Here is a 288,358-nt window from a genome sequence, read left to right on the forward strand (position 1 = left end):
TTCAGTTGAAGCAAATTGAGACAACAAGAATGCGTTTGGCGATGTATAATCTGCTCTGTTACCAATCTTAATCACGCATTTTAGGCCTTGGAGTCTGGGAGACTCAGCAATCCATATTGGACATCTGAGTGTGTTTTGCTTGTTAGAAGTATAGCCCATTTGTTCAGATATGTAAATGCTGCCATAAATAACGAACAATGGAAACACCGACGTGGCGGGCAGCTCCTACACATTGAAAACAGGTTTGATGTTTAAGCAAGAGTCAGATTCCTCCCCATATGAAGCCTAATGTGTGGTTAGAAAGTGATTGATTGGGTTCTTGGAAAACACGGCGCATACCAACTTTCTTCTCCTTGCGCCGCGGAGACCCACAGTGACAGATAATCGTTAATTAAATGATTGTGAGCCTGTGGGGACCGCTGACATTTAACCACAGCGACCAGGAGGACGCACGGCGTCTGGATCTGCTGTGCCGTGACAGGTCACATGCCCTGGTGCCTTCAGCATCTGAAACACAAATTTGGTCTGAATTTACCCTTACATTAAGTAATCACACGCCGCGCAAAGCTGAAGTAGAATTGTGAAAAGCGACGATTTTCATGTGTCCTTGAAAGATATAAAGGAAAATAAAAGTCATAGTTTAGAAAGTAAATCATTATTTATATATATTTTTGTGAGCACAACTTTTAATGATCCAAGTCAATTCTTCGTTTGCCCCGAGGGTTAAATGGTTGCGCTATTGTCTAAAATCCGCAGTGTTCACACACTAAGCGCTTATTTTACACGTAGCTGAGTTCGTTTCTTATAGGGATAGACATATTGCTTGATGGAACGGTAATTGGGTCTGGCGGCACAGCTCGGGGTGATATTCAAAGTAACAGTGTCCAGAGATGAGCCACCGAGGTGCTTCAGCCCATAAATGGGAAATAAACTGATTAATTCATTTCCTGCATGCAGCTGCACCATTGCAGGGTGGAGATTGATTTCTGGACGTGAACATAAGTTACAAATGGCTGAAATGACAGCGACACGTGCCAGTGTTTGTGTATAATGGAAGGGTCATGATGAGTGTTTGTGTACAAAGCCGAGCGTCATGTGTTTTTGCAGAAATAAAGATACGGAGAACAAATCCAGAGCAAAGAAAACTCACCCAAGAGTGGAACCTGTTTTATTTTCAATAAAACACGTTCTAAAATAAGATGTGGTCGTAAGTTGCTGTTTGTAATAGTTTAAAAGCAACGTTATTATTAATTAACTTAATAGATCAGCGGTGTAAAAGAGTAATAAGGGTATAACGACTCAGTTGGAATCAATGTTGATGCCAAATAACTTGCAGATTTCTTTAAGTTAAAACAAATAGAGCTGCTTGTTTTCTTGCTAAGAGTTACAAGGAGATTGGTTCCACTGTAGAACCTGACAATGGCGCAAAGATACAGCCACCTATCTTTACAGTATGGGGGGGCTGATGTGGCATCAAGTAATTACCAAGTACTCACACATACCTTACCAAACAGTCTGGTCTCATAAAACTACAAGTTTTTGAAGGGGATTAAACCAATTAATAAGATAACCAATCATCTGACTTTACAAGCTCAAGCAGCAGGTACAGAATTATGATGTCAAGGTTGAGCAAAGAACTCAGACAACCATGGTCTGAATTAAAACAGAATGACCTGAAGTAAAATATATATCATATATAATCAGTGACCCAAAAAGAAATAAAATCACTGCAAGAGCAAAGTGAAAAAAAAATATGTATTCATCTTAAAACCAGAACCTGGAGGCTTTTTAAAACAAAGTTTAGTACAAATTCAGAAATATTTTAATCACTTTTACTTTAAAGTAATGTGGGTATGTTGGAACAAAGCAGTCCTTCGCATTACACATGATGAAGGTGATGCAATGATGCAAAATGTGCAAAGTGATAAGCCTAATGCTCTTTTAAAGGTACAGTACATCAGAAGAGCATTAAAAAACCTTTCAGATGTAGGATTTTAACTTTATTAACACTACGTGAATCATGATTTTAATATATCCTTCTAGAGTTCAAAACTGGACGCTGGGGATGCACAGGTTAAAAAACAGAGCAACCAAACGCACCAGGATTGTTATTCTGTAGTAGTACCACTTCCTATTGAGAAAAACCAACAGACAGTGTGATTTATGAATCGAGCTACCCATCGTTTCTAGACATAACAACTCCACTGTAATGGTTGGTGATAAAACTGTAAAATATTTTACACATTTTGGACATTATTTCATATCTACCTTGACTGTCTCCCTTAGTTCTTTTGCTGTTGTTTCAAAGCACTGCACCATTGCAGTTTTGCTTTCTTGTATAAGATGATTAGATTATGCCTGCTACATCTTCATTTTCAATTCAGACAGTTAAGACATTACAGTCTCATCAACAGACAAAACATCTCTGATAAAAACAAAGTGTTCCAATGCCTTGAATGTATGAAGTCTTAATTAAGCCAATGGTATAATTTTTAAATGAACAAGCCAAGAATGTAACTGCACAATTTCTCTAACAAATGAGATGTGTGCTTTATTGCACTGTGGCAGTGTGATGGAGCCCAGAGCCGGCCCCACCCCACGGAGAAGGGTAAGCCTTTTAAGCAGCTGATTAGCTCATCTGAGCAATCTCTGAAAATGTCAGATGACAGCAAAATGCTCCTTTCACTCCATCTTTTTGTTAAAGGGCCGTCAGTGGCAACCGTGATTTCACATTCTATCAGCCAGACAGATTATTTCAGTCTAATTATGTAGCAGACCAAAAGGGTAAACCTTGACTCAGAGTCCCACACACAGTCCTGGAAAAATGTGTGAACCTCTCCCTGCTGTGTCTGTTGCCCTTGGAAGCTGACTCACTCGTATTGATTTGTATTAAGGGCGTTCCGGTCCAAGTGTTTTATTTTCAGGAGGTCAGTTGTGTGTGGTCTTTACAAGGAATCAGCAAAGTCAAAAACAATTAAAGCTATAAATAATCCCCTAAACTGAAAGTCAAATGAGTTTATTTCATTAAATGAATTACTGAGAACTATTTTGCCTTACATACCTAGGGCATGATTAATTTGTCTCTCCATTTACTGTGTAATGTATCATTATCTTTCTCTTTGTGAAACACATTACAAACTAATTGAAAGGCTTTTTGAGATAGTTGATTGATAACATGAAGTCCATGCTGTGCTCTTGTATTTCATAATAAATTGCTGATAACCAGTTTGTCTTTTACACTTTCTGTCTTCATTGCAGAGGCAGTAGCTCACAATTAGATAATAAAGTCTGATTTGCTTGCTCTTTCTCGGACTATTGTTCCAGTCTCATAATCTGACCCTAAAATGATAGGTGCTCTTAACAATATATGTGAGTTATATGCCCGCGCACAGATAACACACTGCTGCTTTAACTACATCTCTATGAGAGTCCAATAATCACAAAGAGATGGAGAAAAAGATTAGTAATTACTAAAAAGAGGTTAAATGCAGGATACAAACCAATAACATGATCCAAAACTAATTTGACAAATGTCAGATGGACGGTGAAGTGTAAATGTCATCCACCATGCCTCTTCGATAACCAACCACAGTGGTGTGCAAAAAAACATTGTCATTTATCTGATTTTAACAATGAAAGTAGGCGTTTGCCGGATTCACTTCCTTCTTCTTCTTCCTTCTTTGTCTGAAATTGCCTCCTTCCTTGGAGAACTTGACAAAGAGGATCATTTTACTTCCTAAAGCTGCTCACCACATCTGTTTAATCCTTTTATAATCAAGGTTATATGACTAAACATGCAAGATCTGACATTATTTTACATTGGCAGGAAAACAGATAAAATGAAACAACATGATTGCATGGCTATGAATTGTGTTCTTTCAATCTAAACACCCCTGGGCTTTTCAGCAGATAAAACTCATTTATTTGTATGTATTATTTTAACAGTATGGTTACATTGTTTTCATCACACATAGAGTTGACTTGAAATGATTTGCTACAGCGTTCTAAACAGAGCACCGCTTTGACTCATGCAAATGCAATAGATGTAGCAAATATTTGGTCATGAAAGTTTTAAGGGCACAAATAAAATTTAGTTTGTAATTCCACTAGGCTAAAACAAATATGCTCAGTGGGTCTGTTTTCAAGTCTTGTACAGAACCACTACATCTGTTTGTTTGTAGGAAAGTATGAGAGGGATTAGGGTGAAGGCTGTAGGCAGGATCAAGCTTGGAGTTAACTGTAACAAAACATGTAATAAAACCATAACAGGTGGTTTTTGTTGTATTAATTTCATTTAAAATGTTGCTTCGGTTCTTAAAAATAGATTTTGATAAATATGACCAGAAGGATGGGATAAGCTCCAGCATCCCCCTGACCATGTGGAGGATTGAGGCGGGTAAATTACAGTATAAACAAGCTTGGGATCATGGTAGCAGATGTGCTACAGGTGTAAAACCGTGAATGAAGTTGTTCCAATGAATGTTTTGGTTGGTGATAAATTTCAAATCAAAGCAGAAGAATCACTGCATCGCCACAGTATTGTCACATCATTTAAAAGGCAAGGCAAGTTTATTTGTGTAACACATTTCATGTCCAAGATGATTCCAATGACTTTACATAAAACCTTTTAAAAACATGCATTAAAAAAGTAAAATAGTTTTAAAGCTAAATTAAAGATGGACAGACATAAGTTCAAACAAATAAAACAAATGATATGCAAGAAATAAAGGTTACAAAGTTGGTTACAAAATTGTTGGATATTACTGATATGCAGCAATAAATAAAAAGGTTTTCAACCTTGACTAAAAGCAGCTGAGAATTTCAGCAGCCCTCAAAAAGAGTTTGTTGAAATAAAGTTGTTTGAGCCCATCAGAGAGATCAATGGGTAGAGTTTGGCTAACCTCAATCTGCTTTGAAGAAGGTTCATTGACAGAAAATGTGTCTAGGGTTAGAGTGTTTAGGGTAGGATCAAGCTACCAACTCCACATCTTCATAAAAAATAGTTTTTTTTTTCTCTTTGCCAGTACAAGCAACACTGTCTAGGAGAAGAATCTCAGAAAAATAAACCGGTAGAGTCAGTGAATGAATCTTTCATGTGAGTTCTCTCACCACAATTACCTTTCTCCGTCTCTCCCCACATGCAGCCATGCCCTTCATTATCTCCATGTTGCTGGCGAGCCTCAACAGCTGCTGTAACCCCTGGATCTACATGTGTTTTGCCGGGCATCTCTTTCACGACCTGAGGCAGAACTTTCTGTGCTGCTCCACAGGCTACCTCAAGTCGTCCCAGTGCCGCTGCGAACGTGACTTCGACTCCAGTCACAAGAGCAACTCCTCGACGTTTGCCATTAAGAGCACTAGCAGTCAGAGGAGCATCACACAGACTTCTGCCACATAAGTACCCCCCAACCAACACCTCCCCCCCAATCTCCCCACACATTTTCACATTTTGGGCCAATCCCAATACACCCCCTACTTTCTACCACTAGCCCTCCCTCACTACCACTACCCCTAAAAAAGAAGCCACAGATTTTAGGGCACTTGAAATCTTCCCAGGGCCCTGTCCCAATACTCCCCCTACCCCTACTTTCAGCACCACCCCTAAAATCAGGAAGCTGAGAGCCAAAAGCTGTTTTAATTTCAGCTGTAGCGCTGTTAATATGCCACTTTAAGTTTTAATATTTTTTCAGGCGTAAAAGTAACCGTTAAGATCCCCAACCTGGGCTCAGTTTATCCAAATAACGCCTGTTAAGAAATTTCATCTGATGTTTTCGGCGATGATAAGAGCAGCCGGTCCGGGGCGCAGCAGCAGCAGCAGCAGCAGCAGCAGCAGCAGCAGCAGCAGCAGCAGCAGCAGTTCACGTACAGACGTGATCGCCAGGTCAACCTGCGCCGTCGTCCCGGGAGAAACCTGCAGCTCTGTGGAGAATTACAGCTGGCTGAAATAAATCATTTAGGAAGATAAATGTTGGTTTAATAGATGAAATCTAACAGTTGTAGCTACGCCTGTTAAGAAATTTGCTCAGAAAATTTTGGGATTTCTGCCTGCCTGCCGGCTCGGGAGCTGATTTATGGTTCCGCGTTAAATCGACGCAGAGCCTACGGCGTAGGGTACGGCGTAGGGTACGGCGTACGGAGCGTGTCGCCGCGTAACCTACGCCGTAGGCTCTGCGTTGGTGTAACGCGGAACCATAAATCAGCCTTTATTCTGGCGAGGTTTGAAAAAGACTTCGCAACAACGGGCAAACGAGTGATTATGTACATTCACTGAGTGAATATTATGAAAGTAAAATATATATTTCTCACTAGAAATGTAATCAAAACGCATTTTTATGCAGAAACTAACTCGCAATATTGATTTTATTCACTAAAAATTAAGAAATGTCCGCCATGTTTTTCTTTTTTGATTCAGTCCGCAAATGACGACGAAAAGCATTCTGGGAAATTTATCTGGCCCTAGTTCAGCTAGTGCACATCCGAAATCCCTCCATCCGTAGGGACAAATTCATAGCCACTACACTCGTTTTCTCCACTACCCATAGGTGAAAAGAGGAATTGGGACACCACTACCCTCACGGGAACGCGCAAAATGTAGGGGTAGGGATGAACAGTAGGGGTAGGGGGAGTATTGGGACAGGGCCTTTCAGTCACATTTTCTAGCCGTCCAATTTCTTCAAATACCTTCAAAGCCCCGGACAAGGAAAACGAGAGGTCATGGTGCTTTGATTTCAGCCACAGTTTGCAGGTAAAATATAAGATATTCACGGACTAACTTCAGCAAATAAAATTATCCTGTCTTTGTGTGATTGTTTTTAGATTGTATTATGTTTAGTGTGCAACAAAAATCCATTAAAATAGAATATCTAAGAAGTTTAAAGAACTTTCAACTGCATTATTGATCCCTTTTTGTCCTCACCATAGCGTATGGATTCTATTTGTCTGTGTTACGACAGAACTGTTCTTCTGTTATAAATACTTTGTACCCTGTTGTTCATATCGTTACTTGATAACACAAATGTAAACTGTTTCCTCAGATTTTATTATATGTGCGAAATCATGACTGTCACTAGTAAAAAACTAAAGTCAATTATAAATGGTTCAGAACAAATAAAGAATGAAAACCCTTGCAGCTCCGTTTGCCTCATTAGCAGGAGAAATGAGACTTTCTTGTTGGACAAATATCTATATTCACTTTTTTACTTCATTCTGACTTCTGATTTCATCACAAACTACAAACACTAAGGTTTAACGGATGATAGCTACACAATTCATAGAGGCAAAACAGTCAGTTATTGTAGATGATACTATCATCTGTCTATTGATTTTGATCTTTAGTCAACTTGCCAGTTGTATCTTATTCTAGACAGCAGCATTAAAAGAAGCCTAAACCCCATACAGATTAATCAGTCTCTAAAGATTGGGAACAACATTTCCATTTAACCTGTTTGACAGATGTTGCAGCTTATAAAAGCTTCACGCATGGGCTTTCATTTCTTGATGGGAGCATTTAGTCATTCTCCCTGCTTAAAGCCTCCAGTCTCCCTTGTGGGCCACCTTGAAGGCAGTGGCCTGAAGAGGTTCATTGATTTTCACTGATGTTAAGGCTGATGGACTGTGAAGAAAGTGTAGAACAACAAAGTCGTTGAGAAGCAATTTTAAAATGAAATTCTACTTTTTTTCATCCCTTCAGAACACGCTTTTGCTCATTGCTGCCAAACTGTTGTAAAATTGATCTGTATAACTGACTTCAGACCTATTTTGTTGATCATTTGCAAAGTTCTGATGCTGACTTTTGTACAGAGGATGCATATTTTTTTTATTTTATTGATCATCTTTAAGTGTCACATTCTAATGATACAGTATGTACAGTAGAAATGTTGCCCCAGCACTTCAGAATCTTCATTAACCTTTTATTATAGTCAAAAAGGGGCTTCGATACTATAAGTTGTGCTCTCAAAATCAGAGGAAATATTAAGAGTTTATTTATTGTTCTCCTTCTTTGTGGGCAACAGTGATCTTAATTTTAGTGTGTTTAGAGAGTTAGGCTGGATGTTTGATGAAGATTTGAATATTTTATCCTTAAAACGCTAGTGATGTACTGACACCTTGGAAGAAGTCATCTGAAAGCAAACTATGTTGAAGTGTTTAAAGTTTTGTATTTTGTAAAATCAATTGCTTGGGGGAAAAAGAAATGAAATAAAACCCTGATATGTGTATTTTTGGACAGTCTGTTCTGTATTCAGTTATGGCAAACGCTTTCAAATTTCTTCACTGTCTTTTAGTTCTCGACTGAATTGTTATTCTTCCTCAAACAAATCCAACCGGGAAGATCCTTTATTATAAATACCAGTATGTGATACTTAACAAGGTTATGAACAAATGAAAAGATGGGTGTGTTGTCACTGAGTCAAGAAGAAAGAGTCAGACACAACAAAGAAACACATGCAAGAGACACAACAGCATCCTCTAGTGCAGTTCACCGGTCAGTGCTGTCGGGTGACTCGGTTTAAAAAAAATAAAAATAAAACAATACTGAATCAGACATTTGGTATAAATGTTTTCTGAAGATGCTGAGAAAGCTCAAAATGAATGCTCATGATAAACTATCAATTAAACTTACACCAGTGAAGTAATACACTCATCTCAACTTTCACAACAGGGTGTGTTTGTTTATTACAGTAAAGACCAAAAGTTTAGACACACTTCGCCATTTGTTTGAATGAGAAGGTGTGTCCAAACTTTTGGTCTGTACTGTACATGCATAACTACACTTTTCACACAGCAGCTAATCAGTATTATCAAAGGTACTGGACTTTTACTTGTCAATACAAAAAAAATCCTATTCTATTACTAGTTGGGGGAATTCTTTCTTAAACATACCCGACTGAAAAAAAGCAAATATACACGTTAGTTTATTAACACTCATCACACTTTAATTAATTAAGTATTTATGACTGTCTCTGCCCTTCCAGATGTTTGATAGTTTCCCCTGTGTCATTACAAATTAGGAGAAAAATATGTCAGAACATGATATGGAGCACATAAGAAGAAAATCTGACGGTGCGTAACAATGATGTTTTTTCACTTCTTTTCATTTTCTTAAGGTTTATTGTACAAGATAAAATAAATCAATATCAGACGATACAAAAACTTTGAAAATAGCCAAATACGCTGCTTACACACAGCACTGTTAGGGACTTATTTTCGTTTTTGGAAAATATGAAGCCTATGTTTGAGATATTTGTGACATAAATACATGTAGAAAGTCAGAATATCCTCGTGAACAGTGGCCCTTTACTTCCTCAGTAAGGAGCACCTAGAAGTGCCAGAGCTGTCAGAGAACCAAGCTCCCCGCTGCAGCTGTCACAGGGCTTCTGGTAGCAAAATGCACAGTGGGCATGTCAGGCCTCAGATCTCTGAGTCTGTGGGTGGGGAGCAGCATGTAACTGTGGGAGGAGGGGGAGGGGGGTTTCAGGACCAAGGCAAGATGCTAGAATTGATTTTTTCTGGTGTATAAAAGCGTACCATACTTCATCCGTTCATATTTCAACTCTGCTGGGTGAGTTCTTAGACTTCCTTGCGCAGTGCCACGCGCACGCTGCCGAAAATCTTGCCCAGGGCTTCGAAGAAGGGATCACAGAAGGTCTGAATGCAGAGAGAGTAAATGCGGCTGATACACTGCGACTCAATCAGACAGCTCTTGATGCAGGGGACCACAGCCCAGATGTGGCAGAAGGAGATGCAGGCAAATAAGAAGCCCCAAAGCAGGGCGACGGGGATACCGAAGACAGCCGACAGGATGCGGTAGCACCAATATTTGGACACAGTGAAGGTGGTGTAGCTGAGCTTCCACACTCCATCTAGGCTGTGTGTACCGTCAGGCTCTGCAATGACATCCTCAAACTCCACCTAATAAGACATGATAAAGAGACATTGATTACTTCAGATCCCTGTGGGCACAGAGCTTTTATCCTCTCCCACCATCAGCCCCCTGATGACTACAAATAATATGCACCTATAGATGTGTTAAGTGTCAAGTTTATACTTTTGAAAACTGTTGAGTGTTAGGGTCAAATTTATGCAGAGAAATAAATTATCTGCACACTTAGCGAACAATCAAACAGACAAAGCTGTGAAGTGGCATTAAGCACATAATCCAGATCAGTCAAAAAGCCCTACTCCAGCACCTTTTTCTCAAATCAAAGTAAGCCTGATGTAAATTTCATGAGAGTGCCTCTGCATTGGTCATACGCAATTTTTTTGATTTTCATAATGTGCAACCAAGAAGGTTTTTTTTTTCTCTGTTTTGGAAAAGTTGGCCATAGCACCCTCAGTTGACACTCAGCAATGAAATGGTAATCAACTTGTCAGTAATCATACATCAGCAGGCAGATGCAGTATGCTTTTAAAAGCTTCTCTCTGCTTCCAGACCATTAGACCAACTGCGTGCGAGCCGTAACAAGCATATATCCAGAGAGCAGACTGAGATCCTCCCCTGAATGAATGAATGGATGGATATGAAAGCTGATTTATATTCTTCTGAACTGTATGAACCCTTTGTCAGACTCGGGGGATTGTTTAAGTAACATTCTGCAGAACACAAAAAAATCAATGTAAGTTAGAAAACAGCCCGCAGTCGCCCGCAGCTTGTAAACTTTATCTTTCAAGATTAGACACTTTTATGAATAGATACTAATGATCCTATGTACTTTTTGTAGAAAAAGAAGTAGAATTGAAATCCTTCCAGAAAATACTTTTACATATATTTCAATATAAATGCTAATTAAAAAAAATGTCTAACTCCATGGCTGTATAGTTGTGATTAAAGTTAATAAAGTTTGATCACTCGTCAGCACCTGGACTTCAGTAACTGACAGGAGCAGGCCTGTAAATGAGTTATGGACTCATAAACGACAGGCTAAAGTCATAAATGAGCATCTTTGAGCACATTTACATGTACCCCCTTCTTGCAAACAAAAATGAATCTAAACGATTATTGGGTCATATCCTTAATACATGTTCTGCGATGGTCACAAGGCAACATATAAAGGATAAACAGTGGCTTAAAAAACAAAAACATGACATAGAGTGTATCAGTTTCTCCTCCTCTAACTCATTCCCAAAATAGACTTTGTGCTCTGCACAGACAACAGAAATAGCTCTGGGTCTATTTGGGGATTTTTCAGACGGCAAAATAACCTGGTCTTCTGCCTTTGTTACCAACAACTATTTTATGCAATTGTCCACTTTTCTAACCATGCAAAGTCAGGACATATCATTAAACCTTTCAATGCTGTACAAACCTTCACCACGTCCTCATTGATCTGTTTGGGATCTCTGTTGATGAGATCGATCTCTTTGGTGTGGCTGTCTTTCTTGATCTTTTCCTCGTTGGCGTTGTACTGGTACTGGTCAGCCATGGTGGGGCTTCAGGTCCTGGCGGGTTCGGAGGCAGAGGGGATCAAGCTTTCTGGAAACCGCTCGCAGCAGCCTCAGTTCAGTTCTGGCCCTTGTAGAAAGACTGACTCACCCAGTGGCATGCCAGGAGACAGCTGCTGCAGGGCTCCTGGTAAAAATGGAGGGCTGACCCCCACCCTATGCACACGCTGGTGCCCTCACAGAGATGGCGCAGGCTCATGCGCATGCACACAATGTAATGAACACAGACAGAAAAGGAATGCCTTAAAGGAGAACCCAAAGTTGTGTCGTATTTCACATGGAGTTGTTGGGCCGAACTGGGCTGGGTTTGCACGGTGGCACTAACTTCCACTTCAGAGTGAGGCAGTAGGCACCAACACACCCAAATACTCTGGCTGCAACTGCAACTTCAGTCTTATGACTGAACCTCATTCGAGGAGACTTTTGGTTGTATTCACGAGTAAATGATGATAGATCATAGCGATCTGGACTTTGATATTGTTCAGAGAAGGCTGAATATCTTATATCCTTTTAACAAATTAATTGATTGAAGAACAGTTTATCACCTTCACTGATGATTCATTTGGAGGGACTGATTTTCATGTTCGTATGTGACAAAACCCCATAACAGATTAGTGTGGACATTCCTAAACAAAATATTTAACATACCTCCTAGGAGATTTTGTGGACTTTACCAGTGGTGAAACAAGAAAATTCAAACATCTTTCAAAATAAAAGCCAGTCTCCAGTCTTCCTTAAGCTGTGCAGTTGTTGCTATCAATCATAACTTTCTATATCAGCCTTCTGTATAAACAAACTACAGTGGAGCTGCCAAATAAAGAGCGAGGTGGTGCACAGGCAGACCCTATTAAATGTGGCACCAAAGCTCAGCACACCCCAGCTCTCTGCTGGTATTTGTCTTGACCAGTTAGGTGTTAAATAAGCACAGGAAGCGTTACTCCCGAGCGTGGATTCCTTGTCCCAGTTCCCGGGTAGCAGAGACAGAGATGAGGAGGGAGAGGTGGAATGAGATCAGAGTGCATTCAGTAGTGGTCCAGGCCAATTAGACGACTATTCTTGGCGTGGTTGTGAAGGGGGAACATGCAAACATGCAAGCAGGAGGGTAGAAATAGCTCTGCAGTCGTGGAGTCGTGGTGGACATGCCTCAGTAACCATGGATATCAATACAGTAAGCAGAGGCTGCACTGGCTCATATAGTCTCGTAAATGTAAGCAGACACACGGGCCCCTCAGAGCTGTATTTAGAGTCAAATGGGGCGCAATAGGCTGAGACATATCACCCTCTCAGATTATTTAGAAAATAATTTTAATGTTTCCCTGTCAAGAGAATTGCTGGCTATGTTTCATGTGCACAATAGTGCTTAATAAAGTCAGTATTTTAAAGGACTAGGTTTTAAAAAAAAGAAGAAATTATTCCTCATTTTGATGAAGTTGGATGTTGTTCTTCCTATAATATAATATATGTTCTTTTGTTTAACTCATCTTGGCACCTTGGCACGAGTGTCTTCGTCTAATAAGTTTCACTCCCTTCGATACAGGCAGCTCATTATGGATCTCCACTTTCCAAGCTTAAAAGTTAGATTTGTCGGTTAAAAATTGTTAATGTTTTCAGCAAATTTGAAAAAGTCCTTCTGTGTTGTAAAAAAAAAAAAAAAAAGAAGAAGAAGCAAAAGTGCTTTTAGTGATCAAAATGACAAGAAAAGTACTGTGTAAATGCAATCAATTTAATTTAGCAGTCTTGAGCATAGGAACTTTTTGAGAAATGCCTAAAAAAACAAGAAATTAGAGTGTTTGAGAAAGACCACTCATGTTTCATTAAAAAGGGGAGGGGCTGAAATGAGTAATTCAACACTACAAGAGAAAAAGGTGGGATGATATACAAAAAAAGCTGAAAATAGGAAGAATTGAAAGTTTTATCTTAATGTTTACCATGATACAGTGTGCAACAGTGCAGTGTCCCCTTTTTCTTTCCTTTTTTTATGTTTTTCATTTAAAAAATCACCACACATTGTCTCTGCTGGCAGGCGCAGGCGGTATAAATACAACTGGATGAACCCCCTCTGTGATGTCACTCACACAACTTCTGAAGAGTGGTTTTCATACCGGTGGGGGACGTCATCTTTGCAGCAGCAGACTCCGACCAGCCTGCCATGCTCATCTGATGCAGCTGGCTGAAGACGCTCCAACCGCTGGCTCCCACCCATGGGCAAAGGCTGTCAGTCACAAGTCTTCAATAGTGTTTGCTGGGGGTCTTCAGCCTGGGGTGAAGGTGGATGCTGCCAGCTAAGGTCAGGGGCTGTTCAGCTTTGCTCCTGCCCCCCCCCGGTAGCCGTCCATTGTTAACAACACAACACACCATATTATCTTCAAACTAAGTCACTGTGCTCTCTCTCTTAGCCCCTAATTCACAGCTCAGATAAGTTGTGAATTGTACATTGCAATCCAGCTACCACACAAATAAACACATGCCTAATTATGCATAAATGTACGGCTTTATGTAACTTTATTTGATGAGGTACGTAGAAATGCACCTCTGGGAGTAATAAGTCATCTCACAGCAGCAGACGTTTTTACTGTGGTGGTCCATTTTACATGCCTGCCAGCCTCAAGATTCCAGCGATATCTCTGGCCGAGTTTCAAAAGCATTTCTTTATTTTTTTTTTGCATTGGGAATCTTTAAGTTGTATTGTACCACTTGATAAAAGGTTTCACAAAGTAATTCATTTTTCATGTGATTGTATCAGGTTCTGATAAATGGTAGTGTTTAACGCAATCCCATCGGATGTCCAGCTGAGGTTGGTGCCGTTGTCCTTTACACACCAAAATTCCTCCAGATTCCTTGAATTGAGTAATTTTAGCTACAAGAGCAAAAATATTCAAATCCTTGTTTTGAAAAATTAAACAAAAAAGATTTTATGACTATTCATAAGAAGAGATTGCAAAAGTGATATCAATTATAATTCAACTTCAATTAAAACATACTTCGTTAAAGCGACACTACGTAACTTTTCCACCTTAATATAATATTTCCAGAGTCATTGTGATGATACATCAACTTCCAACAGGTTTAATGACACCTCTGTCATGGTCTGAGGGGTCTGTATCGCCTTCACTGGCACTATGTAACTTTGAGGTGCATGGTAGGAACCCTTCCACACTACTGGTAAAGCACTACCGCTTTTGTCCAAAGGAGACGCCAAACTCAACAAAAGCTGAAAGTTACGTTGTGCTGCTTTAAGGGAAATTCATTAAATGAATTAAATTAACAATTACGGTAATCAGCTCTGAAAACCTAACACACACAACACAGATTTTTGAAATATGTTTAAATGCAATACTGGGTGTGTTGGATGAAGGGCCACGACCAAATCCTGTCAAAGTCAAGAAGAAGAAGAAGAAGAGAAGAGACACACAGGTAACACTTTTATTCACCGTATCTGCAGTGTTGGTTGTTCAGTAAAACTCCTGTTACAGAAATACGTCCATCTTTCCCCAAATGCTAAGCAGCTCAGCCAGCGTCCTTAAGGACGGTTAGTCTATTTAAATTTAAGTTTCGAGGTGGAGAATTTCTTACTGTTTTACATTTTCTTTCCACCATGACATGTTTATATATTTTTGCGTTAAAACATGAAGATAAGCTTATTTTCCAGCTTTGTCACGTCCTGGTTTGACAGAAAAATGTTTAGAAGTTATTTGCATCATTACAAAATGAAAAACTTAGTTTAGATGTCACTATACCATACATGTGACAGGTGCACAGCAATGCCAGACAGTTAAGAAATGATCAAAGCTGTTAATCTATTATCTTTTTTTTCTTCTTATACCTTCTGTATAAATCTTTTACACACAGTTTAAACATTTATTTGTGTGTGTGCTCATCATTTTTCAGATGGATAGTGATTTCCCCGCAGCACTTTCCAACACTGGTAAAGAAGGGGCTGATGAAAATGTTCAGTATGCTGGCCCACACAGTCCGGACCCAGTGCATGTTGATGAGAAGGAGCTGCAGACAGGGCATGATGACCCTGGAAGGACACCAGAGGAGAACCAAAACATTAGCTCATTTAACACATCTCTATGAGCGTTGTCCACAAGAAAATGCAGCTTCTTTTACAAAATAATCCTTATTCACCAGCAAATATTTAGTAGATTCTTGTTGCCTGTAATATATGTTAAGCTCAGGTCAGTATTGTTTATAGTCTCACCAGATGTGAAGGCAGCTGAGTGCAGCAAAGAGAAGCCCTGCTGCCAGCGACACCGGCACTGCGAGCAGGAGGGACACGAGGCGATAGCACCACAGTCTGGACACCTCAAACAGGGCGTTGCTCCACAACCACACTTTATCAAAGCTCCGCACAGAAGGGGGCTCTGCGATCACGTCCTCAAACATAACCTCAGGATGCACACAAACAAAAACACATAGTGGGAAGGATTTCAATGAAGGAGCTGATGGATAACCTGCACATAAAGAATGAAATACCTCTCTTTAACTACTGAGAAGATGTGATCATCAAGACACTCATCGAGTCTATAAAGTTTGCATGGTCATGACTGATACTTTTATAAAACAGTTTGCATCAACGTAGTTCAATAAAGAAGAAAAAGAGGGATAGAAGGTTTGTTTTACTGATGTATTTAGAAACTCCAGATCAAAACGGTAAATGATGCCATAGCACATTTTGCTCTGGTTCAGTTTATGTGCTCAAACCAGTCATGCCCTATGTTTACCTTTAGATTGCTGTTGACTCTTTTGGGATCCCTGTCGTGAATCCGAGGCCTCGAGTTACTGTAGTTGATATCCTGATCTTCAGACTCCACATCCACCGTTACCTCCATCATTTCCTCTGATGGCCTCCTGCCTTTTAATCTCTGGTCCTCCATTTCCACTTTGCTGAGCCGTGTCCTGGCCTGCTATCACTGGGAGCATGCTAGATGAGCAGCTGCAGCTGGAGCATGGCCGGCCTGTCGCTGACACCCAGGTGGAACATAGTGCACTGATGACTGCCTTGACCCTTCCTGGGGAGTGCCTTTATTGGCTGTGTAGTGTCATTTATACCTACATCAGAAATATCCAAATTTGTATCATTCATGGAATAAAATAAGGATCCCTTTTAACAATGTAAGTGATGATGATCAGCAGAAGTAATTCTCATACAATCCTTTCATCAGACCAATATAGATTTAGCTCGCTTTTGGCTATATATTTAACAGTGTTCAATAAGTCAGTAGTTTCTCCCTAGAGCTGTCCTAATTAGCTCAGCTGGTACATGTAACGCAGACCGAGCCCTTCAAACTGTCTATGGGAGCCAAATATTGTATGAAGTATCAGATTAGATACTTTACGCATTTGTTTCAAGCACACAAATAGTAGGTATCTTTCAGGAAAAAACGGAATATGAATCAGCTTTATCAAATGTATCTTTTTTCTCATGTTGCTGCCTTTATCGTTTCCCAATTTCATCATATTGCTTTGCATGTTTTGTGGCACTGGGAGGTTTTCCTTGACACTCTTTCCTTCTCTAAGCTGCTATCAGCAAAAACAAGGTCCAGAGAAACAACAACCAACCTTTTCACCCAATTTAATTTACTTTAATCTTGTGCTAAACCAGCAATATCCTTTATCCCTTCCAGTAAAGATTAAATCAATAAATTGCGCCTACATACAGTTAGAGGAAATATCCATGTCTGCTCTTTATTTGTTTTCTAATATACTTTTTGTCACAGGCTGTTCGATATTCCACTGACACACAGCAGTCTGAGATGGTATCAACCTTATCAATATTCATGGTCCTGAGATATCATCCACTCATCATCTATACCTGCTTATTCCTATTCAGGGTGACGGGGCTCTGCTGGAGCCTACCCCAGCTCTCATAAGGGTGCACACGCAGGGGTGCACACGCAGGGGTGCACACGCAGGGGAGGTTGTCAATCCTTCCCAGAGTTACTTATGAACAAGCAACCACACACACAGACACGCCCGCCGATGGGGGGGGGGGGTCAAACGGGTCTGTTGTCCCGGGCCCAGGGTAGGAAGGGGGGGCCCAGAACTGAAAAAAAAATATATATATATATTCTCATTAAATTATGGAATCATTTTTCAAAATGTTTCAAAATATGTAGTATTTGAGTTACATAAAAGCTTGTTATTTGTTTTCTTCGTAATTGTCTTTGTGGTCAAGAACCCCCCCCACCCCAACACAAAAATGGTTTGGCCGCTGATCAAAATTTGATGTTATCATTTAATTCAACCATTAGAATGGTCAAAATGTTCGGTCAGCACAAGTCCGGTGCTCAGAAAAGAAGAGAAAGGAGAAGAAGAAAATAGAGGCCTCAGAGATTCTCTACACAAATATTTTAAAAAGGGTGGTGACGGTGAAGCTGGAATTAATAAAGTCAGCGTAGAGCAAGGTAAGAAACAGCACAGCCAACGTTTACCAACCTTGTAACTTAACCTAACTGGCTAGCTCTAATGTTACCGTCCATTAGCTTGTATAAAAACCTGAAGAGCAGAAGGATAAGAAGAGGGAGAAGGAGAGATCCGGGCGCAGGGCCCCGGCGCTTTTGCATTAGTACCACCTTAGCCCGACTCGGCTCGTCGCGGCTCTTCCCGTTTGTCCCCGTGTGTTTTCGCACTGCCAGGGGAGAAGTGGGCAGGTTGGGGTGAAGCTGCTGTGACGTACTCGATTGCGCAACCGCTTTGTTCATGTCGGCGCTGATCAGAAATCAGTTGGAGCCGCGAGCGGCTGAGAAAAAAACAGCCCGTCTACATCGCTTTTTTAATTTTTTCTCGACAGCCACCAGGTTTATGAACATCTGCACCTCAGAGTTGGATCACCAAACAGACGTTTTGCGCTTTATAATAAAATTGCTGCGAGCCGCGAGTCGCCTCGCGCTGACTCCCTGATTCAAACGTTTGACGTCCCCGCCCCCCGACCAATCAGTGGCGAGGAGGGTGGTGACCTCAGAAATAGTCCCTGCTCAGCCCGCTATAGAACCTCACTGAAATGGTTACAGAAAAAGGTATCGGCTTGGAGCGGCTCTACCCGTCTCAGCCCTAATGCAAAAGCGCAAAACGGGTAGAACCGAGCTGAAGTGATACTAGTGCAAAAGGGGCGCCCCTTTTGCACTAGTATTTAGTAGTTAGATTATTTTGTCCGGGGCTCAGGCAAGACTGTCAGCTGGCCTGCACACAGACACACACGTGCTCTCACCGAGGAGCCAAACAGACGTTTTTGGACTGCGAGGGAGGCAGTCCAGACTCCAGACCCAAAGATAAGCGCCAACCAGGATTTGTTCTGCTGGGAGACAAAGGCACGAACCACTAAGCCACTGAGAGGCCTCCTGAGTTATCAATTAAAATAATACAATTAATTTAATTTAATATATTTTATTTCAGACCCATATGAACGTTAACGGAGAGTCTTGTCAAAGGTGTTCAGACAAATAGAGGCGAGGAAAAATAATTTTACAAGCATTTGGCGCACTCTGTTGGCAAAGATATGTACTTGTAGTTTCCTTTTTGTTTTTACAGTCACTCAAAAAGTTGGAATTATTTTCTTTTCAAAAAAGTTCCTCTTTTTTTATTCTTATTTCATTTACAATCGTTTCATGAGCAAAAGTATTTTATTCCAATTTAATGCGTGTAAGAGCATAAAGTTCATTTTCATAAAGTTAAAGTGTATTATATGTATGAATATCTGTATGTTTATATATATATATATATATATATATATATATATATATGTGTGTGTGTGTGTGTGTGTGTGTGTGTGTGTGTGTGTGTGTGTGTGTGTGTGTAAATGTATGTGTTTCTGATTCTGGTTGAATAAGCATAAAATACTAAAAAGATCTTCTGATTATTCACCTTCTGTGGTTTGTACTATCTGTGTCGCAACCATTATTTGATTACAGAGCGTCCATGCTGTTGTATTACTGAGAAAGTCTTACATGTACCTGCTTTTGTTTATGAGCGTCAATAAGTAGAGGGGCAGATTTCCCCCTGGGGTTAAATACACAACCACTATCACGTAAGAGAAGTCTATGCTTCAGTAAGTGACAGCCATGTGGCAAAATGGTGTCTGTTATCATTTACTGTAACCACACTATTCTGCCTTTCCCGCCCTTCATGAAAGACTAATACAAACATTAGAGGCCATAAAATTGCACTTTGTTACCCTTCTTGGCACATTATCAATGGTGAGTAGTGATTTCCTTTGTACTTTCACTATCTCCACCTCACCTTGTCACTATCATACTGCTCCATATTCCCTGGGACTTATGCCATCCACCTTTTGCTTCTGCTCATATGTAAATGACACACTGTCTGAACTTAGAGGCTACATTCTGCATTTCAACTAGCAGACTACCTCAGGAAACAAATGCAGAAACATACATCAAAGCACAAGGCTGTTGTTGCCGTGTGAGACACCGGTTCACTCAATCTCCAAGACAACAGGGACAGATGACATGAACCATCCATCAGCATATCTTTTGCTCGCAGGAGCTCTGAGGTGTCGTCCCTGCTATTCAGCGAGGTACAGTGAGCACAAACAGCAGGTAATTTCACGATATGAGCACTACTGTTAATTCAATTATTCTTTTAATATGAAGAACAACTGCTGGGCAACATTTGTATTCAGAACCATGAACATTTGAACACTGCTCATGCAAGCATATTGTGTATTATATTCAAGTTTATTGTTATTCACATGAAAAATAATAGCGGAGTCAACTCATAGTCACATGAAGTACAAGTTCAAGTAATCTGAATGCAATAATATCCATACAAACAAGGCTTTGTTATTGCAGTTACAGCCTAGACTTACACTTTTATGAAAGATTTTCTATAAACATCATCAAAATTAGGTCAATTGTTGGAAAATAAATATACACCATGTAAAATGCATCATTTATTACATATGCTTCTTTACTGCCCACACACATTAAAAATGATTCAGTCTGCATATTAACAGAGCAGTCCGTCATTGGTATTCATAGCCTAAGCATTCTGCTCAGGTATTTGTCCAGGGATCTCATTTGCCCGGTCCATTGTATTTCTGGGGCTGGAGTTAGTAGAGCTTGAATGAGTTTCAGCAGCGCTGCTGGTTCTATGAATAAACTGAAGGAAGTTTTCCTGAAATGAACCCTCATGGCTGGATGCCCCAATCTCCACAGGCTGGGTCAGGCAGCAACGTCGAAATTTCACCAACTCGTCTCTGATTTGTCTGTTCAAGAGGCCGTAGAAGAACGGGTTAACTGCAAAAGAGGTGTAGGCGAGCCAGTTCACTGTCTCCTCCAAGTCCCCTGGGCTCTGCATGGAGCCTGTCAGAGACATTTGCAGGTGGAAGATGAAGTAGGGCAACCAACAAACTAAGAACTGGCCCACGATGAATACCAATGTAAGGGCAGCTTTGCCTCCGCTGAAGGCCCTCTCTGGAGAGAGTCTCTGGGGCAGAGTGCGGGCAGTGGTGATCATGGTAGTCTGGCTGTTGATAGAGTCTGAGCGATCCTTGCCAGGGCTTGCATTCGTCCATGTAGGTATTGCAGGGACTCGCTGCAAAGCTGCAGAACGAGCTACTCTATACACACCACAATAAACAGTGAAGATAACCAATGCAGGAGCCAGGAAACAAACCACAGTGAAGAGCACAGCAAACACTGGCCTCAGGCGACTGTGGCTCGCATGAAGAGAACAGTGGGATGCTGCGATGGAGCTCTGAGGACCATAAGCTGGCCACCCAAACAGTGTAACCAAAGCTAAGAGAAGGGACTTCACCCAGATAAGAAGCATGACGCCAATAGCAATATTGATGGTCATCTTGACTTCATAACGCATTGGGTGTACAATGTAGAAGTAACGCTCCACGCTAATGGCAGTGATGGTGAGAATGGACAGACAAATAAGGAAAACATTCAGGAAAATGTAAACCTGACACTCCAGAACAGTGAACGCCACAGTGCCAAAGAATGGTGAGCTGGATATGATTCCAAGAGGCATGAGGAGAACGGCACACAACACGTCCACTGCACAGAGGTGACACACAAACGCAAACCTTTTCAGGTGAGGAGCACGAGCTATAGCCACAATGACTCCAGCATTTGCCAACAAAGCGATGAGGTTCAGGGTCACCATGCAGAACAGCCCGAATATGTCTTTGATTTGCGACTGAGAGCTTGTGACGACGCCCACATCGGCAGGAACCGTTGGATCAGGCCTCCACAGGTCAGTGGTGATATTTGGACCTAAATCATCTGGTGCAGATGCTATCATGGAGCCAGTCTGGTCAGCCATTATTCCTTCACAGCTTCCTCCATTTAGAGATGGCCTCAGGTGTTCTCATATGTGGACTCCCTGTGTTGGGGAAACAGAAAGCATTTAATGTGTCTTCTTATTATCATCCAATACAAAAAGGTGTTCAGACAAATAGAGGCGAGGAAAATAATTTTACAAGCATTGTCTTCCATCAATTTTTCCATTTAATATGTAAAAAGGGTTTGATAACTCCAGGTATGAAGTTTTCAAACTATCTAATATAATTTTAATGGATTAAATGTATTGCAATTGCATCTCTACTGATGCAAATGTTTCCGGTCCAAACATATACATTCATAGGCGTTTTGAAACTGTCTAAATACAGAAAGATATAGTTTCATTCGCTCTACCTTTGACAATGAGCTTTGTTTTGCACAGATACTTCAGTTAGATTTTCTTTATTTTCTTTAATTTTTTATGTTTTGCATGTCTGACTCATCTGAACATTTAAGGATCAGAGATAAAGGAGCTTTGTTGTGCAAAATGAGAAGGGATTAATACAAAGACAATGTTGGTTTTCAATTTATGATAGAGCATCATGAACAGAAAAAATAGGCAATTAAATAAATAAACAGTTTCTGACTCAAATTTTGCTTCTTGGTGTGTCACATTTAATTGTGTAGCAAAACTTTCTGAATTAATTTAAATTCAAGTAACTGTCAGAACCAAATACAAAAGAAAATACACTGTTAAAGTGTTTATTTGTATAAAAGGTACTTACCCATGATCCACTCTCTCTGTTTGTGGGGTTTAGAATAGTTAAGCTGTTAAAAGCTGTCAGTTGAACTTTACCTGCTCCATATATGTAAAAAAAAAAAAATAAACACATAAAAAATTAAATTCTTCTTTTTTTTTCTTTTTCTGAAAGTATAACAATCACTCCTCCAGGAGAACATTACAGGTATTAAAAAGTGCTAAAAGTGGATTTGCTGCAGGCACCGGTGCTCCAAAGTTATCGTATATATTCCAAGTTAAATTGTAGTAAATTACTGATTCCATAATGGTTTTAGATGCTAGATTATGTTTTCTTGTCTATCTTCACCCCTCCTCTTATAACACCCTCACTCTTGTCCTGTGCTGTGTATGGCAGTGACTGTCACACATTGTACTGTGTGTTGTGTGTGCTAAAGTGATTTTTTTCCCCCCCTTGCAAATAGACACACACTGCACTGTGCCCCGTCAGAGTCCATTTCTCCCTGGGTCCTATTTTCCACCAATTCTCGAAGTCACATATTTAAACTGGTGCATCTATATGTGTGTCTATGTATTGAGGACCAAAACTGACATAATTAAAAATAAAAGCAGAAATATATATATTTTGTTTTTCCTTTTCCCTATACGTGCATTTCCACGAAGAAATGTATATGTTTTGTTTTGTAATGGGAATGATCCTGCTTCTTCCCATTTATTGACCAATACAGGAGCTGGACCAAGTAGGGCAGCCCTCCTCATTTGCATAATGAGGAAGAAATGCATAAGGTAAAGTAAAAGAGGAGACGAGGGAATGTAAAAGCAAGGAATGCAGGTATAAGGAAAAGGAAAAACTATATATATATATATATATATATATATATATATATATATATATATATATATATACATATATATTCCTGCTTTTATTTTTAATTATTTCCATTTTGGTCCTCCATATCTATGGAGTCAAAAGAGAAGGAAAAAAAACGTAGGAAAGTGTGAAGTAAAGTTAATACTTCATATATTTGTCATCTGCTTTGTAAAACTGAAATCTAAAACAGCTCTGGCTTTAATATCCAGATGCACAGGTTTAGTCTAATTGTTTATTTCTATAGTATATTTAATGAGACCGTTATTCAGAAGTCATTTTTAAACAGAGCAATGTGCAAGTATTGGAGATCAATTGTCTTGATCTATGAAAGTTCCAATGCATTCTGTGTACGTTTGCAGGCCAGAGCTTCAGGAGCTGCATGCTGACCTGCAGTCCCATCCTCTGTTCATCCCACTGCTGCTTCCACCTGTCTGTGTGGATGTGTGGTAGATGCCTACTGACATCCTCACCTCACCCTCACCTTGAATTGAATTGAATTGAATTGAATTGAATTGAATTGAATTGAATTGAATTGAATGGCCATCATTATCAAGCTCCCAGCGCAAAATACAGTGATTAGATGTGGACAGGTTCATCGGTTGGTTCACACATTTTTAAATAATCAGCATTGATCTTTAGATAGTATGCAAACAAAATAAAAACACAGACAAAACAAAATAACAAACAAAAGTCAGTATTGGGTGTGACCTCCCTCTGAACCACTCCCAGATGTATTTCTTTTTAATTTTTCAATTTGTTGTTTTTAATTAGAATTCCATTCTATTCAGGTTTAAGAAAGTAATATATTTTTCATTTACGCTCTAATAAAGACACATGAAGAGTGTCTAAGACCTTTCCACAGTTGCAAGTTGTTATTGTAGTGTAACAACAGAACAGATGGCAATTGATAGTTTCACGTTGATAGTGTCTAATTGTGAGGAGGATCATCATATATACATATACATATATATATATATAATATATATATATATATATATATATATATATATATATATATATATATATATATATATATATATATATATACACTAGAAAAGCCAGAACAACCGTTTCATACACACAACCTACATGAGGAATCCCCTCAGCAACAGAACACAGTGACGTGTTTGATAGTATCACGGACAAACTGCTGTTACATAACGCAGTCCAGAAATGAATCAAACATAACCTGTAGTTGTATTTTGCATGCAGGAAGGTATTCATCAATTCTGCACAGAAGCACTGTGAGGTTTTCTGGACAGAAAGACAGCAGACATGTTCTGTGCTGGTTACTTCTCTGAATAATACTGCATTGTGTTGTTAGTGAATTTGCACCAACCAGTGTTTCTTAATTGCGGTGAAATGTTCAGCCTGTATTCACGACCCCACTTATTTAAAGATTTTCTTATACCACTTTGCCGGTCTCTTTCAAATATTTTTCATTTATTTATTTTCTATTTCTATTTATTCTATTCTTTTTTCTGTATTATTTTATTTTCTTCTTTTTAAATGTTGGTTTGTTAATGTATTTGTTTTGTGTAACCACCAGCAATAAAAAAAAATTAAAAGACATAGTTGAACCTGTCAAAAGTAAATGTTATTCAGTAGAATTACTGTAAATGTTTCTCACATCACTTTTGATAAAACTGAAAGATGAGTTATAAAGAATTCAATAATGTCTTTAAAAGGAGAAAGACACGTTTAGAGGGGCACTTCAGTTTATTTATGCATCCCAAGTCATATCACTGTGCAAAAATACAGAAGCTGTTTTACTTCAAATGGAGATCATCCTGCGACAGCATGTCAGCATCAGAATCAGTGCCAGAAGATTCACTTTACATGAGCTTTTCATCATTTGATGATACAATTCAGGACCTACTTTCAGTAGGTACATCTCATGAAATCATTTGACTGGTAACTGTTCTTCAACAAGCCACAATATGCATCTTATACTTCTGTAAACACAAATCAATATCAGCTTACTATTTTCTCCCACGGTACTTGTTATTGTTACAAGTGTTACAATTGCAACCACATTCTGCAGGCCATTTTTAAATATCCAAGACATTTTCTTTTTAAGAGATTCTTAACAAGTTGGCTGAACTCAGAGGTTAATTAAGAGAAACTGTCCTTCAGTTAATTTCCTTAATCTCACAATTCAAAAGACATTTCTTCAGAAAAGAGACTTCAGGAGTTTTTCTTTCAACTGTCCATCAGCTTTCATGAGATACAAGTCGCATGAGTCAACTCTGCTCCACTTTAACAGAGGAATGATATCTGATTTAAAAATTAAGCGACTGAAATGGTAAAGAGAACATTGGTGATTCAAAACACATGAATGTGCCAGAATCAAGCCTTTTACAGTTATAAAGTAAGTGCGCAGAAAGATGTCACAATCTTCTTAAAAGGTAAGAGAAATTATAATTTTAGTTAGGTAATGTCTGCAACAGGAGGACATTCAAGCAGACACGTATACAAGTATAAGGCACAGTAAGGAATGAGGCATTTACGCATTGTGGTAGAAATATCTACACAATTATTATATAAAGAAAACCGCATCCATATTAACTAGGACAAAACCATATCCAAGTCTTTTGGGAAGCCCATTACATTCAAGTGACAAGGAGCTCATCTCTTTTAAAGGATTTATCTCTTTGGTTAAAATTATCAGTGCATTTTCAGCTCCAGCAGGTAGCGGAGACGACACTGGCTCTCTTTGTAGATGAGATATTCACTGTTGCTGAAGTGGCTGTTGGAGAACTGTGGCTGTTTGACGGGTTTCCCCTGTGGCACAGATACCTGCTTGCCTTCCAGAGTGATGGTGATATCCTTGGAGGGATCTGAAAACACACAAGTGAAAAACTTCAAAAAGAAGAAGACGATGCACAGTACCATGTTTGTCTTCCAGGGCTTTTGCTGTCTACTGCCTATATGTGGTTGTGGACCTGAGAGAGCATTCAATTGTGTCCCTCAAGGATTCCTGTGAGAGGTAGCAGGGAGTATGGGGTACCACAATCCCTTATACAGGTTCTTCGGTCCCTGTACATCTGGTGTCAGAGCTTGGTAGGCATTGCCCGCAGGAAGTAAGTTTCGTTTCCAGTGAAGGTTTGACTCCGCCAGGGCTGCCCTTTGTCAGCGGTTCTGTTTAGTGTTGTCCCGATCGATCGGGTGGCCGATCGATCGGGGCCGATCACGTCATTTTCAAAAGATCAGGATCGGCCAAAAAAGTATCGGGACATACTGTTATGGCTCGGCCGGCTGGTCTCCGACTCCGCGGCCCGGTAGCGGGGGGAGCGCGGGGAGCGCGGAGTCGCTGCAGCGGCCAGAAGAGCCGGGCGGCTCCGCTCTGACCCACAGCTGCAGCTCACCAGCGGAGCTGCTGGCAGCTCCAGGCAAGTTCGTCTTATTTGTTTGCTTGTTGCTCTGTGTCTATGTTTTAACATATACCAATTATTAAATCGTCTTATAATTGTATTTAAAAATACAGACAGTTGATGTGTGTTTATTATAAGATTTTGGGCGGCGCCGGCGGCTGAAGAGATGTTTGTGCTGGAGGGGAAGGAAGCGTGGCTAACAGAGAGCTAAAAACAGCTAGGCTACGCTCAGATAAACGGTCTGAAAGTTTTAAAAACAAAGAAAAGTGTTAAAAGTTAAAATGTATTTTAATTTTCTTATTGATTGTGAGTTTGACTGGATGTCATTCAACTTTTGAATCTAGTAGGTAAACTACCTCCTTTTGAAGTGAAATTGATTTTTGTTATTGCACTATTCTGCACTTTTTGTTTTAGTTTACAATTTCATGTTTCTACATTTTGTGGCACCAGAGCTGATAAGCTTTGTTTTGATCCAATGATGCAGTCAGTGAAAAAAAAAAAATATGTCCATGTTGGAGAGAATGGACAATACATTTTTTTTACTTAATTTACTTTACTTTTTTTTACTTTACTTTTTTACTTAATTCCTTGACAAAATGTATCTGATCAGGAAAAAGTATCGGAAATGTATCGGGAGCCAAAAAAAAAGTGATCGGATCGGGAAAAATCGGGATCGGCAGATACTCAAACTCAAGTGATCGGGATCGGATCGGGAGCTAAAAAATCCTGATCGGGACAACCCTAGTTCTGTTTATTACTTTTATGGACAGAATTCCTAGGCACAGTTGACGTGCAACTCTCACTGGAGCGATTCACAGCAGACTGTGAAGCAGCTGAGATATGAATCAGCATCTCCAAATCCGAGACCATGGTTGAGAGGAGCCGGATGAGGTGGCTCGGGCATCTGGCCAGGATGCCCCCTGGGTGTCTCCCGGGTGAGGTTTTTAGGACATGTCCCACTGGAAAGAGACCCTGGGGAAGACCCTGGACACGGTGGAGGGGCTTTCTCTCGGCTGGCCTGGGAACACCTTGGGATACCCCCAGGGAGGGAAGTCTGGGCTTCCCTGCTTAGGCCACTGCCCCCTCGCCCTGACCCGACCCCTGATAAGCAGTAGGAGATGAACGGATGCTTTTGCTTTCCATCCGTGCTACATGAAAGATTAACTAAACAAATATGAATTTGAGCATGAAACACATATTTTTTTAAATATATCATAGCAAAATAAAAGTGCCACCTCAACTGCAAAAGAACACAACACATAGCTCTCTCGATGCAGTGAGGGGGAACCTGACAGAGAAATGAACTGAACAAAGACTGTACCTGGTTCCACTTGGCCTCGGGCCACCACACTATCAAAGCCTTCAGGAGCCTTCTTCAAGCCACTGTCATCTTTGGTAATAGTATGCTCTTTCCCAAGAGCTACCTCACTCAGAAACATCACTCCAGTTTGATTTGAGGTGCGCACTAAAATGCATGACAGAAAGGGATTTAGTTGCAACACTATGACTACATTTAGATGTCAGTTATCATTTTCATAAAAACCTGCCTTTCCAACCTCACCGTAGCCTGCAGACTTGCTGTTTTCAGAGGCAAAATAGACACCGCGGCCAACTCGGCCTCCTGAATGGGGCATTATCCTCAGGCCGCTCTTCAGGATGGCAGCCACCACTGCTATGTTTGTACCGTGCCACAGCAGACGGCGGTTCTCCAGGTGATCATGCTCACTAAAGAGCTGTCCCTGCAATATGCAAAATACCTGTTAGGTCACAGCCCTTTGATTTTCTTTATCTCAGCCTGAGATTACTAAGGCATCTATTTATCATTATGTATGTAGTACATACCTCTTTCTCTCGGTCAACTTCCCAGACATTGAGAATTTGGGGTTTGGAGTAGCCACCTTCAGTTCCTTTGAGGTATTTTTCTATGATCTTCAAATACAACAGAACAGCAAATGTCATAAAACAATAATACTGATGTATTCACTTATTAATTACACTTAAGGCAGAGTACCTTGAATGTCTCTGTCTTTTTATCCAGTACAGTGAGATTGCATTTGAGAGACATGTAATCTTGATCTACAGGATGAGGAACCGTCTCTATCATCTCCTCCTGAGCCTTCTCAGTTTCAGACTTCAGAGTCTGAGCGAGCTCAATGTCAGCCAGCACCTTAACAGAGCACACAGAAGGGATTCAACTTTAGGACCAAGATCACCTCATAAAAACACAGCACTTCCCAACATAATTATAAAATCCCACCATAAGCATTTCTTTCTTCTTCTCAACAATCTCGTTGTCATCGATGGTTGGCGGTCTGTTCCTGCCAAAATTGTGTGGGACTGTGGTGAAGAACTTTGAGGAAAGTTCCTGCAGACGCTCTCTTCCGCTTCTCTGGTTCATAGCTGCTTCAATCTCCTCCAAAACTTCAAAGCCCTTTGCAATCTGAACCTTACTGAGTTTACCCAAAGGCATCTTTTTGATGTCTGGAAAAGCCGAAAAACACAGAACAGTCAAAACAACTGAGGTGTGCCTTTTTCTGTTTGTTTAGCTTGTCTTAAGAAAAGACATATCAAACATTGCATTTTTGTCATTTTTCCAGTTTCTTTTAAAAGTTATGGGGAGAAAAACTAGTGTGTGAAGACTGTTAAGGTTCATAATACTTAGATAAGGAGATTCAGACTTCACCCTTTCTTTCAAATGATGGTTAATCATTTACATTAGAACCAATCACGCTCCCTTTTATCTCCTTCATTTCCTTTAACTCAAGCAATATTCAAAGTCAAGCTAAATATTTGCATGTTACATCACAGCTGTTTTAAAGACAATGAACATTTGCAAACAACACAAATCAATTTGTTTAGCGTCAGACACCCACCTAAGTTCATACATTCCATCGCCTCCTTGAACATGTCATTGCTGAAAATCAGAGTGATGAGTTTCTGTGTAACTTCATCAAGGGTGCAAGGCAAGACGTTTTTTGATACTTTGACTAATTTTCCATCAACACTGTCCACCTGCAATAAAAAGTATGCTCAGAGCTTTGGGTGAAGATAACAGTAAATATAACAAGGTTTGAAGTACTTCAACATTAATTGTTTGATAATAAAGATTTTTGGCTTGTCTTGACGAACTGAAAGCTCGCGCTGATCCAAAGATATGAAATATCACCTTGACCTCAGCATCCTGCTCTCCGTCCACTTCAATCAAGGTGTACTTTCCGGGGTGAGAGACAAAGTTCGTCCGATCACTCCAGTTGTTCTTTGTCTTATCTTTAAACTTTTTCTCAAAGTCCTTAACAGCAGTCTCAGGTTTATCAAAGGGGTTCAATTTGCTTTGTCCCACTTCCCCCTGAATTCAATTGAGATAAGGCATTGAGGGCATTTTGTTTTAAAAAGAAAGGCATCAGGATAACCAGAGGTGTTCACACAGACTTCATTGCAATAATATATCAATCGTTACAATTAAACCAATGTGCAATTGCACAATGAAACTGATTTTCTAAATGCTGTAAATGTTAATTTACAAACCCTTCTGGCATAAATACACACAAAAGATAAAACATCAGACATGACTATGCTGGAACAAACTTACCACTCTACCCCACCTGTTCCAGGAGTAATATTTGTTGTCAGCTTTAATAATTTGGATAACGTAAAACTTATTATTGTTGTGTCCAATGTTTGTTTGGTTCAGCATGCAGTCGTACTCCTCATAAACCTGGAGGGAAAAATACAGAGCAACATCAAATGTGTGTTTTTTTTTTTCCATAAGTGAATTAAAACTATATGAAACTGTAGTGTTACATGTGGCCTTACATCTCCAGAGCATGACAGTGAGCAGTGCTCATCTATCTTCCTTGTGCCTTTTTTCTGCGCCCCTGCAGCCAGAAGGGCCTCTTTGGTGGAGGTAAAAGCATCCTTGGGCTTCGGTGTCTCAGGTTCCTCCTTCACCTTTTTTCCTCCAGCCTTGGCAGCAGAAGCAGCTCGTCTCTTCGCTGGCATGATCCCGGCTGGGGGAAAAAAAAACATACACCGTAATCATTACTAGCTGATTTTAATTACAGTACACATAAATACAATATTTATACATGGTCCTGGGTACTGCATCATCCAGACAAGTAGAGACATGTCCCAACCTGCCCAGTGGCCCAGACCAGCTGCACATGTACACAAAAACGATTAAACTTCCATGCACTTATATGCTGGGGAATAGCAAATCAGCTGCAATGAGTTACAAGAGCCATGATACAGGGAGTTTAAAGATAAACTCCTTATTCCAACTATTATCCCGGAAATGAACTGCATCTCCCAGCTGGGAACTTACCTTTTAAATGATTTAGTTGCTCTATTCGGGTCAGAAGTAAAATTCTTCTTGCAACACCGCTGGCTGACTGTGGTACCTTGTAAGTTAACAATCAGCGTACAAACAACAGTTTATGGTAGGAACTACAACCGGACTACAACCATGCACCACCTACAACCGCATATGATGTGAAGCCTGAGTTATGGTACCGCGTTAAATCGACGCAGAGCTACGGCGTAAGGTACGCGGCGACGCGCACCGTACGGTGTGCGTCGCCGCGTACCCTACGCCGTAAGCTCTGCGTTGGTGTAACGCGGAACCATAAATCAGCCTTAACAAGGAAGGTAGGGCTCAAACTGGTTCTTCTTCCCCTGGAAGCATCGATGGATTGCAGCTGCCGTGTGGATTGTTGCTGCCATCTAGCGACTGTTATTGGCACCGCTAATCTTTTACGTTACGGAATCTGTGGGTTTTATCCATGACACTGACACCTGTTTTGCATCGTAACGTTTAAATATACCTGTCAAGTCTCCCGTTTTGGCCGGGAACCTACCGTATTTTACCCTGTCCTCCCGTATTAGTATTTTCCCGTAAATTTTCTGTTTTATAATATAATAATTTTTAAAAAGCATTATTGTGCCTCTCCAAAATGACTTGTCACTAGTCTCGCGAGAACTGCCACTTGCTGTAGCCTGGGTTGCAGCTCTCGCGAGGTTTGAGGCGACAACGGGAGCAAACTCAGAACAACAAATCAGATGGATGGATGGATGGATGGATGGCTGTAACGAGAGAGAAGATATTTCTGCCCCCAAAAAGCGAAAACTTCGTGTTAATATCTCTAAAAATGGGAAATCGAATTTATTTTCCTAAAGATGAGCAGGATGGGCGATGTTGGTGTCTCTCACGGGGGAAGGAACGTGCGTCTGTGTCATCAATCAGTGAATGCCAGAGAGCCACATGAGTGAAAATGTAAATGTTTCACTTGAAGACAATCAATGTGTATATAAACTGAAAATATTTAATATAAATAAATGTGCTTTAATTCACCTTTGTGTTTTCATTTAGGCTCTATTATAGGAATTACATACATGGGAATTTCATTGTCAACAAAGGTTGGCCTATAATATTCTGAGCACATAATTTTAGTTTGTAAGTGGTTGACAGATAGATATTTTAGATTTGTTGTAAACCTGTCTTAAAATGTAATACTGGACCCCAGTTGGGCTGGTGGGACAGCGGGTGGCGTAACATTCCCCTTATTTTTAAATCCAAAACTTGACAGGTATGCGTTTAAACCAATAACACAAAGACCTCAATGTATTTTAAGTTGAATTCATTTGATTAAAAACTGGGTGTTGAGTTGGTCTCAAAGTATCATTTTGAAGAATTTTAAAGGAAATAAAATTTGTCATTAATGCCAGAATTCCAGCTGGTTGTATTGGCATCCAAGAAAAAAAAACATTGTTTATAAATGAAATAACTTTATGATTAAATGTAATTGAAGAAAATTGTAGAGTTTGTACTGAAATATATATCACCAGTGTACCAATTGTTTAGAGAAACTTTGTGCCGTGCTTTTTGGTTGTTACATCATGGACAAATTCTAAGAGGAAGTTTTATTAAAAATGATTGTAAAGTGAGAGTGCATACATTTTCAGTTATATCACAATCTGGGAACATTGGTATTATTAGTTTTGTGTTTAATATTTCTATGGGCTATGAGACTAATATCAAAGGCAATATTTTGAATTAAATTATAATATCCTGATATTTCAAAAAAGTTCAAATGGGCCTACATGAGTGTTTTCCAAGTCTGGTCCTTGGAGGCTGCTGTCCTGCATGTTTTAAATGTTTTCCTACTGTATCACCTGATTGAAATTAATGAGTCATTAACAGACTTGTATAGCGCATGATGACTAGTTAATGGTTCATTTGAATTCTGTTGTGTCAAAGTAGGGAAACATCTCAAACGTGCAGTGCAGCGGCCTTCAGGGACCACATTAAGAAACAGTTGCTTATATCTTGTATAAATACGCTTTAGGTCAAATAGGGACTTAAAAGAGTCATTGCATGTTACAAAACAGAAGTGTTTGAGTGTTGTGTAACAGTAGTGAAGTATATTTGAGAGACCGATATTCATCATTCACAATTACTTAATTAGGTATTTTCTAATCATCCATGTGAAATCAAAGTCACAGCAGAATGAAAATTAAATTCAATTAATTATTAAATTACATTTTTTCTCAAATTAAACTTTGAGAATGAGATGAGTAACATTTGTTTTATCATTGCAAAGCTCTCAGTTTGTTCACTTCATCTATAATCAGGGGTCATTTTTTTCATGTCCGCTTATTTCTGCAAAAATAAGCTTTGCCATTTCTAAGATTTCTGATAAGCCTTTTAGAAGTAAAACAATTAAACCAGGCTAAAATAATTAGGTTTTAACCAAGCTTCTGAATGGCACAAATTGACAATGTACCAATCGTGTGATTCAAACATTTATAAAAGGTTCCACTAACCTTCTTCACTAGCTAACTTGCTAAGACAATTACATCTTAACATTTATCTCAAAAACAAAAACCCTAAACTTTCAGATTTTCTTTTGGGAGTTCACTAGTGGGAGATTTAAGTGTCTTTACATGCAGCAGTAAAAGTAAAGCAGACTGTTGCACTTACAAGTTGATATATCAATTTATCTATAAAATGATAAATCATTGAAGATGTTCCATACTTGTGTTTCTAAATAATTGATGTGACAGCGTGGGACTCTGCTTTCAAACCCGTAGTGTGGACTTGTACATTGTGGTTCATTTACACACTGAAAACAGGTTTTCAGTCCATTTTCATTAAACCATCCATGCATCCATCCTATACCCACCCTTTCCTGTCCCAGCTCTCTTTGGGTGAAAGGCAGAGGTACATTCGATGTTCTTTCACCCGAAGAGAGCTGGATGTATTACATCCTGGAGGGATTCTGTTCATTACCCTCTGACACTCATGGAGCCTTAAATCCACTTACTCAATGCTGGGTGCTTTTCAAGTCCAGATCAAAAACATGGACACAAGATGGCAGCGTTCAGTCACTGATGCCACTGAGTCTGTTTCTCAAAGCTTCACTCTCAGCTGGTTGGTGCCATTGGTCTCATTTTTCTGGAAGACTTTAGTGGATTTGATCTCATAACAACATTTGATATTTGTGCCGGTAATTTTTCATTTAGAGCCGCTGGCTCCTGGCAGGTGGTGTAGATATATAAGCTCTTAAATGTTTGGCAGTGCAGATTTCAAACCCCAGCTGGGTCCACATTTAATTTGCACAAATACCCTTGAAACAGTCAAGAACTACAGTAGATATTAATTACAGGTTTGGTCCTTAGCTCCTTCTGTCCAGAAGACTTCCTTCAGCAAGACACTAAACCCAGAACTGCCCTGGGGGGGATCAGGACACTGCTTTAGCTCCATCACTTTCTGGCTGGTGCGTCTTGTGTCCTACTTGGTTGTGAAGAAAATTACTGTATAAGTGCAATCGCTTTAGCACAATTTTCAGTTTTCTGCAGGATGGGAAAGTGAAATTTACATGAAGCCCCAAGGACGGATTTGGCCATGTGTTTACTATGTAAAATAGACTACACTGAACTCTCATATCCCATGATGATGTGCAAAGAAACACACACAAAAAGAAAAAATGTTATTTCTGTATTCATAAAAAACACATTTTATTTACATAAATTACAAGAAAGCACAAACTGGTCCACCAGAATCTACATTAAAAACATATTTAATATATTATATTTAACAGATCGACTACATTATACTCCATTGTTGCAAGATATCTTCAGAAAAACAGGGCTATATTCAGCTTTGTTGGCATCTCATTTAAAATCGCTACGAGTCAAAGAACAAAATCAAGTAATCGGGACATTGCACTCACAGCACTTTGAGGACAACAAAGTCATGACGATCGTCTGTGTGACCTCATCAATATCTGAGACACCTGATTCAGGACTAGTGATTATATAACTCTGTTTACAACGCTCAGAAAAAGAACTCATCTGCAATTCACAAGGAGGATGTTGTGGAGTCCACCACCTCTCGTCCATTGCACACTGTCGGAACAACATTGGAGGCTGATGCTGCAAAACATAAGAAGAGTCATATTTTGTGTAACAAGGAACTTTATACTGTGTGCAAACTGTGACAAGTGCTGGTTTTGTTTCTTTTCCTTGAGATACTGTACTAATAACAAGCAAGAGCACCACATGCTCCAGGATGCATTGGCAGCGAAATGTGACAGAAAGTTTGGCTCATTATAACTAATGAGTTGATTTGTTTTGGGGTTTTTTCTGACAAAGTAAACTTTATCTCAGGTGATACCTTGAGAAAAACTGGAGGCCGGTCCAGTATTGACACTGAAGCGGGTGGTGGCCGCCCTGAGGTTGCAGACATTCTTCTGTGGCTGGAACAGTATTATGTGGATCTTTGGAGCAAAGAGGCATCCCAGAACCACCGACCCGCTGAGACTGACAGAGATGCACATGGTGGTAGTCTGCACCTGAAGGAGGACATAGAGACGAGAAATTCATTCTCCCAAAGCCTACGCTGATCTGTGTGGACTTGAGTATCCAACCTACACTCTACACATGATATTCAAGGATATTCAGAGATAAACAGGTAAAGATAAATACAATTTCTCTGTTACTCGTCAATCACGTTGACCCTCACTTCTTCTTTTTCGCTCCACCCTGCCCTCACTGATGTTTGCCTTCAGTCCGGTGGATCATTTCCAGTCCTTTCAAAGCGTTTTTGTTTTTTTATTTATCTCCTGATCACCAATGGCGCAGCTCAGCATTGTGTGATGCGCAGCAAATTTCTGTTCTTCACAGGACAGCAGGTGTTTTTCCCTAACCTGAATACATGTGTTCTGAAATAATATAGGCACCAAGTGTTGTCCTGTGCAAATAGCTGTTCTACAACAAGGATCGCATCGAGTGTCAAAAAACATTTACCAGTCTCTCACAATATACATTTATCTACAAGGTTTTGAATAAAATCATGGTCATTGTATTCTTTTATTTGCAATAAATGCCCCCGGTTTGCTGGGACACAGTGTAAATTAACTCTACATACCCATGTGAAACTGTGTAATGCAATTTCTTTGTATGAAATACACTCATTTTGAATCTAAGCCATCTGCAAGGTTAAAAAAAGGAAATAAAATACTAGAATAATTGCATAAGCCAATAAATGTGTAAGTGACAGCAGATCTTGACTGGGAACATACGGGGAGGATGAAGCTTTTAAAAAAATAGTTCAACAACAGAATTATGTTTTCCATGGAAAACTTCAAGAAATTTGGGATTTCACTGTCAACAGAAAATAATATTATACGATTCATAATCTGGTATTACTTTACGTTTCAGTAACCCCCTCTTGAAACCATTTTAGTTTGTCTCAGTAATTTACTGTGTATATAAATAAATAATAGAAATAAGGGGGACACAAATGTGAATTTATTCAAGACCCTTAAACAAAAAATGACTATACTATAAGACTGTAAAAACTTTTTCAGAAACAGAATAAGTTCACCTTTTCTTCTTTGCTTTTTTTCATTAGCGTCAATACAGAAATTGTACATGATTGTAGATTTACTTTTACCTTCTGCCTGCTAGAGAAACTGTGTGATGCACTCGTACGTTGATTGGTGCAGTCATGTTATGGCTATGATGACTGAATGAATAAATGAATACAGCACAGCTGTACTCAATTAAACAAAAAATTAAAAAAAACGTGTAAATATTGGTAAAATGTTGCTAATGTGAACACGTGCTTCTATGTTATCCTTAAAAACATTTAGAGCATTATGAGCATTTACAACCAAGATGGTATTTTTTTTCTCCTCTTTTCCAAAATGCTTCCATTGTTGAAATGTGTTGATGACATTATAATCGATAGAATTAAAAAAATAATTCACAAAGAACAAGTAAACTAATATTTGACGTGTTTACACACATATTTAGTGGCCAAAGATTAATGATAATGTGAAACGCTTCAAAGCTTCATCTTAAAATGCCTTGTAGGTTTCAGTGAATTCATAACTTAAACACATAACTGCACAGTTGGGTTGTTAGGTTTGGGTTGTTGGGTTATTTAACATCACATTTTTCTTCCCTATATGTCTGTGCTTTGAGTTTGAAAACATCAATACAACACATGTTGTAAATAATCATCCAAAAAATGTCAAAATGTGGAAAGATTAAACGCTCTCTGGCTGCTTCTGAAATAACTTTGAAAGAAGCCATGGGCCGTATTGCGTTGGAACGACCTGTTAAGTGGTTTTAATAATTCATGAGGCGTTGCTTTGTAAGATCAGTCAACAAGGAATCAGCCCGCTCTCATATTTTGCCAGATGTGGGGAGTGAGTGTGGCGTGCGGGATGTAGTGTGGCACGTGACTGCTTCACTACAACAACAACAACCTTTGAAGGTATTATTTTATTTCTCCCAAAGACAGAACTACTGGCTCATTTTTGAACTGTGTTCAGGTAGTTCAATATGTTCAGAGGATCTCATTTTAGAGATGAGATTCTTCTTTTTTATGAGCTGTATTGGCTGAACCAGCACGTTTCTTGCAGTGTTGGCTGTAGTTTTCACTTTGACCATCGTGGCTGTTACAGTACGTGTTCTGTGTTTTCTGCTGAGATTACACGACCAGCATAAGAGAAGACACCACCTCCCCACAGCGCAGAGAACCTCTTCAATATTTCATGTGATAATCAAATGTGTTATTCATGGGTCAGCTGGCACAGTGGATTGTATTTAGCTTAGCTTCTCATAGGTTCACAATCAAATCTTTATTCAACTTTCAGTTTGCATCACCAATCTGAGGAGTGGTGTAAAACTAGAAGAGCACTGGTAATATGTTGCCTCCCCCCCGTGAACAACTCGAGACACTGCGCCAGCTGAGTTGCTTTGGTAATAATTCATCGGTCAAAGGGGAGTTTTGCATCTATCTAATGAGCCCATTCAGGCTGCGAATTGTGTCGTCTAGGGCCTGAAGGGAGGGTTCCTCTGAGCATCCCCAGAGTCCCAGGGTAGAGGGAGCACAGCTGGGACTTAGCATCCCACGCTTTTACACTCCATTCCACACAGAAGAACACTGGGACACACAGGGACGTTCAGTTCCCTTTCAGCCCGTATGGTCTTGCCTGCATCTCACATCCTACTGAAAAAGCAGATGTGCCAGGAGGGTGCTTTGCCTGTGTTCCCCTGTCTCTGTCTCTCACTCATTCCTCTCTGGACAGTTCCAGGACGGAGGATCCACCACAACTAAAGCCAGCATTTCCTATTCAGGTTTATCATTTCCATATATGACCCTGTCAATCCATCTGCCTGTCTGTCTGCTTGTCTCAGTCTGTGGCAGACAGAATATTATCAATATAATTTAAGACTACTGCCACTACAATATTGTCTTAAAAGGTAGCAAACAGCATATTCATATCTACCAGTTATAATAGTATTTGCATTTGTGTTTTGTTCCCACAGGTGACCTGGATCATATATGCATCATTGCCCTTGCCCCGTTAGTCTGTAGATGAATACACTCTCTGAGCCTGAATGTATTTGAAACGACGAAGTCTTGGACACTTACATATTTTGTTGTAGACAAAGTTGGAGTTTTTTTTGTTTTGTTTTATTTTCTTGTGCCGTGTGTTCGGTAGTAATGTTGTGTTCTTGTGACATAAAAGCATTGAGTATGAAATTCACTGTGCAGCGAAATTTGTTTTAAACTGTACATACGCCAATAAATAATTCGATTTTTACTCAGTAATTAAGGATCTTGGTCTACAGTCGCCCTCTGGCTCCACTCCGTCTTCATTTTGAAATGCAACTACACACCGTAAGGTTTTGTGATAATCATAACTGTCCGTCAACTGAAAATATAAAATCAGTTACAATAATCCCAAATTACAGTCTAACATCCAATAATAATGTGCTCATCCCCATTACTACAACAGGGAACAATTTCCCTCTTCATTTTACCTCAGTGCATGTCACATATATTGATATAAGTGCACTGCTGCAAGAATCACGAAGGACGGCTGTGCGGCTGAACTCGCTGCTTCAGTAAAGCTGCTGGACACTTGTGCCACTGACAACTGAAGACAAGCTATCATGAAACCATCCTGAGCTTTTACTGGCTTCAGACTGAGTTATACCATAAACCCTTCTCACTCAGTCCCATTCAAGGTGGGGCAGAGGCTCCTTTGTAGCACATCTGCGTCTTGTGTGTGATTAGGCTCGAGTGGGACTGAAAAGGCTCTAATACATGTAGGTGTGCCTGTGCACTGTCCGTCAAGAGCAAAGTTTTCTGGTGCACATATTATAGATAAACTGTTTTTTTTGTTTTACTCACTACTGGGACACTTTTTTGTTTTTGTACAAATGATAACCCCAGCACATGCTGTGTAGCATGCATACAATATATGTGAATGTTGTCTTCCATGTAAGGAGTATTTCCCCTTTTCTAAGTGCGGTTTTGTGAAGTATTTATGAATAGATAGTATGAGTACTGAGTATATATTGTGATCACAGCTCTCTCAGTTTGGATATTACGTGAGGAATTATCATGGGTTCTCAGGTTAGACCTACTCAGAATGAACAGTTCATTTCAGATAGAAGAAATAATAATTTCTCTATGATAATCATTCTGAGAAGCCATTAATTTAACTCCTTGTAAGAATTCCTCCCTTATTATCCAAATTGAGAGCTCTGTGACTGCTGTCTACAGCAGGATACTTATGACTCATTACACAACCACACTTAAAAAGAAGAGAAATTACTTTCAAAGGAAAGCATGCGCATGCAGTCTTAAGTTAACGTACCCTGTAGTCGCTGGCAGTAACATAAAAAATGGGTTGGAACGCCAGCCAGATGATGCAGGTGGTGTACATGGTAAACCCGATGAACTTGGCCTCGTTGAAGTTCTCAGGGCATTTGCGGGTCTTGAAGGCGTAGACTGTGCAGAGGATAATGAGTATGCAGTTGTAGGTGAGAGACACGAGCATGCTGGAGTCTTTGCTGTTGCACTTAAGGGTGACCACATCTCTCCTCTCCGGGCTCACTTCTTTTCTCACTCCTGGGGTCTCCACCAGCATCCAGACTACCACCACAACCAGCTGGCAGGAGATTAGAGCACCACATATGGCAACCTGGGAAGCTGGGCTGATAAATCGGGGCCTCTGGGCTCCATCCTTCACTCCACTGAAAATTCGAGCTATGCGATTGGTTTTGGTTAGGAGTGCTGAATAGCACACAGCAAAGGAGGTACCTAATCCTAGCCGGCGCAACGTACACACAGCTGTGGAAGGTTTGGCAATGTAGATGAAGGTCATGCTATAACACATCAGCACTCCCAGCAGAAGGATGTAGGACAGCTCCCGTCCACTGGCCTTCACCACTGGTGTCTCATTGTGTTTGAGAAAGAGGCCGATGACGAAGAGTGTACACATGATCCCGAGACAGGAAATGGTGACGGGACCAATGGCCCAGGCGTCTTCCCATCGGATGTACTCCTCAGGCAAGTCGTAACAACCCGTCAGATTGGCCAGAGGCCACTGTCCAAAGCTGCAGTCAGCGCAGGTGAACTCGTCCTGCAGGTACTGGTAGGGCTGACAGGGTATGCAGATCCAGCAGCACACGTCTCCTGGCTGCATGCTCTTCACCTCATTCTTCCTGCAGGGATCACTGCACTGGGAGGTGGGCACCACCTGATCAGCCCAGGGGATGAGGCTGGTGTTCAAGATCAGGCTCTGCGCCCAGTAACCCACATTACGGTAGACGTAGCGCCCGCCCTCTTTGTGGTAGTGAAAAATGTTGTAGCGGCCGAGGCTGTCTCCAAAGGCATCAAAACGGATCACATTCTCGGTGTCAGGGGGGCGAAAGGGTGCTGAATGGGAGAAGGGAAAACATACAGAGAGGATTTGTTAAAGTAAAGAAATAGGTGTCACTAGGTCACCATATGTTAATCAAAACTGAGGTAAGAAAATAGCCCTTAATGAGTCATTAAGCATGAACATGTTTTTTTTTGTTTGTTTTATTTTATTTTATTTTTTTGTTGAGTCTTCGTGACTCCTACCCTGAACTCAGAGCATTCAATACATATATGTTGTTTCTGTTGCGGTTTACAGTATATATATATATATATATAGACTGTATGTTCATATATAGAACAGTGATTTTGACAGAACGAAGGTAAAAGTGCCACTTTATGTGATGCTATCCACATTTGAAGTCTTAACTTTGACAGAAGCTGCCTGGATTGAACAACGAGATTTTCTGATAGATACAGTGCCTTGCGAAAGTATTTGGCCCCCTTGAACTTTGTGACCTTTTGCCACATTTCAGGCTTCAAACATAAAGATATAAAACTGTAATTATTTGTGAAGAATCAACAAGTGGGACACAATCATGAAGTGGAACGAAATTTATTGGATATTTCAAACTTTAACAAATAAAAAACTGAAAAATTGGGAGTGCAAATTTATTCAGCCCCCTTATGTTAATACTTTGTAGCGCCACCTTTTGCAGCGATTACAGCTGTAAGTCGCTTGGGGTTTGTCTCTATCAGTTTTGCACATCGAGAGACTGAAATCTTTGCCCATTCCTCCTTGCAAAACAGCTCGAGCTCTGTGAGGTTGGATGGAGAGAGTTTGTGAACAGCAGTTTTCAGTTTTTTCCAAAAATTCTCGATTGGATTCAGGTCTGGACTTTGACTTGGCCATTCTAACGCCTGGATATGTTTTTTGTGAACCATTCCATTGTAGATTTTGCTTTATGTTTTGGATCATTGTCTTGTTGGAAGACAAATCTCCGTCCCAGTGTCAGGTCTTTTCCAGACTCCATCAGGTTTTCTTCCAGAATGGTCCTGTATTTGGTTCCATCCATCTTCCCATCAATTTTAACCATCTTCCCTGTCCCTGCTGAAGAAAAGCAGGCCCAAACCATGATGCTGCCACCACCATGTTTGACAGTGGGGATGGTGTGTTGAGGGTGATGAGCTGTGTTGCTTTTACGCCAAACATAACGTCTTGCATTGTTGCCAAAAAGTTTGATTTTGGTCTCATCTGACCAGAGCACCTTCTTCCACATGTTTGGTGTGTCTCCCAGGTGGCTTGTGGCAAACTTTAAACAACACTTTATATGGATATCTTTAAGAAATGGCTTTCTTCTTGCCACTCTTCCATAAAGGCCAGAATTGTGCAGCATACGACTGATTTTTGTCGTATGGACAGAGTCTCCCACCTCAGCTGTAGGTGACCTCTGACCTCTGCAGTTCATCCAGAGTGATCATGGGCCTCTTGGCTGCATCTCTGATCAGTCTTCTCCTTGTATGAGCTGAAAGTGTAGAGGGACAGCCTGGTCTTGGTAGATTTGCTATGAGTCTGATACTCCTTCCATTTCAATATTATCGCGTGCACAGTGCTCCTTGGGATGTTTAAAGCTTGGGAAATCTTTTTGTATCCAAATCCAGCTTTAAACTTCTCCACAATCTCAGACCTGCCTGGTGTGTTCCTTGTTCTTCATGATGCTCTCTGCGCTTTAAACGGACCTCTGAGACGATCACAGTGCAGGTGCATTTATACGGAGACGTGATTACACACAGGTGGATTCTATTTATCATCATTAGTCATTTAGGTCAACACTGGATCATTCAGAGATCCTCACTGAACTTCTGGACAGAGTTTGCTGCACTGAAAGTAAAGGGGCTGAATAATTTTGCACGCCCAATTTTTCAGTTTTTTATTTGTTAAAAAAGTTTGAAATATCCAATACATTTCGTTCCACTTCATGATTGTGTCCCACTTGTTGTTGATTCTTCACAAAAAATTGCAGTTTTATATCTTTATTTTTGAAGCCTGAAATGTGGCAAAAGGTCACAAAGTTCAAGGGGGCCAAATACCTTCGCAAGGCACTGTACATTACACAAAAAAAATGTTAAGTAAGCCTTTAAAAATAATTAGGGAAATTATTATGTGCAGCCTGTAACTGAGAATTATTTTCACTCATCCGATTAATTAGATTTGCCATGTTTTATGGTTTTTCTTTCAAAAAACGTTGAAAATACCAATGAAAACTACCACTTTGCTGCTCAACATTTCCTACATTTACTCACAATTTTGAACAGTGAACCAGCCTCTTTTGCAGGGAAACATTCCCACAGAAAGGTGCTACCATGACTATGTTTGACTCTAGGGATGTTTTGTTGATGAGGTGATGCCTGGAGCCCAGCTTTTGTGGGGGGGGGGGCGTCAGGCGTCTTATCAGCAGAAGGCTGTCACTGATGTCACAGAGCGGGGTAACTTCTGTCTTCCACTATTAATGTAAGTCTGCACCAGAGCTCTACCACAAGTGCACTTTATCATTTATGTAGATGACAATGGAGTTCCCCATCTCTAAGGAGGAACTCAACTCAGCATCTCAGTCATAGTTATAACTGGCTTGTTGGTTATTTGTCTGACCAATTTAATTGTTTGGTTATTTATTGTGGAATGATGGAGGCTGTGATGATGACTGCTGTGATTTTCATTTCATCTAAATGATCTAAATGCTTCAGAAATTTTCTTCTGAGCATGAAATAATAATAATAATGTCCTGCATATTCCCTGTTTTGATTCTTCTATTTTTATGAATACTGTGATTTTGGACACCGTTGCGGAAAATGACAGTTGACTTATTAAAAATGGAAACAACCACTTCAGCATTAATGGTGTTTGTATAATATCACCTCACTGCAGGTAGATTGAATGGCAACAATGACATTCATTTTTGGAATCTCAAGGCCCGCAGGTTAAATCTGGTCCACCACCCATTTTATCTGGAATGTGAAAAGATAATTATATCCGGCGTATGAAACAGTTCTACTGTTTTTGACACGTACATGGACCAGAACGACATGTCCCAAAAATACATTTCAGTTTTGTCTGGCCTCTACCCACTAGATGTCAGTGTCTAAAAAATCAATTTTAACAGTTTAGTTAGTCAGTTTAGTCAGTTGCAGTTTAGTGGTTTAGTAATGGATTTGGAACAAAAGAAGTCCAAGAAAAGAAAGATTTAGTCAGCGTGAAGATGATTTAGAGACAAATGGGAATCAGAAGTATCTGTCTGTTTAACACAGACGAGCCAGAGTGTTTTCTTTGCTGTGCCCAAAGAACGCAGTTTACGTTGGTGCATAGATACCCAGCAGGGAGTTCGGTACACTAATCTGCGCCACAAAGAAAAACCACCAAATTTCCAAAACGTAAAAGCTGCCTACATTTTTAGCACAATATATTTACAAAAGCAAAAACTGATGCAGAAGTAAACGCAGTTCTATTGTGAACAAAGGAATAACAATCTTCCACATGTCTTTAAGACATAATAAAAAAAGAAAGTTTATGCTGAAAGTAAATGAGCAGGTCTACCGTAACCAAAAACAGGCTCCTAAAGAAAAAAACTCATAGATAAATGCAAAACGAGAAAGTTCATAGCCTCTACTTTAAAGACTTGCCTATTTTATCATAAATATTTGTACTGGTCCATATTTTACCTTAAATAGGCCATGAATTCTCCTCCTTTTACAACTATTGCTCAAAAATCAGCAGTCAACTTGTATGGACTTAATAAGGTGGGGCAACCAGAAGGAGATGTCCATGCAAACAAATATATTTATACATTCTCTGTTAAAATTACTTTGGTTTGTCTGTAGGGATCATATTCAAACAATAACTCTAATGGAATGATATTCTTGAGTCTTGCAGAGACTTAAAATGTGAATTATTTTTTATGTAGGTAGATTTCCCCAAATGCCAACATTCATTTCTATTTTGCTGCAAATGCAAACTCCATTCTCACTCAAAACTACTCGCTCTTTTGGTCCCTAAGGGAAAGTTACAATCCTTACCATGTAATTATAGACCAGGGGTTGTTTTGAACCCAGAAAGTACTTTTAATGATGTCAGCTTGTCAAGAAACGGCCCTGTAGAGTCCAGCGATGAGCAGGAACTCTGACAACACAGCTGGCTTAGAAAGCACCTAGTTATCTGACATTGTTATTTTGATTAATGATCAAATACATAAGCGTAATATGATTAAAAAGTAGTGATGGCCACTGTATAACTGGTTCTTTGTAAGAAACCATACTGCTGACGTGGTCCAGAATAAAATATAGTCTAACACCTCTGGCTTAGAGGTACACTTGTTTTTCTCCTTGGGGTGTTGTAATGCCTAATGGGACTGGTTAATTCAAGGCTTTAATCCTTTTTTTAATCTCTAGATGTTAAAATCCTCTGGGTATTTTCTTTTCCTTCTTTTTTTCTTTTTAGAGATTGTGAAGTGCAGAAAAGCACAGCTGGATAAGAGCACAGTTGTCCACCTTTAGCTCTCATTGATGAAAATGTCAGTATTTCCATAAATCGAAGAATAGCCCAAAGCCAGTACAAAAGCGAGAGCATTTGAATTGGTAAGCCTGTCATGTGGATGTGTGGATGAGCTGATGCAGTTACAGTTGCATGCTTTGTGTATTGACGGTTAGTGTAGACAGGGAGAAAACAAATACTGCAGAGTGTTTGCAGCCTTCAAACAGTGCGCTCTATTCACTCTCATGCATGAACAAAATACTCTCAAAGCAGGAGGGTGCGGAAGTTGTTTCATTGTTGTGTGTCAAAATCTATCTGCGGTAACAGTGCAACAGCATGTTTAATCACCCTTGAACACATTTAACATTTTATACTAAGTGGCACAAAGATTTTAACCTCATGTAAACCTAATTCGGACGCTTATCTGTGCAAAAAGCACTTGGATAAGTTGTACTGGCAGTCAATTATGTTAAATGTTTGTTAGGTTTGTGTGGACTTTTGTCAACAATATCGACTCACCATCAAATTTGACCTTGAGAATGTAGTCCCTGTAAAACTTTCTGCCGTTGCCAGGTTTGAGAGCATCACACACCTTGGTGGAGTTGGGGCATAAGGCTTGCCTCATGTTATGTAAGGCAGTAGCCATTGCATAGACGGCGTTGATTACAAACATGATCTTCGATTCTGGTTGAAATGGTACTTCCCGAAGTGATTGTTTCCCACAGCCCAGGTCATGGAGGCTGCACTGGAATTGGTTTTCCCAAAATTCTCTGAACCATGGATTCCTGGTATTGTTGTATGGATGCAGAGCAGTGAAGTAGTCATTAAAATGGGACATTTCATAGGAGGCTAGTTCAATAGTGAACGCTCCATCTGCCACAGCTTCACTTCCCCTCACCACACTCTCCTGCGCTCCCCAGCCATCACTGGCCACCCAGGTGAAGGTGACGTTCATACGGTTGGCCGCCACCAGTAGCTCACGGGCATCCTCGCTGCGCGTGAAGAGGATGACCACCTTGGCGTTGGACTTTTGCTGAAGGGAGCGAATTACGTTCTCATAACTCCAGCGGCTCATTGAGCGGCTCACCTTGGCCGAGGTGGCAATGCAAATCTGGCGAGCTCGAGCCTCCTGCTGGAAAGCATCAATGCCGGTCTCACCATAATCCCCCTCTGACGCCACTGTGGATACGTACGTCCAGTTGAAGTAACGCAAGATCTCTGCCATGGCCTTGGCCTGGTAGAAATCCGGAGGCACGGTGCGGGCAAAATAGTCATAGCGGGTCTTGTCACTTAGCTTCGCACTAGTAGAAGCATAGCTGATCTGAGGGATTTGGAAAAGTCGGAGAAGATTTGCCACCTGAAGAAAAGGGAAGAACAAAAGAAAGATACGTTACTGGTATTTAAAACAGGTTTTGCTGTTAAGATAATTATAGGCTAACTCAGTAGACACATTCTTGTGGCATCTCAGAAACATTATAGGTAGGTAGGTAGTTGGTAGGTAGTTGGTAGGTAGGTAGGTAGGTAGGTAGGTAGGTAGGTAGGTAGGTAGGTAGGTAGGTAGGTAGGTAGGTAGGTAGGTAGGTAGGTAGGTAGGTAGGTAGGTAGGTAGGTAGGTAGGTAGGTAGGTAGGTAGGTAGGTAGGTAGGTAGGTAGGTAGGTAGGTAGGTAGGTAGGTAGGTAGGTAGGTAGGTAGGTAGGTAGGTAGGTAGGTAGGTAGATAGAACACCTTGAAGAACATCTGGCAACATGTAATTGACACGATTGGATTTTTTTTTAAAACAGCATCTTAGAATGGCAAAGTCTCTCAGAAGAAAAGGTGTGCAGAACTTCTGTAATTTGTGAAAATACAATTTCTACAAATTGTAAAACAGTAACAGAGAAATGCTCCTCAGTAAAGACTTTGAATAAGTGTGGAATTTCATTGTTATGAAGTATATATAAATAAATAATAAATAATATGGAATCTTGATTCTACTTTTTGCTTGTGATCTTCATGCCTCAGGCAGCATTAAAAACAGATATTAATCTAACGGAAATCACTGTATGACTGCAGAAACACTACTTGAAATCTTTGTCTTATAACAGATTTTCCTTAAAGTGGCCCAAAAGAACTTTCTGATCCTCTCATTACTTCCTCGAAGTCTAGTCACCTCTGACATTATTTCCACCGTAGCTCTGTAAACTTTCTCCATGGCTTACAGACAAGTAGAGTGAAAGAGACAGAATCTGACTGTGGTTCAGAGTAGTGTGTGCATGTGTGTGTTTGTGTGTGTGTGGGGGTGAAGGTGTCAAAGTATCAAAGCATCTTGATACTTTGCTTTTTCCCTCTAATAGGTTGTGTAGGTGTTGTGACACTGCGTACAATGTGAAGGAGCTACTGACTAGTTTTTGATCAGGCACTTCTGTTGATGCCTAAGGGGACCCGTTCTCATCATTCTCAACCAGTCTCTCGTTCTCAGGAGAATGCCAAGCTAAATATGGTTACCTTCGACGCCGACTCTCAAACAGGCACATGGAACTTCATCTGGAACTCCATCTTGAATGCCAAAGAGTGACTCCGGAGAAGGTCAGAGAGGAAATTCACACCCAGTATAGTTTCATTTATCATTACTATTTCATCAATCTGGCTTTGGTGAAAGCTGCAAGTTTGATTATTCATAACTGTATAGATAGAGTTGTATGCACGGTAGGAAAAATTGGACTATTTTTATATCACTTTTCTTTTGTTAGCTGACATGTAAAACTATTTCACAGGGAGATTGCTGGATATATATTCATAAAGAATATCAATACATTCTTTCTGTGAAGAAAGTAAGGATTACAAAAATACTATTCCTTTTCTTACAAAGAAATAGCTTTATTAACATGTTTGCATAACTATCAGTGAGTTAACCAATCCCCGAGGGAGTCTGGTGTATTCAAACCACAACAATCACACAGAGTTCTTTTTCCTAAAAACAAAAAAAAAGATGTCTTTGGTCTGCAAAAACATCTGTGCTGAACCGATCTGCCCCTGGAAAATTGTTGGTTTGCTTTATTGATCACCACCTGGTGGTGAGTTGGATGCGCTGGCGGAGGAGGAGGTTGGACAGACCGGGCAGACCCAAACGGATTGTGAGGGTCTGGCCGAGCCCTCTGTTAGGGACATCTTCAACTCCCACCTCCGGGAGAGCTTCTCTCAGATCCCGGGGGAGGCGGGGGACATTGAGTCCGAGTGGACCATGTTCTCTGCCTCCATTGTCGACGCGGTTGTGGTCGCAAGGTCTCCGGTGCCTGTCGTGGCGGCAATCCTAGAACCCGGTGGTGGACACCGGAAGTACAGGATGCCGTCAGACTGAAAAAGGAGTCCTACCGGGCTATGTTGGCCTGTGGGACTCCTGATGCAGTAGATGGGTACCGGCAGGCCAAGCGAGCCGCGGCTCGGGCGGTCCTGGAGGCAAAAACCCGGGTCTGGGAGGAGTTCGGGGAGGCCATGGAGGAAGACTTTCGGTCGGCCTCGAGGAAATTCTGGAGGACCGTTCGGCACCTCAGAAGGGGGAAGCAGTACTCTGCCGGCACCGTTTACGGTGTGGGTGGGGAGCTGTTGACCTCGACTGGGGACATCGACGGACGGTGGAAGGAATACTTCGAGGATCTCCTCAACCCGACTGACATGCCTTCCACTGTGGAAGCAGAGAGTGAGGACTCTTGGGCGTGCTCATCCATCACCCAAGCCGAGGTCACTGAGGTGGTTCGTAAGCTCCTCAGTGGCAGGGCACCGGGGGTGGATGAGATTCGCCCTGAGTACCTCAAGTCTCTGGATGTCGTAGGGCTGTCTTGGTTGACACGCCTCTGCGACATTGCATGGAGGAAGGGGACAGTACCGCTGGGGTGGCAAACCGGGGTGGTGGTCCCTCTGTTTAAAAAGGGGGACCGGAGAGAGTGTGTTCCAACTACAGGGGGATCACACTTCTCAGCCTCCCCGGGAAAGTCTACGCCAGGGTACTGGAGAGGAGATTACGGCCGATAGTCGAACCTCGGATTCAGGAGGAACAATGCGGTTTTCGTCCCTGTCGCGGAACACTGGACCAGCTCTATACCCTCCGTAGGGTGATCGAGGGTTCATGGGAATTTGCCCAACCAGTCTACATGTGCTTTGTGGATCTGGAGAAGGCATTTGACCGTGTCCCTCGTGCCATTCTGTGGGGGTTGCTCGGTGAGTATGGAGTCCGGGGCCCTCTATTAAAGGCTGTCTGGTCTCTGTATGATTGGAGCAGGAGTCTGGTTCGCATTGCCGGCAGTAGATCAGACTTGTTCCCGGTGCATGTTGGACTCCGGCAGGGTTGCCCTTTGTCACCGGTCCTGTTCATAATTTTTATGGACAGGATTTCTAGGCGCAGCCAGGGGCCGGAGGGGATCTGGTTTGGGAACCTCAGGATTTCATCTCTGCTTTTTGCAGATGATGTTGTCCTGTTGGCTTCATCGGACCGGGACCTTCAGCATGTGCTGGGGCGGTTTGCGGCCGAGTGCGACGCGGCAGGGATGAGAATCAGCAACTCCAAGACCGAGGCCATGGTTCAAGGGTGGCGTGCCTTCTCCAGGTGGGTGGAGAAGTCCTGCCTCAGGTGGAGGAGTTCAAGTATCTCAGGATCTTGTTCACGAGTGAGGGAACGATGGAGGGGGAGATTGACAGACGGATCGGTGCAGCGTCCGCAGTTATGCGGTCGATGTACCGGACCGTCGTGGTGAAGAGGGAGCTGAGTCGAAAGGCGAAGCTCTCGATTTACCGGTCAATCTATGCACCTACCCTCACCTATGGTCATGAACTTTGGGTAGTGACCGAAAGGACAAGATCGCGGATACAAGTGGCCGAGATGAGTTTCCTCCGCAGGGTGGCTGGACGCTCCCTTAGAGATAGGGTGAGGAGTTCGGTCACCTGGGAGGATGGATGGATGGATGGATGGATGGATGGATGGATGGATGGATGGATGGATGGATGGATGGATGGATGGATGGATGGATGGATGGATGGATGGATGGATGGATGGATGGATGGATGGATGGATGGATGGATGGATGGATGGATGGATGCTTTATTGTTCTCTATTGAGACTAAAGATACTATAGCGCTTGGCCAAACAAAATGTGACAGTACAGAGAAATCGAAAGGTAAAATCAGCCAAAACAGACGGACACCTCTTAGATTAGACTAATAGACCTTAACTTTAAAGAAAAACATTAGTAAATATGTTTGTGATTTTTTTTCTATTTCAATCAGGAGATCTCTGTTATTCATCTGGATCGAAGGGAGAAGAATATCAAATGAGCCACTGGCAATTACTTCCAGACCTCTAGGTTTATTGGGACTGATGAAAGAACATTTCACATTCAAATTAATTACGACGGCTCAGTCAAGAGCGACACGTCTGGATTTGATATGATTTTACCTCAGTCAGCTGAATAATGACACAAAGCTGCGACGCTGGACTATTTTACCAAGTGGAGAGTTTTGACTCTTGTACACTGATGCGAATGAAAAACAAAATGAAAATCCAGATCGATGAAACACATGAATGAGTATTTCAAATGAGTTCAAGAGTTTATTTCTCCTGAGAGTTTCAGGTCAGCTGAGGAAGCCCTGATTATGCAGACAGCTAGTAATCACGTTTCTATGTATAATTGTGTCTTCTTAAACCACCTGACAAGCCTGTCTCAGCATGTGGAGTAACAGCTGGGAGCAGTGTGCTTGCTCTTTTAGAGTGAGATCAGAGCATAATCTAAAGTGGCATGTGATATTAACACTGATTACTCTTTTTCAGATTACTCAGTTCTTTACAAAATCTACTGAACCAGTTCCCATTATTATCATTTTTACTGACAGGCTTCTCCATAATCGCAATTGCAATATGAATACTTATTTTTAACTAGATGTGCTCTTTGTTGAAGGCATGCATCTACCATGGCAATTGTTTGTCAATGAAAGACAATTCAAGTCTGTGTCTTACATTTTTCAAAGATGTATTCCAAAGAAGAAAATCATGTCATCATATCATCATGTAACCTCATTTTAACTTTTTCATTATCTAAAAAGCTATTTCACTGTGTGTTAAGAAGCTAAACATTCTCTTTTTGAGGAGTGCTGTCAACTTTTTCTGGATTAATGATATTCTTAGATCAGGTGTACCACTGATGTAAAGCGAAAATCAGCAGAGAAAACAGGAGGAAGCATAACCTAAGAAGGTAATCTATAGGCAGTTATGAATGCAGTCAGGAAGCCTGAGTCTTGTAGAGATGTACAGTAGTAGGTTCTTGAGGGATTTCAATCCAGATCAGTAAAACTACATGGGGTTCTTAAGATGACCATTGAGCTGTTCTTGAAAAAAGAAAATATATAGGTACAAGTCTGGAGGTAGGGCTTAAATTTACACATTCAAACTACTATGAAACGTATAAATGACACGTATAAGCCAAGATGACATTCAGGACCTCGACATGGGATTGTGGTGATGGTGGCCGCATTAATTAGACATATAGTGATTTATTTGATTATTTAATTTTGAGTTGTAACACTTGGTTTAGAAAGATCTTAGTGGTTAGACAATGTAAATGGGAATCAGCTACATGAAACTCTTATTCAGGCTTTAGGAAGTCATCATTTTCCAAGTATTGGTATAATTTGTTAACGGATCGGACTAGTCCTTATTGATGTGTTTTTTTTGTCCATCATTAATATTTCCATTACCACTGTTAATTCAGCATTGTAAAAAGAAGTGTTGGACGTGATGTTTGTGTTGTTAGTGAGGAGAGATGGTGAAGCTGAGAGAAGTACTCGTTCCCTGAACTTCCAACTAAAACTCAACTGGTGTGCAAAGTCAGAGTGCATGGAAATGATTGTTGATTTACTACTACTGTAATTTAGCAGACGCTTTTATCCAAAGTGACTTACATCGGAGTGTTTTACGGCGAGCCGTTCCAAACACGTCACTGCCTCTACAGACCATCTAGTTTGTCAGTGTTGATGATGAGAGCTCTTTTACTGAACTAGTTGAATTTTTGAGTAGTGTGACATGGAGTCATGGAGACGGTGTTAATGCACACACTTGGTCAGTTAATGGCAGATAAAGAGTCTGTGGTAACCCTGACGGTTACCAGCAGTTTAACCGGCAGCTTGGAGGATTAGCTACCCATGTGTTAATGGGATCAAATTGAGTTAAGATTACATTTAGTTATTAGGTTTGTTGAAACATGGATTCAGAAGTATTTAATGGCTGTGTGATTGTAGGGTATTTCTATAACCTCTCTTTCCAAGTTGAAATAACTATAAAGCAACAGCCTAAACTTAAACTGCTCAATTAGGTATCCGATCATTTTTTGGGCTGACTGTTTTCGTTTAATTTTTATTTTGAACATTACATCATGCTCTTGATATATGTAGATTAATTTCATTAAAATGTGGCTTTTATTAAGTGTATGCAATGCTTTTACTCATCAAAGGTCTGATACGCAGTTCTTTGGAAAGGGCAAAGAAATTCAGTATCTGAAAAGTGCAGCTAAAACCAACACAAACTTGATATCTTCTCGAAATATATTCTCATACTCACTTGTTTTAGGAATGTAATGTGTAATGAGTCATAAGAAACTTGCTGCAATGTAGAGCAATCATAAAAACTTAGAACTGACTAAAGATTATTAAGTATGGGATAATTTTTTACTAAAAAGAGCCAAACTAGTCTCGTCTCACTCGTACAAATTGACAGAGAACTATTCAAAGTACTGCAAACATGTCAGGAAATTCCATTTTGTGCGCACACAGGATATTTAATCTCAGTACTATTACACTCATTCATTCAGCTCAAATTCACAGTAGTGAAATGATCATTTCTCTGCAGAGTATTAAACACGGCTGTAATCCACTTACAGCGGATGAGATTTGTGAAAGGTTGCAAAGCACAGTCACAGACGTGACACTGATGCGAGCGGCTTATTTGAAATCTTCACATACTGTAGATGTTTACATGGCTTAAATGAAAAGCCAAGGCTGTCCGACCTGTCACAGCCTGTCGCTGTTATATGCAATACTGAGACCACTGGTCAATAAAACACTCAGAACTGGAGTATAAAATATGGAATTCACTTTGATCTTTACCACCATTGTCATTTTGAATCATTTTGCTAAATACTGTAGCATGATTAAACGTATGTGGGCATGAAAGCACAGTACGTTTTTTATGTGTTGTTTTGTTGTTTTTTTTCCACTAAATCTCAGCTTTGACGAGTTTAAAGGAGTAAAAGATAAGACTGGACAAGACAGCAAGAGCTTTTTGGAATGAATCATACACATGAGAAAGAGGCAGAGATGTGCCATACAGTCAGTCAGTGTTTGCAGTTAACAGGTCTCTATTTTGCTGTCAATGCTGTTAAGTAATTTGTACTCAGTATTGTGTGCTCCTACCTTGAGCTGCAGGTTTTAAGTAGGTAAGTGTTTTATGAGTGGTAAGTGTTTTATAACTCTCTATTGCAGTATTAGGAATCACTTGAACATGGATGGTGAACATGGACCAAGTTAGAAAATGTAATTGAAACCTGTTAGGTTTAATGTCAGCGTGCAAAGTTGTATTTTATGTCAAATTTCACTATTATCTACTTTTGTTTTACTGCATATATTACAGTCTCACACATTCAGATAGCACCTGATCTTCTTCGAACAAACAAAGTTAAGAGACGGCCTGTATGGCTGTACAATGAATGTGGTTCCTTCCTCAGCAAAGAGAGCCTGGATTATTTACGCTACCTGTTGCACCATTGAGCTTGACAGCAACAGGCTATTTATTGAGAGATGAGTACAGATCCTGAGTTCACTCTTTAGATAACTTCAAAACTTAGGTGAGGTTTAAGCTCTCTCATACGTTATTCAGGGGTTAATGATTGTAATCTGTGTCCTAATGTGTGTTTGCACGATTGTGCAAAGCTGTAAATTGACCTCAAAGAAGCAGACCATGCAGAAAAGAGGTGGCTGGGTTTATTTGGGTTACCATGTATTTCTACTAATAATGCATAACCAGCGGTATCAATTACCTGTGGTATATAATTCCTTTATATTTACTTTGTTTTAATCATCAACCAAAAAAAAGAAGTTATTTGTGACAAGCCTCAATAAAAATCTATTCTTTTTGCTATATTTTAGAAGATGCAACTATGCAATGCATTTATGTCACCATCACGATTATTCTGCTAATCATAGGATGGATAGAGGTAAAAGAGGTAAAAGAGAGAGGTTTGAACAGAGCGTGATATATTCAGGAACATAGAAACAAGAGAGTGAGGGAATGCCCTTATCCAGGAATTCTCAGACCTACTTTGTAGAAATGTCCTGATTTTTTTTTTCTTCTTTATGACATGAAAAGTCCATCTGCTCCTCCCAGAAGACTGTTCCACCGTGCTTCTACAGCAATAACACTGTTTTCCCAGAGCAGCATCCCTTAGCTCAACTCAACAATACACGTATACGGCCCGGTGCAGCACTGTGGAGCAAAAGCGTGGACGTGCATGCCGATCCAGCGCAAGAATAATGTCATTTTGAGAAATACTGCATTGTTCTTGTGCTGCATGTGCACAATAATGTTCTTATTTTCTCATGATTTCATTGAATAACAGCAGTTTCAACAGGGTTATGTTAACTCTACCAGAAATTATGACTGGTTCTCCCTGTAAACCTTCTGCGTAGCAGGAATCTCCTTTATGCTGTTGTGGTATTGTAAAGCCCCCTGAGTCATACACCACTCAGATTATGTTATGCTGTAGTTGTTCTTCATTCTTTAACTACGTCAGCAGCTCGGTTATGAAGGATTTACTACATTTAATTTATCTCCTGTTTTCTGTAATGTTTACTGTCATATCAACATCATAAGCAGAATCAGTAAATGAAATAAATAAATAAATTAAACATTTTGAGGAGCAGCTGACTTCATGCAAACCTGTCATTCACATCTGCCAGCAGGAAACTGCATTTTGCAGTGTATTATATGTATGTCAACTGCGAATGCAGTGAATTCTTCCAAGCCACTGAATAATCCAATCACCGTTAATTATTTACCATTTTAGACCATGTTATTCACTTTTATTCATCAATAATGCATTTCACTACATGGGTTTAGTGATACCATTCATCAGTATTGTTCTCCCTGGCATGTGTTCTGTCGCGAGTGTTTCCTTGTTTAAATTCTCTGTGTGACTCATGTATTCTTCAGAGATCGGTGGTGTCTACCCGCAGATGAAGACTAGTCTATAAATAGGTGGGATTTCCAAACTCACAGAAAGCTCATTAATGTACCTTATTATTCTATTTCGGTTTTTAGACGTCAAGCAGATTGTTCATATGAGGATGTATTTCTTTAAATCCCAGCATGCATCCTTGCGATCATGTGTCTTCTTGACTTGTTAATTGGTTAAAATGGCCACATCATAGGCCGTGTGCTCAAATATTCCAATTAATGACACGCACAGAGATGCACAAAAAAGGCTTTCCTCCGAATACTCGCCAGCAAACCAGCGGTGTGTGTGTGTGTGTGTGTGTGTGTGTGTGTGTGTGTGTGTGTGTGTGTGTGTGTGTGTGTGTGTGTGTGTGTGTGTGTGTGTGTGTGTGTGTGTGTGTGTGTGTGTGTGTGTGTGTGTGTGTGTGTGTGTGTGTGTATATTAGTGTGAGTGGTCCTCCGAAAGATCTCAGTAGTTTTTTTTCTTCTTCTTGTTTCATTGTTTGCAGATTGGCTCCAGTTATTTCCTCTGCATGTTTTATTTCTGAGAATAGTTCTTTTATGAGTATTTGAGTGTTTGAGATTCCAGAGGCGTTGTTCTTCTTACGCACCCTGGTGATTATGATGTTTTGCCTGAGGACGCTCTCTTCCCACTGAGTCATACTTAGCAGCACTGTTTGCTGTTGGGGTAACAAAAATGGAGTCGTGTCCATGTATTAATCAAAAGCCGGCCCTGAGGCTAGCTGTTCCTGGACTGTAATTGGAGGTTATGATACAGCTCTGATTAAACCAAACATTTAGGACACTGCAAAGTTGTACAGATAATACTCTATAGTTTGGTTTGTATACTTTAAGAATATTTTTCTCAAACTTCAATATCTAGATGGATTCATTTTAGTCTGTTTTGGTATGTAGCCAACTCCAGATCATCCCACATGACCCACTGTTTGCATGAACCATGGAGAAAGGCTACACATTTGGGTCACATATTTCTCTAAAAGTACATTCATACTATCCAGATGGCATCACAGACTTCCCTCTAACTGTTTAAGATCAAGACATTGGTTGTCAAATACTTTCACACCATATGATGCCATTTGACTCAGTGTCTTTCCTTCCATAATCATGTGTCTCCATCACCGTCTCAGTGTTTCTGAAACCAAAGCCTCCATGTGATTGGCCCAACATCCTCTGTGTGCAGGCTCTCCTCAGCCAACCCACCAGACAGCCTGGCTGCAACCACAGATGGGGAAGACGGGACGCAGCCTGCCACAGATCGTCACAGAACTTCGCCTCCGCATTTAACTCAATCTGTGCCTATGTAATGCCAGCATGGCCAGGCCTGGAGCCAGACCCTCCCTCATATCTGTGATTGTCACACCACACTGCCAGCAGCACAGCAACATGCTATTTCTTTGTGACAAATTTAGACAGCACTCAGCGTTCTCACCACCTGTCATTTCGCCATGTCCCACCATGTCGCCTAGGCGATAAGTGGCCTTTAAACTAATATTGTTACGTGTCCTGTACTTGCCTTGCCTTTGGGGTGAAATACACAGATCTGTATTAACCACCTGTCGTTTGTCACACAGAGGCCGGCTTTGTAACCTTTCACACAGCCAGGGTGGTTCAAATAAAGGTCTGACGTGCTATAGATTATTCTCAGATCGCATGGTTACAGAGAACAGAGAACGCTGTCTGGAGATGGTATCCAGCGCTAGCACAGAAATGCCACACTTTCCCATGCCCCAAATGCATATCTTTGTGTAATAATAATGTCAACAAGGAAAAAGCATGTCTGAACAGATAAACCTTGTCTTATTTCCAAAGGGCACATCTTGGCGCAGCAAATCTTTAAAACATAAGGAAGATGGAAAATTACTATTTGGTCACAGTTCATTTAAGTTTTTTTTTTTTTTTTTAAAGCCAGCAAAAAGGAAAGAAATGATGGTATAACTAAATTTACTGCCATGATTAAATACTCAGCAACAAAGCAAGAGTAAAAGTGAACTTTTTGCAAAACAGTTATTCATTGTGAGACGGGGAACTGTGTCCTGTGGCGTGCTACTAGTGAGAAAGACTCACTGAGAAGCTAGGGCGCACCTAAAACCTCAAGCTTGCAAAAGTACATCCATAAATTACAACAAGACAAGGGCACTCTCTCAGGGGCTTTAAATGCAGGGGTTTTCTAAAATTACAGCACATTTATCAAATCCTTTATTTCCGAACGGTCCTTTTCACCAGGAATCCTTTTGTAGCTGCTCTGAATCCCACTCTTACTGTACGTCATTTCCCTGCGAGCTCTCCACATGTACAGTGTACTGTACTGCACATTTGGCATTTAGTTTTGTCAGGATTTTATCAGGATTATCTAAACAGAGGTTTTTGTGCAGCTCTGGCACAGCTAGGTAATATTTAAAAATAGTTGAATAGTTTTACTGTCATTCATTTCAATGAGAGGAGACAATATTTTCTTTTTAATGCACTTTTGAATTTTTCAGTTTATTGTTGGCTTCTTAGTGGTGAGGCTCATGGCATGTTGAAATAAAAGTTTCTGATTAAGACAGTTAAAAAAATAAAGAAAAAATCATACAGCTGTCATGATGTTGTAGTACTATTTTATGAGAAAGAACCGAAAAGTGTCCGATTAATTAGCAGTTATGCATCTGTGTGATATACTGTAGAAGTTGTCTGCTCACTACAACATAATAAACTGACAAAACACCATATCTGTTCAATATCTATCCTTAATTTAACCTGTTCTGCAAATACTACAAATAAGCACTGCAGATAACAAACAACATATGCAAATACAAGAACAATACAGGAGCAAAGAGCGCAGGCAACTTAAGAGTTTCTAGACAAAAAGTGAAGAATGTTTCAAATCAGAAAAGTGAGGTTTTAGCTCAGTTTCCTTCATAACTAAATAGATATTCACAATACAATTCACAAAGTTCTGCAGAACAAGTATGTCAGTTTGATACAATACTTTAAATTTGACTTTAAGCTCTATTTTGCGACCCTGCAGACACTGCCATTGCCCTAAAAGCTCTATGCAATGTGTTTTGCAGCACTGACATTTTTTTGCATGTGCCGCTTGTATTTGCAGCTCATGCATTTTCAGGCTGATGTAGATGTTTGCTTAATTAACTTGAATTTCGTGCAACTGCACATGTTTTCTTAAAATGCAGCGCTTGAGCTCTCTTACTCACTGCAATCTGTAAATGCCAATCCAAGCATGGCCAGGTTTGCGAAAAATAAAATAAAATCAAAGTGTCATAGCAAGTCACTTTTTTTCCATATTCGTTTTGTTGAAATATTACAAACAATCTAAATCGAATAACACGTATAAACACAACCGTGCAGTGAGGTGAACCATATGAAAAGCCCATATATGGTTTTGTTAGTCACCGTAATTACACAATCGTACACAAAGTAAATTATATAATTACCATGACAGGCTTCATGTTTACAGCTAACCACTGCCTGTTTATCATCACTAAAATGCTACGGCCAGTCTGTTGCCCTAATACTCACCGGGGAAAGCTGCTAACAGCAGACTGCCACTGGCAGTGTTTCTGCAGAATCTATGGTTCGTCAATGATCTGAATAAAATTATATTTCTTGAACAGCAGAAGCGTGTTCCTTTCTTTAAACAAGCGTATATCTAAAACACGAGCCGGTGTGTCTCAAGTGAGGTGAACCGTACTCTTCAGCTCAAAGAGGAAGACTCTGGCTGGCTGAGCCAGGATGATTAGTTTGAGCTAATGCTTTAGGGCACGTATATTTGTGGATATTTACAAATCTCGGTTCCACGGGACACAGAGCCTCTTCTTCACAAAGACTTGTAATTACATTGATGTGGCAGCTACATAACAGCTGAAGATTCAGAGACCCAATTAGCAGAGCTTTCATCATATCAGCTTGAGTGAGCCGAATGGAGCACTGCTGCTGAGAGTAATCACGCCGTCGCTAGTTATCCTGTCAGCCCATCCTGAACGCAACATCTGTAGCCTGTCTGGGTCTGACAGGACCGTTGCTAAAGTGTGAATTACAGTGAAAGAGAGAGAGAGCCTCTAAATTAGATCACGAAGCATAGTGGCATTCAGGTAAACAGATCCCCCCGTGGAAACGATACTCATTAGGTCCCTGTGTTAACATCTCACAAGAGGTAATTGCACATTGTATTTAAGTCTAAGTGGACAGTTATATGACTATCCATCATTCTCATTCTTTGGTCTGTATTCCCATTGCTATCTGAAGCTCACAGTAGCTGCGGTCAGTGAAACATACTGTGACCTTGCTGCATGACAAAATTCAACTAATTTCATTGCACACAGAAACGTGGTTTTGTTGTGTAGAGCTTAGGGCTGGGCGATTTTGGACAAAAATAAAATGCCGATTTTTTTTCTCTGAAAACGCGATTTTCGATTTTGATTTTTTTGGTAAAACTACAAAAGACAATGGAATAAATTGTTTCAAATATTTTATCTTTATTTTTAAAGAAAAATAGCAAACAAATTTCCCTATTGGGAATGAAGTGCAATTGAAAGATACTGTAAATCCTCCTTGAGTTTAGTAAAGTGACAACATTTACAATTTTCTTGACCAAACAAAGATGACTAGACGAGCTCTGTCTGTAATGCAGCCAGCTGCAAAAAAGGAAAACCGATTTTCCGATTTTCCTTTTTTAACATAGATTGTGATTAATAAATCCGATTTAGATTTAAAATCGATTAATCGCACAGCCCTAGTAGAGCTCATACTTCGGGTGCTTTCATCATTTCCTACCTGGATGGAGACATCACTGTAGGAGCCTCCTATGACTCCTGAAATAGCAAGAGGGACATCATCATGGATGGCATAGGAACCATCAGGGCACGTGTACTCGCTGTCATCTACTTTGGTGAGGGAGGCCCTGACAAACTCCAGTGACTGCTCCAGAGCGTAGGTGTCCTTTGAGCACGTGTCCAGTATATGGGCTCCCAGTCTGATCCCAGGAAGGATGCGCTCATCCCTGTTGATTTCATCTAATGCCAGCAGCATGGCCTCCAGTCTCTGGATCCCCCTCTGTGCATTGATCTTCCCACAGTCCTCTGCCCCCTCACCCTTCTGGTGCACGGGGAACAGGCCGCCGATCATCAAGTCTCCTTCCAGTGTGATCTCCTTCTTGGAGTCAGTGTTATAGCCCACCACGGGCAAAGCTCGTGGCGCCTGGACAAAGAGAGACACAAACAAGCACAGCAGGCTGAGGTGGACCAGCCAGAGGGGTCGGGGCACAGGGTGCACCCCCAACACAGGGGATTTCCCCAATGACATATCCTTGGGAAAAACAAATACACCGCCCTGCTGTGGATTCTGGTCAGCGTATGTTCAGCTCTCACTGCAGAAAAAAACACCAGGGCGCAGGAGCACCAGCAGACCTCAAAGCACCGGTGTTTTTATTCTGACAGAAGCCATTTACAGCATCATTTCCATCCTCTTCGTCCTTCTCTTCTTCAGTGTTTGTAGATTACAGCCTGCAGATCAAACAGAGAGGAATTCAGTCAGAGCTTTTGATTCTAAGAACAATGATCCCTTTGTCTGACAGACATTGCGTCTGCCAGGGACAGACTGGCTCAGTGGAAACATTTGACATCATCCACACAAGTAAATAAATATTTCAATATTCATGTGCCTTTTGATGCCAGCAGTTCAAGAAAAACAAAAACAATAATTGGTCCTTTATGTGTGATATATATGGTCATATAAGCCAAATGAGTCTGCTATGATACGACGTGTCTTCTGAGATCACGATGTGTCCTATCACTGAAGATGTGTCCGTCATGCAGATGGATTATTCATTACTTATGTCAGGTTTGTCCACCACTGTATGTAGGGAACAATTTTGACATGTTCAGCTAATAAGAGTTGGCAGAAGCTTGAGGACAGAGTTCAAAGTTGGTGGAGAGTTCACTGAAGACAACACAAACATCCTCAAAATGTTTTTTCTGCTGTCTTCGAGCAGAGCTCATCGGCCCCTCCTTCTCAGAGGCCTCATTTAGCGTGTGCATTATATTTTGAGGCTCCCTTTCTCCTATCCTTGTTTCATTGTCTGTGTGACCTCATTTTATTTTTCTTCTAAGGCTGATGATTGCACATCTCTTTCATAATCACATGTGCACATGCTCCTGTACACTCAAATTCTGCTGGGTAACAAATAGAGTCCCTGAGGAACCTTTTGTCAAATCACATTAGCCGCTCACTGTCTTACGAAAACACACTTTTGTGAAAAACGAAAAGAAAAATCCACATAAGATAAAACAGAATATTAAAAAGTGCTGAAATCTATTCCAAGACTACAAATTAATTTTGTTGCCAGTTGAGTGAACTGGTGTGATTTCATCTGAAGCTACATGAATATATTTGTTTGTTCAGCAGAGCATAATGCAGAATATATTCTTATTTTTAGTGGAATGCTAGGTGAAACAGAGTATTTGGTTTGGTTTGAGTGTTGCATGAAAATGCAGCTATGATTTACGTGTTGCAATCTCTCCTTCAATCATAAAGCCACTTTGCTCTCATTTAAAGGAGCAATAATACACAATAGTTCTGCAGGGTCTCCTCACAGAAGAAAAAGTAGAAATAGAATGAATAAGTGTGTTGTCTGTGCAGCCAAGTAATTGCAAAATATCAGAGAAAATTTGTTTTACCTTAAGAAACAATAAATCTCTACAGCAGTAGCAGGAATCTTTCCCACCAACGCAGTTACTCTTTGGCATAATTTCCAGACATTTTCCGTATAATGTTCTACTGCTCTGAATGTTCTTAGCTTTGAAAGTGAGTTTGTCATATCCGTCAGTACGTATAAAGTTCCTCGCAGGGTTTTTATTGCGGCATTAAGGGAACAACAATTGGGAATTTTGCCAACAGGGAAAAGTCAAAAAATGGATAAGAAGGTTGACAATGAAAATGAAATAATGATGCAAATGTTTTTTGTAAACTTCCGCTATATATTTTACATTATATTTTTCAAGAATAAAGAAACACATTTTACAAACACTCGCAGCAGATTCACTGTTAACACAACACATTTTAAGAAATTACTTTCTTTATTGCTGTTTGTATCATATAGTGTCACATAGTTTTTAATATCTCAATCATTCAACTCAGTGATGAATAAATATACTTCAATATCTTATGAAAAACACTAATAGTCTGGCAACTAGGCTCCAACATACCTACAGTAAAATATACTCTGCAGGACGATGGTCGGTAGTGGTGAGATCTTTGAGCTGCAGCAAGATTGGCAGTTAAGCATCAGTTGACAAGGCAGAGACAGTCATGGTTAGGCTCCTTAAAATAGGCCGGTGCAGTTAGAATAAAGTATGTATAGAGTTGTATGTAAACGCTAACCAGCTGGCTGAGTGGCCTGCCTGAACTTGCTTGCAGGCATCTTCACATTTCAGTCAGTTAACTCACTCTACGATGAATGCATACACCGATCAGCCAGAGCGTTATGACCGCCACTCTGCTGTTGCAATATCTCTCACCATCTCTGAACCAGAGATGCTGAGAGACATGTTTTTTTTTCGTTAGGAAGAGAATGAGTAATAAATACCGACTCAGTAAACTTACTTGACATCTAATAACTACGTTTATTTGAGGATGGGGGATACGTTCATTTAGCATTTCACTGGTAATAAACTTTATGTTTTATGTTTTCATTTTATGTTTTAATGCATCTCTTAAAGCAGATGGAAATAACTAAAAGCAGGAAACAGTGCATGCAACTAACAGTCAAAAGAGGCAGGGACACAGAGTAGGGGGCCTGCCCCCTCCTGAACATAAACATCAGCTCATATAAAATACTGTAGGTCTTTAATTGCTGAGACATTGTCCTTGGTCCGTTCACGGCCTCTAAGATGAATCGCCTTTCTCAGTGTGAGCTCTTTGTCCGTCAACCACTCCTTTGCACAACCTGTACACCGTCTGTCTGGCTGTGGATTGGTTGATTCCAGTCTTTCAAGGTGGTTTTTGTGAGCTTAAGCAACCAGCACAAAATTGACGACTTCTCACACAAGACTTTCTTGAATACGCTTGATTTGTAATTTTACTTTAAGATTAACTGCAATTCCTCATTTTTCTTTTCATCTCACTTAGCGATAAACTCAACTTTATTTGCTATACCAGGTGTACCTGATAAAACGGCCGGTGAGTGTATTTAAAATCCACTCGTGCTTAGGCATGGAATTTACATGGAAATAAAAACATTTCTTTAAATGGAGAGATGTTTTTTTCTACCACCCTTTAGCCTTTCTGTGGAGTTGGACGAGAAAAAAAAATCAATCTCAATCTAATGTCTGTCAGCTAAATATGAGAATAAATGATTTGGCTCAAAGACTGACAAAGAGAAAAGAGTTAAACTGGCTATTACTTAAAATCAACTTCCAAATATCTAATGTTGCATTGGATTTAATATGTAAAATAACCCGTTCCTCTGTTTCAGTCTCTGGACTGAGCTGCTTATATAGCTTCATATGTAATTTAACTGAGAGCTGTAAGATTGGCATTGATCTTGTCATCTCACAGTCAATAAAAGTTCGATTATCCCACGGTAAACCACCCTAAATCCAAAGTAGATGATTTACAGACAAAACCGTTCAGTTTATTCAAATTTGCTAGTTGTTAATCTGCACAGACTTTTGTGCTTGCAGTGCCTGGAGTCAGTCCCTACAAATCCCAAAGGCTTAATTAATTAGGAGTCTTGACTGATCTGCCTCATATCCATTGTCTCCACAAGTAATGTAGGCTGATAAGCAGTAATTAACTGTATTTGGGAGAGATTATGAAAACAGAGCAGGGAGATATTAAAACCCATATTTCATTCTCTCTGTTTCCAAATGCCAGCACACCTATTAAAACAACATGAAGCGCTCAGCAGACTGCTGAACACATTCTTTGGGATTTCTGTCTGTTTTTTTTCTTTGCTCTCTATCCGATCTCGTTCTTCAGTGGTTGTTTCCATGGAAACTTGCCAGGAGATGGAGAGGATGAAGAGAAATGGGAAGACAGAGCAGGACAAGTGGGCCAGTCTGCTCATGCATGGTGCTTGGTCTTGTGGGAGAACCAAGAAAGCTGCTCTGCTCTGTGATCAAACCCATCACACCCCAGCCCAAACACTTGCCTTTTAAACAGAAACACATCCCAAATGAAGAAATACTTAATGAATAAAAATATGTATTTATTTTGCAAGAAGAATAAGATGTGACATGTAGCATTTTTGTCCAGGAAACTACCAGTTAAACTTGAATGTAAAATAAATGTTTCGATTTCAAATCTTCCTTTTTCCCTCTAAGCAGACTTGCAACAAGTAAAAGTTACTGACACAGTCAGCACATGTGGGCAAATTTCCAGTGCACGGAATATCTGCCACAACAACAAACAAATATGACAACAGGAAACTGTACAACCGGAAAGTTTTAAAGTTGGGTGGGGAGAGGGGTATTCTGGTGTTAGAGTTGCTCTGCAAAACATGAAACATTGTCAGACGATAGCCTTAAAGGTAAGTTCACTCCGAAGTATTTACTCTGAATAGATTTTCGCTGTGAGAACAAAACATGCACACATTTGCAATATTTCAGGTAAAGCACTTAAGCTAATGGTCCCCACAGAGAACGGTGACAAAAGGATGTCTGGCTCACACATTGTCAGTCTCGTCTCCAGTTCTGCATTCCCACGGGAGGACGCAGTCTCACCAGTGGACGCCATTCCTTAGTCTTTGTTCCTCTGAACTATGATAGAAGATGGATAACACACCGTAACTTATCTGTGAATATCTAACTCTGTAATGGACAACAGTGGGTATTATGTCCATCCTTTTTTATATTTCCCTGCAAATCATAATCAGAGAAAAGGTTTAACATCTGAGGGATTACACTTATTCTTCCTTTTGCCATGATTTACAGTAGATAAAAAGATTTTCTCTCGTGTTTGAATAATGTTTTTGGTTTCTGGTTGGCTTCATAGCTTCTTGCTTTGATTATTATTATTTGTGATATCTAATATACAAATAGTATATGTATGAATAATTGACAGTTGCTTTGAGCAATATTTACACTTTGGGTGCAATATCCCACCCAGGATTCCTCCTACAATTTTGAATAAAAACTATGCCGCTCAGTTTTTCGCTCTCCTATCCAACCATCTCCGTTTCCCTCTTCACCAGATGGCCTTTTTAATTCAAGAGAGTAAACCTTGCCAGCCTCTTACACACTTCAGACCAGACTGTGTGAGGGAATAGGGGGAGTGGGAGGGGGGGGGGGGGGGGGGGGGGGGCTGAAGAATTAAAAGAAAAGATAGCAGATGTGAAAAGGCAGGAAAAAAGGGAGGGGGTGGATGGAAGTGTGAAAAAGGAATAAGGGTAAGGTTTGAGAAGGATGCTGACTTTTTTTCTTTTTTTTATGACACTCATTTTCCCCAGGAGTGGAGTGCTACATTAATATGGTAATATCCCCCCAGGTGACAGAAAATGTTGAAGAGTAGAGGTCATCTAGCGTGTATGCAGGGAGTCTGGATGAGCAGGTTGAAGATCCCCAGTGGAATGAGGTGGAGTCTTGCTGCGAGGAAGCAAAGGTAATGGAAGTCAGGCTCCCCTAAGTCACATTTCCAGCTTACAGAGAGAATGGTCTTCAGTGGGAAAAGACTGAAGATCCTCTTTTAATGGGAAGGAAGGCTCAACAGTGCAAGCTCACGCAAGTGTTCATAATATGAGAAAGTGATTAATAGCCTTCAAGCTGGACACAACTTCGACAAATTACGCTTTGTAATAATCAGCCATTTAATATGTTAATTAATCGTATAACTATGCAGTTTTTCAATCATCTCTCTCCAATCTCAATTACTGACATAGCTTATATCTCTGTGCCCAGAATTCCAATGTTCAGCCTATATAGCCTATATAATAAACATAGAAATTACACATAGATTTAATTGCACAAACACACAGATCTCTGTTGCAACAAATACCAACATCGTCAACTACAATATCGAAAGCACGAGTTCAATATTGTGTAGTTCCTCCCCCAAAACACCTCAGACCCATCCAGAGACCTCAGAGTGTGTTTTGTAGTGTCCAGGACCAGGACTATGTTAGTGGATATTTTATACGTCCTGCACATATGATGACTAGATGCAGCACCAAGGTCTTTTTTTTTCCCTCAGCGGCCTAATGATCAAGTGAAAACTGTGAAAAGTGGAAAGTGTCATGCATTAAATATAAATTTTGAGCAAAGAAATGTGCAGAAATACAATAATATCTAGCAGATGATTATCTCTTTACAATGCAACATTCTGCTGGAAAGCCTTGACTGTCCTTCCAATCTTTTATCCATGAAAACGTGTGATCTACGGAGACCATAGCCTTCAACAGACAAGCATTGCACGTGAATGGTGAAGTTAATTAAGTATTAAAATGTCAGTTTAAATTTCATTAGAAGGAATATTTGATTGTTTTTTTATCAAGTGTCATCAAGCTTTTTCAGTCTCCTGTCCATTTTACCAGCAAAAATCCCTTTTCCAGTTCCAGTCGTGTCCTCTGTGACAAATATGGATTGCTAAAGGGCATTGTGTTACACTTCAACAATAATGAACCACCTCACAGAGCTACAGCAGACATCTTGGAAAAGGTGAATAAGTGACTCAAGAAAGTAATGATGGAAGAAAAAACAAGAGCATGACCGAACAAGAGTGTCAGCTTAACCTGGGGGAAGGTCAAAGTGAAAAATCTTCCAGTTTAATGATCCAATGCAGGAATGAAAGTTGGATTCCTGTGATTGCAGCAGTCCAGACCTTTGCCGCGTTGAACGTGAAACCAACATTTTACTAGGTTCAGCGAGGGTCATTCAGAAATCAGACTGATACCTTCAGGCACCAACAGATTAATGAATATCAGTGCAGGTCTGAAAGATACATTCATACAGGCCTTTAACCTTGTGTCTCCATTCTCACTTGATATGTTTCACTTTTGTTCTGAAGATGTAAAACCTGACATGGTCTTTAAATGGTTGCTTTTTTGTTTTGGTTCTGTATAAGCCTTCATTTCTTACAGTACCTAAGGATGTCCCATCCAACATACTAAAGAAAGGACAGTTGTTTGCCAAATTCGACCCAAAAGCAGATGGGCTCTGCCACTAAACTTATTATAAATTCTTGTTGTTCCAGCGATTTTTTTATTCATTTGTTTTTTCAGAAGACACCGTGAGTAGGAGCAGGCATGTCAGTCCACTGGTAAGTTTATTTTTTAATGGGTTTTCTCTCTATCCTGTTGTTAAGAATTTATGGACTGGAGCAGTGTCTCACTAGGAGTTACTGCGTAGACTCAGGCAGCGGGAAGAGTCACCGCTGACCTGTGGAAACACAGTTTGCAGAACAAGATGCGAACAGAGACCCAGTTCACTGAATGATGAAAAAGGCATAGAATCAGACCCTACATATTATAAGTCCATGGGTTTCTATTTATTTTTTATTTATTTGACAAAAAAGGAGAGTTCCACAATGTTAATGATCAGAATTAATTAAAAAAGCAGCACAAAATTTGTAACATCAGCTGTGTGGAGTGATGGCTTCAACATCTGTACCGAGTGTGTGTGGATGAGGAATCAGAGCCAGGAGAGGAGGACTGTGATGTGACCAGCTTCACTGAAACAGGTTTTACTCAAAAAAATCCCACCAGTGCAGAATGGTGACATCAATCAAATGAAATCAAACATGGATGACATGCGACACGACTGTTCAGACTTAAAGGAGCATGAGGCTCCTTTAAGAAATTAGACTCATTAGCGCCACGACGACCGTCGGGGGTACTGCAGCCAACAGCGAAGCCGGCACGGGAGAACGCACATGCAGCGTCATTTGACGTCACATCCGCAGGACAGCGCGGGAAATTCCAGCCCGGAATTGCAGCACATTTTGCAGCACACAGCCTGTTCAAGGCAAAGGAGAGATACACTAGAGGGCTCATTCGTTTTGGTTTGGAACGCTTCATCTGACATTGTTACTAGAAAACTTAAAACGTATACAAATTTTTTTCATAAATCCTGCCTCAATCCTGCCTCATGCTCCTTTAAGTCATGTTGGAGAACATCAGATACATAGTGGCTTAAGCACCACAGATTTTTTCACATCATATCTGATGTAAAGAAAAATTAGCTTTTGTGCCTTATGAGTTGTTCAGACAGCAAAAAAACATTAGATATGAGAAAAAAAAAATCTGATTTGGACCTTTTTTTCCTGCAGTTTGAACATAGCTTCAGTTTAGGCACCAAAAGAAAATAGACTTGGCTAGATTTAGGAAAGAAATCCAGCCAACCACAGTATTTGAGAGGGTTTTTTTTTAAATATATAAATGATCTGTGAACACTGCTCACCAGACACCACATATTTAAATACAGTTCAAGTGATGTTGCAGGAACACTGACCGCTGCTGTTGGTTAGTTCAGTGATGGGATCAATAATAACCCCTGTAACTTCATTAAAATGATCAAATGTCTCCAAAAAATACAACGTCTGACCTTCTCTAATAAGGGCATTTCTGCAAATACCAATTAATGAAAGAGGAGGGGGCTGGAGTTTGAATATAAGCAAGGATATGTGTAGGCATTTTTGAGTACCGTATTTTCGCGACCATTCGGCGCACCGTGTGGAAAGGCGCACCCTCATTTTTGTGTGTCATTTTTAGATTTAAAACATACATATGGCGCACCGACCCAAAAGGCGCAGTCTACAGAGCAGAGCTGCACACACGCGTGCCGCAAAACACGCCGGCCGGAAAACACACACACCCGCTGCAGAACGCACACACATGCAGAACGCACGCAGAACGCACACACAAGCACACAAGCGCTTATTTAAAAAATAGAGCAGGAGCAAAACCTCTGTTTCTGCATTAAAGAGTTCCGCTAATTCAGCTGCGCCAGTCCGAATTTCCTCGGTGTCAGTCACTTTCTGCACAACAGTAAATAAACTTTTCATACCCCGTTGTGCGGATCCTCCACCGCGCAGAGCCCGTCTCTCCCCAGCGGGGTGGAGCAGCGCGCGTCACAGCGGCTTTAACCGGGAATGTGACCTGTTCGGACCGGCTGGGACCGAAGCCACCGACCTGTATGGGAGCAGGGGCTCCCGGGGAAAGACCAGCGGCATTTCGGCCGGATCTGCCCCGGGGATGGTGCGCCCTGGCCCGGCAAACCCGCGGCGGGAGCCTGGCGGCTCCTGAGCGCATCCTCTGCATCTTGGTTAGGCTGCCAGAGATCAAACCGACAGATTTGCCTGAAAATCTCGCAGGGTGAAGTTGTTCCGACCTGGGACAGACCCCTGAATAAATAAAGGTAAGAAAATAAACGTTTCATACCCCGTTGTGCTTTGTTGTGCTGCGGATCCCGACCGCGGCGGTCCCGGGTCCCGCGTCCCGGGTCCCGCGTCCCGGGTCCCGCGTCCCGCGTCCCGGGTCCCGCGTCCCGGGTCCCGCGTCCCGCGTCCCGCGTCCCGCGTCCCGGGTCCCGCGTCCCGGGTCCCGCGTCGCGCTGGTCCCGGGTCCGCTCCCCGTCTGCTCCCCCGCGCTGGACCCGCTCACACACGCGCTGTCGGGGAGCCGGTACCGGGGTTTGTATCCGACAGGAGCTCCAGTCCGAATTTCCAGACCTGTCTCAGCCACCTGATCATCATCATCCCTTCATCCAGCCCCCCCTTTCCATTCGTCCTTATAATGACTCCGGCTGGAAACGTCTTATGCAAAGTTTTTCTTTTAAAAATCACCATAGGTTTCTGTCCATCAGCTGCGCCAGTCAAGCGCTACATAAATGAGAATCTGTGTGTGTCGCCGCGAATACACACCCGCGCATGTCGGGGTCCGGTACCGGGTTTGTAACCGACAGATTTGGCTGCAAATTTCGGAGGGTGAAGCTGATCAGACCTGAGACAGACCCCAGAAATCTCTGCTCGCAAAGCGGCCGGGAACCAGGTCGATTGGACCGCTTGGGGAACCAGGAAGTCTGGTTGCAGCAGCGCCCATCACCGCGCTGCTCCAGCCGCTGCTTTAACCGGGGAAAGTCACCGGTTCCGACATGCAAAACACACGCGCGCTGCAGAACAAGTGTGCTTATTTAAATAGAGCGGGAGCAAAACTTAGTTTGATTGTATTTTATTTCACTTTACACATCAAGCAAATCCTTAAAAGTTTTCATCTTCTGTTTCGCATTAAACAGCTCAGCGGATGGTCTCATTCAGCTTCACCCGCCCCCTTCTCCCTTTACCGTTCTCATGGCCGGCCTTACATTACCGTAATTCAGTTAATAGACACGGCGCACCGTTTCTTAAGGCGCCCGGCACATTTAAAAAAAAAAAAAAAAAAAAAAAGTTGCGCCTTATGGTCGCGAAAATACGGTAGTACAGCCTCCAATTATGGAGGCATCAGTGCTCAGTTGTGTCGCCACATTCAGTGGTCTACAAATGAGGAGGAAACCTCATTCAGCGCCTTATGATTCACCTATAAAGTTTAGGCTTATTTATGTCTGCTCCATCTCTGACTGTGCCCAGCATCCCTCTCCTCACTACGCTTGTGAAGGGAATCCTTTGCTTGTGTTCAACAGTCCTTTTGCCTCCCAGGAGCCCCATTCTGCCTCACTCAAACATTCATTCACTCTCTTTGTCTCTCCGAGATCATTACTGCCAGCCTCGTGATTGGCCTGAGCACGGTGACGGACGTGACGCGCCATTGTTTCAAAGGGGTTTATTGGGGCTTACATTATTCACCACAGCGCAGACACACTGTTTGAAGAAAATGGCCTGAAACTCCAGGATGTTTTGGGATATCATTAAAAGATCGCCTACTTGACCAGAATATCAATGACTTTAACTTGCATTTGATGACATGTGAAAAAATGAGAGCTCTTATTTTGCTTCTCGGATTTAACATTTTGTCAGTTATATAAGTAAAACTCTGTATGCTGGAAAAATCAAGGCTGTTTGTTTGTTGTGTTTACATTTTCTCTTGATTTAGGGCTTGTTTTGGTAAAATGAGATCTTAATTCTATTCAGACTGCGATATCTCTACTGTGCAAGAATAAGCAGTCATGCAGTATCTTCTCTACATCTATGAGTCATCATATCCCCTTCTGTTGCATTCATTTCAACTTAACTCATCGTTCCAGTAACTAATAAGAGCCTGTACCTAGGCAACTCTCCTAACCCCGATAAGAGACAGTTGTGAACAAAGATTGCACTATTAGAAGCCTTTTGATCTTTTGGTCTTTTGAATTTTTATCTATAATGCATGAAATGCTGTAACATGCCAGCTGTAGGGTACACATCGGACAGGTAGCCAGTCCATCACTGGGGAAACATAAAGAGACAGCTAGCTTCAATACTATCATTCTGCACAAACTATAATCACTTCAAAGATTATATATTTTCTGAAGCATATGGTACTGCTTAAAGCCGCCTATTTTATGATGAAGCAACTGCAATGCAGCAGTATATTTGTCAAACAGTCTGTTGAAAGCTTTAACTGTGTAATTACTGGACAAACCCCACTCAAAAGTGTTCTGACGAGTGGTTCTCAAGTCTCTTTTTGTCGTACTGCCGTTTTGCACGCATGTGACAAAACAAACAGGAAATGGGAAATTGGCTGCAAAAACTACGGATTTTATGCCAGACCATAAGTTTTGTTATAAAATTTGAAAAAATTTGAAAAAAAAAGTTGAAGCTTTGATATTAAGCACTGTAAAATACAACAATATATTCAAACTAAAGAAGAAAGCACACCTATCAATTAGAGTTAGCCATTTTAGTTTGGCTGACATAGCTTATGGTTACCTATAACACTACATAATATTACTTTCAAGTCAGTCTTATCAAATCTGTACAAATATCATCAGTTCAAGAGTTGCTACTGAAATAACACCAAAACTAGCACTCCCAGAGCTGAAATGAGGACTATAACTAGACATTCTCTGTTGTTTTTCTCAACAGTTTTACCTGGCAAGGCAGGTTCTTGCAGAATATGTGAGATCTCAATCATGAGAGAATCGTATTTGCTTAACCATAAAATATGTGAGTTGTGAGTAATTCAGAAAATATGAGCCCATTTTGCAGAATCTTATGATGTAGCGAGGGAGGGCATTTTAGGATTAACAAAGTAAACCTTTAAAGAATATCTGCTACTGTGTTTGTTGAGTCAGTTATATCAGAACAAGAGTGTTTCCTAATTCAAAGAAGAGCAAAGAAATTATATTGAAGATTTTTTTTTCATTGGAAAAACAAAGGTTTTGGGGTCTTCTCCCAACTGACTGTCAAGAGTTGGATTTCACCAACTAGCTTTTTTTTCATTAAGCAGATAAGTCTTAATTCATTACACAGCTCCTTCTTGTAAAACTTATAAGATCGTAGAAAAAAAATCAGCTTGTGAATCTCCAGGCTATTGTTTGTAGCTGAAACACAGAAGCTCAGACCAATAGGTGACCTGTACAGGTAACTCCAGGCGGGTTTTAGATGGGACAACAAGGAACAATAGCAGTTCCTACTTACTAACTAGTTCTGCGTGGTTTCACTTGGTTTTTCCCATTGGGTGACTTTGAGGGATGCATAAGATCTATGAGACAGGTAAATTCCATCCATCTTCTTCCGCTTATCCGTTCCCGGGTCGCGGGGGCAGCAGCCTCAGCAGAGATGCCCAGACTTCCTTCACCCCAGACACTTCCTCCAGCTCTTCTGGGAGGAGTCCGAGGCGTTCCCAGGCCAGCCGAGAGACATAGTCTCTCCAGCGTATCCTGGGTCTTCCCTGGGGTCTCCTCCTGGTGGGACATGCCTGGAACACCTCCCCTAGGGAGGAGGGACATGCCTGGAACACCTCCCTAGGGAGGCGTCCAGGAGGATCCGGTACAGATGCCCAAGCCACCTCAGCTGACTCCTCTCAATGTGAAGGAGCAGCGGCTCGACTCCGAGCTCCTCCCGGGTGACCGAACTCCTCACCCTATCTCTAGAGTGGCTGGACAGGTAAATTATCACTCGATATTGGAGGACTATGACGTTATTTTTATCGGTCCGATAAATACATTTAACCCAAAAAATAGCTCTGATAAATGAATGAAATTGCTTGTTGGCTGGGAGCATCTTTAAAACACTTTGAAACACCTGAATGGTTGCAATCACACCAAAGCTTAATTAAAATAATACAAAGCAGCAGTTAGCAGCGCTGAAGCCAAAACAATGACAGATCTTCACTGTTCCAATAGGTAATAAGGTAGATATCTAATTAGGGCCCGAGCACTTACAGTGCGAAGGCCCTATTGTATCAGTAAGAATTATTTTTTTTTCCTTGTTTTTATTTCGTTTCTCGTTTTTATTTTTCCGACAAAATTAGGGCATTTTTGCCCCGCTAAACGCGCCCCAAAAGTCACCAAATTTTGCACGCAAGCCAGGCCAGGCAAAATTTTTTTGATATTTCATGGTTTGCATTAATGTGCGTGGCCTAATGGCTCAACAGGGCCCCCTAGAAAACTTTGTGCCTCAAGCCCCACGATACGGTTTGACGTACATGCACGAAAATCGGTACACACCTGTATCATCTCGCAATTTAAAGAAAAGTCTCTTGGCGCCATGGCCGAAACCGAACAGGAAGTCGGCCATTTTGAATTAATCATGTAATTTTGCGGCAATTTATGCAATTTTTTCGGCCGTTTCTTCGCCTGAACCTTAACGTGCACCCAGGTGTGTTATACATCGAAATGTGCGTCTCCATCCTGCGACGATGCAAATTACTTTTCTCAGTCAAAAGCGTCACCGTGGTGACGATAGACGCCAAAAAGCGCGCCCCCCTTTCATCTGATTGGTCCATATTTGATAGTTCCTACTTTCTGCCATAACGTTTGAATGGTTTGACACAAAGACTCGTGGGTGGTGTCATCTGACTCGGTTTTGAGTACTTGAACATAATTGGTGTAAATTAGCCCCGCCCCTTCTTCTGATTGGTCGATATCTGATAGTTCCTACTTTCTGCCATAACTTTTGAATGGTTTGATATAGAGAGTCGTGGGTGGTGTCATCTGCTAAATGTCCAGGCCTGAAGAATCTACATGCAAGTCATACAAGCGCTTCCACTGCAGCCTGAACGTGCACAAGGGTGCAAGGGCCCGTTCATCGCTGCTTGCAGTTTTAATTTTTTTTTCTTGGATGTTCAAGCTGCAGTATATACAGAACTGTCTCAGAAAATTTGAATATTGTGATAAAGTCCTTTATTTTCTGTAATGCAATTAAAAAAAACAAAAATGTCATACATTCTGGATTAATTACAAATCAACTGAAATATTGCAAGCCTTTTATTATCTTAATATTGCTGATCATGGCTTACAGCTTAAGAAAACTCAAGTATCCTATCTTAACAAATTAGAATATTCTGGGAATCTTAATCTTAAACTGTAAACCATAATCAGCAATACTAAAATAATAAAAGGCTTGCAATATTTCAGTTGATTTGTAATGAATCCAGAATGTATGACATTTTTGTTTTTTTAATTGCATTACAGAAAATAAAGGACTTTATCACAATATTCTAATTTTCTGAGACAGTCCTGTATATAATGATATTAAGTATAAGAATATGAACTTATCTGTTCTCAGTATTTGCCATATTACCATTGGAGGTTCGACCTTAAGAGAAACAGCCATGGTTCATCCAGTCGCATCCAAGACGTTTTGTCAAAGGTCCTGCCCTTTTTCAAGATTCTTTCAACTTAGACTTCCAAGATAATGCTGTGTGATAAACCATCGCTACCATAAAAGAAGAAAACAATAATAATTTTCAGATGCCATTGCATTGTTACATGAAGATTTGGTTTCCGATGATTAATTCTAAAGTTCAGACAGTTTCAGCTCTAGACCACATACAAATGCTGTCCTCTACCCCGACCCTTTAGGTACCGGTAAGCAGCCTGCCAGTGTAATAGAAATAACCAAAGCGTAGTTAATCCACAGATGTGGAAAAAAAGAAATCAATTCATAAATATTTCTTGGTGGTTTGAACTGTTGCTTTACAGCGGGAGACTTCATGGTTCAAATCCCAGCAGGGATCTCTCTGTGTGGAGTTTGCCTGTGCTCCCCACATTTGTGTAGGTGTTCTTACTCCCATCGTCCAAAAATATGCATATCAGGTTCATTTGTGATCCTATAGCAGGGCTATTCAATTGGCGGCCCGCGGGCCACATGTACACCACCAGGAGCTTTTATGTGGCCCCTGGTCATATTTCAAAAAAGGGGGTGTTTGTTGAAAAAAAAAAAAAACTTTTTTTTTTTTCTTTTTATAATAGTGATGCACCGAATGTTCGGCCGAAAATAGCAAAAAAAACCACTTTCGGTGTTCGGTGGAATAAGTGGGGAAAAAACCGAACAGTTAATAACAGCTAACAGATACAGGCAGACACACAGGCAGACAGACATGCCAGGAATGCGTTCACACAAGGTGGGATTTTTATTTGTAATGTGTGCAGAGAATGCATATCGCATTTAAGTTTAAGATGCTTGGTAGCCTTTTTTTAGTTGGTTAACGATGCATAGTGTTATAGTGTTTGTACATGTTAATCTCTGTTGGAGATGTTTTTTTACTTCGGATTTTTTGCCAGCGTTGCACAGTGTTAATGTTTGTCACATTATTATTAACCTCCGTTGTATAGAGGACTTGTTGACATCATTAGGCTTCTAGGATTGGCCTGAATTTCTTTTCATTTGAATAAGTGAGGACTTTGCATTTCAGATGGAACTTCTAAGCCTCCTATAATTCGTGATTGTTTTGTTTTGCTGATATAATGCACAGATGGGTCATTAATAAAGGAGCTTATGGTTAATATTTTGGTTGCTTATTTATAACATCAAACTGGCTACTATGGACTGAAATGCTTGTGCTCAATGCTTAATATAATATTCAAATAAGGAAATCTTGGTGGAAAGTGGTGCTTTGTCATTATGGCGTGTTTTATTAAAAGTAGCTCAATATCAATTTCATTAAGTTTGCACAATGCATGGTTTCAAAATGAACTTGCATTCAAAATAATATTTCTTTATCTGAATATTATATTTAACATTCACAATTACTAAATCTGGAGACAATTATTACATAATTCATATGTAAACTAGATATATTCAAATGTATAATACAAATGTATTATATTTACATAAGTCTTCGTCTTTGAGTGCAAAATACATTTTGAAAACCCCCACATTTTCAAATTGTGCGGCCCTCTCCATACAGTCCTTTTGCAGATGTGGCCCCCGGCCAAATCTATTTGAATACCCCTGTCCTATAGTGCCCATAGGTATGTGTGTGGTTCTCTGCTTATGTGGCCCTGTGATGGATTGGTGACCTGTCATGTACTCTTTTTTTCTCTTATATTTTGCCCAAAAGGAGTTGGGATTGGCTCCAGCAGATCCCCATATCCCTGAATAGGCATAAGGTCTTGATAAAGGATGGATTTCCATCACTTCAGGGTGATACTAATCCCCTTTAGACTGACTCAGACATGCATAGTCATTTGAAAGAATCACAGGCTGTTTGTTGTTGCTCACAATGTAAATTATTGGCGCCGCTGGCTTGGGACTCGCATAAAAACTGCACTAAAAGCCGGTGCAGCAGTTCATTTCAATGTGAGTCATGCATATGTTATTAACCAAGTCCATGCTTGAGTAGGAATAAACAATGCTGTTTCAGTTAAATGTTCTATGTTTTCTGCTGGATTTCATCATTGCTGATTTTGTATATTTGCATTAAGTTGCACTAAATGAGTGAGTTTTAGCTTTGGTTTGAATGCAGTGGAAATACAGCTTCAATACATAATTCCACCATAAATTACGATTAAAGGGGACCTATTATGAAAAACACGTTTTTTCTTGCTTTAACATATATAAAGTGGTCTCCCCTCACCCTGCCAACACAGTGAAGATGGAAAGCCACCAAATTCTGCAGGGTCTGTTCACCCCGCCCGGCGGAATCTTCCAGTGTCATGTGACTTCTACGAGCCGTTCAGAATCTGCTCCTGTCGTCGGGAGCAGATTTCCATAGGTCGGACTCCGCTGCTGAAACCACGCCCACAACTAACTCAGCCGGTCGGAGTGTCCGCCATTGTTCCAAAGCGGTGGCTGTTTCAACAACGAGGGACAGTAGAAATTAGTTTTTGCATCGACACTTACCCTCATAAAAGGGATCAGTTCCCACAGTACGGACCCGGCAACTGCACACGAGTCAGCGGTAAGTGACGTTATTTTTTTATGTTATTTATATTTGTCTATGAGTATGATCTTTGCATGGGCTTAGTATTTAGCTTAGCTCCGGTGTTACTCCGTGTTACGGAGCTCTATTAGTACCGTAATACATTTTTTTCTGTTTATGGTTTCAGATCTTCTAAGCAAAGCACCTGAAGCTGTTCAGACATCTTCAGAAGAAATGCACGGTCCTTCCTTGAGCCAGCAAAAGTGCATACATGTTATTTATATACAACTTATGTTTTTTTTTTTTTTAACAATAAAGTTGTCTTTTGTGAACATTCAGTGTTGTGATTTCTTTACAGTTAACATGATTCATTTGTCTTGTAACATAAGAAATGAAATGAGGAATCAGAGTAAATAACTGTGGTGTACCTGTTTAGAATTCAATTAAATCTTCCTGTGTGAATTAGTGTGAAGACGAGGTGACTAAAGGCTGATTTAATGTTCTGCGTTACACCAACGCAGAGCCTACGGCGTAGGGTACGCGTCGATTTAACGCAGAACCGTAAATCAGGCTCTAAGATCCGTTTACTCCGTGTAACTGCATGCGAGCGTCCGACTATCGCGTCGAGCTGCGTGACATCGGACGCTCTGTGTCCACACTGAAACCGTTAAACTCACGGCCAGTTAGGACAGTGCAATAGAAAATAAAGCAATGGAATTGATTTTGTCACTGAAGTTCGATCGCATGGCATGGGACACGCTTTGTGTACGCAGCCGCTGCTCTTCTGCCAGAGCGAGGCTTTGTGTCCTCCCTTGCTACACGTCATTCAGGCAGCCAATCAGTGCAGAGCCTCATTATCATAGCCTCCCACTCCCCTCAGAATCCCTCACAGAGAAGAAGGTTCGAAGCGGTAAAACTAGAGACATGGCCCACAGGCTGAATTTCTGATTTATGTAGGAAAAACAAGCTTTTGATTGTTTTTAAGACATTCAAAGCCTGTTTAAAATATACATTAAATGCCATAATAGGTCTCCTTTAAACTGTTTCCACTCACTGTGTATAATGGTAATCAGAGCAAACACTGTTTGTTTTACGTCATTTCTTATCTATCATGGACACCCAGCCTTCAACATGTACACAAAGGAGTACACAAATCCGTCTCTGTTAGACAGGCGCAGATGTACTGGATACATCAGCTTAGATATAAATTAAAACTAGTCTGAGGAGATTTGGAATGTTTCAGCAGACATATGTTAAGGCTGAATAAACAAGTCTACCTCACCTGCACTTGAGCATGTGAGTGTGTGTATTTGTGTTACCATAAGGAAAAGGAAGCTATTAAGTTGTCATTTTTGATGACAGCAGGTGCCTTTTGCAACGTCTGTGCAGTGTAAAAGGTGTGGAAATGATATCCAGTCGGATGTCTCTCAAGTTAAAACCTAAATTTAGAAAGTGGAAAGGAAATTGTGCTGATAATGGGTAGCTGACCACAGGCTGTCACCTTTAAACACTGCAAAGAGAAGCTCCTCAGTGGTTTGTAACAGCATCTCTCAAATTAGGCTTTTAAAGATTAATATATCTGGGAAAGTGATAGTTTGAGTTTGGGTTAATCTAGAGTCACCCAGCCCTGCTCACCCAGCACCAAGATTAATAGAGATAGTAACTGGATATCCCGGTCCCTTTTTTTACAGAGTTCTAACTGTGTCACACCAGTGCTAAAATGTGAAAAAAAACTGCACACTGGTCCGATCTGCTTAGGGACCTCAGGTTAGAGACCGTCTTCCTCCATCTGCCACTTTTTTTTTATCTCTGAATTCAGTAAATGGCAGCAGAGTATGTTCTCCTCTAGTCGGCCATGAGCTGAATAATTTACAATAATCAACATCTTCCACTGTGTATGCTGGACTCAACAACATGCCACTTTCTTAGTTTTAAAGGAGGACATTCTAGTATACATTTATTTTCTCATGAAAGAAATTCAGAAACATGTCCTTGATTAATCGATGGGCACTTTAACTACTATTTTCCATAAACATATATAAAAATAAATCTGATTGCAGTGCACAATCATTTTATTTTTTACATATATATATATATATATATATATATATATACATATATATATATATATATATATATATATATATATATATATATATATATATATATATATATATATATATATACAGCTGAACATGCAGTTCTTATGCCTCTGGGACGTGAAGGAGCTTCCACAGTGCATTTTGCTTCCCTTAATAGCTTTGTTCAGTACGATGCAGCCTCAAAACGTTTGCACCTTGAGGTATTAATTCCTATTCCCCACGTGTGTATCTCATTTTAAGCTCTTATTGTCAATCTTTCAGCTACACCCACAAAACATTGCCATTATCTTGCTAATTATCAAAGGCTGGATGATAACCTGCACTGATGTGGTTCTAATTAGCGTCATGAAATTGATCATTTAACTCTATTGAAAAACATCACACATTATCTTTTTTTAAGGGTGGGGGAGCCTTTCTATCAAGCACACAAAACGGGAGGAGAAGTCTTGTTTTTTAGGCTTATGTGGTCTATCAATATCTCGACCTTGCCAGCAGTTTTTCTTTTCTTTTTGTGATAAAGTGATAAGCCAAATGAACAAAATTTGGTAGATGACAGCTTTTCGGCAGCCTCCCACGTTTAGGAGGTTGTGCAGATGGATAGAAGTCATAGCTGGGGAAATAAATGCAGCAACAAAACAAAAAAAAGAAGGAGGCAATTTATTTGTACAGTAATTTGTCCATAAAAATGATCATTTCGCCAGAAAAAAAGTGCCAAAAGTATGCCCTATACGCATTATTCCGCCATCTGTTTAAATGATTGTAATTTTCTGCATCTGTGGAGGTTTTTATCAACATAACAAAAGATGAAATCACCCCACTTACACAAAGTCAAGTCTGAATAAAACGGGCTGACTTTTCGTTCTTGCCAAAAGCCTCGGATGAAGTTCAGAGCAATCCAAACACGTCCAGTGGACGCGGGAAACCCTCCAGCCAAAAACACGCGTTTTTCTTCTTACCTGCGCTGGTGTTCTGGTGTTTCCAGCGGTGCTGTGAGGTGAATACACTGTGCTGATCGATCGCATATCCTTTCGCAAGCAGTGTCGCGTTTCAGTCTTACAACAAGTGTCGCCGTGGAGTGAAGTGGAGCTGCTGTAAATGGATGCGGGGGGCGAGTGTTGCCGCCCCAAGTTTCACCCGCCACAGCTGAAGGCTGGTTTATGCTTCCGCGTTACACCAACGCAGAGCCTACGGCGTAGGTTGCGCGTCGCCGCGTACCGTACGCCGTAGGCTCTGCGTCGATTTAACGCAGAACTATAATTCAGGCTTGAGCCGGGAGGAGCTGTCCGTGGTGCTGAAAACAGCACCGCACACACACACACACACACACTCACACACACTCACACACACACACACACACACACACACACACACACACACACACACACACACACACACACACACACACACACACACACACACACACACACACGGATTCCTGGAGGTGTGATCCGTTTTGTGCTGCAAGAGTCATATATATTTCCTCAATCATTACTCTGCTCAATCATAATTATAAATCCAGATAACAGTCCGTGTTATATGGATTTATATTGATTTAAATGGATTTACATGGCAGGTTTATATCTCTGGTTATGTCACATTCATCAGATTTGGCACCAAAGAAAACCAGCAATCAGACAAAAGTTTAAATTCAACCTGTTACTCGAATACAAGCTCCTCGGGAGCAAGTGGGGTTTTTTTTTTGTGTGGCTTAACTCTGCTGAATGCGTTTGCTGCGGATCAACCTCAACTCTCACAAGGTTTTTACACTTGAGCAGCAATTACTTCACGCAAGAACACTCCTGGAGATACTCTACCTCGCTGCAACTGTGTTAATTTAACGTTATGTAATTTTGAGCGTAATTTGGAAACATACCTGTGGTTTCTTTCAGCAGCTTTCAGCTTTGAAAACTCGGATCGCCTCCATTTATGTGTGTGAGCTAATTGATGGTGGATTCTTTGTGTTAAAACAGACTGCTAAGCTTATAAGTAATAGTGGACTTTTATTCATTAGGGCCCGAGCACTGACAGTGCGAAGGCCCTATTGTATCTGTAGGAATTTTTCTCGTTTTTTTCCTTCTTCCGACGAAATGAGGGCCTTTTTGCCCCCCTAAACGTGCCCCAAAAGTCACCAAATTTTGCACCAAGCCAGGCCTGGCGAAAAATTTTATATTTAATGGTTTGCATTAATGGGCGTGGCCTAATGGCTCAACAGCGCCCCCTAGAAAACTTCATGCCTCAAGCCCCACAATACGGTTTGACCTACATTCACGTAAATCCGTACACACCTGTATCATGTCGCAATTTAAAGAAAAATCTCTCGGCGTCATGGCCGAAACCGAACAGGAAGTCGGCCATTTTGAATTAATCGTGTAATTTTGCCGCAATTTATGCCATTTCTTCAGCCATTTCTTCGCCCGAACATTAACCTGCACCCAAGTGTGTTATACAACAAAATGTGCGTCTCCATCCTGCGACAACGCGCATTACTTTTCTCAGTCAAAAGCGTTACCGTGGCGACGATAGACGCCAAAAAGCGCACCCCCCCTTCATCTGATTGGTCCATATTTGATAGTTCCTACTTTCTGCCATAACTTTTGAATGGTTTGACATAAAGACTCGTGGGTGGTGTCATCGGACTCGGTTTTCGAGTACTTGACTTTCATCTGCATGAATTAGCCCCGCCCCTTCTTCTGATTGGTCGATATTTGATAGTCCCTACTTTCTGCCATAACTCATGCGTCATCGGACTCGGTTTTGAGTCCTTGACTTTTATTGGTGAAAATTGCACGCGCGAGGGCCCGTTCATCGCTGCTTGCAGCTTTAATTTATCTTGTTATTTCACCCAAGCAAGCTGTGACGGGGCGAAGTGGTTCCCAGATGGCAGCTGTTGCGCGGAGGGACCATGTGTAGGAATGAGCTTGGACGCCTCCCTTTACTCTGCCCTGGGCAGCCTCACACAGCCACTGGTTGGCACCTAGATGTGTGATGAGACCCGTCTCCCTCTATTCACAGGCTTGCAGTGTCATGAAATTAATAATCGACATCATGGGAGGGCAATAATTGCCATGGCCTGGAAGCTGCACGACACCCATGTGCGTTTCAGAATTAATTAAAGCAGGTGTTGACCCAGTGTTTCAGGCTAGTCTCGCTCCAGACGGACTCATCACACCTCAACAGAGAGGAAACTAAGCAAAATGCAGCCAAAGGTTTGTCAAGGGAGAGTCTTTTTTAAAAACAAATAGGGGAACATGTTGGTAAATGTGTTGAACAGCAGGAGGTGATGTTTAAAGTTTGAGTGACGTAGTGGAGAAGTGAATTTGTAGTAAAAATCCCTCCATCCATCCATTTCCTATTCCCGCTTTATCCTTTGCAGGGTCACGGGGGTCTGCTGGAGTCTATCCCAGCTCATTTTCAGGCGACAGACAGGGGTAAACCCTGGACAGGTCGCCAGTCTATCGCAGGGCCACATACATATACAGAGAAACAACCAGACATACTCACACTCACACCTAAAGGCATTTTCGAAACATCAATTAACCTACTACGCTTGTTTTTGGACGGTGGGAGGAAGCCGGAGTACCTGGAGGGTAACCCACGCAAGTACGGGGAGAACATGCAAACTCCACAGAAAGACCCCTACTGGGCTCAGGGGTCGAACCGGGAACCTTCTTGCTGTGAGGCAACAGTGGTAACCAACAAGCCACCTTGCTGCCTTTGTGGTAAAATACTCCATGATATTCTATCATCATCCAATCATTAGTGCTACAGTCTTTTGTGCATTGGTGAGAGACTAATACTAATATTCACTTTTAGCAGCAGGAAATGATATCAATGTTTTAATTCAATTCAATTCAATCTTATTTATATAGCGCCTATTACAACAGAAGTTGTCTCTAGGCGCTTTCTAGAGACCCAGAACATGACCCAAGAGCAATTATTACATAAACAAGAGTTCGATATTCAAGAGTATCATTATAGATTAGGAAATATCTAGTTAAATACTAAAGAAGAATATGAGTCAACCACAGTATATAAACAAATGTGTTTTAATATACTCTGAACAGATGATAGTTTTGTCTCAAGTGTTCGATGGCATGGATGTCAACTCTGACAAATGATTTTAACACAATATTGGCCTCTATCTTTTCATTGTTGGAGTGTCAATCATGGCAAGCATCATGTCTATTACAGTGTTGGACTGTAGAGAAAATGTTTGGACTTTTAGGTCACGATGCTCATTAAAGACAGGAAACCAAAAAAATGCTCATTAAAAAGTAACCTTAGAGCCTGTTAAGATGTTAAAATGAATTGTAACACAAAATGCCAAACCACTCAGTCAGATGATGACCAGATCAATGTTGCTGGAGTAACTTGGATATATATTTTTATTAATAGACAGCACAGTGACTTGATGGTTAAAACTGTTGGATCAGAGGAAAAAGACTCCTGGCAGGGGTCTTTCTAGACAAGGTCTGCATGTTCTTCCTGTGTTTTTGTGGGTTTTCTCCAGGTTCTCCAGCTACTGTCCAAAAACAGGTATGTCAGGTTAATTAAGGCCCAAACTGGAATTTGTCCATAAATCAGCAAAGCATGGTTCAAGTTTTACTGAAAAACTGATGATCTTGGCTTTTTATGCAACATCCATCACTTTTCTTTACCTGTTTAATCCTTTGCCGGGTCACGGGGTCTGCTGGAGCCTATCCCAGCTCATTACAGGCGAGAGGCAGGGGTTCACCCTGGACACGTCGCCAGTCTTTTATGCAACATTTCCCTTTTATTCAGCATGTGTATTCATACCAATGCCCAAACAAAACAGCAAAACCAGCAATCTTTATATTGTGAAACTTTGAAAGCTGTTAGCCTTTAAGAGCAAGCTAAATAACTTATAAGGAGCTTCCTGCCTCATCAGTGGTTTCTGAACGACGACGTGCCGCATTGCCACCCACGCACTGTTGCATCTCCCCACCTCTGCTGGGAAACAAATAAAAATGGAGACCTGTCCTCAACAAGGAAAAAAAAACTCTGAACTGAGGTGTTTTTTGAAGCAACATTTGTACAGGAAAATGTTTGTTTGTGTGTGTGTGTGTGTGTGTGTGTGTGTAAAACAAATATATGGACAACAGATTCCTGTTAAATAAACTTTCAATTTGAAAATTTTATTCCAAGCAGAAAGACGCAGACATGGCAATGCAATGCACACTTCTACATTTCCAACGCCAACCATGTCAACCTACAAAGATTACACAACTCGGCTCTGATAGCAGCCAAAGTGAACTTTGGCCACAACAGGAAAAACGGAAGTAAAGAGAGGTTTAACATACCAAATATAGAAAGACAACATTGCATAAAAAAGCAGTTATCGAAGCACAGAGTGATAATAATGTATCCTGTACATTCGGCCAAGGAAAAGCTTGCATGTTTGACTTTTATTAAAAAAAAATTGTTCTGGTGGAGGTGGTGTTGTTACAAAGTTGTTAAATCTGCTTCAGATTAAAAAAATTCCCCTGCGTGAATAACACGATGAAGCAGGTCCATCTCATTTTTACAGCAGAAGTCCATTACTTCATATCAGTAAAACGAGGGGTAATACTCAGGTAATACTCCGCAAACCTCACAGGAATGTCTTTATTATGATCGTGACAGCTGTGGTACTAAATCAACGGCCACACAATATTGTACTGTTTGACGATCCAGGGTTATAAGTGTTACTGTAATATAACAGATTTTCCCACTAATTTATTGCACATCTTGTGCTGAGAATCTCAATGTTTCTCTACCCTCAACAGCGTTTAAATATGTAACCAAGAATTATTTCTAAAAACTGAGATTAAGGTTAAATAAAAGAGCAGTCTTCAAATAGAAATTTAGAAAGTGCAGATATGAGAAGTCTTGGTCATGGCATGAACAGTTTTAGATCCACCAGCAAAATTACTCAACAGATAACCAACAACAGCACAGCTGAAAAACTTTTTAAAATGCCTGTGTTACATGGCAACATCCCTTTTGCTTCAACATCCAGCCTAGTCCTGTTCATCTCCCAAGGGCTCCTTCCTCTCAGCCACCAGTTCATCTGCTTCCCTAGCTCCACCTTCGCCCTCAGAGTTGACCGCTTCCTCCCCGTCTTCCTGGTCCATGTCAAGCTCCTCAAAGGAGGAGCCGCTTTCCATAGATGCGTTTGAGCCTCTGTCACTGTGGTCTCTGTGCTTAACGTCTTCGTTTGCATCCATTACATCCCTCAGGGGTAGAGAGGAGGCCAGGGAGGCGGCCGTAGATGCTGCCAGTGATGTCTCTCTGCTGTCCCAGGGCACGCCTCCACTCACTGAACTCACATCGCTGTGGGAATCTGCACCTGCAGCAAGGCAAAAAAATTAAAAAATAAGATAAGGTAATAGAACAAAATGAATTTCTTACAGGCAAAGAAAGCCAAGTTACTTTAAGGATCTGTCACATCAGAAAAAGGTCTCCCCTTGGGGACTGTGACTGACGAATGAATACAGTCACTCATCACTTTATAAGGTACACCAAGTATACCTAATAAAGTGATGAGTGTACATTCACTCACTTAGTTTGGATTAAAATGAGGCCTCGCAAAGCTGATAATGAAAGGCTGTGAAGACATGAGTGTACGCATCCCTGATCCTTTGACAAGAGATAAGAGAGATAATTGTGGTGCTATGAAAACACTTAAATTTGACCAGACAAAACTCAGTCTGCTGGAAACAGATTATTGTTGTGAAAAAAGAAGATTGTTTTTGTGAAAAAGATCTTCAATGTAAAGCCATAGATGAGTCATTAACACATTATTACTCTTGAGTCCTGTATTTGATTCTAAGAATTTAAATGTGGCTTTCCAGAAAGTAGATGCTCTTGCTGGCGGTGTCTGCAGCACGCTGCATATCTGTAATGACGGAGAGACTCTATTTGCTTAATAGATGGAGATATCCTCACCCACATGATCAGTTTGCTAATGCTTTCCGTCTAAACCTGAATTTAATTGGCCTTTGATCTATGACTCACAGAGTCCCTATCATCACTCATTATCAGTGACTGCAGGTCTTCTGGTGAGAGCAGACAGAATAAAGAACTTACAGGCAGGAGGATATAAATCATGTCCAGCAATCCCAGATTCAAAGACATACTCTCAGACCGGCAAGTCAGATAAACAAAATATGTGATTTCCCTAAAACTACAAATGAAACTCCAGTAGGCGTAAGGATTGGTAAATTGATGACATCATAATTTCTACCTGCACAACAAATGTTAAAGTAATCTTTCCAAATTGTGTCTCTTCAAGAAGAGAGAGTGAAAGAAAAAAGAAAGAAAAAGTCTTATTAATGTATTACAACCACAAACATCAACATCAATTCAAACTTTGACACATCATGTTTATGATAATATTTCATCTTTCCTTGTGTGGTGTACAGTATGTTAATGCTTCATTATATTGTAATATGTGGTCGCTGCGGCTCTTGCTCCTGCAAAATAAAATTACTTCCTTGAAAATAAACACCCTTGACACATGAATTCTGACTCCACTTTAGTATCCCTCCGGACCCTAAAACACCGCTGTGAACATCATGATCTTTCTTTCACATGCCAAAGGAGCAGCATGCACACTTACATGCGGCTTTGCACTAAATGTGACATCCGGGAACCAATTACAATAAAATGGGGAGTTTTCAAGATGCACCCTGAGGTCAGCCATTCCCTTCTATTCATTTGAATCACGTAATTTAATCATCACGCCCAGCAAATCTCATTCTGATGGGAGTGAAGGGTATCATGCGTAACATCATATAGATCATATACAGTAGTTCTGTTTTTGTGCACACACACACATTATATATATATATATATATATATATATACACATACATACACACACACACACACACACACACACACACACACACACACACACACACACACACACACACACTCCTATTTGTAGACTTGTTGATTAGGAAGCAAGTCCAAACAGAACCAGCAGGAGAAATCCCCAATGGAACAGACGTGGGAATATGTTTTGCCTTGGTGTTATTAGTTTAAATTGCATTAAAGATGGATGTATATTGTGCTTTATATCCAATTTGCAAGTTGAAAGCAAAGGTTCCTGAGAGACTCTAATTTCACAAAAATAAAGAAAGAGAAAAAAAAAATCTTGTCAAATTTCACAACAAGGGCAGCGCAGTAGGAGTTTTGGTTACACCACAGGAACACAGTTCCTGTATTAAATGCCTGTGTGGACTTTCTTTGAGGAATCCATCTTCCTAATCCAGTCATAAAACAGGCATATTAGGCTGATTGGTGAAACTGTGTGTGTGAGGGAGTGAGCCTGGTTGCATGGTTGAGTGCCGTGATGGACTGATGATCTGGTCGGGATAAACCCCAACTCTCACCTGTTGGCATCTGGGGAAAGCTCTAGCCCCCCGCAACCTTGACCAGAATGAACCATAAAAATATAACGGATGGATGGAACTGCATCGTTTAAAACATTACACTGAAAACAGCGACACTGTTTAGAGTAATTAGGTGGATGGCACCTGGAAGGAAGAGCAAGTTTTACCCTTTCTACAGCAGCTAATAAGTCCTGGAATTGCTACTGTGGTTCAAGCTTGTCTAAGTCTTTCGGATAACATTTGCCTAAATTAGTTGCTAAATTGGGCCCATTGGGATTATTAGCAGCGAATTAAGGTCTTGTTCTTCAAACTGTCTGAAACAGAGAAGAGGATTTTTAAGGAGGATAATTAGACAGACGAGGATGAAACATGTTGAGAGCTTGGAGAATCGATGTCTGAGAGGATGGAAGGAAAAGTGTGATATAAATGGCATAAACAGGAGATAAGAAATGATAAAGTAGACAGATTATCTTGTTTTGTAATTAGGATCTGGAGGGGGAAACATTTAAGGATACATTTCATGGGATGTCTGAATAAAACACACGTTTGTTTGACTACAGCAGTGTGGAGTAAGTCATGTGTAAACCCTATAATTGTCAAAACAATATGATAAAATATTTCATGGTGTAAGTTTTTGTTGTAGTTTTTGGCCTTATTATGAGCAGTACTTCATTAATTTCTTTGCTCACTAGTTTTGACTTCCCCCCTTGAACCAAAAGGCAAAAAGGTTAGAATTTGCGTTTAGAGTTTTTAATTTAGCAGAAGGGCACCAAGACTCAGTATTAACCTGCAGCTACGGCAACATTTTTGAACGCCAGAGAAAGGTGTCATGTTCAACAAATGTGTCATTAACCTTTTTGAGAATAAATTAAAATGACCGAAAATTGTCAAAGCCATCTGTCATTTTAGCTAATTAGAGCACAGGTTTTATGTATCTTTATGTTATCATAGCAACACTGTCAATAACAACATTTATACCAGCTGTAACAGACTGTAGTACCTTATTAGTTAGATTTAATTTCAGGTCTGTCTTTGATAATGTAGTCATAACCCAGATGTTTAACTAGTTAGCGCATTGTTAGGCTTACGTTTATTACAGCCATCTCAAAATGTCACGGTGACTGAGTTCTTGTAACTTCTTTAGTTGGATCAGTAATTTCATCAGGATTGATGGAGGAAAGCGTGCTGATAAGGTGGAGGTGGAAGAACAAACAAAAGCACTGATGAAGTGTGTCTGCCAACAGCAATAAGAGGAAGCAAGAAGCAGCAAAGCGGCCAAGAGAAGTGAGCAGGTTCAGGGGGATCAGGGATTCCTGCAGCCAAGGAAATCTCAGTTGTGTAGTATCTGCTGACATGAGCAATGGATTTATCCGAGGATGCACTGGATGATCACGAAAAAAAGAGTATAATCATATGAAAGCCGCGAGGTTAGTCAACCAGCAAGGGAATACTAATTTAAGTTACTTAAAAAATAATAATAATAACAATAAGAATAAAAAGATCAGTTCTGCTTTCAACATGGAAGGTTTTAGTATTATCTATTTCCTATGTATATGAGCCAACAATTATGATTTAAAGGTTTAATGTAGAACATTAAAAACAGCTAGTAGACACACCAGAGCAGCAACATCTCAGACCAAAACAAACTGAAAAAAAGCAAAACACTAATTAAATCCCTTTATAGAGCTTAGTATATCCATATAATTCCTTTGTTTCGAGGGAGATATATTTCCTTGAAAATGGAAATTGACCCACTTCAGACTGGCAGGATTTATTATAAACTAAACTGACCGGCGGTGGGGGGGGGTGGCTGGGGAGGGCTCGGGCGGGGGGCTGTGGCTGGGGCGTCTCCGGGCCTCCCGGGGGGGGCGGGGCCGTGGACGTGGGGGTCCCACCCGGAGGGCCCGGCCCTGCCTGGGTGGGGGGTGGCTGTCTGCGCTGGGGGGGCATTGCTGCCTTGGTCCTCCGTCGCTGGGCGGGGGCCAAGTGCCCCTGCGGATGTGGGGACTCCGGGACCCTTGGGGTGTCCGCCGGGGTGGCCTCGGGGGGGGGTGGGGCCGGGTCCGGGGAGCGGGCTTCCCCTGACCGGGGGGTGCACGGGCGGGCGCGACGGCGGGGTGGCACCATTCCCAGGTATCTATGTCTTATGTTGTCAGTATGAATGGGAGGATGTTGGACCGTTTCCTCCTCCGTCTGGGGGCTCCGGCGGCGCCGGGGGCGCCCTTGGAGGTACGGTGGGGCCCTTGCCCGGCTCGGGGGGCCGGCCCCCGTCTACTGGACGGCCGGTGGGGGGACGCGGGTGTCTTATCAGGGCCGGCTTTGCTGGTCCTGCTTCCTGGCTTCGGCCTCCGCTCCCCCTCTTGCCCCCCCTACACGATTCATACGCACATAGGCGAAAGGCGGGGGGTCCGGGTCGTGGGGGGCACTGTCCCGCGGGGCCTGGCACTCCCCGCCTCACGGTTTTAACAGCAAAATAGACACTGCACATTCAACACTTAATAAATACATTTGACAAGGACACGTAGTTCGGGAGGGGGGGGGGTCTGTGTCAATCGATACTTGGCCCTCCCTCCTCCCTGTTTTTATGGCATTAATCACATGCACTCAACACAAGGGGCGGGAGGGGGTCCCACATCACCCGCGTTCCCTCACCGGCCTGGGCCTGGGACGGGTGGGTCGGGTTACCCGGGCCTGGCGGGGCCCGCCGTGCAGCCTGGGGTGCCTTCTGGCGGTGCTGGATCCCCCCGGGGAGGGGGAAACGGTGCGTGATTGTATGTCTGTGTCGGTGAGAATGCGGTATGGAAGGGTCCTGCCATGGAGGATTTGAGCCTCCATTGGCAGGACATCAAAAACTTAATAATTTATCAATATTATATTATACAAAGATGGTTATTATTATTATTATTATTAGTATTATTATTAGTATTATTATTAGTATTATTATTAGTATTATTATTATTATTATGTATAGTATATTATATTATTATTAGTATAGGTATCGGATAGGTGAATGGATGAATGAATGGGATGCCTGGGTCTGGGGCCCTCCGTTGTCGGGCCTGCGCGGGTGTCGCCTTGTTGGGGGGTTCCCTCTCTCCGGGCCCGTCTCCGGTCCCCCCCGCTGCCTCTACGGCGGGGCGCCCCTCTGGTCTTGGAGGGCCACTTTCGTGGGGGACGGGTGCGCCTGCCCGCGTCGGCGGCCGGGGCGGCTCTGTCTCTCCGGGCGGGCTGGCCCCCTGCCGGGTGGGGGTCGCTGGCCTGAAGGGTGAGGGCCTCCTGGCCGCGTGTCCGGCCCGGACCGGGTGGCCGGGGATTGCCTGGGTCGCGGTCCGCCGCCGCGGGATCCCTGGCTGCTTCTTTCCGCGCCGTGGGGGCCCCGCCCGCGGGCCCCCTCGGCCGCCGCCGGGTGGGGGGGGGGGCCTCGCAGGCGGTGGGTTGCCTCCCTCCTACTTCTCCCCTCTGTGGGGTTGCCGGTGGCCTGGGTTCCGGGCTCTTCCTTGTCGGCCTCTGGTCTCACGGGTGGCGGGGTTGCTCCCCCCCCTCCCCCACTATAGATACACTTCAGGTGGAGCTTTGTTTGGTTTATTACACACACACACACACACACACACACACACATACACACACATACACACACACACACACACACACACACACACACACACACACACACACACACACACACACACATATAGTAATTTAGTCACACGCATACACACACACACACACACACACACACACACACACACACACACACACACACACATGCATGATCATATACATACACACACACACACATAGACATACACACTGGCTTGTTCACCTGCATGCTGGCTCTCTAGTTTTTGGGTTTAGGTAGCGGTAGCGATAGCTTAGCTCAGACTGCGATCAGATCTCAAGATTTAGGTCGATTGCTGTTCGTGTTTTGGATGGCTCCGTGCCGGTTTCGTGCTTTGTTTGTGGTTTTTTTGTTGCAGATTTCCAGTGCTTGACGTGTGTCTCCGTGTGTTCCTGCTTCCTGGATTGGCAGTGGATGTCGTCACCACCCCCCCCCACCCCCTCCCCCCCCAAAAAAAAAAAAAAAAAAAAAAAAAAAAAAAAAAAAAAAACACTGGGTTTGTATGTGTATATTTATGTATGTGTACGCATATGTGTGCGTATATATATGTATATATTACATATAGTAATAATGCACATATATACACTTTTGGTTTCTACCGTCATGGTATCAATCAATAATATGTGTGCAGACAAGGTAAAAAAAAAAAAAAATAAAAAATAAACTAAACTGACCAGTTGGTAGTCCACCTCTTTCAACAGAGAACAGTGCAGCTCAGATTACAGCACACACTCTACACCATTACTCTACACCATTACATTACATTACAATATTTTTATGTAGAAAATCTTTGTTGGATTATCCATTTAGGTTAGGGATAACGTATTAGGCTGTAGCGACACTGATCTCACGATACGATAGATGATATTTAGCTCACAATACATTATATATATCACGATATTCAGCCAACAATAGGATTCGATGCGATTTGATATAATCCAATAGACTAACATACTTTTCTGAAAGATTTAAAAGGGACAGAGTGGTTTTGGTAAAGTAAACATAGTACCATGGTTTCTCCAAAACTAGTCGCTAAGAAGAACATTTAAACGTTTAACTTAAAATGTATCCGTCTTATAGGGCTGGGTATAACCAGGTACCTCATGATACGATACTGTCACGATATTTTGCCAACAATAATGATAATATACAGCAGGATACAGTGTTCCTGTGATAATCAATAGGTTGCAAGACATTTCATCCACAACATATTATGATATCTGTGTCAGAAATTCAGACTTTATTGACCAGAATCAAATTGTCTTATGAAAACTGACAAATTTCACAATATTATTTAAGTTGTACTGGATTTACAACCTGCCTGAAACATAATTTATTATTTAAAAAAAAAAAAAAAATCGATATTCAAATTTTGAATATCGATATCAAATTAGCCGGCAAAGTATCAAGATATATTTGCCATATCGATATTTTTGCCCATCCCTATAATGTATATTTCATCTTTATGACATCTGTCTATGGTTTTTGTTTTTCCCAATAGCAAAAAGCAATCTCTTTCACACATATTCTTACAGTACTGACAAAACAGACACAGAGTCCGTGTGTGGCCATCAGTGTGGCCTTTTTCAGAGAGTCAGTGATGCAGAACAGCTCAGTCACAAGTGTCAGTAGTTACAGCGACTTTTTCCAGCATGTTTTAGTTTCATCAACATTTTTCAGAGTATGGAATTACGTGCCAAAAGTGGCACATACTGTATGATCTTAGGACAGTTTCACAAAAAGCGATTAAACAGATTTTACGAGGTAGCACCAGCTCTTAGATCAGACATTAAATAATATCTCAACACATGGTCCATGTACAGTACTTACACCTAATTTGGCATTTGTGGACTCAATAGGACAGCTCTAACGATCAAGAGCGCATTTTTCCTGCTACTGCTTCCAGCTATGCTTTTGATGTGATCAGATCAAGTTGCCATGGCTACTGTTCAGTGCCAAACTTGGCCCTATGATCGCTGCTTGCAGCTATATTTATGCAATTAATACAATTTGCAAACAGACATTGAGTTTAAGTATATATTCGATTACAATTTTTAAAAACCCTTACATGTTTTGTAGCGCTCTTGTAAAGCTTAAATTGGCAAAAAATACAGTATGTCCCACTTTTTCATGCATGAAGTTTATATTTATGATTGATATAAATTACATTGAATTAATTCCATTGGCCTGTTTAACACTATAGCTGGTTATTATTCCTAAATGATTATCAAGGCTCTTGCAGCGCAAAAGTCATCCTCATGATCACCACACCATCAAAGCGTTTTTATTTTATCTGAATATTTACTGCTGTGTTTGATCAAAGCAGGATAAATATTCAGGCACAGACAGAGTTTAACGGCAGGAAAGTGTGTAATATGGATGAAGGAAGGAAATCTCCCAGTTGGAGAAGCAACATTATCACAGCTGGCTTGTCAGATGAAGCTTAGCTACACTGATTGATCTGTCTGCCATTAAGAAAGCTCAGCTGTGTCTGGAGCTGGGCACGCACGCACGCACGCACGCACGCACGCACGCACGCACGCACGCACGCACGCACGCACGCACGCACGCACGCACGCACGCACGCACGCACGCACGCACGCACGCACGCACGCACGCACGCACGCACGCACGCATCATAACAAGTCTTTGTTTAGTAAGTGTTCCAAAAAACCTAAACACATGAATACTGAACACAAACAGTTAGACATTAATCCATCTTTCCACCTGCTATGACAAATCTTACAAATGTTAAACACCTAAGAAAACTGTTGGGAAAAAAGAGTCCACAATCCAATTAAATAAAACCCTTGCAGCTATTGGACCAGCAAAGACTCAAAGAAATTACTCGTGAAACTTCATTTATGACTCTACTAACACACACCACAGCTCTTGTTACACTCTGTTTCTAAGACATCTTTTTCTTTAGATAATTCTCTGCAATCTGAATCTGTAGACCAATGTTTTTATAGCTTTACAAACAGAATAAACAATGAATATGTTTTTTTGAAAGCGATGCATGAAACTTGACTCGTACTACAGTATTCTTAATAGTCTGAAGTAAATAAATAAATAGTCTAACACTTTTGAATATTTTTTTTCCCTTGTTGTCACCATAAGACTGGACACAGTAACTGTATCTGAGTTTGAGTTTTTGTGCTTGTTTGTATAGCAGCTCACGATTTGACTGAGCTTTCAGCCTTTCAGAAAGCTGTTTCTTATTTCATTGCCTAGTTTATTTATTTTTATGTAAGAGATTCATAGAGCCTGCGGATTTCAACTGTTTTCTTACAGCTCAAGCTGAAACATTTGTTTCTTGCTTGGACGCATCTTTATGTCAGCTCTCGCACCCCTGAGTAGATTCACATCTAATCATGTCTGTACACTGACATCATATAAAACCTTGCCTCACTCTGTGCTGTAAATACTCATTCTGTTTTCAATTGTCTACTACACTATGAAGTCACATAGAAAGCAGATCCTACATGTTAATTATTGAACTTAAAGACATCATTCAACCAAATCAAATGCACATATTTCCTTGGGCCTGCGGTGCTACTTAGCCGTCTAGTTTGTTTTGGTGCGAGTTGCAGAGTTATGCGTATAGCAGACCTAGATGTGTCTGCCCTCTTTTGAATTTAATGCAACTGGATGGCAGTTGACTTGTGAACCTTTAAGTGCCAAGAAGTAAATCTAAAAGACTCAACTGCAATCTCTTTGTCAAGAAAGTGACCCAGTTATTCAATACAATTTCATTGCAACAACTTTTATAAGGAAACTATTTTCCCGCTTCTAAAGTTATACATATACTAGTGAATGAAAAAAATGACGAGGTTATTTTCTCCTCGCAATGGAGCAATATAAATTATATATAAATATATATCAAATTGAAGGTTTTAAAATATAAATAAATAAATATGTAATGCAATATTCAAACAAACAGATGTCCAGAGGGGAAAAAATATATATTAATTGATTGATTGATTGCATACATTTTAATACCTCTCCCAAGTAATACTTTGTGGAAACACCTTTAATTATTGTTATAGAATGAAGTCTTTGTGAAGAGGCCTGTATTAACGTCACAAATGTAGACCTCGGAATTTTATCCCACTTTTCTTAACAAGGCAAAACAAAATAACCTTTGAGATTGCAAGCATAAGTCATTCCACAGGTTTTTTAAAGCGACTGAGGTCTGGGCTCTGACTGGGCCAATGCGATTCTTTGATTTTCCTTTGCTGAAGCCATGTCTTGATTGATGCTGATGCGTGCTTGAATGTGACATTCATCATCATCTTCAGCTTTGTGTCAGAGGACAAAAGGATTTGCACCAAAGATACGTTTTAGAATTAAACCCAGAAAGTTTAACCTTTATCTTGTCAAACTATAACACATTCTCCCGCATGGTTTGGGAGAACCCTGGCACCCCTTAACTCCAGCAAAATAAGAGAAATAGTAACCCATGCAAGGAGTAGCCAGTATCTGCCGGAAATTCCTGTAGTGGCATCGATGTTGCTGTTGGCCTCCTAGTATAACTCCCTGAAAAGCTTTCTCCTTCTTCATGGTACATTCAGTGCCTTCTTTTTTCTACAGTATATACCTCTCCTTTCACTATCATTACATTTAACAACTCTTTTTTTAGTCCTTGGCTCTCAGCAGCAGGCAACCCCAAACAATTAGGCAAGTAAAGGCAGGACAGCTGACTTTGATGTGGTTTTAATCAGAATCACTGTAATTGAAGGCAGGTAGATGTCATTGAGCTACAGGCCTAATTTTGAATGTGAAAGCTTCCCAGAGTTATGCAATCAGGGTGTTTTTTTTTGTATTCATTTATTTTGTGTTGTACTTAAAATTTCCCAAATGATTTAACTTTTTTCCCCTTGATTTTGGTTTGCTGGAATATCACATTGAAGATGTGACAATTCCGATATTTATGTTGTTATTCCTTTATTTACTGTATGTGGATTCTTTTTTTTTATCTGTAAAACTTCACTGAAATGCTTTCTATCAATGAGAATCAAAAAAGTACGCAAACCTTGTAAAGCATGTATGCTATCCTACATTTAAGCTGCGTTTACACAGTTTACACATGATTTAAGATTGAGACAGGCAGGATCTGCCCACCCCCACCCACTCTGTCCTAACAGCCCAACATCATTTTCTTTCTCTTGCGACTTGTACACTCACTGACAAAGTCAATACTGCCTTGACATCACTGTATAAGACCAGTAAGTCTCAAAGAGTAATGGCACAAGCAGACACATTTTGCTTGAAAACACACATCATTACAAACACATACATCACACAGCCTCAGTTACGCATTGCAGGAGAGGAGTTAGACAAAATACGTTTCTAACTGACTCAAGCTGAAATTGATATCAAAAGTGTCTTTATACTCCGCTTGGATAACAATATTGATAAAAGAAATAAAATTGTGATGGGATTTTTTAAAGAATTGAAGAGTTGACAGTGATCAGGTGTGTTTGGGTGTGGTCAGAAGTCTAGCATCTCACGTACAGCCGTACATCACCGCAACCAGGTGAAAAGTTAAACCACTGGAGGTCAGCAAAAACAACATTTTTAGATGGCAAGTTTTTCTTCTTACCCCTTTCTAAACGTATTTAAAACACATGGACATTTTCTGTTATCAATCCTTGTTGTGTTACCTGTGATGTCAGTTCCTCTGTCCTCATCAGAGTCATCTTCTTTCACATCTGTTTTGGGCTCCTCTTTCATTTCTGGCACAAAGAAGTCTGTCTGATGAGACAGTGGGACCATATATTTGATGACATCTGAATTGCAGATTTCAATACTTGGGAAGGCACATAGCTTCCTTTCCTGTTCAAACACAAGAAGAAAAAGACACAAAATTGGTTAGTAAAATGTATGGCATGGTATCATTGTCAATATCATTACAAACACACCGAATTTACACCAATCAGCAATAACATTCTGACCACTGAGCGTTAACGTGTGCAAACACAGTTCGTCTTTTATAAATGCAAAGTTCTGCAGGGAAAACCTGTATCCTGGCATTGCCACATCCTTAAAGATTTTTGCAGAACAATCAGACGCACCGGTATCTGCCTCCGCTGGGCTCCTCTTTAAGAAGTGCTCAAAAAGCACACCAAAGAGTCTGATGTATTCATTTGGTCTCCAAACATCCCAATCTGATGGGACCCGATGGTATTTTTAGAGTGCAATCCCAACCCAGAGAGACCCCAAACCTCAGCCCACAGGGCCCAAAGGATCTACTGTTGACATCCTGGGACCAGACACTCCAGGAAACTGGTCTCACAAAGTTGATCAGTGTATTCTACAGATATCGTGAAGATGAGGTCATCCCTGAGTATCAGTTACACAACATAACAGATTTGCAAAGTTAATAAAATTGGCAGTTCTCCAGGGGCATGCCACCACCAACAGTCAAAGGCAGAAAAAAATCATTAACACTTAATTCTCCTCTGTTAATACTTCTCATATCAAATGCAATATCTGATCAATACAAAAGGGCAAAGGGTTCACTACAGAGAGGATCAATGTGTCTTAGAGAAGCTTGGAGCAAGATGTGAAATGTCTATATGACCGACATAACACTCATTTTTTTATACATTAATATCCAATAATTTCCCTCCCATGGGAGTCCATTAAAGATGCATTTCCACCCACATCTAAGAGTCAACATTTGCACATACTCTTCAGTGGTACTGTATGTGTAAAAAGTGGAGAGTTTATAAATAGTATACTATATCTAATATAAAGAGCACATTAGTCTTGCAGAATTTTACTTGGTGATTTCAAATAGTTCAAAAGCGATTGCAGAGACCTGGGGAGGAGAGTGGACAGAGAAAAAGAATTTGGTCAAAAGAAAAGAAAAACAGTCCAAGGAGGAAAAAAAAAATTCCAACACACCTTCATCTGTAAGCAAGTCAGAAGAAAAGGTGAAGAGTGTTTGTTTTTCAATTCCCTGGCGTATTTTTCAAGTTGTTTGTTTTTGCATTGCTTGTTCCAGACACGAGAAGGACATGAAGTCGACCACTGCGCTCGACGGATATCTTCTTAACTTATGTTTAGAGCTGCATTTCTCGGCCTCCCAAATGGCAGCATGGGCTTAAAAATCGTTTGCAATGCCCCCTCCTCTGGCTGTCAGTTGCGCAGCAACAGATGTGTTATAAAACTGGAAAGAGGTGTAAAGAAGAGGGTGCAAGCAGTTCCATCTCTACAGGTGTGCAGGTGCCTCGTCAGAAAGGTGAAATGATGGCACCTTCACAACCGCCACTACACATTAGAACTGCTGTTTTACTGAGCCATCATCTGCTCCTTCTTTGCCTGTTAAGACTGGACCTTTGACAGATGCATCCTTTTACTCCCAATCCTGAAAGACTGAGCAGGACCTGATTCATCTACTGATAGCAGAACCTTCTAGAACAGCATCACAAGTACGATCTAGAAATGCCTCAGTTTCTGCTTCTCCCAATACTTTATTTGCAGTGTATTGTTGGTACTGAACGCTGTATTTAATTATATTTTCAATTACGTAGGTTAGTGAAAGCACTGAAAATCCTTTGCTTGGTACTTGTGTTGTATTTGTTTTAGAAAATGTTAAATCTGGTTAGTGGTTTTAAGAGATTACACCAAGCCTTTAACCCTTACCAATCTCTATCTCAATTTGATACAATAAAATAGACAAAATTAAAAAATAAATCCAATGCCCCTTGTGGATAAGATGATTTAATATGCTCCTTCATTAAATCAAAGTACCATTAACCCCCACCCAAAAAAAGGAAGAAATTAAACTTATTGCATTTTAAGCTGTCGTCTCTCACAAGAAAAGATTCAAAGTTTATTTTTAATGAACACTTCTCAAGTCTGTCACTCAGATTAATGTAAACCTCTCTAAAATGAAGCAAACTGAACTGTTTTCTATTACAAGCTACACACGTCTTCTCTCTGTGCACGTAAACATTGTTGCTGCTTCGTGTGACTTAATAAAATACTGTTTATTGTTAACTAATGATATGCAGAATAAAACAGATCTCGTGTCTAGAAGGTATGTCTCACGGAGCAGTAATCCATATCTCCTCTCACTGAGGAAATGAATCGAGAAGTAGCTGACAGATTAATCACCTCATCACAATCACAACTCATTCCTGGTTGAAAGGTTTAATTATAAGACAAGCAAGTTGTTCTGTTTCCTGCCTTATTTCAGTCTCTTCCACAGTGTGCTCTGCGTGAAAATGTGCCATATTTTACCTGCAGCGGGTCATGGTGTCAATCTGTACTAAACTTGTGTGTGTGTGTGTGTGTGTGTGTGTGTGTGTGTGTGTGTGTGTGTGTGTGTGTGTGTGTGTGTGTGTGTGTGTGTGTGTGTGTGTGTGTGTGTGTGTGTGTGTTATTGAAATACACACTCCTGCAAAACAGAGAGACGGATGAAGCAGGATAGTTTAAAAACAGGTCAGTCAGTACTTGCCTGCTGTCTCGGAGGAAAATCAACAATTATGATCATACCAGTCAAACATATTCACTCAGAACTGAAACCTCTTTCCGGTTAAATATTGTAGTGAAAATTGTAGTGAAAAACCGGGGGGGGGGGGGGCATCGGCTTCACTAATAATTATTATTCCACAGTCAGTCATCTTTTCGTAACACTAAGTTTCTGTAAAACAAAAACTAACAATAATAGAAAATAATTCTTCTTATTAATTATCTCACAGTTATGAGGAGTTTGTTTCTAAATGCACTTTTCAATGAGAGAAGAAAACGTCTTATGATTAATCCCACTCTCAGCTATGCAAAAGCAGTTTATCTTAATCTTCACAGTCATAACAGTTATTACTCAGATTTCACTCATATCAGTTAAAGCATTAGGTCCAAATGAAGCAAATTCAGAGATCTGTTTGGAAACTCATTATGCATGTACCATGGTTTCCTCCCACAGTCTAAAAACATGTATGTCAGGTCACTGACGACTCTTCCAACAGGTTTGTCTGTATGTGAGCCTGTGATGGACTGGTGACCTGGATCCTCCTGCCTGAAGAGACCTGGGATACACTGGACATGACCCTGAACAGGAATACACAGGTATAGAGAATGGACGGATTAATAAACAGTTAATTATCTTGATTAATTTATTATTATTATTATTATCATCATATTGATTCATTAGATTGGGGAATGCAGACAGAAAATGGGGAAGGGTCTTGTGAGGTTTTTCCCATGTCTTTGACCTCTCTGGCAGCTATTCTGTCACTATTCTGTTACCTTCCTCTCATTCAAATATCACTTAGTGAAAAGTAAACGTAGATACTGAAACCGCTAAGGCTTAATTTATAACCACGAGCGCTGTAATGCCTTTCATGTATTAAAATATTATGTCCTCTGATGAATTTACTGCTACAAACAGTAGGACTTTAAGATACAACATCAAGGCTTGTTTTCCGTCAAAAGAAATCTGAAATCTCTGTCAGCTAGTCAGAATAAAAAGACAGGCTACACTGAGAAACCTCACAAAGTTGAAAAAAAAACACAAATATTAAGACGTCTGACTGGAGAGCCATCTGAACCGGAGAGACATGTTTACCTTACTCTTATATGTATATTTTCAGAAGCACTCCATCATTTGTTGCGATATAGAGATGAAATTTAAACTGTACGTGTCCAGAGAACATGTTCCCTGTAATTCCTGTGAGATCAAAATAGCCTGCATTCACAGCGATAACCTACAACTACAATGAACTGCACTGTAAGCTGGATGAAGACTTGACATTGAGTTGTAGGGCATTTTAGAAATTAACTCCTCTTCAATAATTTGAATCGGCTTCATGTCTCCATAAACGACCTTGTAACGTCACAGAGACTATACAACACAGCACGTCTGAAGAGTTAGACGTGAGGAAATCTGACATTGTATATATCATACAAGGATCCTTTTCCAGTGGTGTCACCTTTTAGTTTGTGAAACTCAAGTTTGGCATTTGGCCTTCAACATCATGTTGTTTCTGGAGCAAGAGGTCAGCATATTTGAACACGAGAGCACTGCTAGATACTTATTTTTACTATTGCATTTACTATGGCTTTTCATTAGCCTCAAAATCCTCATACAAGAAAAGTCAGAGTGTGCATAGAAGATAGTGGGCTTTTAAACATGGACTGAGTCCAAATGATAGTATGTGCCGGTAGAAAACTATCAAGACAATTAAGCTTTTCTGCCCCGTGAGCACACAGAGCAGTATTCACCCGTAGAGAAATACCCTTGTGAGCATTTACGAATGTGTTTTTAGCAAGGATAAGACCGATGAATAATGCACTTAACCCTCTGAGCTGCTCAACATATGGGCTGTTGTTAAACTTCATACTGTACCACTGGTAAGTACTGAATTAGAAAAAAATGCAGTATGTAGCATGTGAAAAACTGTGAAATCCACAGTATGTAAGAAAATACCTAAAAGTAGTGATGCACCGATTGTTCGGTAACCGAAATTGTTCGGCCGAAAATGGCAAAAAAAACACTTTCGGTGTTCGGTGGAATAAGTGGGGAAAAAAAACGAACATTTAATAACGGCGTTGTAATATAAGGAAATAGACTGGCCGCTCCGTCCCGTAACGTTGCGCACTACATAAAATCGTTGGCCAACCAAAAACTAACCCCATAAGAATTTTACCTAACATTCACCAGGAGGTGGAACCAAAACAACATAATGCTGGGAAATTAAAAAATTGTCATTTTTTTATGTTCAATAAATATTTTCTACCTTGTAATTTTGTAAAAGATTTTTTTCTTTTAAAAGCATGCCTAAATCAAATGTATTTGATTTATGCAATGGTGAAAAAATTGGCAAAATAAATGAAAAACTGCTGAAGAACCATGTTTGGTATTGTTCGGTATTCGGCCAAGTGTTTATTATTATTTTCAGTTTCGGTTTCGGCCACAAATTTTCATTTCGGTGCATCACTACCTAAAAGGTGTACGACTGACATAATATATTATAAATGGTTTTGAAAACAACCAGGCTCACATCCTGACTTTTGTACCACACACCACAGGAAAGTGTCTGTCAAAGACTTTATCACTCAAGCTATATTTTCTTTACAGTTCACATTTTTTTATGCTTAAATTTAGTGCAACACCACCTTTGGATACTTGGGGATCAATAGAGTATTACTGAATTGTATTGAATTGGAAAGTTGTATGACTGAGTTGGGAGAAAATATCTGCTGTTTCAGCACTAAAACAAATCTGCACTATTTTTAATTCTATTACTTATCCTGCCATTACTACATTTACTACTGAAATGTGTGTGGTGGTATTTCTGTTGTTTGTAGCACCTGCTACTTCCGAGTGATCACAAGGTAAAATAAAACGATAAATATTACCAAACAGCAGCACTACTGAAGCTGCATAATAGTTTATATCTGCAATATTACTACTGATAAAACTTTAAGTCGAGCTGCCCTTCACCACAATTTTATCACAGCTAATAAAAGCTACTGGCAGCTTCTGAGTGGGTTTCTCTCCGGATAATGATTTGTGAACCATGTTGTTGTGTACGTGTCTGAATGAATGTAAAAGTGATCTGAAAGACAGAGGGATATAATTTATAAGTTTTGTTGAAATGACGAGGAGATTAAGACACACAACAGGGGTCATACATTTCTTGTAGTTACCCACACAACCTCCCACACAGGCACACGGATCTATTTTTAAAAGCGGGAGATTTCTCACCTTGATTTCCGGCGCACAAAAAAGGAAAATTAACACAAAGCTTGGTGGCTTGTGGTGACAATTGGTGACAGTCTCTTGAGTTCTCCCTTATCTCTTGTCTATTTACTTCAACTCCACTATTACAGCCATAGAGCCCGGCAGACTCACACCCACCATAACCTCCTCCTTCTTTCCTCTCTGGAAAAGGACAAAAACTCTACTTCACACCTCAACAGAGGTGTCCAATTCAGCCTGTCCCTTATGGTCACACACCTCCCCGGAACAGAGCATTGTCTTCATGGCTGTAATATTGATATTTTCAGCATCCCTCTCAGCATGCCCAGGCCTCCTTCATCACCCTCTTGCTTCCATGCCCAAGTGGAAAAAGTCTCTAGATGGGTGGCTGAAGGTAGCCGAGGTCTGAGGGCTGAAAATGGCGTTGCTGTAGAGACTTGGGCCTAGAAAACAGAATGCAGAGTGATCTGTTGCAACCTCTCTGTGCACCTTTGCAATCAATATGAACAAACACTTGATGAGCTACAAGTGTAGTGTCTCTGTCAGCAGCTGCTGTGGTCTCCAGAGGTTCTCTACAATTGATCTGGTGTGCCTGCACAAGGTGAGAGGCAATATGAGCAACAAGCTCCCAGCAGTGAACAAAGAAAGTCTCCCATATATGCCCGTTTCCTTTCTCTAAGATTATGCATTTGGAAGTGCAATACAATATTAAAAAAAAGGGGGGGGAAAGAGAAAACGGGTCAGTTAACTACAAAAAAAAAATTTGTGTTGCTATCCATATATAGCATTTAATACTGCTGACCTTTGATAGTGGGGACAGGAACAAGGGAACCAATGTATTACTTAAAAATGGTCAGTTTTGTGTTTGCATAAATAAAACCACCTAACACCACATTACTTTAGGATTTAGATTATTAAATCTGCTTAGACAATATGAAAAAAAAACAAACCTAAACAATTCTCAATTCCCACTAGGCAATGTTCAGCGTTTACCTGCTCTCAATTAACAAGAGTGTCAGTAAATAAATTGTATTTTCATGACTAAATCTAAATACGTTGCTATTTGAATGTTCGCAACTCATATACAATTTCTTATAGCAGCTATACAAAATATCAACATTGCATAATGTTGCTGGATGTACAAATACTAAAAGTGACAACATTAAATGCTGATCATCACATTAACATCAGACCGAATACTTCTCTACTCCTACTTGCCTCCCGCTGGGGCTCCAGGTCGGGCAACTGGAGTCTGGTGGGGGCGTCCTGCTCGCTTCCCTGACGCCCCGGTCTGACCTCACCCCCCATTGCAAAACATAAATGACCAATTCTAACTCTAATAATTATTTCTGGCATTATCATGATATATTGTTTCATATTATTATATTAAGTTATGAAATCTCATGGGATGTTAAACTACAGTATTATATTGTTATATATAATGGTATGGTGATATAATTTGGTTATATGTTATAATATTTTATAAAAATTATGTTATATTAGGATCTTACTATATTTATTATGCTATATTTATATGATATCATGCTACACCACTCTATATGATAATTATTTATTTGTTTACTCTCGAATTAATATTCTCAATTTATGTATCTATTTTCATCATCTTATTTACACTCACACACGGCACGCACACACACACACACACACACACACACACACTGATGTTCTCTTTTGTCAGTGTTTGCACTGTATGTTAATAAAAAAAAAAACATCAGACCGAATATTATAACTTGTGATTTCCTGCACAGTTTTAAGTACAGAACTTAAGAAAGTTGCGTTGGATAATGACGTGACAGTTCAGTTTCACCATGTTTACCAAACGGTTAGTAAACTGATGCTAAAGGTTTGCATCTGCATTGACTATTTGCTAGTAGAATCATATCTTCATAACTTAAAGTCTTGTGCTAAATAGCTTGTGAAGTTAAGTAGTGCTAATTTCAGACCAATTACCAGATCTGCAGATCTGATGTTGGGTACCATCAGGTAAGTTTATTGTCACATCAAGCATTACAGTAATCCGAGTTAGTCGCTTACTGATAGCTCAGTCATGCTGATTATGAAAATTCATTGAAACGGACATTACAACATCAAGCAGTCGTAAAAACACATAAATCTGATGGGCAATCATGTTTTTCCCATTCAGAGGTGGAAGTTCATTTGTTATTGCAATGCACAACGGCAGCTGTAATTTCATGGTTACACGTACTACATCGAGACCTGTGGTGCTCATGCCAGAAATTGCTATTTACTAATCAGTTACTTGAAAAAATAATAATTGACTGATTAGTTGACTCCCTTAATTGCATAGTGCAAGTGCACACATGCTGAAATTATCAAATATACTACTCCCCAACCAGGGCCAGTGAGGGTGAAGTATCTCCTCAGAACTTTATCAGTCCCTGGTGCCGGACATAAAAATGCATAGGGCTGAAGGAAACCAGTCCCAGAGAAAGGTTTGTGTGGTCAAAACAAAGTTTGAAAACAACCATTTTGGAGCAGAGTCAATATGCCCCAGGGTCCTCAAGTAAGCAGATCCACAAAAAGAAAGCAGTGGCTTTACACTGCCTGCAATTTTCTCTGGGAAAAAAAGAAAGAAAAGAAAATCCAGAGAAAGTATGAGACCATTAAGAAAACCATTGGAGAAGTTTACAGTCAATTAGTCCCAGACATTAAAGCTTCAAATTTCAGTCAACTGTTGAAGGGGGGACAAGATATGGAAATGCATACATGAATAGTGATTAATTTTATACATGCTGTCTGATTCCCTTGTCTAAGTGAGATCTTAATCTGATAGTCTAATGTTAGCGATAGTCACATCTCTATTCCAATGAGATACAATTAGGAAGACGGGGATGTGAAATGAATGGAGAGCGGACTCTCTTCTCCCACTGGCCTCTCACGTACGGAGCAACTCAAGTGTATGCCACATAGGTCGCTCCACACGGCTGCAAGCCTGTTTACACAAGCAAATCTGGGTTTATACAGTCCAACAAGGATTTTTCTTTTGCAAATAGTTTTTTGAAATGTAAAGTAAAGAGGGGTTAGAGAGGGGTAACAGAATTAAGAAAAAAAAAAGTTTTAGCCATATAATGACGCTCACAAAAACACCAAACGTGATTGTGATGATTAGAATTGTGAATTTTCCCCTGTGTTAGCCTTTCGCAGATACGCACAGCCAATCAATTTATATACACACATTCTGCCTGGACGCAATTACAAGTTATGAAAGCTCTCGCAGGAAAAAAAAGTTTTAGGCGAAGATAGAAAAATGAGCGATTAATGTGCTGCTGACGTGATTCATGCGGCTATAATGAGTTTCTTCCAGTGTTTTGTGAGATTTGGCAAAAGTCTGAAATGACAAACAGGGCCCATTATGACAAAGGCCTCTACAGATATGAGAGAGTAATGGGGGATTCAAATTATTAGCTCCAGACAACAACATTTACTGTATGATCACAACAGAGAACCAGAATTCTGCTGACCAGGATTCATTTTTATCTACTATTCTTCATGAAATACAGTCCTGCATGGTCTGGTAGACTTAGAAATGAGCCATCAGGCATTATCATTCAATTCACTTGAGTTAATTCAAGAACCACCAACTGTCAACAAAAACCTATTCCAGGTACTTTACAGAGAAAGTAAACTCCTTCAATAAAAGTTCAGTTAAACTCATTCCAATTCAGTACGCTTACAATCAGGCAGCTGAATATATCTTTATTCGTAATAGCTAACCCATAAGGAGTAGCCTATCCAAAGAAACCAATAGAGCCCATGGATTCTGTAATGTGAATCAATGGCTTGTCCTGAGCATGCACAAGGTGACGGATAATAGTTGAGAGGACAACTCCATTTTAAGAGGAAGATACCTCGAGCAGAATCAGACTCGGGGCAGCTATCTGCTTCAAACTGCGGTTCTGCTAACTCTATGGATAAACCACAGGTACCCATCCTTAGCAGATCATTGTATTCATTAAAAACAAACTGATAATCCATCATCTTTTATCTGAACCAGCTCATTCCTAGTCAGGGTCACGGGGGTATGCTGGAGCCTAAACTGGTACAAATATTGTGCTTGATCTACTTAAAAAAAATGAAGGCAACTTTTTGCATGAGATTATTATGTAGATCAAGAAAGACTAGTCTTTGTATAAACTACTTAATTTTTTGTATGTACATAATACATTTTGCAAGTACAGTCAACTTAATTGTGTTAAGTTGACTTTATTTATCAAAATTAAGTTGACTTTACTTGCAAATGAATTTTGTACGTACTAAAAATTAAGTAGTTTATACAAAGACTAGTCTTTCTTGATCTACATAAAAATCTCATGCGAAAAAGTTGCCTTCATTTTTCAAAAGTAGATCAAGCAAGATATTTCTTACTTTGGTTGTTCTACTTAAATAAAGCATGTTTCATCTAAACGTTGGTCAATCTGCCCAATAGATTAAAATTGTTAAAGGAAAAGTAAATACAACAAGATCATTGCTTGTTGTTTGTGTGTAAGTGAGAAAGATTGCCTGGGATTACATAAATACTGCTTGTTAAGGAAAAAATGCACAATGTCTTGTTTTTTGAACAAATGCAGATTAAGTTCAAAACTAGATGTATTCACGTAAAGCAACAAACTTCATTTTTAATTGTTAATATCACAGATTTAAATATGTTATATTTACATGCGCTTAGATTTATTTTTTTCAGTGTATTCCAGCTCTCTTTGGGTGAAAATACACTCTGAACAGGTGGCCATTCCATCGCAGGGCCACATTCACATAAACACTCCTACACGCTCACATTCACAGGTAATGTAGGATCACCAATTAAGATGGTATTTATGTTTTTTAAGAGTACCCAGAGAAAACTCATGCATGCACAGGGAAAACACGTGAACACCACACAGAAACCTTCTTGCTGTGAGGCAACAGTGCCAACTGTGCTGCCCCTGTCTGGTAATATTTTACATTATAGGGCTCCAGGCTTCTGTAAGCCATGCTATACGGATGGGTCATGTAAAACTCTTTGTTGAAAGTATCACCTCTATATGGGATTTCTTTCTGCTGCACATACCCTTAACATTTCTGAATGAGCAAATGCACCAACACAGTAAACAGTCCTCAAAGCTACAGAGCCATCTCATTATGGCACGACTCAGTAGTTCATAAGAATTTAACTCTGTATAAGTATTTCAATTAACACCAACAAACTGCACCTGAGATAAAGGAGAACAGTGGTGAAGAGGACAAATAAACTTCACTTCCGTGGCCACAATCAGTGGCCAATCAAGTGGAATAGAAAGAACAAAACAGGAAACTGAAACTAATCCTAAGACAAATTGTATGCTTTAAATGGTAACAAGGATAACAATTTGTTTTAGCATCCTCCCCCAAATACCAGGGAAAAACACAGGGGAGGGATGATCCAACGTCAACTCCAAGACAGAACTGTTGCGTCTGGGTTCAAGTCCCCATTGCCCCTGCTGCTGTCCACAGGGCAAGAGCCATGTTTAAGCCACAAGCCACCCACTATTAGAGCTCTATCAGCATGGCACGACGGCAGCCTAATGGGTACAATTAACTATCACCTCTCCTGACAGAGATCCTATCTGAATGCCCCCTACTACTCGCAGCTTACTCCTGCTCTAATGATTGTGTTTTATGGAAACAGTGGAAAAAGAAACTTGAGTCAGAAGGAGCAGAAATGAGGGGGGAAAAAAAATGGAAGCTAGAAATAAGTTACATATAGCTCTGATAAAACAGCAGTGAGTTATGCAGTGCTGATATGTCAGATGTTAAATTGGAAAAAAATAACTATTGCATTACAGACCAAGAGAGAAATGAGAGATAAACATTGCAACTCAACCTGGTGTTGTCTCATTCTTTTAGGTTTGGTGCAATGATTAACACAAACACCAGTTTGAACCATAATCTCATGTTGAAGGAATTTCTAAGCCCTAAAATTTTAGGTCTGATATAATAATATAACTTTTACAGAAAAACACTGAACAGAAATTACTCCAAAAGATGACACTCTTCCACCAATCTGTATGATTTTTTGGCTGTAATTTGATTTAGTCTCCTGTCTTTATGAAGACAATGCATTTTCTAAATTAAAAGGTCACTGAACGAGTTATTTTGCAATCTTTTTAAAATGTTAAATCGCCACCGTTTCCATCTAAACAATGGGGAAACAAAGCAGTAATTGTGAAAAAGTCTCTATTTCCATTGCCCACTTTGTTTTCTGATACCAGCCTCCAAATCATGGCAATTTAATCACTGCTTGTTTTTCTTAGTTAGTGGTTCTTCTGATGCTTTAATTCTTTTATTTCCAGTCTGTTATCTCTTTACTCTTTATTATGTTATTTCTGTTCCTGGAATCCTACCAAGAAAAAAAAAAGATTTCTGCATAATAATAAAGACTGCTTGAAGATGATGTGAAGAAATCTGTTCGAGAGTTGAAAAAGTCATGTTACAAAAGTATAGTTATCTTTATCATGCTGATCAATCAACTATGAAATGGCTGAAAAGAAGAAGAAAGTGGGGGGTTATAGTCAAAAGTCAAGACTTACTCCCACTGAGCTAATGCGAGGGGATTTGAATTGGGTAGTCCAAGAAAAAAACCCAAACATCCTACACTTCTTGTAATTTTAAACTGAAGAAAATTCAAAAAGATTTCACACCGCTACTTCTGGCAACTCCAGGGCATCTACTCAGTGACACTGCTGACCCCTTTTCCATCTGCCTGAGTAAATTATATAGTTTCAAAGATCAGCTTTTGCATTGGAAACACCTGCTGCTTTGATAATCATGGCAATCAAAAAGTAAATGGATGAAGGTTATGTAATGTGATCAACTTCTGTGCACCTACTAAAAGGACATTGGACAAAGAGGATACTGATTGAAAATCGAGCCAGATTTCTGAATTGTAACACTTATCAAGAAGGGTCTGGCAGTGACCTCAGTTTCATTTCTAATAATCATACACGTAAAATATGTTTAATTTACCTCCCAGATCTATGAAAAAATATAATTCTTGTAATGATTATATATATTATATTACCAGGTAATTGGTTTTGTTTATCCACTACTGTATTCTGTGCCTATCATGGTGCCTGCTGGACCAGTTTTTCCTCCTGAACTTCATCAAATTTGGCCACATATCACTGATCTAAAAAAACGAAGAAAATACTCAACACAGAAAGCCTGTGTTAGATCACAGCCCTGCTTCAGTGTGATTATTCCTTCTCTCCATTACTGTCTTCCAGCCCAGATTGTCTTTCAGCAGTCAGTCTACTGTCAACATCCCACTTTTTCATTTTTTATAACATCCACTGTTTTTTTTTACTGTATGTATGTATGTATGAATTCAGGAATCTCCCAGCTTGAGATCAATAAAGTCTCTCCAGCTACAATATCCATCTATACAACTATCCATCCATCTGACACAATACAGATGCTGTTTTATTTTTTTGGATTTGTAAAAAAAAAGAAAGATTTATCTCCAATATTCCCTGCTGCGTTGGTTAAAACTTCAAAATTAATTGGTACTCCTTCTTGATAAAGGACTAGTTTGCTAAAGTACGGTAATAACCTTTATCTTAAGGCGAGGTAACAGAGCTAACCAATGACAATGACAAGCTGTGAAAAAAAGGATGTTTTTCCCTATTAATTCCACACACCATTTCATTTTATATTGATAGCATTTTCACTTTCCTAACTTGTCACCAAAGTAATTGGATTGTATGGTCCCTGTAGAAATGTGGTCAGTGTCAGGGAAACAAGTCTTCACAGCCAAGACATCAACAGCCCGGAGGCCTGCCCCATATAAGAATGTTCAGGTCAAAATTAGTGGACAAGTACCGTCAGCCTTCATCAGTTGGATAAACACAGTCCGTCACCCTGACTTTGGATGCTCCAAACAGGAAAAATCCATCTGTTTACTCTCCCTCCTTCTACGCTTGACTGCCTGCATGAAAACATTAAGTTTTGGACACAAGGGTTTTCTAATTAATCATATTGCAACAATATATTATAAGGCTAGAGAGAAACCTGCAGATGCAATCAAACAGAAGTCTGTTTGATTGTTGGTTGTAAGTTAAAGGTATTTGTGATACTGACAAGCAAGTCATTGTTAAAGTACTGCAGTAAACAGTTTTTAGTGAAAGCTCAGTCAAGGGAATGAGAGAAAAATGAAGAACAGAAACAAAAGGAAGCAAGGACCTGAAACTGCAGGAATGCACTTCAGAAATGTCAAGGAACAAACATGTACCACTGTCAGTTCATCATCTTAAGATCTGAACTATAGGATATTTCACGCTGAGCTCATCCCCGGTTGTCTTTCCGGGTCGAGACTGGTGGGTACTCCATTCTGTCAACTGTCTGCCATCTTCCATTTATGAAGTTCAGTCAGTCTGTACCACTACTTCTGAGGGCAGCGGACTTAACTGAGCCTGTTGCTAGGGCAACTACCTCCGTTAAAGAGCCCCTTTCTGTTTTCCATGGAGACCTGATACTTTGATAATCTTAGAGATTGCAGAATATATGGGGGAAGTGCAGAGTGTCTGCCAAATGTCCTATGAAGCATGGGAGTCATCTCAAAAGAGCAATACAAGTACAAATGCCACAAGGGTGTTGAAATGCCTACCTTATTTTCAGCCTCTCATTTTTAAATGATGGGCAACTTTATGTTTTCTTTCTATCTGAAAAAAGGGCAATTCATTATTACTTAATTATGTGTTTAATGATTTTCAGCAGCCCTCAAGACAGAAATGAGTGCATTTAAGATTGCACTAACATTTCACATCAAGCAAACATTTAGAAATGTTTTTTTGTAGCCCAAAGCCATGCAAATTTGACTTTTAAGGGGATTATAATTAGCCCCAAATGTATGTATTTTTTTAGGTAAATGGATGAATACTAAAAATCAGTTCTTCACCTGTCATACTAATATAATGGTCCTTAAACTCTTATATGACACAAAACATAAACTAGGAGAACCCAGTCAAAATAATACTTTTAAATTAAGTGAACCTCTTCAAATATTATTTGAATGGTAAATTAAATTCAGTTGTTTTCAAAAACTTTCCCAATCATCTGTGTGTTCAATGCATATTTAATGTTTACTGATAGTAGCATTTAAAATAAAAATTGTGAAGGGAGACATTGGAGAAATATAGGTAAATGCTAAGTCCCTATCTGGCATTGTTTAAACAGGAAAAACTTAAGAGAAAGATTTAAGCATAATAACCCATTTGAATCTCTACATTATTATGAGGGAACATCAGCAAAAGCACAAGTAAACACATATACTCCAGCTGCCGATGGGCAGAGAAAACTTTGAAAATGAGGACATATGCAAATCAGTTTTGGAAGAAAAGAAAATGTAAATTTGCTCCCTGTTATCCACATAAAGCAGTAAAACTATAAACAATTTGGAAATAGTGATTGTGGACTAATTGTAGTCAAAGGAGGATCCGGACTGCAAGTTCCAATATTAACAAACTAAACAAGCTGGACTTTCCTTGGGTCATTTCAGACCATGGCAATCTTTCCATGGTTGTTATAGTTACAGGGTAAAATCAGTATCTTTTTTTACACATATCCATTGTAACTGCAGCTAGCCAGAGTTCACATAACTCCTTTTGTGGGTTTTTTTTTTTTTTACAGCTCGTGCTTCAGAGTGGAAGAATTCCCAATGTGAAGTGAAGTGCAGAGAAGTTGACTCAACATATAAACCCAAAATCTGGAGCTGCAGTTATAAACAAATAAAATAAATAAATAATTAAAATGTCCTCCAAAAACAGTCCTTAACATTAATTAAGGACTGCTAATTACTGAAAACATCTAAACCAAGCCCACATGAATGGAGCCTGACTAGACAGTGTAATGATAACATGATAGTAACTGGTACCATTCACCAGCTGGCCATTATCTCTTCAGCCTTTAGTGGATGCAACAAGAGGAAGGTGACGAAGGTATGGTCTTTCAATGAACATCTGGTTACCCATAACTCTCAGGGAACTGCTACTTGGTCCAAATACCCCTTTATTTTTTATCTTCTGGCCTTCATTTTTGTTAAATAAATAATAACTATGTAATAATAATGTATTGTTGTTGTGCGGTCACAAGAGTGTTAATGTATTTTTACACATAAAAAATAGGAATAAAAGTGGAGGATATAACTTTTACACAACTGCATTGTCATATAATAAAATTACACATTGATTCAAAGACTTGTTTTTTTGAAAACTCCAATGTAAGAACAAAGATAGAAACAAAGTCTCGATGCCACATGTAGATGGAACGGCCCATGGATGAAACGTCGATATGTAGTCCAGGTGGAAACTGTCTCTGCTCATTCAGGACTCAGTGCAGTAGGTGAGGTTAAATGCCATAAACCCTACATATTTGAATCTATTAATACACATATTCAAGACCAGAGAGAAAAAATGCCAAGTGGTCTAGGGGTTTACATGGCTATAAACGATCTTCACTCCTCTGCTCATACGGTACTCTTCATTGCACTCGGCTGCATCCCATCACCCTCTGCCATCCAGCCCAGAAAACCACTCAGTGCCATGAAAATGTTTATGATATTTTACACCCGGTCTTCCTCGTTCCTCTGAGCGACAGCTTACTGAATGGCATTAATAAATTGAGTTGCCCTGTTGGCTGTCCTGAGTTCACTTCAGTTCACAGAGGAACAAGCACGAAGAGTCAGAGGGGTAGATTTGTCTCCAACCTTTCATCAGCTGTAAAATATCCATGTGCAAGCTTGTCCACAGCATTTTCATTTACCATCATACTGCTTTAGTAATAATTCACATTGTCATACATGTAAGATACTGGTCTGGAAGTGAGCTGCATTATAAAACTGCGTATGACCCCAAGATACACAGTGCTTCGGGATGTTCACTCATTCATACTTTATCAGATGTCTTTCATCCAATCTTCTTCTTCTTTAGAGGATACTGCTGGTAGGCATATTTAAACTGGTGATCCATCTTATGGCTATATGTGTGGGTTTGCGGTGGGAGTGGGGCAAGTTAATCTTGTGTTATCAGTGATGGATCAAATGTGAAAAGATCTGATTTAATCATTCCTTTCTCAGGGGTCTACACACTGTTTTGCTCAGCCCCACACTTTGACATAATTTCTGTCTACAATTAACCTTTCGCCTAACTCTTAATAATCCCAGCCCCTGTGGACAAACAAGAAAATGATAGTGGGCGTGGGAGGGAGAGACAGGCCAATACAGAACTCATCCGGCGGTTGTACTGGTACGGGGAAATCTATGAAGGAAGGGACAGGGTAGATGGGGGCGGCGAGTGATGTGCCTTTGACTGCTGATCCATAACCTGTGGCATGTTGAATGTTAAAATACCAAATCTCTCCTTCAGAGGAAAATCGCTCCTCTCTCCCACTCGCCTCCCACAGCTTAAATGATTTAACATCAGTGCCAGGCTTCTAAAAGGAACATTCAAGTGTTTATCTTCTTTTTGGCACACATCTCAGAAATGAACTGAATGGTGTCCCAGGGCAAATTCCTGTTGCATGGCTCTCTTAGTGTATTTTAAAGCATCTTGTCAGTTCCAATCACAGGGACACCAAATGAATCCAACCACAAATACCCAAAGACTACACTATCAATATTGTTGGCTTGTTCCAATGTAGCGTATATTTCTATATTAATAAAGCAAACAATATTGTAGAGATGCAAAGTCTACCACTTTCTAGGCTCACTCTGATTTGCAATTTTACTGTCGGTCATCGGATGAGAAAGAGAAAATAAAATCACTTTTCAAATTTTTTGTTTTGGTTAAAAATGTGACTGTGTGATAATAGGGTAATGCTGACTAGGAACCTTCTTGCTGAGGCATGGATCATGTAGACACCCTCTCCCAACACGCACGCACGCACGCACGCACGCACGCACGCACGCACGCACGCACGCACGCACGCACGCACGCACGCATCGTATTAAATTGAATTGAATTGAATTCAGGGAGCATCACACATCATTTACACAGAGAGCATCTTTAATGTACAGATGCAAACTTAATGCAACAGCCAGACTCTCCCTTCACCAATAAAAGATTTTGGCCAAATTATGAAGCAACTCTAAAAGGAAATAAATGTTTTGACACTGAATAAGCCTAAATCAAAATGATTCCACAAGTATTTGCAGTAATCAAAGCAGCAAATGGGTCCAACAAAGTTGTAGCCCTCTTCCTTCAAACTAGCAGTGTATATTATTCAAGCATCATCCAAGCAACTACTGCATCCCTACTATAGTCCAGAAGATCTTTTTCATGTATTACGGATTGTAAGCAAAATTTCCTCTAGTAATTGGTTTCCATAAAAATAAAAGCAAGCATTTTAAAACTTAATAAACCTAAGTGCTTCTGACAGAAATGATAGGTTGCCAGTTAAAAAAGGCCAATTTAGACAACCTCCTACTTTCACACTACAGTTATGTGCCTGTTAAGGCTCTGTAACTAAACCTTTTTATTGAAAAAAAGTCCTTTAAAGGTTATGAAAAGAGAATAGGTGGGATGCTGCCGTTTGATATAGCCTCTGAAGTCCTTGGCTAAGCCGTATACTGCAGGTGGATGACACTGCTGACCACAACACGCCTGGGCTTTGATAGTAGAGAGCACACACGACTGCTTTTATTGTCCTCTCAGGAACAGGCTCTTTCTGCTAGTCGTGCAACACTGTGACGAATTACAGAGGTACTCAGAATACAAACCGCATGCACAAGAGCCGATGAATGGCATTTAAGAACAAATATCTCTCAGTTCGGTCGTGAATTAACTATAAATATTGCTTATTGCATTAATCCTACTTTGACATCATCATTATCACTCAGCCCTTCACCATCTGATTAAGCTCAGTTTGAAAAACTAAACAGAGAAAGAGATATTTCTCTTAACAGACCATTCTTACACCGCACACATCTTCTACTGTATCGTGTGCCATTTTCTTCCCATCCCAATGCTCCTACAGACCCATGAAGAATGAGGAAATACATAAACCACGATGGAATCTGCTTCTCCCACTATATAGGAGATCTATAGGCCGTGCAGGAATGAGGGCTGTCAATGTGATGCCCACGGGAGTCTCAGCCATGCAAATTTGTCATTTGGGCTCAAATGTGAATATGGAGATAACGGAAGTGGACAAGGGACAGGTAGGACTTTTATCACTATGATACATAGCTCTTCCTCTCTGTAAATGTCATAGAGTTCAATCTGTATTCCACTAAAGAAGCGGTTTAATCCATATGTTCATGTCAAGCTCACTCTGATATAATTTGCCTTTTATAAAGAATTAAAGAATAAAAGAGGAGAAAAGAAGGATGTAAGCATTTAGCAGCAGGATTCACAAAATTCAAAATGAGTCATAGAGATTTTTAAGACTTGGTTTTGAAAAAAGGTTGCGATGAATTTTCTTTTTTTGTTCCGTGTGTGCACAAGGTTGACAACAGACATAGATGTGACATGACAGACTTGGCAAGGGATACTCCGAAAAATAATGCAGTAAAGAAATATATGCAGTAGAGAAAAATATTGCAGAGGATAAAAGATTTCTGTTAATGTGACTAGTTTGTCATTATAAGGCAAAGAGCATTATGACAAATACAATGCAGCTAGCATGAAAACAGTGTCTGTGACAGTTTTTCCAGTTGTCCCTTTATCTGTTAAGAAGCAGTTTCTGTCCTTAAAAATATCAAGCTGCAGATAAACCCCTTTGCATCATGCATGGAAGAAGTACATTTATTAGATTCAAACCAAAAGGAAAAAGAAATCCAACTGTATTTCCTTTTATGTTTCAAACTTATGCAGAATTTTTTTTTCCATCAGGGGAAAAACCTAACTTCCTATTTCAAACTCATTTTTGTTCTGTTATTTCAATATTAAAATTTTATAGTTGAAAAAGCCTTTGCTGCCATTGAATTTGCATCGGAAAAACCTTTCTGGCTTTTTTCTGACTACACAGTGAGCTTCAGGGAGTGCCTGTCATCCTGCAACTTCAAATGATCCCAAGGATTCATGTGATCTCCAGCGATCCAACTTTCTTCCACCTCTCTATTCTTGCTCACCCTATTGGCACATCATCCCAATCTGAAACAGCTACCGTAATGCAGACTGCAGTAGCTGCTGAGTGATCAAATTAGGCACCCGCACGCTCACCCGCCTCCGCATTCACTGGCATTTTCTGAAAGAGACAACTCCACATTTACAATCAATTTGTTGCTCTAATCTAATTGAGCAGCTCACATGCAGAACTGTGGACTGTTTCATTTCTTGCACACTTGGTGACAAGGCAAACACGATTTCTACAGCTAAACAGTGACACACACACGCATCCCCACAGGCGCACTCGTGCCCACACGGACCGATATGAATTCAAGCGAGCACATGTGTTCACCCTTTTCTCCCCCCAATCGTCTTATCCACACGTCCTCAAGGGCTCGCAGGCTTCATAGCTCCATAAATACAACTATTTCAATCCTGCTTCTCCAAAGATTTTGCTTGATTTCTCATTAAGAGCTGTTAAGATGTGGAGTAGAGAGCAGGCGGGAGATCATCGTTTGTTAATCACCACCAATCATCTCCCAAACAGGCTCTTGTCTGTCTCATAAGCAGGTGAGGAGCCAGCAAGACGAACTCAGTGGGACCGTCAAACCCATCACCAGTCTCCTCACCGTTAAAAACAAATAAAAATGATATGAAACAAGACACAGAAAATCCTTTTTTTTTTTTTTAAAAATTAAAATAAAAAAAGAACATCAAAAATACTTTGTTTATCCCCGTAAGGAAATTAATTGTTGCAGTCATCATGACTTTAGTCTCTTTAAAGATTCAGGGCAGAAATGTATTTGAAGTGTTTATTACAAATTAAAACAATTTAAAAAAAATAATAATAATTTAATCATTAATCGTTTCTAAATAACATTTTTCTCATATCATTATGAAGACATATGGTAATTTTATGTTTTGCTTTATTGTAAGAAACGTTTTCTTTTATTCTGACGATGGGGTAGAGGTCTCATTCACAGATCAAATATGATACATCTGGCATTATAGGATTAAACATAGTCTAGACATTTCATTTGGGGGGAACTAATGCAACAAATAGCGTTAAAATCAATGTTTAAAATGAATATGAATTAACAGAACCATGCTGGAAGTCGATGATTTTGTTTGAACTACAATAAATCAATCTTAAAGGCTTGATTTGGTTGTTGCTTTTTCTTACTTTCCAAAAGATTTTCACAAGAAAAATGCTGGCTGTTTATAAAATGAGAGGGTCTAGTTAAACTGATTATTTTCTTATCTTCCATGCAAGCATGGCCTTTCAAACACTTGAGTCTAACAAGTATGCAAACGTGGAGAGTTCTTTCCCCCTGAGTGCCTTTGTGCCACACAATGTATTGTAAACTTTTAACTTTTTGTCATATCAGTATAAATATTTAAATCAAATTCTATTTTTCTGATTCAAGATTAACACACGTAACTCTTAAAAATAACAATAAGCTGTATCTCACGCTGAGGGAGAACCTTAGTGGATTCTGTCTTTGATCATTAATCAGAAGAAGTGCTCAGCCACATGGATCTACAACATCCTTCCCAGAGGGAGGGAAGAAAATAAAATAAGAATAAAAATCAATATTTGCACCCATGAAGCATTTCTCCAGGTTCCACAGTACAAACCATTGATGCTTTATCCTTTTTAATGAGGATGTCTCACCAGGCATCTTTAACACAAAGACTGTCCCCACTGCTGCTGCCAGTTACAATGAGCTGCAAGTGTCCTGTCCACCGAGAACAGCAAGCAGTGTATTATAACAATATATATCCACATATGTTGCAGCGTACATGTGGACTGAGTATTTATGATCTTGGACTTTTACACAACACTGCTGTGATTCACTATCATTAAGATTTTTATTTTAAATATACTGCAAAAGAAAATACAGACTTACACACAAAAGGACTCCAATATGCACTGCCAATTCTTATATTTTGAAAAAAAAAAAAAAAAAAAAAAGAGCCTCCCATTCATTGCTCAATGTTGCTCTGGTATATTCTTAAATGCTGAGCCAGCTGAGTTTTTTCGCTGCAGAACCAATGGTTCTTAGGTGCCACGCAACAAATCAATTGTGGTGTTCCTGTGACATGTACTGGCTCTGATGCATAGCTGATGCAATTCTGTTGAAAAACAGACGCGTTTCACACTTCCAGGCTTTTAAACATGGAAATTAGCAACATGTGCTTATCATTGACCTGCTTTGCCATAACTGCAGAAATGAATGAGTGTCAACATCTAGTTGGTGATGTGGACTCTTTAAAAGTAAAGTCGATGTGAAGCATGACGCGTACAGGTATGAGGCCATAGCTGCGTGGGTAACTCATGAGTGCCCCAGTTTCCTCCAAAGCGTGAACACAATGTGAGATGAGTAAAGAGGAAACTTGTTTGCAGGTGTGAATCTGAAATCTGAAAACAAATGTGTTTGTTTACACAGTAGCGACCAGGATGGAGTGACTCTCATCTAACAACGATGCTTAAGATGAATTTATTCACTCATGACAACTGATATCCTCATTTTTGTAGCACAGCAAGCTCTTTTGCATACGACTATTACTCTGTTGTCTACACTAATACTGTCATTCACAAAACATAATCACAGTAAGAGGCCATTATATTTGTCGCTATTCATTTGCTGCAAAAAATCAGCAATAAAGTGTAAAGCAACTGGTGTCTCAAACTCATAATTTGTTTCACACTTTAAACAGTTATTAGGAAAGGCGATGAAGCCTTTAGGACACTTGTTCAAAATGAATGGCTCAAGGTATTTCTAAGGGTGGCATTTCTGATTATACTAGTACACAATTCACAAGAATTGTAAATTGCATATGTACTCTTACACACACAAAGAGTTTATAAGAATGTATACCGGTTATTGTAAAAGTTATTGTTTTGTATAAGTTGCATACATACTTCTCATCACTGCTTTCCAGAAGGCCTATATTGAATTATTTCTCATTGATTACATACAGTATATGGACCAATAAAACATAAATTATTTAAATCTTTTTTTTTCAGGGCAGTGGATGATACCTAACAACTGAACGATATAATGTCCCCATGTACCACAATAGCTGAAAAATGCTCATCTTTGCTTAATTTATCTAATTCATTAGCATATCTGGTGAATTGTATTGGTGTTATTTAAAATATACATATATATATATATATATATATATATATATATATATATATATATATATATATATATATATATATATATATATATATATATATATATATATATATATATATATGTATAGTATATTCTGTTTCATGAATCCCACAAACAGTGACACCATTGTTAAAGTGAAATGTGCGGTTAGGCCACCAGGGACAAGCTGAAGAAGAACAAGATGATTTCTTTGACAGAAGACAATACTTATCAGTTACAAGACTCACATGTAAGGCTCTACATTTCTCCCTGAGATGCCAGAGCTGCAGGTCGACATGGATGTTGGCACTGATTAAGCGCCACTTTTTTCTTTTCATTTGTGATGATGTTCAGCTGAAACAAAACTCCTTGTCCAAGTGTTACAAATTTAACGCATGGCCCTCGGTCTAAGACCTTTTTACAAATGGTGTAAGCAACCTTTAAATTAGCACCTACTGATTTCTCCCATGGATCTATTTTGATCAGTTGAAACAAAAAAATGGACTAATGTTGTAATCTCGTGCAGATGCCCTTCCAGATTTAGTTCGTAGAGATGAATCCTTTCCAACCAGAGGGTTCCGGATTGACTCCCAGCACTGTCCTGTGCCAAAGTTTTCCTAAGCAGGACAATGAACCGACATTGCCCTCATTACCCCAGCCAGTCATAGTGCCCCAATAAAAGCGGAGGGTTGTGTCAGGAAGGGCATCTGATTTAAAATCGATGCCAAACTAATATTGTCAACCTCTTAAAATTACAACCTAAGTCAAAGAAATAAAATCAACTGAACCAAATAACTCAGTTCAATAACTCAAAGACTACGTTCACACTGCAGTTCCCAAGTGACCCAAATCCGATTTTTTGCTCATATGTGACTCAGATCTGATTTGTTTATGACAGTGTGAACAGCACAAGTCACATGGAATCTGATCTTTTCAAATCAGATTCAGGTCGCTTCCATATGTAGTTCTAAATCGGATACAGGTCTGATGTTTTGCAATGCATGAAAATAAAGAGCCTGAAAGCTTTCTTTCTCTTCCTTCTCCTCTTCATTAACACTTGCTCACAGTTTCGTCGGCTTCCACCACACAACAACTTCTCACTTCTGTTGCCTCCATGTGTATGAAGGCGTGCTGCGTGTGACTTCTTTGTTATTGTTCCTCTGCGCATGCGGGTCAGTTCAGGGCCGCGATGCGTTCACACTCGAGTCTGATATAGGACACATTTTAAAAGATAATGTGAACAGCCACACAAAAAAAATCTGATATGGGGAAAAAATCGGAATTGAGCATTAAGGCCTGCAGTGTGAACGTAGTCATAATGTTTCTGTTTTCTGAAAAACGTGAAAAATGTGACTTAGGCCATTATTTAAAGAGGATGACAATATGCAGTACGTGACTATCTGCTACGGTGACCACTACAAAGAGAAATGGCTGAGAAATTGCTTTTGCCCTTCCAGGTTTGGATTTGCAGCATCATACTGAAATTATTCCAATATGTCCATCAGTTCTGAAGGCCAGTTCTCCCTTCCTGCTGCTCCCACAATGGGCTGCGGTTAAAGAGGTATCCTTGAGCTGCAAGAATGTTTACGTGGGTGGTTATGTCTCAAACGTAATACCCACACAAATGCCAGAAATTGAGGTTTTTCAGAAGAACGTTGAATTGCAGTAAAGCAAAAAGTGTTATCAATTTTACCTCTCAGTCATACTAATATTCTGGCTGACTGGGGCATATCATTGTGAGAGGTGCTGGAAGCAAAAGCAGTTGGAAAAAATAACCCACTGTGTCACAACTTGGTTCTTGACGATGTTTCAGCTCTCATCCATAAAACTCTTCAACTTTCAGCTGAAGAAACGTATCCTTTATTTAACCAGGGAAAACAACTCTTAAGATTTAAAATCTCAAAAGTTCCTCATATAAACACAAGCTCAAGCACAAGTGTGCAGATGGATGAATTCAAATGTAAACAGTTTAAGCTAGAGAAAGTCAGTGTATACTTCACCTAATTATTTTTTTAAAATGGACCAAAGAGATGTATTTTCCATTGAAAGGGGTTTTACATCCTCATAAATCTTCATGCATAAATTATGCATTCAATGGGGAAAAATAGGGCTAGAATAAAAGAGACAAAAATGACAACATCACTGCTGCACAAGTTGCATCTTGTCGCCCCCAGCATAGTATTACTAGAAATGTAACAGTATTTCAACACAAACGCAGCATGCTGAGTCTCCCTACATATTATCATTTAATTTCCTTCATATTGGCAGTGAAATGTCAAAACCCCTGAGTGTGTCTGTGCAACTATTTTGGTGAGAATTCACTTGAAAGAAAAAAAAAACTAACTGGAAAGAGAGGTTTGCAGCAATGGCTATCAGGTGACAAAATACAAAAAAAAGCAAAACTCTAAATACAGTTTAGGCAATATCAACAGCTGATCTCTTTTGACACCTCTGCTCCGACTCCCCTTGTTTTTTCTCAGGAGCCAGAGGGTTGAGGATTAGCTGCCATATGTTCACCCACAGGGGTCTACGTGAATAGTATGGGACCGTTCTAATATACACTGGCAACACAGCTTGGCTTTTTCACAATGAGACAGCTGTGACGGCAGAATCACTGACTGATAGACGAGACTACGTGAGCCATATGGCGACATCCTTCTGACCTAGAGGTCGGGGTTATGTGAGGTAAAAAGGTTACGGTTTGACAATAAACTAATAGAAAATACAGACTCAGCCGGTAGAGATGATTTAAAAAAGACTTTAAAACTGTGAAACAGATTTCATTCTCCAGTAACAAAGCTATATAGATCTGTAATTAAAAAAAGATGACATTGTACCTACAACAATTTCTGCTGAATGTCTGTGAGGAGAAGGCAAAAACCATGAACCATTCAAAAACCGTACGTCCGTTACGATATGATATTAATACACAAACACATGCGTCTCGTGTTTGAGGGCAACTGGATTGTGGTTCCATCGTTTTGCTTCAGTGGAAAGTTTAGGTCAACTTTTCAAGCGGTAGCACAGATGTTACTCGCACAAATCGCAACTGACTCTCAGTACAATTCCAGATTTACATTAATCATGCCAAAATGTGTTACATGTGTCAAACATGACGCATGTGTGACATGAACTAACAACATTACATCATGCATAAAATTAAGATAGATTCCTTATAGATATTATTTCACATCAAACCATTATGGCATATTAGATAAAATAAAATAGTCCTCAAATGAATAGCCTGATGTCACAGACAACAAATACTATATAACAATACTGTCAAAACAGACACAGAAACTGACATAAAATACTCGGTCAACGATCATCATATAAATGACTTGTGATTTGTGTGTAAATTATTGCTGAATATCTGCATATACATTAACTGGTTTCAGATTTGTTACAGATCACAACCCAAAAGTCACAAAAGTAAATCAACAGACCTTTACCAGACTAAATAATCCTGTCTGACTGAACAGAGTTAGTTTGCCTCCATGAATGATGCTCCACCAAGAGAATGTGATTCTTTATTTATGAAGTTAAACTGTGTAATTCTTCCACCAGAGAAACTTTTCACTTCATATATGCTTCCATGAAAGAATATTGTTTGGTAACACAGCACAGACATCCCTCACTCAGCTGTACTTACCCAAACTCTGTCATTGTTATTCCTAAAGCCATACTTCTGTGAAGAAAAAAATGCTGAAAAATAATCCTCAGTGATGCAGAAAGATAAAGTCCATGTACAGTAGCTGTTAATTCTAAGACTGTAATTTGTTATTTCAATGGAATGTAATTCCTTGTTATCTGCCGTTTTTGACTCTATGATATTAAGATTTGGCATTATCACTGCTTGTTTTTGTTGTTTGTTTTTCTTAATTGTCTACCAAATAGCAGCCATCCCTGGCTTCCTGCTTTTGTAACTGGTGATGTCTTTCCCCAGTCCATCGAGTCAGACTGCTTCTGGTACTACTGAAGGTCTTTTTCTCTGCTGCTGCGTCCTTCTCTCCCATGCTCAGGATGGGAGTTTCAGTTAAAATGAAAATGCAATGTGATCCTTTGTTTTCTTCAGCTACAAAACATTTTACAAATAGGCATTTGATAAATATATTTATTGTGAAGCATTTTATGACTGACGTCGGAGAAAAGTACCATATAAATTAACATTACTAACTTACTTAGACACTGTTTTACTGCACTGAGGTGTATTAAATACAATTTCATTTTCACTATAGGCCTAACCAGGTTTAAATGGCTGCACTTAATTGAACTGGAATGAATTAACTTTAGCTGAATTTTGACTGGATACAGGTAAATTTGCAAGGCCTCATTCAACAACCCGTAGTTTTTGTAAAAGGGTGCTGTAATGGACAATAAAATCTTTCATGGCCTTTGCTCGATGGCTTGGAGATAATCTTTGCCATTTTGGAAAAGTGTAAACCCCGGCGCTCTTGTGATCTCAGGACCTATGTAAAAATAACACTCTGACTTGGCTAGCCCACCCTTAGCTTACACTTTCAGCTGACTAAATTTATTTAGTGTACTTCCTGTAGGAACGATGATGCAAAGATAAGCCTAATCTTCAGGCGCTCTTCCAAAGCCAGCTACTGTACATTAAACGGATAGATTTCGAATGAGCCAAAAGTTCCAGCTCAGAATTGCTTTGGAAAGGCCATGAACTTCTGCTGAAAGGTCAAAATGTCTTCACCAACTAAGCTGGATCTAATAAGCTGAAATCAAGTCAATAAACCTAACAGAGTTATTGGACAAGGAAGTTGCTTGACACACAAACAGGATTTTGAGTGCATGTCTATGTGACTGCAGACAGACGGCACAACAGGTCAGCTGACGATAACTCGCTAAGTTTCCAACTCTCCTACTGCTTCAGATTCACCAAATTGCAATATGAGAATTGTTTTATTAGTAATCAATGTGTAAAGCCAGTTTAAATCTCACCAAAACTGGGACACAGTGCAAAGTATAGAACATAGATGATTCTACTGTACATACACAGGTCAAAAAAATAAGAGTCTCCTCACAAAGAAACGGTCTAATTGGCAGCGTGGCGTGTGATGCCCCGCTGGAACTGCAGAGGGGAGAGTATCTGACAGCCAGAGAGGAGCAGGAATCGATGAGAAGACCACAAACACTTCTCCCTGCTATCAAACCTTACTTACTGCATCACTGAACTGTCACTAAGAATAGGAGCTGCAGACCAATATTACATGTGGGCCAGGGTGACTAAAGCCCAGCTGTGCTTGAATGTTTATGATGTCCTCTTCAAACGTGCAGTTAAACTAAAAAGATGAAAAGGTAGGTAAAAAATGTAGTAACTTGCTCATTTAGCAACTACACAAACAGCACAAAGTACCCAACATGCGTTCTGATTACTGGGGGGAAACAATATCCACAAATCGTGGTGATATTTCAAGCCTGAAATGCATTTCAACCTTCATGTTAAAACAGTACTCGTGCACAAAACTTCTTTTAAGATGATTCCCATTTAGGTTAGGTAGCGGTAGCAGTAGCTTAGCTCAGACTGCGATCAGATCTCAAGATTTGGGTCGATTGCTGTTCATGTTTTGGTCGGCTCCGTGCCGGTTTCGTGCTTTGTTTGTGTTTTTTTTTGTTGCAGATTTCCAGTGCTTGACGTGTGTTTCCGTGTGTTCCTGCTTCCTGGATTGGCAGTGGATGTCGTCACCCCCCCCACCCCCACCCCCACCCCCACCCCCCCCAAAAAAAAAAAAAAATGGGTTTGTATGTGTATATTTATGTATGTGTACGCATATGTATGCGTATATATGTATATATATCAAATATAGTAATAATGCACATATATATACACCTTTGGTTTCTACCGTCATGTTATCAATCATTAATATATGTGCAGACAAGGTAAAAAAAAAAAAAAAATAAGGAAAAAAAAAAAAAAAAGATGAGTCCCATTTACCAGAGGCTTGAGACCACTCCCCTGTGTGTGATGTTGTGTACCTCTGCACCCACACTGAACTTACGTGGTAGTGGATGAGTCTTTGATGGTGTATGGGCTTATCTGTCTTAACTGGCTGCACCTGTGGAGATGTAGATAAAAGCTATGTCCTGTCCGGCGAGCAGACGGGTTCAGCACCTTTCTGCTGTCAGAGCCTTCCACACTTGTTTTTAGTTACCTTTCCTGGACTTCAGTTATTTTCATCTATGGCATAAAGAGACTGAGCAGATGTGGTTCAAATAAAAAAAGGTCAAACCTGTAGGTAAAGCACCAAAACCTAATGTTTTTTTATTTTTTTTAAAAAGCCTGGTGAACAAAAAATGTCTCAAAAGTCGTACTGTCTCAAAATGTCTCTCGAAGAGCTCATCATGTGCGCAGGGCTTCAGCACGTTAGATCTGCCTGTAAAGAAATCTTAGGAAAGAGCAGAAAGAAGTGATGAAACCATCATCGGCATCATAGGAATCTAAATATAGCCCGGTACATCTACAGCCAAGTGTTCTCTCCACAGAGTGCCAAATAAAAGACTGAGGGGATAACAGGCATATTAAGTGTAAACACGTAATATGAGGCATTTCAGATCAGGGGCTGCATCCACCTCTGGATGTTGCTTTCCTTGATGTTGAGGTTATTATTTCTGAGAGCCCCCATGGAACAAAGGCTGGTGTTAACCAATAAAAATGTAATGGAGCGAACAATGCTGAGGAATGACGGCATTAATAATAGAGACGATTTATCTTGCACTCACCACAACCTGCATTTTAAAGCACACAGTCCCACAAAGGGCACGGAGGTGTATGTTGCTCCTCCGACTCAAATTTTCTCCTTAGCAATCAGTCACAGAGACAGATGCTCACTGGCAAACTCACGCGCCTCACTTATCAACTCACACTAGGCTTCCTGCATTTTGATGGCATCTCAGCCTCAACCCCTGCTATTCTACAACCCACACAGAAATCGCTGAACAGAGCCGTTCGGGGAGTCTGCGCCTCGAGCCCAGAAGGCATGAAAGATGCAGAGGGAGCTGAATAGGATCAAAGCAGGTGCTATCCTGCCACACCTTTCTCCCGCCTCCACTTCCCTTTGGGTTTAAATTTCTTTGTGCATGACAAAAGGTAGCTCACGGTAAAACAGCGTGAATCTTCATAATGACAGTGGAAAGAGAAAACACGGCTAAACATGAGAACCAACAGTGTTGCATTTGTGTCTGCGACTCATCATAGAAAGTTAAGGTGCAACTATGCCCTCTACGAAAGTGCTCAGATAGTAAACCTACTGACTCCAAGGAGTACATATTCAAGAACGTATAGCTGAAGTTATGATAATTAAGCTCTTTCTGTTTTAAACAAGTCTGTGCATGCTTTGTTTTTCTCTTGTTTTTTTCTGTTGCAGCTTGAAGGTGACATATGTTGAAAACTTCCTTTTTGATCCCACATACAAACACAAGACGCACTAAAATGTGTATGTTCAAATCTGTCTATTTTCCTTGTTTTACCTAAGTAAGAACTTGAGGAACTATACCTTCAAAAAAAAGAATATTTTGTGCTAGCCAGCTTTTCAATTTTCAACATCTACACGAATGTAATGCCCTCTGGTAAATTCCCTCTCTGCATTTAAAAACAGCAAACATCTAAAGCAGAACTGAAAAACTGAAAACCTATTAGCATATCACATTAACACAGACATTGTGTAGTAAAAGGCCATTGGGAAAAAAAAAATCCTAAAAAGATCAAATTGGCTAATATTGTACACAAACAACCACTGCAAGTGTTTGAGAAGCAGCACCACCGATGAGCTCCAAGGTTCTTGTTTGTAATGGGGACAACTCAGTGTACAACAAAACTTTTTGATATCTGCATATCAATTTGAAGCACAAACTGGCAACTCATCTCTGCTCTGCTGCAAGGTAACAGAGAAGGATGTGATAAAAAGCATGACATTCAGAAATGCTAGAATGAGAGGCAGTCAGGGAGAGAGAATTTTACTTTAATTGACCGTGAGAAAAAAAATAACAGGCTGCAAAACTGCATAACAGGATTTAAGGTTATCATTATCCATGGTCTGCACGTATGCCTATTACTGTGGAGGAGTGTGACATTCAGAGAGAAAACTGATCTACAATAGCTGGCAGAGTTTCACACGGTTCCTCTAGTGTGTACGGCATTAAGACGAGCAGCAGAAGCACCTTATAAAAGCTTATACTGTCCATTTCACTTGTCCATCCTTTCAATTATTTATTTGAGCCAACTGCCATAAGATTGGTATAAAAGGTGAATATTGTCACTGTAACAAGTTGACTTGTAAATTCAATATCAGAATTAGCCAGAAATGACAGGCGGGTTATGGATTTAACCAAAACTTCAGAAGACAGTAAACACTTCCTGGAAGGCAGCCTCGATTAATCACTAAAATCAACCACACTTTAATTCCTACATCAACTTAAAACGTAATCAAATTTTGATAAGATGAGAAGGTTTATTTTATAAAAGTAAAAAAAACATACAGTTGCTGTAAAGGAAACCGTTATTCTTTTTTTAATGCTATAAACAAACAAGCAAATGAAAAACATAATATTTGTAGAGCTGCGTTTTTCTTGCTTCAGTGGCTTGTTTGCACGTGCAGCAGTATTCCAACTACTTATTCCTTGTGATGAGTTGTTAGTATGGCTTGGTTTTTATGCATTTCTTTACATGGTTCAGAGCAGTTTGATGAACGACTCACTGGGATGTTTGCACCCATCCAAAACTTTCATTAAATCCATAACCTTCAAAACACAAAACATTACCCAAGTTGTTTCCTTAACCTGAACAGGAAAGATAGCCTTTAACTTAGTTCGTTGAATCCCTTGTTACTAACACACTTTAACATTTAGGCGGTCCTTTGTTGAGACAGAGATCTCCTCTTAACTACATCCTAATTCCCCAGCTACTGTTGGCTTCTTGCCTAAGAGCAGGGGTGAAAGTAAGCCGGTACGATCCGGTACGATCCGGTACTCCGTACCACCAAAAGATTCTGTGCCGGTACGCAGTACCGGGAAAAAAAACACACAAATTGCTGACAATAATCTTCCCATACAGCGGTCCTCGAACCCTCGATCTCTCACACCAAAGACGGCCACGCTACCGCTCAGCTATGACTTAGCTCCGCCTTTTTTGGCTGGCTGAGGGAGGAGAGACGAACATAGCGATATAATCTAACTGAGTCCCGACCAGTTTTTTCGTAATTTTTAAAATATTTGTACAATATAAATATTAGTAAAACCCCACTTTTTGTGGTTTTGTGAATAGCGTATTCCAGTCTTTACTTCCTAAACACACACACTGCATGGAAGGGAGCGTTTGATTTATTGTTCACGTAACGTTACTTTTTATTTTTTCACGACCAAACCACGCTCTTTATTTATGTCATTTGCACCGGGCAAGGACAAAAAATAAATGATTCCACCAAAATTCCAAATATTTTTGTGGTTGGCTGACACATTACCAGCATATTTCAAATATGCTGGTAAATAATCACACGCCAAATAATCACAAATATGATATTTGTGATTGGTTTTCATTCCTCGTTTCAGTAAAAAAAGAAAAAAGCGTCAAAAATGTTGAAGTAACGTTTTTTTTTATGTTTTAAGTGTTTTGCTTTGATGAAAAAAATGCTTAAGAAGTTATTTTCCATTTCATTGCACACATTGTAAGAGACATTTTACTCATCTTTTACTATTTTTTCATTTATGTGCCAAATGTTCTGAAAATTCAAAGACAGAGACTTGTTAACTGTTCAGCTGCTGATGAATTTAACTGTAAATTTATTCTAATTTGAAACAAAACAAATTGTTATGATTTTGAAAGTTTTGTCAACATTTACAAATTATTCTGTGACAATCCTTGGTCCGGACTGGCCTTTATTTACACCATTTAAATAAATCATTTGCTATAGGCCTACACAGTGTTGTGTTTCTAATTTCTACACCATACAGGCGTTAAAAAATTGAATGGGAATCAGGGATGCAAGAAGCTGGGGGTGGGAGGAGAACAAGGTGAAGGTTGGGGTCGTAGTACCAGCAAGAACCTTAATCTACTTTCACCCCTGCCTAAGAGAGATATAAGGTTTCTCTGTGGTATGGAAATGGATAAGGTGCTAAGAACAGACAGACAGCCTTGACATACTAAAGATAAAATGTTCTGGGTTCTTTGGGAAGAGAGAATGTTTTTCAACTTATTTGCATCACAGTTTTCAAGCACAAATCCAATTCAAAGTCATTTTTAGAGGGAAAACAGGAATTCATTAGAGCATGTCAGTACAAGACATTATTATTTGTGTTTCCATCTTCAAATGTTGACAACCATACCGAAATAAGCCTTCCATATCATACTGGTTTCTGGTATCGTTCTGTCAGGCTACCAAAAGCAGCGGATTGGTAGGTTTAAGGTGGAGCTAGAAACACTGCAGTCAGATGAAAGGTTGACAAAAGGATTGTCTTCCATGTGACGTGAAAAGACACACGAGATGCACCATTTTAAAGTATTTTTCTTTCGACAAAGCTCAGTTTCTTTTTGTGAATGAGACAGAATAGTCCACTGTGGTCCTTTCTTAAGTGGGCTGCATTCTTCCTGCTTGATTTTATCGACTGGAGACACTGTGTTGTTACTTAGCCGAGGCAGGTACAGAGATCTGCTCTGTCACTTGTCCAAGCTGTAATAATGTAATACATTTTCACATCATTGTGTAATAACGCCCCATTATGTAATAACTTTCCGCATTTTGTAATAAAATTCTTGAACGCAATATGTAATAAAGTTTGCCGCATTTTGTAATAAGTTGTTACATATTGCGTTGGTTATTACAAAATGCAGATGTTACACTTTTTTTATGAAGAAAATGTAATAATTTGGTGCATTATGTAATAAACCACAAAATGTATGTCTTAATAAAACAAAAAACATGATAACGTCAGAACAACATTGATTTTACTACGAACTAAGAATGAATTTTACAAACTAGTACGGTAAGATGTTTAATTAGTCAAAACTTAATCAAATATAACTGTGTTTATTATAATCATAGAGAATGTGTTTGAAAGTTAATAAAAAAAGTGTAACATCTGCATTTTGTAATAACCGACGCAATATGTAACAACGTATTACAAAATGCGGCAAGCTTTATTACATAATGCGTTCAAGAATTTTATTACAAAATGCGGCAAGTTATTACATAATGCAGCGTTATTACATAATGATGTGAAAATGTATTACATTATTACATTATGCGGCGTTACACCCCTTCTAGTCCACACCTGGAAATTCCAGAAACAGCAAATTAACTATCATACAAAAAAAAGCTCAAATTTTGCTGCATGTCACCAAGAGAAGCCTGTAGTTTTAATGTTTTTTGTCTTATTTCTTTAATTCTGCCTCTGTTTAAGTAAAATATCCTTTACTGTCAAGAAGCACAAACATAGATACATTTGAAGCATTTTCACTCAAGGAATATCCTAAAATGCAGGAAAGGGCATCTCAGTTGTTGTTAACTCAACAAGTCCTTGAATCAGTACAGCTCAAACGGTTCACTCTAATCAAGCCAATGCATGAAATATACAGGCTCCAGGCAGGAGAATCAAATTTACCATGTTTAATTCAGCAAAGAATACAAAAAAGAATATGGAGAAGAAGAACTAATGGATAAACCATAAGCAGAGTGGAGAAATCAACACTCTTCAATGACAGAACATGTCGATGCCAATAATTTTGAATGTGAAAAAAGGATGTCATCAACAATTAACACCTTCAACACTCCCTCAACACAGGGGAGGACATACTTGTAGGCTGCAGTTACTTCCCATTATTCTTTACCAGGGATCCGAAAAGCAAAAAACTGTTTTTAAAAAGTTCTTTGTTCGTATGTTGTATGCAGAAAAATCTCAAGTGTATGTGTATCAGTAAGCCGGTTATATTGTCATAATCCAATGGCCATTCTCAACCCCAATTTCACTTTAAGAAAACTAAAATATGTGAAATTTTGCATAGGAACAGGCTTGACATTACATTTCACTTAATGGCTCTTCACTTACATGGGCAAAAAGGTTTTTTTTGGATCGCTCATGAGGCAAAAATCTACACTGAACAAGCACCATGTCGGTTCAAATAATACTCTGTTTGCCTGTTTTTGTTGTATCTCATGAAATTTGAAGTCCCCAGGCAGAATCCCAGCATCCCCAGGTGGAAGCCTCTTTACAAACTCATTGCAAGGAGGCGGGATGGCTTTTTACCTCACAGGCACAAAATCATTAATGTTCTTTTTCTTTCTGCCATGCAGAGCCGACCCTCATGTTATTAGCATCCCCTGAAGTGCATTTGTGAAAACAACAAAACCATATATCTAACTTTGTGGGTGGTGAGAGCACATGCGGGCATTAATTTAGACTGAGCAAATGAATAAATACATAAATAAATAAATGAGCAAATAAAGCTACGTCTGTGAGTTGTGACTGCTTTGTGATGGCTGTGAGGGATTCAGTCTCTTCATCTGAACATACGATACATTATAAAATGTAATACTCGTCTTCAGTCTCAGACTAAAATTAAAATAGTTTTACTTTAAGGATCAATGTGTAAGATTGTAAATTGAAATATCCCCAAATAACCAAGCATCAGCAAGAGCATGAGAAGAAATAAGTGTCGTCATATAACAAAAATGATGACTATGTATTTGGCTGCAGAGACCTCTACAGGTCTACACCTCTACTTCTTTTCACGCTTGACCTGGTGAGAAGACAGCTGATAAGACTCCACTCCGGCAAAGCTGCAGGCCCTGACTGTGTTTTTCCCAGGGTGCTTAAAGCTTGTGCCCCCCAACTGTGTGGAGTACTGAGTCAAGTCTTCAGCCTAAGCCTGGATCTCCAGGGTGTCCCTGTGCTGTGGAAGACGTCCTGCCTCATTCCTGTACCAAAGAAGCTGCGTCCCAGCGACCCTCGTGATACAGACCAGGGGCCCTAACGTCCCACATCATGAAGACCCTGGATAGGCTAGTCCTGGAGCAGCTAAGGCCTATGGTCAGGCCCTTCACTGACCCATTGCAGTCCACCTCCACCTGGCAGTTGAGGACAGCATCATCTACCTGCTGAATAGAGTCCTACACTCATCTGGACAAGCCAGTGAGCACTGTTAGACCGGGGATATACTTGCAGTTCAGACCGCGTACGCATCATGGCCTCCACGCGTATCCTGCGTTCATTTGACGCGTCAACGTGCACGTTCTCAAAAAGACACTACACTCCCAGTGGACACTGTTGAGGAATACAGGTATCCGGGGGTGTACTTTAATAAAAAGTTAGACTGGAACAGAAACGCTGAGGCCGTCTACAAGATGGGCCAAAGCCAACTCTTTTTCCTAAAGAGTCTGAGGTCCTTTATATCGGGATATATATATATATACATACATACATACTGTACATACATACATACTAGGAGTGTAACAATATATCGTGCCACGAAATTTCGCAATACAAAAACGTCAAGATACGATACGTGTTGTGGAGGTTACAAACTCTAGCACAATATTGGGTTATTAATATCAATATATTGAGTTTACTAGTAAAGCACATCCTATTGGTGCAGCAGGATCACGTGACGGCCGCGCCTCTACCCGCGGACAAAAATCTTACTGCGCTCAGAAGAAACTAGTACCGTTTTGCGGTCCCGATCACGGGACTCTTGCGGGGTTTTGAGTACTTATAAGGTGAACGTGAATCAATCTTTTTTATGATGTAAAGATTGTGTCATCCCCAAAGGTGGGAGCAGGATGAAACGATAACGGGTTTCACCTAACGGCCTAAGGCTGGGAGCATGTGGCTGAAGCTCTTAGCTCTGTTATGAGCTAAATAACAGTCATGTTGCATTCTGAGATTGGGACTTTTCACAGTTTATTTATTTACTTTTATTTATTTATTTAACTTTAGTTGTTAAATTTCTGGAAAAGAAAAAAGTCAAGTCATACATGAGAGAAACTAGTTTGTGCCAAAATATTTGTACTTGTATGAAACTGAAGATGCATAATGCAAACCTGACATTTACTTTTAGTTCAGTTTGTGGAAAATGGTTGGCCTGGCTTTCTCTTTAAAACTTAAACAGTTATAAAGCATTACAAACTGTAACAATAGGGCAAACACACAGCATTGTTTTGTATTTTGTGTCTTTCAAATAAAAGACCATTGTTTCCAGTCATATGTTCCTCATTGAAGGTTGTTAAAAAAATACTGCTATAATATCGTATCGTATCGTTATCGTGAGATTAGTGTATCGTATATATATATATATATATATATATATATATATATATATATATATATATATATATATATATATATATATATGTTGCTGGTGATTTCTGTTTAACCAGACATTTTTGATTATAGAGTAAGTCAAGTTATCATGGCATTAATTCAAGGCCAAATATATTGATCTCGAATATGTCCCACCTGCCGTCTGCAGACTAACGCTGCACATACTTAATCATTTGAGAATTGCATCTGCACAAAGAAAAAGCAAAAGTGAGAAAGAAGGATTGGAAACATGGATCGTTTTAGAAAGGATGGCGAGAAAAGAAAAGTGTAACTGAGAAAAATGATTGCACTCTCAGTTAAAGATTTGGATTCCTTGGTTACAGATTCTGTGTTTTGATTCTCAGATTTTGGCTTTTGATTCGCAATACATTTGGTGATGAATTGACGCAGTAGACGAAGAGGGGGAGGAACTGTGCGATTTCCCATTTCCAATGGAAGGGTAGCCAACTTTCTTTGCACCGCCCCCATTTTCATTAGAGTGTGGAGTGTGAATTAAATTTTTGGCTCACATTACATATTGCTCCTTTAATATTCTCTGTGATAAGCTTCTACGTTTTTGAAAAATGTATTAATCTGGAGATATAATCTCTTGCAATTGAAAGTGTGTGTCAGAGCCTTTGTATGGTGCTGCAAAAATCTACGTTTGCCTCACAAACTGAAAACAGTCATCTGCTGAAGGTCTTGCACAGACGGATCAAAAGAAACAGACTGCTGTCACAGTTTGGTTATTGAGTTCCTGTTTTATTTTGAAACTTGTGTCTTTGTGTTTCAGTTCTGTCTTGACTTCCCTTGTTTCCCGTCTGCACCTCTTGTCTCGTCAACTCTTCTGTGTATATCTTGTCTTGTCTTTCCCTTGCTCCCTGCTGGTCCATACTGTTTCCTCCTTCGATATGTCATGGTTTTGTTTACCTCTTGTTTTGTTTTTTGCAATCCAGCTCAGCAGCGCTTTGGTTTTGTTTGATTTAAAATAAATTACTGTTTTCTGGAACTCCTGCTTCCTGGTCTCCTGCATCTGGGTCCTATCAACCACATTTGTGACAAGTGGTCACTAAAACCCATGATAAAGTAAAAATTATGATGATTCCTGGGGTGGGCGGGGGGGTCTTATGAATCTGTTAATTGTATAGAAATACAATTAGATAAAATAAGAATAGATGTTCACTTGTATTCTACATGAGTTAAACACCCAAATTCTAGGGTGTCTTTAAATAAACATACATTTTTTAATTGTTTTGGCACCTGCAAGGAAAATGAGACCGTAACAAGACACATCAGAGGATAAGAAGAGACGGAAAATGCTTTTATGATGCTTAAGGCTTGATTCAGATAAACCGATTACTGGATGAATGGAGGCTATCAGCTTCTCATCTTGTTTATGCACTACAGCATTACCCCGGCTTTGTCTGAGCCAGCCACCAAAATAACACCACTGTGAGTGTTCCCTTTTGATTCTTTAAATGCTGAAAAAAATGCTTCCACAGATATCATACAGGGCTTGCCCAAATCCTTTAATACTGCGTGTCAAGCTACCTCTTTCATCCGCTCATTTCTGTGTCCTTCACCACCAGTCTTTTAAACTCGGAAAGCATGTAATCTTAAGTATATTGCAGTCATATCTGTTCAATCCCTGCTTTCATTTGGACTGATAGGAAGACACAGCAGGAAACAAGAATGACCAATACCTCAGATCTTCAACCAAAACAACGAATTCCCTGATACATCCAGAATTTTAACAACGCATTAACCCATTCAGACCTCGGGCGCTGTTTTTGAAAGCTTTCTTAAATCTGACAGAAGAACTTCAAACTGTCCACCGAAACTTTGTTTCTCTGCCTCTGGAGAAATGAGAAACAAAATAACAACCCTATCAGAAGTTGAACCACTAATAAACCTCTATATGTGTGTGTTGGCATATTAGTTCATATACATAGAAATGATTGAGTAAGTTAAAGTGGTTGGAGAGTTTCAGTGAAGAAGGGCAGCTCTTAACCTTCTCATAGCTAATTGAAGCACTGTGAAAGGCCAGGACGGGTACCGGCTGAGCCGTAACAAGCTGAAGACCGGGCTCAAAGACAAAAAACTCACATCATCATCAACAGTCTGTCCTTTACGCTCTCAAAAGCAAGACCTCTTTGCAAAATGTGATTGAGAATTTAGATGCCAAAAGCCGGACTTATTTAATTTTTTAAGATTGGTAAGTTTAACATGACCATGTAAAATTGATCGAAGGTCATTCTAATCAATTAATCAATTTTACCTCACGTTAACAGTCTACAACTCTGTGTTTTGGTTCACTCTCTCCATTCTCTTCAGCAGTCCTTTTATTTATTCTTTTTAGGCTGAACGCTTTTATAAATACTGCCTCCTTATCACTGAATGAACTACAGGATCTAACTGGTTTTAACACCAGAATATTCAGCAATTGAAAAGTGAAACTTTTCAGTCAGTGCTGTTTAAAGACAGAGCCGCAGAAATGAAATCAGGAGTAAAAACGACTATGTGTTGATGGCAGAGAGCCACTGTCCTTTCACAGTTCCAAATGTACTCAGTTCATCATACATATTTTGAATATGCAGACTCTCCAACACAGTCACACAGCCACTAAACCAAGCCTCTCCAAACCACACTCCATTATTCATTAGCCTTGCTTTATCAAGTATGCATGGCTCACTCGCCACACCGCAGTTCAAACTGGATGTTAGTGTGTTATTAGCCGGTCTACAGTACAAGGGTAGCTCCTGAACAACCTGCCAAAGCAAGTCAACTGATGGGCCGAGAGCTCTGCTCTGACTGCAGATAAGAGTTAAAGAGTAAACGTACATCCCTTTACTGCAGTGATATCAGCACGCTTGAAATACAGAGCTGCATGCTCGCAAAAATGCATACAAACACATGTCACGATTATGTAACAGCACTATATACTAAAAAGGGGATAATGCAGAATTTGAGCACTGGGGGGATGCAAAGGCATCATGTTCGAGTTTTCGGTGTATCAAAGTGGGAAAAAAGCAGATTAAGCCATAAAGTGATCAGACACCAGTTCTAAAGATCCAACATAATACAGTGAATTTCAGTGATTAAAGATCAGTCTTCTTGCCAGCTCTGTAAACATCCTGTTTTCCAACATCATGGATATGAGACCCATCATGAGACCCATAACACATAACAACATGTTAGAAATCCAGCATACTCTCTGAGCAGATTATTTTGTTAACCTCCTGTATCTAAAATGACAGACAGACATGGGAGCATGTGCATGTTCACAACCACACACACCAACAAAATCAGAGCATTATGCATGCAGCAGGATGCCCCTAAATGAAGCCAAGTGTGTAAATGTCATCAGTAAATGTCAATAGCTTTTTCGGGTCTGTCCTAGGGACATGCAGCTCAGCGTATATGCCGCAGGACTCAGACGCAACTTCATTTCCTACTACTTCATTTATTCTTAATCTACTTTAAAGAGCTCATCTGCTCAAGTGATGAATTAAACAACACATGAATGAAGGTCCTCACAAGCAGGATGTGGAAAAGAGGACAGAGGCTGAAACAAGGTGATTAGCAAACACTGCTATAAAAGGAAACATGTAATGGATTGGAAACTTTCAACTTGTAAATGCATGAACTGCACACTGTTCAAACTGCTACACCTGTATATGTCAGAGCACCTGTACTCGTGAATATGAATAACATGAGTTAACCGAAAACAGCCAATTACTGATTACAAGGTGTCATTGTATCGGTACCTCAATGTAGGAAGACAGTGTGGGGTAGACCCTGTAAGGACCCAGCACGTAGGACAAGCTGGTGGTGCACGGGAAGCTGGTGGTCACGGCGTGGCTCACTTCTGGCAGAGAAAACACCTTGAAGCCAAACTTCTCGTAGAGCTTCAGCACTTCTTCATCCGGCTTCTCTTCACCCTCACTGAGGATGCTGCCCACCACGTAGCGACATTTTTCTTGTGGTCTCTAAGAATGAGAGGAATTCAAATATATTTAATATATGTAAAAACCTGAAAGCATAATTTGGGCATTTCAAATATGCAGACATTTTGGCTCACTTTTTTAATTTTTTTTTTTTATGCGTTTGTTCAGTGAAGAATTTTGATAAACTGATTGGTAATTTTTCCTGTTCAGCTTTATTGCCTTGAAAATTAAAAGAAACAAAGAAAATACACTTCTTCAGTTAACAAAGCCACGTTTTTCCCCCTCATGTATCTATACGATTCCCTGACTGAAACAAAACAAGGACAAATAGAGCCAGTGGTCTGTTTTAAGGTGACTTGAGCAGTGAAACAAAGCAAACCACTCCACAACTGTGCATCTGCAGAAATGTTATAACACTAGTAGGAACATCACAAATAAACCCTGGTTTGGTGGCCGTGGATCGCCACAGCTCATCAGAATCTGAAGACAAGGTCAGCAGGAAAGGAGGGATTAGGAGTGTGCTGACTGTTCTGTTACTTGTGTGGTCCATGCTGCTCCAGCACAAAACTGCACATGTGGAAACAAAAATAGAACTATTTGATTCAAACATGTGGAGACGTCGCACCTTCACATAGTGTACAGTGTCACTGCGCAGAAGTTGCCAGCTCTGGTGAACGTCTTACTCCAGATGTCCGACAGCCAGGTCACATATGGGGCAGCTCAAACTGTGTCTGCGCTGAAACCAAGGTTGACAAACCAGCCAGGAATCGCCCCAATTTAGATGAATTTATAGATGAATTTAGATTCATCAAATCTTTTGTTATACACTGAAAGAGACTTCAAAGAAATCAGTATGTCCCATCATCACAAACCTACTGCCTTTAATTTCATTGTGGAATTAAGCAAAACATAGATAATCCATTCCCACAATATTAATCCTTCCTTGACCAAGAGGATTGCAGTGTTACGAGTTCAGCTACAGGACAGCACCCCTGAGACTGCAGACGGGCTTGTTTGTCTTACTTAATGACACTTGAGAAGAGCAGACCAAAGCTGATATGAAAGATTGATCTCATTCACATAAAGGCCTCTGTGCCAACTGTTATAGCTGTTAATGTGCTCACACATCTGCATACAGATGTGAAAGAGGCAGAATGGCAGCCACTAAGCTAGTTGTCAGTCAGAGAGGGTCTGACAGAGAATCTCTCACTTGCTTCTGCTCGTAGACGCTTTCTGTCTGACAGCCACAGATGGAGAGTGGGATCTGTTGTTGAGAGACCACTCTGAATGTTACGCTTCATGTTCCTGCCCCTCTTTCTGCATCTAGCTCTAGAATTTTAGATGTCTCGGTGCACATTTCCTAAATTTCAGGGAAGCAAGGGTAAAATCTGTGGTGATTTAGATAGAAATGTTAATTATAAAGATGTCTTGCTGAGAAAAATGATGTGCAAATTTTATACAGAACTGCTACACAAAAAAAGCTTCAGAAAACAATAGAAATCACAATCTAATAATTTCTAATGATGTTTGAGCACCGTAAAAATCAATCACTGAGAGAAAAACAGTTTGACGTGGTAACATTTTGACAATGATTGAGGTTTTTTTCTAAGAGCTGCAAATCCAATTACAATATAATTTCCCTGAAATTAAAGCAAAGAATGTTCTAAGTCCATATTCACTATATAACTGTATCTTGAATGTTTTGATAAACAGCTATAATTTTGCAGAAACATTCAAAGCATACAAAGTTCTCTGACTGTAAATAGGTTTTAATGTATGAAAACCGCTCTATTTTGTCTTTTTTTTAATAAATATGCAGCATTCTAGATATAATATAGACCTTTCAAGGCTGAAATGACATTTAATTTCAGCATGCTCAAACCATGATTATTTTTAAATACTGATAAAGCAAAAGCAATAGCAAAGATTAATTTACAATAAAAGGCAACTGTTGGGCTGACACAAAATAAATAAATGTAAAACATTAAATCATTAATTCAGAGAACATTAACAATAAGCCAAATTTTTCAAATAAAAATCAAATCTAAATTTTCTGGGGTTTTTTTAGAAAGCGATTTTTTAAAATGTGCCTTCAGGTCTGACTGGGATAAGAGCTGCTGGTTTCTGCTTCTGTGGAGGGTTGGCAGCAAGGAGACACAGAAGGGAAACAGCCACACTCATCGTTATGTCTCTCTCATCTTTGAATAATTATCCAACATACATCCACGATCGAAACCTTCTCTCCTTTTTCTGCGTCATTTCTCACATTTTAGGCTATTTTATGACTGCACTGTCTTGTTACTACCCTGTAATGCTGCCACTCTCCAACTTAGTTCACAAAAAAGCCTTTGTGTCATAATTCAGCATTGTCGAAACTGGCAAATCCACATTACACAGCCCTTAACCCTCAGTGGCTCTTTTAATGTCTAGGTTATTTGACCAGTAATCCTGACGGACAGTGTCTGATGAGAATGAGAAGATCATCTATGCCGTCACCTGACACCATGTTGTCCAGTGAATCAGAGAGCAAAGATCACCTGCGTTTGACAGACAGTGACTAGTTCCAGCTAGTATGAGATATACGAGATCTAGTTGCAATGTAGCAATGAGTCACATCAAACAAAGACAGATGCAACGGCAGTGTTAGCAATGTCAGAGTAAATTACTGCAACGAGGCAACATGCACATCTATTTTGCAGCCTGGCAAAACAAGACATGCGTTTTTGAGGTGGATGTTTTTATGAACAACTGCCTTCAGAGTCAGATGGTACAGATAAAATGTCTACCAGATAGACTCAATATCAATAACTACGGCAGGATCTTTTTGAAAACATTTTGGAAAAAACTAAACGGTAACTGCTGCTAAAGAAAGATACTCTAAATGTTGGTTCTCAACTATGATAAATTCATGCCCTTTAATATGACCTTCAGAGCAATAATTGCATGTTGCATAACCCAATAACAACTTTCTTTGTTTCAAAATACAGTTTCTAGGTCTCCTTAGATCTTATAAGAACTTGATCGCAAAGATCTTAAGCATCATGTTCTTTTGACCATGTTTCATCATGTGTCTGTGGATGATAACGCTGGCCTATTAGACCACCACAACTGACCACTTTTATCAACTCCAAAGTATTTTAATAACTGTTGCCTGGAATCCAAGAAATGATAACTGTTGATGACTTATGAGGATTTGTGATAAATATGAAAGAATGCTTAATGTAATAGATACATTATCAAGCCTTAAATCTTCAATGATCACATGATCTCCTGACTGCTAGAAATGTTTCATAATTGTTCTTCTTTTTATGTCGTACTGCAGGGTTTTTGGCCAAATGATTGTGGTAAAAAAAAAAAAAGTATTTTAAATTTTGGACTCTATTGCAATGAACTGAAATAAAACTGAACACAACTGAATATGTTTTAATTGGCCTGCACCAACCCTGATTTCTGTGTAAAGTAGGCTACCTTGAGATGACTTATGTTGTTAACTCAACTGTACAAATAATTGTTTTCATTTATGTTTTTTTTGTTTTGTATTTATTGAATTTATATCATAAAAGTGTTTCTGGAGGGTCTTCTTCAGACTTTACTTCAGAGAAAGAGCTTTCTAAGCATCAGGACAACCGTACACGATGTTACTTACAGATCCACAGTGACTGATTGAAAGCACCCTGTGGTGACTGGTATTAAACAATCCAGGAGCAGAAAAAATGAAAATAACTTTTCTTTTTAAATCAGTCAAGTGTTCATTTGTGCAGCGCACATGCTACCATGGCTTTCACAGTCTCCATGACATTCAAGATCCACAAGAACTTTTTGGTCCAAATGTGTCCTTTTGGCATCATGATGTTGATGTTTGAGAGATTTGCAATCAATTGTTTTGGAATAACAAACTATTAGGAGGGATTGTGAACGTTATTTACAGGTTTCAGGGTGACATGCAATCATTTTTTAGTGTCAACTAGTGCTATCAACAAATTGTAATTTTAATGCAATAACTAATGTTTAGACCCAAATGCTGATAAACTTTCCCTCTCAGCTGTACCTCATGCTTGAATGGTTATAGAAAAACCAACCCACTATGGGCACAGTGAATTAGCAGCTAGTTCAAGGTACAGCTGACCCTGTCGTTACAGCCATAAAAACGTTTGTCAAAATGCAAAAATCACGTAACATCTAATCAACTTACACTACTGTGAAACATTACTCTTCGTAGGTAAACAATTTGACCCCTGAATAAATGGAAGTCTATTTCGTAGTTAATTTTTAATTTAGAAAATGTTAATATGTTCATTGTTATTTCATCATTACTTTATTGATAACATAAACTATTATAAAGTAAGTAGTATTTTTCCCTTGCTTTCATCCAGATGGAGATTGTATCCAGGGATTTCTTCTGCATAGATACGTCAGATCTATGGTCTGTCAGCGAGACTTCAGTAATACAGAGCTACTCCTTTTCTCTGATGATATATAATAAGACACAACAACAGGCATTCAAACACAAAGGGGAAACTGAATGTCCTCCTACACTCTCGCTTCACTATCTCACATCTCGCTATATCTCATGCCCTTCACTCTGATAGACTAGAGTATGTTAACCAAACCAGTGGTTCACTAATGATATCATTCAGACCTCTAGCTATCATTCACATCCCACACAACAGCAAGTACAAACAGCCGCCCTGACTGCATCTCATCGCTGTTTCCCTCCAGATAACAAACCCCAGAGACTGCAGGCAATTAGGAAAAGGAGGAACACTCTGCGCACTTGACTTGTCTGGTCTTTTACACCACAGTTGTTTTGTTTCCATCTGAAATTGTAACACAACAAAAAAAAAAAAAAAAGGTAGAAACTCTTGGATGCTGCCCACATTTACAAAGTTTTGAAATGCAGGGCATTGCGGTCGATGTACCGGACCGTCTTGGTGAAGAAGGAGCTGAGTCGAAAGGCGAAGCTCTCGATTTACCGGTCAATCTACGCACCTACCCTCACCTATGGTCATGAACTTTGGGTAGTGACCGAAAGGACAAGATCACGGATACAAGCGGCCGAGATGAGTTTCCTCCGCAGGGTGGCTGGACGCTCCCTTAGAGATAGGGTGAGGAGTTTGGTCACCCGGGAGGAGCTCGGAGTCGAGCCGCTGCTCCTTCACATTGAGAGGAGTCAGCTGAGGTGGCTTGGGCATCTGTACCGGATCCTCCAGGACGCCTCCCTAGGGAGGTGTTCCAGACATGTCCCTCCTCCCTAGGGAGGTGTTCCAGGCATGTCCCACCGGGAGGAGACCCCGGGGAAGACCCAGGACACGCTGGAGAGACTATGTCTCTCGGCTGGCCTGGGAACGCCTCGGACTCCCCTCGGAGGAGCTGGAGGAAGTGTCTGGGGTGAAGGAAGTCTGGGTATCTCTGCTGAGGCTGCTGCCCCCGCGACCCGGGAACGGATAAGCGGAAGAAGATGAGTGAGATAAGTGAGTGAAATGCAGGGTGTGGTTCCACTTCTTAGACCAACGCCAGGCTGACTGTGGCTTTTGCCAAGCCGGGGCGGGAGGCATATTGTCCGACAGTGGTAAGACTGCGCTGCTAATACCGTGGTAACTGAACACAAACGGATTATGTTTAGGTCCACAGCTGTTGACAGCTGGTCCATTTATCATTTACAAGGAGAAGTGTGAACTTGTGATATGCGAGATTTACTTTATAAAAAAAAAAAAATTTAAAAAACAACTAAGCTGAAACTTCAGGACATATCTTGATGCTCCAATGTTTCCCTAAAACAAAAGATATCGTACATGCACACAAATGTACACAACTTTGAGTGAGCAACTTCTAGTTCATGAACTCTAAGATAGCTTTCTTGCACAAATGCTACAATTCCCATCTCCTCCCGATTCCCTTAAGCCAAGCCCCCGAGGACCTGTGAGGAGACAAAGTAATTTCAAAAGCAATTCTTTGCTTGAAGCTATGAGGGGGCTTTCTGATGGATGGGGGGGTTTCCAACACTAAAATTCTGCAGCAGAAAGAAGTAATTCTTTATTAGGGGACATGTAATGAGGATTTACTCTCTTCATTGCTTCTGCTGTTGGCCTTGCATCTCTTTCTCCAAGCTATCACAGCTCAAACACATTTTTTTAAGTAGTGGCGACATTTACAATTGGTCATTTGTCATTATGTTTGCAGGTTAGAAAGTGCAGGGATAAATAAGCACATTGGCATACTCTGCCCAACTCGGAATAAAGAAAGAATTTTAATAAGCTTACCTGGTCTAACCACGGTAGTCAACTGTGCTCATTAAAAAAAAAAGGCCATTTCCCTATCTACAAAATGTAACACTGCATTAGCAGATTGGGAGCTTTTGACTCACTTTAAATGAACCATACACAGTGTAAAGCCAGCAATACTCAAGGCTTCAAGTCATTTATCCCCTCATAAAGCTAGACGCAATACTTATAAAGATATCTAATTTACAAAAGTATTTAGTCCCTCCATTTAGTACACTGACGGCAATGTCAAGTCAAGTCTCCTCAGGAATGAAGCTTGTCACATCTTTCCAGAAAATTCCCCTTCAGCAACGAGCAATTCTTCAGCACTGCAATTTTCAGGTCAGTGAGTATAAACGAGGGAATTATTGGAATAATCTGGTAATTTACTGTAGTTCCAATGGGAATATAGGGGGAAATGTGGTAATTATTTATCATATCTAAACATAAGTATTAATATATTGCTTGGTCATGCATGCAAACTTTAAAGCCTTGTTTGGACAGCACTTTTCCAAAATGACAAGAACTTCACTTTTAGCGTGAGCCAGGTGGTAAAAGGTTGTAATAACTGTGTAAACTGTGTTGATCTCTTCACCAGAGAGTATGCTTTTCTCATAGTTTGGGTCCAGTATGTATGCTGCTGCAAGTATTCATTCAGAATGTAATGTGTATAGTTAGTCATTTAGTAATCTAAACAACTGGAATAATCTGGATTGGTCAAAATAATTTACAATCAATGCTTGCCACAATTCTGTGCCTTGATACAAAACAGTTTCACTGGTCTAGTTTGTCTACTTTCATGGACTGGTCTTTACTCTGGGACACATTCATTTAATTTCAGTTTGATCCAATTTACTTGTATAGAGTCAATTCACAACAAATGTCATCTAAACGTACTTCACGGAAAAAGAAAAAGCCAACAAGTTAATTGAAGTCCAATGCAGTATAATTCGATTTGTTTTTTAGTTATGCCCTGGGAGTTCAATTCGGTACATGATGACTAAAATAAAAAACACGGCAAGGACAACTGAGAAAAGTACGATTCATGACAGAAAAAGAAAAAAAATCTTGGATGCTTGAAACAGAATAGTCTGAAAGACCTGGGAGGATCTCATTTATTTTATTTTGTCATTATATTCCTATATAATGGATCTGAGAGGAGCTGGAAATGTGGACATTTTTAAACGTAGACTAAAAACTCATCTCTTTGGTCTGGATTTTATGTAGCATCAAATTTTATAGTTTTATTCTGTTTAACATTTTTTAAAGGTATCTGTTTTATTTATTTATCTATTTCTTGTAATGTTTTTTATTATTATATTTTATTGTTGTGGACTGATTATTTTTTAGCCTTAATCCTTAAACTTTTATCATTTTTTTCATTTTAATTAACTATATTGTATGTCAGTGTGCATTGGTCTCCCAGTTTTATTTTTTTGGTCTCCCAGTTTTTATTTTTTTGTTTATTACGCTTATTTTTCAGTCAAAATGTCAAAGCACTTTGTATTTAATGTACCTGGATGAAAGGTGCTATATAAATAAAAGTTGATTGATTGATTGATATATGCTTATGCTAATCAGGAACTACAAAGAGATGCTGGAATTAAAAAGTGTTTTAAAATAATAGAGTGTAAGCCAGGCACGACATGTTAAAGCCTTCATGCCCTGCTGGGTAAAACCGGTTTGTCATCATGACAGAAATCACAATTTAACAGATAGTGATAGCTAAAGTCTTTCATTGGACTGCAGGCAACAAATCATTAAATCTGGAGTCTTTGTAGAGGTCCACGCCATCTACATATCAATGTCTGCTATGAAGCATGAGGGGACGCAAATGCAGCATTCATAAATAACACAGCAAGTTTGTGAAGAGCAGATAACAGTTAAAAATCACATTTCATCAACACAGCAACTGGATAGGATGAATGCACTGCTCATACATTACACCCCACTGTCTGCTGGAAAGCGATCATTTTCAGTTAAGCTATTGCACTGAGACAGCTGGCGTTTAGCACACTTCTCCTAACAAGCAAAGAACCTGACACAAAGGCAGTGAGAACAACAGATAAGCAATTTCTCAACAAGAGCTGTCTTTTTGCCTCCGTGTTTCAGAGCGATAACCTGTCTCAGCTCACTGAAGCCACTGACCCCCTCCCACCACCCCACCCCCCACTAGCACTGGCATACGAAACACTGAGAAGGAAACTGAAATTTATGGGGCTTCGCAGCATGGGAACCACAGGTAGGCTGCAATGGGCCGTTTGCAAGTAGATTAATGGAGCAGGAGAGGCAGTGAACCAAATAGGCCTATCCACATAAATACAATTGGAAAGGAAATAAAATTCATTTTACAATTTGGGCGCAAGGAAACATCAGATATTATGTTGACTCAATGGGAAAATCTCTTTTTCTGTGCACAAGAGCACATATGTGGTTGCCTGAAGTGACTAAAACTTCAAAAACTCATAACACAGCCCTGTCAAACTGTTTATGTCTGAATCTGCTCTCCACTCACATCTTTAAATCATGCTGCTTTTCCTGCAACTCAGAAACCAGAAGTCAACACTTCTTTGGCAAAATAAAATGAAGCAGTTAAATACTTTACTTAAGGCCAGAGTAGGTGATCACCTCTAAAAGGATTTTTTTCTCCTTTTTTTTGGATTCCATAGATAAATATAAGCATTGTGAAATAAAAAAAGACATACATCTGTCATCTATGGAGGCTGGGAGTCAGTAAAGACACATCCAGAGAGAATTGATTAAGCTCTTTTTGCTAATAAATCCAACTATTTGTTTCCAGATAGCGACATTCATACAAATTACAATTCAAAAACACTTCATTAATTCCCGAAGGGAAATAAATCAATTACTTCAGAGAAAGAAAAAAAAAAAAAAACACTGGATGCGGCAAGTAGAACAAGTGTCACCCTCTAAAAACTTAAAACAGTGTAGTAACTATAATGCATTATCAGTACTAGTCTAGTATTTCAGCAACTTGGACTAGTTCAACGCATGTTTTGTGACAAGACTGCACCGAAATAAGAAAGCAGTGACATTTGAGAATAATATTGTCTGTATTTTTCCTCAGAGCTCTCAGACTAGCTGCTTAACGTGCCCTTATGCACTTTAACTCTGAATTCTACAAATCAGATTACATCTCCGGTGATGTGATGACATGTGGATCCCAAAACCCTTGAAGTCAGGAACCAGTGGAAGTCTCTTTCTGTCTCACTTTCAACAAGTGCAGATCTGTCCCTTTAGGCTGTGCTCAGACTTAGCTCGTAATTACACATGGCATCCTGGGAGTTCTTGCATGTATAATTACTCGAGAGGATAAGCAGCCTGCTGGAGGCAGGGCACCGTTTTTCTTTGCCACAGTTGTGAAGCCAGTTTACCATTTCTTGGCCAGCTGGACATTGTAAGGCACTCCTCTAGCCAGATGTCAGAAAGCAAGGAGAAGTAGAAATTACTTTGTCCTTTCTCTGCACTGGTTTGCCTGCTTATCTTCAGTTCTCTCCCTCTCCGTCATTTTTCCCCAGTATGGCCGTTCTGATAAAGGTTTGGTGTCTAATTCAATAGGATGTGCATCACAGGGTAACAAACACATAGCACAACATTAATAGTACAAAAATATGATACGTTGACTCGTATATTTATTGTTTTGTACACATTTGAATGAAAAATTGTTTAAAAACAACCTGAAAGTAAACTTGAGCAATTTTCAAGGATAACACAAAAATTTAAAAAAAAAACAAAACAATCTTTTCCATTTAACAGAGCCTTTTAGTTTTTGCAGGCTCTCTTAGCAATATATATGTATGCACAAACATTAATAGGGTGCTTTACTGCAGAAGGAGATGTCCACAATCTTGCATAATATGGACTTGAAGAACTATGGGACCAGACTTGAGAGTACCAGTGAATTTATCTCTCATTTTATATCCACGTCTAAAAAGCTGCAACCTCTTACCAGAAGCCTCCCTTTCATGTTGTTGCTGTCAGGAGACAAACAAGCGGCAGTAAAATGCTACCAAATTTTACTGGGAGTGCAGCAAGGCTCGGCGCTCTGATCTGAAACGCTGACTGATGACTGGGAGCGCTGCAAGGCTCTCAAGGTGAGTCGGTCCCGTACCAGTTCCGACTCCTCTGCCGCAGCAGATCCACATCTCAATTCATCCCTCACCGCCACTCACATGTCACTCACATGTCAGCTCATGACATATTCTTTCCTCTTTGTCATGTGGGAGACATAGTTGAAACTACACCTGTTGTATATTTCCACTAGAATCGTATAACACCGACTCTGATCATCTGCTAGACATCGTCATAGTTTCTGGATTTTGGGTGTTGCATTACCTCCTAATCACAATGAGACAATAAAATTACATTTATCTTTTAAGTTTCTTAATCTTAGGAGCTTTATTCCGCAAGGCACACAAACACACACAGTAGTGAGTGTTCAGTACTGCCCAATCTTAACTGGTTAACATATAGGCTAAACATTTTACTTGCACTTGTGACTGTGCACTACTCATATTGCAAGACGTACGCATGAATATAACAACCTGAAGCAATTTCTTTCTCCTAAATGATCAAAGAGTGGCTGAGAAGAGGCGATGTGGTTATAGAGGGTCTTATTAAATTACATTATGATCCACAAAACAAAAGGTGTCTTGAAAAGGTAAAAATTGACAAAATGAGGACTTGAAGCGCTGTAAGAGTCAGATGTGAAACACGGTAACTCAAAGTGAAGAAAGAGATTAGTCCAAAATTATGAAATCAGCTTCTATTTTGCATTTCTTAATCAAATTCCTCCAGAGGTTTGCACATACAAATTAGTCAGCAGTTAAAAAAAATGTGCAGACATGAACATGGTGTTGCACCCGGCTGATTGATTATAAAAATCTTTCAAGAAGGTGAATCGACACAGAGGACAGCAGCAAAATAATCTGGTTGTCATCAGTCAGTTTTATCTTAAGTAACAAACACGTAGAAGTGAAAGAAAACCCTACAAGTAAACAAATTAAGACACCAAAGCATCAGGAGAAAAGACTCAAAGCAAGATGTAAAGCATCATTAAAAGTGGAAGAGAGGCGGTCATGGATTGTGGGTGATTAGATGAAAGGGATATTAAGTGATACAGCACTTAGGAAAGGAGATCATGCTGAAATTTTTTGTTTAATGCAGGTCCAACGAAATATAGAAACATGATTGTTATGAACAAAAAAAAATCTAATTTCCACAGCTAATTAAAGATATGTGGTTGCATAAGGTTGTCAAATTAAGGACCAGGGTGGATGACAGTATTCACTCTGAACATACAGGTACAACATTTATTTTTTCATTCCATCACTTGAAAGTAGATTTACCGATGATAAAAATCGTTCCTCAGAACGATGATGCATTTTGTCACAGAGCTAAAACTGTCAAAGCATTTCTTCTGGAACGATATCAACCAGGCTGTCATTCCAATTGAAAATATATGATGAAAAAAAAGAATAAAAGGTTCAATTGTTTTCTGCCATGATTGAGTAATTTTATATTTGTTCCCCTATCTACTAGATCTTAAATAAATGCCATTCATATTGCTAGTGTGATGTTAAACCTGTAGTATTTAGCAGGATAAAGCTGCATCACATCAGTGATTCAACAGTCATTGTTGAGGATCATAGCCCACCTGACTGACACTCTCTTAAACCTTAGTGAGTAGATGTTACAGCACTTATTGGCATTCATATACACTCCAGTGCATGGACAAGAACAAGGAAAAAGTAACCAGACCAGCAGTTTGCTCCCTCTGTCTACATAAATTCAGCTGTAATGCCAATAGTACCATCTGCTGGCCATCACTCACACCAGCTCAGTGTTCAGGACTCAGAGCACAGACCTCATAATGATCGAAATGTATATTAATGGACAGATGTTGGCATACTTTTACTCATTTAATTGTGCTCTCTTAGTTACTATGTACTCATTTAATTGTGCTCTCTTAGTTACTATGCACTGTATGTGTGAGCTTTCTTAACATTTTATTAACTACACGATCACATTTGTGCTTTGCCAAGTAAAACTTACACAATTATATAAGATAAGATAAGATAAGATAAGATAATCCTTTATTTTCTCCCTCAGTGGGGAAACTCACTTTGTATGCACTTCCAATGAGAATGTTAATATAACTTTATAATGAAAAAGTGTAACTTTTTCTCTTTATTGAGACTGCGATGTCGATCACTTGCACCACATCCATCACCCACCACTGAAGAACACGGTAGAAGAGTGGAAACCAGACTATATTGGGTTCAGAAGCAAACTGAAAATAATCAATGATGATTATTGAAAAGTAGTAAAAAGAGTTGATGCTATAAAGTCTTTAAACCCTTCAGAGGTAATTAGTGTATTAAAGTTTAGGGTCAAGTTACATAAAACTGAGAATTGTTGTGTAAAAACTCTTTCTCAGCAAGAGGGCAACCATGTGGAAACTCAAAACCTTTGGCAAAGAGAACAACCAACGATTAAGGTTAGACCCTCAGGGAGCTTGCCAAGGTTTGATATTTTGAATAAGATGTTATTATCCCAACGGTTGGTATAACCTGTTATTACATGCTGAAATGTTAAACACTCAGATGTATAAATAATAATCTTTATTTATCAGTATTTAGCTCAGAAAAAACCATGAAATTAGTTGTCTGTTTTAACCCATCACTAGTTAGTTACACGAGTTACAGTGGGATGCCATTTTTCCAGGGGTTTTTGGGAGTTTAAGGGCCTTGCTCAGGGTCCCACAGTGGTTTGCCTCTGTTGCCTACCTGTGGTTTTACTTCAGGCTCTTAAGTTTTCAACTTTTAAAAAATCAGGTCGGGGAAGATATTCCCAGGTTATTCCAGAGTCATGAGATCTGAGCAGTAATCTGGCTGTTTATGAGGCCAGCGCTTCACAAACTGCAGCGACAACTTTAAACACTCCTCAATCTCGTCACAATTTTCCACTGGCTTTAACTTGAAGTCTTGCCTTTAGAAAAGGAAAAAAGGAGTGGTGGGTGCCACCGTCTTTGGATATTATACAATTATGATGTGGTTCATCTGCGTGGCATGACTCATTTCTTCAAATCGGATACTGAAGTCAGTCACTCTAGAGTTGTCCACCGGACAGACAAAGCGTCTGAGCAATGTGACACATGCCTCTATTTTGCCATGATGTCTCTCGGCTAGTCTAACTCTCAAAAAAAATAAAAAAATAAATAAAAAAAGACTGAAACTTCCCTAAGCAGATATTTCCTAATAAATGTAAATCAGAGTAGGGAAGTTTGTCTGGTTATTTTTGTATTTAAATCTAGAAATGAATGCCATCCAGTGGGGCAAGAGTCAGTTACTGTGAAGCTGAATCGTTGTTGTTTGTGTAGATAATCATCACGTATCAGCTGGAAACATTCTGTTGTCTAACTAGCAGCAGCTGTTGTGCAGATACTTCTTGTTGATGGAAAAACACAACTTGATGAAAAGACTTAAGTGGATTTAAAGCAGGAAACAATGAAAGACATCAACAGAGGAATGGCCGCATAAATAAAACTTGGTAGTGGGTTAGGATATGGCATCTCGCCTGTCAGCTCCTCTCAGACATATGATGTGTTTGTTCTTTTATGTGTGGAGCATATTTGTCATTGTTGAGGCAGACGCTGGCTAAATGCTGAAGCAGTCTAGAGTCACAGATGAGAGCGGAAAAAAGTCAACAGTGCAACGTGGCAAATGAACAGCTGACTGGTTTCATCATTCAGGCTCAGTTCCTTCACCAGGCAGCTTGTACATTAACCCTTCAGATATACAGACTACATAACACTTGATTATCTCTACTTAAACATGTTTAAAATCAAAGCTTTATGTGTTCTATCCATCAAGAGTGTTTTGAACTTGTTAATGTGTTTTATGCATTGATCAGTTTTGAAAACTTTAGCCTTTTGTCTCTCCCAGACAAGTGTCCTTGCAGATTAGCGAACTATAGTTTTGGGTATTAAATAAAATCCACACAGTGTATTTGAATTCATACGTTAATATGACAATGCATGATTTATATATTTAAACACACAATCTCAGAAGTGGGGAAAATTTGAAACCATTAACTGGGAAAGTTACCCGAAGAAACCCGAACTTCCACATTTACTACTAAAAAAAGTTGTTTTTTTTTTTTTTGGATTTCTTAATATGAATAATAAAGAGGAGACGTCTCATTATTGCATAAATTCACATGCCAAGGCATGACAAATGCTGTTAACTTTTCAAATAAATCAATTTTCTCTCAAATACATTATGATTTGGACATACATTTTTGCCAGTCTACCTCACAACACTTTTCTGCACTGTTTCTTAACTGTATATACTGTTCATATCCTGTGTTTATACATATTTTATAAGTATCTTTTTGTATTTTTCATATATTTTTTATTTCTGACTTTTCAGTCTTTTTAACCCTCCCCTACATGTGTGTGCTAAGTGTGCTGCTGACAACAAAATAAGTTTCCCCACTGAGGGAGAAAATAAAGGATATCTTATCTTATCTTATCTTATCTTTTGAATATTTTGCAATAGAAATATTTAAAACATTATCCATTTCACATGAAAATAAACAGCAGAAAAAGTGAAATACAAAGGCTGGCTGTGGTTATTTGCATTTTCAGACGTATGTCTTCAAAAACCTAAAACAGAACTTCTGTCAAGCTCAGTGTTAATTATTAATTATTAATTAATTGTGTGCAACCATTTTTACATGCAGGGCTGATTTATGGTTCCGCGTTAAATTGACGTAGAGCCTACGCCGTAGGCTCTGCGTCGATTTAACGCGGAACCATAAATCAGGCATAAACGTTGAATACATAAGACCAGCTTTTGACCTTTCTGACTTTTTGTCAGGCGACCCCTTATCAGCAGCAGGGTACTGTGGTTATATCACGAGGTCAGCTGTAAGCACAGGTCCAGGGCTGAAACAAGGGAGGGCATAGACTATAGTATAAAGTGTGCTGAACGCCTGGCTCTCACCTGCTTGGGGTCATCGTAAAAGATCCCGATGCAGCTGAGTTTGGGGCCGATGCTGCAGCTCTCCGTGTAGTCAGCCCCGCAGTCCTTGTACGAGCCCTGCTTGAACTTATAGGCGATGGTGACACTCTTGACAGGAGGTGGTCCGGTCTTAATGAGCACGTCTGACAGGAGCCCCGAGTACAGCAGAAACCCCCCCACTGTCACCACCAGACAAAACAGGAGCACCGCGATCAGCAGCAGCAGAATTAGATCAGACATGATGGTCCCTGAAGGCGGCGAGGCTGCAGGCAGGACAACCGGGCAGATTGTGGCAAAGCTGAACCACACACCGTAATCACTACCCCCGCTGATGCAAGCAACACATACAATGTGGCGGGTTTAAAAAAAAAAACGAAATACTGTGTTAAATTGTTTTGTTTTGCAGTTGAAGTGACCAAAAAATGAAAGCCAAAGCTGTCGCTGCTGAAGGAAGACGGTAACCCCCGTTTGTTTATTTCCCTAAACAGTTGAATACACTTCCCGAACAGACCATTCGCTGCAGTCCAAAGGGGGGCGCGTTGAAGTATGAGTTACTGCGTTCCATTTACCTCGGAAGTCGGAACTCGGAACTGGGAATGACGTCACAGCCGAGTTATCAGCGTTCCAGTTACAAAGTAGGTAAACAAGTTTGTAGTTCGCATATACCACATGAAAATGTAAATTACACTATAGCAGCATATATATGCCGAACAATACTTGTATACGACTGATTTAGTGTGACAAAAACTAGAATGAAGTGCTACGATTTTTTAAGGAGCTCTCTTCTACTGTTTACAACCATGGATGTATTGTTTACAACCGGGGCAGCCATCTTGGAATGTGAACTCGGGGGTGGTGAAGACTTTCCCACTTTCCCAGTGGGAAATCCCACTTCGAGGGGTGTTCCAGTTGAAAATTTCGACTGGGAACTAGGAAATCCCCACTTCCGAGGACAAATGGAACGCGGCATTACAACCACTTTTAAAAGTACCCTAATGTAATACGAGCTTTCTTTGCCATCAATTACAATACATTAAAAAAGCGTTTATTCCTTCTTTTAATCTCCTTTTGGAGCATTAGTTGAAGTCAAGAGAGTATGCATTGATAACATAAGCACCCCTCTTTACTTTAATATAGTGCAGCCCAGGTGTTCGGTATAAAATCATTGAAAACTACTTTCAATTATTATTGTGTTTTTTGGGGGGCTAAGAAATGTAAAAAAAAATATCAACAGTAAGAACAAATACAAAGGGTAGATGCATATCCGTTTTAGGAGTAAAACTGTGGAACTCATTAGACAACGACCTTAAATTAGCAAACTCAATAAAAGCATATAAGCTATTATTCAAAGCAAAGGTAATGGACAAATATATAGAAGCAGAATTAGCAAACAAAGAAGAATGTACACATGCATGGATGCGTGTAAGTGTGTGTGTGCCTGTGTGTGTACCGGTATGAACATATGCATGTATAGTAGGCTATGTAGGATTTGCATGATACACATGCAAGAGATGAAATGACAACCTAAATTGGTTTTGTCGGTTTCTTTAGCATCTTTTCACTTTCTGTTTTCAGAGCTATTATTATTATTATTATTATTATTATTATTATTATTATTATTATTATTATTATTATTATTATCATCTTGTGTAACCTCATGATACTTCATTTGTTCTTTTTGCATATTCTATTATGTTAAACGGTGGGCAAGATAAGCTTTATGCTTCAAGCCCAGACCTTTTCGGTCAAAATAATCACCATGTTGACCTAAGAAAAACCTGTAAATGTTTATCTTGCTTATTGATTTTTATGCTTATAATTGACCGAAATAAAGATAACTAACTAACTAACTGAAGGCTGTCAGATTTCAGCAGTCGTTCAAGACTTCAAGATCATTATATAATAGAAATCTGTGTTGGTCAAAAGAGAGAAATGCAAGAAAATATGAGAGAAATGGTTGGCATTATTTGTACATGTTGGGAAATGATTTTTATGACAGAATGTGCACAGTAAAATGTGAAAATACATCTCATTCATTAGACTTGCTTTTTCAATTTAAATGAGTTATGTCTGTTTTCCACAGATTAAAGCAGCATTCATAGCACTTACACAGACACAAACTTACCAGTGCAAGGTGATGATCCAATTATCAACCAGTTGTTTGCTTATACATAGAATAGTCTTGACGCTCCCTCCAATTTTAAAGCTTTGGGACCAGGAAAACTTTGAAAAACACTTTACTTAGCTGGAGTGGGATAAGAACACTGATGCCCTCCACAGGAAGGACCAGCGGCTGAAGTCCTTCATCATCTGTTGGACTATGATCAGGATGTCTCAGCATAGAAGTCTGTGGTTGGAAGTGCTATCATCTATGATCTGTGCTGGTGCAGCAGGCTGAGGGTAGCTGACACCAGCAGACCGAAAAAACTACTCCATAAATCCAGTGATGTTGTGGGAGTGAAGCCGGACTCGCTGATGTGTTTAAAAGGAGGATGCTGTCCCAGCTGCATGTCATCTTGGACGAGTGTCCCACCCACTCCACAACATGCTGGTCAGCTACAGGAGTACATTCGGTACAAGGCTGATTACACCAAAATGCACCCCCAGAGCGTCACAGGATAGTCATTCCTACCTGTGGCCATCAAACTGTACAACTCACTTTGAGTGTCAAATACTTTGAGTCAATAGGTTATCTGTGGACTAAACCATTGTGTTATCTATAACACTGTAGATACATAAGAAAAATGTACATTTATGTTTTAGTGTTTAAATATATTTTATGTTAGTGCTTATGTTTAAATGTATTGATATATTTTATACATTCCTACTTCTTGAAGACTTTTGAATGGGTGCATATGTAGGTACAGGCAATTTCCCCTTCAGGGATCAATAAAGTATTTCTGACTCTGATTACTTGCTGATCTGTGTACACTTAGCCACTGGACGAGCTGGCGAGTTAAAAACTGTTAAAACTGTTTTACACTCCCTCAGTAGTCTTGACCCTAACAAAACAAGCTCTGTTCATCAAAATCAAAAGCTTACGAGAATTTATTTGATCAAAATATCAACATTATTTTACATATAATACTGTATCTTATTTTAATAAGTGAGTTTTGGAAAACTAAACAGGAGCGATGAAGGTTAAAAAGTTTGTCATAAAGGCCTTAAATTATATATATATACACACACAATATTGCTGCAGCTGGCTATTTTGAGGCAACGAAATATTATCAATGTATTACTGAAGAAGTGACTAATATATAATGTCAAAACACCTCAAAATAGTGTCACTAGGAAAAAATAAAAAAAAAACTTCTAGGTTTTAGGTTTAGGAAGATACCTTGAAAGTGTTGACTTCAATTACGTAAACAGTTTCAAATAACAGGTTGTGTTCTTCAAAGCTCAAATTGGTCACTTCTTATTCTGCCAACTACCTAACTCTTGGAGGAATCTTTCAGGGCACATTTGCACAGTTACAGAAGGAAAATGATCCAGATCCTTATATATATTCTGTGGTGAGTGAAAAATCTTTAATAAAAAAGTCAATTTGTTCTGTCTCACAAGTGAGAAAGCCATTTGTGCCATGATGTATTATCAACAAAAGAAAAGTTGACATAAAATACATCACAGCAGGTTTAGGAATACAGACAACAATGTCCATGTTACTAATAAGATTTTCTTCAAATTTGTGTATACTTTTATTTATCAATTAATGTGTTAAGATGTTCATATATGAGTAATTACAACTTTAAATTGAGAAAATACACTGTTTGCTGTTAAAGTTACTTAAACATTAAAGCTCTTCCTTCTGTCGCCATTTATGGGATTATGGGACATCATGGGATAGCAGCAGTTTGAAACCATTTACGTCACTAAAGTCAAAGTTTTCAATGTATCCTCCTAAACATTTAAAAACACTTCCTAATGCCCAATTAAACTGTTCTTCATGTTTTTACTTTATATGCTGATTTTACCCATTGTTGTTTTATCTCTGTTGTAAAGTGTCCCTGAATTTGATGAAAGGTGTTTATAAACAAAATCTATTATTAATATTATTATTATTATTATTATTATTATTATAATAAGGAACAAAGATCTGTTTTAATGAGAAAAAAGGTCAGCATTTTTATTTGCAACTGATATTGGCAAAATGATAAGCCATATTTCTTTGTTTTATTTTTTTGGTTCCCTCAGTCCAAAACTAGTTTATTCAAATGAGAAGGATAAGCACTTTTATAAAATATCAAAGACCTGAGATAAAGGATACTATTATCATTTCTTTGGTTTTGTTTGAGTATTAATGCTGATTACTAATGTCTCATGTTGTTTGAGCATTACCAATATAAAAACTCAAATTGTTGCATAAAAACATAACATGTACCGTATTGAGTATTGACTGATAATCAATTTATTTTGTTGACAAACAATGTAACAAAAAGAATTTCAGAACACAATGTAAAGTGGCCCAGTTAGAATACACAAATGATGGATGTTTATTGGTGATCCCTTGCCAACCCAAAGGCCACTGAATATTTGAAAATTACAAAAAGTGCATTTAAAACCGCTAAAACCGCCCAGAAACATAAAGTGATAATCATTAAAACAAGTTGTCACGCCATAAACACAAACCAGAAATAATCAGTTTACACTCTTGTGAATACTAGTAGTCTTCTGAAAGATCATCTTCCTCCACATCTTCCATCGTGTTATTCTTCTTGTTTCCCTCAGAGTCGCTCTCCTGGGCCTGCAGGGAGCCACGAGACAAACATTTGTTAAAACGAAGACATTTGAAGGTATAAACGAGCTTTTTTATGACTGAAGAACACAAGGTGATGGGATTGGTACCATTCTGTCTGAGCCACAAATCATTAGGTAACTGCTGGAGTCTTTCTGAAAGACTCAGTGATGAGCATAACCATTTATCAGGGTAGTTTAGGCAAGATCAACTCACTGCAGTCCTCATCTTAAACCTGACGTGAGTCAGCTGCAGCGCAGGAACAACACTAGCAGACATCCTCACACTATTATTCATATACAAACAAACTGCACTTTCATCTTATCTGGCTTTAAAAAAATGTTTTTGTAACATTTACAATTGTACCTTCAGATGCCTTTAGAGACAAACCCACTCACTCTTCTCTCCAGTTTTTCCTGTTTTTTAAATGTGTCATGCGCATGCACATGACAAAACACGTCAGGACCAAACTGGCACCAGGCACTACAATGTCAGTTTTGACATGTGACAAAGACTGCATTTAACTAAGTTTTATAGCCGTGGAAGGAAGCTGTCAGGCTTACTGACTTCAGATAAACCTGAACTTTACAGTCAGCACAGGTTTGCAGCTTCGTGATTGATTCTCTTTTGAGGACCGATCCAAAGATTTAGTGGCAACAATTCCACCTACATAAGGACTTACTACAGTTATTGAATTAACTTTTTTACCAAACAAGATATTTTAATTCAACATATGTCACACGCTAACATCTATGCAAGCAATGTGATTTCCACCTTTTTGGGAGTCATCTCTGCTGCACTGGGAACACAACACATGTCAGGTCAGCATGGAGAGTTTGTCTGGTGTATGGAAAGATCAAGGAGGTGGGATTGGGGTTGAAAGGGAAAATATTTCAGCGAAGCGATCATGTTCAGCCTGAGAGGTTGAAGAGTGTTTTTCTCTGTATGAACGCAACTCTCCCAGTTCTCTCTCCATATCTTGTCCAGTGAGACTTCTCTTCAGAAAAACGAAAAAGAAAGTCTCCGCTTTGAAGAAGATGGACAAAATGTTTTTTACCATCTTTATAAAATTATTTTTGCGATTACCGCTCCCCTTGCAGTGAAAATAGTCACCTCACAAAAACGTAAAAAGGTTTTCGTCATATTTGGGAGGTTTTTCTTTTTTTAATTAGAGCAATTTCCTTTACAGATTTTCTTGGGTTTTATATTTGGCTTTTGTGCAAAGGAGTAATGAAAACATGACTTAGGCTATGAAATCCAGTAGGAGAGCATCATAAAAGACAATCCCAAAAGTCAATGAATCATCTAAAATGTATAGTGATACATTTTGTGCATTTCATGCTATTCACCTGAATGATCACATGCACATTTACAGAGTTAGTAATTATTCTAATTAGCTCCTCCGCAGATGCGCAGGAGAATAATAGACGATTCTATTTTTTTCGCCTTCTGTTAGGACTCGCTCTAATTCTCCAATGTTTGTTCCCCTTTTTTCACCGTGATCATCATGTTTTCAATGCATCTTAAATGTCTAAATAGGTTTTCCATGAATGTACAATTAACTGAACCAAATAATATGTTGTGGAACCAACAGCTCCAGTATAAGAGCCATTATTTGCCTGGTTATTTTGTGTGTTTGTTTATTTGTATAAGGGTGGTGATTTGGGTCCTTGTCATGATTGGCACAATCAGTAGTATTTAGGCACAGGTGTACTGCGTGGCTAATTGATGCATGGGTGACGGGGAGACCACACAGTTTTTTACCGCCCTAAGAGATACCATTATTTACCAACCAAAACCACCTAACTCGCGTTGATTGCTTTCCCACAAGGTCAAATATATTGTAGATGTGGAATAAATAAATGTCACACGGCAGTGGACATACAGTAGCTGTGGAAAACCATTCATCCACTCATCCATCCAGCTCAGCGTGTCAAAACAAGTCTCATCCCGCATCCAGCCACTTGGCTAATTGGTTGCCAGAATAGTCGCTATATCCGGTTTAACTGACGTGGGGTCACCACCACCACCTCCCTTTTTTGTTTTTTTTAAATGGCAAGTACCTCATCATCTGACTGTTCCTCAGGAAGCGGTAAACGCTGGTTATCCTCTTCTTCATCATCATCACCATCATCATCATCATCACTTCCTTGTGACCTCTGAGAAAGGATCTCCTCACCCTGCAAGATGCAGCACAAGACTCTCTGAAGTGTTCGATTCAAGATGTATACTGATATCAAACAGTTCAAACCTCGTGTTACCTTCAGGTTTCGATTCTTCAGGTTCCCAATCCAAAAGGCTTCCTGGCAGTTGTTAAGTGTCAACATGGCCTTCACTCTGTATACAAACAGTTCAAGGCTCTTCTTCAAGGCTGGTACATGGTTGGTCAGGCTGGTATCCTGGCTAATCTGGGAAACAACACATTATTAGAGGACTCCTTTGTAGAGTGTTTTGTTCCCTTGATTATGAAATGTACCATCGGTGCCTCTTTAATTGTTACCTTAGAGTGGCCACACATGTGGTGCAGCTGACGAGTGCTGAGCTGGAAGGTCTTCAGCAAGCATTGGACATCCTCCTTTAAAATTAAATTGATCACACACACAAACAACATCACCTCAATGGAAAAACTTCATTTGGAATAGTTTCAGGCAACAAGGCACAGCATTAAAAAGGATTCATGCATATGGAGCACTGAATAGGTCAGATTGAATAGGTTGAATTAGTGAGCAGTTGCCCCAAATACAGAGGTTACATTCCTCCTGCAACTTCAGAGATACCAGTATGACTGGACCACCACCCCCTGTGGAGAGCAACAGGTGAATCAACAGAGACCCCAAAACTCCCTAGCATAGTAATCTATTAGAAATCTCTCCGAGACAGACATTTCAGGAAATTCTCATAAGGCTGCCGGCTAGCAATAGGAACACCAACTCAAAACGATGCAGGTGGTCATAATGTTATAGCTTATAGGTACATGCTTTAACCCTTGAATAACTTAGTGAGGTTTGACATGATCAGAATCAGAAATAAGTTTATTGCCAAGTAGTTTAACACACACAAGGAATTTGTTGTGGTGATTGGTGCAATACAACAGAGCAAATAATATTAAAGGAAAAAAATGTACAAGTTGGTTCTAAAGTGCCGGAGTAATGAGTCTGTAGGAAAGAAAAATAAATGTACATGAGGTGTTCAGGGACGAGTTCAGGGATAGACCACAAAATATTCTGTAAGCAAAATGACATTTCTGGAAACCTTCATACTTAAGAGCATTTTTACAACCTTTTTCATTTGTCTTTTCTTGTGTCAGTAACAACGACCGAGACATATTAAACATAACCTCGGCTTTCCCTATAATTTACTACCTTGTGTCTTTTGAAGCTGTGGTCTAGTAGTGGCATGCCCAGTTTCAGGAAAGACTCCAGGAAAAGTCGGCCATACTATTAATGGTAAGAGCATAACAATCAGCGAAATGCAGAGTTGCAGCGGTTACAGTGGAATGTAAAATTTAATTCAGCATGCAGAGTCAGCTCACCTTTAAGCAGACAATGAGCACTGGTCTGGAATCAAAAACCTGCAGGAAGATCAGAGAGAAAATCATCAAGCAGACGAAACAAACAGATCTGTGGTGTGGAAAAAAGACTACATTTTAAGTCAATTACAAACCGACCAATGAAAGTATACTTCACTGACCATTACCCAGAAAAGTTAAGGAAATGCTGAACACATTCGCTTTATGACCACGACAACAAATTATATACCTTCACTAGGTTGACCAGGATGTGGAAATCTCTGACAGCCAGGTTCCACGTCAACAGTTTCTCACTCTGCGCCTAAAATATGCACACAGGCTCTGTGGTTTCATTCATCTAATGACGAGAAATGTTCTTAGTTCATACTAGTATGCACTTTGTGACTGACCTCAGTATTGTCACTCGTTTTGCCTGCAGGAATCTTCTTGGCAGCTTTGTCCAGCTTTGCCATCAGCACTTTGTAGTACACCAGGAACGTCTGCCTAAAAGGAACGTGGAGGCAACGGAGGATGATTTACAGTAATCAAATTTACAGTGAACAGCTTTGAGGCTCTAAGCTCTCAAGTGCTCATGATTTTATTTTGGTGAAAGATAAATTTTGATAATTATTTGACGGGGAGAACCAACCTGTTAAGAGTGGGCCAGGATGTCGAGCTCTCATCTTTAGCTGCATTGAGCAGCTCAGGGACTCCTTCCCCAGCAATTTCTTCCACTGCTTTCAGAACATCATTAACATGTTCCAGGTATATGCTGCAGGCAGTCAGTAACAGATATTATAGACAATTCAAGGGGTTAGACTTTCATTGGCACTATATGCTTTAAAAAAGTGTTCTTGAACCAACCCCTAATGGTTTATATTTAATGTATTGAGGTCATCCTTTTGTGTGGCAATTTAAAGTGTTTATCAAATGATCAGTCACACAGCTACTCAGGTGGTGTCTGCATAAACAGCACACCTGAAATAAAACCATGGAGTGTTTACCTGGGAAGTTTGGGCTGCAAATGACATGGAAACAAAAAAAAATAAAAAACATATCCTCAGGAACCGTTCTGAAGCTTTATGATCGAACCTGTACCCAAGACCACTGCTAAAGCTCTTACTGTTTTATAGTATGTGTGTGTACATGTATATACACATACACACACACACACACACACACACACACACACACACACACACACACACACACACACACACACACACACACACACACACACACACACACACACACACACACACACACACACACACACACACACATATTAAACGTGTGTTTGTGCCTTCATACAATTGTTACCGCTGAAAGTCAATAATGGTAGTAATATTATAAACATATTGTCTTTTTCCTAGTGTTTTATATGCACACTTTGTGTTCACATTGGTATAAAAACATGTATTTAAAGTTTCCAGTTGGTGATTGTGAATTGACTAGTTTTCAATTATTAATTAGTCACTATCAGTCTTTATGGTGCCACCTGGTGGAATAACAGGACCATTACAGTTAATAAGAAATCATTCAGTTTTTTGATCATACCAGCTGCAGGAAAATCCATGATAGTATGATTTCCCATCCTTTACAGAAAGTTGTTTGATTTTTTTAAAATTTCATCTTGGGGGTAAAATGATCTTACTGTTATTTTTCCCTCATTATTACAGCAATTAAAGGAGCTTGAGGGAGGATTTATGAAAAAAATGTGTATACATTTAAAATTTTCTACTAATAATGTCAGATGAAGCGTTCCAAACCAAAAAGAATGAGTCCTCTAGTGTATCTCTCCGTTGCCTTGAACAGGCTGTGTGCTGCAAAATGTGCTGCAATTCCGGGCCCGAATTTCCCGCGCTGTCCTGCGGATGTGACGTCACATGACGCTGCATGCGCGTTCTCCCGTGCCGGCTTCGCTGTTGGCTGCAGTACCCCCGATGGTCGTCGTGGCGCTAATGAGTCTCATTTCTTATTCTTGCCTCAAGCTCCTTTAATAGGAATGACAGCTGTTGCACACAGTGGCAATATTGAGCCTGAACATCGATGACATTGACGTCAAAGTTACTGCTCTGTTACGCGACATGTGATATAGTCACATTTCCCTCCCAGAACCCAAAGAGACGGCAGAGAAGCACCTGAGACATGAAAATAACTGATAATAAATAAGTCTCTGGAGGAGATCCTGTGCGATTTTGAACATTATCCCAGGAGGTGCGGGAAGGCTGGTTTCATGACTTTATGCTGATTGAATAACACGGATTGCCAAATCAATCATACTGACTGTAACAGAGAGTTAATTAATGCTTTTCCTAGTGGAGCTGTCGCCCGGTCGCCCCAAAGAACAAACCCCATCTGATAGGAACTCTCAGGTAATGAAGCAACCAGAGCATTTTGGTTGATTTCAAATGAATATATTACATCTACTTCATATTTATGTTCTAGAAGCCTATTTTTGATGTGCAGACTCACCTAAGGAGAGTGTGTAGTGCTTCGTTGAATTTGTTCCCTCGCTCCCTCTCTCCACTGGCTGTCACCCAGAGCTGGCTCAGGAAACGCCGTGCAAGGGAAGCTAAGAAAGGAAAAAAAACAAAAAAACACTGTTTTTCATCATACTGTATTAGATAGTAGAAAAGAGGACACAAACGAGGTAAGATATCAGCCTCACCAGTCTGCTCTCTGTAAGCAGCAACATGTCCTCCTTTCTCAGATACTGTGGACAGAAGCTGGGAGAGACACAGAGCTGTGCTGAGGCTCGGTATGGTGCTGCGGAAATTCAGCAGGTACTCAAAACTGTACCTATAAAAAAACATGTATGAATAAATTAAAGATACGCTGAAATAAACACACTTCTTCTGTCACCATACACACACATACACTAAACAAAACAACCAACAGTCTCGACCCAGACCCAGCTGTGTGATATTCAGACATTTTCTTGTTCCACATGTCACATGTCTAGAACCCTTTTTGTTGCTTGTTTTTTAATTAAATGATATCTATGATAGTGTAGCTAGACGGAATGAGTCTTTTTACCCTCCCTTTGTCTAGTGGAGGGAGGGGTTTTGGCTCTTTCTGTACCCGTAACCTTTGATCCTCTGTCGGGGTTTCTTTAACTCCCAAGTTGGAGACTGGGTGCGCTAGCGTTTGGCCCGTGCGGGACAGAGCATAAGGGTCACGGGGTAGATCATTGAAAAAAATGTCCTTTTTTATTTTGGTTTAGCATAAAATGCTAAAAAAGGTGGAATGTAATGGGAAATTTTGGTATAACCTATGAATTCTGATCATGTATGCTTTCACAAATCCTGTTTCAAGTGAACATTCCTTGGCGAGGTCATGCTCCTTTGACACAGCACGGTTGTCAGGGTGATATGTATGTTTTGTCTTTGTTCCCAGCCTGACTGAGACTATAAGATAGCATGGGCGGAAAACATCGAGAGGGCATTTGGACTGACTGTTCACCTGATCAGATCGGTATTTGTGTGACCCTCCATTCAATTGAATGCAATTTTTCCTCTTTTCATTAAAACTTCAGAAAGACAGCTGAGGTGTCCTGACATTCATTTTTGAACAACAATTTTTGCCACCACAAAAGCACATCCAATCACATTCAATAATTTCTCCAGTCTGGCTCTTCAATGTAATCACTCACTTCACAAGCTGCTCCAGTGTGAGCTCAGCGTCTCCTTGCTTCAGGCGTCCTGCCAAAACACCCAGAGCCTTCTTCAACAGATTTCGCAGTCCTGGCTGGCTGAATCCAGACCTGACAAACGTGCACATGTATTCAAACAAAAAGCAGAGATAAAGAACCAAAAACCCAACAACAGCAAGAAACGGACTGCGATTTCCAAACAGGCTTCTTCAGAACAGATTACGGGCCTACCCACCAACTGAAGGTGATGTTTAGGACCTGCAGAAGCAGCTGGTAGCTCGATGACATTAACTGGTACTCCTGTCTGTCGGTAGCAGGTCCATCCACAACACCATTATTATCAGAGAGCAGAGTCTGCAAATGCACAAATACATACAAGAGGAACTTTTAGAGACCTGAAAGAGATTAAACTTTCCATGAAATCCAATAACTGGGCACCTGAAAGTGATTGTGGCAGTTCTCCAAGTGTGTGCAGAGCGCAGGCAGCAGCTGGACACAATAGGTTGCGATATCTTTGGAGCTCCGCTGTTGTAGGTGGGAAAAGCCGACACTTTTATCCACCCGTGCCTGCACAAGATTGTTTTTCATTAAGTTGTATTTAAAAGTTATTACAGTTGCAAATAATATGTACATACAAGCAGAAATAAAAAACACACGCGAGACATTAAATTGATGAATCTAAACTTCCAAACAACTGCAGAAAACAAGATAGACAAATATAAACTGTAAATAAATGGGGGGGGTAACCAACCAGTATATCTGCATTTGACAATGGTGGCAATGGTGTAATTCTGTGAGCTCCCGTGGTAACTTGTTCTCAAGCTTTGCTCGTTTCAATCCTAAAGTTTATGTGTTTAAACAAAACTGATCCACATCCACGTCCACGTGAGCGTTTCAGCTCAGTGCAGGAAAAGACCTCCACCCACATTACACCACCATAAATGCATATCACATGGCCATCTATGCCTACAGGGCACGCGCACGACCGATAACAGGTTGAAAACTCAGCTGTAAATAACCTTATTGGCAAATTACTCTTGTAAGGGCTTCCCTCCTTGAAAAAAAAAATTAAATTCCAAACGTTTACAGTTTTGCCCCTTCAGGCTGCAACAATTGTATTTACAAACTGAAACTGTGTCGGTAGCGGATCAAATATTTACTGTTTTCAAGCAGTGTGGATGGCAAACGCTTCAGAGTTCATTAAGAAAAACACTTGCGTTGACACAGCCTTAGTCCCAAACGTCCTACATAGAAGGACTCAAACTATTTCATCTCTATCTAAGCTTGCACTAAGTAATGAAACGTCAACCTTTCCTGTGGAAGTACACTAAAAGCAGTAAATAAACTGGCGTTCCTCTTTTAGCATCCATTTCCTCTTAGCTCTGTTTGCTCAAGCGCCAGGGGGGCCATGACGGCCAATGGCAATAAGGAAAGGGTATATCGGAATCTTAAAAAGCTTGCACATATACACTAAATTGTATCTGCGTATCAAAGCCTGATTGCCTGGCTAAAATATAAGAATACACATCCACATAAAATGTTTGCAGCGCTCTCTTTAGTTACCAACAAATGCTTCAAATTAAATACTACACCAGGGGTCGGCAACCCACGGCTCTAGAGCCGCATGCGGCACTTTAGCGTCGCCTTAGTGGCTCCCTGGAACTTTTTCAAAAATGTTTGACCTTTTTTTTTCCTTCTTTTTCCTTCATTTTTCTTTTTTTCTTTTTTCCTCTTTTTTTCTTCCTTTTTCCTTTCCTTTTTAATCTCGACATTTCGACTTTTTTCTCGAAATTGTACTTCAACATTAATCTCGACATTTCGACTTTTTTCCTCGAAATTTTTACTTTTTTCCTCAACATTTCGACTTTTTTCTCGACATTTCGACTTTTTTCTCGAGATTGTACTTCAACATTAATCTTGACATTTTGACTTTTTTCTCGACATTTCGACTTTTTTCTCGAAATTTTGACCATTTCCTCGACATTTCGACTTTTTTCTCAAAAAGTTTAACTTTTTTCTCAAAAAGTTTAACTTTTTTCTCAACATTTCGACTTTTTTCCTCGACATTTCGCCTTTCGCCATTTGCCTTCATTCGAAGGCTTTACATTAAAGTTCCTCTGCTGCGCTCTGTACCTTCAGGAACGGGGCTCTTTTGGCAGGCATCAGACTGAACTCCAGTTTGTGATGCATATCCTCCAACAAGAAAACGAGCTCAGCAGGACCCAGCAGAACTTCCTCACGCACCTTAGTAATGATAATAATGTTAAACATATATGTTGTGGTTGCAACACCTCACAACATGCATAAATGCACTGATTTTTTAAGCTCTACCTTGGTGTGGAGCTCCGAGTCCAGTATTGTGCGTGAGAGCAAACCACAGCCCAGAACACTGAGCACCTCAACGTCCAGCTCCCTGAAAAAAGCTCTGTAGGCAGTCAAACTGACACCTGGCCGGTTCTCCTTTTCTTTCTCCTTTTCTGGCAACTCCTTGAGCACACAGACAAACATGATTTTTGTGTATAGCTCATTTATGCACATGAACAGAATCATGTCAGGGCTCGGCGTCTACCTGCTGACTTTCCTCCGCTTCCGTCGCCTCCTCAGGCTGGGTGTCACCTTCTGACGAATTCTTACCGGCGGCTTTCCTCTTCTTTCCTGCACCGTCTGAGCAGCACATGCGAGTTACATGTTTACATGTTAAATTACATTACGTAAAGCAAGATATATTTTTGTGGATATGGTTACCTTTCTTTGCCCTGTTCGGAGGACCGGTGATATTGAGCGTAATTCCCTCTGTGCTTTCTCCATCAAAGTTGGAAGAAGGTGGAACATAGGAAGGTGTTGCTAAGGGACAAATACAACTTGTCACCTCACAGCATTGTAGGAATATAAGAGACCTACACTTTCTTTAAAAAAAAAGAAAAAAACATACCTGCCAGGACTCTTTCTAACAGCGTTTGCAGGTAAGTGATGTTCTGCAGTCGAGTCATCACTTTCATCTTATCTTCAGTTTCATTTTGTTTACAGAATCCATTAACCACCTGTGAAAAAACGCACCGCTGCAGTGACTTCATCTCTCAAACCAACAAGTCTGTGTAGCGTTGAAATGTAGTTACCTCTCTGAACCAGTTGATGGCGTGAAAGAGCAAAGTACAGAGGAAATCCCTCTCAGCTTTTGACAGGCTCTCAACTTTCTCCACTACATCCATGTCCGTCAGGATCAACGGGCAACCTGTGAAACAGCAAGGTGTTTAGACGACATTAACAACACATGCAAATGTCTCTTTTTCCTTTCTTCTCCTCCTCACCCAAAAGGCCATCAATGTCCTCCAGGTCTCCTTTGTGCCGCTTCTCCTCACAAAACCTCAGGAGACGTAAACATGGAGACAAACACAAAGGAGAGGGCCCCCTGTCGAGACATGGGAAACAAATGCAAACATTTTTGTGATTAAGTCCAATTATTTTGCAGTTTAGCACGCAAAGTGTGAATTACTGTTTAAATGTTTTGTTGTGAATCATCAGGTTGAATGTGGTGAGGGTGCAGAAACTGACTTTTGTTCATTCTTGTTCTGCTGCTCTCCTTTGCTTTGGTTGTCTTCTGCCAGTAGAGGCAACAGGTTGATGGCGATGCCGTCTTGATTCCCATCCAGTTTATACATCGCACAGGCTGGAAAAGGGAAGGAACTAAAAACAGACCGGAACGATTGATGACTCTTCTAACAAGAATGAATATTAAAGTTTACTAAAGACATAACCGCCAACATGGCCAGACATCTAGCACCAACCCTGTTTTTTCTGGCCCGATGTCCACGATAAAGTCTTGTTGGAAGTCATCCAGGACGCCAACTCCAATCACTTCCTGGTTGAAGAAAAAGAGAGCAAGAGCAGGGAGCTTAGTCGTGAGGTTGTTTCTTATTCAATACGTAAATGACAGTAAAGACTTCTAACATAGCATCTAATTATAAGATATTATACATCAATAGATAAAAGAGCTATTAAGGAAATGTTGTAAATTGAGACACGCCTCCAGCTGTGGATCCAGTTGAGTGCTGCTGATCAGGTTGGCCAGTTCATCGTAGTACAGAGCTGCAGCCTCAGGAGAACTTTCCGCACTCGACTTCACCAGCTCCAACAGAGCGGTCACCTGCACAGGTAATGCAGGCAGAAACATTTAATCAGACCAGACATCTGTAACAAAAGTGAATGAAATACAGTAGGGGGAGAAAAAAAACATCCCAAGAATACATTTGCTGGCTGCATTTAGTCCTCAGGAAGAGCAGAAGAGATTCTACCAGCTAGGCCATGAGCACATCTACGTTTTAACTGGTGCCTATACCATTACAGATCCAGAGCATCTTTTTACTTGAATATTCTGATGTTCCTTCAAAGCTGCTATGTCAGATCCTTGAATTAATGGAAAAGAAAGCAGTTCCCGTTTTTGCACCCACCTAAGAACAACAGACTCTGAGAAAACGGGAAAGATCGCCCCAAATGTCATGTTTACCTCACTGAAGTTGTGTGGCTGAAACATGGCAGTCAGACGTTACAAGATGTTTGTGTTATTTACAGTCCTGTGCTGTTTTGTTATCTGGAGTAAAGGTGTAAATAACAAGGAATTAAGGAATCAATGTTTATTCAAAAAATTATTATTTTCCATTACTTTTTGTAAAATAATGAAATTCTTAATGAGGCTTGGTACACTGCCAACTCAAAACGGTAAAGTCCAGAAATGAAGTGATACTTTTGACCGTTTTACGATAAAACACAAAATATGTAAATTGTATAAATAGTTGAATAAGAAGGACTGCAGGTATGAATCTCTTTTGTACCCTGCTTTACATCCACAGATAAAATAATAAAAATCCACAAAAAAATGACATAAATAGAAACATAAAAGCTGTTCATTTTGAATGATTGATATATAATAAAAGATCAGTACCTGTCTGAGTGTCTCCTGGGTCAATGAACCGTTCTGTGTTTCCTTCCCTTTTCCTTCTATTTTTGGCCTGTCATCGTGGTGAAGACACGAAGAGATTAACAGAAGTACAGGAAACAGCGTTTATCTGATGTGCGAGAAGAAGTGTGTTACCTGAAGGCTCCCATACTTCCTACAATCATTACAGCACCAATGATGCCAATACGCTTGTACTTGGGCACAGTGCTGGAGAGCTGCTTGCGAATGATGATGTGCATGTCATCCTGCAGGAAAAGACGGGACGAGCACAGGGGTTCAGAGGAGGAGAACAGTACCAGGAGCCTGATGAGGTATTGAAAACTATCATCCCTGTTATATAGCATAGCATCCCAAAATATACAACCGTGTACCTGGATGTGAGCTCCTTGCTGCTGTTGCCCAAACGCCAGCCTGCTCAGAAGGTGGAAGAGTTTTCGAATCTGCTGGGGTGTGAGATTGTCCATGTAGTCCAAGATTCCCTGCACCAAAAAGCCAGATCCGTCAAAGGCTCAAACCAAGACGCACAAGTGAGATCTGATTAGAAGCCACAATATCTGGATCACCGTATTACCTTGACAAAAACGGCATACAGCGCCATTTCGGTGGGTTTTTCCGTAACCAGACCACAGAGTAACTGCAGAGCCATGTCCACCTCCGCACTCACACCACTGCACACATGAGTCACTAGAGAGCCCACAACCTCCTACAAAACACAACACAAGATTAGATTAACATTACTCTGAGGCCTTTACATAAACCAACATGATTTAGATCAATTAAAAGCCCAACCTGATGGCAGTAAGAGTCAAACCCAGAGAATGACTGACGGTACATGTGTCCACCAAAAGACACCAGACATGGGTCAGGGGAGCGCAGCAAACTTTGAGCGAGAGCCAGGATGGATGGGAAGTAACCTCGCATGACCTGCAACATCACCAGTAACAGACAGCAGTTTAAGAAGATTGCCCTATGCTATTATGGCTCCGTTGAAGCGTGTGTGTCTGCAGACGGAGCCACCTGGGCGTAGTCCCTGAAGGTTTTCTGTAGAAGAGTTTCTTGGATGAGTCCAGTCCTCACTTTGACCTTCAGCAGTCTCTCTGCCCCCCTCCGGCTCTGGTTGGCATTGGTGGAGTGGAGGATGAACAGCATCAGCAGGTCTATAACCTAACATGGGGAGGAAGAGACATTTACACAAATCTAAACTTGGTCAGTGGACAGCAAAAACAGGGGTTAGAAACCCGGGTGTGTTCATACGTAACAAAGCTCTTTTAGATTACAAACATCGAGAATCGGCTAATCATTCAGCACAAAAACCTGAAAGAAGTGACAAAATTATCTGAACTAAGCAGTTTTTTTACATTAATGGACAAATGGGAGTCTCAGCCAAGAATTTAAAAAATGCAGAAAACTCACTTTATGGTCCTCCACGTCTTCTACAGACTCCATTACCTGAAGATAAAACAGAGTAAGTTAACTAGAACTCATTAATTCATTCATTAATTAATTAAAAACAGGGCTCGTATGACAGGTTCCATTTGTCATTTCAGGTCAGTAAAACATTTTAATAAGTTGGTAAAGAGTAATAAAGATTGAAAAGCCTTCCTGTAGGCCCACCACCCGCAGGAAGGACCATGACAGGCCGGTGCCATGTGGGCTGGGTAGCAGTCGTGCCGGGGCCTCGACAACCCAACCCCTGGACCAAAACCCTCGCAGTATCATGGAGTATCACCTCGCTGGGGGGGAAGGAGCCGGAGCTTGTGCGTGAGGTTGAGAGATACCGGCTCCTTGAAAGGGGGCTGGACCCCCCTGTTGGGCCACCGTCATGTGATCATGTGAGCTCTGAATTCTTATGAATGTTTATGAGCCACCGAGACCACGTCTCCCCATTTTTCCTGAGAGCTGGGGACCCCGGGGAAGACCCAGGACACGCTGGAGAGACTATGTCTCTCGGCTGGTCTGGGAACGCCTCGGACTCCCCTCGGAAGAGCTGGAGGAAGTGTCTGGGGTGAAGGAAGTCTGGACATCTCTGCTGAGACTGCTGCCCCCGCGAACCGGTAATGGATAAACAGTAGAAAATGGATGGATGGTGATAATATAGGTAGCTTTCTGCAGTTTTTAACACCTGACACAACAAAACTCTCCTTACATAACCACTTTTTCATGTCTATTAAACTTCCAGATACCCATCATGTCTATCCACCAACCCGTCACCTTAAGTTAAGACTCTGGGGCAGCAGCCTGAGCAGAGACACCCAGCTCTCTCCAGCTACTCCCTGCAGCTCCTCCAGGATGACGCCATGACGTTCTGTTGTCGGTGCTTGTGAGCCCGTTCCCTGAACTGAAGGCATAGAGAAACTACCTTCTCATACACCAGAGAAAACCTTAGAATATAACCTCCAAGCTGGGGGCTATAAGTAATCCCACTCCAGCTCGCCGCCTCCTAATCTAGGCAACTCCAGAGAGAAACAAGATCCATCCTCTCCAAAGAACATTGGTTCCGGATCTCATGGTGTCAACCTGACTAGATTTAGCTGGTACCTCTCAAGCTTACAAACAAGCTCTCGGGCTCTTTTGCCACCAAAAAAGTGACTTCATTAATTCGAGAGCTAGTTTCAGCAACCAGGAATCAGCACACCCAACTCACCATTGAAAAAATAAAAAATAAATAAAATCTACATAAACACACCTCAGCCTTTTTGGACTAAAGCATACTTAAAATGGATTAAAGTCTGACAAATTACACTCCATTGCACCTTACACTCTCATTATAATACACATCCCCTGAGTATTTTGCACATCTGTGAATGCACCATTAACAGTTTGACGCAGCATATGCCGTCATCCAGATGAAATCTGTTTCAAGGAAAGTCTTACTTATTTCAAAGAAGCAGCATTAAACTATATTAACAGATAAAACAACAGTGAAACTCAAATGCTAAAAGTCTTTGAGTCAAAATAGATTATTTTAGTAGCTGAAAGTTGTTGGTGAGCTACAGCAGACAGTGCTGTTAAAGTGAAAGGTGATATGATAAATGTGTAAATATGCAGGTGTTCCAGAAATGTATATACATTTTAAAATTCATATGGATCTTAATGATTACTAAACCGTAACATTCGGGGTTTTTTTTTTAAAGTCTTTTTTAATCAATTATGAAACAGGGTTTAAGAAAAATGTGGGATCAAACCTTGAGCCAAGCCTCAGAAACAGTTTTTTGGAAGCGAACTGCTGACTTGATGCACTCCAGTATCAACGTAACGCTGTCCTGACTGCTGCCAGCTGCTGGGGTGGACGCAGGCCTGCTGCTAAAAACAGACATTACAAAGCATCAGCTGGAACCTCCGTTTTTCCTCAGACAGATTCTGAACACCGCTTTTTTATTTTTTTTATTTTTATTGAATGGTAGATGAGCAGGAGTCAGTGGTGTCTTACGCTGCTGCCCCTTTACTCTTCAGGCGACTCTGAGAGGCCTGCAGCACAGGAGGAAGAACGCACTGCTCCAGTTCCAGTTTTTTACGGAGGTTACACACCACCTGCACATAAGCATGGCACATATTCAGTTTAAAAATAGATGTTAAATGATGAGTGTGATGATTTAAAAACTTTTTACATGCTAAATGCTACAAACATGACTCAGTGTCTGACCTCATGTGTATCAGAGGCTGAGACAGAGTGCAGGATAAATTTGACCACAATAGGAAGGTCCTCCAGTTGCACGGAAGCCATCCTGGCCATAACAGCTCCACGGACCTGAGTTAAAGGTCGAAAATCAGTCCCAGCCCTGTTACATGCATAACATATGTATCCATGGATGTACATGTGGAAAAACTCTACCTCTGTCAATAATAAAGAACTGAGGTTGAGGCTTGAAAAGGCATCCAGGATGGGAACAGTCAGCTGAGTGTTCTCCTGCAGTAAAGAGCTACGGAGAACAGAGATGAAAACTTTCAAAATCGCACTCAAGTTTCTGAAGCTGGAAAAGATTAAATATTCACTGAAGGGTAGTTGCAACAAATTTTATAATAAGTGGCTTCCCTTTCTTACATTCTTCCACTCACTCCAGTCCCTGCCTCCTGATTGACGGATCCCCCCCCTCCCTCTCTTCTCTCATTCCTCTCTTTCTTCCTCCTTTTTATTTATCTTTTTATTTACTTTTCTTGTTTTTGGGGTTTTTTTTGTTTTTTTTTTTTGTTTTTTTTTGCTTTGGGTTTTTTTTTGTTTTCTTTTTTTTCTCCCCCTTTTTAATTCATACTGTTTAGCTTTAACACTTAAATATTACTTATATATAAGAATATAATAATTTTCATGTATTTGTCATTATTTTGTGATTTTTTTGTTCTGTTCTTAATCCAAAAAAATAAATAAAAAAGGAGGTAGACTGTATATTTTTTTTTTTGTTTATTCCTGTTCAACTGTGCCTTACCCCCTAATAAAAATATTGAAACAAAACAAAAAAAAAATCGCACTCAAGTGGAAGACCAGCATATAAAATGCTGGTTTGTGACACGTACTTGAGGTCTCTGGCTATGTCGTTGTGCTGCGAGTCTTCCAGTATTTCTGGAAAACTGGTGATGATGTCACACTGAACCTCCACTGGTGCTACCGACACCAGCTCCATGAGCTTCACTGCCAGTTCCTACAAAAGGAACCAAAAATAACAATCAGAGTTATTACAGGACAAAAAAAAACAGCTTCAACAACTGTGACAAGTGACAAGAAGAAAAAAAAAAAAAAAAAAGTACACACAAATGAAAATTATGATTACAGCTACAGTACCTTGGTGTCAAAAACTCTGTCCAGCCATTTGAGCTGATTAATAATCATTCGTGGAATACTGAGTCCTCCATCAGCAGCGCTACAAGGTACACAGTGAAATTAGAAAATCAGCCCAAGATGCTAATTAAAACTATGTGGAATGTATTATTTATAAATACCGACCCATCAATCATAAACTCAGGGAGCTTCTCTAGTAAAGTGTTGATGATCAAAGTCTGCAGGGAAGGGCAGGTGATTAAGCATTTATGAATACATGTCTAAAAGAACAAAGAGATGTTTGATTTTTGTCTGACTGTTACATCCTTAAGCAGTTACTATTTAATGATAATGTTAAAAAAAAGAAAAATGTAAAGGCACCTGCAGCATCTCGATGCCCAGCAACAGTCGCAGCAAGCTCTCCTGGAACGAGCTGACAGAGCTGAAGCAGAAAGAAAACTGTGACCGTCTGTTGCACGACACCGTCTTGCACTTCTAGCACAGTTAGGTGGTGTTGAATGTGAGCTCCACAGCTCTAAACACACATAATTATTACCTAGAGTCTTCATCGGACGACTGCGGGACACATGGAAGTAGGCAATTCCTGAAATTGTCAGGATTTTCAATAAACGACTCCAATCCAGTAATAAACTCCTGTATGATCTACGGAACGACAACGAGAGCAACAACATCAGAGACAAATACATTTATTTTTAACATTTTTGGCTGAGTTTAGATGTAGGGTTCGTACTCACTCCAGGGTACCTGGGACTCTTCTGTAGTTGACGCTGTATCCGTTTTTGGAAAACTACTTGGTCGACAGCTGGAAGAAAGATAATGCAAGTGAACTTCTGGCTTCATTCATTTACCTGGCGTGCGTTTCAGTGAACTTGTGTGTGTTTTACCGATGTCATTGGATGTTCCACCGTGTTTCAAGGTGACACCTGCCTTTCTCACAAAGGAAACAAATACACTTTCATTGGTCTCCTCTGAAACAGGCTCTTTAGGATGCCGACCAGTACTGCGACTCTTCTTTGCTTCTGTAGGAAACAAATAATTTGACTTCTAGGCAAAAAAAGGGGACATGATTAATCAGTCATACACAGTACTCGAGTTGAGGGGGGATGAGGGGGGATGGCATCCCCCCTGAAATAAAAACGGTCAAAATCATCCCCCCTTTCCATCCCTTATGTAATTTCATCAATGAATGTGGTTTTACTGCTATTTCAACATTTAGAGTCATCACCAGAAAAAGAACTTATTTTGACAATTTTCACCTGTTTCAAGTAAATTTTTACTTGAAATAAGTAGGAAAAATCTGCCAGTGGGACAAGATTTATCTTCTTATTACAAGCAAAAAAATCTTGTTCCACTAGCAGATTTTTCTACTTATTTCAAGTGAAAATCTACTTGAAACAGGTGAAAATTGTTGTTTTTTCCAGTGATGAGTCTTGTTTTAAGTGTAATGAGATTTTTTTACTAAAATGAGACATTTTAACTAGAAATAAGACAAATATTCTTGTTAAGATTTTGAGTTTTTGCAGTGATCCATTTTACTTATCCTGTGAAGGACAGAGTCATATTGATAAGTTCAGAAAACTGTTTTTTATTGTTGTGTTTTGATGTATTTGATGTAAGCCCAGTGGATATTTAAAGCTTACAGAAGGCTGCATTTAACTGCTGTCATTCCTGCAGTATTTCTGCAGGTGTTTTGGTCAGTGCTATTATTTGTAATATATTATATTATTTGTAATCAGCACAAATTATCTGTCCCCATATGATCAAATCCACCATCCCCCCTGATTTTTTTTTACAACTCGAGTACTGGTCATACATACATCATGCACACAGTAGGAGGGAGAAAAAAAAAAACATGTGACAAATGTAGCACGATTCTACTTGATGGCCAATATTAAATGCATAATATTTAGATACAATAGTTTAACGCTGGTTTGGGTTTGGGCTGAGTTATAAACTGATGTGAGACTAAATAAAACTTACTGGTGGCTGTTGAAGCAGCTCCTCCATTCTCAGTTGAGGAGCGACGCTTTTTCCGCATCATCTAGTAAAGTATAAAGGTGGAAAAGGTGGGAGAAATAGCACAAGATTACATTATCAGGGGCGCTAACGACTTTATATATTTCCCAAATGAATCATTACAAAAACAAAAGGTTTTTTTCTGAAAACGTGAGGTTTTATCGATGAAGGTTATGGGCTAACAGAATAATTATGACGGAAAATAGTGAAACATACTTTTGTTGTCAAAACAAGCCGGCCAGCGAGCTAAACTTGCAAACGGGTTGCAAAACAAACCTCCGCGCCAACGCGGGTCGGTCTGCTACGTCATGAAGCTCCGCCCACTCAGTGACGACATGTCAATGTTAAGCCTGATTTATGGTTGCGCGTTACACCAACGCAGAGCCCTTGGCGTAGGGTACGCGGCGACGCGCACGTACGGTGGGCGTCGCCGCGTACCCTACGCCGTAGGCTACGCCGTAATTTAACGCGGAACCATAATTCAGGCTTATTCAGAACATCAAAAAACAATTATTTACGATGTAAAATATATTGTGAAGTATTTTCTCTAGCAAAAATGCTATGTATTGTCAAAAGTGATGGATAAATGTTAAAAAGTACTTGAGAAATAGCTGGTAGTTGGACGGGGTTTGGATCCTGTTACAACCCGCGTCATAAACAAGTTTACAGTTGTCTGGCTGTCTTGGCCAAAGAGTACACTGCATCAAGCTGAGTCCATGTAGGTGCTTCCTTGTTTGTCCCCCTTGTGTTTGACAGCTCTTTTAGGGTCTTTAGGCTCCCAGATATGAAGTGGTAGTGAGTGACATTAAACATAATTTTCAACGCTCTGTTTTAACATGCACCACCTGGGCAGGAAACACAGATGATTTAAGAAAGAGTTGAAAGTAGCAGTTTGTTAAAGTGTAAGTTCTCAAAATAAGTGTGTGGTATTTATCAGTCACAGACTTTTCCCAGTAAGTTTCACACCTTTCATTCACACTTAATATTACATCCCGTTGACAACTACATATTATTGGGTATCGTTTAAAAAATGTACTTTTTTTATTCAATTTAATTTATTTGTATAGCGTCAAATCATATCAAAGGTAATCTCATAACGCTTCACAACACAAAAACAGAGATAAAAGTGATTAGATATAATGCATCATAAAATAATGTATAAGAACATAAGCATCAGAAAAAGATCAGCATCAGTGATAAAAGTGATCAGATATCATACATCATAAAATAAAACACGAGCATCAGAAAACATCAGCATCGGAGAAACAGAAGAACAGCAAAACATTCAAAAATCACAGTAACTAGCTGACTCTAAGCATAGGATTGCTTATTCATCAAATTAATACATAAATAAAGCTATCCGACCTATAAAAAAAAAATAACTCAGTCACGTTTTTTATGTCGGCAATTCACCTTTTTGTATTTTATCTCCTTTGACAAATGTATTATTTAGTAGTAGTAGACAACCATAGAGTTGACTCATTAACTAGTGTTTTTTTTTTTTTTTTTGATAATGCATCAAAATATCTATTTTAAAACATTTAAAGCCTAATGTATTTTATTCTATGATTTATCTTTTTCGTGTAGTTTCGACCTAAACGTGTTCTTCACGATTCCACAAAGAGCATTGGCGCGGGTGCAGGAGGTGAACTATCTTGACACTCAAAACATCTTTGATCGTATAAGACAAGCGAGAGAAACCCGAGACTGAAGTCAGAGGAGGTAGTAGACGAGCTCAAACATGGCCTCGAAGTTTTACGGTCTCACTGCTAAACTTTTATCAGGAGAAATGTTTAATTTCTCCTCTCTGAAGGGGAAGGTTGTCCTTATTGAGAATGTTGCATCTCTCTGAGGTACGACCCACAGGGATTACACCCAGATGAATGAGCTCCATGAGCGTTATGCCAACAAGGGGCTTGTGATCCTGGGAGTTCCCTGTAACCAGTTCGGCCATCAGGTGAGCAATCATTTAAATAAATCATTTTTATATTATTTTTATTATTATTGTTATTATTATGATTGTTATTATTATTATCATTAAGTTTTCAGTTTTCCTAGCAGATTCCTAGAAAATTAAATAAAATGCATTCAATTTAAATGCAGAAAAAAAAACTTGTATTAATTTGTATTACCTTATAAGGATCAATGTGGAAAAACGTAAATATTTAAAGATTCAATTTTCAATTTTTTTTTTTTTCAACTTTTCACGTTGGGCTCACGGGTTTTTAGAAACGAGGAAGTTATGGTTGGGGTCCATTTTACAGCAAAAACCATAGGATAGTTTCCTTTTTTCTCTCTTAATTTAAAAAACTGTGAGTTTACAGCGCCAGATAGTGACTGTGATTTGTAACAGCTTAATGATTAAGCCTGAATTATGGTCCTGCGTTAAATCGACGCAGAGCCTACGCGCAACGTACGGTGCGCGTCGCCGCGTACCCTACGCCGTAGGGTCTGCGTTGGTGTAACGCGGAACCATAAATCAGCCTTTAGTGTGTTCACATATTCGGTCAAATGATAGCTGGAAGCCACATGTGGAGGAGGAAGGAGGAAGGAGGAAGTCAGCCTTTGTTGTTAGTTTTTCTCATTCCGATAAGACCAAATCCAACTGAGTAATAATGTTAATGATAAACCTACAGGAAAACTGCAAGAATGAAGAAATCCTGCTGTCTTTGAAGCACGTCCGTCCTGGCAAGGGCTTTGAGCCAAAGTTCCACCTCCTTGAGAAGGTGGACGTGAATGGGAAGGAGGCCCACCCCTTGTTTGTGCTCCTGAAAGATCAACTCCCATTTCCCAGCGATGACCCTTCATCCCTGATGACCGACCCCAAGTTCATCATGTGGAGCCCAGTGAGCAGAACCGACGTGGCCTGGAACTTTGAGAAGTTCCTCATAGGGCCAGACGGAGTGCCTTTCAAACGCTACAGCAGGAGGTTCTTGACCAGTGACATCGATGGAGACATCAAGAAGCTCCTCAGCAAGATCAACTAAAGAGATCCTCAAGTTTAACCATCCTACAGCTCACTTTTGTACCAGCCTTTATCAGCAGTGTGTGTAACCTTTGCTTTGTAAAGGAAACGCCATGCTTTTTCCCTCCATAGTTACTGTAGATGGTGTATGACACTTTGAACAGCACCTGTGCTCTCTTGTATGGTGATGACTGTGTTGTGCTCTTTTACTATGTGAAGACATCTTCTGAAACCAGGTTGTGAGGAAGGTGTCTGATGAAATGTAAAAGGCCTAACGTTTCAGCTACATCAGCTGCATGTAAAGCACAGCTGTGATGATTGATGAGGACCAATAAATCTAAGTTTTCATTCCCATGCCTTTCTGTGAATGAGTCTTGGGGAGGGTTAGCACTTGTAAACAATACTCAGTGGTGGACAGTAACGGAGTAAATTTACTTGAGTACTGTACTTAAGTACATATCCAGAGGATTTGTACTTTACTTGAGTATTAGATTTCTTTGGTACTTATTACTCTTACTTGAATACATTTCCAAGACAAATATTTTTACTTTTACTCGAGTACATTTCTAGGAAGGCTGAAAAGTACTCGTTACTTTCAGGTCTACTCTTCTTTCTTCTTCCCTAAAATCCTATTGGACACAAGCTGTTTTTGTCAAAGGAGGAGACCTATCACAGTGCACGCTCTCCACTGGGATGTACGTAAAGCGGAAATACGTCAAGCCTCCTCAAAACGATACCGCCAAAGTAGCCTGCGTTTGTCAAAGACAGAGCCGCAACAATGGCTACGCCTGCGTCAGGAGAAGAAAGACAATCCGCTGAGTCGTCTGAGTCTGATAATGAGCCGGACTCGGAGCAGGGACTTCACAAAATCCTTGGCCGTATCTTAACTCAATGTTTGAGTTCGACCGAGTAAAAAACGAGGACACAGACAAACCACTGACCATTTATTTTCAAATGTTTATTTGTCTGCCGAAGCAGAACTACCTCTCTGCTTTCAACAACTCAACATCGAATTCTCAGAAACAAGAGTTAAAAGATCCTTAAATTAATTTAGAAAAAATATAGTAATTTACTGATGTGGAAAATAAGAAATGTACTCTTACTCTTACTTTTACTTAAAGTAAATTTAAAAGCATTTACTTTTGGATACTTAAGTACCTTTTAAAAGCAAGTACTTTTCTACTCTTACTCGAGTAATATTTTGACTGAGCTACTTTTACTTTTAACACAGTAAATTTTGACCAGTAGTATTTGTACTACTTACTTAAGTTCTGGGGTCGAGTACTCTGTCCACCTCTGACAATACTTCAGCATGCATCCAGAGTCACAGACGCTCCATAAGGCCTTAAGGTCTAGGAAATGACTGGTTTGCACACAGCTGCAGTGGGAGTGATTACAGCATGCTGCTATCCTTGACCCTGCATCCAACTCCAGACCATAATCCACTTCACAGCAGTCAGCAGGAAGGAGTGATAGTTATGGTTGCATCACCTGAGAGTATCAGCAATTTTACAACACAGGGCATTGTAAAATAAGTGTTTGCCAGGAATGACAGCTTTAGTGTGAAGTTATAAAACACGCAAAGCCACAGCACCATGTTCCAACAGTTCTTCCTGTATTTGTTTTTTAACATATGCAATTATATATTGCAGTCTAAGCATATTTGCAATAAGCAGTTTAAAATGACTCAGCATTTGTGTGGGATTTAAGTACATGTAATTAGTCAAAACAAAACTGAGGCTTCCAGTCTTTATTGCAATGAGTTCATATATTTTTCAGTTAAAAAGAAACTGGATAAATATGCAGACAATAATTTATACACCTATTTAAAATAGTCTGATTATTTACAACTCTGTTATTCGAGTTTCAGTTGCCTTCATGATTTCCTGCATTTGCTGAATGGTGCACTGTCAACAAAGAAACTTTGATTACAGATATGTAAAGCTTTCATAGTTGTAGGAATAAGGGATTGTTTGGGATGTCAACTCTGAAGGACGTATTCATGCCTGAACCAACTGTACAGAAAGTTCACTTAGGCCCAACATACTGACATGCCATTATGCAACAAAGTGCAGAAGTATTGCCACAGAGTTAGACTTATGAGAGCAGATACATAAGCTATTAACTTCCTCTTAGTTTATATAGAGTAGGAAGTTAACAAAATCTATTCCATCCTTAAACAACCACATTACGACACTTTATAACTGGTCTTCCTCCAGTCACTTTGTCGATAAAGACTAAATTCAATGAAAAATAAAGCGACTGTTTCCACATATCACCAGAAATGCTTTTCAGGCAAGTAGAAGCATGTCGTCCAAAATAATAGGATTCTGTGAGAACATTGTCAAAGTTCTTGCTCCTATCGAATTACTCAAGTAGATTGTTCCTCATAATCAGGAGCAAGTTCAAGTTTCACAAATAAAGCACCACATTTAAACTATTTTATTTTGTTTCACTCAGTGTGCTTTGAAGATATCAAATAAAACAGCCATATCAGTACAGAGCTGCATTGATGGACATAACTAGTAATGACAAGCTATTATAGGTGAGCCAGGATTCCAGTCCAGCACCGATCCAACTGTGTGTGAAAGACGCACCGAAACGATCTGAAAGCATATGACAGACCATAACCATACCCGTGTAGTGCGATGGTCTTGCCACACAGATCTGTCACATCTAGATACACCACAATCAGGCAAACTTTAAAGTGCCCCACCCCCCCGATCAGAGACCACTGAGATCATGCTATGCATCAAGCAAAACAAGAGCAAGGCCGAAAAGCTTCAATTTGTCACGTCTGTTAAAAACCTTGAAACAAGACGTTTCCACCATGGTTTAGCTTGTGACACGGATCCAACCCGACAGAAGCTCACACGAGCCCCTCCGTCATGAATCCACTTCACCACAGGTGACATTAAGGTTGAATGTATTTTAAGTGCACATCACACTGTTAAAAATTTGCATTTATCTTAGCAAAGAAACAACATTTGAGATAAATCTAGGCACAAAGCCAGTGTCCTGCTAACTTCTGCTTCATTTCATTATAAATACCACGCTTTGGTTGAAACAACATGTGCATTTGGCTTTTTCTTCTTTTCTTCTTAAATATTTTTGACTTCTTGTGGACAAAAAGCAAAAACAAACAAAATAACATGTTTACCTAAACATTTGAGGGCACTTCTAACATTCTTTTCATTCAGTGAGAGGATTTATAGTCCTCTAAGTTCTTGATTAGTAAACTATAAACAGAAAACAGCAGGCCACCTGCTGCAGGGAGGAATTCTGTCCATTCATTTTCTTACAAGGCTGATGGATCTAGCTGAAAACATACGAGACACAAATCAAATACGATATGGGAAAAGTGGGTTTAATGAGTCTGTGGGATCTTCTGTCACTAAAGAAGCATTGTGTGCGCGTGTCCCAGAGTCTATCTGCCATATGCGTTTCAGAGTGTGTCCCTTTGTTCCAGGGCTCCTCAATTTGTGTCCATGTTGTCGTCCGCTGACTCTGGAGCTGCTCCCAAACAGCCCGAAGGCTGAGGTTTGGACGGACTGTCCTCATCTCTGCGCTGATAGAACAACACGTAGGCTGCTTTAGTCTGTAAGGGTACGACAGGGATATGATTACACAAGGACGCATCAGGCACCAAAGGCAAAGAGTTGAGTAGAGTGAAGATTCACAACTTTAAAACAAATCTCAACCTAAAACTAAAACTCACCACAATCTGGTCTTCTGTGGCAGAAGAAACACTGCTGTCATCGAAGTAATACCACTCTCCATCCACTTTATTCTTTCCATACGCTGTGTCTGTTACACAGAGGAGACCGAGTTAATCTAATATCAGTTTGTTTAGGATTTAGTTTTTTTTTATATTTGAGAATGGAGAAGAATCTGATCACACCAGTTGGCTCATGATATCTCTTTATGTTAATGGTTTTGGCTTTTAACTCGCCAGTCCAGGTAAAACTGAAGAATGAAAGAAAGACTAAAAATAAACTTACAGTGGCCTCCTCCCATTCCTCCATAGTGGTTTGAAACAGCAATGAGATCGTAGATGTATGGGCCGGCTTTGGGATCGCAGACAAACTCCGACATGTTCAGATCCCTGGAAAAGAAGACAAAATCAACTGGTTGAAAAACGGCAAGGGGGACAAGTCGCTAGTAAAAAATAGCGTATGGAGTTTTTTATTTTTAATCTTTAGTAAGCATGACTCGTGTACATTGTATGTCCTTCCCTGTTTCATGTCGTATAGTTAGGAGTAAACCTACTTAATCTTAAGGAAACGTCTCAATTTCAGACATTAAACTGTGCCAAAACTGTGAAAAGGTTCCTTTGAAAAGCCATTTTAAAAAATGGCAGAAGGAACACAGGCTTCGTTGTGTTTGAGATATGATGCAAGTCTTTTGAAACAATGAGAGCATTCCCTTCTCATAAATACAATCAGCACTTCCTCATTCAGGTTTCTGGTTCATGTGCACCGTGATTTTCAGGTTAAAGGTCCCTCAAGTGTAACAGTCCAACCAACATCAGTGTAGAAATATCCTATTTTAAATCACTTCATGTAGTTTTTCATTACTATATTTCATTTAAATGGTGTATAATGCAAGTTTTGACTGTAACAATTAGATATATTTTTTCTTTAATGATCAATACAAGAAAGTAGTGAGTTTTCCATAGCATAATTTTCAACATAAAGTACAACAAAGGCCGATGTTGAGAGACCTGTGCCAACTTTTGAAATAAAACAAATGTATAACTATGTATATGGCTGCATTTACATTATACATCTCACGCGACTCTATTTGAATTATTTCCGTCCCATGTGATTCAAATCAGATAAGACCAACTTAAGGCCTCATTCATATATGGAAATAAATCAGATGTGTGTATTTTCATTTGCCATCTAAAAAGGACACAGCAAAGAATCCATCTGGTAAGGGGCTTATTTCTTTTTTTTATGATTTAATAATGTCCTTTTCACCAGAGTCTTCTGAATATAAAATGAAAGCCTGGAAACTAGACTTGGGAGATGACCTGACAGAGGAACTTTGGAGTAAAGCGTGCTTGAAAGCCCAGTCACAAACGGGGAATACCCGTTTCAAATTACTCCAGTATAACTGGCTTATGAGAACATATATTACTCCAAAAAAAATTAATACGTTTAACGGAGATATACCTGATTTGTGCTATAGATGTGCTACAGAGAAGGGCACTTTGTTCCACTGTCTCTGGTCCTGCCCCAGGTTAATGGAATTTTGGAGGGAGGTGGGACGGGAAATTCAGAAAATACTGGATATCTCCATTGTACCAGAACCCAAACTCTTCCTGCTGGGACTCTATCCAGATGGTCACGCGTACAGGCAGAGTGAGCGGAGGTTTATTGATATTAGTTTACTGCTAGCCAAGAGGGTTATTGCTATGTCTTGGAAGAGTCCACACAAACCAAGCATCAAGAAGTGGTTCCAGGAGATGTCACTGTGCTTACCGGTTGAAAGGATAACATACATCATCAAGGACAAACAAGAAATCTTCGAGGAAGTCTGGGGTTGTTTTATTGACTATATGAAAAATGAGAACCTAAATCATCTAATGGAAGAGCCTGGAGGAGAGTAGTGCCTTTGTCTGTTGTGTTTCGTTTGTGTTTTTTTCTTTTTTTCTCCTTATTTTAATGTTACTGGTCTCGTGTAGCGTTGCTGTTCTGTTTGTTGTGTTATGTTATGTTAAAAAAAAGAAAAACAATAAAAGATATTGTTTACAAAAAAAAAAAAAAAAAGGACAGAACAGATTTCCTCTTTTTACTGTGACTTAAAGGTCCTTGAAATGTGACAGTGGTAAATCATGTAAGGCTGGGTGGACTGGCTGTAGTTGTTCACCTAGGGCTGTGCGATTAATCGATTTTAAATCTAAATCGGATTTATTAATCACAATCGATGTTAAAAAAAGGAAAATTGGAAAATCGATTTTCCTTTTTTGCAGCTGGCTGCATTACAGACAGAGCTCGTCTAGTCATCTTTGTTTGGTCAAGAAAATTGTAAATGTTGTCACTTTACTAAACTCAAGGAGGATTTACAGTATCTTTCAATTGCACTTCATTCCCAGTAGGGAAATTTGTTTGCTATTTTTATTTAAAAATAAAGATAAAATATTTGAAACAATTTATTCCATTGTCTTTTGTAGTTTTACCAAAAAAATCGAAATCGAAATCGAAAATCGGGTTTTCAGAGAAAAAAATCTGGATTTTATTTTTGTCCAAAATCGCCCAGCCCTATGTTCACCATTTCAAAGATGACTACCCGAATGTTTCTGGTCAGTCGCAAAGTCCATCTACCCTGCTATTTGTTTTCTCAGTGTAAATGTGTAAATAGGTCAAGACCAGCAGTGTACATGCAGCCCATGGGAATAGGAATTAGGGAGTAAAATAAGAGTCTCAAAAACTAAACCATTTCAGATAACAGCATTCCACAAAGAGTCCAGGTTGTACCATCTTATCCAGCAGCTAGGATAATAAGCTTGAGCTTTTTTCACATTTAAAGTTTAAAGATAAACTCTCCCATCATACCTGATAGGAAAGTCGACCACTGTGTCCAGCTTGTCTCTCCAACATCGATTGTAGGAGAAACGCTTAAGGTGAACAACAAGAATCCGAGGCAGAGACCACAAGTCAAACTTTTTTGTGGCCTGTTGGTGTTTCTTACATGTTGGACAATACCTACAGAAAAAGATTAGATTAGTTAACAATAACAGCGGAAAACGGAAGTTTTGCCTTCAGAGTGCAATGCTAAAAGATCCTTACCACGGGTCATGTTCTCCCAGAGTCTCCATGGTGGTAAAGAGCTCGATGCATTCCCTCAAAGCCACTGTGGCTTTCTTTTTCTGGGGTTGCAACATGCTCTCGTGCTTCTCATAGGCCTAAATACAATAATTACAAAAATATAAATAGATTGTTTGCATAAAATCTCACAGAATTATCAGAGTATTTTAATTCACTGACCTCTGCTTCCTGTTCATCATAACACAGCTTCTTTGACTCTGTGTCCCAGTCGATGGCCACCGTGGAATGAGCTGCATGGAGGAGACATGGTAGAAGTTTATTAAAGTAGCCTTGAAAAGTTGGACTATCAATGTAACTGTAAGTGTGAATGAAATATTGCCACTGACGATTAAGTTTGAGGACATTTCCATCACAAGGCAGTGGGCTGATGTTGGCTGTTGCATAAAAGTTGACTATGCTGAAAGTGAAAAGCTTTGCTGTGTCTCCTTTGGATCCGTTTTCCAGGTCAGATGACTCTTCTTCTTCTTCAGACAGTCTATTCTCAGGTTCAGGACTCACCTGGTGGTCCATGGCTTCCTCTTCACCTGAACAGACACAATGACATCTTATTTTTCATTTCTCTTTGTGTTTTCCTGCTTCTTTGATCCATGTTTATTTAGTTGGGGAGCGCATTTAATGTTATTTACCTACCATCATCAAGCCCGTTAGCTTCATTGCATGTTCCTGAGTGGTTGCTGCCGTTGCTGGAGCTTGCACTGCAGGAAGCCCCATCTGACAGAGGACTGCCGGCGCCACCAAGACTGGCATTGACACTAGATGATGTGGAACATTCAGGAGCCTGGCTGGAGCTGGATAAGGTAGCAGAGGCCGATGCGGATGCCCTGTTTTCGGTATTAGGGCTCTGTGAGTGTTTTACGTAACGGCTGTATCGCAAAAAAGGGAAAAAAAAGTAAAACAGCTGCCTATAAAATCAGGGAGGAACTCAAGCCGTATGTCATTTGAACTGTAAAAGTAACTTTGTATATTGTCATGCTCACAATCAGTACTTACCCAATCCTGCCCAGGATCTTGTCATATAAATGGTCTGCTGTGAAGTTGTGTCTGGGAACAGTGATGAGTAAAGGCTGACCAAACAGCAAGGCGCTTGTGGAGCTGCCAACTTGCTTGGAGTGGCGCTCCCTGAAATATACAGGAAGGTTCATCCTCTCACTGTTTTCCTCCTCTGCCTCATACCTGCAAAAAGCATTAAGAAAAAATATAAACATTACATTTAACTGAAAACATTTTGGCTAACTTCACGGCTCATCTTGCAGTTCACAAGACTTACACAAAAATGTCATCTTTGTCCATTATCTGGTTTAGACCATCATCCCGTCTATATATTTTATGGAACCGATGATTGTAAACATCTGCCACCACCATCTAGAAAAATGAAAGAGATATAAACTTAGTATAAAGCCTATTCAGTTAAAATCAAGGCAAATATCATGTAAAGGCAAGGGGGACAGGGGACTAATGGTGTAAAATAATTCAAATATTAACATTTTCTGGAGGGATTCCGCAGAGTTTGGACAAGGCGCTGCACAGGTCTGACACAGTACCCATTTTGGGGACCACAGCCCGACACTGCAAAATGGAGACAAACAATGATATCATCAGTGTGCTTCCTTAAATAAACGTTGATCTCTTTACTCAGATTCATCAACACAAAACAGTTACTGGCTGTACAACTGGAGCTGTACTTTGACTGACCTGGGTGGGTCTTGACTGAGGGTCTGACCTCACCAAGAAAACCTCCATGGTCCGGTCCTTCTTCATGGGCAGAGGCAGTGTGAGGTAGCAGAACGGGTCAAAGGTTACAGACACCTTAGCGCATTCTGGACACACCAATGTGGATTTGAAGAGGCCGTGGAAAATATCAACTATAATCGAGTCATTGCGCAAGCGATGGTTCGTCCAAGCTTCCTTGGCCACAATCTATGACACAACAACCAGTGGAGAATGCATTTCATTAGATACAGTAGGTTTTTATGAACTGAAAAACAGCAAAGCAGAAGCTTATTCTTTCAGGGGGAAAAAACCAACAACATAAACATACAAGCTACAGAGACTGAACCTTTTGATTATATGTACCCCGTTTTAACCAGTACAACACTTTGGTCAACCATAGTTGTTTTTAAATGTGTTATATACCGGTAAATGTGTTACATAAATAAACAATGACTTCACTTTTGGGTCAAAACTCTTTAGAGATTATAAAACTGGAAAAAATAAGATGCACGTTGAATGGGTGTACAGACAAATTCTACGCTACATGGGCCCCTTTTTTCTCTTATATTAAGAAGCTTGATTTCCCTGCGGTTCCATAGTAATGTTGTTTCTCCTAGTTGTGTGCGGATATTTTTATTTTTTATATTTAGTATCTTATTTTTTTTTTACTTACATATGTATATGTTTTACTTGTTTTCACGAGGATTCCACTGTATTATCTGGTCGAACTGTAGGTGTATTAGTCAAGGCGTATTGTTGATGTTTCTTTTTTTGTTTGTGTGTGTGTGTTTTCTTGTTTTTTTTAGGACTGTTTTTGTTAATGTCCTTTACTTTAGCATTATAATCTATTTGTATGTTTATACTGTTAATGTTTGTTGTGCCAAAAATTCAAATAAAAAAAAAGATTTAAAAAAAAAAACTCTTTAGAGAAATGTCCAGTTTAAAACCCCAATGATCCAATTTACATACATGAGCCTTACCTCATCTGGTCGACCCTCTGCATCCTTCAGAGCCAGGTATGGCTTCTTTTTGACACGGTTCAGATCTTCATGAAGGCCGTCTAGCAGAAAGGCCAACAACTCCTGCGAGTCCTGCTGCTGATAACCAGAAAACTGGGGTGCAAAACGTCCAACCTGTGTCTGGAGGTATGAAAGGAAACGTTACTGCATTGATACATTTTTAATACAAGTTAATTATCTTCAGGTAACTTTGAAAAAACACAACTCACTTTGAACGAACGTGGGGCCACATAGCTGCTGCGGCTCAGCCACATTTGCTTGACTAAATCTGCGTATGCCTCAGCTATTTCACCCCTCATTCCCAATGGATTCTCACGGTTAATCTCAGCCTCATACTGGTCATTGAGGAAGTACTCTGTAAGTGGAGAAGCATTGCTCAGGCACTGGAGGAAGATAGACAAAGACACACAAAAAAGGTATATGAACATATTATCCAAGTAATCTAGTAACTCACTCAGTCTGCAATGAAACTGTGAATTAAATAAAGGTTTTATTTATTTATTTTTATTTTTTTCACCTGGAGAGCAGAGTTCATGAAGCATGTATTTCCCAAATTACTAAGACCACACAAGCCAGGCTGCGACTGTGACTCTCGATAGTTGTAGGAGGAGCTATACGAGTTGTAGCCCCCATATCTGTTAGGAATAGATATGACACTGTTGACACCCTCAAACACAGTGTAGTGTATAACAAGCGTCTATTACAGGGTATTCAAATAGGATTAATAGACAACATCAGTTCAACAAAACTTTACTTCTGAATAACATGTCAACAAGTTTCTAAGCAAAGCTACCAACACTACACTCATTTTTCTTCAGCAAACTGATACTATCATGCATGCAAATATGGCATTTTATCTTTGCAGAAGGCCAATACTGGTATAGTGGTGAATTCAGTTTCATCACTGGTTTATTTAATAAGTCATTGTAATTAAATGAACACTCCATGAAACATGAAAATTCAATAAAAGTTGCTTCAAATTTGATAAAATAAAGTCAATAGAAAATTCAAATAAATACTTTCTGTTAGATAGCATTAAAGATGGATTATTACTATTACTTTAAGTGTTAAACTACTCTTTGAAGTTATTACTCAAAGCAAAGCTTTTTGAATAATTTCACTGAGCTATCACAAAAATTGGTCATTGTTTCTGCAGTTATTTAATTCAGTTTAGATCATCAGTGTCTGGGCATGAATATCCTGGTAGCATTACTGCCTTAAGAAATAGTAAACAGTGTTCAGGCTTTACAAAACATATCCATACCGATGAATAATGTGACAATTATTTTTATAGAAGCTACTGAGACCAATTATTCAGATGCCAGTTTAAATGTTTAAATAAGATGGCTAACCAGACCTGCAAAACAAAACAAAAAATAAAAACCAACGAGGGGAAAAAAAGGAAAAAGCTTGTTGGGTAACCATTAATCAAAACAGAGTCTTGAGCAAACACAGTGATCACATGATTTACAAATGATTTTTTTCAAAAGGAAATGCAAGCTTGTTGCTCAATATTTGATATAATTTCACTTGTTTCAATTTAACCACTGTAATGGTACGTATCTGGAAACTGGGCAGTTTCAGATTGGTTACCTAATGCACTATTAGTCTGAGCAGCATACACTATGCATCTGAAACAAAAATATACAAACAAAAAAGAAGAAAATTAAGATGAAATGAATCAGAAAAGATCCTTGCCTGTTGCTAGAAGAGGTGCTGTTGTTAAGTGCGTATCCAGTGCTACAGCTATTTTCTCCATTGGTCAATGATGAAGATACACTGACTGATGAGTTTGAAGAAAGTTTTGGGGAGGTAGTGAAATTCCTTGATGGGGTGGCACTGGTTCTATTCAACAAAGGGAAGAGCATTTTTCAGAAGAAAAAAAACCTGCTTACAATTGATCTTAAATTTTCAATCTTCTACATGCTTTTCTATACATGTAGCTGAATGCTACAAGGATTATAGCACTGGACCAAAATTTGAAAAAAGAAAAGAAAAATCCACAACAATTAAATAAAGATGACAAGTTTGCTTACTTGGGATGGGACGCTTGTCTGGGCCACGTGCCATCTTCATTTTTGCGTTCAATCACAAGCACCTGCAGGGGAACATATCAAGTTTGCTAAACTGATCTTCGTGTGAGTGCTGTCAAACGCCATCAAGCATAAGCAGCTAAAGTTAGCTTTAGTCAACTGCACTTTAATGAGTGACACTGAAGTATCAGATCATTTTTTAAAGTGAGGAAAATAATAGTTTTGTCTCCATTTACCAATTATAAGTCAACACACTTAAGTAAGGACCAACATGTGAAGTGTCTGAATAATCTTTAAACAAAACAATGCAACGCAACGCAACACACACACACGCACGCACGCACGCACGCACGCACGCACGCACGCACGCACGCACGCACGCACGCACGCACGCACGCACGCACGCACGCGCGCGCGCGCGCATGCGCACACTTTTCAATACATTTTAAAAGCTTCTGCTTCACCCCTGTCATTGGTGCAGTTAGATGATTTTCCATATCATGGTTTATATCATAGTTATATTATATTTATGACAGAGCTTACATCTGGTATTAAACAAGTTATTTTTGTAAAAATGATATATATTTATACAAATTAATGTATAGTATAAAAAGTAAAACAGACATATCATTTATGTTTAGTTGTGGAAATTAAATAAGTTTATACTTCCTCCCACTCCTTTTCGAACATGTAACTGAAATATGTGTTTTGATGTTGGGTTTTTTTCTTTATGTGGTGGAATGCCCATCTGTATTTGTTTTCTTATCTTTTTTCTTGTTTTTTATACATGTTCGAAATAAACAAAACGAACGAACATATGGCTCGCCATGTTTGTATGGCTTGCTTCAGTTGCAATTCTGGCATAGCATGAACATTTCATGAACCATTAAATGACTTATAAAACACCTATAAAAGGTTTATTTATCACTTATATTGTGATTTATGCTTCTACACTGAACCAATGACGTATCACCATTGCAGCTAGGGCCCCCCATTCCATGCTGTAATCTCCAGTGTAGCCTGATGTGCACCAGAAACATAACTATTCCTTGGTTTGATACAGACTGTGGATCAACTGGGAAGCCAGAAATGCTCCCATACTGGAGACCTAAAAGCTCCTCAAGCTCCTACTGCTCTGTGTGTTTGCCATCTCAAATGTTCACCATCCAAATTGCGGCGCAAAAAGTTTTGTTTGTTTCCTTTTTTCTAGCCAGAAATATCAAACCACAGTTAAGTTAACGTGACCCAGACGGGGGAGTGTTCTGGACAGACTACAGATCATCCCTGGTGCAGTGAGTAGTTGCAGCAAGTACAGGTACGTTACTAGGCTATAATGTTGTTGTTCATCAGTACCCTCCAAGTAAAATGAATAACTCAAGCTCTCACTACCTGTCCCTGGAAAAGACCGGCATCCTGTACAGTGCTTTCTGGCTTGTTCAGTTGCTCATAGGTATTGCTCATGTATTTGTTCCAGAGTCTGGTCTCCTTCTCTGAGGGGATATCGAACAATGTCCGCATCTCCTTTTCTATCGTTTCTGGAAACATGGAAAACAAATTTGATAAACAAACAAGAACAGAAATTTTCAGATAAGACATCATTTGAATAGTTGTATTTGACTGATATGGAAATGATACACTTCATACCTATAGTGTCAGCTTTACTGAAATGACGTGTGACAACATTTTCCATGTTGTTATTCTCACACAAGTTAAGCTCAAGCAGATAGACCTCCACTTTACAGTGCTTAACAAACATACCATGTTCAACCACCTAGACAACAGAGACAACATTAGTGAGCACAGTCTACACCTTGTGGTAGATGTCCGTAATAAAAACTAGGGCTGGGCGATATATCGAGATTTTAATATATATCGATATATTTTCAAACACGATATGGTACGAGACAATATCTTGTATATCGATTTAAAAAAGTTTTTTTTTTTTTTTTTTTTACATTTTTTTTTTTTAATGATTTTGATATAGCTTATTTTGTGACACATTGACTTGAATGTTTTATTTGAGATTTGCACAAATGTTTTGTTATTTGCACAACTGTCAACCTCAGTGGAAAAGTCTGCCTGTTACTGTCTACATTGTATTAATTACAGTGTATTTTAATTTAATTGTTATGCAGGAAAGGAATATTTGTTTTATTTTATTCAAGAAGCATTTTTATTCTATATATGCAGGCAGTTTGTTTTTATTTCATTTGTTTTATACATTTTGATATTGTGCAGACCTCTGTTAACAAAGGTACCTGTGTGACATTTGGCACGAGGCTTTGTATTAAAACTGACTGTTTTTTTAAGGGTTTGCCTCAGAAAAAAAAGAAAGCTAACAGAGATGCTATGCTAGCAGCTTTGGGGGAAACCCCAATTAAGGCACAGAAAAAATATTGAGATATATATCGAGTATCGCCATTTAGCTAGAAAATATCGAGATATGACTTTTGGTCCATATCGCCCAGCCCTAATAAAAACATATGCATTCATACAAAAATAAAGACATTTTCAATAACATTACCTTCCTGACGATGGGCCTCTGGCCCTCAAGGCCACCGTACCAGCTGACAAGCTTATCCCATGCCTCAGTGGGTACAAGAACATAGTCCAGCTCATCTATAAGGTGCTCTTTCAGGGCCTGAGTCTCCTGGTCTTTAAAAGAAAAAGGAACTAATGAGCACATACAGATTTTTTTTTTTTTTTGCTTGTTCTTTAAAAAAATATTGTTTACCTGAGAACAGCCCAGAGTTATCAATTGGTCCCGGATAAAGGCTTCGTTCACCAATGCTGTACATATCCCAGCTGTCATACCCCACATACTTTTTCCACTGTTTGAACCACCGACTGTCTATTAAATACCTAAAAGAAGTTAACAGATAGTGGAAAATATATCATCATGGAAAAAAATAAACATTTTTTTTGTAATATCTTACACATGTTTTGTTTTATGCTCATCTGGGGAATACTGAAGAGATTAAAAGCTGTATGTGAGTAAGACACACTGAACTCAGCCCTATACCATACCAGAACATTATACAACACCAAACTGCCTTGGCATCTGCAGATATAGTAAGGACAAATCAGTTTGACTTAATCTGGTCTCATGAATCTCCTTTAGCTAAGAGGCTTGCATTGACATGGTAGCAAGCATTCACAGTCTAATTTGCAGAGTTGGATCATGGAAGTCCATTTTTATGTCACTACGTTTATGTGTAATGTAACGGCCTCCTCCCAAGGCATGGAACATTGCCAATGTGTTTGTGGAAAGAGTTTCACTTCAGGGACCATCAGGAAACAACACCCCGGCAGAAATTTTTGACAGAAATTGATTATAAAAGGGTAGGCGTAATAAGATAAGCTTCAGCCTACACCTTTTCGGTCTTGTTTTGTTTATATATTTTGGTCTAATGCAATATTAGCATTAACTTCATGTTTATTTGTTGTTTTCTTTTCTTTCATTTCTTATGTATTTGAATTCTTAATTTGGAAATGATGGAAATAAACAAACACCCAACATCTGACTAATCTATAGCAAATTACTATATCAAGACATGAGATGTGTACCTGGCAAATAGTAAAATAATCATCTTCTATGGGCTGAAAAGTCTTATTTTTAAGTAAAGCAAGGGAAACTCTGAAAAATATAACTGTATATACTGTACTTATTATTTATTGACTAATGTTACTGCATATCAATACATTTGCTGTACAATAGCAACGCTGGGATCAGCCTAAAGAAACTATTAGTAAAAAGATGAATAGAAGTCCCCTCATTAAAGTTGCATGTCACTACAAGCAGCTAATGTTAGGCAGCCTATTGGCTGGTCAAAAACATGTTGATGATTCAACAGCAAGAGGAAGCAGCCCTCTGAACCGGGCCTAAGTTATTCTGACACTTTATTTGCTACTACATTGGCTCGCTTATTAGATATTATATAGATTATTTTATATATATATATATATATATATATATATATATATATATATATATATATATATATATCTTATTAGATAGATTTCTTTCTGTTTTACTACAGCTGTAGCCTACAGTCATGGCCTTTGAGGCACAAATATGTTTTCAAGTTTTCTACAGACTTTCTGTTTTCACTTTTGTTATTGCACTAAAAACACTACACTATTACAGAATGGATGTTCTGCTTCTTTCTATTGTTTTATATGAATTTATACAATTTTAAGTTAGGACAGCAGTACAGGTTTCTGTTTAGAAAGATACTTATTTTATTCAGTTCATTTTGTTACTTTGTATTAGAGTGAATTGCTGGATAATAATCTGTTTCCCATGTGTTCATGGCATTCAAAAATATACATCTAATTCAATTCAGCTTCGAGTCAAATAGTTAAAAAATCGTTTCACTCACAAAAAAAGGGTCTAAAAAGATTCCCCACGCCAGGAAGGGTGAAAGCAACCGGGCTGGCCGGCCCTGCCGATGAGGTTATTATTTATTTTACAGGGAGTTGGCAAACCCTACTCGCTTTGCCCATCATCTTTTAAAAACTGCCGTAAATGCCCGATTGTTTTACAAAGAGCATTTGGATGGTTGCATGTTAGGGGATACACCTGGATTTATAACGCCCCAAATAGTTGTGATCGGATGTGAATTGTGGAGATTAGCACCTAGCGTGCTAAGCGGGTGAACGGCAGTTCCCGTTCACTCCAACAGCGATTAGCTTTAGCTGGCTAGCACTTCCTGTAGCTCGGCGGCTAACAGGGGAACGTCAGACGCCGCTGATCGCTTACCATTCGTCACCTTTTCTCAGAGTTGATTTCAGGAGCGACCCAATGGTTTGTTTTTGACTTTCGCTTGAAGCGGTAGGCATTTGAGCGGCAACCGGCTCCGAGTCCCCGTCAGCCGCGTTGCCCGACTCGGGTCCGCCTCCCTCAGCCATCATGCAGCCAGTGTACCGGTGTCGTGAACGCGCTCGGCCCAACAGGGACGAGCGTGGTGCCTTCACGGTCAGGTTTCCTCTGCGGTTCCTGAACGCACCACGAAACGGTCCCTTGTTAATTTTACATCGTGTTGTCGTTACCATTTTTTAAGAAGAAGGAAGAGTATTAGGGCCAAGCAGGAGAAAAATAATATCTTAGAGGAGGAAGATTTTTTTTCATTATGCACTTCGAGAAAAAAGTCGAAATGTCGAGATTAATGTTGAAGTACAATTTCGAGAAAAAAGTCGAAATGTCGAGAAAAAAGTCAAAATGTCGTGAATAAAGTCGAAATTTCAAGAATAAAGTCGAAATTTCGAGAATAAAGTCGAAATTTCAAGAATAAAGTCGAAATTTCGAGATTAATATTGAAATAAAATGTCAAGAATAAAGTCGAAATTTGGTGAATAAAGTCGAAATTTCGAGAATAAAGTCGAAATTTCGTGAATAAAGTCGAAATAGTACTTCACCATTATTCTTGACATTTCAACTTTTTTCTCAACATTTCGACTTTTTTCCTCAAAGTGCATAATGAAAAGAAAAATCTTCCTCCTCTAAAATATAATTTAAATTTTTTCCTGCCTGGCCCTAATACTGTTCCGTAATTTTTCATCCATGTTGGTAAATTCACTTGGTTTTTATTAGATGTAATTTTGTCTTATTTTTTTATTTAAATGTCCATATGTTAATTAAAAAAAGAAAAGAAAAGTAAGCCTAGAGTTCTTTTTTAATTTGATATATAAATAAATCTGGCCTAACTGACAGACTATCGATAAAGGGAGAAATACGTTTTAATACAGTTTAGGTCTGCTCCAACTGTCAGCTCCTTTAAATCAGGGTTAAAAACATTACTGTTTACTCAAGCGTACTCCTAAATTAAACTGACCTGCTGTATTCTACTGCCCTTATTTTTAACAGCTTGTGCTTTTTATTATTTTACTTCTTTTCTTATCATCGTATTCTTAATTTTTTCAATCTTATTTGTTATTTACTGTCTAATTATGTCTTGCTGCTTTTAATGTCAATGTAAAGCACTTTGAATTACCTTGTGTTGAATTGTGCTATATAAATAAATTTGCCTTGCCTTGCCTAGAACTTTAGATATTAAGGTTCATGCGTGCAAATATGTATTAAGGGGTGGTGGGTGAAATCCATTTTTTCAATTAAAATAACAAAAATAAATTAAAGCTGCAAGCAGCGATGAATGGGCCCTCGCGCGTGCAATTTTCACCAATAAAGGTCAAGGACTCAAAACCGAGTCCGATGACACCACCCACGACTCTCTATGTCAAACCATTCAAAAGTTATGGCAGAAAATAGGAACTATCAAATATCGACCAATCAGAAGAAGGGGCGGGGCAATTCAATGTTTGCACTTTTGGGGCTTTGAATAAGTTATGTTAGATTTATGAAGATTGTTCTGCATAAACCAAATGATGCCCTAAGACACTTTTGCTTTGGTTTATGCATGAAACTTGAAGGGGACCTATTTGGCAAATAATACCTGTTTTAAACAGGCCTTGAATGTCTTAAAAACAAGCTTTTGATTGTTTTCGCTAAATAAATTAGAAATTCAGCCTCTGAGCCATGTCTTTGGGCCAATCCCAATGTTCACCCTACTTTCTACCACTAGCCCTCACCCACTACCACTTCACCCTAAAAATAGGTAGGGCCCTTGTAATCTTCCCTAGGGATTGGGACACCACTTGCTACGCCACTGCGTGGTTTACGTTCGGGTATGTAAGCGACTGCGTAGTTACGTTTGCACATACGTCACACCATATCAGGAAGCCGAGAGCTAGAAGCTGTTTTAATTTCCGCTGTAGCGCTGTTAATATGCCACTTTATTAAGTTTTAATATTTTTTCAGGCGTAAAAGTAACCATCAAGATCCCCAACCTGGGCTCAGTTTATCCAAATAATGCCTGTTAAGAAATTTGCTCCGATGTTTTCGGGGGATGAGAAGAGCCGCCGGCGAATTATGGTTCCTCGTTAAATCGACGCAGAACCTACGTAGGCTCTGCGTTGGTGTAACGCGGAACCATAAATCAGCCTTTATTCTGGCGAGATCTGAAGATACAACGCAACAACGAGCAAGCGAGTGATTATGTACATTCACTGAGTGAATATTATGAAAGTAAAATAAATATTTCTACCTAGAAATGTAATCAAAACGCATTTTTATGCAGAAACTAATTCAAAATAATTATTTTATTCACAAAAAATTAGAAATGTCCGCCATGTTTTTTTGTTTGATTCAGTCTGCAAATGATGACGTAAAGCATTCTGGGAAATTTTCTCTAGCCCTCCATCGCGAAGTCAGCATCTGAAATCCCTAGCTTTTAAGGGCTAGATTCATACTCCCTAGCCCTCGATATGCCCACTAGCCCTAAATGCAAAGAGGAATTGGGACACCACTACCCTCACGGGAACGCGCAAAATTTAGGGGTAGGGCTGAAAAGTAGGGCTAGGGGGTGTATTGGGACTGGCCCTTTATCTTCCCATTCTCTAACCTCATTATCTATGCGGGATTCTGAGTGGGCGGGGAGGCTATGATAATGAGGCACTGTGCTGATTGGCTGCCTGAATGACGCGATACACCGCTACGGAAAAATGGCGGAAGCTCCGGCCGGCCGGAGCCCAACCTATGTAAATCGCATTTTCGTTACGTAACAAAAGGGAGCAGAATCTGAACGGCTCGTAGAAGCCACCACATCCGGGCGGCTGTACAGACACTGCAGAATTTGGTTGCTTTCCTCCTTCTCTGAGTTGGCAGGCTGAAGGGAGACCACTTTATATATGTTAAAGCAAGAGAAAACGTGTTTTTCATAATAGGTTCCCTTTAAGTTGCAACATGATACAGGTGTGTACTGATTTTCGTGCCTGTACGTCAAACCGTATTGTGGGGCTTGAGGCACGAAGTTTTCTAGGGGGCGCTGTTGAGCCATTAGGCCACGCCCATTAATGCAACCATGAAATATAAAATTTTTCACCAGGCTTGGCTTGCGTGCAAAATTTGGTGACTTTTGGGGCACGTTTAGGGGGGCAAAAAGGCCCTCATTTCGTCAGAAGAAAAACGAGGATAAAAACAATTCCTACAGATACAATAGGGCCTTCGCACTGTCAGTGCTCTGGCCCTAATAAAGGTTGCACAAATCAAAGAAAGAAATGTAGATATAGACACTAATACCACTAAACTGCAAATGCTTATTTGTAGTTTTCATAAAACCCTGTTATGATTTTGCAAAGCAGCCATTGTTTTCAATGGTGCGTGAGGATATCTGATGGGAATAGTACTTTGAAAATGTTGCTTTCACTCAAAATCAGAACTTCATAGTAACAGTAATGCTGTTAAAACTAAATTAAATTTGAATTATTTGAAAAAATAACCTTAATGCAACTTAAACTTAAGCGCCACAAGTTACATTTGGTCCACATTTGTTTAAGGTCTTAAATTTGTCATAATTCCATCTTTAAATAGGATCTCCAACAATGCAGCCAATCACAGCACGCAGATTGTGAATTGATCAAAACTGCTGCCAACTCACGTTCATCTTATTGATAACTGATTTATCATCGCAATGGAAACACTGCTTTTTATAGGACTAAATGCTTTATTAAATTACTTTTCTGTGCATTAAAAAATAAAAGCAATAAACATTGCAGATTTTCTTCAAAACTGCTTTTATGTTGTACAAAAAAAAATTACATTAAAACAAGTAAGAAAAAAAACACCCCTAAAAAGAAAAAAAAAAACAAGAGGGCTCAAAAACAGTTTGTCAACTCTACCAACTGTTGGAAAGAAATGTGGAAATGTAACGCATCTGCTCGTTTTCATCCAGGTAAATAAGGATGATTATAACTTTGCAGAACTTAGCAGTTATTTCAAATAATTGCAACTATGATGAACTCGAAGTTAGGGTAGCTCTAAATTACATTTAAATTAAAAAAAAAAAAAAAAAAAAAAAAAAAAAAAAAAGGAAGAGAAGCACAGGATAGTTCTTAGTCTATTACCGAATAGCATTACAATGGTTCACGGTGTCAAGCCAACAATAATTGTTATGTGTTAAAATGTTGCCATTTTTTTTCCCCAAAACATGTCATCATACTAAAAATGAAATAAAGTCATGGATTCTAATATGCAGTGTATTTCAGTCGAATCAAATATTCTATGGACAGAAACGAAAAATTCCTGTGAAAGAATGATGATAAACTTGTAAACTTTACATGACATGGAGATTTTTCACATCTGTGTGGATTGACATAAAAGCAAATCCCTGACAGTGACGGATATTAAACAGAAGATTCCAAGTGAGAGCAATTACACCATCAGAAGATGCCACTGGGCAGCTCCTTGCTGAACATGCCATCCAAGTCAAGTTCCCTGCTCATCAGATCTTCTTCAACGCTCTCCAGCGCCCACTGGTGGTCAGTCAGTTCTAGCGCCTCCCACTCAGCCTAAAATCAAAAGGACATCATGTAAAAAATGAAGCCCCACAAGCAAATCCTGCTAAAACTAAAGTACATACTTTAAATGCTTTATTTGTATCTGCAGGCATGGCCATGGCAGCACCACTCATCTGTTCTTGCATGATCCTTGACTGGTCAGCACCTAGGCAGCATGAATCACATAGCAAAAACAATCAGTATGTGGAAATGAAAATAATGGGCAGGTATTGATCTTTAAGTTAGATAAACTCACCATTATCCTGGCCTAGAATTAAGGAGTACATGCTACGAAGTCCAAATACATTCAGGAAATACCATGATGCTGAACTCACCCTAAATAATAAGCAGATTTATAAAACAAGTCATAAAATGGGCAGAAATCTAAAGTATATTTTAGATTCATGCACACTGATCACTTCACAACTAGGTCAATAAATATTGTTTTATTAGTTTACCAGGAAGCATCCAAAGAAAGCAGCTCTATCCCTTGCTGCAGCATGGGCTTGAAGCGCAGTGTGAGAGGGAAGGGAACTTTAGCTGTGTAGAAAAGAGCACAAAAGAAACATAATGTAGAACTGTCATGTAAAAAGTATCTTACGATTAGGTGTAGTAAATTAAAGTGACACATTATACAAAATCAGCTGCAAAATCTGTAAGTGGGTAAAACTTACTTGTTACAAATCCTGAAAAGGTCCAGTTGATCCAGCCACCAATGAGGATCATGGGAAGCACATTGGTGACATTGCCTTTCATCATGTCTGTCAGCATGCTGGGATCTGTGTACATGTGCAAAACGCTGCTGAAGAACTCAATAAAAATAGAGAAGTGGATCTTCTGCATTATGCAGACAAAAATCCTTTCAATGTTTTTTATTGACCCACTCGACAGATATATTTTTAGCCATCGTTGACGGAGAAAAAGAAGAAAGCATGTTAAAGTTAATGGTAAACCAGATCTGCTGCATACATCTTATGTATTGGTGATTTTTGCTCTCAGTGATTTGTTAGTCACAGAGGCTGGGTTGTGACCTGATTTTGTTATAAAGATGTTTGTGCCATTTTTCTATCATTGACATTTAATCAAAAATGAAAATGGTTAGCATGGGTGGGTATGTACAGCTGAAAAAAGAATGAACACATCTTTTACTTAATATAAAAAGGGTGTACCTGTCATGGGAGATGGCGGAACAACCTTTCTTTTGGTCTTCTTAAAAAATCCATCCTCTTGATTATTGAAATAGAACTTCCTCATCAAAAAGGACTGAAACGAAACAAAGAAAGACAATAAATAATGTTTAGATATGTTTCTTTTTATTGTCTCTAGTCATGGCTTGTAAATGCAAATGAGTCCTCCAATGGCAATTCACTTAACTTAACTTTAGTCTTAATAATTATTATTATTAAGGCTTCTTTTTAGTTATTCCACAACCATAGTTTAAAATAATAACTTTCATAATTTTCACTTTTCAAAGTTTGGAACTTATATCCCTTTTTTCTTGCAAAGCATCACCATTGATCATTTTTGATTGGACTGCTTTGAGATTTGTGCAGAACACCGAAAAATCCTTAGAAGGTCGCCAGCTGTCTATAAGTCTTCATTACTTCACCCACTCGTCAGGTTGTAAGGATATTAGAACGCATCGACGTAATCGATTACATAAATATGTCGACTTGCATAGAGTGCTTTTATGCGTCACATGCCGCATGTAAACAGCACCCTGACAATGGCAAGTACAAATGGCACACATTAATCGAATGAAACTTCAATCCCTTAACCGTATTCGAGCATCAAATATGGATCCCTTTTTGTGCTATCACCAGGTAAAAGATCATTTAAGATTAAAAAAGTAACATATTCAACGTGCAGTGATTAATGTTATTGATGGAAACCTTTCAGACTTACAACATTGGGCAAGAATTTACCTTAGAATTGTGGACCTTTACATAAAGTGATGTCTTAAACAGTGTTTGCACTTTTGGGGCTTTGAATAAGTTATGTTAGATTTATGAAGATTGTTCTGCATAAATCAAATGATGCCCTAAGACACTTTTGCTTTGGTTTATGCATGAAACTTAATTTATTTTTCACAAGTAAAAAATTGTGAGAATAGTAATATGTATTATTTGTTGCCATTTAACAGAAAGATGTATAAAAAAAGTGGGGGAAAAAAATCACAAGATTAATCTAAAAAAAAGAATCGTTACATTAATCGGGAAAAATAATTAAAAGATTAACCGACAAGAAAATAATCGTTAGTGGCAGCCCTAAAGGTCTACCATATTTATTACAAGGCTTATTATACATGGCTGATAACATGCAACTACTGGATTCTGTCTATGAAACATAGCAATGAAATCTTATACAATCTAATACAAAAACTCCATCAATTAAGCTTCAAAATTTTCACTTTCTGTTACTGTTGTCACTAAAGTGATAAAAGTACACCAGAAATGTATGACAAAAAGTATCTGAAGTAAAGGTTGTTTTTTTTCTCCTTATCTTAAGAAATGTCATGACTGGGAGAGTAAGGAGCTGGTATGACATCAATGATTTTATTCTCAGGGCACATAGTATTTTTATTGTCCATTACAGTGCTTACCTGTTTAGGGATGTATTTTCCATTTTCTCTGAGAATTCTACTCCGAATAAGAACCTGGCTAGATTTGGAGAAGAAGCAACATGTGTCAACATCAAGTACCTAATGAGTGTAATTAACACAAACTTGTTACACAAATAGCAAGTACCTGTCAGAAACTTGTTCTAATGTTAACTTTTTGTCGCTCTGCAGAAGAATTGATACATAGTGCCGAATCACCCCAACGAGAAAGGTGATGAAGACAATGGGCAACACCACCCAGAGTCTGATGTTCGAGTCCAGCAGAAGCTCCGGTTCAGCCATTCTGTCTGGTGGAGGGTCTGAAATCAGTCATGGGAGAAAAAAATACATAGCTTCACTTTTGTATGTCCATATCAATAAGGTGATACATGTCCTAGGTTTGTTAACCCTTGTAGGTCATTAGGGACTTTTTTTTCCTGTAATAGAGCCTAAATAAAAACACAAAAAGTGAATTAAAGCACATTTATTTATTTTAAATATTTTCATTTTATATACACATTGATTGTCTTCAAGTGAAACATTTACATTTTCTTTTAATATGTCATTTTTACTCATGTGGCTCTCTGGTATTCACTGACGGACATCGGTCCGTAGTTATACATCTTTCAGAATGGGTCACTCAGCCCCGTCCTGCTCCTCTTTAGGAAAGTAAATTCGGTTTCCCATTTTTAGAGATATTTACACGAAGTCTTTGCTTTTTGGGGGCAGAAATGCCTTCTCTCTCGTTACATCCATCAAGCTCTCTGATTTGTTGTTCCGACTTTGTTCCCCTTGTCGCCTCAAACCTCGCGAGAACCGCCACCCAGGCTACAGCAAGGGGTAGTTCTCGCGAGATTCGTACCAATTCAGTTTGCCGTTTAAAAATTATTATATTATAAAACGGGAAATTTACGGGGAAAATACTAATATGGGAGGGCGGGGAGAAAGAGGGGTTAAATACGGTAGTCTCCCGGCCAAAACGGGAGACTTGACAGGTATGGCTAACTGTGCATTGCTAATGTTGGCTAAATACCTTCTTCCTGATCCGCAGCAGCTGAGTCGTATCTGTGAGGCGACCGCCGCTCGTAATGTGTTTTCTCCCTGGCTGCGGAAGACGCAACTCATTCGCCGTGAGAGGTAGTTAAGTAAGTGTTAAAAAAAAACAAAAAACCAGCCGTTGTCAGCGTGCATGAGCATCCAGTGCCGCGGCCATCGCTGTGTTGCACTAGCGGATGCAGCCTGCAGGGAACCGAGCAGAAGCTGCTCCAGCTCATCCGCAGCTCAGCCGGGCACTGCAGCGCCCCTCCGCGGTGATGGATGGAAGTGCTTGGGACCTGCTCCGCAGTTGGGAGTTTAGATGAACTGTGAGAAAGAAAAGAGGAAAAACGTTTTGTTTTATTTTGTTTGTTTTTTTTAAAATAATGATGAACTTGGAGAATACAATTTATCAAAACTCTAGAATAAAACACTATCCGGACAATCAACCAACTTTTTAAAGGAACAGAATTTAAATCATTCTCTCAACTTGGCCCTGCCCCTTCTCATTTGATTGATTGATTGAAGAATTTATTAGAAGAATTGCATAGGATCAGGTACAGTTTCATGACAGTACAGATTCGCTGATACAAAGTCAACTAAAAGGCATTATTCCAAGAAAGCATTACACTTGTTTACATTGGAGACCTTTTTTAACTCATATAACATTGAATGACATACAGGTAAGAAGCAGTACTTTGTAGGGAAGATTGTAAAAAAAGAAAAGGGGGGAATTACTGTTATTTTGCACCGAGAGAGACTAAAAAGGTGATGAGACAAATAGAATAAGCTAGGTAATAAAAAACAAAAGCAGAAAACAAAAACAAAAAACAAAAACAAGAAACAATAATCAGAAGGAACAGCGGGATGTGCAGTAGAGACTTTGATTATTCCCAGTTACGAGTAGCAGCCTCCTGTAGGTGGTTTTTTAGGGCAGACTTGAAGGAGATTAGGGATTTGCTCTCTTTTATGGCTGTCGGTAAGGAATTCCACATGTTGGAGTAGAGGATGCAAACGAATTTGAACCTTTCTTGGAGTTAACCCTGGGCTGAAAGTGATTTGTGGAGCTGCCTATAGTGTTATGGTGGTGAACATCTTTTAAATTTGAAAGTATTTAGACAAGTACAAGGGTATTTTGGAGGAGTAATGTATCTTGTACACCAAAAGTTAGATGAAGGGAGTTAGATGAACTGTGAGAAAGAAAAGAGGAAAAACGTTTTGTTTCATTTTATTGTTGTTGTTTTTTTTTAAATAATGATGAACTTGGAGAATACAATTTATCAAAACTCTGGAATAAAACACTATCCGGACAATCAACCAACTTTTTAAAGGAACATAATTTAAATCATTCTCTCAACTTTAAGAACAATTTGACCTCCCATCAAAGGACCTGTACAGATACCTCCAGATAAGACATTATTTCACAAACCATAAAGAAAAGGAATTGGTTATTGGCTCTATAACCAGGCCTGCTCTCAGTAGCCAACGGACAATAACTTGTGCAATAACATAAGATGTGCAATATCATATGTGCAATATCTGCCAGTCTACCTCACACACACTCTACCTGCTTTTTTTGCACTGTTTCTTTTCTTTCAATCTACTGTATATACTGCTCATATTTCTGTAATTATACATATTTTATATATATATTTTTTATTTTTTTACTTTTTAGTCTCTTTTTACCCTTCCCCTGCATGTGTGTGCTAAGTGTACTGCTGCCAACAAAATAAGTTTCCCCACTGAGGGAGAAAAAAAAGGATTATCTTATCTTATCTTATCTTATCTTATCTAAGTAAAATCCCGAATGACATAGAAGAATATTTTATTAGTGTTCTAGAGAAGCATTTCCCAACAAAAAAACACATCAATTTATATAAAAGATTAGCAACAGGCGCCTTGCAAAACACAGAGTATATCAAAGAAAAATGGGAATTAGAAATGAATGTTATAATTGAAGACTCTACATGGATGGACATATGGGCAGGCTGTTATACGGGAATTAGTAGTCAGCTGTGGAAAGAGTTTGATTGGAAGGTTAAGATTAGATTTTTTAATACTCCCCTTATTATTTCTTCATATGTGAAAAACCCCAATGCGGCACTATGTTGGCGAAAATGTGGAAAGATTGGAGACACCACACATATTTTCTGGGACTGTCCAGTATTTCAAGGATTCTGGGATAATATTAAAAAGGAAATCGACACTATTCTGGAGATAGATGTTACACTAGAACCAATGTTGTACTTATTGGGAGCCATACCCAAAGACATGTATAATGTAGACAAACAATATATATTGAGGATTCTTTTATTAGTAGCGAAGAAAATGATTACAGTGAACTGGAGAGAAGTAAAACCACCAACTATAGCTCAATGGACCCAGAGACTGAAAGATGTACACGATGGAGCGAATGACAGCTATTCTACAGCTCACAATGGATACTTTCCTGCGGAGATGGACTTGCATTTCAAGATACAGTACCTGGGGATTTAATGGATGGGATGATGTGAGGGAGTACTGTTGGGAGTTCCTCTTTATAAAATCCTGCTCAGCCACTATCCATAGATATTTGCTTTTCTACCTGTCATTGTTACCTGTCATGGTCTGCTCTTTAGTCACTTACTCTGTTTGATGTGAAGTCATATGTCAGGATATGTTCTGTAAAATGTTTAAAATGTTTAAATAAAAGGTAAAAAAAAAAACACTTTATAATATTAGATTATATTAGATTAGATTATATTAGATTGTCCTTTATTCCTCCCTCAATGGGGAAATTCGCTTTGTGCAACAGCAGAACACTCAGCACACACATGCAGGGAAAGGGTAAAAAAAAGTAAAAAATATATAATTACAAAATATAAACAGTATATGCATTGGAATGAAAATAAAAGTAGTGCAGTACGAGAAAGAAAGAAAAACAGTGCAAAAAAAGCAGGTAGGATGTTTATGAGGTATAGATATTGCACATCATGTTGTTATTGTCTACTACTACTACGTTACTACTATGAGCAGGCCTGGTTGTGGATATATCCGTCTGTTTAGCAATCACTTACCTGTAATACCCTGGCCTAGATGAATTATAATTACCATCAATACTTTGTAAAATGTGAATAATATTGAAATGCAATGATTTTTTTTTTTTTGTATCACCACACTGACTGCAGGTCCCAGCCATAGACTCAATATTTATTTATTTAACCTTTATTTAACCAGGTAAATCAATTTAGAACAGTTTCTCATTTACAATGACGACCTGGGCAAGAGGCAGCACAAAGAGTCAAACACATACAATACCAGTGAAACAAACAATCAAACACGATATATAAAAAACACACAACACATCAAAAATATGAATAGAAAGTGTTAGCACTGGTCCGGAAGAGTTACAAACATGTGCAATGATCACAGATGAATGGTGGGAGTTTATATTTGAAGGAGGAGAATGGGATGAATGTGTGAAGTTTAAGTGTTTGTTGCAGATTCCAATCACTAGCAGCAGAGAACTGAAATGAATTATGGCCAAAGGAGGTGTGGGCTTTTGGAATGACCAGGTTAATGTAACTGCTTGAACGTAGGTTCCGATATTACTGGAGAGACAGTTTTCCATAAGGGTTTAGCTGATGCTGAGTTCGTACAAGGTGCAGATTGTTTGCTAACCTATAGCATGATAAGTGATGAGGACATAATTGAAAACCATTGGCTAATTTGAGTGCCACTCAAAAGGCTGTGCCTTATATTAAAAACAGATTTATTGCTTAATATACATTCATCTGATGCAGGACAAAAAAAAGTTTCTGATTAGCTGAGCTTTGTCCCTTGGACCCTTCAAGACCAACCAAGTCACACTGTTTTATTGTGCTGAAAGCACAGTTAAAAGCACAACAAAACATACTCACTTTAAGATTTGAATGACTTTGGTCTGTTAGGTCTTTATTCACATCTCAGAACTCACCTTTAGCCATCGCCATCTTATATGTTATTAGTGTGGATTAAGAAATTCCACAGGATCTTTGCTTGTTCATTCTCTGCCATTCTTACTCCTGTGCATCTCCCCTCAGGACCTTTGGGAATGCAGATGTTTTTGTAAACTACTCCAGATGCTTGGTTATGTTGTTTCATCTACACCTGACCTGCCTCAATATTAGATTTTCCTGGACTATCTTTGAGCATGTTTACAAAGTCTGATCCGGGTATCTAGGCTGGTGTGACAGACTGGCTTCTATTTTTCTTGAGCTCAGGGGTGTTATTGTGTCTCCATGATGTCTTTAAAACCAGCTGTCGTGGAAAAACCTGATAGGTTCTTTCTAACTAGGTGAATAACTGGACTGAAACTGAGTGTCTAAGTTACCAAAAATAAGACTTGAGAGATTATTCAGATTTCAATAGATTTAATTAAACAGTTGCATGCAAAAGGGTCAAAACATACATGAGGCGTCTCGATGCAGAATGACAATGAAACAAGGGAAGCATAATGATTTTAAGGCATAAAGGATGATTCATTCTTACGATTCGAGTAGACAAAATCATTTTTAAGGTCAGTGTTAATCTTTTTGGGGCAGACTACCAGTCTGTACATTTAGTCGGTCCAAGGCTATATTTAGCTGCTTTCAGCAGTTTTGGTTTAATAAAGTGGCCAAGGCTATATGTTCTATAACACCAGCCTTTTGTAGTCACTGTCAACTGTAAATGCCAGCAACTCAATCTGCTGGTGTACATACCAGGGCCTCTACCTCTTTTCCTACTCCTCAATGAATGGATTCTCCCTGGAATATTCTCTTAGCCATTCATAGCTGGAGTCTGTCTGCCAGATGTGTCTGTTTTTTTATTTTATGTATTTATTTATTATTCTGGTTTATAGCTTTAATGGTCAGTCTTCTAAAGAGCTTTTCGACCAACTCAAAATTTGTGCTAGTGCTGGTACTAGGCCGGAGCTGGAGCCAGCTCAGGTTCTACAAAGAATTGTCTTGCTTTTCCACTGGCTTGAGGGCACCAGAGAGCTAGAAACCTACAGTACATCATTTATTCTGTCACCAAAGCAGAAGTAGGACATTTGTAAAATGAGTGTGAAATCACTCAGCAGAACAGTAACAGAAAACAAAAGTGTGAATTTATATGGTTGTTTGTCTGTATATGTGGTCCTGCGATGAATTAGCCCTGTCTGGACTGAGATAAACATAATACTCCTCACATTCTTGAAGTGTATGATGCTGTTCTCATGCCTTTTGGTTTACACAATCAGCCCTCACCGAAGACTAAAGTCTAATGGGTGAATTTTTAAACTGATCTATCAATGTTATTTGGTGTAGGGGTAGTGAAAGGGACATTATAAAACCAACAAAGAAGCTAGTGTATATTAACTATAGCTCTTATAACTTTTAGTCTTGAATAAAATGTAGAGTAGAATCGAGATAAATATAATTCAAAAATATAATTCATATTTATTAATTCCACTGCCAAAAATGGGGAAAAAAACACTCGTAAGCTCTGGCTTCTCTGCTGTTTGTGAGCATGAGAAATACTAAAATTAAATAATTATTTTTTATTTTTTATTCAGTGGGCCGTCATCGGCTTTGGCACAATAGCTCTAAATGACCCCTCATGTTTTTGCAACAGCGCCATGTATTTCCTTTCAAACCAACATGGATGGCGATTGGAAAGTGAGTAATGAATGTGTATTACCGGTACATTATTTATTTAATACTGTCAAAGTATTGCATTTAATTTGAAAATGAAATAGCGTTTAACTGTCATGGGTTCATACTTATTTGACTCTATTAACAGTGATAGTCTGAAAGGTACGTCAAATTTCAGAGTATGTATAGCCTATCTTGTTGAAAAAAGCCTAATGGTTTGACTCACACATTTAGCTTTATTAAACGTTAAGGTTAAAGGTTGAGCTTGGTGTCCTCCCAGTTCCAGATGATGTGAAATACATCATCTGCACAAAAGATCGATTGTTTCAGTCAAGAATTCTAACGATGACAAAAAAGACTCAATACAGACCGTTGGTACTGAACCAGACATTAGAATGCATGAAGTAACAGAAAGGATGGTACCTTCACCACCGATCTCAACTAAGTTCCTTCCCTCCAGGACCCAGCTCAAACCACATCTTCCACTAAACCCTTGGCTGACAAGTTCAACTGCACGTACCTTGTTAAAAAAATAAATAAATATATATATATATATATATATATACACATTTATTTATTTTATTATCTTTATCGCAATCTCATTAAATTAGCTGTGGTACGATAAAAATGTTCTCTCATTTAACAAAGAATCTGACTTCTATCTTGACCCTTATACCATATCATGTTTTCTTGTGCTTTGGTGGCTTAATTTTAAACTGTCATTACAATGTTGAGAAACTTCCTGTAAATGTTCATATCCTTCCATTAGCAGTTCCTCTTAGCATGGATCCTCATCTTTAAACACAACTTATCGCCACACAAATACCTTATCTGGAACAACAGAGATCTTTTAGTAAAAGTCACTCTTAAATTTGAATATATGTACTTTTTGTAATGCAGATATTGAATCTTTGGAACATCTATTTTTTTCTTGTAGTTTAACTAGGACCTTTTGGGAAGCTTTTCAATATTGGATAACCACAGTGATAAAATGATTCCGATTTTTACATTTGAAGACATACCAGTGTGTTTACAGTTACAGAATTTGGGATCAATAATGCAAATATAATGGCTACATTCTTTATCCATAAAGGTCACTTTTTAGAAATTATTCCAATTTTTAGTGCATATCTTAACGAAATAAAACAATACAAGTCAACAATTCAAGTCAGAATATGTAAAAAGATGTTTAACTCAAAAAGCCCAGCATATCTATAAATTCCTTTGTACCCTAATTTCTGATTGATCCCTTGCATTTTTTCTTGTTTTCCTGTTCTATAATTTTTTTGATTTAGTCGCATGATGTTCTACTTTTGTAATGAATGTTTATCTGGAATGTAAAAGGTGCCAGGTTTGATTTGTAAAATAGTTATATAATATAATAAAATAAAACTTAAATAAGAAAAAAAAAAAAAAGGAAAAAACCCATCTAACTTCCGGGTTGGCGCTCATGCGGAACAATTCGTTGTAATTCCTCGTCTGGCCGCTAGAGGTCGGCTGCAACAGCTAGGCCATCAGGCTGAAGCCTTTGCAGAATTTCTGTTTGCACAACAGCACCAAAATTCTGGCAAGACATAAATAAAATAAAGTAAAATTCTGCATTTATAATATGTGTTTATTAAAAGGTATTCCATTTGTTTGTTTTATTTCAAAATGATGACATCAATTAGGTCTCATTTAGACAAGTGGCTGTGAATGACTGCAACAAAGCATGATGGGAACATCACACTGGCACAAAATGGACTGTTCTTGATTATCAAGTCAAGATAGCAAATCTTGTTTCAAAACCTCAACTACACCTCCCAAGAACAGTTTATTCGAAGAATGCTTCCTTAATATAGGCCCAAACACAAATGAAAACCTTGCATGTCACTCCGAAAAAGTTAAGAGCATCTCTGCACACAATACAATAACGGTGACACCAAATTTCTTAATCAGACACTGGAGTTTGAACTGCAGCACGTTTAGAAAGTTGTGCTATTATGAACGTGTATCTTCTGTTGATCACAGCTTGACCTCAATTTACCTGAGATTGTTTGAACAGCACAAAACCAAACTCACCAAATGTGGGAACAAATTTGTCAAAATTCTTACTGTGTAGCCCAAACAGATGATTTGGTCATAAACCTAATCTGAGCACAGAAAGACCTTCAAAAATATATCTGAACCTCTACAAGAAAAATGGGTGTTGGCAAGCCTTTATCATTTAAGGCTTAAAATGTCAGAAGTTTCAAACCAACTTCATGTTCATCTATGGTGATAACCACTATATTAGGTATCTTATCAGCATTTGACTATTTGATAGTTTGTAAAGATATTTTTGATCGCTGGTAAATCAGCTAACATTGTAAAATCCTGCAGTCTGGGGGAAAAAAAACAAACACGCATACATAACAGGAAGACCTTCAACAAAACCAGGTCATTAAATGTATCTTCATTCCAAACGGCACCGATTAAAAGATTACATTTTCCAACATTTTTCTTAATTATTTCTGTAATTTTTGTCACATTTCCCTGAACCATGCAGAGCCTTTGCCAAAACATACCATAATATTTCATCTTTCTTCACACTGGGCATGATATATTAATTGAGGAAGAATTTACAAGTATTGCTTCAACAGCACAAAGATCGTGCAGCTGATGTTCAAGCAGATGGAGTTCTAATAGATTTAGGGAAAATCTCATCATTTATCTGATTTTAGTCACCACACAAAAGGGATATTCTTTCAATTAATGAGTTCTTCCCTTCAATATGATCAAAATTAAACAGACACAAACATACATTTTCTAATGGCAGCTAAATCATTTACTTGCTTACATAGCACTAAATTAAATATGCCATGTTACTAAGAAAAAAAAAAAAAAGTAACAATGTTAATGGTTTAAAACAAAACGTTTAACAAAAATACACACAATGAAGTCATTTCATTGTTATTGCTTCAAAAAGCTGAGATTTCTTTTGTGTTTCAGATCATCATCTTTGGCCACAGACTGTTTGCTAAACTGGCTCTTTTTTTTAAAAGTAACTACCAGTGCCAAACAGAGGCCTTTCAAACGCTCTGGTTTTAACCACTCAACCTCCTCTACAGTATTATAACATCACTGGGCACCTGGAATTTGTACTGAAAAAGGTCCAATCATCACAATTTTTCGATCAGCTTACATTCAAGCGGCTAAACACACAGTCAGTTCTTGGCACCGTCAAGCAGTTCACTTGCCACACATGAACTAAGACCTTCCTCTTGCTGGTGGACAACCCATTCTCCATGATTGGAAAGCCCAGCTATCTTCGTGTGTGACTCTAGGGTTTTCCACACACATTCACGAGTCCTCCTTATTCTCCTTGAAGAGACAAGCACCTGATGGACCATCACTCAGCTGGGCAATCGGACTCCGTAAGGGACCTCGTGGTACATCAGAGTGACACAGTATGTGGAGTGTGCGACCAAAGCCTGTTCATGGTGTGGACTGGAAGGGGTTTGAGATCTTCAATCTCTGGCAGCCTCTTGCAGGGTTCCACTTCGGGAAAATACAGGGCAAAAGGCAAACATGATACCAGTAACCAGAGCAGAGAGGTGGTGGTAAAGTTAAGTTCAAGCGATGTCTTCTTATTTCTTGTCCTAAAATTTTGGGGACCACTAGTTGACATGACTGATTTCTGACACTCTGCTCTTCACACAACACACAACCCCTTTACTTTCCACACACTGTGCCCTCTCAGGGAGGCAACTGTTTCCTTGCAGCAGGAATATTCACTTTATCTGCAGAGTCGAAAGCCTGAGGTACCGTCTGGGCCATTAGGTTGGCGGATCACCTGATTGTTTAGACGAAGTGTTTCCATCGGTTGCTGCACACTCATGCGAGCAGCCCTAATAATATGAAGAGAAATAAGAAGAAATCCATATCCTTATTCATGCACCTTTAAGTATTTTTATTCAAACAATCCTAACTCAGATAAGGATTATTGTCATAATCATCTCTTACCTATCCTGGCTTGAATTGTCCTGAGGTGTTTCTTCTGAAGAAGCACTACCCAAAATCCTTCTTCGGGCCTCTGCATACTCTGCCTCCCGCTGGGCCAAAGATTTCATCTGCTGAGAAGGACGAGACAAGGATGCGGAGTTTCCTGTGGTACCATTATTGGAAGGACGCTTTAATATTCTAATCTGAGGTGGTGGAGCAGCAGGCAAAGAGTCGTCTTGGATTACAATCGCAGTTCGCACAGGTGAACCACCAGATTTTAAAGTGGCCTTCCTGCAAAGATAAGAATGTGTGAGTGTTGTCCATTTAACAATAGGGGGGTGGGAGGGTAATGAAACAATGGCCTATTGCTGATAACTTACCTTGTCTCTTGATTTATCTTTAGCTTTGCCTCAAGTCTCCTTTCAATTTCCTGCAGAGGAATATGAACGCATATTAAAATTTTGTTTTTAGACTGCAATCATGTATTCTGCATATTTTAAATCTACCGCGGTTGAATTGGTTTGATATTGGATATTTGATATTATGAATTCAACACCCATAAAACTTGTGATACATACCACTGATTTTGGTCAAACCACTTGTGATGTGTTCATGTTCATGGTCATCTAGACTATATATCACAAAACAGTAATTATTAAAAAAATCATATATATGGGCTGATTTAATGTGGTTTAATGAATTCAACACCCATAAAACTTGTGATACATAACACCGATTGTTTTCATTAAACCTCATTAAATCAGCCCATAATATGATTTTATAATAATTACTCTCTTGTGATATATAGTCTAGATGACCATGAACACATCACAAGCAATATGACCAAAATCAGTGGTATGTATCACAAGTTTTATGGGTGTTGAATTCATTAAACCACATCAAATCAGCCCATATGATTTTTAAATCAGCCCATATATATGATTTTTTAATAATTACTGTTTTGTGATATATAGTTTAGATGACCATGAACACATCACAAGTGGTTTGACCAAAATCAGTGGTATGTATCACAAGTTTTATGGGTGTTGAATTCATAATATCCAATATCCAATATCAAACCAATTCAACCGCGGTTAAATCTTTGGCTGTATTTTACATAGGTAGAGGCCTCGTATAAGCCCCTTGGGCTTTTTGCCTCAGCCTAGCACATTACAAATCACTCTTCCACATTTGTATGTTACTTGTTCTGTTTTTTATACTGTGCTGAATAAAGAGCAGAGCGAGCGGCCTGGTGTGAGACTCACCCCGCTGTCAGCCGCCTCCTCCCAGCTCTCCGCCACCTCCTCATCCTCCATGTTCACTCACTCAGGCTCAACTACCAGCTTAACTAAGGCTCGTCCGTGCACAACTCATGGGGTGGTAGTTCCGTCAAAAACACTTGTCTAATTCGACAAAAGGCTGGAAATAAAATTAAAAAAAAAAAACTAAACTAAAGCTTTCGTTGGCCACTTGCTACCTCGTTAGCTTAAAGCTCAACTCAAGCTGGTTGTTACTTTAAATTTGCTTTAACAAAGAAGTGGTTGGATCAGCCCCGAGCAGCGTGGCTCTGGTGGAAGAGAAGAAGAGAAGAGGTGATGTTACGGAGAAAAACAAGGTCCAGTCCAACAGTTTCTCTGCTTTAGGAAGGTTTACTAACTGAGACATGACCCGGAAGTATCTGTGGCAGCCATGATGAGAGCTGGAGTCTGGACCAATGATGAGACCTGTCCTTCCCTCAGCACGGTGGGGCAAGGAAGGACTTCTTCAAACCTCAAGAGAATGAGAAAATAACTGTCTATGTTGACAAAAGCTCATTATAAATATATTAGATGGCCCACTTCCCCAAAGATTAGGGAAACTCACTTTAAAATATTGTATAAAGTGTACCCGGTTGCAGAATTGCTTAAAAAAAGATTCAAGTTCGAAGTTGATCAATGTGCTTTCTGTAATGTAGCAGATGAAACTTTAGAACATTATGTTTTTCCTGTGTCCAGAAACTTCTGGTTAGAATTAAGAAACTGGTTACTACTTAGAATAGAGGACATACCAGTCTTTGATATCTCTCATATTTTTTTCTATATAGATTTGATTTGATTTGATTTATTTTATTTTTGTACATGTAAAAAAAAAAAAAAGAAACAACACTTCATGAGAAGTTTAAGAAAACAACAACAAAACAAAACAAGGAATTTCATCCTTTAAAACTTGCTAATTTGAATTACATGTGCCAAAAATGGAGTAGGAAGAAGTGTAAACGTATCTAGTCCTACCCCCATTCACGGATCATTTAACCTGTATTTATAATTATTCACACACAACTCACACTGCTAAGTAACAGTATTGTTATTATTATTATTATTATTATTATTATCTTTTTTTTTTCTTTGAATGATTCTGTTGAACCACAATTCATTGATTTTAATTAAATTATTATTCATTATTAATTTTGTAAGTTTCAGGTTATTGTTCACTGACTATGGTCGATTTTTGTTTTTCTTAATAAAAGGGTACCAACAAATTTGTCCACTTGTGTTCGTATATTGTGGCCAACCCGTGTGTTCCTGTCACTGTCAATCTATGTGTGAAAACTGTGTCTTATTCCCTCCGAATCACTCTTTGACAATCAATAAATATGTATATTTCTTTAATTGATAAATAAAAAAGTTTAGATAAAACTGAAATAGTACTTTAAAAAGGAGATAAAATGCTATTAGTTAAAAGCAAGATGTTTAGACTTAAAAAAAAAAAGCAATCAACATTCTCTGCAGCCCTCAAGTCCACGGGCAGGCTATTCCACAGTCGTGGGGCATAGAAGTGGAAGGCCGCCTCACCATGGGTTTTTGTATTAACTTTTAGAGAGGAATAAAAGGCCAGTTCCAGAGGACCTCAGGGGCAGCGAGGGTTGGTAAAAGTAGTTCTGTAAGATAAGAGGCCCCGAGACCATTAAGACACTTAAAAAAACTAAGGACATTAATATCAATCCTGAGATACATAGGCAGCCAACATTAAAACCGGAGTAATATGGGTTTCTGGTCTTCGTCTACACACATGCTTGCAATTCCAACCCAATATATCCTGTCATTGCAAAGAAAGAAAAATAATTACTGAAAAATCATTAAAATTAGCCAGGTAGTCAATTGACCTACCTTTTTATTCTGGATCAGACCAACTGAAGTAAACCCATATCATGATATGATTGTTTTGGGCTTGCACAGTAGGCACTGTGCTTCACTTCATCTGCCGTTCTTCTTACCCTGATGCATCCTTTGGGACAGAACAGGCTATAGCTGGACTTATCAGACCACACAACCTTATTCCATTACTTTGATACCAAATTACACTAACTAACTAACAGAATAACTGGACTCTGAAGAGTCTCCAATATTGTTAGTTATACCCAAACCACTCGACAAACGGGTGTAGTTAATTTGGAAGGATTGTGCATTTCCATTGTAAACTTAAGACTTACTAAAATAAATGGAAGTTACCATGATGGCTTTTTTCAGTTTGATGTTATTAGCAGCTACCCTGAATGAGTCTGTATGTGTTCTAACACATATAACAGTGCATAATGACCAAGTGTAATTTATTTTTATTTATTTATTTGCACAATGACAACAGTATTTTTTTTTATCATACAAGGACAAATAATTTGTGCAGGAGAGGAAAAGAAGCCCGAAGGGCTTATAAAAAATCCTCCCCCCTCAATACAAAATCACCAAAACAAATCAATCAATAGAAAAAGAATAGAAAGGAAAAAGAAAAGGTAAAAGAAACAAAGAAGAATACAATAAACACCCAAACAAAAATATCCATGAAATGGCAATTTCATTTCAGTACGAATAGCCTGTTAATTTTGTCTATATAAAAGATACCCCACCAAGCTGGTCCTAAACATTTTTAAGGATGACACTAACTTAAGAGATCTATCTAAACAGTTCCAGAGTTGAGGGCCATGGAATTTGATAAAGGATCGGTGGAGGTACGACAAAGAGGTAAATGAAAGTTCTTCCCACCTCTAACTGAATAAGAATGAATATCTGATGATAACAGAAAAAAATTATGAAAAGTGCCTGGAATGTCTTGTTTGAAATGAATGAACTTAAACATAAACAGGCATGTTTGAAACTTGTTAATAGAAAAAATTGATAATAATTTAAATTTGCTAAATAAGGGTGCAGAAGGTGCTTGATGAGAAGAAAATGAAATCATTCTCAAGAATCTTTTCTGAATTAGAAATAATTGGTTAAGGTACGAAGAATAAGAAGCGCCCCAAACAATGTTGCAATACGTCAAGTATGGATAAATTAGACTATAATATAATATATATCATGAGACATGACTGATTAACAAAGAAAGAAAACTCTTCTAATAATACCATAGGATTTCAAAATTTTTTGGCATACATACTCAATATGTTTTCCCCAGGACAATCTTTCATCCACTAGTACACCAAGAAATTTTACACATGAAACTTGTTGGATTTCAATATTATTAATTTGGAGCGTTAAATCCTGCTCAGGAAAAAAATTGTTTTTGTTTCTAAAAAGAATATAATTTGATTTATTTATATTCAAGGAAAGCTTGTTCGTCAGAAACCATCTTGAGGCGTATTCCAACATGGTATTTGCATTTCTTAATAAACATTCAAAATTAGAATGCGACATGACAAAGTTGTTATCGTCCGCAAATAAAATGGGCAGAGAGGACTCAGACATTACAGCAAAATCATTAATAAAAATTAGAAACAGAAGGGGCCCAAGAATTGACCCTTGAGGCACACCATAACGTAATTTTTCTTTCTTAGATTCATGACCATTAATACAAACATATTGTTCTCTGTTGCAAAGATAATCTTTAAACCAAGTGATCACCACATCTTGAAGACCATATCTATGGAGTTTTGACAAGAGAATACCATGATCAACGGTATCAAACGCTTTAGAGACATCCAAGAAAATTCCTATGGCAAACATATTTTTGTCCAGAGCAGTAGAGATTTTATCGATAAGTTGCAATAAAGCCATATATGTTGAATGTTTTTTGCGAAAACCATATTGGTGTTTGTACAATATGTTATTATTATTGAGATGTGTAATAACTCTTGTGTAAACTAGCTTTTCCAGGACCTTGGAGAAGCAAGGCAAAATCGAAATTGGTCTATAATAGTTGAAAACACTGGGTTCTCCTTCTTTAAAGAGAGGTAAAACTTTTGCCACTTTAAGATCACTAGGGACTACCCCAGTCTTCAGAGACACAACAAGGACATGTGTTAATGGTTTGCTAATGATGGAAGCTACTTCCTTTAGGAGCTTAGCCTTGATTTCATCGTGACCCGCTGCTGAATTATTCAGATTTACAATAATGTCGATCACTTCATTAATTGTGGGTGGTTCAAAATTTTGCAAGGCAGGAAAAACTCCAGTAATATTATCTGTGGGACAGTCATTAGATGGACCGAGTTTCTCAGCCAAGGTACCACCAACATTTACAAAAAAATTATTAAATTCATTTGCTATGTCAGAAGGATTTGAAAATGTGGACATGCCATCAGAAAATTGGGATGGAAATTTAGCAGGTGCCTTTCTCTTGTTTAACAATTCACTAATTATATTCCATGTATTTTTTATGTTGTTAGTAGATTCTTTAAATTTATCAGTATAATATTTCTTCTTTGCCATACGAAGTAAATGGGTGAACTTGTTTCTATATTTTTTATATGTATCAGAATTCTGTGGAGTTGGGTTAGAAATAAACTTTTTGTATAATCTGTTTTTCTTCCTTGAGGATTTTAAGAATCCAGTGGTGAACCAAGGTTTATTAAAACCATATCTTTTATTAATTTTCAAGCTTGCAGGTGGAAAACACTCATTGAATGCGGTCTTAAACCTATGAATAAAGGATTGATAAGCCTTGTTGGCATGTTGCTGATCATAAACATCATCCCAATTTACTTTTCCAAGCATTTCTCCAAAGCGTTTGATGTTATCTTCATTAAATTTACGAAAGCCTATTCTGACATTTGAACCCTCGTGTTTGAGACTATTACTTTTAGTGATGTGAAATACAGGAAAGGGGTCAGAAATGTCAGAACATAATATTCCTGAGTTACCTGGATAATCAACCATGTTAGTTATAATGTTATCAATAAGAGTAGCTGTTTTGCAGGTTACTCTGGTTGGTTTATTTTGTTTAAGTGTAACAAACCCACATCATGACACTGCTGTCACCTGCTTGTAAAGTAGCATGATGGGTGCCTCATCTGTCCCTGTGAATTTTTTTTAAATTGAAAATATATTTTTTGATTGAAGTGCATTTTTTTTTATTGAAAATATATTTTTTGATTGAAGCAATCTTTTTTTTTATTGAATAAGTAAGACACAAATCTCCCTCCATAGGAATGGTCCATTTGCTATGATGTGAGTGTGTTTTTTCTAGTGTAGTCAAACTTACAGACCGGGGGGGGGGGGGAGAGCTGTTCACAGAGCGGAAGATGGCGACCGGAGGGCGGCTGAGGAGGAATCACTGGGGCTGATACCAGCGGAGCAGCAGCGAACACACACCGACGCTCGGAGCCCAGCAGAGATCAACACCCGAGACCACGGTAAGGACCAGGACCTCGCTGTTTCATCACGCCAGGGAGGAAAAGTAGTCAGATATGTGACATCTGGCACAGCTCTCACTGAGAGCTAAAGCCTGAATTATGGTTCCGCGTTAAATCGACGCAGAGCCTACGCCGTAGCCTACGGCGTAGGCTCTGCGTACGTAACGCGTCGGTGTAACGCGGGACCATAAATCAGCCGTTAACACTAGCACAGATTATCAACAGCACATAGCTGCTTACCAAGTAGGATGTAAGACGTGGAAGGATGTCGGTTAAAAGACGTAAAAAAGTGATACATTTCCTTATTGCAAACACAATTAAAGCAGCGAGGCGCCACATACGGCAGTTTTAAAACTACTCTTTGGCTATGAACTAGTGTTAGCTGCCGTTAGCTTGGAGGGTTAGCCACAGTTAGCCGATGCTAACACATATTTTTTTGAGGATGTAACATTAAATTCAATACTGGTCCACTTGACAGTGGCATTGTGGTTTGTTTCAAACCCCCAGTCCTCACTTAGACCTTTGAAATGGCTTGTTTTCCCTGACTGATCATGTTAGTTAGTTTAGGTGATGATTAGCTTCAGCAAGTCCAGAGTAATTTATTCTGCTCAGACGTGGCTGGTAAAATAACTCGGACAGGCTTTGTTGAAGGGCGAAATCTCTTTTACATAATGGTTCTGAAATGTTATACCTATGTAATAATGATATATAATGTCCCAGAATCATGCTTGATACTGCTTTTGCAGTGATATTGGAGTTCTGGGGTTTTTTATTTATGATTCAGTTATAATCGTGTACAGGAGATGTATGGTGGGATAATGATTTTGTACTTGTTTATTTAAAAAGGATCCCCATTAGTCTTCACCATGGGAAGACTATTCTTCCTGGGGTCCACACATAGACATACAAAAGAACAATAATACAACTCAAAAAGGGTGAAAAACATTCAATAGAATTCCTGAAATAATAAATTTAAACAAAAATAAAAGTAAGTAACCAACCAAAACCATCCACATCTTAAGTAACAATATTTGCTACTATCACCAGATCTGTATCCACTTTTGAGCAAAATAGTTTGCAACGACTTTATAATTTATAATATACCTATACCACTATTTATAGTAGTATAAATACACTATTTTTATTTTTTTATTTAACCTTTATTTAACCAGGCAAGCAATTTAAGAACAAATTTCTTATTTACAAGTGCAGCCTAGGGGGGTAAAGGGAGGGAGCTAAGATGAAAAAAAAACAAAGTTATATAAATACACAAAAAGACATTAAAACACAATACAAAAGATAAAACAGTCAGTATGCATGAAGGAGGACTAAAGGCAAGTGCAGGAGTCGGTTGTACTTAATAAAAGATGTAGTTTGAAGGTGGAGATGGAAGTGAGAACAGAAAGTTTAAGGGTTTTTTGTAGGGTGTTCCAATCAGAGGCTGCAGCGAACTGGAAGGCATTGTGCCCAAAGGTGGTGTGGACTTTGGGGATGGAGAGATTGATGAAGGCGCTGGACCTTAGAGTGCGGGCAGGTTGTGAGAGGTGCAGAAGAGAGGAGAGAAGAGAACTATATATCATAATATACTTATACATTATAATATACTTATACTACTATATATAAGTAGTATTGTATAAGTAGATCGAGTGGAAAAAAATCTAAGTAGCATAGTTATATGTTTTAAATGGTGATCATGGTAATGAATATTAGGGCTTTAATCACTAGCATGTTTCCATATGTTTCAACAGTCAAAAATGTCCCGTTCCTCTGACCATGAAGACGGATACTTCGTTGCCATGGATACAGAAGACAATGGTACAGATTCTGCTGGAGTTGCAGAAGAAGTGGAGGCAAAGATGGGGTCATGTGCACAAGAAGGGAACATGGACAGTGGTGCCAAAGGAGTGGGGAGAACAATGGTGGAGTTGCCAGAAGAGGTTCTTGAATACATTTTATCTTTCCTCTCACCATACCAGGAACACAAGACCGCAGCACTTGTATGCAAGCAGTGGTATCGCCTCATTAAAGGTATGTCACTTGTGTTTTCATAATCTTATGTAAAATTGAATCTGATGGTACACACAGTTGCATCACTGTGGATGTGTCTATTGTACTATAACATGAGGGAGAGAGTGTATATTGTAGTTGTATTGTGTTCATTATGTCTTCAGTGCTGATAGCTTTGTGGTTTTCTTTTGTTCAGACAAAAGAAATATTGTATATTGTAGTTACACATTGAAACGTGTGCATAATTATTTTATCTGCAAGTTGGAACACATTTCCTGCATTTTTGTCACTGACTTGCATTTTCTCTGAACTAGGTGTTGCCTATCAGTGTTATCATGGTTTTTTGAGAGCTGTCCAGGAGGGTAATATCCAGTGGGAAAGTCGCACATACCCATATCCAGGAACTCCCATCACTCAGCGCTTTTCACACAGTTAGTATATGGTGCTTTTCCATACTTTTTCGCAGTATGAGCTGGGATTGTGGAGTATAACTAAAGAAACTGTTTTTTCCATAATTCATCTCACGAAAGGAAACGGGTTATTTAAGTAAAAATCTAGCTATGTACAAATACAGTTTTTTTGAATAAGAATACATCTCTCTTTGTGTTTCAGGCTCTGTAAACTAAAAACTGCACAAACCAGATATGACATAAATTAGTTCCTATACAAGCAAACTACAATTTAATGAAATTAAGTTAGCCAAATATCTCGTGTCTTTGTGAGCCCATTGGGGCAAAACTCCACCATGAGTGACACAAATAGTAAAAAAAAAAAAAGGGTAAACGACCCACTAAAAACAAAACTTTGGTGTGTTTTTTCAGACAAAGGCCCAAATATCCAAAATTCTCCAAAACTCTAAAACTTTATATAACTCACTCAGCATAGATTTACCCTAATGTTTAGTGTATCACTCACACAGTTTCCCTTTGGAAAGCCCTCAGTTTTTGATTGCAGTAACCATTTAAGAGTTACAGTAGTGAAAAACTAATGTTTGACCATAGACTGTAAAATATGTGCGTGACACGCAGGTGACTGTTGTCTGTGATTGTACTTCAGGTGTCCTGGGGCCACCATAAAGATCATAGACTGTATAATAAAGAATATTTAAAAAAAAGCAATAAACAAAGCATTAGTCATGGGACCCATTGCTTTCTAAAGAGTGGTTTGTAAGCCTCGTTTCTTCTGCAGTCATGCTGCCCAGGAAGGTGACACGAACAATGTCCACCATATGTCAATTAAAGTTAGCAGTGGCTACTAACCCCTTGAGCAGATGGCTGCCAACATTTTTGCAGAGCTGTCGACAGACATTTAGTACAGATTATCCAGTTTCACATATTGAGTCATTAGCTAAATAAAAAACTACTGCATGTACCAAAAGATCTGTTTTTATAAACTGTTCATTGCTTGTCTAAGCGTAGTAGGGTGATGATTACCGATGAGGAAGTGATAGTGGCTAGCCATTGGCTTTCAATAAATCATATTGGAAAGGGGTTGCCACAGTGAATCATCTGCCTCCTATCCTCTGCATCCTCTTCTCTCATACCACTAGCTTTTTAAAATGTCCCACATATCTTAAACAGTCAAGGAGTTATTGTTATGAGTAATACTCTACCAAAAGGGGTTTTAACTTGACATAACTTTATTTTCATATAGTCCTATGAGCAGCAAAGTTTGTTCATCACACAAATTAAATAAATCACATATTTTTGAAGAAATTATTTTTAATGTTTTTTCTTAGCTGACGCATATCTTAAAAAATTTCAGGATTATTTTAAACCATAATAGCTAAATAAAATGATTTAAGTTATTGCACAATTCATAATCTGATAAGTCAACTAATAGTTTCAATAATCAATATATATATAATCAACTCAATCAATCAATCAATATAATCAACTATAAAAATTGGTTAGTTGCACCCCTAGTATTCATAAGATAATAATGTATAGTTATGATCTTTGCTGTTAATCTGTGGTTGATTTATGTTTTTGTGTGTGTCACAGGTGCGTGTTATTATGACTTAAATCAATCCATGTATGTGTTCGGGGGTTGTACTCAGAGTAGCAGCAATGCAGCCTTCAATGATCTATGGAGACTTGATCTCAACAGCAAGGAATGGATCCGCCCTTTAGCCTCAGGTGAGAATGAAAACTCAAAGCTTTCTTTATATCATGTAGTTCTAGATACGTTTTAAATTACTCTGTTGTGACAGAGTTAATAGGGCTTATCCACACATTCTTCTCTACTGAAATGTTTTGAGATATATATATATATATATACATATATACATACATACATACATACATACATACATACATACATACATACATACATACATACATACATACATACATACATACATACATACATACATACATACACACATTGGATTATTGATTTATACATTATAGAATAGAATAGAATATCCTTTATTTTCTCCCTCAGTGGGGAAACTTATTTGTTGACAGCAGTACACACATATAGGGGAGGGGTAAAAAGACTGAAAAGTCAGAAATAAAAAATACAAAAGATATAGTAGCATCATTGTCATCAATGTTTGATTTTACTCTGTATCTTAAATTTTACAGGCTCCTATCCGTCTCCTAAAGCTGGAGCTACTCTGGTGATGCACAAAGATCTTTTAGTGCTGTTTGGGGGTTGGACGCGCCCCAGCCCTTATCCACTGCATCAGCCAGAAAGGTTTTTTGATGAAATCCACACCTACTCTCCATCGAAGAACTGGTGAGATGTGAAAATATAGTTTTAATTAATTATTGTAAAATTTAAAAAAATTCTACTCTATTTATCATTACGGTATTTTCTGACTCTCTCTTCACATGCTTTGCTTTTGCTTCTACTGTCTTAGGTGGAACTGTATAGTAACAACACATGGGCCTCCACCTATGGCTGGCCACTCATCATCTGTGATTGGAAACACCATGGTAGTGTTTGGTGGATCATTAGGAGCACGTCAAATGTAAGAACATTTTCTGTCAAATTAATAACGTATTCAAAAGGGAACAGCAAACATTGAAGCCGATTAAAACTAGATGATGACTATGATAGCATCTAGTTTGAAAATGGGTGTCACTCCTGATTGTTACTATTTGGGATTATATTGAGTGACTCTGAACCAGTAACTCTAGTACACATACTACAAACCCACAGATTTGATAGATTAACAACATTTACTGTATGTGGTATTAAGGATGGAATATGTGGTTTTACCAAGTAGTCTTAAATTATGGAGAATTAGAAATATATAGGAACTTATCACCTGATTCTTTAGAAATAGCTTAACTATTGTAAAGCAGGGTGCTTGCGCAAGTCTTGCAAGTCTTAATAAGTATGGAATTTCGAAACACTGTTTTCCAGACCTTGAAAAGTCTTGAATTTTGTGTGAAAGTCTTAATAAAGTATGGGGAAAAAATGTATGGTAGAATTTTACAGTATGCTCAAAGGCATTGTGAAAATGTGAAATTCATGTACTTGTGATTTTCATGTTTTGAAACCATTTCATCAGTAAAAACATAATTTACTGTGAATAATGCATTCGTTCATTGAATACTAGCCTATAAAAAATTCTAACATACATTTTTAATAAACACAATTGGTACAATCTCAACCAATGAAGTAGGCAGTGGGCACACAAGTATACAAGTACGTAAAGTTAAGGTCTTGGGAAAAAAAATATCAGTTTTAAAAAAGTCTGGGAAAAGTCTGGAATTTTAATTTGGAAAAAGAGCAAGCACCCTGTAAAGTCAAGAGCACTCAGTTGCATATTTATTTTCATCATCAGTCGTCTTCTGGTGTGGCGATAATTAAAAAATATATTACCAGTACATAACCACTATGTACGTTTTGTTTTTCATTACCTTGGCCTTTACAGAATCAGGTCCTGGCTTTTCAATTTTTACTGTTTTACACATGTTCTACACATTAGAAAACTGTGTCTGTTGATATAGATTTTTTTTTTCTCCACATGTTTTGCTCTCCTACAACCCAGAGAGAAGAGTTATAGGTATTCAACCAATAAGCTTGAATGCAGTCCAACAGTAAAGCCGGGCATACCCGCACCGTACGGGGCACATCGCCGCGTACCCTACGCCGTAGGCTCTGCGTTGGTGTAACGCGGAACCATAAATCAGCCTTTAGTGTGCACTCTGTGCGCTGTTCTGAACACTTCTCTTCTCTGTTGTGCTCATTTTGCTGGGACGCCGGGTCCCTCCGCCGAGACACAACTTTTGCCGTATGCGTTCATTGTTGTGTCTAAAGATGATGCGCAGTGCCGACCCAATCAGAAACAGTACAGATATTTTGTGATTTTTTTTTCTTCTTTTTTTTAATATATATATATATATATATATATATATATATATATATATATATATATATATAAAAAATAAAGGATCCCCATAACCTTTGATTGGGTGGGCAGGATGCACGTTTGGGTGGACACAGCCCACCTCTCCCCCCCGGCTAAAACCGGCCTCGAGTTCCAGTACACAGAAGTCCGACGTGAGGATTATGATCGTATAGTGTGAGCAGACGGGTCGCATCCGAGCATCGGGTCGTACAGTGTGAGACCATAAATCGTGGGCTGTGAACTTTTGAACTCAGCGATCTAGTCGTCCAGTGTGAGATGGGGCAGTCTCAAACGATTTAAAATATTGCACAGTGTATGCCCAGCTTAAGATGTCAGAACAGATGGCTATATTCAGGCAATCAGTAATGAGTATATTTCAATTAGCAGACACTTACTCCCCATGAAATGTATCAACAAATATCTCCCTAATTTATAGAGGAAATGGCTGACTTTATACCATGCTCATCTTCTCTTCTAAATAATATATATAAATGTCCAAGGCTGCAGTTCATCTGTGAAAACAGATTTGGTAAACTAAAATGTACGTTTGCTTTTCTTCCCCTTGCTGTTGCACCGCTATTGGTTTTCATTAGGAGTAATGAAGTCTGGGTTCTGGATCTGGAGCAGTGGTCCTGGTCTAAACCACCCATTTCGGGCCCATTACCCCACCCACGTGGAGGCCAGTCACAGGTAAGACTTTGTTATTTAACCCAGGTTCAATAAGCATTTTCTACTGGACACCACATTTTATATGAGAGTGAATTATGTATTCCATGTTTTTGCATTAGATTGTTATCGATGATAAGACCTTGCTCATCTTGGGAGGCTGTGGTGGCCCTAACGCAGTAAGTTTTTTTACTGAATGTAATTTATTTTTTACATTTTTTCTCATGAAAAGAATGTCTGTGAGAACCACAGTTTTGATTCATCCCTTTTTGTTTTGTAATAAAGCTCCTGAAAGATGCCTGGCTCCTCCACATGGGTGCTCCAGCATGGAGGTGGCAGCAGCTGCAAGTAGAAAATGAGGACCATGGAGCCCCAGAATTGTGGTGTCACCCAGCTTGTAAAGTGAGTCTTTGATTTAGCTGTCGGTCTTAATCTGCTTATTGATTTGTCAAGTTACTGATAGATGTCTAACAACCTTTTACAAACGTGTTGTTTAATCACTAGGTTGGCCAGTGTGTGGTGGTTTTCTCACAGGCTCCCTCTGGCCGTGCACCTCTCAGCCCAAGTCTTAACTCGCGACCGTCCCCCATAAGTGCCACACCTGCCCCTCTGGGCACTGATCCGCCTTCTCTGCGCTCTCAGTCTCCCGTTCGCAGTGGAGCTGCCGGTGTTGTCCTGGGGGCTGCTGAAGAAGCTCCATGTGTAAATGGTCGATGGGGCACTCTGAGACCCCGTCCTTCAGCTAGAGGAAGTGTCAGAGAGGGGAGCCCATCCTCCTCTCAACAGCCGTCTCCCTCGCAAGGCCCAGACAGCCCTCCTCTTCCCCCACTTCCTCCTCTAATAAATGGATCCTCCCCCTCCCCTCGGACCAGCCCGTCCCAGGCTGCATCTCCTCCCTCCCGCCCTCACCTACCTGCCTCCACAGACTATGGATGGGACTCTCCCCCCTCCGTCTCTCACCATCCTGAGTTTCCCAGCACTAATGGCCTGCACACACCTCCTGCAAAATCGCCGCGCACGCCCCCAGGAGCGGTATCCCCCGCTGCCTTACGAAGAGGGCTGGAGGCGGTGAAAAACAAATGTTCCGCATCAATGCCGTCTTCGTTGTCACTGTCTTCCCTTCAAACACACGGTGTTTCTCATATAGGAGGAAGTGGTGGGGGAGGAGGAGGGACAGGTCCTCCAGGTACCCCTCCATCATCATCTTCCAGTCCCCCGCAAGCTGCTGGAGCTGAGGGACATGCTATCCCACCTATAGCACGACGCCTCGGTCATCACCCGCCTCAGAGCCTAAACGTAGGAAAACCTTTGTACCAGTCTCTCAATTGCAAGCCAATGCAGATGTACGTACTGGATGTGTCCCGAGCCAAATCAGTTGGTGTCGTGTCTTGGAGAGTTTATGGAAACGGGACTCCTGCTGCAGTCACAGGGCCACCAGAAACCAGCCTTCACACCGTGGTACAGGGTCGCGGAGAGCTCATTATTTTCGGGGGCCTCATGGACAAAAAACAGAATGTGAAGTACTACCCTAAAACCAACGCCTTGTACTTTGTTCGTGCTAAAAGGTAATGCTGCTCCAGGTGTTACTGGGAAGATGATGCTCCACCCTGTGAAAACACAAGGGAACTGACACACAAGGCCTTTTTTCCTGTAGGAAGGATTAAAACTTAAAGTAAAAAAAAAAAAACAAGCATTATCACTGCTAGATGTTTCACTTTGGAAATTCACTATTGTCCCTTCTGTCTACTGCAAGCATTCAAAATAAAACACTTTAAAAACACTTTCCTAAAACATTTCCTTAAATGAGAATCTTGGCTGTGTGTGTGAGCATGTGTGAGTGTGTGTGTTTGTGACTGCTGTGGTTAAAGAGCTCTGAACTTTTTTGTCATTCCCCAAAAGTAAAAAAAAAAAAAAATCAAAAATATCTGGTTTCGTGTCACTCTCCTCTGAACTCTTAAAAAGAGAGAAAGTCTGGAAGAGAGGATGCTACTGACAGAACAGCTGACAACTACCTTGCTTTTTGTATCACTCTTAAAGCCTGCAATGTTTACATGAAGTACAGTGTGTGTGTGTGTGTGTGTGTGCGCACGTGTGTGTGTGTGTTTGTATGCATGGTGGTGGTGATTAAGAAAAATGTTGACTAATGTGTGTCAGCAGCCATGGTGGCTGAGAGACGTGGCACTGTACTATAAACATAGTTGAACAATAAAGGCCTCCATGTCTGCTTTCTCACAGTCTTGGTTTTTGTGTGTATGGTGTCGAGCAAACATTGCTGCTTTTCAAGTGAAAGATCTGTCACTATATTACAAGGCTTTTACAGCACTTTTGATAAGAAGCGTAGAAAGAAAGAATATGATCAGTATTTCATAGTTGGCAGAAACCTCTGGTAAAGGTAGCAACGTCAAGACCGGATATTTCTTTAATTCCACTTTAGAAGCACCAGTTAAGCAAAGTCACTGTGTGTAATTATGATCATTTGTTTCAAGTTTCTTGATCCGTTTGATCTTACAAATTCAAAACAAGGTATGACCTTTGGTCTCGGAAACTGAATCCATCGGAAGTGTCAAAATAAGCAGTTCCTAGGTTGACAAGTAGGGTCAAGCTCAAAAAGTTATCAATTTCCACTGAATGAACGATAAAAGATAAAATTTGCGTCTCCTCTTTACATCTCAAGGCTCTTCGGTTCGTTGTCCGTTGATGCTGAGAGTACTTGTATTTTGCAGAAAGCAGCCTCTGGTGGACAGCTTGCATACATCACAGAAGCAAAGGCAACAATCACCTCAACTTCAAACGGCATCACCCATTTAAAGTGCTGTTTGTAGATAAAACATCGTAACTTTCAGCTGTTTTATGACAACAGAATCATGTTGGCCAAGTCAGGTCAAACAAGACAGGGAATTTGACTCTGTTATTTTCACTCACTGTACAGTAAATAGACAAATGACAGTTCTTATTAACATATATACAATAAAAAAAAAAAAAAAAAAAGTGCAGCAGTATGAGGTAGTCATGGTTGTTGAAAAGTGCATTGTTACAGCATATGATTGTGGTTATAATTATTATTATTGCAGTGGTTGATTACTCTGAGACTGAGTGATGAGAGTTCATCAGAGCAACAGCTTGGGGATTTTCCTGAAATCCACTGTCATCTCCATAGTCTTGAGCGGGTTCAGCTCCAGGTTGGCAATTTTTGGAGATGAGCCACATAATGTGTCTTTCTTTCCTTTTATTAATGCATGAATTTCATTCATTTTCATGAATCTTCACTTAATCTTCATGATAAAACCAATCAGTTAAATGTTTAAAATATCAATCTAATCATGATTATTGAATGATTTATTTGGTTTACACCACTGACGCACGCACATTACCAGTAATTTCATTAAACTCTCCATCCCCCAAGCCCGATCAGTCTTTGGTCCCAGCACCTTCTGGTTTGCTGCAGCTAATGACTGGAACACACTACGAAACACTCTCAAACTCTCTGCCCTCATATCACACTCTGTTTCAAACAAAACCTGCAACAAATTACAGTTGACTCTTGCACCTGTTGATCAGGCCGACTTGCCACATCCCAATGTTTGAAGAAGTGAAGAACAGAGGGACTGTGGGGGAGTCAGTCAGTCAGTCTGACCAACAACAAACCGGACTGTGCAATAACTTTGTGCAATTTATTACACAACACTTTTTCTATCCTTATAATTCTTCTTTTTATGGCACCATACTTTCTATTATTATTATTTTTGTTTTTACCTTTTACTTTTATTTTTATCTTCATTTTTAATTTTCTTATCTTTTTATCTTTATATGGGTGTTTGGCTTTTGGGGTGTTTGATTTGTAAATTACAGTGTCGTTTGTGTGTGATGGAGATGTCAATTTCCCTGAGGGAACCTCCCAAAGGGATTGATAAAGTCGTCTGAATCTGAATCTTTATATATATATATTTTTCAATGTTTTTGTATTTATATTTATTGTACATATTTATTGTTTTATCATGCAATTTTATATAACACTGTTTTTTATTTCTAGCACTCCCCTTCCCCTCTCCCCTCAAAGTGCTTATGCTCTGTGTTCAGGCTGCATTTGAAAATAAGAATTTGTTCTTAAATTAGTCCATGGGCCAGACCCGATATCAGTACCACTCAACGTGACAAAACTTGCTTATAATTTTTGAAAATATCTATGTCTATAGATGATATTTTAGTATGATAACCCTTCCTGAGTGGCAGCTGTATCATAGTTATCAGCTCATGAAGTTATCCACCCCATTCAGAACATTACATTAGATGCATGGTGCATATCCTAGTTTAGACTCATGTACAGGATAGCTGTCAATGTTTCACAATATTGTCTTTGGTATCATTTTAAAAGGGACTTTTTTTTTTAACCTTTATTTAACCAGGAAAAGAAACCCACTGAGATTAAAAATCTCTTTTGCAAGGGTGTCCTGGCCAAGAGGCAGCACAAGATTTCAGATATTAAAATTTACAGAGGTGTGATGTGAAATATTAAAATCAAATAAAATCAAATGAAACAAAAAATGGAAATAATTTAAAACAGTTACAAATCAGAGATGCTGTCTCAAGTGCACTCATTCTAGACTTAAAATCACTCAGTGGAATAAATTCTGTTATTTTTAGATCCTTTTGAAGTTTGTTCCATGTATAAGGGGCAGAGTATGTGAATGCTCTTTTTCCTCTTTTAAGCATTCATTCAAACTAAGATGTGAATCTTTCTGACCAACATAGAGGTCACTGCAGCTCTTTAAACTATAAACAACACACATTTTTACACAATTCTTTTAGCCCTGTATCATCTAGGAATAACAGAGACACAAAATGCAAAAACTGGAATACTCCCAGGACCATAAGGATTCAGGAAATGTATCACATCTTAGCTTCTAGCATCTAAAATGTAATTTTCTGAAGGGGGTGGGTAACTTCATGAGCTGATAACTATGATACAGCTGCCACTCAGGAAGGGTTATCATACCAAAATATCATCTACAGACATGGATCTTTTCAAAAAGTAAGTTTTGTCACCTTCAGTGGTGCTGACAAGTGAAATGTTGGGCTCTGCCCCATGGACTAATTGCTTGCCTGGGTAAATAAAGGTTAAATAATAATTAAAAAAAAAACATTCTTACATAACACTGAGTTATGTAATAACTAAAATCATAAAATGGAAAAGTGAAGTGCTCCAAGTAAAAAGTTATGCAGTGGCATTGTCTTGTTTTGTGGCAGGGATTATCCAGATTACATTGTTTTTGGCAGGCTTGGTTTGTGTGGCACGTCGTGCCCACCCCCCCTAAAGTCTGATTTATGGTTCTGCGTTACACCAACGCAGACTACGGCGTACCGTACGCAATAGCCTACGGCGTAGGCTCTGCGTCGATTTAACGCGGAACCAGAAATCAGCCTTAACCTTTTACCCAGACTGCTCCTATAGGACAACACGGAGGCCGCACACGGCGGAGTCGTCTGGTTGGTGCAGGAGCGGGACTCGCCGTGGACCAGAACGCTATTGGCTCCTCTATTGGCAGGAGGAGGAGACTCTGACAATGAATGTGCTGTCAGGACACATGTTTACAATGCTGTGGAGCAGAAAGGGGGGAATGGAGCTGCACAGGACCTCCGAGCACCATGAAATCCAGTCTGAGAGGTACCTGTCAACCTTGAACTTGTCACTCAGATCTAAACTCACACTTTGCTGTTTACTATTACTTCAAAGTGCTTTGTTTATCTGCGTTGTTGTGGATTTGAAGTTATGGTATTGAGGAAAAGTGCTGCATGTCTTTAAAATGTCTGACTCTCTGAGCATAAACAAGAATGCCTGCCATTCCAAGAGGATTTCCTTTTGATGCAAAACATAACCTCTTGTAATGACATGTAGGGCTTTTGTGAACATGGTCAAGTTTGGAAAAACACTTCAGGATTGTTCACTCGATCATGACTGAATTGTCTTGCAGGTGGTTCCTCGTTAGAGCAGACTGACAGTCCAGGAGGACAACACAGGTCACTGCACAACGACATTGGAGAGGTATTCTGCAGCGTCACAGGACAGGCGTGCTGAAGTCACAGTGAATTATCACAGAGGCTCATAATAACATTTGAATCTGACTTTGCTGCACCGTGGTGCAACAGGTACGGTATACCAACCCTGTTTCCTAACTGACTGATACTGAACTAAGACCATCGGGGCTGTGCAGACCACTCTCTCAGGGATGACGAGTGCACAGATGCTGAAACCTTCAACAGAAGACTCTGTTTTTGGTGGCAAGTCTCCCCACAGGATGGCATCCACCGCAGTCCCCCTCAGTGTCTTTGATCCCTCGCCACAATTGCCACACTCGCCACACTCGCCGCATTCGCCGGCTGTCCCACCTTCACTGGACTTTGCCCTGGGTGCTCTTGCCTGCTGTGCTGCCTGCATGTTCACCAACCCGCTGGAGGTCGTGAAGACTCGTCTGCAGCTTCAGGGGGAGCTTCGTGCCGTGGGGTCCTACCAGATACACTACCGGGGAGTCCTGCAGGCCCTCTGGGTTGTGGGCCAGACGGATGGGCTCCGGGGCCTGCAGAAGGGGCTCTCAGCCGGGCTGATCTACCAGGGCGTGATGAACGGGGTGAGGCTGGGCTTTTACTCCTACTGTGAAGGTCTGGGTGTCACCTCATTCCACGGGGGGAGTCTGCTGTCAGGGGCGGCAGCTGGGGCTCTGGGTGCCTTCATTGCTTCTCCTGCTTACCTGGTAAGTTGCATCACCTTGCTCTCAAACTGTAAAAGGAAGAATTTGTATAATGTTTAAAAAAAAAAAAGGTGTCTTCTTACAGTTCTGTTCTTTGTGAATAATCAACAAATATCCTTTAATCATTGTACAGAATGTCACCTATTATGTTATTATCCACACAGTATCTGTTTCTTGTGTTGGCCAATAAGTAAACTCAATAGGAAATTGAAAACCACGTGTAAGGTAAGGCGCATCATCAGATTAGGTTTCACTCTACCGCACGGGCAAATGTGAAAGAAAACTAAATTAACTAGTTCAAAGCTAACGATGGACAGAAACCAGAAGACCTTAGAGCGAATGCAGGGAGATGATATGGCTGATTGTCCTGTGAGGTCAATATCTCATGTATCCTCCAAATGTTTTGTAGAAACAGACTTATGAACTTGTGTCAAAGCACAATCATGTTGGCTCACATTTAAAAGTTTGTACAAAAAGCAGTTTATCCACAAGATATTATCGTCACAAGACTGAGATATATTTCTGCACGAAAGGAGCTAAAGCTGGTAAACAAAAGTATGTTTAAACAGTTCTGATTGGAGATTTTTGCTCATTTCTTAAGCCCTGTCGATGTGAAAGTTACTGTGATGCTTCATCCTTCTGCATTCAACAGATCTAGTTGAGGTCTTCCATAGCCTTTTTAATGTGACATTTCATCTTAATTTGCTGTGATTTTAAAAGGTTAGTCACACAAAGATGGGGTTCTGGATAACTGTGGAGTCAAACTGAAAATGGATCCTTTAAAAATGTATTATTTTTTGTGCAAATTGAAAATATATATAAGTGAAAATACATTTAAAAAAAGAGGGGTCTAAAGTTAAAGAAAATACAATTAGACATGAGCTGAAACTTCAGTTTAAACCTGACATTGAACATTTGTAAACATTTCAACCTGACAAACCATCTTGATCTGGTCTGAAATCAAAAACACCAGACCCCTGCTCAGTTCGGAAGACGTCTCAAATGTCTTTCTTCTATTTTTGACCAGTACACACACCCACTTTATTAGACACACCTTGCTAGTACTGGGTTGGATCCCCTTTTGCCTTCAGAACTGCCTTAATCCTTCGTGGCCTAGATTCAACGAGGTACTGGAAACATTCCTCAGACAGTTTGGTCCATGTTGACATGATAGCATCACGCAGCTGCTGCAGATATGTTGGCTGCATCCATGATGCAAATCTCTCGTTCCACAACATAGCAAAGGTGCTCTACTGGATTGAGATCTGGTGACTGTGGAGGCCGTTTGAGGTCAGTGAACTCATTGCCATGTTCAAGAAACCAGTCTGAGATGATTCATGCTTTATGACATGGTGCGTTATCCTGCTGGAAGTAGCCATCAGAAGATGGTACACAGTGGTCATAAAGGGATGGACATGGTCAGCAACAATACGTAGGCTGTGGCGCTGACACGATACTCAATTGGCATTAATGGGCCAAAAGTGTGCCAGGAAAATATCCCCCCCACACCATTACACCACCACCTCCAGCCTGAACCGTTGATGCAAGGCAGGATGGATCCATGCTTTCATGTTGTTGACGCCAAATTCTGCCCGAATGTCATCCGAATGTTGCAGTATAAATCAAGACTCATCAGACTAGGCAACGTTTTCTTCTTTTGTCCAATCTTGGTGAGCCTGTGTGAATTGTAGCCTTAGTTTCCTGATCTTAGCTGACAGGAGTGGCAGCTGGTGTGCTCTTCTGCTGCTGTAGAGATGGTTGTGCGTGAAAATCCCAGTCAATCAGCAGTTTCTGAAATAGTCAGAACAGCCTGTCTGGCACCAACAACCATGTCCCGTTCAAAGTCCCTTAAATCCCCTTTTTTCCCTGTTTGGATGCTCGGTTTGAACTGCAGCAAATTGTCTTGACCATGTCTACATGCCTACATACATTGAATGGCTGCCATGTGATTGGCTCATTAGAAATGTGCGTTAATGCGCAGGTGTACCTAATAAAGTGGCCGGTCAGTGTATGTTTGAGAAGAAAGGACCATTACATAAAAGTCATTGGGCCCGATTTACTAAGATCCTAAATAAAGAGTCCTAAATTGCGTGTGCACTGAAAAAGTTTGCACGTGCTGTTGTTGTGTGTTTTGCGGGTGATCAACTAAGATTGCGTGCGCAATTGATAACAGGTGCAAACCTCAGTATTTAAATGAGGTGTTGCGCGTCTTACGGTTTGCGGCGCAAACTTTGCGCCATGGAGAGTCTGGATGGAAAGCAGGATATAGTCGCAAGCGCAAAATGAAATTTGACGAGTTGGAGTTATAGAGATATTAGTGGAAGAGGCAAATTGTTGTATTCAGCACCCCTGCCGTGAAAAGCACCCCCTCGTATATTCAATGATAAGTAGACCAAGAAAAAAAACAACACACTGACACTTCAATATATTTATATATACACACTCACACAAACACATACTTAGGAGTTTATATTATATATATTTACAAATATTATGGAAGACAACACAGTAAGCAGGCTATTAATTAATGACATCAATAACCATTTACCCGATTTTTTGTTTTTTACCCGAATCCATGAGCGCATTTAAACATGAATCATTAACACAAAACTGGACGCTAACAGAACATGGACAACAGAACATGAACAGAACACGGAATGAGAATATCATTTTTGTCAGACGAGGGGGTGCTTTTCACGGCAGGGGTGCTGAATACGGCATGACACCGGGGTATGACAACTGCAGAACAAGTATAGGCGCACAATGAGAAACACTTTTTTCTCCATGAAAACACGTGATTTATTTATTATCACAAATAAAAAAATGAATGTGCCTCCTGTGGCAACCTTTTGCTGAATAATACTCGATTTAACATTCAAATAAAATATTTCTCCTTTTGCATGTGGAGATTAGCACCTTCCTTTCGAACGTATTAAATACAGACGCAATCACAATCCACGCAAAAACTTTCAGGCTTGGTAAATCTCATTGCGCGTGGTAAATGGACCAATTTGCATCTTTCCCTCCCAGTATTTAGCGATTTCTGGCGGGTACGCCCCATATTGATTATTCATCAGGGCAAAAGTACTAAATGAATTGCGTGTGCTATTTTGCGCATTTGAGAGGCGCAGTCCTCTTTGCACGCTGTTAGTAGATCAGCTGGCACTTTGGTTTGCGGGTGCTGTCAAGTTTGCACACGTTTTTACACACGCAAACCTTTAGTAAATCGGGCCCATAGTGTTTAAAGCAGCACAACGTAACTTTCAGCTTTTCTGAGTTTGGCGGCATCTTTTGGACAAAAGCGGTAGTGCTTTACCAGAAAGAACACTACGCGTACTGCCGGAAAACTCCTGTCCCGTCGCGTGCATTTGTTTTGAGAGAAGACGGGACGCTTTTCTGTTTCACCAAGTGAACAGACGGAACGCAAAAAAAAAGATGTTAAACTGCTGGAAATGAACTGGAATTTACCGGGATACCTTAAACAAGGAAGCCAGGGAGCGGTATATGGAGAAAATAATGATTATTAACGGTTTGGATCCTTACTAAAGAATGGAGCTCCTCGTCGGAGCTCCACTCTTTAGAAGGATTTACTGCCGCAGTTCTGCAGAACCACCGTCTCCGGCTACCTTGTTTAGGAGTATTTGGCAGCTGCTTTGGTAAATGTTTGACTCGTCATGTGTTTCAATAAATTAGTATAATAGTACAACATACAGTACATGTTTTGTATTACTCTTACTTTTCTTTTCTTTTTTTTTTTGACTGCTTTGAAGAGGCTCCGAGGCGTGAGCAATATTTTTTTTTCCTCGTGAGATTATTTTTTTCCTCTGCAAATCAAATAGTTAATATTTTTTCCTCAACAAAATTAATCGCAGTGGGGAATAAAACCCGTGTTTTGATCCGACACCCGTCTGTGTGCGTGTTTGTTTGTTTACTGAGGAACGTTATGTTTGGTCGGACTCGTTACAGCCGCGATCCAACCGAGCCGACGACTCTTTTACTCTTTTAATTTGTTATCTCAGATAATTGGCCTCCGCGGTTCTGCCTCCAAGCAGGAAAGCGGTGAAAAGTTAAACCATTAGTGATCTTTTCCCCACGTCTGTTGTGTGGAGATGCTGCAGCCACAACACAGCAACGAGTTACCAGCTTCTGCGGAGCTGCGCTCCAAGCCCCGCCCATTTTCATCTCGACTACGAATCGGGAAGGAGGGGGAAGTGACGTATGCCGTAAAGCAGTCAAAGCCGTAAAAATTTGTAGTTTTTTAGTGTGGAAGGGTTCCTACCATGCTCCTCAAAGTTACATAGTGCCAGTGAAGGTGATACAGACCCCTCAGACCATGACAGAGGTGTCATTAAACCTGTTGGAAGTTGATGTACCATCACAATGACTCTGGAAATATGATATTAAGGTGGAAAAGTTATGTAGTGTCGCTTTTAGTTTCTCACAGATGAAAGCTCACTAGCTCTGAGCAAGTTGATCCTTGTCAAAAAAATAATTCCTTTGTGGTCTCCTTTTTCAGCTTTCCGCTATATAATATTTTCCCTCATACACATCCCTTTAACCTTTTTTTACAAGTTGTGTAAATGAGACCACATACAGCGGCAAAAAAGGTCTGTAAAGAGCTACTCTGGTTGACAAAAGACTAAAATATTTCAAGCTTGGTGTGATGTGCGTCATGCCTCTAAAAATAGAGATTTTCCAGTAAGCGCAGTTCATCTGCATAACGCTGGAAATGGATATAAAGTAATCTCAATATATTTAAGCATCCAGCTTTCCAAATTTACAGTTTTTCTATTAACTAGAAAACTTGTGTAAAGTCTTCAAGTGTAAAGACTTGAAGACATTACTGGAAGTGATAAACATCCCTGTTCATGTGTGAGTCATTGAACAGGCAGGATGTCCAAGGAGGAAGTCTCTGCTCATTAAAACAAAAAAAAGGCTTGCCAAAAGAGTACTGTGACGATTCCAAATGCTGCTTGAGGATGTATTGTGGACTGATGAAACAGTAGCTGAAATGTGCAGATCTGATCCACAACTACTGGATGTATTTTTTTCTTGAAGTCGTTGCTGCCAAAGGAAGTTCGAGCAGCTATTCACTTCAAGAGGTTTTTTTGTTTTTGTTTCTTTTTTCAACTTATCTTACAGAAAACCAATCAATTTATTTGGGTCATATACTTTTTCATTGCCACATTATCATTGCCTTTAAAACCTGCAAAGCTCTATAATGTTTTCTACTCATATTTCCACATTTCACGGACAATTGGCACTGACCCTTGATTGACAGCACTTTCTAGGAATGTTGACTCCATTTCCCTCTTGTGTTGTGTTGTTTTTCTTTATGACTCAGCTGTCAGCCTCCATGTTAGCCATCATGGAAAGTTGATATTGCGTGCTGACATGTGGATTTGTGAGCTGGTCATGAAATAAACCCTCAGCATTGCTTCACGTACTGCTGCCACAAATGTAGGCTACATTCCCTTTTCTGCAAGCGTCCTGCAGCAACGGAAAGAGGATGAAGGTTATTTCCTTTCTATTGTGTGAGATAATAGTTGTTGAAAGAGGTCATCATTTTAAAAAAAATATTTCATGTCTCACTTGTTTCTTCAACAAACAACGTTATTAACATACAGATAAATATATCATGTCAACCTTTTGTGAAAGTGAATCAGTGAAGAATTTGTTGGGCCAGTCCCTGTAAAGGTGCATGTTGCATAACTCTTACTACCTGTAATTCTTACATAATTCATTCTGGCATGTGACAAAGACATAATCCTTGTGACTGTTGTTTTCACAGGTGAAGACCCATCTGCAAGCTCAGACTGTAAATGCCATAGCGGTGGGCCACCAGCACAACCACGAGGTAAGGAGAATTTTAATTTTATATCCATATAGTTCAAACTGCATGGTATATTATTTGCTAGTTTGGTTGCGTCCTGTTTTTATTTTATATGCATTTTGTATGTAGATGTCAAAGGAGAAGACACCCGTCGTGCTACAACAGAGCTTTCAGTTTATATATTTTACAGGTTAATTTACGCTCCTTTTTCTGAAGAAATGGAGACTTTGTATAAATGTATTTAAGAGCTGAATGCTTTGAGTGGCAAATCTATTAAATGCTATATTTTAATTAAAAAAATTCACAGAACAGAAGACATAGATGAAAAACTAAGGACGTGTATGTAGTCTTAAATACGTGTTTTGCACATTTGTTTCTCTTACGTTTAAGTGTCTATTTTTATGTTAAAGTGTCTATATTTGCGTTAAAGTGTCTATTTCTTTCATTCCAACACAACTTTATTTCGATGTTGAACTTTTTGCCGACCTTAATTTGACAACATTAAGCAGTTATTATGAATAGAGTACTTTCTATAGATATAAATGAAGCTTTTTGATTCTGGATGATTGAGAGTTTACACCAGCCTAAGTGAATGAATAGTGAATGTCTTGTGTGGCCACTGTCCATCGATGCTTTATTTTTTCAATTTCAGGGAGTGGTCAGTGCCTTTGTTACTATCTACAGAAGAGAGGGTTTAACTGGTCTGTGGAGGGGTGTGAACGGAGCTGTGCCTCGAGTCATGGTGGGCTCAGCCACTCAGCTGGCAACCTTCACCTCAGCCAAGGAATGGGTGTCACATTTTCAGGTAAATGTAACTGATACTGTGACGGCACACACAACCCAACAGCTGCCATTTTCCGTCAGTCATATATTTATCTTTCTTTATGGCCATGCAGTGGTTTAATTCAAAGAAATGGCTCACAGCGCTGACAGCAGCCACCGTCAGCGGGGTTGCAGTGGCCATCACCATGACACCGTTTGACGTCATCAGCACGCGGCTCTACAACCAGCCGGTGGATGAGCTTCGCAAGGTGAGCTCACTCTTCTTCACGGTCAAGGAGTCACAAGAGTTGATTGCACTTGCAAGCTAAATTGTGAGAACTTACACTGTTGTAAACTGCTTTGTAGGGGCGCCTGTACCATGGATTTTCAGACTGTATACTGAAAGTGTGCCGAGCTGAGGGACTGCGGGGGTTATATAAAGGCATGGGCCCTGTGTTCCTACGACTGGCCCCGCACACGATGCTCAGCATGCTGTTCTGGGATCTGATGAGGCAACATGCAGTCAAAGACAACGAAAGTCAGAGAACGAACTAAAACGCCTACAAATTGTGCAACTGAGTGAGCCTCTGCATAGCTGGATGAGCCAGGATTTAAGGCAAAAGTGTGACATTTTTGGAAATCCACTCATTTGCTCAGAGCTGTGTATGAAGACTGATATAGTTAATGTATTTTGCTGTGGTACATGTAAAGGTTTGCGGTAATATGTGGTGAACCGTGTTCTTGGCTGCTGCCGGTAGCTTCTTGGAGTCTGAACCAAGAAATATTCCCTCACAAACTCCAAATATCCTTACAAATTCTTGTTTCTACATATATAAACAAATTCAACAAGTGCAACATGAAATCTTAATTGTGAAATATCAGAAGTGCTTCCTGAAGAAATGTTCATGACTATTTGACAAAGCCAAGCTTGTTTTCCACTGTTTCAAGTCTTTTGACCAATAACTGATGGTTGTGCCTTTATTTTATTCCTTTTCTAAATCTGAGTGACACATCAAATGTGTCACCTAACTCTGATCCAGATAGCAAGCAAATTGAAATATCAAACAATTGCTTTTGCCATTCATGATGAGTTGCATCAATTGTTCAACATGCATCCTGCATTCAGAGTGTTTTTTTAAACCCCAAAAAACCTCCGTTGCTCCTTAGATTTCAGTATTTAACCTCAAATGATGAATTTCTTTTATCAGCCTGCAGCGGAGCTGACGGAAGAGTCTCATCGTTACAGAGTTGACAGCTGCAGCTGGAGGACTAAAACGTAAACTACTTTCCATGTTAAGACGACTTTAAGATGACTTCCGTCCCGGTTTTATGTGTAAATCCCAGCTGCTTCGTCATCTACATGGAGAAGAAAAATCTGAAGGGATGTTTTTTCTTTCTTTTAGTTTCACTGTCAAATGGAGTAACCTTCCAGCAGACCCAGGAATGCCATTTGATTGGAGGTTTCTTTTTTATTACAGATTTTCAGCCTAACACAGTTTGTACTTCAGGCCTTTTAACTTAAGTAAATAATCGGAATAAAGATATATTTTGTAAGAAATGTGTGCGTGTGTTTATGTATATACCCATGCTGAATGTTTGGAATGTCCTACTCAAGTGAATAAATGTTTTTGGTCAATTTGCCAAAGAAGACGATGCTAGTAGATTTAATTCAATTTAGTCGATGCAAATAGATTATCAGTTTTCATTATTTATTTGTTTTTCTTAAACGCAGAGCTTTTTTTTTTCCCCCACAAGCAGTAGTTCCACAAACTCATGAAAAAGTTTAAACTTGGGGACATTTTTAACTGCGGCAAAATTCCTTTATTTTATTGCCAAAACTGCTCGATTGATCTAGGAATCTAATCAGAGGACTTTCAGCCTCTTTCATCAGGAAATTATCAGACTGACAGCTGCTGTCGAATCAAGGGTGACCTTTGGACTTTCAGATGCATGTTTGAACAGCAGGAGATTTAAAAAAAAAAAAAAAAAGTTTAATCTCTACTGGAGGTCTGGCTCAGAAGAATCCATCACTCACAACAACAATATGAGCAAGAAGTGACAGTATTTGTCTGTTTTCTTTGTTGTTGAAATTACATAGAAACCCTGAAGATGCTTTTCCTTTTCTCCTGGATGCTGAACATTTTCAGTTTTGATACAAACTTAATTGACTCCTTTTTTTCAAGGTCAGTTTACAATTGATTTTCTCTTATTACAATTGCTTTATTGTCCTTTAAATGTTCTGTAATATACTGTAGATTAGTTGCTTTCAGGGGCGTCAATTGGGTATGGCAAGGTATGGCAGCCGCCACACCTTGGCTTCAAGGGAAAATGTAAATGTTTGTTTTTTAAATACATTTATGGAATTACTCTGTGTCTATTTGTATTGATTATTATTACTTAATACATATAAAATAACTACAAATGCAAATCAGAACAACATGATCGATTTCACTACTTATTATACACTGCAAAAACTCAAAATCTTAACAAGAATATTTGTCTTATTTCTAGCTAAAATGTCTAATTTTTAGTTAAAAAAAATCTCATTACATTTAAGACAAAAATAGAAAACAACCATTTTCACCTGTTTCAAGTAGATTTTCACTTAAAATAAGTGGAAAAATCTGCCAGTGGAACAAGATTTTTTTGCTTGTAATGAGAAGATAAATCTTGTCCCACTGGCAGATTTTACTACTTTTTTCAAGTGAAAATTTACTTGAAACAGGTGAAAATGGTCAAATAACAAGTGATTTTTCTGGTGATGACTCTTGTTTTAAGTGTAATGAGATTTTTTGACAAAAAGTGAGACATTTTAACTAGAAATAAGACAAATATTCCTGGTAAGATTTTGAGTTTTTGCAGTGAGCGAGACTGCATTTGAAAAAGTTCCAGTTTTCTTGACCACACAGATCAGCTCCATAGCAGACTTCTGTGATGAGTATTTGCTGGACGTGTTGATTGATACTCTAGTTAAGTTCTGTGACTCGTAACCTTGCCATACCTTAGCTTCCACTGAATTGACGCCACTGGTTGCTTTCCCAATTGTGGTTGTGTTTTAAAGGATTGGTGGGTGCATGTGGGATATCGATGCTAAACAATCAGATGAGAGTTTACTATTTCTTTCAAACATGTTGGTGAGTTGATCCTTGAAAACGGGGCAACAACACATAAAAACTGATTTCACGGGTAATGATTTCATTTTCTAATATCCTCTGCACACAGCAATTCTTTAACTGAAGATGGAAGTAAAAAGAGATCATCCTCATCAGGAAATCCTCTGAGGTGGAGGAGAGCAGCCTGACGGTGCTCTTGTCTCCGGTGGGCTCAAGGGTTTGTTGCTAATAGAGTTTTCACTCAGAGCTGCATCGCCTTGGACGTCAGCAGGACCGGTGAGTTCCCCAAACTCACTGACAAATCAGCTGTTAACATAATTCATTGTTTGCTTGTGAATACCTTTTCATTCATGCTTCTGTTTTCTGGATGCCAGTGCCAGAAGTCTAGACTTGCTCCTGATCCAGTGCCAGTTCTCCCTGGGCTGCAGCATCATCTCTGCCCTTCCTCCATCAGGGGGCTCCACACAGCTCCCTCAGCTTGTTTCTGGCAGCTGCTCTCAGCTGGGTACTGGCAAGCTACAGCAGCAATTTGTGGACCCATGTGGTCAGATTTTACCCACTGCACAGCACAGAGCGTTACTGTGGGAAGTGCATTGGCCTGTTGACCTCTGGACACCATACTGGCTTCACTGCAAACAGCGGTTATCCTGGCTTTTGCTGTAGCAGCTGTGGCTTGCACCACTACAGTTTGTGATCACTTCTTGTCTCAAAAGGATGCTCTGAAGTTCTATTGACACTCTGCTATACAATGCTGGGGGTCTTTACTCAAATTAATGGGCTAAGCATTAATTTTATGCAGTAATTCTCATGGAGTACCTCTGCAATAACTCAAACAATCTGCAGAAAATACAACCAAGATTACTATGATGGTGATAAATGTGATGTTTGTTAATGATGGAAATATGAAAAACATTGATCACGGGAAATGTGATTTTCCTGACTCATTTTTAGGAAGAACAAGAAATCAGCTTGTGAGATGATGAAGAGACATCCGATCACAATACAAGCACAAGAAAAAACACGATCAGATGACCAAAGCAAAGACGATGTCAAGATGACGAAAGGATTTTTGTGGCCATGTGTAATGTTATAAAGTTGTTGCAGAAGCAAAGAATAAAGCTATTTACATTAAATGGGTCCAGCTTTGTAAACAATCCTGGTCCATATAAAGCAGAATAATAAAAAAAAATGTTTTTAAAAGGCAGAAAGATGGTTAATGAACATAAATGGAAACCTGGAAGAAAATAAAGGCATTTTCTTCTCTTTTTTTGACAAATGTTGATAATTTGTATAGAGACAAGTACATTTCCATGCTTGCCAGAGGAAGACCTCATTGCACTGATTGCAGCCACATGTTTAGAATTAAAGGGAAACTCCACCAATTGTATCCTTTATCGCGAGTTCACGTGAAAACAGCAAAAAAATGCAACACTGGTGAAATGTCATTATGGGTGACTGGTTCTATGTTGCATTTTATGTCTTAAAATTGGAAAGTGGACACATTATTTTTGACCGCCTGAATATCTTGTGACTACACGAACAAAACGCCCAGTCAAAATTGTAGGTTTGATGAATGACATGAAATCTGCAACCTGAGGATGTGAAAACTTATCAGATGTTGATAAAGGAGAAATATGACTTAAAATAGTGTTATACTTTATCTTTGTCAGACAGCAGAAGTTATAAATTCACAGCAACAGACTTCAATGGAAATCCTGCAACAAGCTCAGTGTGAGGGTTTTGAACAGATAGAGGTGGTAAAAATGTCTTTATTGAGGAAAACAAAGCAAGTTTTCTGCTTTAATGAGAGAATGTCGCAGACGAATTCTCTCCCCACTCCCACAAAAGAAAAGTCAGAAAATCATCTTTTGCTTCTGAAGAGTGAGTTTTGCACTCCTGCAGTTACAAGCTCAGCTTCCATATTTGGTGTGTTTGTGAGAATGCGAGTGTTGTCCCATCTACTGTGTGTTTCTTCCTTTTTTTTCCCTGCCTTCCGTTCATTCTTTTGGCTTTGTGTAACGGTTGTATTGCACCAGCTGAACTAATAAATAAACAGAGAGAGAAAAAAATCACAATGTGCCGTATATACTTCTCTACGTGAGAGGACACGCAGTTAAAAACAGTAAAGAGGCTCAGAGAGTTGAAAGGGATTTTGGCTTTTTGGCGGGTGGAGCCTGGAGGTCGGGGGATTGTGTCATCATTGGGCATGCTCTCTCCTGCAGCCGTGACATCACTGTAGCATTCCTTTCCAGAGAGCTGGAACAACAGAGACCCCCATCACTCTCCTCTTTGCCATCTCCTGTTAACCCTCTCTGCACAGTGCTGCATCACTCTTCTCTCACCCCGAGGTAGACAGACCACACAAACCAGGAGAGTCTGAAATATCTGTGTATCCTTAGGTGACAAGTGTGGACCTCAAATGTTTTGCCTGCATACAGTAACCATAATCCTTGCTGATCCCCTTCTCTGATACAAATGAGGTCCGCTAGAGAGAGCAGAACATACAACAAAGCAACATTTTCATAGCTCTCCACACATCGCCACTCAATTACCCCCCCCCACCCCCATCCATTCATAACCCCACTAATATACCAGCATCTCCTCTTTTACCGTGTGATGCGGCTGCTTCTTCACAGATGATCACCAAAGCTTCACCGAAAGAGTTTTATGAAGTTCTGTGGCACGCTACCAGAGCACAGACTGTGGGTTCTGGTCTGGACATCTGTGAGGTCCAAACATAACTAATGCCATAAGACACTGATAGTGAGTCAAGGCCAACGTGATATAATGTTGTGGGGGAAGGGAAGAAGGAAAGAGGGAAAAGAAAAAAAGGAGGCAGACCCAATGGCTGAGGTAGGGAAAATAAGGCTGACAGAACAATATGGCAGAACTGGACGAGAGACAGAGAGAGAGAGAGAAGAGAGAGAGAAAACAGATTCAGATAAAGAGTCACTGAGAAAAGCAGGTAGAGTCACATCCTGCTGACATTGAGAAAGATAAAGAAATGGGAGGTAGCAGTGTGTCTCTGCTTGTCTAAACCTTAATGATACTGCAGTTGTAAAAAAGACCAACTGTGTGCCTTTGGTGTGACTCCACAACCGTTGCATAACTTGTGTGAGTGTGTGTCTACGTGCAGGCATGCAAGTGTGTGTTTGTGCGCTTGTGAGGTTGCCAAGTTTTCATAGTAGATAAATGTGTCATGGTTTTTACTGCACTTTGCCAGAGATTAACTGTTCACCTTTTACGGTCGGGAGGGAGGTGGTATTGTCATTCAGCCAGAGAAGGAGGAGGGGTCAGCGGACGGTAGAGTTGGGAAGGGAGGGAGATAAAGAAGGAAAAGGAGTGGCCTTCTGCAGCCCCTCTCCACCAGAGTAAAGTCTTCTCTCAGAAGCGGCTCGTGGGAGGGAAAATAAACCAGAAGTTTAGAGATACAGAGCACGGAAGGAAAAAGAAGAAAAGAAAGAACCATCTTCCAGCTACAGTTTGCTCCAGGTATGTAGCAGGAATGCAGTCTAAATGAGGGTTCTTAAAGGAAGCAAATGATTCAGATGTGTGCCTTTTTGCCTCTTAAATCATTCAATATGGATAATAAGAGTTCTGAGTGTGTGAATATAGTTCTCCAGAAGGAGACTGAGCAAAGTTGACAGAGGGCGTTCATTATAAGATGATAAGGATAAAGAGTCTAGCCCTTTTTTATGTATGTTATCCATAAATATAAGTACTGTTTAATAATACGTATCATGTAGGTTCTTGAATTGAATCCTAATTGTTGTTCTGTACTTCTGTCAGGTTGTATGAGGGTTTCATACAATCATGGCATCAGCAGCTGAACCAAAAAGGATGGTGTCATCTGTCTTTATCACTCTGGCAGCTCCTCACCGAGCCACTGGGACGCAGCAGCCGCTTGCCCTCCAAGCTCACGCTGCCCCAGCTAGAGACAAGCAGGACACATCTGCAAGAGTCAGCTCCAGTGACAATGTATCTGTCCTGAGACATAAAGCAGAGAACCATTCATCTTCTGACTCCAACGGTTCTGTAAACAGCAAAGACTGGACTCATGAAAGGGTTCAGAGTCCCAAACGTGCTCAGATTGGATCCTCCAAAGCACAACTGCAAGAAGAAGACCTGAAAAGGAGGAAATCTCCAGGTATTCATGATCAAATCATGTTTTCATTAGCCTGAGACTAATCTTAGATGTCTTGAAGTATGTGAGGAAAAAGACCCCCAATCCTTCACAACCCAGCTGACCGTTATCATTTCCCCATCATCACATCACCTTTACTGGTCGCAGGATTGAAGCAGAGTCATTGACCCCAGGTGGGGAAGAAAACAGTGTTTATAAAGCCCAACTTTTTTAAATTTCTGTGTATGATTTACACATTTTAACAAAACATTATACTATGCATAAATGAACAACACAACATGCAAGTTGCACTTTACTTGGTGTGCTGAGTTATTAAGATTGCTTATCTGTGAAATTAAGGACAAGAGAGCAGTAAAAAAATTTAAGGTCTGTGAGGAGAACACTAAACGAGTTGTAACTGATGATACAATCAGTTACAACTCTTTTAGTGTTCTCCTCACATACCTTAAATATTTTACTGCTCTCTTGCCCTTAATTTCAGGATATCTTGGTAATTACTAAATATAAATGTCTAGACAACTTTTTGTGGTTGCAGAGTTAACTGTGTTTAATTGCATAAGGTATATTTAGTTGATGTCTCTGGAGTTAGTGATGTTTGAGGCAGAAAACCCAAAATGCCCCAAAGAACCCCAAAATGAAGTATTTATGGAGGTACATAGTAAGAAAGAAGTGATCTTATGCATCTTTGCTGGAGTGTTGAAGCGTTTTACACAAAAAGTTAGAATGGATAAATTGTAAATTTGAACCAGTCTATTGTGACATTCATGTTTCTCCATGAAGACAAAGGTAAATGGTTGGAAAATAATTAGATTGAATGTTATCTCCTTTTTAGGATCTTGCACAGAACCTGCTTTTATTTAGCAAAAAATTAGGAGAAAAATGTGGACATATAAAACTCAAAAACACAAGCTTTACGAAAAGCTTAAATAAGAAATATGGTCTAAAAATGTTCATTTTTTTGTTGTTGCTTGTTGTTTTATAGTGACTTGACATGAGTATTATTCTTGTCAAACAGAGTTCTTCCCTCCGCCGCCTGTTCTTGATGCACTGCCTCCATCTTTGGGAGAGTTGGTCTCTGAAGAATCAACAATCCTACCACCTTCTCCTCCAGCCTATACATTTCTCCCCCAACCTCTGACCCTGGACCAACAGCCGGTGTGGAACAGAAAGGTACAGACCTGTCATTCAAAGCCACTTTCATGACTCACATCACTGTATTTAAACATGATCTTCATATGTGCATCATCATTTACAGTTTGGAATGGTTGAGCCAAACTTAACATTTGAATATGTTTAATGGTCAACAACTATATTATAGATAGTGCTCTGTGAACTTCAGCGATTATTAATAACTATGGAAAAACATATTTTGTGACAAACTGCTGCACAGCAAACTGAAAAGACAAAGAAAATAAATGTTCCTCCTCCAAAAGAATCCTGTTCAAGATACTACTACATTAATAATAGGGCTTTTTTATATTAAAGCCCAATTTCAATGCAATGAAAATATGTTTTCATTTCTTTTCCAAGTGATTGCTACAATTGCAAACTTTATAGGATTTTTGCCATGTTGAATCATTCCCTCAAATCCAGTTACAGAGGAAAATCTCACAACTTGAGTGAGGTTGTAGTGTTAATGAATGAGTTGATAAAAAGAGCATTTAAAAACTGATAATGCAACATAACTGACTCTTGGAAAAGAAAACCAAATAAATACAGCTTTCTTGTTAAATGTAGACTCATAAGAGGAAGAGAAGGTGGCTCCATCATATCATTTGAGAAATAGAAGATAATCTTGAATCTCTTTTTTTTCTTTTTATAATAGATTATTCTTATGATTCAGCTTTTGTAATTAATCTCAGCTCTTCTTCTTAACATCAACATGTCACTTTTAGTGCCCTAGTAAACTATCTGGTTTAGACGGTTTATTCAAACTTTAATTTGTCTCAGTTTAAACTTCAATTTTATGTCAAGCTTGTGCTTTGTGTTTAAGGTGGAAACAAGCACACCATCTAGTGGGTTGAAGAAAGATGAGCAAACTCTTGGGATTGGAGAAAACAACCAGGACACAAGCAGAGAGAGCAAAGGTGACAAGATCTTAGTTTACACTCCCCCACGTAACATTTTGTGATAACCTGCTGTGACATTTGATGTTTGTGCACACTGCAGACTTGTGCGGCTTCTGTCGAAAACCCATAGCTCCATCTGAACCTGCAATAGAGGCCCTCAACAGGATTTACCACGATGGTTGTTTCCAGTGTAGATCTTGTCACATTCCCCTGGCTGGTAAACAGTTTTACAACAAGGCGGCGGTCCCTCTCTGTCAAGAATGCTACCAGGTAGATCCAAATCAATGCAGACTCACTACAGATCACAATCATGTTTGTTTCACTTTTATGGTTCCTGTACATGAAGACTGTTCAAGTGTTTTCCATTCCTGAAATTGAATTTTTCATGCCAAAAAATGCCACTGCTTTTCATTATAACTTTAATTAACAGCAGCTTTTGTGTCTGAGTTTTGAATTCGCAAAGAGAAAACAGCACTCAATTAAGAGCAAATAACTAACACTGAGCTGCTTTAAGCATATTTTTTAAACCATTTTTTATTTAAAGCAAATTTTGACTTGAAAGTATTCAAATCTGATGTAATATAGGATAGGAACACAATTAAAAAGCTGTAGGAACAAGTTTGAAATTCATCCATCAACAAATGCTTGGTGAAACAGTTGCTCTAGTTAAGACAGGAATTACATTATTACATGTAAAGGGAACTTTGTTTTAAGAGAAAGGTGGCGCCATAGTTTGGTTTTGTTTTGCTTTTGAGTGCATCCTGTATCTTTCTTTGTATCTCAGGCCAGTTTGGAGCCTTGCTGGGCTTGTGGGGAGGTTATCACAGATTACATAATCCGTGCACTAGAGAGACCGTACCATCCTTCTTGTTTCACCTGCGCCACATGCAACCAGGAAATTGGAAAGGAAACTTTCGCTCAGGGAGAAGTTGGAGAAATTTACTGCCTTCAGGACTACTACAGGTATGCAGGTGAAAAATGAGTGTGGGATTATTCAAAATGAATAAACATATTTTGCACAAAACTACAAGAATTTCTTCTGTAAGACTTCTGGCATCAACATATAACCTGGATTGTTTCCCCCTTGTGATTTTCTGTGTTTAAAGGATTTAAAACATAACAAAAAAATTCATCATATCTTTTTCTGTCTTCAAAACCTTTTCCCTCAAAGAAAATATGCACCAAAGTGTAATGCCTGTAACCAGCTAATCATTCCAAAAGAAGATGGTACTGACAGCTATACTGTTGAATGTCTGGGACACTCGTACCATGAGAATTGCTTCAGATGTGAGGTAGGCGTTCTCTGTCCACAATTTACTCAAATGAGACACTGACAGTCTTACAAACATACACATTATTCTTTGCCACTCAGCAGACCCTCTCTCTCTTTTTCCTGCAGATCTGTGTCATCAAACTACCCCCTGAAAATGGCTGCTTTCCTTTAGATGGTAAATTGCTTTGCAAATGCTGCCACATGGACCTGGTCTCTGGGCAGCACTAACGTCAGCTCCACAGTCTCTGACAAACTGAAAGCAAAGGAAACAAGCCCGTGCCTGTTCAACACAATGAGAGACTGGGCACATGCATATAAGACGAGCATATGAACGTTACACCACCTTCAGCTGAGCTATTCTCCTATTTTCCAATTGTCTTATTCTCATTTTATACTTGATAATTTTGCACTTAACATTAAAAAAAATGCACCAAACATGTTTATGCAAAAACAGTTATAAGAAATAGTGGCATCTCAGTCATCTGCAAGAAGTAAATTTGAGATAAGAGGACAGTTATAAAAAAAAAAGCTTAATAATTTATTATATCTCAAAGTAGACGCCAGCATTAGCAGTATGACATTTATAACAATATAACTGCAAATATACTTTTATATACAGTTTATTTTAAGGAAAATAAAAACATACTCTTATTTTAAATTCACATTTTCAAGTCAAGTTTGCTTTCATGTAATAGTTAAGACAGGAGTCTTAATTTTGTTCCCTTTGTTTAATGACATAATGAGAGAGGGAGTTGTTGAGAGAGGTGTTTAATACTTTCTTTAGAATCAGAACTGTACATGCCTTAAATGTTTGGGGTAGCCCACCACAAGTTTCTTCTTGTTAAATCGTACAGAGATTTTGTCCTATTCACGCTCACAGAGTGAATGGAGTTCAGTCAGGTTTGGGGACCTTCTTATTCAGATATGCCTTTTCATTGCGAATACTGGAATCTTGAGTGTTGCTTCAACATATCTTCAAAGAACCTTCTCTTCATGATGCCCACCATTTGGTGAGGTGCAACACTTCGTCCTGCAACAAAGTCGCCCTGTATCATGATGCTCTCGCCCCCATGCCTCATAACTGGAACAGTGTTCTGTGGTCTTCAGTCTTCCCCCTTTTTGCTCCAAACATAACAATGATTAATCAGGTCACTTTTAGTCTCATCAGACATTGAAGGTGTGACTTAAAATGCATCCAAAGCACCCGCCATATAACTCGAATAATCGCAGTTGACCTATCAGAAGAGTAATGCCATTGTCTAGAATTTTTCAAACCATTTAATACTCCAGTTAATTTGATGTGTGTATAGTTCTGTATTTGAAGAAAGTATATAAGAAAAAACTACCAAATTCTTTCTGTAATTCTTTTGATAGTTCACAAATACAATGAAAGAAGAATAGGAAATGGATGTCCTGACTGAACTAAAACAGGAAATGTTTACTCGACATTTCTGTCAGTCACAGAGGGGAAGAAAATGTTTACGTGTCATTTTCTAAACTGTGGAAACTTCTGGTTGCACTACAATAATAGGTGTTTTATAAAACTATGTAAATGCTAAGACAAACAACAGATTAAGTGAAAGAGAAACGGTATTAAATTCAGGCAGCAAATGCAGCTCCCACTTTATTTTCTGCATTAAAACTTCACTATTCATTCCAATTTGATGTGGTATTTAAATCCATTTGGATCATTTCATTATTTTATTTATAGTCTTTTTTCTCAAATTGCTTGATATGTGTATTAAAAACATGCATTAAATTTTTTCTGAGAAAAAAATTGTCTTTTTGTTTATGTCTATATTTCATGTTGACCAGATTAATTGTGTCTTTGGGCCAAAACTGCCACTAAACAAAACTTAAGAAGACAAAAGGCTTTTTCACATTTAAGATCTACAACAAGATGGTCTTTTCATATGTTTTAATTGTCAACAGTGCTAGTACAAAACATTGGACAAGGTGTAGCCTATCTAATTATAAAAGCCCAATTTTAAATATGAATCAATTTACATCTGCAACACCCTGAAAATGACACACTGCATTAAATTTGATATATTCTCTAGCTCGTTTTCTTTTTTCTCTTCTTTAAAGGGGACATATTATGGCATTTAATGTATATTTTAAACAGGCCTTGAATGTCTTAAAAACAATCTAAAGCTTGTTTTTTCTACATAAATCAGAAATTCAGCCTGTGGGCCATGTCTATAGTTTTACCGCTTCTAACCCCTTTTTCTGTGCTTCATTCTAAGGGAAGGGGGGGTATGATAATGAGGCTCTGTGCTGATTGGCTGCTTGAATGACGTGTAGCAGGGGAGGAGAATAAGCCTCGCTGCGGGGAGAAGAGCAGCCGGCTACATGTCCCATGCCAGGGAGCTTCTGCAACAAAATAAAATCCATTGCTTTATTTTTTTTGTATTGACTGTCCTAATTGGCCGCGAGTTTAACGGTTTCAGCGGGGACAGAGAGCGTCCGATGTCACACGTGATAGTCGGACGCTCGCATTCAGTTACACGGTGTAAACAGATCTTAGACCCCGTCCACACGTAGCCGGGTATTTTTAAAACCGAAAATTTCCCCCCTCCGTTTATAAAATAATTTGTATCCACATTACATTGTTTAAAAAAAAAAGAACCCTTCCACACATAAGCGAAGATCTGCGTTTTCGACCACATTCATAAGCATTCTAAACCTGTAGATCATCTGCGGCTCCGGGGAAGCTGCTTCCCCGGCAGGCGCGTCTGCTTCTCGGTTAACGAGCCCCCGTGTCCCGCCACGGAGCTGCCGCGTTAGCGACGCAGCCCTACGCCGTAGGGTACGGCGTATTCCTACGGGTAGGTTTGTCTTTTTTAAATGGACACTGAGTCTATTAATAAAGTATATCTATCTATCTAATAATAATAATAATAATAATAATAATAATAATAATAATAATAATAATAATAATAATAATAATAATAATAATAATAATAATAATTATAATAATAATAATAACTGTAATAACTGTAACAATTCACCTTTCAATAACCGGCTTCGTCACCCATGATGCACCACCGAGAGGCATCGCAGGTCCTTCCTCCCCGCTGCCATCAGACTGTATAACCAGGCCTGCTCTCAGTAGCCAGTGGACAATATGACAATAAGATGTGCAATAATATAAGATGTGCAATATCTGCCAATCTGCCAGTTTACCTCACAACACTCCACGTGCTTTTTCTGCACCGTTTCTTCTTTCAACCAACTGTATACTGTTCATATTCTGTGATTATACATATTATATATATATATTTTGTATTTTTTATATATTTTTTATTTCTGACTTTTCAGTCTTTTTACCCCTCCCCTGCATGTGTGTGCTAAGTGTACTGCTGACAACAAAAATAAGTTTCCCCACTGAGGGAGAAAATAAAGGATATCTTATCTTATCTTATCTTAACCATGTCTACCTCATACTGCTGCACCTTTCACTTTAAAACAAATGAATTGTATGTATGTTAATAAGACCTATCATTTGTCTATTTAATGTACAGTGAGCGAAAAATAACCGAGTCAAAATCCCCTGTCTTGTACTTTGACCTGACTCGGCCAAATAAACATGATTCTGATTATTGCTAGAAGTCTAGTGTGTCGACGCCATGGATCTGGTCGACGCTGACGTTCAGCGTCCCTGCTGACGCCAACACGCTGCCATTGATATTGCGTGCTCGTGCCCGCGAGCCCAAGGCCACGCTGCTCGCAGCAGAGACGACAGCGCTGCGCGTTCCCGCGGGGACCTGGACTGGGCCGGAGCTAGAGCGGAGCCGAGGCGGCGCAGGAGCAGCTGTCGGGCCACACACGCAGCCAGAGCAGCCGGCGCTCATTTTGTCGAGGCGGACCTCCGACCGGCGGGGACGAGAAGCGTGGGGGATCATATGTGCCGGACCGCAAGATGGTTCGGGAAACCAGACACCTCTGGGTGGGAAATTTACCCGAACACGTTCGAGAGGAGAAAATTGTGGAGCATTTTAAACGGTAAGTTGCGCAAGAAAGGAGAGCTTTTTGCGAAGCTGCGCGCCAGTAGCTCGCCGTCGATGCTAATATGGCCAAATATAAGTAGTAATGCAATACCGTATCGGTGGGGTTAAGTGCGATTAAATAACCTCGTTTTGCTTAAGAGAAAAGCCACGGGAAGCAGCCGCTTAAATGAAGATGTTGATTAGTATTTAATCTTTCGCTAACTTTTGCTACCATGAAGCCTGAATTATGGTCCGCGGTAAATCGACGCAGAGCCTACGGCGTACGGCACGCGTCGCCGCGTAACCTACGCCGTAGGCTCTGCGTCGGTGTAACGCGGGACCATAAATCAGCCCTAGCCGGGGCTGCTAGCCAGCCAGCTACCACCCAAGCCAACCATTTTGTGGGAAGTCGAGACGTTTTCGTGATCTGTTGCAAACTAAAAGATCAACCATAGCAGGTCAAAATCATTTGCATGCGTTTCTTATTTTCGTAATTGGAAACGTATGACACCTAATAATAAAAATAATAATAATGTATTTATTTAGCAGGCTTATAGAAGTATGGAAATCCAAAGAAGCAGTAATAATCTAGAGCGTAACTGGGCTCAGTGACCAAATGTTGAGCTGCCATCAGTCGGATTTTCTAACCAAAGACAAGTTCCCTGCAAGTTGCGTGGCAGTTGTAAACATACGGTAGTGTTTATAGGAAAACATTACTGCTAAGGATAGTTATCATTTTCTACACATTGAAGAGACCACTGTGCAATAATAATAATAATAACCACAATCATATGCTGTAACAATGTACCTTTTAATAACCATGTCTACCTCATACTGCTGCACCTTTCACGTAAAAAAAAGAAAAGAATTGTATGTATGTTAATAAGAGCTGTCATTTGTTTATTTACTGTACAGTGAGCGAAAATAACAGAGTCAAATTCCCTGTCTTGTTTGACCTGACTTGGCCAAATAAACATGATTCTGATTCTAATTGGGTTACTTGACAATAAATCAAGCAACGCACTGATTTCGAGTATATTGCTATACTGTATTATGAGTGCACTATTTCCCAAGCATTTAATGCTCTTTTTATATAGTTGATGAAATGTGTTATGCACCCAGGAGTGATGGTTTATTAGCTTTAGTACTGTGCAGTTTCTGTACTCAGTACTTGTAACAGTGTAAACATTCATAATAATAGTTTGTTTGTTTTATTTAGGATAAATTAGCATTAGCCACAGCATTAGCTATTCTTCCTGGGGTCCGACATACACACAACACACAAATTAACACTTAATACATAACAGACATACATTATACATGACAAAACAAAACAATAATAGACAGAACTCCCTTAATCACAATCTATACAGAGGATAATTAAATCACCATCGTTCTCAGACATGCATACATAGAAATGAAATCAAATAAAACACTTTTATAACCAATACCTGCCTGGAATTACCTTATCTAGAATTATTTGACCACTTTTCACCTTTATTATTATAGGGTTTACACTACCTATAATTATATTCAGTTAAATGCAGTTTAGGTCTGTTGTGTTTGTATATAAGGGATAATCATGACTAGTGTATATCTAATACCGTCTTTCTTTTCATTCTCATTTCCTCTCAGGTATGGCCGTGTGGAGAGCGTTAAAGTTCTGCGAAAGCGAGGTTCAGAGGGGGGTGTTGCAGCTTTTGTGGATTTCGTGGACATCAAAAGTGCACAGAAGGCTCACAATTCCGTCAACAAGATGGGAGATAGAGACCTTCGGACTGACTACAATGAGCCAGGGTCAGTGCCTAGTGCTGTGCGAGGCCTTGAAGACAGCTCCCCCTCGAGCAGTCGAGACGTTGCAGGATTCTCTAGGGGAACAGTTGGTCCAGTATTTGGGCCACCTGTGTCTCTTCACACCAGAGAGGGACGTTATGAACGGAGACTAGATGGGTAAGTGGACACGGTGTCCCCCTACAATCCAGGCCATTCTCTGTATCAGATAGGTGTAAAAACCTAAACACATAGTGGGGTTATTCGTCAGGGATTGACGCCTCAAGGGTTTACACAAAGGTAATCTAGGGATACCTCCACTCTTCATCATTCCTGACTCGCCTTCCTGTGGATCTTTAAGTAAATTAACTATTCATTGTAATTTGCTAAGGTAACTATAGTTCAAGGTTTGACATCTGGTTTGGATATTACATCTGTGAGGAGTATCCTGGTGAGTTTTGGATTTATTTTGTGGGAAACTATCTTGGGGAACTTGTGGATATTTTTTAATCTTCATGGAATCTAACCTTAATTTTTACTTGGAATTGCTAAACTGACGGTAAATCCCCATTATGATGGATGTACTATCTCAGAAGAATCTATACAGGTACTGTATATCATAACATCAAGAACACTATCTTGGCTTTTTTTTTCCTCCCACATGGCAACAACTGTTGGTCGGACTATGTTTACCATGTTCTTCTATGGATATAGCCCCTTTTGGATTTTAAGTCTTGATTAAGTGGATGGAAGAACTTGACAGTCATCACACATCATAAGCAAGGTTGATTTAGTGCACAGTTCTCAAGTAAATCACTGTTATTTTAGGATGACATTAACTTCGTATCATTGGCACAAATGTGGAAGCTATAGCAAGAAGACTGAGCACGCAGGATCCAAACAACCAACAACCAAAGTTTGTGGAGCTACACTTGTAGTTGATGGCCATGAAGACGCATGAAGAATATTTAGTTGGGTCGAAACTTCCTGGATGTAAGCAATAAAAGTCCCTGATGCTGGATGTACGGATGCGGAACCCATTGTGGATAGATGTAGTTGCCACTCTTTTGGATTACTCGAGTGTGGATGTAGCTGTGTGTGACCTCCAGTAAGGACCTCATTGAGGAGAAGAGCCCTTCAAGCTTGTAAAAGTAAGCAGAAGACTTTTTTTTTTTAGTAATTCGATACAATACTACAAACTAAAAACGGTGATTTTTAGCAGACATATTTTTTTGCCATCACAATACCCAATAAGGATCCATTAAATGTGGAATTACGGCATGCCGAGAGCCCATCAGGATTTTATGAGCTGTGACATGTATTTGAATCTTGCAACTTGTGCAAATTTATTGTCTTGGCCGTAACCAGTGGAATACATTTTTGATGTTTTTTTTGTTTTTTCAAATTTAATTATTTATTTTTTTCCACATTTTTGTGTGCATGTGTGTGGGGGGTGGGTTTTTTTTGGTGGGTGTTTTTTGTTTTTGTTTTTTCCTCAACTCAACCTTTTGGACATACTATTTCATGCTCCTGTCACTGGTCTATTTGGATACATTTTCAATGCAGCCTGCAGCATATTGAATAGCTGACTTGGAATGCACTCAATATCCCGAAGTTCATCATCATTTTTTAAAGCATATTTATTTATTGGGGTTATAAGTTCCTATTTTTTTTTTTTCCCTTTTTTTTCCCTTTTTTTCCCTCCATCATCAAGAGAAGAAATTTAAGTAGCCTAACTCTGGATTATACGTCAATGCTGGCTTGGTCCTCAGTATTTGAAGATTCAGGAGAATCTTTTTTTTTTCTTCTTCAAATTATTTTATTTTTTTAACACGTTTTTCCTCCACATCCTTTGGTTTTTCATTCAGGCTCTCGCACTCTGACCCACCTAGGTTTTATTTGGATTAGTTTTGGTAACCTATTTTCTAAAAGGTTGGTATTGCCCTGCCCTCTGCATATTTTTCTTTCTTTTAGCTTCCCTAGTGCTTATAAGTTCTGCACTGCTTTTAGAGAAGTTGATGCTAAAGATTCAAAAGGAAAAAAAGCATACATTTTTATAAAATGTTTAAATGGAATTTTATTGTATAATCTGTGTGTATAATTTTACATTAAATTTGTAAGCACTTCCCACCATCATCATTATGCATTAAATACAACAGCTATACTACTTGTATTGGCATTTTAGGGTGCTTTCACACTTAAGTTAGTTTGTTCTGGTCCAAATCACTGTTTGTAAACTTTCTATTTTCAACTTTGTTCGTTTCCTTTTTACATAGACAAAAATCCAAGTAAACTAACGGCTTCACTTAAAACCATGCAGGAACAGCCTCATCACTTACTGGTCAGAGGTGTCTGTCAAAGGAACCAGCAATATAAACACAGTGTTGTGTACTGATGCACTGCATATCCTATGTTATTTTGAAAACCTGGATAGACTAGTTATTGCAATAGTGATTCCATATGTTGTTTGGTTTAATCGCTCTTGCCAAATACTTCAGTTTAATGTTGAAGTGTGGCTGGAGACAAATGTTTGAATACACACAAGTCATCAAAAATGCAGTAACAAAATTATATAGGGTTTTTTCATGCATCAATCATTCAGAAACTACTTGATTTAGTTCAGTGTTTCTGTCTCAGGAGACCACGTTTAATTAAATCCCTTAAACCATATGATTCAAGCATTTTAGTCATGTTTTTGTTTGATGAGGACTGCAACAAAGTTGGCTTTTTAATTCGAATTTGGTCTGTACATAAGTGACCCGAGTTGAATTTAATCCTTTTTCAAGGAAAACTTGCATTGTTGGGAATGTAAATATCAGATCAAATTCAGCTGACAAACTTGTCAGATAGTAGGAAGTAAAATAGAGAGAGGCAAGGTTGAAACCTCCAGAGATTATCATGAATGTATTTGAGTGCGATGTATGTTTTGCCTGGCAACAGTTGTCCTCATAATGTAGTACAACTTTGGAAGGTAGCATGGTTGATCTCTCACTAGATGGCATGGATAGAACTGTACAGCCATCTACAGTGGCAAGATGCTCCTTCACAGTAACATGTCCAGGATTACACCACCTGCTTTTTATCAAGTACTGTATACACTCCTACTAGGGATGGGCATTATTAATCAATTTATCGATAATTGGACAATAATCTATTCATATTGCCCATTGGCTAGGGCTGGGCGATATGGACCAAAAGTCATATCTCGATATTTTCTAGCTGAATGGCGATACTCGATATATATCTCGATATTTTTTCTGTGCCTTAATTGGGGTTTCCCCCAAAGCATTATAGCATAGCATCTCTGTTAGCTTCATTTTTTTCTGAGGCAAACCCTTAAAAAAACAGTCAGTTTTAATACAAAGCCTCGTGCCAAATGTCACACAGGTTCCTTTATTAACAGAGGTCTGCACAATATCAAAATGTATAAAACAAATGAAATAAAAATAAACTGCCTGCATATAGAGAATAAAAATGCTTCTTGAATAAAATAAAACAAATATCCCTTTCCTGCATAACAATTAAATTAAAATACACTGTGCAATTAATACAATGTAGACAGTAACAGGCAGACTTTTCCACTGGGGTTGACAGTTGTGCAAATAACAAAACATTTGTGCAAATCTCAAATAAAACATTCAAGTCAATTTGTCACCAAATAAGCTATATCAAAAAAAAAAAAAATTTTAAATCGATATAAACGATATTGTCTCGTACCATATCGCGTTTGAAAATATATCGATATATATTAAAATCTCGATATATCGCCCAGCCCTACCATTGGCCGTTAAGATTATTTTCGATCATGTGTAATTTGATCATTATAACAAGGATGACTTGAAGCAATACGGTGACTTTCGTTATAGTAATTTGCCTCTAGACTTGGACAACAAGGCTACCGTAGAAATCAAAGGTCAATGTGAAGTGAGCAAAATTATGTTTGGTGTGGGATCATTCAAACTTAAAAATAATCAGGAAAATATATTGACCCTCGCTCCATTTGCTTTCATTTTTTCCTTTTAAGAGAGTAATGTAGCACTCTGGTTGGTGAGTGTGCCACTATCCCATCCCTAACTCCCTACCTCATTCTGCTTGTTTGAAATCTTTTGGTTGCCCATATCATAAAAAAAATCTTGAGGTGAGGAGATTGAGGTGCTGGGGTCCAAAACATACTCATGCAGCATTCAAGCATATCTAATTTACTTCCCAGAGATTTTGCACTCCATGTGGTGATCAAGTGAAGCAATGCGTTTAAACCCTCCTCCTTCTTGCTCGGTTTTTCCTCCTTCTTTAAATCCTTGAGCTTTCCTCTTCAGCTTATTATACTTATTCATGTCATTAGTTGGTCATTACTTGGTTTTTGGACAGTTCAGTCGGATGCTCTAACATGTAAATAACTTTCCGTACTCGTCATAACAAATGTTAAAAAGTGCCATCGTTACCGGCAGAACTCCATCAGCAAGAAGAGCATCGACAAACATTTTTAAAAAATTATACTTAAAAAAAAAAAAAAAAAAACTCAATAGAAACTCTAGAAGATGAAAAGTAAGACACATTTTCCAGAGCTGCTGCAACAGGCTGTCACTTGAGCAGTGGCCTTCTAGATTACTGTTGTCATCAGACAAAACAAACTGCACCGTGAAGAAAACAAATAGTTGTTTCTATCAAGCTGACTAAAGGCTTTAAGTGTGAAAGCACCCATACATTTCCATTCCTCTGAGTTCCAATGGTAGGTCTTTTTTCTTTGTCTATTCCCCAGTGGGTGAATCATTTTTTTAAAGTGTTTGTACAGAAATACAATTTGGGGCTATCAACAGTCTTTTCTTTTCCATCCAGATTTTGGAGCATTATGCAGATGTGATTGATTTAATTTCCATAGACGGCATCGTATAAAACAAGTTTCTTTTCAATATTTGTTGAAGAGTAAAGTTTTTTGCTTTGTGTAGATTTAACTTTAAAAAAAAAAGAAAAATTATGTGGTGTATATTATAACATTTAAATCTCATGTGAATATTTGTACCTTGTTTTTACTTAAAAACAAGGGAAAAAAAGAGTCATAGAGCCTTTCATTAACATATGCAAAAAAGGTCAGTATTTAATTTTAATGTTGGTATACAAAAATTTCAAAGTCAAGAGTTTAAGAATCTAACATTTCTTTTATCTCTCTGCCATTTTTCCTCATTTCACAGTAGTTCAGAAAGCCGTGAACGTGCATATGATCACAGCCCATACGGACATCACGACCGCAGTGGAACTTTTGATAGACAGCGACACTACAATGCTGATTATTATCGTGATCGCGCTGTGTTTGCCACTGCTGGCCCAGCGAGCAGTGCTATTGGAGGAGCCTTTGAGGCGACAGACCCTCATTTTGACTCCAGAATACGAGACCCATTCACTCTGACTAATTCAACCCGGCGGGACCTGTACAGAGATGAGAGAGGACGACGTGTTGATCGCACATATCATCATCGTCGAAGCCGATCATCGCATTCCTCACAATCGAGGCATCCTTCCCCTCAACGGACCACAGTACAAACCCCCAAAACTCCTCATTCCCCTAAAAGAGCCCCCTTATCCCCTGGAAGAGGCCCAAGATCACGATCTGCCAGCAGATCCTCAAGCTCAGACTCTGTCAGCAGCACCAGCAGCACAGGCAGTGGGAGGTATTGCTTTTTTTTTTTTTTAGTCCATGTTTAACACATTTATTTTATCACTTTTTATCCATTTTAAAAAAGGGCAATAGTGTTGACTTTTTTTCTCTTTTTTTTTCCCCCTCTTTCAATTAATGATAGCGATTCAAACAGCAGCTCAAGTGATGGATCTCGGCCACGCTCAGTCCAGTCATCAGCTACACACGCACCTCCTCAGTCCTCTATGGGGCTTGATTCTGAAGAGCCACGTAGAAGTTTTGGAATTAAAGTCCAGAATCTGCCAGTGCGCTCTACAGGTTAGTTATTTTGACCGCCTCTCAAAGGGCCGACTCAACAATTTTATACTTCCTCACAACTATTAGTCATGTTAAAATAAGGTACAGAAAACAGGATTTTATTCATAAAACACCTTTTAGCCATAATGTGAAAATTAATACACATTGTATATGGTATGGAAGTTAAGATTAAGTGAAGATCAGATAAAAATTGTACTACTAGTTAAATATTTGTATTTTCATAGATGTAAATCTTGGCTCTGAAGCAGATTGGTATTGGCATAAACATTGCGTGCATTACTAAAATTAAATATGGAATTCTGGACTTTGTTACCAGAGTCAGCTTGTTTACAGTTATTGCTGCAGTTCTTTATAGATAACATTAAGGTCCTATTCTGTGCAAAACTATTTGTTTGGGGGGAGAAAAAGTTAATTGGTATGCAACATTGGATACATTTTATTTTTCCATCTTCCAAATGATCTTCCAATTGTGTTTTTATGCACAATTGCAGACAGGGTAGTGTTGGTGGAGAAGAGATTCTAGAGTCATCTGTGACAGCAAAGTAGCAGTGAGATTAACTGGAAAGGTTTATGTCAGTGAGACCAGTCCTTTATGGCGCGGAGGCAGTGGCACTGACAAAGAGATAGGAAAACAGAGCTGGAGGTGAGATATATTAAGATTTTCTTTGAGAGAGACATGGATGGGTATGATTTAAAAAATCAGCACATCAGAGAAACAGCCGTCAAAGTAAGAGAGTCTCGAATGAGATGTTTTGGGAATGTGAGGAAGAAGGACAGTGACTACATTTGTGGAAAGATACTGGAGATAGAACTGCCAAGCAGAAGAAAAGGGGATGTAATGGGGAGATGAAGAAGGCAGGGCAAGATGCAAACGGGTGACCTGCTGTGGCGACCCCTAAAGGGAAAAGGCTGAAAGAACATGAAAATGTTGTCATAGTAAAATCTATAAAATCTAATTTAGGATAGTTTTTAAATTAGTCAGGATTGCTTAATATACACCTGATTTGTTCAAAAGTGTTTTAAGGTAGTTTTTATTGACCATGAAAGGATACTGAGGTATAAAATAATTGTTCATCTGTTTGTTTAACAAAATTTAATTATATACTACCAACTATATTTCATGAAACTTTGAGATTGAAAGCATGGGTTATGGGAGAATCCTCTAAATGCTGATTCAGATTGGAATCACTTTTGTCTGTCACAATGTTGGGAAACCTCAGGGGATTCTTGTTTTGTTGTTCAGCCTCTGAACAAACTAGAGATGGCACTCAAAAAAATAATTCGAGAAGATAAAACTTTTGATTTAATATAAAAGTTATGGGTATTTTCTCATTCAATTCAAAAATAAATTGTCAATCCCATGAGGGAGCTTACGTAACTTAATAAATCATGATGATTATTATTATTTACCTGTAGTACTTTATATGAAAATGAGGGTTTATTCTGGAAAGGTAAAAGCACATGTTGGCAGACAACAGAGTTGTTGGATGATCCACTATTTTATTTTTATTTTACTTATTTGGTATACAGGTCACGGTGCATCTGTAATTTCCATGGTAATGATGTTGACAGTGTACTAATGTATTTCAGAATAATCAGAATAAAACTTTATTGCCAAGTCAGACATAGTCAGACAAGAGAACTTGACTCTGGTTAACACCGTATTTACATCAAACCCCAACTTAAATTGATCTCCTTAAATATTTAATATTAACAACCACAAATTCTTAATATATTTCACTATAATATACACTATAGTTCACAATTCATCATCAGGGTATAGTGATGATTGTGAAATGGATAGGTATCTTTGTATCAAAGCTTGTATTACAACCAAGATAAAAATTAAAACGTAAAGCTAAAACTGAGTATGTAGCTCATACAGTACAAGGAACACAGTGTCCATAAGGCTGAATTATCAGCTTGCAGGTATTATAGTGGAGCTGTTTTTAAGGATTCTCTTAACATTTCATCCCACACATTTCATTTTTAAATGTGACACTGCAACTGTGAGAGCTGTACCGTTGGTTCTACAGAGTAAATCAGATCCCTTTTAATAATTTAAGAAAAGTTTTAAGTTACTGTAATCCATTTTTTATCTGCAGACACAAGTTTAAAAGATGGGCTCTTCCATGAATTCAAAAAACACGGGAAAGTAACCTCAGTGCAGATCCACGGCGCATCCGAGGACCGCTATGGTCTGGTGTTCTTCAGGCAGCAAGAAGATCAAGAGAAAGCCCTGACTGTCTCCAAAGGAAAGCTGTTCTTTGGCATGCTTATTGAGGTCACTGCCTGGAATGGGCCTGGTAGGTGACAACAGATTAATGAAATACTGTTTATAGCTATTGTGCTCTGGCACTGATGGATTATAACAGCCTCTAATAAGCATCTTCCTTCTCTTAGAAACTGAGAGTGAAAATGAGTTCAGGCCTTTGGATGGGCGAATAGATGAATTCCACCCAAAGGCAACAAGAACACTCTTTATAGGGAACCTTGAGAAGACTACCAGCTATCAACAACTCCTTGACATCTTTCAGCGGTTTGGAGAAATTGTGGTAAGCTAAAATAGTAGTATCTATTGTAAAAGTAAATCTGTGCATTTCAAGGTGAATATCGTTTTTCTGATTGAAATCTTTTTCCCTTAAAGGACATTGACATCAAGAAAGTTAATGGTGTTCCCCAGTATGCCTTTGTTCAGTATTCTGATATTGCCAGTGTTTGCAAGGCCATAAAGAAGATGGATGGAGAGTATCTGGGAAGTAACAGACTAAAGGTACTGTTTATGGAAGCAATGTAATGATTTTGTGTGTGTTCTTCAATAAGTGTAGAATTCTCCATGTTTATAATGTTGTTCTCTGTCTCCTTGAAGCTCGGTTTTGGAAAGAGTATGCCCACAACTTGTGTTTGGCTTGATGGTTTAGCAGCCAACATTACAGAGCAGTACCTCACACGCCATTTCTGCCGTTATGGACATGTAGTTAAGGTGAGGTGTCACTTTTGTCCTGCTTATACTTTTTTCTCCAGCTCTTTGTTATAATGCTGTTTGTCGCAACTTCAATTGTGATCTTTTCCATTTTTGAATGTGTGGTGTTTTTTTTAACCGTTTTATAGGTTGTGTTTGATCGACTGAAGGGAATGGCCCTCATCTTATACAACAACACAGATTTTGCCCAAGCAGCTGTGAGGGAGACCAAAGGCTGGAAAATTGGTGGCAATAAAATAAAGGTGAAGAAAAATGCTAGTTATTAGCTTGATTTGCAAAATATACTTTCAGTGCATTTGTGTTGTGATTTAATCAATGTATCTGATCCTCTGTGATAGGTGGACTTTGCAAGTCAAGAAAGTCAGATGGCATTTTACCGCTCAATGCAAGCATCTGGTCAGGACATTAGAGACTTCTACGAAATTCCACCTGAGCGACGGTAAATTTGTTGCATCGTTAATTGCATGCAGTTACATCAGTTGGACTATATGTGCACTTTTAGCAATAGGAAATTTACGATCATAAATGGGTCAGATGTAAGATGGTAATGTTTGTATTATTTATTTTGCAATGTATACATGTAGATGGTGTTTTCATATTCTAAATTGATTGTTTAGGTGAACTATATCTTTTCTAACTATAACCTCCATACACTTTACAGAGAGGAACGAAGACCACCATTTCATGAATTTACTGCGGAGAGGGCTTTCTATGAGAATATACGAGCCCCTAGTCTTTATCCAGAGGAGGCTAGGAGAGACTATGCTGCACGTAGCAGAGAACGCTTTCCTGAACTGGAACATTACCAAGGGGAACACTTTGACCCACGTTATCACGAAGATCCCAGAGATTTTAGGGACTTCAGAGATCCCTTTGAGCAAGACATCAGAAAATATACATTTATACAAAGGGAGAGAGAGAGGGAGCGAGAGCGCTTTGAAGCTGATCGTAGCAGGTGGAGCCCATCTCATCCTCGGCGACCGGTTACTCCCACAGTATCACCTTCACCATCTGAACGTGCTCCTAGAGATTCAGAACGGCGTGTTTACAGCCAGTCCTCTGAGAGAAGTGGTAGCGTGAGCTCAGTGTCACCGACACATTTTGACAAATCTGAAAAGACTCTGTTAGAACCTGCAACTAAGAGTGAAAAGACCAGTCAACCAGCAGCGGCTGATAAAGCCAAACGTACAAAACGAAAAGATAAAGCTGATAAAGATAAAGCAGACAAGATTAAATCGAGGAAAGCAAAAGGTCAGTCCCCATCCCATCCATTGCCTGATACAGAACTTGAGGCTGCTTTTGAAGGAGGATCTGGACGAGGAAGGGGATTAGATCAAGATGCTCATGATAGACAGAAATCTAAGGGGGATGGTGACACTCTCTCTGGAACACCAGTGTTGGCTGCTCATCAGGATGCTGTAAAAAGTGAAAGACCTGAAATATGCAAAAGTGAAAATTTAGATTTGGATGGAAGAGCTCGAGTCAAAAAACAACAAAAATCGGAAGCTGGAAATGATGACAAAGATTCATCAGGGGACTCTGATCGTCTTGCTGCCAGAAAAAGACGTTTTGCTGATCCTAGTGGAAGGACTGTTCGTCAGAAGAGAAGCAAGCACGAAGAGGATGATGGTAATCAGTCCTCTGACTTTGGTGCCAGTTCCACTTTTTTGAAAGAATTAGATGCTGAAAAACACAAAGATTCACCACGGAAAGAACCAAGACTAAAAACCGATAAAAGTAGCACTCAGAAGAATGGTCAAGAGGACCTTAGAGGCCAGAGAGAGAAATCAGAGGGATCTTTGGACCCACTGGAATCAAAACGACATCCAGGGAGCACTTCATCCAGAAGGTTCTCACAAGAGGGAGTCCTGGATCAAAGCGGTGCAAGAGAACAAGACCACCATGGTGCATTCAAACTGAGTCAAAATGCCGAAACTAATAAAAGTGTCGGCAACAAGGAAGATCATGTTGACATTGACCTTTCTCAGAGTTACCGCAAACAGATGGAGCAGAATAGACGCATGCACCAGCAGCAACAGCAGCGTGAGTCTGACAAACCTGAGAAACCAGCAAGTCCCCAGAGAAATGAAACAGAGGACTTGGACCATCGTAGTCTTGTGCATGAAGTTGGCAAACCACCTGAAGATGTCACAGATAATTTTCCATCTCACAAACTGAAAAAGATTGACCAATTTGACTCTGAACCTGGGGTAAAAAGAGAGCGTGTTTACAGAAGCTTTAGACAAAAAAGCGAAGATCCTGAGTGGAACAACACCCCCTCTCCAGCACATCCGCTCTTCTCTCATCATCCGGAGGAAGACTTTATAGATGCTTCTCAGAAAGATGTGTGTAGAAGTGATGAGAAAAATCACCAAGATCTGGAACTATTAGTGAAAAGGACACACAATACACAGGTGAGCAAAACAAACGCACCTGTACTTAGTGTTGAAGAAGAACAGCAGAAGAGGTGGGAGACTAGAATCAAACAAGACTCATTGCCTAACCTAAACCTTTCTAGAAATCTCGGTAAAAACCTTCATAATCGTAAGCGTCTGGAATATGGCATTTGGCAAGACTTGGAGCCTGGAGAGGTACGATCAGATTCTGAAGAGGACAGAGAGCCCAAACCCAACTCTCCTTTAGCCTCTACATCCATCCCTTATTCTGAGAGGCAGAGGGCTGAAAGGTTTTCAGACCCAAAACTGGCACATCTGGAAAGAAACAAATTCTACTCCTTTGCACTTGACCAGACCATCACCCCAGATACAAAAGCTCTGCTGGAGCGGGCAAAATCCCTCTCATCTTCTCGGGAAGAAAACTGGTCCTTTTTAGATTATGATTCTCACTTTGCAAGTTTACGCAATAGAAAAGACACAGAGAAAGTAGAATCAACACCAAGACCTACGCCGTCCTGGTACATGAAAAAGAAAAAGATTCGTAGCGGATCTGAAGACAAACTTGATGATAGGAAGGAAGAACCAAAGCCTGGGGACCAGGAGCGCAGGGAACTTTTTGCCTCACGTTTCCTTCACAGTGCTGTCTTTGAGCTGGACTCGAGACGACTTCAGCACCTTGAACGCAAATATGAAGAACTTCAGCATATGCAAAACCAACAACTTGGTCAGCAAGGGACGGATGCAGAACTTGAGACCGAGCCAGTGGTTCTTTTCCACAGTCGTTTCTTGGAGCTCACACAACTGCAGCAACAGAAGAATAAGATACAGCAGCCCGAGGAGGCAAAAGGAGATGCAGTGGTCACAGATGAGATTGAAGAGGAAAAACCATGTGATCAAGAAGAAAAAGCTGTACAGTCTCCTGCTACAGCAGAGTCTGTCATAGAGGCCGAAATTAAACCCATCAGTCCTGCTGAACAAGTAAATCCAGAATCCACACCCGTTCCAAGTTTTGCCCCTCACTCTGTTATCAAGGACATCCCTCCATCAGATGAAAAATGTGTTCCAGTGACTGAAACCCATGATGTGATTCCCCCTGTGCCTTTTATAAAAGAAGCAAAAGAAGCGGTAAAAGAAGTGGAACAAATTGTGATCATTCAGCAATCACCAACTGAGACATCTGATTCTGAACGAGCACCGATGGCATCATCCGAACCTAGTAATTCAATGACTAAATGTAATGTTTCTCCATCCCAGGAGAAACTAATTGCCGCGGAGGATTTTCCAGTTGCCGAACAAACATGCCAAAGTTCACAAGAAGAGTTTATTAGCAGTTCAGAACCAGAGCTGGATCCTGAGATGATGCAGCCAGAGGTGCCTCTAGCCAGTAGTCCAGCACGACCCAGTTTTGTTGAGGATGTGGATTTAATCAAGAAAGCAACTCAGTTCACCTGTAAAACTACAGACGAGCCAGAAGGAGAGAAGAAACCAAGTAAAGAGCAGATGCCTGGTGAAGTTGATGCAGATAAAGAGCCAGTTCCTCCTCAAAAAGAGACTAAAAAAGAAATGAAAACTAAAAAGAGCAAACAGCCTCCTGCTCAAGTTCCTCCTGCTCCTGTCATGTCTACCTCAGTTTCTGAAAAACAGGCTACACGAAAGAGTGAGCGCATTGATAAAGAGAAGCTGAAACGTGGTTCATCTCCAAGAGCTGAATCAAAGTCTACAAGCAAGTCTCCTATTCATGGATCAGATCCCGATGCCTTAGAGCAGAGCATACCTTTAGGCAGAGCAAGACGAAGAAATGTTAAATCTGTTTATGCCACCCCAGTTGAAGACGATACACCAGCTCGCACTGGGAAGGAAATTACAGATTCGCCACGTGGACGAAAGCGAGTTACAGAAAAAGATGCAGTGCATCAAAGTACTGAAATGGAGATCCCTGCTCCGACTCCTGCAGCAAAGAGGGGTCGTCCTCCGAAGAACCGCAGGCAAAGTGAAGAGAATTCCGCTGCTAAAGTAGAAAAATCAAAATTGGACAATAAAGACACTGATTCCAATGAATCAGAAAGTGGTGAACGAGTGCCAAGAGTGTCTAAAGGGAAAACAAGCCTCAATTTTACGAAAGTTTCACCCACTCAGATTTCCTCAGCTGTGGCATCTGGATCAACAAGGAAGGGGGACAGTACTGAAGCAGTTGATGAGGAGCAAGGAAATGATTTTAAAGATGCTGTGGCTTCTGTAGATTCATCAAGTAAAGATGCATCAATAAAAACTGACCAAAAGAAAGATGAGAAAGATAAACAAGGCACAGAATTAGGCAAAGATGGTCTCCATGAAATACCGTGTGAGGGAAAATCAAATGGGAAAGAGAGAGAATCCCAAGTTGTAGATGAGAAACCCACTTCAGAGAAAGACAGGATTGTAAGAGGAAAAACCAAATCAACAAAGAATCCAAAGTCTCCTGTGCTCAAAAACCTCAAAATCAGACTAAATGTCACAGAGGTTCAAGATCTTCTTCAGTTAAGTGAAGAAGATCTTGGAAATCAAGAAGACACATCAGTTAAAATCAGAGCTGGTGACTCGAATGACCCTGTTTCAAAGTGCATTGATGTGAACACAGAAGATTGTAATGAAGAAAAAAATGAAATTGAAACTTCCAAAAAACTAATATTACAGGAGCGTGAATTGGAGCAGGCAGTGGAGAACATTGCAAAGCTTACAGATCCAACTTTTCCAGCAGAACCACAAATACCACCAAACCTGCCTGCAGATGTAAAAAGTGAAGTAGAGGAAGAAAAGCCATCTAATCCTGCTAGTGAGACAGAACTTATGGCTGCTATTGACTCAATAACTGCTGAGGATGTGGGTGTACCTCTTACCCCAGCACCTCCATTAAGTACAGCTGTAGGTTCAGAACCTCCGATAGACTTTGTTAATCCTGTCAAGGAACATGAAACAAGTACATCTGTCATACAAGAGGAACCTTCCTTCTCTAATACACCAAAAAAGGGACACAAGGGAAGACCAAAAACACCTAAACGTTCAAAAGTCCAGAAGCAAGTAAGAAAAGATTCAAATGAGGGACAGCCATTAGGTGATGAGCTAACCACACGTTTAGCTGAGACCACAGTTGCAGATGTAAAGAGTGATGAACCTCCTGCAGCAGCAGCAGCAACACCTGCAGCAGCAACTGCAGCAGCAACTGCAGCAGCAACTGCAGCACCAGCAGCAGCAACTGCAGCACCAGCAGCAGCAACTGCAGCAGCAGTCATTACTCCTACTTCTTGGAAACCTGAAACTGAGCTCTTGGCTGTCAAGTCTCCAGATGTAAACACGGAGTCTGTGTCCACTGTGGAAGAAGAAACGCAGCCTCTTAAACCTGTGTATCCCCAGTCTAAGAGTCCAGTATGTCCAAAGCCCCAACAGTTGCCACCCGACTGCATCTCCCCTTCCTTGTCTCCTCGAGCAAGCAGGCCAAATATCCGACCCATTCAGACTAGTCGAGTTCCTGTTTCTCCACCAGACTGGCAAAACCAGTCTAAAGATACTGGTGTTTCCTCCTCACCTGCCATACCATCGGTAGACAAGGAAAGCCAGCTTTTACCCTCAGAATCTGACAATATGGCCGTTGATCATGGCACAAGTGACTTAAGACAGATTCTAATGAAACCTAAAACAATATCCTTGCCAGGCAGTAGTTCTAATCCTGGTATTCTGCCTAATCTGCGAGATCAGAACCCACCTGAAAGTAACACTTCACTCACGACTGTTGTGCAAAATAAATCCCCACTCCTTGATGGTAAAACACCAAGTCATTCATCCACACCCGTTGTTCGCCCTCCAACTTCATTAACCTCTCCTGAGACAAAGTCTGTGATCTCTGTGATCGCATCCACTGCAACCTCTGTTATCAGTCGTGTTTGCAACGCCCCTGACCCAGAGGAAAAGATGAAAATTACAAATCCCTGCGCAGACATGGCTCTAGCCAAACCAACGTATAGGTCCAGTAAAGATGATACTGGATCGTATCATGGGCCATCTATTGGTGACGAAGTCGGAAGTGCTGCACGCTTCATTGTTGAAAGCCCCACTCTTGTTCCTGGCTCTTGCTCTGGATTGAGAGTAAATACATCTGAAGGAGTGGTAGTGCTAAGCCACTCAGGCCAAAAAACAGAGGGGCCCCAAAGGATTAGTGCAAAGATTAGTCAAATCCCACAAGCAACAGCAGGTGATATGGAATCTCAGCAGTTGGTGTCTATGCCTCAGAACATTTCTAAACAAGAAATATATGGTCATTCACAGTCAGGACTCCAGAAGGGCCTTTCATCCCAGGCAGATCATGGGCACCCTAGTAAACCACAATCCACTCTGTCTTCTATTAAACAAGAAAGCAGCGGTTTGGAAAAGATGGATTCTGCTTATCAGTCTGGACCTCAAGGAGTAGTAAAGCGCCTTGCGCAGGGTAACCAGCAGGTGCTGGGTTATCCAGAATACATGCAATTGAAACATCAGAAGAAAATGGACAGTGCTGATCCTCACAGTACAGATGGAACTAAACCCCCTTGGACCTCTGCTGTAAGTCCTGCGATTAGCCCCCATTTGCCCACTACACCTGGGAACCATGTGGGTTTTGTTACGTCAGCGGGTGAAAGAGCTTCTTCTCATCTTGGTGGGATTAAACAAGAACCCCGATCCCCACGCAAGTCAGGTCATCCACACTCTCCCTTTACTAAGGTGTCCTCACCCATAGGCTCCTCCTCACCCAAGGGCATCCCTGTCATGTTATCAACTGGCATTCCTGCTATGCAACAGTTTATAACAGGTGTACACCATCCAGAGCAGTCGGTTATCATGCCACCTCACAGTGTGCCTGGAGGGTTGGGACGGATGTCTCCTCACTGTGTTACACAGTCAATTTCAGTGGGCCATCTTGTTCAAGGAGATGTCAGGGTCAATACTCCACCTCTGTCTGTGATGAACTATGGGATGCATAGTGAGCCTCTTTCCTCTCCCTGGCCTGGTAGCATGCAGCCACGGCCTTCCTCACCCCAGGCTGTTGGCAGAGACAAAGTTCTCAAAGTCAACCACGGCTCTCTGAGGAGTCACGAGGGGGAAGCAGAAGATTCTAGACACTTCCACCAAACAGGAAGACCATCTTCCACTCTGCAGTCAGATCCTCGCGGGCCTTTGAGGGGCAGCGTTCAGTTGGAAACGTACATGGCTCAGAGAGATATGCGTGTGCTGCTGCACCAACAGGGGGAGCGGTCAAACACAGACCCCCTTTCTGGACACATTCAAGAAGCCTTACCACCCTCTTTATCTCCAAGAACCCATGTTTTGCCTAAAAGTGTGTCTGAGAAGGATTTAACAAAGTCGTTGGAAGCAAAGAGGCCACATTCTCCTCTTACTAAGGATGAAATGATTGGCATCAGGCAATCTGGATCAGTCATGGCCTCTCCCCAGCGAGTTCAGATAATACCACCAGGACCGAGTAGCTCGTTCACAGAGTACCCAGGAGTGTACCCAAGAAACATCCACTCCCAAATACCAGAGACGTCTGTTGGACATAACCAGCCACAGCTGAATGTCACACCGACAATGGTGAGTTAACTGCATGTTCATCACCAGTGTAGTATTAATGTACTGAATAATCGTAACACTTTACTAAAACCATTTTTCATAAAGCATGCATTGGAGAAGTGTTAGAACCTTCTTGTGCAGTAATATTGCATTTAGTAGTAGTAATGTAACAATTATAATATACCACCGTATGTAGGCTCACAAATGATCAAGTTAAACCCATGGCTTTTGTTATTATTCTTACCTTGGTGTTACTGTTAAGTAGGGCTGGGCAATTTTGACAAAAATAAAATCCCGATTTTTTTTTTTTTTTTTTTTTTTTTTTCCCTCTTCTCTGAAAACCCGATTTTCGATTTTCTTTTGGTAAAACTACAAAAGACAATGGACTAAATTGTTTCAAATATTTTATCTTTATTTTTAAAGAAAAATAGCAAACAAATTTCCCTATTGGGAATGAAGTGCAATTGAAAGATACTGTAAGGAAAAGGAAAATCGATTTTCCAATTTTCCTTTTTTTAACATCGTCTTGAATAATAAATCCGATTTAGATTTAAAATCGATTAATCACACAGCCCTACTGCTAAGCTTTCTCTGTATTAACATGTTTTAATGTCCTCATGTGAATGTAACTGCTCATGACTCCTGTTTTCTTGACTGAAGGGTGCAGACCTTCAGACAAAACCTGATAGCAAAGTGACGCAGCCTGTTAATATGGTGCAGTTGCTGACGGTAAGACGAAACTCAATAAAATATTTTGAATTGTGGTCAGAGTTGGTTGTCTGCACAAAAGCCATTGTTTTCTAAAACACTGTTTTGTTCCATTAACAGAAATACCCCATTGTATGGCAAGGCCTTCTGGCACTGAAAAATGACACGGCTGCGGTCCAGTTGCATTTTGTCTGTGGCAACAAAGCTCTGGCTCATCGATCACTGCCTCTGCAAGAAGGGGGCACACTGTTGAGGATTGTCCAGAGAATGAGGCTGGAGGCTTCACAGTTGGAGAGTGTGGCCAGAAGAATGACGGTATGTCTCTTGTGTTAGTCCCACCAAGTTATTGTTGTTTAATTAAACTCGGACATGACAATTTTAAGTTTTTTTTCTTCTGTTTCTCCCCTCCAGGGGGACAGTGATTTCTGTCTTCTCCTTGCTCTGCCATGTGGACGTGATCAAGATGATGTCCTAAACCAAACTCAAGCTCTTAAGTCTGCATTCATCAACTACTTGCAGACAAAACTGGCAGCTGGTATCATCAATATCCCCAACCCAGGTTCCAATCAGGTGAGGCATCGCCCTTAGTATGTGTATACGTTTTAATTAGTGATGCACCGATTGTTCGGTAACTGAAATTGTTCGGCCGAAAATGGCAAAAAAAGCCATGCCTAAATCAAATTTATTTGATTTATGCAATGGTGAAAAAATTGGCAAAATAAATGAAAAACTGCGAAGAACCATGTTCGGTATTGTTCGGTATTCAGCCAAGTGTTTATTATTATTTTCGGTTTCGGCCACAAATTTTCATTTCGGTGCATCACTAGATTTAATACCTTGGTTGGTGTTAGGTTTTAATACGTTATTGCTTTATTAATTGTTACTGCAGAATTAAACATTAAACATGAGCAGGAGCTTTTCTGTCAATGATGCATCTTGTAAGTTTAGACGGCTATTTACAGGATACATTTTTTTCCTGATCAACAATCTTCGTGTCAAAATTCTGTGTTAACTTGCCTGGTAACCCTAGAATAATCTACAATTATAAGAATTAATAAACCTGATTAAACGCAGAGCAGTGCCACTACACAAGTAGACTTGGCCAAACAACTATTCCACAAGCTTGGTGGTTATTCAGTGTTTCCGCGGGGTTTTAAAAAGTATTAAAAGGTGATAAATGAAAATTGCCAAATTTAAGGCCATTAAAAGTGTTAAATTCACTGTTAGAGGTATTATTTTTTTTTAAATTGGTATTATTTTTTACCTTTTACATTTTAAGCAGTCTATTTTATTGTCATTCACAAAGTGAAATAAATGTGAAACATCTGGTCAACATCAATGAGTCTATAAATCTGTTCTGTATAGTGTTCTATAGTTCAAAATCTGTATTAATGTTAAAAGGTCCGTGATTAACACTTAATGTTGTGACAGTTTTTTAAAAAAATCTGAAGGTAGTGAAAAAGGTATTACATTGGTATTAAATTTAACATAAGGATTGCTGTATAAACCCTGTTATTGTAATTATTTGATGCTTATCGAACTCACCTGCCAGTGTGAAGCTGATGTTGGATTTTGTTTGTTCTTTTACAGCCCGCGTACGTGCTCCAGATTTTCCCACCCTGTGAGTTTTCAGAGAGCCACTTGTCGCAGCTCGCTCCGGACCTTCTGAACAGGATTTCCACCATCTCCCCACACCTCATGATTGTCATCACATTAGTGTAGCCTTCACGGCCGGGCCCTTTCCCATCAATGGATGTTCTTTATTCATGAACCTCAGGAAAACCAGAGGAATACTTTTTTCTTTTTTCTCTTTTTTAACCCCCTATACTTCCCCAGGACACTGTGGGGAATATATAGGACGGACCCTACCAACACCTTGCTTTTTTTTTTCCCCCTTGGTCTTTTTTCTTTTGTCACTCCTGTCTGGTATATTTGTCCTCCTCAAAAGAACTCAGGGATGGAACAAACCAGAATGAGTCTTACTTGACCATTTCTCTGCTGTATTTCTATTTATTGAATTTTTATTTTTAGTTGTTCAGAGATGCTCTGAAGAAAAAAAAAAAATCTGGATGTTTGAACAAGAATTGGTGATCTATCTGGGTGGCCTGTTTCTTTCATTTGTCATTTTGATTGTCATTTTCATTTGGATCATAGAAGCTATTGTATCGCAGTGGCTGAAAAGACATTTTAACATGTAATTTTAAATAATTATGTACAGACTTCCTCACTCAGGCCTTCTTTGAAGGAGGAAGAATTGTAAATCTACGGAGACCCTGTTGAGGACCACGTTTATTTAACAGCTCCTTTAACTCCACCAACTCTGCTCATTTCCTCACTACTGAAGCAGTGACGTCTCAGGCACTTGCTTTTGTGTTGAACAAGCTACAGTAAGATTTGGAAGTTTTTCAGTACCGGACATTGTAAATATTTTAAATATTTAAACACAGACAGATCTTGGACAGCTCAACAGACTTTGACTCTGGGACATCATGAAATGCAGAGTGTGGAAATTTAGATGGATCCTTAATTTTTGGGTGTAAATACTTGTAACACAAGAAGGTTGGCAAACTCTGCGGAGTCTGCTGATGGCACTTCATATTTTGTAACTCAAATAAAACTGCAGAAAACATGAAGGTTTAGGATAATTGTTTATTTTTGTATTTTCTCTGGTTCTCAGGTTTTAATTATCCTAGTTATTTTTCATGCTATATTCAGTAAGGATTGAAAAAAAACGGGGGAATGTCAAAAGATCCTGATTATAAATGGGGGGGAAAAAAAGCTAGGACAGCTTGTTATTCAGTAATCCTGATGGTGATTTCAAAGTACTGTAATGCCACATAACTGAACATGAACTAGTGTTGCATTATTTAAAAACCAAACAACCAATGGGCCATCCAACAAGCAGATGTGTGGCTCCTGAAAACATTTTACATTTATGTAAAAGAGCAAGTTTTACTGTATGTACTTATGAAAGCTTGACTGACACAAATGTTTTGATATATTTTTAATATAACTCATGGCCAAAGATATGCTACTAAGGCCTTAACCATTTAACTAATGGTTTCCTAAAAAGCCATGGACTGGCAGTAATATATTATTCAAGTGTCTTAAGTGGCTACTCTGACCTACATAGACGTGGAACGACTTGTGACGTGTGTTCAACTAAATTTAAACCTCTGTTTTGTTGTACTGGAGGCATTATATCATGCGCTGATTTATTATAGCAAAAGTTGCATTGTACTGGGTCATTTGGGGGGTGTCTGTAAGGGAAATGTTTCATTCACATGTGCACTGCACAAAAGTTACATCTTTTTAATATTTGCAGAATTGTGCAGGGAGTTTGGAGGAGAATAATGATGTCACGTGCTCTACTAGGACTGACTTGAAATGGCAGCGTTATTATGTGGTTTCCTCATATTTCAGATCCTGACTGGAGCCGAACAGCGCCACCAGCTGCTCCTCATACTGGGAGATGTTCCTCTTCATGATGTCCATGCATGGTCCCAACAAGCGCTCAAAGGCCTGGATGTCAATTACTGCCAGAGAGGAAACAAACATTTTAATTGATTTCCGATTACAAATTTGAAAGTGGGAGTTATGTACATACTTCGATTGGCAGTAGGAAGCGCTAATGCCCCTTTTGCACTAGTATCACCTCAGCTCGGTTCTACCCGTTTTTCCCTTTTGCATTAGGGCTGAGACGGGTAGAGCCGCTCCAAGCCGATACTTTTTTCTGTAACCATTTCAGCGAGGTTCTATACGGGGCTGAGCAGGGACTATTTCTGACGTCACCACCCTCCGCGCCAGTGATTGGTCGGGGGGCGGGGCCGTCAGACGTTTGAATCAGGAAGCGGGAGTCAGCGCGAGAGCGGCTCGCGGCGATTTTATTATAAAGCGCAAAACGTCTGTTTGGTGATCCAACTCTGAGGTGCAGATGTTCATAAACCTGGTGGCTGACGAGAGAATTAAAAAAGGGATGTAGATGTGCTGTTTTACTCTCAGCCGCTTGCGGCTCCAGCTGATTTCTCATCAGCGCCGACATGAACAAAGCGGTTGCGCAATCGAGTACGTCACAGCAGCTTCACCCCAACCTGCCCACTTCTCCCCTGGCTGTGGAAAAACAAACGGGTAGAGGTGGGTAAAGGCGTGACGAGCCGAGTCGGGCCGAGTAAGTCCTAGTGCAAAAGGGCCATAAGTTTGAACCCTTTTTCCAAACTTGACAACAGCAGGTCAACATTTGGAAACTGTCCCAGAAGAATTCATTCATCTTTTAGATGTGCTTCAGGGTTTTATTCAGGGTCATGAAGGATGCTGGAGTCCTCTGGCCCAGCAGTCAGCAGGGGGTGGGTAGAAATCCACCGTGACTAGTCCATCACAAGGTCACACACATTAGAATAATCCATCCACCTAATGTTCAGGGTGTGCCCTACCTAATTGGGATGGGCTCCATCAGACCCTTGTGACCCTGAACAGGTTGAAAAGGGTATAGAGGATGGATGGAGAAGCTTCTTGTTTTGAATTTGATTTAAAATAAAATCTTTGAACCGACTAGGGTAATGGGTAACAACTCATTAACATCATGGGCTGTAAGAAAGAGTTCAGCAAGTTACGAAACCTTAGATTACTTTTAATGCATATAATTGAGGCTTTCTCTATTTCTAGTATGATATACCGTAAATAAAAGACTAATTTAGGAGATTTTTCTGCTAATGCTGACTGGCCTTCATTTTTAGGCCTTTTAAGCATTAAAGAGTTGGGTACACTTCTGAAAACATTCTCACTGCATCCAAACGTATAGTTAAATTCTACCCTTCAATTAAAAAAAAAAAAAGCACATTGCAGCCTGTTCTTAGCCCGGGTTCATCAAGATGGACTGAGTAGAGTCTGAAAACTAACATGTCATTAGAAACTTTTGACACATACCTAAACATTTAGTCTCTCCAACAGCGTAAACTGATGCTGCACGCGGTTTGTTGGTAACCAGCGCCAGCTCTCCAAAGTACTGCCCTCTGGAGCAGCGAGCCACTTCAACCTCTGGGTTATCCTGCTGCTCCGCCTTGGTCTGCAGCACACAAACACCTCACCTTTCAGAAGTGTTTATCCATAAAACATTATTTTACTGTTTACTAATGTTGAGTCAGTGCAGATTTGATCATACTGTACTTTGATTTTGATCATAATTTTCACTTCTCCTGATTCCACGATGTAGAAGCAGTCAGCCTTCTCTCCCTGCAGGAAGTAGCAGCAGAAAATACGATATGGATATATGTAAACACACGTGGACAAAGTTGTTGGTACCTTTCTATTAAAGAAAGAAAATCCCACAGTTATCACTAAAATAACTTAAGACTGACAAAACCAAAAACAAGTTGACCTGAGACTTGTGATGTCCACATATGTGTACATCACATTTTGGAGCGTTTACCATATTTGATTATGCTTAAGGGGGGGTCAAAGCAACAAGAAATAAAATGACAGAACAAGAGCTCCGGTCTCGGGTGTAAAGACTATAAGATCATCTTCAAGGAGCTTGATGTTCCTGTGAAATGTTTAGGGTCTGTGCGTCTGTACCCTACCTCCCTGTACGTGGACATGGGAGGAAATATTGATTACAAACTGAAGAGATGAATGTAACGAATGGTGATTAAAGACTTGAAAAGAGATTCAAGGTGAGTTTTTTTTGTAAATGTACGTTGACGAGCCTTAACGCTTCTGGTAGAATGTCCTTTAGACGGATGAGGCCAACTGGAGTTTTTTAGCAAGTCTAGTTGTATGTTCACAGATTCTAAAATAAATGCTTCAAAGAAAAGAAGAGTGTAGCTACTGTGGAGGAGGCTTGGTTATGTTCTGGAGCTGCTTCACCGCTTCTGACATTGGGTGTCTTACATCTGTGTTGGGTTAAATTAAATCTGAAGATTAACAAGGGATTCTGGAGTGAAATGTGCTGCCCAGTGCCAGAAAGCTTGGTGTCAATTGCAGGTCATGGATCCTCCAACAGGATAATGACCCAAAACACACAACCAAAAACAACCAAGAATGACTAAGAACAAAACACTACACTATTCTGAAGCATCCGTCTACGAGTCCTGATCTAAATGCCACTGAATGAAAACCAAACCACTGAAACGTGAAGTCTGGACAAGAAACCTTCAAACCTGAGACATCTGGAACAGTTTGTTCATGAGGGGAATACCTCTACAGGTGCAGAAGTTACAGAATCACTCGATTGCAGGTATTTACGCAAACAGTTATGTACTTTAATCTATGTATATATTTCTTCCTAACCACAATGCAAAGGCAATGCCTGCTTTTCATTTGTATGTCAATTATTAGTTCTGTCAGTTTCAAGTTATTTCAGTGACTATTGTGTTTTTCTTTCTTCTGTGCATATATATGAATATAACTATTTACAATAATCTACTTTTTAAGTGGAGCAAAAACACGCCATTGCAAGAATTTTAAACAATATCAGTTCCTTTCCAAGTACTTTTTGACAAATGGTGAGTAATGGAAATGTGCAACATGGTACCTGAGTTATTAAGCGCTCTCCGTCTTGGAATGATCGTACTCCTAAAGCATCAACAATTTTCATCCTCTCTGAAAGCTGAAGTAAAGCAGGAAAACATGAAATGCATGCTGACAGACGTGAACTGTAAGTAGACTGTTCTTATAATTTTATATATAAATATATATATATATATATATATATATATACACATATAATGTATCTGTTTACATTACAACCTCCAGAGACTTCAGAAGAGGAACAGACTCCACGAAGGCCTCATACATCCTCCTCTTCTTTGCATTATTTTTCACGATCAGTTTGTGAAACGTAGCTCGATCCTAATGGGGTGACAACCAGAGAGAGTCCCACTACTTTTTTTTTTTCTTTTCTTCAAATTGCACTTTGCTGAAATGTAACCAGAAGCCGTCTCCATGCAGAGAACCAGTGTGCCCACTCACCAGGCCCCACAGAGCGCCCTCCTCTGTTGCAACAATGGTGGCAGCCCGAGGTGTGTTGTACATAAGTGCCAGCTCTCCAAAACTACCTTTGTTGTTATAGCTTCCGACACGGACACTCACGCCATCCTTCTGTACAAAAATATCGTAGACGCCTCTGAAAATGATAAGACACAGAGGAAAAACCATTATAATGTTTGCCACAAGCTTTGGTAATCAAGTACTGTAAAGAAAGCAAGCTGCAATATCTTACTTCTCTATGACATAGAAATTATCCCCATCATCTCCTTGATCTATGATGTGCTCCTGGGGCTCGACGAACACCTCAAACATGGCATCTAAAACCTCAGACATCTGTTCCTGGAGGAGAGAAGAGAGAGCACTCATTTAAAAGAACTGCGCTGAAGCAGATATAATGTTTTTCAGAGGGGTGTTCTAGATGTTCTAGTTCTTTAAAATGTGTGAAGTCGTGAGAATTTTCAACTATTCTCCACAAATGAGTAATTAAACATCATCAGATTTTCACACACAGTCCTAAAAGAGAAAAACAGCTAAATTAAAAAAAAAAAAATGATATGATTCTGTTGTCACTGATCAATTAACGGCCCAAACCATCAGACTACCACCGCCATGTTAATATTTGTTCTGTCTTAACCCTTGTGTTGTCTTTGGGTCAAAATGACCCAATTCTTCTATCCTTCTTTCCTCCTGCCATGCTCTCTCCTTCCTTCTTCCTTTCCTCTTTTCCTCCTTTTTTACCCTCCTTTACTCCTTTTTCTTCCTACCTCCCTTCCGTCATTGTTCCTTTATTACCTTCTTTGCTTTTCCTTCCTTCTTTCCTTATTTCATCCATTCCTTCCTTCTTCCCTCCCTTCTTTCTTTCCTTTTCTCCATTCCTTCCTCCCTCCCTTCTTTCATTTTCTCCCCCTTCTTTCCTTTCTTTCTCCCTTCCTTCCATCTTTTCTCCCTTCCTTACTCCCTTTCCTACTTCTTTCTTTCTTTTCTCCATTCTTCCTTACTTCCTTCTTTCCTTCCTTCCTTCTTTTCTCCCTTCACCCTTGACCCAAAGACAGCACAAGGGTTAAGACCACATTGGTCTGGTTTGATCTCATCTGTCTATAAAACTTTCTTTTTCAACAGTTGGCTGTTGTTGGAAACGTTTTTATGCGATCTTGAGAGATTCCAATGAAAAAAGACGAAAAAGATAATAATCCTCTTGCTTGTTTTATGGGGTTAAAATGAAAATCTCTTGATCTTTTGGGTCATATTTATAACGGAATATACAACCTAGCATCCTCAGATATTCAATGTTTTCTTGCTGCTTGTTTATTTTTGACTCTGGATACATAAGCATATGGGAGAGGTCTGGATCTTCATGAAAGAGCAGCAGGTCTTTAAAAACTAATAGAATCAGCTGCAGCTGTCCTCCCACCCTGACCGTCAAACAGGGATCGATCCATATATCAGTCAAAAAGAAAAGAAAAAAAAGCCAGCATAAATAACACAATTATTTCTCACCGCTCCATCTGTAAAAGCGCATTTAAATAGTTGTACCTTCTCCAGAGTTTTAAAGAGCAAAATATGTTTGCACGCTTCCTGAAGCCGCGCGCGCTGCTCGTCTGACTTGGGATGCACAACCTGAGGCTCGCTGTCGTTGTCCTCGTCGTCATCCGGGTTGTAGGCTTCTGCACAAACTGCAGCAGTAGAATCAAAGTAAGACAGTATATCCTTCAGTTGAAATGAATTTGCAGTCATTAAACAATCTTTGTTACTGACCTGCTACTCTGCGATATCTGTTAGTGGTGGTCTCTGGAGACACAAAGGTCAACACATGACACTTTGAAAAGACTAAAGATGCTGGAGGAGGCTCGTCTTCCCACACCAGCAGAGCTCATTTGTAGTGCTTAATGTTGTGATGTGACAATACTCACTGACAGTGTCCCTCTCCTCTTCCTCCTCTTCTTCTTCCTCATCCCTGTTGGGCTCACTTGCAGCAGTTTCAAAGGTGGCTTCCTCCTGTGCAGGTTTGGTGCTGCATTTTTTGGCTTGATGCTCGTTTTTTTGGTTTTCCAGGATTTGTGTGAAATGCTGCACCGCAAATTCAACCAAGTTAGGAGGCCTGCGACGAATCACCTCAACCGTGTATCCCTGCAGAAGCTCTTTCAGTCCCGCTGGTATCTCAACCTTACGCATCATCCTGGATCACAGGTTCAGAGGTGAAAAGTTGCACTTTGAATTCTCCCTCTTAAAGATTTTTTTTTTTTAAACCTTGAAATGTCTTTTGCTGGGTGCTCCAAAGATCTGACTTGCATAGTGTCTGAACCAAAATCACAGGACAAAGTGGCTCCTCCCCCACTCTGCACTGCATTGATTTCTTTATTTAGCACAGCCTGTTGGAAAATATTGACCCGGACTTTTCAGATCATCTGTAATTAAAGCCTGTCGGTTGGGTTATGCCTAAAAAAGGCATGATTTTGAGAAGAAACAACTCATCGGCACAACTTTTAATTGTTTATCTGGGCAATCCTGCTGGTGTTGAGGTGCACATCTGACATCGGTGATTAGAAAATCATTGGTCTAGAAAAGCAAGCTGAAAAACTCTAAACAGGCCAACAGCATACAAGAAGGGAGTCAAAGATTGAAAAAAAGGCAATACTGGAGTTGTGGCATCACAGAGAGAAACAGAAACAAGATGGATCAGGTGGGTGAGAGAAAGATGCTGGTCAAGCTGTCAAACATCATGACCCTCCCCTCTCACCCACACTGCCAGCTCATTTGTCCTCACAGCTGTCAGATTTGTTCATGTCTTTAGTGTTGCAATGATATGCTGATGTTCTGTCAGTAATCATGATGTTTTTGAAACTTGTATGTAATCATCACTTCTTTTACCTCAAGTGTTTGTTTAGATATTTTTGTTCTTTTTTTTAAGCACAAGAGCTGTAAATGTTTCCTGTACCCATCGTACAATGTTACTATAGTTCAGCATTTACTCCCTTCTTCAGTAGTTTTAACTCATCTGAAAATGCTCAGAATAAATCATTCATTTATTTTTTTTTATACCATTTTCTGGTTTTTGGGGGGGAAACACAATTTGCTGTACATTTAATAAAACTCAGATTCCATAAAATATTTTGATTACATAATGATTGCTGTAACTTGTAAACTTTAACAAACTGATCATTTTTGTTTCTGAGGCCTGGCGGTAAAAAAATATAGAAAGACTTGTCTGAGTGGATTATTTTAGCTTTATTTTAACAATATATAAATGGTGACTTTTTGTACTTGTAAAATAAAACCAAGTCTATAAATAAGGATGGATAGTTAAATAATCTCTGTAATAGTCAAAAAACAACAAGACAAAGTAATTTCTAAAGACAGATTTAGCTTTCTTTTAATTATTTATACATGCTGACATTCATATGAGGTTCATTCTAATCACATCTCTCATGATTTCATATTTGACAAACTGGTCACTTTGTGAGGCGTTCGTGTGCATGATGCAGACAGTTTGAAGGTGTGTGTTAGGACACACAGACAGACACACACACACACACAAGGACAAAATGCACCATTTCCCTGAAGTGCAGACCTGCTTGCAGATAACAAAAGATAAGGCACAACATGTTTACTTCACCCCTTCTCCAATTAAAATAAACATAATTAAACAGACAGGAAATAAGTAAAACTAGAGGAGTGAGAACATTCGGCTGTGTGTGTGTGTGTAGGTACTGGCCCTGTTATACAGTCCCAAAACATTTCTGTACCAAACACTCAGCAGCTCTGAGCCGGCACTTTTCTTATTAAAGTGACAAGGGTTCAGAAATAATCAAATACATTATTGGAAGATTTTTAAAAATCTTTTCATTTTGCTTGATTATGTGTGTGTGTGTGTTTGTTCCGGAGATTCCAAGATGAGACCTCCATCACAGGTTTGGAGCCAACCAGTTCAGAAACTTCATCGCCATCTCAAATCCTAAGAAACAAGCCTAAGGACAAAAGACGAAGACACAGATCATATTTTTAAAAAGTGCTCTTTCTGCATCAGACCAGCAACATTATTGAGATGCAAATCAGCACAGTTGAAAGCATGATGGCTTTGAAATAAAAATACTAAATTGCTCAGATCTGAGGGGGGGGAAATTGCACTTTACTTTATTAATATGCAAGTCTAGTATGGCCTTAGAGCCGGGTGGGCTCTTGTGTGGCTCTTGTGAGGTTTTCAGTGTTACGGAGCTGAATGATAAGTGATGCACACTCACTGCATTAGCAGGGAAAGCTCTGAGCATGACAGCGCTGAAGCCTTTATACAGAGAGCCGATACCCTCTTCCCTGATCAGCTCCCGCAGAACGTCTCGGAAACCGTTGGGATACTTTCCGTCAGGAGCTAAAAGAGAAAAAGTGAAGAACTTTGTTAAACTCACGTAGACTGTACCAAGCTGATACACTGACTCAGTACATCAGTGACAGAAAACGATCAGAAGCAGACAACTGACACTCTGGCAATAAGTTTTGGTGGAGACAAACCTGTCTGAAAGCGAGACTTGAGTACATCAGGAGGAATTGCTACAGCCCAGTTAAAGATCCCGGCCATTCCTCCAGCAAACAGCACACTGGGAATACTGAGCTCGTTGTGGCTGAGGGGATGAGACCACACGTCCAGATGCTCACAAGTCATTAACACACAGAAAACTGGGAATATTGCAAAGAAGAGTGATTTCTCACCTCTTTCCTGCTGGTGTGAGGAGGTTCTTCAGCCACTCGTAAGACATGAAGTACATTCCACTCGCTGGTACATCTGAGTCACACAAAGAAACACCTCCACTGTGACCTCAAAAACATCTGGAATGTAAGTCCACTTTATTGATAAACAATTAAAAGGCTATCTACTTGATGTTTTTTGTAAACCTTTTGTATTTCTGACAGACAACCAACCTTTTTTTTCAAATACACATTAACAGAGATGATAACAACGTGTGGATATGATAAGAGCTCATGATGAACATAAAAACTCAGGAGTAACTAAACAACCAGACTGGCAGTCTTTCAAGCACCTTGTAAAGGTAAAACAGCTTCAAAGGTCCAAAGTAGAGCACACCCTTTGGGTTGTTGAACCCAATGTG

The 288,358-nt window shown here is 39.5% G+C and overlaps 17 protein-coding genes and 1 pseudogene across 23 annotated transcripts in view; 7 read left to right on the top strand and 11 right to left on the bottom strand.

Annotated features, from left to right (window-relative positions):
* oxtra (oxytocin receptor a) overlaps positions 1-7,129 on the top strand; it is a 9,432-nt gene extending 2,303 nt beyond the window's left edge. The window contains exon 2 of the mRNA XM_061727109.1: positions 5,145-7,129. Within this exon, the coding sequence (XP_061583093.1) occupies positions 5,145-5,398 (254 nt within the window). The 3' untranslated portion in view covers positions 5,399-7,129. The remainder of the gene's footprint in view (positions 1-5,144) is intronic.
* A 1,190-nt stretch (positions 7,130-8,319) lies between these two features.
* Positions 8,320-11,634, bottom strand: cav3 (caveolin 3). Of its 2 annotated transcripts, XM_061727111.1 has the most exons (3): positions 11,304-11,634; positions 9,526-9,909; positions 8,320-9,446 (listed from the first exon to the last, which is right to left on the bottom strand). In XM_061727111.1, the coding sequence occupies exons 1-2, from the start codon at positions 11,418-11,420 to the stop codon at positions 9,568-9,570; spliced, it is 459 nt and encodes a 152-aa protein (XP_061583095.1). In that variant the 5' UTR covers positions 11,421-11,634; the 3' UTR covers positions 8,320-9,446; positions 9,526-9,567. The 2 variants fall into 2 exon arrangements, with proteins under 2 accessions (XP_061583095.1, XP_061583094.1); XM_061727110.1 differs by having other exon boundaries at positions 8,320-9,909; positions 11,304-11,632.
* Positions 11,635-14,848: 3,214 nt separating this feature from the next.
* On the bottom strand, positions 14,849-16,422 carry LOC133449354 (caveolin-2-like). The gene is made up of 3 exons (XM_061728500.1): positions 16,167-16,422; positions 15,644-15,831; positions 14,849-15,463 (listed from the first exon to the last, which is right to left on the bottom strand). The coding sequence occupies exons 1-3, from the start codon at positions 16,317-16,319 to the stop codon at positions 15,298-15,300; spliced, it is 507 nt and encodes a 168-aa protein (XP_061584484.1). The 5' UTR covers positions 16,320-16,422; the 3' UTR covers positions 14,849-15,297.
* Positions 16,423-20,148: 3,726 nt separating this feature from the next.
* On the bottom strand, positions 20,149-22,827 carry gpr61l (G protein-coupled receptor 61-like). The gene is made up of 2 exons (XM_061728501.1): positions 22,475-22,827; positions 20,149-21,792 (listed from the first exon to the last, which is right to left on the bottom strand). Exon 2 carries the CDS (start codon positions 21,730-21,732, stop codon positions 20,440-20,442), a length of 1,293 nt encoding a protein of 430 aa, XP_061584485.1. The 5' UTR covers positions 21,733-21,792; positions 22,475-22,827; the 3' UTR covers positions 20,149-20,439.
* Positions 22,828-25,017: 2,190 nt separating this feature from the next.
* Positions 25,018-31,174, bottom strand: parp3 (poly (ADP-ribose) polymerase family, member 3). 2 transcript variants are annotated; one of them, XM_061727114.1, is made up of 11 exons: positions 31,013-31,174; positions 30,505-30,698; positions 30,281-30,406; positions 29,864-30,037; positions 29,565-29,703; positions 28,949-29,172; positions 28,703-28,858; positions 28,534-28,620; positions 28,253-28,430; positions 28,013-28,156; positions 25,018-26,157 (listed from the first exon to the last, which is right to left on the bottom strand). In XM_061727114.1, exons 2-11 carry the CDS (start codon positions 30,688-30,690, stop codon positions 25,985-25,987), a joined length of 1,587 nt encoding a protein of 528 aa, XP_061583098.1. In that variant the 5' UTR covers positions 30,691-30,698; positions 31,013-31,174; the 3' UTR covers positions 25,018-25,984. The 2 variants fall into 2 exon arrangements, with proteins under 2 accessions (XP_061583098.1, XP_061583096.1); XM_061727112.1 differs by having other exon boundaries at positions 29,858-30,037.
* Positions 31,175-34,793: 3,619 nt separating this feature from the next.
* On the bottom strand, positions 34,794-81,041 carry grm2a (glutamate receptor, metabotropic 2a). Its single transcript, XM_061728502.1, has 6 exons — positions 80,896-81,041; positions 60,401-61,128; positions 45,900-46,737; positions 39,870-40,933; positions 35,363-35,540; positions 34,794-35,121 (listed from the first exon to the last, which is right to left on the bottom strand). The coding sequence occupies exons 2-6, from the start codon at positions 60,926-60,928 to the stop codon at positions 35,048-35,050; spliced, it is 2,682 nt and encodes an 893-aa protein (XP_061584486.1). The 5' UTR covers positions 60,929-61,128; positions 80,896-81,041; the 3' UTR covers positions 34,794-35,047.
* A 4,038-nt stretch (positions 81,042-85,079) lies between these two features.
* Positions 85,080-154,989, bottom strand: tex264a (testis expressed 264, ER-phagy receptor a). The gene is made up of 4 exons (XM_061728503.1): positions 154,480-154,989; positions 139,011-139,232; positions 97,624-97,795; positions 85,080-86,288 (listed from the first exon to the last, which is right to left on the bottom strand). The coding sequence occupies exons 1-4, from the start codon at positions 154,735-154,737 to the stop codon at positions 85,960-85,962; spliced, it is 981 nt and encodes a 326-aa protein (XP_061584487.1). The 5' UTR covers positions 154,738-154,989; the 3' UTR covers positions 85,080-85,959.
* A 3,911-nt stretch (positions 154,990-158,900) lies between these two features.
* fancd2 (FA complementation group D2) lies at positions 158,901-178,435 on the bottom strand. 3 transcript variants are annotated; one of them, XM_061727116.1, is made up of 44 exons: positions 178,353-178,435; positions 178,101-178,161; positions 177,005-177,139; positions 176,855-176,922; positions 176,656-176,762; positions 176,481-176,541; positions 176,286-176,338; positions 176,124-176,202; positions 175,859-175,983; positions 175,182-175,269; positions 174,993-175,097; positions 174,780-174,880; positions 174,535-174,649; positions 172,763-172,798; positions 172,367-172,513; positions 172,139-172,273; positions 171,921-172,052; positions 171,721-171,828; positions 171,485-171,594; positions 171,335-171,401; positions 170,420-170,539; positions 170,181-170,254; positions 169,948-170,079; positions 169,704-169,804; positions 169,512-169,627; positions 169,328-169,436; positions 169,141-169,239; positions 168,965-169,059; positions 168,727-168,882; positions 168,529-168,639; positions 166,834-166,962; positions 166,631-166,749; positions 166,396-166,506; positions 165,412-165,542; positions 165,216-165,315; positions 163,390-163,512; positions 163,151-163,244; positions 162,991-163,062; positions 162,765-162,803; positions 162,595-162,669; positions 161,733-161,807; positions 161,494-161,640; positions 161,296-161,412; positions 158,901-159,241 (listed from the first exon to the last, which is right to left on the bottom strand). In XM_061727116.1, the coding sequence occupies exons 2-44, from the start codon at positions 178,159-178,161 to the stop codon at positions 159,158-159,160; spliced, it is 4,362 nt and encodes a 1,453-aa protein (XP_061583100.1). In that variant the 5' UTR covers positions 178,353-178,435; the 3' UTR covers positions 158,901-159,157. The 3 variants fall into 3 exon arrangements, with proteins under 3 accessions (XP_061583100.1, XP_061583099.1, XP_061583101.1); XM_061727115.1 differs by having other exon boundaries at positions 174,535-174,652; XM_061727117.1 differs by having other exon boundaries at positions 174,535-174,652; positions 177,005-177,164.
* A 1,391-nt stretch (positions 178,436-179,826) lies between these two features.
* gpx1b (glutathione peroxidase 1b) lies at positions 179,827-181,453 on the top strand. Its single transcript, XM_061727120.1, has 2 exons — positions 179,827-180,093; positions 180,773-181,453. Exons 1-2 carry the CDS (start codon positions 179,878-179,880, stop codon positions 181,121-181,123), a joined length of 567 nt encoding a protein of 188 aa, XP_061583104.1. The 5' UTR covers positions 179,827-179,877; the 3' UTR covers positions 181,124-181,453.
* A 2,994-nt stretch (positions 181,454-184,447) lies between these two features.
* On the bottom strand, positions 184,448-197,645 carry usp4 (ubiquitin specific peptidase 4 (proto-oncogene)). 2 transcript variants are annotated; one of them, XM_061727118.1, is made up of 22 exons: positions 197,459-197,645; positions 195,431-195,558; positions 195,221-195,351; positions 194,341-194,467; positions 194,086-194,231; positions 192,700-192,761; positions 192,362-192,508; positions 191,181-191,298; positions 190,873-191,046; positions 190,625-190,783; positions 189,627-189,851; positions 189,417-189,500; positions 189,202-189,296; positions 188,925-189,107; positions 188,565-188,797; positions 188,261-188,458; positions 188,094-188,164; positions 187,896-188,011; positions 187,662-187,811; positions 185,103-185,206; positions 184,820-184,908; positions 184,448-184,699 (listed from the first exon to the last, which is right to left on the bottom strand). In XM_061727118.1, the coding sequence occupies exons 1-22, from the start codon at positions 197,608-197,610 to the stop codon at positions 184,577-184,579; spliced, it is 3,015 nt and encodes a 1,004-aa protein (XP_061583102.1). In that variant the 5' UTR covers positions 197,611-197,645; the 3' UTR covers positions 184,448-184,576. The 2 variants fall into 2 exon arrangements, with proteins under 2 accessions (XP_061583102.1, XP_061583103.1); XM_061727119.1 differs by having other exon boundaries at positions 197,469-197,606.
* A 3,618-nt stretch (positions 197,646-201,263) lies between these two features.
* emc3 (ER membrane protein complex subunit 3) lies at positions 201,264-205,917 on the bottom strand. The gene is made up of 9 exons (XM_061728504.1): positions 205,722-205,917; positions 204,837-205,008; positions 204,692-204,749; positions 203,259-203,352; positions 202,764-202,868; positions 202,548-202,629; positions 202,346-202,425; positions 202,173-202,255; positions 201,264-202,101 (listed from the first exon to the last, which is right to left on the bottom strand). The coding sequence occupies exons 2-9, from the start codon at positions 204,989-204,991 to the stop codon at positions 201,973-201,975; spliced, it is 786 nt and encodes a 261-aa protein (XP_061584488.1). The 5' UTR covers positions 204,992-205,008; positions 205,722-205,917; the 3' UTR covers positions 201,264-201,972.
* Positions 205,918-211,996: 6,079 nt separating this feature from the next.
* Positions 211,997-217,024, bottom strand: LOC133448519 (SUZ domain-containing protein 1-like). The gene is made up of 4 exons (XM_061727121.1): positions 216,588-217,024; positions 215,703-215,752; positions 215,344-215,613; positions 211,997-215,228 (listed from the first exon to the last, which is right to left on the bottom strand). The coding sequence occupies exons 1-4, from the start codon at positions 216,636-216,638 to the stop codon at positions 215,117-215,119; spliced, it is 483 nt and encodes a 160-aa protein (XP_061583105.1). The 5' UTR covers positions 216,639-217,024; the 3' UTR covers positions 211,997-215,116.
* A 4,767-nt stretch (positions 217,025-221,791) lies between these two features.
* fbxo42 (F-box protein 42) lies at positions 221,792-231,191 on the top strand. The gene is made up of 10 exons (XM_061727122.1): positions 221,792-221,926; positions 223,675-223,954; positions 224,248-224,364; positions 225,937-226,071; positions 226,522-226,675; positions 226,800-226,910; positions 228,893-228,989; positions 229,088-229,144; positions 229,251-229,367; positions 229,470-231,191. The coding sequence occupies exons 2-10, from the start codon at positions 223,681-223,683 to the stop codon at positions 230,532-230,534; spliced, it is 2,127 nt and encodes a 708-aa protein (XP_061583106.1). The 5' UTR covers positions 221,792-221,926; positions 223,675-223,680; the 3' UTR covers positions 230,535-231,191.
* Positions 231,192-234,525: 3,334 nt separating this feature from the next.
* Positions 234,526-243,861, top strand: slc25a34 (solute carrier family 25 member 34). Its single transcript, XM_061727123.1, has 6 exons — positions 234,526-234,627; positions 234,935-235,711; positions 241,500-241,565; positions 242,194-242,346; positions 242,438-242,572; positions 242,670-243,861. Exons 2-6 carry the CDS (start codon positions 235,190-235,192, stop codon positions 242,856-242,858), a joined length of 1,065 nt encoding a protein of 354 aa, XP_061583107.1. The 5' UTR covers positions 234,526-234,627; positions 234,935-235,189; the 3' UTR covers positions 242,859-243,861.
* Positions 243,862-243,904: 43 nt separating this feature from the next.
* On the top strand, positions 243,905-248,157 carry LOC133449141 (transmembrane protein 82-like; annotated as a pseudogene).
* Positions 248,158-248,759: 602 nt separating this feature from the next.
* On the top strand, positions 248,760-254,672 carry fblim1 (filamin binding LIM protein 1). Its single transcript, XM_061727124.1, has 8 exons — positions 248,760-248,908; positions 249,206-249,563; positions 250,576-250,730; positions 251,554-251,647; positions 251,730-251,899; positions 252,414-252,592; positions 252,801-252,921; positions 253,029-254,672. The coding sequence occupies exons 2-8, from the start codon at positions 249,230-249,232 to the stop codon at positions 253,128-253,130; spliced, it is 1,155 nt and encodes a 384-aa protein (XP_061583108.1). The 5' UTR covers positions 248,760-248,908; positions 249,206-249,229; the 3' UTR covers positions 253,131-254,672.
* Positions 254,673-256,645: 1,973 nt separating this feature from the next.
* si:ch1073-335m2.2 (msx2-interacting protein) lies at positions 256,646-278,902 on the top strand. Of its 2 annotated transcripts, none has more exons than XM_061727126.1 (15): positions 256,646-256,907; positions 258,527-258,841; positions 263,851-264,327; positions 264,457-264,611; positions 266,717-266,917; positions 267,015-267,166; positions 267,259-267,384; positions 267,481-267,594; positions 267,723-267,836; positions 267,933-268,033; positions 268,256-275,588; positions 276,228-276,296; positions 276,396-276,590; positions 276,687-276,845; positions 277,866-278,902. In XM_061727126.1, exons 1-15 carry the CDS (start codon positions 256,825-256,827, stop codon positions 277,995-277,997), a joined length of 9,726 nt encoding a protein of 3,241 aa, XP_061583110.1. In that variant the 5' UTR covers positions 256,646-256,824; the 3' UTR covers positions 277,998-278,902. The 2 variants fall into 2 exon arrangements, with proteins under 2 accessions (XP_061583110.1, XP_061583111.1); XM_061727127.1 differs by having other exon boundaries at positions 263,854-264,327.
* A 32-nt stretch (positions 278,903-278,934) lies between these two features.
* Positions 278,935-288,358, bottom strand: part of LOC133448525 (cAMP-dependent protein kinase type II-alpha regulatory subunit-like) — a 13,799-nt gene continuing 4,375 nt past the window's right edge. The window contains exons 6-16 of the mRNA XM_061727128.1: positions 287,961-288,033; positions 285,170-285,435; positions 285,015-285,047; positions 284,793-284,932; positions 283,492-283,598; positions 283,242-283,395; positions 283,020-283,121; positions 282,805-282,879; positions 281,439-281,504; positions 281,199-281,337; positions 278,935-279,811 (exon numbers count right to left, since the gene is read on the bottom strand). Coding sequence (XP_061583112.1) covers positions 279,675-279,811; positions 281,199-281,337; positions 281,439-281,504; positions 282,805-282,879; positions 283,020-283,121; positions 283,242-283,395; positions 283,492-283,598; positions 284,793-284,932; positions 285,015-285,047; positions 285,170-285,435; positions 287,961-288,033 — 1,292 coding nt within the window. The 3' untranslated portion in view covers positions 278,935-279,674. The remainder of the gene's footprint in view (positions 279,812-281,198; positions 281,338-281,438; positions 281,505-282,804; positions 282,880-283,019; positions 283,122-283,241; positions 283,396-283,491; positions 283,599-284,792; positions 284,933-285,014; positions 285,048-285,169; positions 285,436-287,960; positions 288,034-288,358) is intronic.

The sequence above is a fragment of the Cololabis saira genome, chromosome 8, assembly GCF_033807715.1.
Source record: "Cololabis saira isolate AMF1-May2022 chromosome 8, fColSai1.1, whole genome shotgun sequence".
In the NCBI taxonomy this organism is placed as follows: domain Eukaryota; kingdom Metazoa; phylum Chordata; class Actinopteri; order Beloniformes; family Belonidae; genus Cololabis; species Cololabis saira.

Coding starts and splice junctions, on each gene's coding strand:
- cav3 (XM_061727111.1), bottom strand. CDS start 11,420: ATGGCTGACCAGTACCAGTACAACGCCAACGAGGAAAAGATCAAGAAA. Junction 9,910..11,303: donor TCAATGAGGACGTGGTGAAG/GTTTGTACAGCA, acceptor ATGTCTTATTAG/GTGGAGTTTGAGGATGTCAT.
- LOC133449354 (XM_061728500.1), bottom strand. CDS start 16,319: ATGGAGGACCAGAGATTAAAAGGCAGGAGGCCATCAGAGGAAATGATG. Junction 15,832..16,166: donor GAGTCAACAGCAATCTAAAG/GTAAACATAGGG, acceptor GTGCATCCTGAG/GTTATGTTTGAGGACGTGAT. Junction 15,464..15,643: donor CTCAGCTGCCTTCACATCTG/GTGAGACTATAA, acceptor GTGTCCTTCCAG/GGTCATCATGCCCTGTCTGC.
- gpr61l (XM_061728501.1), bottom strand. CDS start 21,732: ATGGCTGACCAGACTGGCTCCATGATAGCATCTGCACCAGATGATTTA.
- parp3 (XM_061727112.1), bottom strand. CDS start 30,690: ATGCCAGCGAAGAGACGAGCTGCTTCTGCTGCCAAGGCTGGAGGAAAA. Junction 28,621..28,702: donor AAAAGACAGAGACATTCAAG/GTACTCTGCCTT, acceptor TTGTATTTGAAG/ATCATAGAAAAATACCTCAA. Junction 26,158..28,012: donor CCGAGGCCAAGTGGAACCAG/GTACAGTCTTTG, acceptor GTGTGTTTTCAG/ATCCCTCCAAGGATATCACC.
- grm2a (XM_061728502.1), bottom strand. CDS start 60,928: ATGTCATTGGGGAAATCCCCTGTGTTGGGGGTGCACCCTGTGCCCCGA. Junction 46,738..60,400: donor ACAGTGATGTCTCCATCCAG/GTAGGAAATGAT, acceptor CCTTTTCTTCAG/GTGGCAAATCTTCTCCGACT. Junction 35,541..39,869: donor TTACTGCCAGCGACTACAGG/GTACGTTAACTT, acceptor GTCCTCCTTCAG/GTGCAGACTACCACCATGTG.
- tex264a (XM_061728503.1), bottom strand. CDS start 154,737: ATGTCTGATCTAATTCTGCTGCTGCTGATCGCGGTGCTCCTGTTTTGT. Junction 139,233..154,479: donor TTTACGATGACCCCAAGCAG/GTGAGAGCCAGG, acceptor TCTCATTCTTAG/AGACCACAAGAAAAATGTCG. Junction 97,796..139,010: donor CACTGTCTTCCTACATTGAG/GTACCGATACAA, acceptor GTGTTTGAACAG/GAAAGGAAGCTATGTGCCTT.
- fancd2 (XM_061727115.1), bottom strand. CDS start 178,161: ATGATGCGGAAAAAGCGTCGCTCCTCAACTGAGAATGGAGGAGCTGCT. Junction 176,203..176,285: donor CCTGAGTTTATGATTGATGG/GTCGGTATTTAT, acceptor TGTACCTTGTAG/CGCTGCTGATGGAGGACTCA. Junction 163,513..165,215: donor GCACTACACACTCTCCTTAG/GTGAGTCTGCAC, acceptor GACTGCCTGCAG/CATATACCTGGAACATGTTA.
- usp4 (XM_061727118.1), bottom strand. CDS start 197,610: ATGATGGCTGAGGGAGGCGGACCCGAGTCGGGCAACGCGGCTGACGGG. Junction 189,108..189,201: donor GACAAAGATGACATTTTTGT/GTAAGTCTTGTG, acceptor TGCTTTTTGCAG/GTATGAGGCAGAGGAGGAAA. Junction 188,012..188,093: donor ATGATGAACAGGAAGCAGAG/GTCAGTGAATTA, acceptor TATTGTATTTAG/GCCTATGAGAAGCACGAGAG.
- emc3 (XM_061728504.1), bottom strand. CDS start 204,991: ATGGCTGAACCGGAGCTTCTGCTGGACTCGAACATCAGACTCTGGGTG. Junction 204,750..204,836: donor TTAGAACAAGTTTCTGACAG/GTACTTGCTATT, acceptor CTCCAAATCTAG/CCAGGTTCTTATTCGGAGTA. Junction 202,869..203,258: donor TCCGCCATCTCCCATGACAG/GTACACCCTTTT, acceptor ACATGTACACAG/ATCCCAGCATGCTGACAGAC.
- LOC133448519 (XM_061727121.1), bottom strand. CDS start 216,638: ATGGAGGATGAGGAGGTGGCGGAGAGCTGGGAGGAGGCGGCTGACAGC. Junction 215,614..215,702: donor AAGATAAATCAAGAGACAAG/GTAAGTTATCAG, acceptor TTATCTTTGCAG/GAAGGCCACTTTAAAATCTG. Junction 215,229..215,343: donor GACAATTCAAGCCAGGATAG/GTAAGAGATGAT, acceptor TCATATTATTAG/GGCTGCTCGCATGAGTGTGC.
- fbxo42 (XM_061727122.1), top strand. CDS start 223,681: ATGTCCCGTTCCTCTGACCATGAAGACGGATACTTCGTTGCCATGGAT. Junction 226,072..226,521: donor GATCCGCCCTTTAGCCTCAG/GTGAGAATGAAA, acceptor TAAATTTTACAG/GCTCCTATCCGTCTCCTAAA. Junction 226,911..228,892: donor TCATTAGGAGCACGTCAAAT/GTAAGAACATTT, acceptor GGTTTTCATTAG/GAGTAATGAAGTCTGGGTTC.
- slc25a34 (XM_061727123.1), top strand. CDS start 235,190: ATGACGAGTGCACAGATGCTGAAACCTTCAACAGAAGACTCTGTTTTT. Junction 235,712..241,499: donor TTGCTTCTCCTGCTTACCTG/GTAAGTTGCATC, acceptor TTGTTTTCACAG/GTGAAGACCCATCTGCAAGC. Junction 242,347..242,437: donor AATGGGTGTCACATTTTCAG/GTAAATGTAACT, acceptor ATGGCCATGCAG/TGGTTTAATTCAAAGAAATG.
- fblim1 (XM_061727124.1), top strand. CDS start 249,230: ATGGCATCAGCAGCTGAACCAAAAAGGATGGTGTCATCTGTCTTTATC. Junction 250,731..251,553: donor AGCCGGTGTGGAACAGAAAG/GTACAGACCTGT, acceptor TTTGTGTTTAAG/GTGGAAACAAGCACACCATC. Junction 252,593..252,800: donor TGCCTTCAGGACTACTACAG/GTATGCAGGTGA, acceptor TTTCCCTCAAAG/AAAATATGCACCAAAGTGTA.
- si:ch1073-335m2.2 (XM_061727126.1), top strand. CDS start 256,825: ATGGTTCGGGAAACCAGACACCTCTGGGTGGGAAATTTACCCGAACAC. Junction 267,837..267,932: donor TTGGTGGCAATAAAATAAAG/GTGAAGAAAAAT, acceptor CCTCTGTGATAG/GTGGACTTTGCAAGTCAAGA. Junction 275,589..276,227: donor TGAATGTCACACCGACAATG/GTGAGTTAACTG, acceptor TCTTGACTGAAG/GGTGCAGACCTTCAGACAAA.